This window comes from Mustela putorius, unplaced genomic scaffold (genome assembly GCF_011764305.1).
Source record: "Mustela putorius furo isolate JIRA1106 unplaced genomic scaffold, ASM1176430v1.1 tig00000275_pilon_pilon_pilon, whole genome shotgun sequence".
NCBI lineage: Eukaryota > Metazoa > Chordata > Mammalia > Carnivora > Mustelidae > Mustela > Mustela putorius.
Window position 1 is genome coordinate 8067457 of NW_025421341.1, and position 282033 is coordinate 8349489.

The window sequence follows — 282033 nt, forward strand, 5'->3', positions numbered from 1 at the left end:
CTCATAAATGCTGAGCCTGGTGTTCCTAGACAAAATGCTAATTCCTTCTGTCCTAAAACACAGTCAATAAAATGAAGGGCACCTCACCCTCATGGTCTCTGTCTCTTGGGAGGGGCCACATTCAAAGGGAAATAACTTATTCAAAAGTGTATTTTACAGCCCATGGCTCCTACCAAGAATTACCTTTTCTCCTATTTTCTGTAAGAATTTTTTATTTTATTTATTTTATGTTTATGTTTTTAAAAACTATTTTTAAAGGTTTTATTCATTTATTTGACAGAGTGAGCAAAAACGGGGAGCGGGAGAGGGAGAGCGGGGTTCCCGCTGAGCAGAGAGCCCGATGCGGGGCTCGATCCCAGGACCCTGAGCTCAATGTGGAGGCTTAACCCACTGAGCCACCCAGGCACCCCTTTAAGAATTTTTTAAATAAAAGTTTTAACTTTGGAATAATTTTAGATTTATGGAAAAGTGGCAGAGGTAGTACGGAGTGCCAATACACCCCTCATCCAGTTTCCTGTTAACATCTTTTTTTTTTTTTTTAAAGATTTTATTTATCCATTTGACAGACAGAGATCACAGATAGGCAGAGAGGCAGGCAGAGAGAGAGGGGGAAGCAGGCTCCCTGCTGAGCAGAGAGCCCGATGCGGGACTCGATCCCAGGACCCTAGGATCATGACCTGAGCTGAAGGCAGAGGTTTCAACCCACTGAGGCACCCACGTGCCCCCAAATTTTTTAAAAATTAAGTTCTATGGGGGCACCTGGGTAGTTCAGTGGGTTGGGCCTCTGCCTTCAGCTCAGGTCATGATCTCAGGGTCCTGGGATCGAGCCCTGCATCCAGCTCTCTGTTCCACATGCAACTTGATCTCCCTTCTCTCTCTCTGTGCCTGCCTCTCTGCCTACTTGTGATCATTCTCTCCGTCAGATAAGTAAATAAAATCTTAAAAAAAAAAAAAAAGTAAGTTCTATGCCCAACGTGGGGCTCAAACTCCTGACCTGGAGATCAGGAGTCGCATGCTCTGCTGACTAAGCCAGCCGGATGCCTGTCCTTAGTTTTTGATGACCTGAGTTTTGAGGAGTATTTTGTAGACTGTTCCTCAGATCAGGATGGTCTGACACTTTTCTCACAATTTGATTAGAGTTAAGGGTTTGGGGAAAGAACACCTCAAACCCGAAATGCCCGGCTCATAGTATCAGAAGTGGGAGACACTACATGGCATCACCAGTGAAGCTAAGCGTCATCACCTGCTTATGGCAGATTTTGCCAGGTTCTCCACTGTAAAGTTACTATTTCACTCTTTTTGTAATCTGTTCTTTTGAAGCAAGTCAGTAAGTCTAACTTAGTCTCAAAAAGGTGGATGGGGTGCCTGGCTGGCTTAGTGGGTGCACCATGCAAATCTTGATGTCCAGATTGGAGTCTGAGCCCCACTTTGGGGGTAGAGCCCAACCTCCCCCCACCAAAACCCCCCTAAAAAACCCAACCCAAACCAAAACAAAACAAAAAAAAACAGGTGGAGGAGGATTGGGAGAGGGAGAGGGGGAGAGATCAGGCTCACCTCCCGAAAGAGGGAGCATTTACTTAACATTAAGGAGTCTACTTGAGGTTCTTTTCTTCTTCCTCTCCCTTTTCTGCTGCTCCCCGCCCCCACTCACTCTCTCTCTCTAAAATGTAAAATAAATATATGTAAGTATAAAATCAATATAAAATAAATAAATACATAAAATCTGCTTTAAAAGATTTTTAAATTAATTGATTAATTAACATGTTTTGTTGAGAGAGAAAGAGCCTGGGTATGAGCAGGGTTGGGGGACCAAAGAGGGGGCAGGGGCAGAGAGGGAGGGAGAGAATCTCAAGGAGGTTCTGAGTACAGAGCCAGACGTGGGGCTTGATCTCATGACCCTGAGGTAGATATGTAGATACAGATTTTTTTAAAGTAGGCTCCACACCCAGCATGGAGCCCAACTCAGGGCTAGAACTCAGAACTCAGATCAAGACCTGAGCGGAGGGCGCCTGGGTGGCTCAGTCATTAAGCAGCTCCCTGCTGCTCGGGTCATGATCCCAGGGTCCTGGGATCCAGCCCTGCATGGGGCTCCCTGCTCAGCAGGAAGATTGCTTCTTCTTCTCCCTCTCCCCCTCTCTCGCTGTGTCTCTCTCTGTCAAATAAATAAAAAATAAATCTTAAAAAAAAAAAAAAAAAAGACCTGAGCTGAGATTAAACATCAAACATTTAACAGACTGCTCAGGTGTCCCAAGAAGCTATATATTTTTTAAGTACTTTGCATATGAATGAGACAGTGAAGTCTAGAGGGTGAAAGTGCCACACTGCCAAGTCTGTGTTCTAGACCCCTTCAGCCACCTCCATGTCCTAAGTTCTCTGGGCCTCAGTTTTATTATCTGTAAAATGTGGGTTTGGACAAGCTGGTGTCTAAGGTACTGACAGCTTTAATATTCTTTGGTTCTATTTCATGTGATTCTCACACTAACTACACGAAGCAAGGCATGTAAAAGAGAGAGATGTTTAAATATTTATCTAAAGCTTTTGGTCTTGAATATCCTATTTTTCCCCGTAGAGGACCCAGAGGATACCTTAGCAATGTCCTTAGAACTTAGAACTGTCCTTAGCAATGTGATTTGAGGAACACCAGATATCTTTTTTTTTTTTTAAGATTTTATTTATTTATTTGAAAGAGAGAGACATCGAGAGAGGGAACACAAGCAGGGGGAGTGGGAGGAGAAGCAGGCTTCCTGCTGAGCAGGGAGCCCGGGCGTAGGGCTGGATCCCAGGACCCTGGGATCATGACCCGAGCTGAAGGCAGACACCCAACAACTGAGCGACCCAGGAGCCCCTTTTTTCGGGTATCTGAAGAAGAGAGTCTGCTTCTCCCTCTACCCCTTCCCTCTGCTCCTACACATGCACAGTCTCTCTCAAATAATCTTTGAAAAAAAAATCAAACAGTAAAATCATCTCTTTTACCAGGCTCACACCTCTGCACTAAACTTTACTACAGTCTCCTTTCCTTGTGTCCCAGCTCTGCCGACCCCTCGGAGGCTTCCCGGCTAACACCTCTACTCTGTTCGCCTCCAGGAGCCCCAGTGCGGCTGTGTCATATACAAATGTTCCCATCATAACACAAGTGCCAACCCTTAACAGAACAAACGTAACAGAGGTATGTGCAAAGGGTGATGGGATTCACAGGAGGGAGCGGCAACTCTTAGGAAAATGTAGAAAGGTTTCACTAGGAAAGTTGCCGGATAACTGGAATGTGAAGGGCCAACAGAATTTTCGCTGGTAAGCACAAAGGTTTTTCTAGGTGGAGAGAAGAGCATGCCCTCTAATTATAAGATACTTCTTTTGAAATAGAAATACACCGCTACGGATAACACAGGGATAATGCTAACATTTTTAAAAAGATTTATTTATTTATTTTAGAGTGTGCGCAGGCAGTGCGGGGGAGGGTCCGAGGGGGAGGGAGAGAGCCTCCAAGCAGACTGCCCGCTGAGAGTGGATCCTGACACAGTGCTCTCTCCCAGGATGCTGGGATCATGACCTGAGCCAAAATCCAAAGACGGCTGCCCAACCAATTGAGCTACCCAGGTGCCCCAATACTATCATCTTAATATAAGTTAGTCTATTGATTTATTTTTCCAATTGATTGGAAGTTTCAGGGTAGCATAAGAATTCTGGTTCCTGGAAAAATGGGAAAAAAGGTTAGAAGTGGAAGTGCTTAAGATAACTCTTCTTAGGTATGCTCTGGCTTAAAGCTCAGAAAATGTCTGATATGTTTTCAGACGAGATCAGGCACGTTCAGGGTGGTACGGCCGTAGACTCTGAGATGTTTTCTATACATGATAACAGTAGAACTGACACTGATACTGATCTTGAGGGCAAATAAAGGGCACTAAGCAATCAAGACTGATTTAATCATGGTGATTTCAAAATAAAACAGTAACAATCCTGTTTTACCTTTATATAGTATCTTAGAATGTTTAAAGCATTTTGGCCTCCATTAATTAATTTAACCCCGATTGAAGTAGCAAGGAATAAGGATACGAAGGCTCTGAGGGTGTTTTGATTGCAAGCTGAAGCATCACTCTCCTCACTAGCAGAGCTGGACTAAAATCCAGGCATCTCGACTCTGTCTAGCACGCTTTTCATTGCACTTCTGGAACAAATATGACCCTCAGGGTGACATGATGAGAGACTTTCAAAAGAATCCTCAGGAAAGGATATATCCAATAACAGCAAGCTCAAGGCAAACACTGTGAAAAATTACAGTGTTCTGAAAAACAAAGGCCCATACCATGTAATGTTGGATGATTGTTTTTGAATTCCCTTGATTCCCCATCAAGTTGGGTCCTGCACAGACATTCAGGCTCACTCTTTGTTTATTACTTGGCTTGAGTCACTGAAGTCAGTTGATCACGCTATAGTGTGCAGCCCAAACACCCCAGGGCTCACTTCTTCCCACCTCTGCTTGGTGATGAAAATTTCTCAAGTAAGTAGGTGTTATGTGCCAAGAGAGAACCTTGATTAAAAATGCCTGACAGGGAGCAGAGTCCTGGTTTCTTCTTCTCAAAAAACTTTTGAATAAATAGATGGGAAAATTTAGTTGAAAAAAAAATTTTTTTTTAAGTAGGCTCTACACCCAGCATGGAACCCAGTATAGGTCTTGTACTCCCCACCCTGAGATCAAAACCGCCAGAGCTGAAGTCAAGAGTCAGATGGTCAACCAACTGAGCCACCCAGGTGTCCCTTGAATTTTTTTTTTAAATTTTAATTCATTGGGGTTTAACTCTGTATTATTTTTTTATTTCGATTTTTTTTAAAGATTTTATTTATTTATTTGACAGAGAGAGATTACAAGTAGGCAGAGAGGCAGGCAGAGAGAGAGAGGGGGAAGCAGGCTCCCCGCTGAGCAGAGAGCCTGATGCGGGGCTCGATTCCAGGACCCTGGGATCACGACCTGAGCCGAAGACAGCGGCTTAACCCACTGAGCCACCCAGGCGCCCCTTTTATTTCGATTTTTAATTTAAATTCTAATTAGTTAACATATATGGTAAAATTGGTTTTCAGTGTAGAATATAGTGATTCATCACTCACACCTCACAAGTAGCCTCCTCAATACCCATCACCCATGTAGCCCACCCCCTCCCTCCTCCTGCCATCAACCCTCAGCTTGAGATATAGCTAAGAGTCTTTTATGGTTTGTTCCCCACCCCCCCACCCCCGGTCTCTTTTCTCCCTCTTCCCCTACGTTCTTCTGTTTGGTTTCTTAAATTCCACATACGTAACTCTATTATTTGATCATTGTTTACTTCCTTTTATTTTATCATAGCTTTTTCTAAGTTAAATCATTTGGAGGTCAGCTAGAGTATTTCTCTGAGTAATATCGTTTTACAAAACTTACACACACAGTATATTTAGGGGGTTCTTTTTTTAAAGATCTTATTTATTTACTAGACAGAGATCACAGGTAGGCAGAGAGGCAGGCAGAGAGAGAGGAGGAAGCAGGCTTCCCACTGAGCAGAGAGCCCAATGAGGAGCTCGATCCCAGGACTCTGGGATCATGACATGAGCCGAAGGCAGAGGCTTTAACCCACTGAGCCACCCAGGCGCCCCTATTTAGCAGGTTCTTGCAAGAATGAAGAATACATGAGAATACTTTCTGTTGTATTACATATGAAAAACAGCCAAGCTGGGTGTAGGATTCTGGGATCACAATCATTTTCCTTCAGATTCTGGTGGTTATTTTTTTCACGTCGTCATCTAGTAGTTGGTGTTAAAGAGAAGTGTGGTAGTATTTGATTCATTTTCTTTGAGGTGGACTTTTTAATAAAATATCTCAATTTTTGTCAGATTTCCTTTTTCTATATTTGAAAATATGTTAAATTTTTATTATAAAACTAAGATTTTATAGATTATAAAACTAAGATCTAGAAAATTTGGAAAGTAGAAAATTTAAAGAAGAAAATTAAAAATAACCAATGAAACTACTACCTCAAGGTAACTACTGCTAATATTTTTTGGTGTGTTCCATTCAGTCTTTATTTTCAGTGTATTAAAATTACACTGAAAGTAAGGTGAGATAACAGTTCACAATTGACCACTGAATAACACAGGTTTGAACTGTGCAGGTGCCCTTGTTTTGGTTTTGTTGTTTGTTTGTTTCTGTTTTTGTTTTAAAGACTTTATTTATTTGAGAGAGAGAGCAGAGTGAGAGAGAGGGACAGAGCACAAGTAGGGGAGAAGGACAGAGGCAGAGGGAGAAGCAGACTCCCTGCTTAGCAGGGACCCCAAGGCAGGACTCCATCCCAGGACCCTGGGATCATGACCTGAGCTGAAGGCAGACATTTAACCAACTAAGCCCCCCATGTGCCCCTGCAGGTGCCCTTGTACATGGACTTTTTTTTCAATACAGTTCAGTACTATAAATGTATTTTCTCTTCCTTATGATTTCTTTTTTGAAAGATTTGGGTCATTTATTTGAGAGGGAGAGAATGAGACGAGAAGATGTCAATGGGAGAAGCAGACTCCCTGCTGAGCAGGAAGCCCGATGTGGGACTCAATCCTGGGACTCCAGGATCATGACCTGAGCCGAAGGCAGTCGCTTAATTAACCGAGCCACCCAGGCACCCCTCCTTATGATTTCTTAACGTTTTATTTTCTCTAGCTTACTTTATTGTAAAAATACAGTATACAATACATATAACATGCAAATATGTATTAGTCAACTGTGTTATCAGTAAGGTTTCCAGCCAACAGCAGGCTATTAGTAAAGTTTTTGGAGAGTCGAAGTTACATGCAGATTTTTTGACTGTGCAGGGTTGGCGCCCCTAATCCCCATGTTGTTTATGGGTAAGCTGTACTTATAATTTTACATACAGTAGAGAAACTTCTAAAATCATGTGAATTTGTAAACAATTCTAGGATATTTAATTGAAAGACAATGGTTTGGGGCACCTGGGTGGCTCAGTGGGTTAAAGCCTCTGCATTTGGCTCAGGTCATGATCTCAGGGTCCTGGGATCAAGCCCTGTGTCAGGCTCTCTGCTCAGCAGGGCACCTGCTTCCTCCTCTCCCTCTGCTTGCTTGCTACCTACTTGTGTTCTCTCTCTCTCTGTCAAATAAATAAAAATCTTAAAAAAAAATTAATTTAGCACAGAAATTCCCACACAAGTAGGCACAGATTTATATAGTAAGGATGCTCACTGGAAAATTAGAAATTAATGTTCTTCAAAGGGTGGTTGGGCAAATAAGTTATGATCTGTTCATTAATGGAGATTTTGCAACGACTGAAAGATATTTCTATATAGGAATATAAATTAATTGGGAAAAATAAACAGCAGGTTATAGGAGGGACTGAGACTAGAGGCAGGGCCTAGGCCTAGGGCACAGTAGCTAAGGAGACACTCACTCTTTTTTTTTTTCTTTTTTTTGAAAGAGAGAATTTGTGAGAGAGAGAGAGAGAGCGCGCGCACACGCACACACATCGGGCTCCCTGCTCAGCAGGAAGTCTGCTTCTCCCTCTGCCTCTGCTGCTCCCCTGCTTGTGCTCTCCCTCTCTCTCTGACAAATAAGTAAAATCTTTTTTTTTTTAAAGATTTTATTTATTTATTTGACAGAGAGAGATTACAAGTAGGCAGAGAGGCAGGCAGAGAGAGAGAGAGGAGGAAGCAGACTCTCTGCCGAGCAGAGAGCCCGAGCGGGACTCGATCCCAGGACCTGAGATCATGACCTGAGCCAAAGGCAGCGGCTTAACCCACTGAGCCACCCAGGCGCCCAATAAGTAAAATCTTTAAAAAATTAACAATTGTATAATTTTGATTACAGAAAAAGCAGGGAAGATTTTCAAAAATGATAGGATAAGTACACAGAAGAGTTGTATGTACTACGTATGAATACTGAATTTGAATACTAACTGAGTACTTTGTGTATCGTGGTTGGTATCACATCACCGCTATGCAAAGAATGAAATAACGAAAAAGATGAACAAGTATTAAATGCTTTTAAAACATGTATTTTATTTTATTTATTTTTAATTTAATTTAATTTATTTATTTGACACAGAGAGAGAGATCACAAGAGAGAGAGATCGGCAGAGAGGCAGGCAGAGGATGGGGGGGGAGCAGGCTTCCCGCTGAGCAGAGGGCCGGATTCGGGGCTCGACCCCAGGACCCTGGGATCATGACCTGAGCCGAAGGCAGAAGCTTTAACCCATGAGCCACCCAGGCTCCCCAGAAACATGTATTTTAAAAACTGTATGACGGGGTGCCTGGCTGGCTCATTTGTGGGAGCATGTCACTCTTGATCTAGGGTCATACATTTGAGTCCCACGTTGGGTGTAGAGATTATTTAAAAATAAATAAACTTAAAAAAATGTACGACAGCATTCCCTCTGCTAAATTACATACTTGCGAAGTAGAAATTCAAGTTACACAAGCAAGAGCCAATTTTAGCTTCTATGTGAATAGTGTCTTCCCATACATGCCTTACCCTTCTCTCTAGATAAAGATCAGATTAGCTGTTTTGCATATGGGAATTTCAAAGCAGTTTAAAGATATTAATTAGTTCTCACAGTTCTGAAGTGGGGGTGTATTATTATGTCTGTTTTGCATATGATAAAGCTGATCGGCTGAATGATTTCCCAGTATTCTATACCTCATATTATTAGTGAAACCAGAAATACCATTACCTAATTGGTCACGTTTTCTTTTTTGAGAAGAGATTAAACTAATTTTGGGGTAGATTGCCAAACTAAACAGCTATTTATCCATCAAACATTTTGTTAGACATAGAAACATAGGTATTTTTATTTTTATACTTTCTAAATAATCTAAATAAAAAATAAATAAGTTTCTAAAAAAATCTAAATAAATATAATTTCAAAAATGATTAGAAAAAATTATTTCTAAATAATCTAAATAAATATAATATACTTTCTAAAAAGCTAAAAAGCTTTTAAAAACTTTTAAAGTATTCTCCACAGGCAGCATGGGGCCAACTTCAGGCTTAAACTCAAGACCCCGAGATCAAAACCTGAGCTGAGATTAAGAGTCAGATGCTTGGGGCACCTGGGTGGCTTAGTCAGTTAAGGGGCTGCCTTCAGGTCAGGTCATGATTCCAGGGTCCTAGGATCAAGCCCTAAATCATCTCTTTGCTCAGCGGGGAGCCTGCTTCTCTCCTGCCTGCTGTTCCTCTCCTGGTGCTTGCTCTCTGTTTCTCCCTCTTGCTTTCTGTGTCAAATAAATAAATAAAATCTTTAAAATAAAAGAAAGATGCTTAACTGACTGAGTCATCCAGGCACCCTTGGAGCATTTTAAATTTACTCTATACCCCAATATATGGTTGGAACAATATTTTCTAAATTAAAATTTTTTTAAAAAATATATAGACAGAGGTAAAGCTCTCTTATAGTTCCATCAGAAATGTGCTTTGGGTATTTTGTCAATTATAAGAAATATACTTACAGATGAAGTAATGTGGCTTAGTGACTAGGACCTACTTTATTTATTTATTTATTTATTTGACAGACAGAGATCACAAGTAGGCAGAGAGGCAGGCAGAGAGAGAGGGGGAAGCAGGCTCCCTGCTGAGCAGAGAGCCCGATGTGGGACTCGATCCCAGGACCCTGAGATCATGACCCAAGCCGAAGGCAGCGGCTTAACCCACTGAGCCACCCAGGCGCCCCTAGGACCTACTTTAAAAAATTTTTTTTATTAACATAGAATGTACTACTTGTTTCAGGGGTACAGGTCACTTACACAGTTCACAGCACTCTCCGTAGCACATACCGTCACCGGTGTCCATCACGCAGCCACGCCTCCCTCCTACCCCCTTCCACTCCAGCAAACTTCAGTTTGTTTCCTGAGATCAACAGTCTCTTATGGTTTATTCTCCACTCTGGTTTTGTCCCGTTTCATTTTTTCCTCTCTTCCCTCATGATCTTCTGCCTTGTTTCTCAAATCCCACATATCAGCGAGACCATATGAGATACGACCATATCAATCAGAGAAAGATACGAGATCATATCTTTCTCTGATTGACGATTGACTTATTTCGCTCAGCATAATACCCTCTAGTTCCATCCACTTAGTTGCAAAAGGCAAGATTTCATATTTTTGATGACTGCATAATATTCATTGTATATATATACCGCATCTTTTTTGACCGTTCATCTGCTGATGAATACCCAGGCTCTTTCCATAGTTTGGCTATTGTGGACATTGCGGCTATAAACATTGGGGTGCACGTGCCCCTTCGGATCACTACATCTGTATCTTTAGGGTAAATACCCAGTAGTGCGATTGCTGGGTCATAGGTAGCTCTATTTTCAACTTTTTGAGGAACCTCCATGCTGTTTTCCAGAGTAACTGCACCAGCTTGCATTCCCACCAACAGTGTAGGAGGGTTCCCCTTTCTCCGCATCCTCGCCAACACCTGTCATTTCCTGACTTGTTAATGTTAGCCATTCTGACTGGTGTGAGGTGGTATCTCATTGTGGTTTTGATTTGTATTTCCCTGATGCTGAGTGATGTGGAGCAGTTTTTCATGTGTCTGTTGGCCATTTGGATGTCTTCTTTGTAAAAATCCCTGTTCATGAAGGAGACCTGCTTTTAAAGATCTTGGTCAGGCATTCTGAGGGGATACAATAAATTCTTAGAAAAGGCAGAGTTAAAATATACTTCACTTGTGCCACTACTATACTAACTGCTTTATTCATGGTATCTCATTTAATCAACAACATCACACTTCTCATTTCACAGATGAAGAGAGAGCCTGATGGTGAGACTTACCCAAGTCATGTGAAATAAGGTAAGAAGGCAGGCAGGATTTTAAAAATCAAGTCAATAAAACCAATTTGAAAAAAAAAAAAAAACAATTTGATCTTGCCATGTTCTCCTTTTTGTTTTTGATTCCCCCACTTGAATCAGGTGCATGATTTTATGCTGCCATGTTGACCTCTATTTATGAAGATACTCATTTAGACAGCAGTTATAATCTCTTAAATTATTTTTTTCTTTTTTAAATTTAAAATCAATCAACATAGTGTATTAGTAGTTTCAGAGGCAGAGTTTAGTGATTCATCGGTTGCGTATAAAACCCAGCGTTCATTCCATCAAGAGCCCTCCTTAATGCCCATCACCCAGTTACCCCAGCCCCCCAGCCACCTCCCCTCCAGCAACCATCAGTTTGTGTCCTAGAGTTAAAAAAATATGAATGCTTCACGACTTTGTGTGTCATCCTTGTGCAGAGCCCATGCTAATTTTCTCTGTATTGTTCCAAATTTAGTATGTGTGCTGCCAAAGTGAGCACTAATCTATTTAATTCTTTTTTTTAAGATTATTTATTTATTTATCTGACAGACAGACATCACAAGTAGGCAGAAAGGCAGGCAGAGAGAGAGGAAGGGAAACAGGCTCCCTGCTGAGCAGAGAGCCTGATGCAGGCCTTGATTCCAGGACCCTGGGATCATGACCTGAGCCGAAGGCAGAGGCTTTAACCCACTGAGCCACCCAGGCGCCCTCTATTTAATTCTTGATCAAATTTTTTATGCAGTAACAGTGAAAACTACGTCCAATTTTTTTCTATCCTCATTTTTCTTCTACTGAAACAATTATGTGCAAGATCAACTTTTTCCACGTACATTTTACAGTGAGATTCATTTCAGCCATCGGGTTTATATCCTAGTCAAATTCTGTCCATTTTTTTTTTAAGATTTTATTTATTTATTTGACAGAGAGAGACCACAAGTAGGCAGAGAGGCAGGCAGAGAGAGAGAGAGGGGAAGCAGACTCCCTGCTGAGCAGAGAGCCCGATGCGGGACTCAATCCCAGGACCCTGAGATCATGACCTGAGCTGAAGGCAGAGGCTTAACCCACTGAGCCACCCAGGCGCCCCAAATTCTGTCCATTTTTAACGGCTGCTATAGTGAGCTTTCTTTCTAGCTCTTATATTCCATGAAAGTTGATTTTTCCCTGGGACCCAAAGTATTCATTGAATTAAAGAGGTAGGGCCAAAACATCCCCTTTTACCTGTGCAAGAATTCAATATAGGTTGTTTCGTATGATGGTAATGAGGTGACAAGTATTAACTGCTCTAGCCACCTCACAGGAGGGAGGCTCAAATGCCAAAAATAGATGTGAAAGTGTTCAGAAGGTGTAAAAGTTAAGTAAATGTCACTTTACTGATTGTTAAAGCAAGTCATATAAATCCATCCTCCTGGAACTGTTCTACAAGCCAAACACCTTCCTATTCTTGCTGTAATGTTATTTGCAAAAATGCTTGCAGACTTCAGCTGATTTTCTAAGTATATCCTAGTGAGCTGGTGACTTCACTCACTGTTCTCTTGTCATTTGTTTTCCGTTCTGACCTCATTAATTTTTCTTTCTCTAGCCCTTGTCCTGAAGTCCTCGGTGACGCGGAGACCAGGCTTGGTACAGTAATGGACTTGTACCATTGGTTATAGGTTCCATCATCTCGGTTGCGGTAACTGTTGCGTGAGACTGAATGATAGATGGTGTTACTGACTGGCCGTTGTTTGAGAAAAACTAAAACCTGTGACCAGATAGATGCTATCTCAGCAGGGTGCACATACACTGTTCTTTTAAGAAATTCTTCTCTTATCACCCCTCTCTCTCTTGCTTGATACACTACTTGCTTATGCAAGAGTTTTGAAGGGAATGGTAAGGCCACTGTTAATCTAAGCAAAGCTAGCAAATTCTAATATTTACTTTAAGCCCTAAAGTTTATAGGTTCAGGGTTTTTTTTCTTTCCCCTTTCTATATCTTGAAACAGCTTAAGATTTCAAGCATTGTTTTCAACAAACCACATTATTTATAAATACACTGATAATATTAGGTCAAGGCCCATGAGAAGGAAATGATCCAAATTTCATCACATTGATTTTGTCTTCCTCCTAGGGTTAGTATAAGAACTAAGAGATTTTTCCTTTAAGAATTGGCTACATTTCTTGTGTACAGTTTTGTTCTTAAAAGGTATCCTGCAGGGATGCCTGGGTGGCTCAGTCCGCTCAGGTCATGATCTCAGGGTCCTGGGATGGAGTCCGCGTTGCGCACCTTGCTCAGTGTGGAGCCTGATTTCTCCCTCTAACTGCCGCTCCCGCTGCTTGTGCTCTCGCTCTCTCAAATAAATAAAATCTTTGAAATAAGTAAATAAATAAAATTTTAAAAAGTACCTGCAAAAGGAGTGAAAGTTAGAAGATTAGCAATGTAATTGTTACTGGTAAAATGTCTTTCAGTTCCTTTTTTAAAAAAGGTTTATGGAGATATAATTTGCAGTATAATTCATCCATTCAAAGTGGACAACTCCGTAGCTTTTAGTGTACTCATAGAGTTGTGCAAGCATCACCATGATCAATATTGGCATGTTTTCATCGCCCCAGCAGGAAACACCTTAGCCAGTACTTGTCACTCAGGATTTATTCCCAACTTCTTGCTTCCTCTTCCTAACCCTGCCCCCCTCCCCATCCCCCTCCCCTCCCCGCAACCACTAATCTACTTTCTGTCTCTAGATTTGCCTAATTCTGGACATTTCACATAAATGGAATCATACCATATGTAGTCTTCTGTGACCAGCTTCTTTCACTCAACGTATGGATTTCAAGGTTCATCGGTGCTGTAGCATGTATCACTACTCCATTAATTTTTATGGGTGATTTTATGGATGATTTTTTATGCATGGATATACCACATTTATTTATTTTATTTTATTTTTTTTTTTAAAAGATTTTATTTACTTATTTGACAGAGACAGATCACAAGTAGGCAGAGAGGCAGGCAGAGAGAGAGAGAGGAGGAAGCAGGCTCCCCGCTGAGCAGAGAGCCCGATGCGGGACTTGATCCCAGGACCCTGAGATCATGACCTGAGCCGAAGGCAGCGGCTTAACCCGCTGAGCCACCCAGGCGCCCTATACCACATTTATTTACTCATTTATCAGTTAATGGACATTTGAGTTATTTCCTCTTTATGATTATAATGAACAATGCTGCTATGAATATTTGTGTAGATCTTTTTTCATTTCTCTTGGGTATATACCTAGGATTGGAATTACTGGGTCATATGGTAAATCAGTGCTTAACTTTTGAAGAACTGTCAAACTATTTTCCAAAGTAACCACCATTTCACATTCTTACCAGCAATATCTCACGGTTCTGATTTCCCACGTCCTTCTGATGCTTTTTTATTTTAATTTTAATTTTTAAAAATATTTATTTATTTGACACCGAGAGACTGAGAGAACACAAGCAGGGACAGGGGCAGAGGGAGAGGGAGAGCCGGCTCCCTGCTGAGCAGGGAGTTAGTTGGCTTCGGGGGCCCAATCCCAGGACCCCAGGATCATGACCTGAGCCAAAGGCAGATGCCCAACCACTGAGCCACCCAGGCGCCCTCCCTTTCGATACTTTTATCTATCTTTTTTATCTTAGCCAACTTAGTGAATGATTTTGATATTCCCTTAATGGCTAAAGAAATCAAACATCATTTCATATTTTTATTGGTCATTTGCATATCTTCTTTGGAGAAATGTTTATTTAGAGCCTTTGTCCATTCTTAAATTGGATTTTCACTTTTAGTTTAGGAAATTCTTTTAATATCTTAAATTACTCTGAAAATTTCCTGCTGTTTTCTCTGCTACTTAAAAAGTATGCCTTATTTCCACTCACCTATTTATTCAAGTAAGTTCTGTATTTTTTGAGGACCTAATATGTGTCAGATTTATGCTAAATCCTGAGTCTAAAGTCCCAGGCCTTAAGTAATTCATAATCTCTTGGCTTCCTAAAGAGATAATTTGCAATACAATGGTGTAAATGCTATTGTAGACCTCACAATGGGAGATAAAATTGGCTTAACAGAAAAAACCTTTCAGGGATATGGACAGGAAGGTTCTAACTAATGCTGCAGATGAAATATAACGGAGACCAGTTTTCTTGCAGAAAATTTGCAGGGCAGAGCTCTGGCCAAGACTTGTCAGTAATACAATTGATAAAGTCTCTATTTGAAACTAGCATTCAGAAATTACAGGTTTAGAAAATATCACTGCTTTTGTAAATAATAATAAAGACATCGATACCAAAAGTCACCTTGCATTTCAGCCAGATCTGCACAGTTCAAGGAAAGATAAAACATATAAAACATATAAAAGAAAATCAGCATTGGACTACACAAAAAGATAAATCAAAACAGAAAACACGACTTAGCCATCTGCAGCTAAAGATTTTCACCAGTTCTATAATGAACAGGAGGTGAAAATACATATCAGAATCTTCTGCATTTCTTTTATGGTTTGTTACAGACAAGCATACTTGTGTTGACTGCATCCAGGAGCTCTTTTATACTATACATTTTAGCCACTTGGTAAGTTGTTTTGCTGTCTTCGTGATCCTTTGCTTGAAGACAGCCCTGCCATTCCAGCTAAATATGTGAATCTGGTGGATCCTGCCAGGGACAATTAAAATTCTAGTGCCTGAATTGTTTGTTTAACCATTTCTCTTCCTATGCCATGAAGGGCTTGAGGAGACTTACATAGATGACATAATACAATAAAATAGAAAAAAATAAAAATAAAAAAGATAGGGGTGCCTGGGTGGCTCAGTTCGTTAAGCATCTAATCTTGATTTCAGCTCAGGTCTTGATCACAGGGTTGTGAGTTCAAGCCTGCATTGGGCTTCATGTTGGACATGGCACCCACTCAACTGAATACATAAATAGGGGCGCCTGGGTGGGTTCAGTGGGTTAAGCCTCTGCCTTTGGCTCAGGTGATGATCCCAGGGATCAAACTCCAAGTCGAGCTCTCTGCTCGGCGGGAAGCCTGCTTCCCTTCTTCTCTCTCTGCTGGCCTCTCTGCCTACTTGTGATCGCTGTCAAATAAATAAAATAAAATTTTTTTAAAAAATACATAAAAACTTAATAAGTAAATAAAAATTAAAAATAAAAAGATAGTCACAAGTCTAACCAGTAATAAACCAGAGTATTACATAGAATATTAACATATCTAGAAGATTTTTAATAAATATTAGGGTATAGTGCTGATTATAAAGTGTCATCTGTAATTCGTTTTTTGATAATGTTCAGAGAGTTTGCTTAAATTTTTTTGCATTTCCTTACCTTGAGTATAGTATTTGTTTTTTTTTGTTGTTTTTGTTTTTTTTTTTAAGATTTTATTTATTTATTTGTCAGAGAGAGAGAGAGAGCAAGAGCGAGCACAGGCAGAGTGGCAGGCAGAGTCAGAGGGAGAAGCAGGCTCCCCGCGGAGCAAGGAGCCCGATGTGGGACTGGATCCCAGGATGCTGGGATCATGACCTGAGCCGAAGGCAGCTGCTTAACCAACTGAGCCACCCAGGCGTCCCCGAGTATAGTATTTGTTCTGGACACCAAAGACTACTTGTATTTTGTTTTTTGTTTTAATTTTCTTTGTCTGGGACTGCTATTTGAAATATATTTTTTCTAATTTAAAAAATAATACATTGTAGGAAGCCAAAGTGTATCAAAAACTATAAAGAAGAAAATAAAATTAAAAATCACCCAGACTCCTCTCCCATCCCAAATTAAAATCAGAAACAATAAAGATAGAAAAGGAAATTTACGCTACTCTGGAGTGTGAACAAAGCTTTTTGGGAACTCGAAAAACAAGGCAGGTAATGATGATCTGGGAATTGGTGAATGCTTAACCCTGCAATTAAGTTGGATTTTGAAAAAAAAGAAAAAAAGAAAAAAAGACCAGAAGAAGATGCCTGGAGCAGGGGCAAGGAAAGGTACTGGAGGTGGAGGGAATACTCTGTAGAAAATGACAGGGCCCCTCCTCCCTTTTCTTTTTAATTAGAAAGGAGGTAAATTTGGGAAAAGACGTGGTAAGTCAGTGAACTGTAAGAGATCTGAATGTGTCTGGACTCCAGGGGGTAGAAAAGAGAGATTTTGAAGACCTTGTTCATAAAGCTAAGAAATTAGGTGTCATACTATAAGATTGTCCTTAATGATACCGAAATAGGTGAGACAATGGACAACTAGAAATGTGATGTTGGTCATGAAACTTTCTTGTTTAAGATTTTATTTATTTATTTATTTTTGGGTTTGGTTTTTAAGTAATCTCTACATCTGACGTGAGGCTCGAATTTACAACTCTGAGGTCAAGAATCACATGCTCCACTGACTGAGCCAACCAGGTACCCCTGTCATGAAATTTCTAACTAGAAAATTGTTACTTGGCCTAATCACCCCATCATATTGTCATCTGTTTCCCCATTTTCCATCACTACAGCTTTGTGGTCAAGGTAAAACAATCCTTACAGGGAAATGTAGGAAGGCGAGACAATGGCAAATATTTCTTACAGATGTTCTGCATAAAAACTTGGCAAAGAGAAGGCGTATGAGTAATTCTTAGCTGTGAAACCATTCTAGTAATAGTTTGTGTTCGGCACATTTTCCTGAAGGCTTATTTTTGGAAATATGGAAAGATTATTCTGTAATATTTGAAAGAGGAAAAAAAACCCCCTACAAGTCTGATAGCTTCACTTTTTTATTCTGTGCTTTAAGAAGAGTAAAAGCATATAACCAACTGCTGGATAGTAGCAGATAGACACTGAGAAAATTCATTAATATAAGAACTATGTAATGGAAAACAATCTCCCCCAAGAGTGATGAGTTAGCCAGTAGTGGGCAATGATGATTCTGAAGGGGCGCCTGGGTGGCTCAGTGGGTTAAAGCCTCTGCCTTTGGCTCAGGTTATGATCTCAGGGTCCTGAGATCGAGCCCCTCATTGGGCTCTCTGCTCAGTGGGAAGCCTGCTTCCTCCTCTCTCTGCCTGCCTCTTTGACTACTTGTGACCTCTATCAAATAAATAAATAAAATCTTTAAAAAAAAACGATGGTTCTGAAGCAAAAGTATATTAAAGATGCCAGAGATACCGTACTGGCTTCATGGTGGATGAGATAGAGACATGCCTGAGATGAGCAGTCCAACATTAGCCTTGTTTTTGAATAACACTTTTGAACTGAGGGGCGCCTGGGTGGCTCAGTGGATTAAGCCGCTGCCTTCGGCTCAGGCCATGATCTCAGGGTCCTGGGATCGAGCCCCGCATCGGGCTCTCTGCTCAGCAGGGAGCCTGCTTCCCCCTCTGTCTCTGCCTGCCTCTCTACCTACTTGTGATCTCTCTCTCTGTCAAGTAAAATAAATAAAATCTTTAAAAAAAAACACTTTTGAACTGAAACTTGGATTTCTCTGTAAAATAGAGTGGGTGGTCATCTTGCTTTTCAAACGTTTACAAAAGATTTTATCCAAAATTTGTTGCATGATTTGATTTCCTAACACAAAGGAGGCTTTGAAATCAGTCTTTTACTTGAAGGAAAAGGACTACATTTAAATGAAAGAGGTTCAAAGTTAAATGCATAATTAGTTTTGTGTTTGGAAAATAAAAACATCACATTTTAGGTTTAAATATCTAATCAGGGAAGATAGGGAAGAGTCTAGATTGAGAAAGAAAAAGTAAAGGACGCCTGGGTGGCTCAGTAGGTTAAGCCTCTGCCTTCGGGTCAGGTCATGGTCTCAGGGTCCTGGGATCGAGTCCTGCGTCGGGCTCCCTGCTCAGTGGGGAGGCTGCTTCCCTTCCTCTCTCTCTCTGCCTGCCTCTCTGCCTACTTGTGATCTCTGTCAAATAAATAAATAAAATCTTTAAAAAAAGAAAGAAAGATTAAAAGAAAGAAAGAAAAAAAAATTAAGTTTTGGTGTGAATACTTCTGTGTCCCAGGGTCCTCTAAAAAGGATGAGTAAGGATATATCTTAGATGGGAGAAGGCTGTGAGGATGCGTATTACAGTAGCTTCAGCTGCTCTTGAAATTCTTTGTGTAATTTCCACAAGCAGATAGTCCAGTGCCATTATTTGGAGGTCATTATGAAAGGCCAGATAAATATTTATCAAAAGCCAGAAAAACTAAAATGCAAGGCCATAAGACAGCCTTGCTTTCTAACTTCAGTACATTTCAAATGCTTATGCAACAGCCTTGCCATTTAAGTGAGAAATATGTGGATATGCTTAATAACTGGAAAAAATATTGAAAAAGTATCAGACATTCGTAGAATGCACAGTAAAAGAAATACACTCAATTATAATTGTTTTCTTAGATTAAAAGAAATATACTCTATTATAATTGTTTTCGAGATTCAGATAAGCCTATGCAGGATCAGTTTTTTTTTAACTTGTTTTGTGTCCTCAATTGGCCGGCTTTTCACTTCAGCGACAATTGAACATTTTCTGAGTAGGTAGCAGCATATGATATAGTCACTATTTCCTGATATTATAAATCTTTCTGGAGAAATACAATTTTCACACATTATGGGGCACCTGGTTGGCTCAGTTGGTAGAAATTGCAAATCTTGATCTCTGGGTTATGAGTTTAAGCCCCACATTGGGCATAGATTTTTTTTTTTAAGATTTTTATCTATTTATTTATCCGAGAGAGAGAGAGCGAGCCAGTGCACGAGCAGGGGCATCAGCAGGCAGTGGGAGAAGCAGTCTCCCTGCCAAGCAAGGACCCTGATGCGGGACTCTATCCCAGGACTCTGGCATCATGATCTGAGCTGTAGGCAGACGCTTAACTGATTGAGCCACCCAGGTGTTCCTAAATAAATAAAATCTTAAAAAAAAATTGTACATGAAATAATTAGAGAGAAATAACTTGTATCTTTTTTTTTTAAGACTTTATTTATTTATTTGATAGAGAGAGAGCGCACACAAGTAAGGGGAGCAGCAGGCAGAGGGAGAGGGTGAACCAAGCTCCTTGCTGAGCAGGGAGCCCCATAAGCTGCTTGATTCTAAGACCCTGGGATTATGACCAGACAGAAGGCGGACGCTTAAGGTGCCCCTGGGTGGCTTGCACTTTTTAAAAGTAACTTTGACTTTTTAAAAAATAACTTTCACTTAAAAAAAAAAAGATTTTATTTATTTATTTATTTGAGAGAGAGAAAGAGGGAGAGAGCTCACACTCAAGCACATAGTAGGGAAGGGCAGGGGGAGAGGGAGACTCTTAAGCAGACTCTGTGCTGAACACAGAGCCCAGTCTCACCACCCTGAGATCATGGCTTGAGCAGAAACCAAGGGTCAGATGCTCAACTGACTGAGCCACCCAGGCCCCCCTAACTTGTGCTTTTCTCACATCTTTGGCAACATTAGATAACTATGTTATGTTCATCATACTGAAATAGAGAGCTTTTAGAAATTAATACTGAGGGGTACCTGGATGGCTCAGTCAGTTAAGCTTCAACCTCTTGATTTCAGCTCAGGTCATGAACTTGGGTCGAGAAATCAAGTCCCCCCTGGAACTCTATGCTCAGCAGAGTCTGCTTGTCCCTCTCCCTCCCTGGTCTTGCATGTACGTGCTCTCTCATTTTAAAAACATCTTCTAGGGCGCCTGGGTGGCTCAGTGGGTTAATCCTCTGCCTTCCGCTCAGGTCGTGATCCCAGGCTCTCTGCTTTGGCAGGGAGTCTGCTTCCCCCTCTCTCTGTCTCTCTGCCTGCCTCTCTGCCTATTAGTGCTCTCTGTCTGTCAAATTAAAAAAAAATTTTTTTAATTAAATTAAAAAAAAATCTTCTAAAAAAGTTAATACTGATATAACATTTATACAATATTATACACCCCAAAAAGTATTTAATAAATGGTTGTTGATTGATTAGTAACTTTCATAAGTCATAGTATTTCTCAATAAGTTGAGAAGGGTGATTCAGGGGGCGCCTGGGTGGCTAAGTGGGTTAAGCCTTTGCCTTTGGCTCAGGTCATGATTTCAGGGTCCTGGGATTGAGCCCCACATCAGGCTCTCTGCTCAGCAGGGAGCCTGCTTCCCTCTTTCTCTCTCTCTCTGCCTACCTCTCTGCCTACTTGTGATCTCTCTGTCGAATCAATAAATAAAATCTTAAAAAAAAAAAAAGGGTGATTCTGACCTCTCTGGAGATTACAAAGTTTGAATTAAATATTTTGATCACATATTAGCATGTAACTGGAAAAATCACTTGCTTCTATATTCTGGCTGTGAACAGTGGGAATCACACACATTAAGAAGAAAAATGAAACAAAAGGGAAGAGAAATGTAAAAAACAGTGACTTTTTTTCTATAAAACTGTATAACTCAGGACTCAAAATTATGCAAATAGGTTCACCTATTTCATGAGTAAGTTTAAACAAAGAATCACTATATTTCCACTAATATAAAATAATATGCTGTAGAAAGGTTTTTTCTTAAATAGTTGTTTTCAGCTGTGTCCTTTAGGATAGACATGAAACCTGTCATTAAACGTAATTATCCTAAAATAGGAAATTTGTGATACAAATAAATAATAGGGTTTTAAAGCTGGAAAGAAACAGGGATAGCTAGTCTAAACTTATCTTAAGATGAGGAACTGAGGCCTGGAGAAATGAAATGATTTGTTCGAAGCCCGGAACCATAGTAGTAGAATCAATAGCAGATCTAAAACCAAAAAGTGTTAGGGGTGCCTGGCTGGCTCAGTCTGTAGAGCATGTGCCTTGATCTTGAGCTTCTGAGTTTGAGTCAGTCCCATGTTGGGTGTAGAGATTACTTATTGAAAAAAACAAAACAGAACAAAGCTTTAGGAACACTACTTCTAATTGTTTCCTTTAACAATTTATATGATTTACTGATGTGAGAAGATACTCTGTGGATGTCAAATATTACCATTCTGCATGAGTTTTAAAAGAAAAGGTATTCCTTGAATTGATCCAATGACTTGATAACTTGATGGTTCTCTCACTATATAGAATTAACCAAATCTTAAAAATGTAGAACTACTCAAATTCTTCCATAACCCACCCACTTTATTCTTTTAACCACTGTGGTTTCAATAATTTCCTTTTTTTTCCAAACAGAAGTTCTCATATTTATTAATGAGCCAACCTAATAGTGCAGAAGCATAGTAACAGAGAAGAATCATTTTCCCAATCAAATGTGCCCATTATTCAGGTAGTAGTGATTGCAGAGTGATACGTTACAAGCAAGTGACCTTCATGTAACATAAGTGTGTTGCATGCCAACTTAATGCGATTCCTTATAAACCCAGGTTAGTTTTTCTCCAATGTGTCCTCTTAGAGTTGTATCTGATTTTATTACCAGTTATCATCTGAATCCACTGGGGAATGGGATGATTCTGCTTTTTTTTCTTGGTCAGGAATTGCTTGATCTTCAAAGTCTTGTGAGAAGATACGGTAAGGAACAGTCAACCACACCCACCACGGTAGTGGAGAAAAGGAGAGGGTTCAAATAATTTTCTCCCAGGGGTATCTGGCTGGCTCAGTAAGAGAAGCATGCAAATCTTGATCTTGGGGCCAAGAGTTTGAGCCCAATGTTGGGTATGGAGATTACTTAAATAAATAAAAGTTAAAAAAAATAATTTTCTTCCGATGGCCAGTCTTTGTAATTTCCTTTGTGTCTGTGTACCCTTGGTACCCATGACTCAAGTCAGGTACTCCAGACCCTTATGTTGATCCCCTTGAGTCTTTGTATTATTTATGGTATGTCCAGTAGTTTGGTTTGTTTCTGTAATTAAAAAAATATTTAGGAGTGTCTGGGTGGCTCAGTTGATTGGCTTGGGTCATGATCTCAGGGGTTCTGGGATTGAGCCCTGCATCGGGGTCTCTGCTCAGCTGGAGCCTGCTTCTCCATCTCTCTCTGCCTGCCTCTCTGCCTACTTGTGATATCTCTCTCTGTCAAATAAATAAATGAAATCTTAAAAAAAATTTAAAAATGTACTTAGCTATTTTCCTTCATAATTCTCATTTGTGAATCATGTCCTGGTTTTGTAAAAATTCTCTGACATCATAACAGTCTTACACTGATGTTGTCTGTTGTTTAAGTACTTTATCTGTTGAAGGTAACACATATTATATTACTCTATATAAGTTAGATTATGCTCAATAACTATCTTATAACTTCTGTAGCTTAATATAAGAGTTTATTTATGCTCAGTAGCTATCCTGTAGCTTCTATAGTTAAAAAATTTTTTTTTAAGATTTTATTTTATTTTTTAAAAGTTTTTATTTAAGTAATCTCTACACCCAATGTAGGGCTTGAACTCACAATGCCGAGAGCAAGAGTCATGTGCTCTACTGAATGAGCGAGCTAGCCAGGGCCCCTTGTCTGCCCTTTTATTTTTTTAAAGATTTATTTATTTATTTATTTTGGGGGGTTGAACATGGGGCTTGATCTCACAGCCCTAAGATCATGACCTAAAGCAAAATCAAGGGTCTGATGCTCAACCGACTGAGCTATCCAAGCAGCCCTCTGTCTGACTTTCTTAATACTTTATTAGGATACAGTCCCAGAATTTTATTGATATTCTTAGAGCAATATTTGTGCAGAATTTGAGCGAATTTATCCTATGAAAGCATCAATCTTTTTTTAAAGATTTAAAAAATTTATTTATTTTAGAGAGAGGGAGAGAAGAAGAGAGAGAGTGAGAGCGCACGGGTGCAGGCAGAGGAAGGGGCAGAGGGAGATACTCTCAGGAGAATCCTTGCTACATGCAGAGCCCAGCTTGGAGCTTGATCCCATGACCTCAAGATCACAACCTGAGCTAAAATGAAGAGCTGGGTGCTTAACCAACAGAGCCACCTGGGTGCCCACAAAGCATAAATCTTAAAGCCAGTTATTTTCAGATTGTAATCATGTAAACTATAAATAAATAGGACTTCCGATTCTAATCCTGTAAAATACACATTTATATAAGTGTAAATGTACTCACTCAAAATATGAACACATTTCTGGGGCTGACCTGAATTTATCTCTGAAAAAAAAAAATTCCGTAGCAAGTCAACTGAAAAGCATGAATAAGATTCCAGGAAATATTTTTCTTTTATTTTTTTAATTTTTTAATTTTTTTTTTTTAGAGAGGGGAGGAAAGGCAGAGGGAGAGGGAGAGAGAGAATCTTAAACAGATTCCATGCTGGGCGTGGAGCCTGACACCAGGCTAGATCTCACAACCCTGAAATCATGACCTCAGCTGAAATCAGGAGTTGGACACTTGATTGACTGAGCCACACAGGCACCCATTATTTTTCTTTAAGTGGGCCACTATTTCATGCTCTTTTGTAGACTCATTATTAAGTTTGGGATGCCTGGGTGACTCAGTCAGTTGAGCGTCTGACTTCTGCTCAGGTCATAATCCCAGGGTTCTGGGCTCCTTGCTCAACGGGGAGCCACCTTCTCCCTTTGCCTGCCACTAGTCCTGATCATGCTCTCTTTCTCTCTCTCTCTCTCAGTCTCTCTCTTTCTCTGACAAATAAATAAAATCTTTTTTTAAAAAGACTCACTATGAAATTTAAGTCATTATTACTTTGACACACTGGTTTCTTTAAATAAAATATTTATCTATCCCATGAGTCAAACCTCATTGACTCATTGACTCGGGCCCTTTCCCTTGACTTTATCTAAGTTAGTGAATGTTTGTCCTATCACTTCTTGCTTTCTTAAACTTGGGTATGAGGAATTAATACTGTGGGTGTAATAACACAACTTAATAAATAGTGATCTTAACTTGAAAAAGGCTATTTTATTATAGAATGAAACATGAAAGTATCCTTAAATTATATAGCCAGAGGCAAAATGACTGTGTTCATGAAGATCGATTGTTATCCTAACTACCCTATTCCTAGGGCAAATGGAAGATTTATAGATTCTAGGAATTCCAAGATCTCAGCACCATTCCTATTTACCCTGTCATAAGGGCAGTGCCAAAGAATTCCAATTTAGTTCATTTCAGCAGTCTTTATTAAGGCCCTGTTATATGCTAGTTACTGCGCTTGTTGCTGGAAATAGAGCGATAAATAAGAGATCGTCCCTCTTTTTAATCTAGTGAGGAGAAAACAAAAAAAGCAAGTAATGAAAATGCAACCTGACAAGCACAGTATTAGTAGCTTAGAAAAGGTATAGAAGTAATGCTAAGAAGGGGTGCCTGGCTGGCTCAGTCAGTAGAGCTGGTGACTCTTGATCTCCAGGTTTGTGAGTTCAAGCCCCATGTTGGGCCTAGAGCTTGCTAAAAAAAAAAAAAAAAAGGTATTACGGAAAGGGGATAATTAATTCTGTTTGGCTGTGGGATCAGGGGAATCTTCCTAGAGCTATTACTGTTTGAGATGGGTGTTGTGAACAAAAATTAAGGAGACAGAAGGGGAAAGTGCATTCTTGGCAAATAAAACATCAAGCACAAAGGCATGTGTATTTGAGGAAGTGTAAGCTCTCTGGTATCACAAAGCTTTGCAAGAGCAGAGACTGACTGTTTTGCTTATTGTATCCACAGTAGTCTAGTATAGAGCCTGGAGCACCATAGAAAATAATTATTTGCTGAACAGAAGAATGAATGAAAGAGCCTTGTGTCATTCTAAGGATTTTTACCCTTGTACGTCCCATAGGCTGCAGCTAACTGGAAGCCAGCGGACAAGGGAGTCTTGGAAATTAAGTTTGTAGAAGTCAGTCCCTGAACAAAGAAGAAAGGGGAAGGTAATGAACTGAGAGCAAATAGGCAAATGATCCACACCCTTATTTTTACCTACTAGCCTTGTATAACGTAGCACATCCCTACCTCTCCGACTTTATCTCCCATGCCCCAGTAAACTGACCTCCTTCTTTTTCCTTTCTTTTTTTCCCCCTCTTATTTCAACCGGAAAAAATATTTTTAAATTGTTTTTTTTTAATCTAGATACAGTTGACACATAATGTTACATTAGTTTCAGGTGTAAAAACTGGCCTTCCTTTTATTCCTCAAATACACCAAGATTGTTCTAACCAGTTCAAGGCCTTTGCTTGTTTCCTAAGCCAGAGACTCTTCTTCTTCTTCTTCTTTTTTTTAAAGATTTTATTTATTTATTTGACAATGAGAGATCACAAGTAGGCAGAGAGGCAGGCAGAGAGAGAGAGGGGAAGCAGGCTCCCCACTGAGAACAGAGCCTATTTGGGGCTCCATCCCAGGACCTTGAGGTCATGACCTGAGCTAAAGGCAGAGGCCAAACCCACTGAGCCACCCAGGCCCCTCTCACGCTCTCTCTCACTCTCAATAAATAAAGTCTTAAAAAAAAAGATTTCCTTTACTAGATTATACTGTTGGCCCTTGAATGATGGGGTTTGAACTATGGGAATCCACTTACACACACATTTTTACGACTACAGTAAAGAAAGTACTCTAAATTTTTTTCTATTCCTTATGATTTTCTTTTTCTTTTTTCTTTTATTATTTTTTAAAAGATTCTATTTTATTGATTTGAGACAGAAAGAGAGAACACGAGCAGGGAAAGAGGTGCAGAGGGAGAAGAAGAGTGAGATGCAGACTCCCCACTATGCAGGGAGCTCAATGTAGGGCTTGATTCCAGAACCCTGAGCCACCCAGGTACCCCTTATTTTTTTTAATGATCTTATTTTACTTTATCAATATTTTTAAAGATTTTATTTTTTAAGGGATCTCTATACTCAATATAGGGCTTGAACTCACAACCCAGAGTTTAAGAGTCATATGCTCTGTTGACTGAGCCAGCCAAGCACACCTCGTTTTTGTTTGTATGCTTGTTCGTTTTTCTTTGTTAAGTAAGCTCTATGACCAATGTGGGGCTCAAGCTCATGATCTAGAGATCTACAATTACAGGCTCTACCAACTGAGGAGCCAGGCACCCCATCTTCCTTGTGATTTTCCTGAGCAGGGAGCCTGATGTGGGACTCCATCCCAAGACCCTGGGATCATGACCCATGGTGAAGGCAGATGCCCAACCGACTAGGCACCCCTTGTGATTATCTTAATAACATTTTCTTTCCTCTAGCTTTTTTACTGTGAGAATAAGTATATAATACATATATCATACAAAATATGTGTTAATTGTCTGTTTATGGTATCGATAAGGCTTCTAATCAAACCGTAGGCTATCAGTAATTAAGTTTTGGGGGAGTGAAAAGTTATATAAAAAAAAATAAAAGAAAGTTATATGTAAATTTTCAATTTCATGGAGGTTGGTGCCCCCAACTCCTGCATTGTTCAAGTGTTAGCTATCTTTTTCCTCCTCCTTCTGCTTCTTCCAAAGTCTAAGCCTTAGTAAAATTTTTTGCCATATTTTGGTATAGCTTGGAGAATAAATAAACTATCCTATTGTTTGGAGGAAAGCAGAGTTCAGTGTCTGGCATCAGCAAGGAAAATCTCTTACAAGATATCAGTAGAGAAGTCCAGAGCAAATCAGGTAAACTTGTGGAAAATATGTCTTCCACTGGGATCTTTCAATGCCTGGGAGACGCTGTGTTCTCTTGCCATTAGTCACTCAGGATGGGAAGCTCAAATGATTTTATTTAGTTCTAAATGGAAGGGAAGGGTGACCCCAGATGCTGGGCTAACTAAAATTTCAAAAGTTAGACAAAAGGAGAAGGAAAGAAATGGGATAATAGATCTAAGTTCCAAATACAAAGTTTTCTTCTTATTATTTTTAAGCCTTTCTTAATATATTTTTTTCCCTTTTTAACAGATTTATATATTTATCTTAAGGGGTCAAGGTGCAGAGGAAGAGAGAATCCCAAGAAGAATCTGTGCTGAGCACAGAGCCCAACTAGGAGCTGGATCTCACGACCTCGGGATCATGACCTGAGGGGAATGCCCAACTGACTGTGCCACTCAGGCACCCCTAAGCTTTGCTTATTTTAGAAAGAGAGAAATTTAAGGTTGCTTTTAGGTCCAGAGGTTATTGGAGGTGGAGGGGGTGTCAATCTCCAATCTCATTTTCCTTGTACTCCACAATTGGGTTTTCCCCTCTCCCCACAACTATACCTTAATCTTCCAAAAGGAGACTACGCCATGTCCCATTTCTCAGTTTAGCCCTAAAGATTAAGTCCTGAAGTTTCTAAACAGCCTCAAGTTGCCTTTCATTATTTTGACCCTGTACTGTGTGGGCACCTGTATTATTTTTCTTCTAGAGCTAAGAGTTTTTCTTATACTTTTCTTTGACATTATCCCTTTGTAATGATAAAAATTTATTCTTAGAAGTATTCAGTATCTCTGAGCTTGGGTAACTCCTGTTTATCCTTATTCATATAACGAGGATTCTGCCTAGTTCCTTATTCCAATGCGTATCCTAATAATTTGCTGAGTTTCTTTAGACCCTCCCTAAAACCAGGGCTTTCCTTTTACAAGTCTTCTACTTCAGAGGAAAGCTATAATCAATGAAGGGCCTTAATACAGAGTGAAGATCCATCAGTTTTATAGACACTGTTTGTCCCCTTGGATTTCTGTGTTGCTCCTTTCATTTCTTAATTTCTTATGCCAGAGTTTTCCCCTTCTGTTAGAAGACTGCCCTATCCTACTTGGGCTTTTGGTGATTAGAGTACTGGTGATTATTTCCCCCTTGCACACGATGGTTCTAGTAACATGGTATAATATTACATTTCCTTTTTCTCTGGAAGTTAGGTTTGGTCATGTGACTTCTTTGGCCAATAAAATGTGATTGGAAGTAAGGTGTATTGCTTCTGAGTGGAAGCATTTTAATGGTTAGAGCAAAAACACTGCAGTATTAGCAATTAAATTTTATGATCCTTACTATAGCTCTTTTCTTTTCTTTTTAAAGGAGGCTCTACACCTAACATGGGGCTTGAATGCAAGACCCCAAGATCAAGAGTCACATGTTCTACCCACTGAGCCAGCCAGGTGCTCCCCTAACTGTAGCAGTCTTGAAAGCATGTATCTCAGTATAGCTTCCAGTAGTCTGATGACCTCAGTGACTAAAATGAGCAGAATCCATGTAGTGGATATTGTGATGAGCTCCCCCGACCCACCCTTTAGGACTATAGCATAACTTCTCCCAACTATTGGAAATGCTGGTGGCTAACAGCTTTCAGCTGGATTCCTCTCTGAGGGTTGGTTTTGGCTAAAGAGAGTCCTCTTGGGGCGCCTGGGTGGCTCAGTGGGTTAGGCCTCTGCCTTTTGTCTGGGTCATGGTCTCAGAGCCCTGGAATCCAGCCCCGCATTGGGCTCTCTGCTCAGCGGGGAGCCGGCTCCCTGCCCCCCCCACCCCCCGCTGCTGCCTACTTGTGATCTCTCTCTCTCTCTGTTAAATAAATAAAATCTTAAAGAAAAAAAAAAGAAAGAAAGAAAAGGAAAGAGAGTCCTTTCATCCAAGGGTCACCTTCCTTTCCTGGGTGCAGCCCACATCCAATGACACGTTGGTGGGAAGGTATAATGATCAGGCCTTCTGTTCCAATTTAGGACAATGCTGAAGGGTCATTCCAGCTCCAGATTCCCTGCAGAACTGGCTGAAGCCTCAGTTGCAACTGCACTGTAGTTCAAGTTCTCCATTTCCAGTGATTTTTTTTTTTGGACCCTCAGTCTCCAGAGGTTGTTCTTGAGAGTACTACTCAATACTCCTGTTTCCCAAAGAATCCTACTTGTAACAGGCTTCCTGATGACTTGCATCAAACAGGTAATGTGAGAAATAAAACTTTTGTGGCCATAAGATGCTGAGATGTTTGTTACAATCTAGCCTATCCTGACTGGTGTAGATACCAGACCTTGCCTGCCCTGCCAATCCTTTGTTTTCACTTGAGCTTGACTTGTATTGTCTGTTTGGTCTTTGTGGACATACTGATGGCCCAGTTCTAACTCTTCCCTGATGGTCTTTCTCATAGTGAGTGAATAGCTATGTCCCAACTGAGATGCTACAAAGAACGACAGAAAAGGGAAGAGGGTTGCCTATCTAGTTTACTAATTATTCCTACCAAGTCAGTGGTATATATATTTTTTTAATATGAATTTCCTGGGATCCGTTCTTCTTTTTTATATATTTTACCATATATTTGTAATATGTATAAGGGTACTTAATGTATCTTAGGAAAAATTTTATGTAAATAAAAATAGAATAATCCCAATTTGAGAAAGAACGGTATCCTACTAATTAACAAACGTTCTGCACCTCTAATTTACCAAATCCCATTTCTCTGAGTGCTAGATCTTATTTCTTGAAAGTCAAATGGCAAAATATAGTAGTAAAGGTAATGAATCAAAGCTCCTTCTAATTTTTTTCTTTTTTAGGGATTTTACTATATAGAAATATTTCTGAGAATCCTGGGTTGGTATTATTAAAACCCACAATTATACTACATATTTAGTATGATAACAGCAACTAGTTTAAGGAACATGGAGGTTTATTTACCTCAAGTTCAGATAAAGGGGGACTTGAACACGCAAATAAAGGGTATGACTTCAGGAGTGTATCTATGAATGTGTCTTTGGAACTGACCTCCACACTGAAAGACCAGTCAAACCAGCCTTCAGAATAAGCCTTCTTATTAGAAGGCAGGCTAGACTTCACCTCTAACATCGACCTCCCACGCAAAATTTCCACCTGGCAGCTCAGAATTAAACACAGACTTCCGATCATGGCATCATGCACGTCGCTTTCTTCCTTTTCTCCCCAGCAAAATCCCACCCAAGTCGACCTGATCCCGCAGGAGGTGTGCAGAGGCTCCAGGGCGGAGGGGGGAGGGGGGGGAGGGGGGGGGGGGGGGAGGGGGGAGGGGGAGAATTCCTTCTCTTATCCTGGTCGCTTGGGTTTTTGCAATTCAAAGAACCGACTAAACAGATTCTTTCCAGGAAGCTTCGGTACCAACAGGACCTTTTCATCTCCTTGGGTGCGAACTCATTCCTGACTCTGGGGCAGCAGCTCCTCACCGCAATTTTCCTTTCACGGGTCCTAAAAAGCCCCTAAGGCCCACAGCCTTTGTGAATAAAGGCCCACCTCTAAGTGCGGACCGCGCGGCAAAGACAGAGACGCAGATACATTGTATAGAATTTAAAAAAAGAGAGATTTCTTTCTGACTTCGCACCCTTTCAAACGGCCAATACGTGTGTCAGCTAAGAAGGGGTTCGGTGGTGGGCGCTGGAGAGAAGCCGCACACCATAAGAGCAAAAATATCAATTTAGGGTGGTCTCTCCGAGTCCGGCTTTGTCTGAGTCAGCGAGGGGAGCCCGAGGAGGCCGAGGTCTGCGGTTCTGGGAAAGGAGGGTTCTTCTGGATTCTTCGGGATATGGAGAGGCAGGCTCCGGCCCCAAGAGACGACGACGGCAGTTCCGCCTCTCAAGGCTTCACTCCAGGAATCCCGGAGGGGACCGCGACACCTCGGTCCGAGGTTCAACCGCGGCTCCGAGGAGTTGGCCAAGGCTGGACAAAAGATGTGGCCACTCTCTCTTCAACACACACACACACACACACACACACACACACACACACACAGATCCCGAGCGCGCACGTATAGAAGGTTCGTGCGCGTGAGGGAGAAAGGCCATTGCCGCCCGCTGTGGGTTGCCGGGGACCCCACCCTGCCCTCGGCGGCCGGGAGAGACACGCCACGCGCGGGCCGCGGAGTTGCTCTCAGAGAGCCCGGGAGCGAGGGGCGGGGCCGGGCGGGGCCGCGAGCGCGCAGGCGCAGTGCGGGCTTCCTCGCGCCGCCGCCACTGCGGCCGCCGCCGCCGCCCGCGCTGCACCACAGGCCCGAGACAGACAGGGCCGGGAAGAGCCGGAGACTGAGGAGGAGGCGGAGGCGGCGGCGGAGGCGGGGCGACTCCGGTGACCGGGAGCGCCGCAGACTGGCAGCTGCGGCGACTCCCCCCTTTGTGTCTGGTCTGCTCGGAGCCACTGGAAGTGCTTCCCGGAGGGGTGCGGGGTGTCTCGCCGCCTCGTCGCCCACCCCCCCTCCTCAGCCAGCCACCTACCTCCGCCCTCCCGCCGCCCCCCGCCCTCGGCCCGCGACGCCCGAGCTCCGCCCGGAGCCCTGAGCTGCGGGAGAACGAGGCGGCGGCGGCGGCGGCGGCGGCGGCAGCGGCTTCCTCGGGGCGGGGGTTGTGATTCGCTCACAGGAGCCATTGACGGGAGAAGACGAGGCTTTTCTTCGTGGAATTGACCTCAGGCAAGATCGAGAGGCCGCAGTAAAAAAGAGAGAAAGAGAGAGGAGCGAAGCCGGGAGGGCTGGAAAGGGCAGCTCCCCGCACCTCCCCTCCGCCCGCCGTCTCGGGGAGCTCGGGGCCCTGCCTGCTGACCCTGCCCCTCCCCCGCTTCCTACCGCCCCTCGGCGCCCCGGCCGGGCCCTGGCAGAACCTCGCAGGATTGTTGGGCGAAGGCTCGAAGGCGCTGTGGGTTTGTCCATGGAGGCAGCCGCCTCGTTCGATCCGGTCGAGGAACGGGGTTTGTTGTTCTCGCCATCCGAGTGAAGGAAGCACCGAAGCGAAACTTAAGAAGGAATCCTGCCCTCCCGGAGCCACGGGCGATGCGACTCGGGCCATCGGGCGCCGCCGCCGCCCGCCCGGCTTCGCCCTTCGCGGCAGTCGGGCACTTGGTCTGATCCTCAGCCCCGCCATCGAAGCCCCCGCCTGCCACCCCCCTGCACCCCGGCTATGTTTTCTCGCAGACCTGGATATTTTTTCGACATCGTGAAACTACGAGGGAAATAACTGCGGGGCTTTCTTCCCGTCTCTCTGCTGCTCCACACGGACATGCCTTCAGTTCGGGCGGCCGCGGCACCCGGTCCTCGGCGAGTGAGCCTCCCCGGCCGCGAGGGAGAGAAATGAAGGGAATTTCTGCGGCGGAATGAAAGCTCTGCAGCTAGGTCCTCTCATCTGCCATTTGTCCTTTCAAACTGCATTGTAATACCGACGGGCCGGGCGAGTCAGACGGGAGCGAGGACCAGCCTCCCGGCCGCACCTCTCCGCCCGTGTTTACTTTCCATATATATATATATATTTTTTTTTCTTTTTTTTCCTCTGCCCTCCTGCTTCTCGGCTGGCCCAGGGATGACTTCTTCGCTGCAGCGGCCCCGGCGGGCACCTTCGCTCCTGTGGACGGTCCTGCTGGTCAGCACGGCGGCCGGTGAGTAGCCCCGCGCGGCGCGTCGGGCCGCTGGCCCTGCGCGTGGCGGGCGACGGAGCCCGCAGAGGCCGAGGCCTGCGCTCGCCCTTCGCGACGCGTCCCGCGATCGCTGTGGAGGGAGCCGCGTCCGGTACCTGCGCGCCCTTCCCGTTCCTTCGAGGGAACGGAGCCTGCCTGTTTTTGTGTAGTTTCGAATCCCTGCTCGCGTAGCCCCCTCCCCATCCCCCACGGGTGGGGGGAAAGACATATTGGGTGTGGTATCTTGACATTTTTAGCTGTGAGGTAATGCAAGGATTAAAAATAATATTTTAATCGCCAATGAACAGTGTCTATTATGAGATCTTTGGAAACAGAGCTGTAGATTTTTTTTTAACATAAAGAAGCGGATTTGGCTCACAGTTAAAAGAACATCAACTATAGAACACACACTTTCGCCTTATTTTTAGATTTAGATCATTCTTTGGGAATCCATGTTACTTTCATTATTCCGAAATGCTACCGAATCAATTGGAAGAATGTCGAGGAAGCCAGAACTTTGACATTCTCACTACATTGTATAACACTGTTGATTGTTTTTCGTCAGTCTTTTGTTCCAAAGCATTTTGGTAATTTTATTTTCATCTTTTTAACGTAAATACACTCGTATTTTATATGCTTTTGGGATTACGACTGGGCTTAAAAGTATTTTCGATAACTTTATATTTCAGTCATCTGGCATCTGTTGGCTTTCTTGTCATTGGGACAACTTTGACCTCCCATCAGACGGCTAGCATATTCGAGTCCTGAAAGTTCTTTGACATTTTACTAAGCTTAAAGGGAAATGGTAGTCCTCCTTTCCTTAGGATATTTTCTTTTTAGTTCCCAGACACCTCAGAGAAAGCCTCATTTCTGTTTACAGTTAGTTTTCGAGCAGTCTTTTGGTGATAATGCTTTTAGAAATTTTTGGGAGTGAACTGTACATATAATTCTTAAGTTTGGTGTAGGATGGCCAAATTGATTATGCATTTAGAGATGAACAAGGGACAATATAACAGCTTTTAAATTTTTACAAGTGTGTACTTTTCACGTTCAATAAATTTCTTATTGCTCTGCTGGACACAGAGGTTGCTTGCTTATTTCCATTTTAAAAGTATGCATTGGGAAAATTCTGAGAGAAAATTTAAAGTTTCCTTTAGTGTTCATTGTCTATTATATTTATGATAAATCTGTGTAGTTATATTAAAAGAATTCGAACTTCTGAATTGAATGTATTTTGAAACTGACATTTTAATAGTCTTCAAACATCACAATTCCTTTCGGGATAAAAATGAACAATTTTTTTCTCGGTTTCTTTATTTTGTGTTAGCTATTGAAATTCTCTAGCTGTAAGTCTTGTGATTACTGTAAAATATGAAGAGAGTAAAAGGCTTTAGGTTTAAGCAGTCATTCTGAGATCAGAAATGTCAGAACATAGACTTTGCGTGTTCTTTGTTATTCTTAACCTTTTGAGAATGTAGATTCTCATTTATAATTACAGGCTTTTCATTTTGTGATCAGAACTGATAACAGTAAGGGAAAGAACATTGATTTAAAAATACGTTTAATTTGTATTTGGTAAATAAAATAGAATAATGTCCCTTAAAATGGAGGGATTGACAGAATCACTACTTAAAGTGGTATTGGTCTTTTTTTTTTCTCTAATATTACATAGTACTGGCTGCCAAAATTTGAGAAGCTGGATTTCACAGTAATAATAGTAATAATAATAGCTGGTGTTTATTTTTATTTATTTATTAAACAGAGAACGAGAGCAAGAGAGAGAGAGAATGCATGCACAAGCAGGGGGAGCGGCTCCTCATTGAGCAGAGAGGGAGAAGCAACTGTTCTAATAGCTTTACATGTAGTTTCTCATTTGATCCTCATGACAGTTCTACACTCCAGGTCTAATTATGTTCCTTTTACAGAGAGGACAAGTGAAGTACAGAGAGTTTAAATAACTCACCACAAAGTATATTTTGGAGCCAGGATTATAGCCTGTACCCTTACCTATCACATTAATGATAACAACAGCTTACTCTAATTGGGAACGTAAGATAGAGTAGTGCCTTCACTAGATTAGCCTCTGAAAGGAAGTAGGGATGCTTGATAGGATTGTCATTCAGCACTGGTTATGCAGATGTCATGGTTCTAAATGTGTTATACCTTTCCTGATACTACAGTGGCTAGTATAGTTTTGTTAGGTGCAAGGTGACTAGAGAGAGCCTGTGTGGACTTGGGATACATAGATGTAGTGATGTAACCAGACAGGTGCAGATAGTGTTGCTGATAGGAAAAAAAGTACTAGAAGACTGGCTGATATCACATCCCTCTTTGGGGGCATGGATAAATCCTTTATTTCATTTGAATCCCTCTTTCCCGCTTACTGTATCTGGTTCTTGGATTCCTTAATTCTAAGACTATTTTATATGCAAAAAATTAGAATTTATAGAAAAATATGTGCTTGTTTGGTTTATAAATGAATTCTTAGTTTTAATAAAAGGATATAATACAATGCAATATTTACTATAGAATCAGTTTCTGTTAAAATTTCTTTTTTGGAAAAAAAGTTGTCCCTCTTTATTTAGGTTGTAATGGCTACAGATAACATATGTAACCCTTTAACCCACCCTACTCTGTGCAGGCCCTTGAGCAGGGTCAGCTTCCCTTTCCTCCAGTCTTCTTTTCCACCTCATTCTTGTCCTTCTTGCCATCCTTGGGTTGCCCGGGAGGCCAGGGAGCCCATGACATTTCAAATGGCCTTTTTCTTGGGATTCACTCCTGGAAGGTTCTCCAGGACATCTGAAGGAACTCAGGATTCTGCATCACATCATAATTCTTCTTCTCCATGGCTGGCTTGCATGTGTCTAATGGCTGGACTGACATCATTGTTAGTTGAATCTTCCTGCATTTGAAATAATTCACTTGATTTCTTTCTTCTTTTTTAAAGTAAACTCTTGGGCTTGAACTCACAACCTGGAGGTCAAGAGTTGCATGCTCTACTGATTGAGCCAGCCTGTGTGCCTCCCTTGATTAGATTTCAGTTTTACATCTCTTTAGGAATACACACATTGTCTAAAAGAAGATTCATCTATTTAGTTAGGGTTCCTGAGCACTGAAATCAATAAATATTGTTAGGGAATTGGAAATTAGTAATCTTTATTTTTGTATTTCTTAATATGTGGACACTGCAACAGGGCCACTTATGTGTTTTTTCCCCCCAAGATTTTTATTTATTTATTTAATAAGGAGTGAGAGCAAGAGTGAGAGAGAGAATGCACGCACAAGCAGGAGGAGTCCGATGGAGGGCTCCATCCCAGGAGCCTGGGATCATGATGCTTAATTGACTGATATACCTCCTCCACTCTCATGACCCCCCCACCTTTTAAAAAGGATTTTATTTATTTGAGAGAGAGCATGAGCAGGGGGAACAGACGGAGAGGGAGAGGAGTCTTAAGTAGACTTTGTGCTGAATGCAGAGCCAGATGCAGGGCTGGATCTCATGACCATGTGATCACAGCCTAAGCCCAAACCAGTCAGACACTCAATAGACTGCACCACCCAGGTGCCCTATCACCTGTGGTTTTTGATAAAATTCGTATCTCTGTCACTATAATCTAGATGTACTGAAAGGATCTCACTGGGACCTATACTGTTTTAAGTTTTAAAATAATATAGGTCCCAGAGAGATCCTGAAAGATTCTCCCTTAGGCAAGTTTGAGGACCCTGATTTATATAGTCAGTCTTAATTGTTTGGATTTTCAAAATATTGTGATTCAGTCAACTTTTGCTGCATAATAGCTGGTAACCACAAAATCATAGTGACATACAACAAGAAGTGTTTATTCTGCTTCATTTGTCTCATTCTTGGGCCGAAGCTAGAGGGACGGGTAACTCCTCTCTGGGGGAAGCTTGTCTTATAGCAATGGCAGAAGTACCAGGAGACAAACTCAGTCCTACCAGGCATTTTCAGATTCTTGTTCCTCTGACATCCCATTTTACCAAGACCAAAGGCAATAAGTATTGAAGTACATTCTGGCTGTAATGAGGCCATGGTAATATATGGACATGTGATCCTGTTGCTAGGAAATGAAGAATTGGGATCTTCAGTCTACCACATATGATCAGGAAGATGATCCTGGTGAGGAGTTTCTCTTACCATTTGAACAGGGCCAAACTCTTTTTTTTTTAAAGATTTTATTTATTTATTTGACATAGAGAGAGAGATCACAAGTAGGCAGAGAGGCAGGCAGAGAGAGAGGAAGGGAAGCAGGCTCCCTGCTGAGCAGAGAGCCTGATGCGGGGCTCAATCCCAGGACCCTGGGATCATGACCTGAGCCGAAGGCAGAGGCTTTAACCCACTGAGCCACTCAGGCACCCCCGATGGGTAAATTCTAACCATAAAAGATACAGGATGAAGTCAGTATAAATTAGTTAATTTTATAAATGGCCATACCAACTATTTTATTTGTTTATAAATGGCCATACCAACTATTTTGGCACTTATTGCCTTGCTTTTGAATATCAGTTATGTGTATTTGCTTTGTCCTCCTAACTGATAATTGCTTCTTGAGGACAGAGTTCATATCTTTTTTTTTTTTTTTTAAGATTTTATTTATTCATGAGAGAGAGCATGTGCTCAAGAGAACACAAGCAGGGGGAGGTGCCAAGGGAGAAGCGGACTCCCCGCTGGGCAGGGAGCCCAGCTGCTGGACTTGATCCCAGGACCCCGGGATCATGACCTGAGTCAAAGGCAGATGCTTAATTGACTGAGTCACCCAGGTGCCCCAGAGTTCATATCTTAAACTGTTTTGTAATCTATCATATTGCATGCAGATAGAAGATGTTTAAGAAATACTAAATTAGTGAATAATAGAAAGGAATTATAGCCAGGAAATATTCTAAGATTGCTTACTTACCCAAATGATCTATTAGTAATTTATTCTTTGTTCCCATTCCTTCAACTATAAAATGGTTTAAATGGTGTAGTAAGGAGACTCCTGTCTTGAATTAATGAGACCTGAACTCTCTGAAACAGATGACTCAACATAGTTTTCTCAGTTATAGTATTATGGGATTGGACTAGATAATGTTTGAAATGCAGATTCTTGGGAACTGCCTACTTAATCTGAATTATCTGGACAGTGAGTTTGGGAATTTACATTTTATTTTAAGATTTATTTTTATTTATTTTAGAGACAGCATGTGCACAAGCAGGGATGGGGCAGAGGGAAAGGGATAGAATCTCAAGCAGACTCCCTGCTGAGCAGGGAGCCTGATGTGGGGATCCATTCCAGGACTCTGGGATCATGACCTGAGCCGAAGGCAGATGCTTAACTGACTAGGCATCCTGAGAATTTTTTATGAAATATTTATAAAAGAAATAGTGCTAAACTAAATTAGACAAGGTAACATTGATTTGGTTTTAGTTACAAATTAATATCCCATGGACCATTCCAGGTGGATAAATTGCATATATTAGATTTCTGTCTACCAAAGGAGAATTATATTCTGATTTGATTGATATCTGCTAGAAAAAAACTAAATACGAAATCGTGAATTTTGGCTATCTTGCATAGTACTTACACATGTGGAAGAGACTCCCATATTACCAAACTATTTCCTCCTTTTAGTTAAATCGTCTAGTCTTTGAATCATTTTTAGAAGCAATGAAGATGACTTTATTTTTATTTTTTTGGAAAGATTCTATCTATTCATTTGACAGGAACGGCAAGAGAGGGAACGCAAGCAGGGGGAATAGGAGGGAGAGAAACAGGACCCCTGCTGAGCAGGGAGCCCCATGCGGGGCTTGATCCCAGGACCCCAGGACCCCAGAACCATGAACTGAACTGAAGGCAAATGCCCAATGACTGAGCCATCCAGGCACCCCTGAGAATGACTTTAGTAGAATTTTGGATGCAATAGACTTGATTTTGTTTTTGTTTTTTTTAAACACTTTTTAATCTGTGGGATGGGTATGACAACTAAGACTGCTAGATTACAAGAATACATATATAATTTATGTATAGTCTGTGTGAAATAAGGTTAGAAATAAGCCTGTGGGTAAATGACATGAACATTTTTTTTATTTAAAAGAATTTTTTAGGGGTGCCTGGCTGGCTCAGTCATTAAGCATCTATCTTTGGCTCAGGTCATGATCCCAGGGTTCTGAGATTGAGCCCCGCATCAGCCAGCCTCCCTGCTCAGTGGGAAGCGTGCTTCTCTCCCACTCCCCCACTTGTGTTCCTTCTCTCACTGTGTCTCTCTATCAAATAAATAAATAAAATCTTTGAAAAAAAAATTTTTTTTAAAGATTTTATTTATTTATCAGAGAGAGAGAGGGGGAGAGAGCGAGCACAGGCAGACAGAATGACAGGCAGAGGCAGAGGGAGAAGCAGGCTCCCCGCCAAGCAAGGAGCCTGATGTGGGACTTGATCCCAGCACGCTGGGATCATGACCTGAGCCGAAGGCAGCTGCTTAACCAACTGAGCCACCCAGGCGTCCCTGAAAAAATTTTTTTAAAGATTATATTTTTAAGTACTCTCTTCACCCACTTAAAGTATTCTCTATACCACCTGGAGAGTCACATGCTCTACCGACTGAGCCAGCTAGGTGCCCCTGACGTGAACATTTTAGAATACATTGCTTTATCAGAACTGTTAGCACACAGCATTTATTTCTTACTGTTAATTGCACTTTATACTGTAAGTGTTGGACCAGACCCAGTTTCTTTTCCAGTATGCACTCGTGGGAGCTGCGACAAGGGTAGGGGGCATTAATAGGATAGATAATATATGGACGGTGAACTAAAATGCCCAGTCAAAAATATTTATTAGTGTTTCCTTTGTGCGAGGTTCTTTTTAAAATGTTTGTGGATACAACGAAAAACAAGGGGCACCTCTCCTCCCCCAAACATCTCATGCCATAGCCTATATTACTTTCTGAGAGGGAGTTAGAGTTCATGCTATTTGAAGGAAGGGTAGGTATTTTGCAAATTTTATTAGCATTGTATTATTTCTTTTCTGCCTGTTTCTTAGGATCAGAAATTCGTGAAGGTATTCTGCAACACAGGAAAAGAGACTTTGTTCCTGTGTGTCTTCTAGCAGATCGCCACCCTCCTTTTATTTCTGTCTTCCTGCCAGCTTTTTTTTGAAAGAGTAGAGAACACTTCTGGACTTATGTATCCTCACTCCTTACTTGTCTCATGATGTATATTAGATCATCAGTGACTTCCTAATTGCTTTGTCCAGTGACTTAAGAAAAAAATTATTTATTTGAGAGAGAGAGAGAGAGACAGCATGAACAGAGGGGAGGAGCAGAGGGAGAAGGAGAAGCAGACTAACCGCTGGACAGGGCCCAACACGGAGCTTGATTCCAGGACCCTGAGATTACAACCTGAGCCAAAGGCAGACACTAAACTGACTGAGCCACCCAGTCGCCCCTCCAGTGATTTTTCAGTCTTGTTCTTTTTGACTTTTCTACTTAATTTGAGAATTTTGGTCACCCTTTCCTTGAAACTCTTCCTGTCTGACTTTACTGTCATTGCATTTCTCTGGTTATACATCTTCTCCATCCTCACTTCTCCGTAAATGTTCTATTTTCTTCTATTTTAAAAATCTCCCTTAGATTTTTACTCCTCTCCCTTGTTGATTTTCTTGTATTGTTACTCCTCTCCCAAACTTTAATTAGTCTGGAAATGATTGATGATTACTAACTCAAACAGGTGAAGCTAGAAAGATTTGAGTTCCTTCCTAGTGGTACCATCAGCTGTTTATTTTGGGAATATCACTTCATTTGGTTCCAGTATCCTCGTTATAAAGTGAAGCGGTTGGCCTACATGATACTTACCCCATTCTAGCACTTTTGCTTATGGTATGAGAAAAGCAGTGTATTCTTAGTTACTAGTAAGTGTATAACACTTTGAATAATATATTTGGTTCTTATTGAGTATATATGTAGCACTTTGAATTTAGCTTAGTTTAGGGAAAACTGTGGGGCATTCTGCAATTGGTTAAAGCACTACTTTGAAAGAAATGTAATTTAATTTTTTGCAAATACATTTTGTGTGTTGATTATGTTAAGACCACAAAAGTGTTCTAGAGAAAGGCATTGTATGGATATTCTGTAATGAAAATATAAAGATAATCTATAACTAAATAGAAAATGTGCTTTTAAAATAGTTGGAATCCTAGAATTTTAGAGTTGGAAAGGACCTTGAGTAGACTTTAAATAGTTTTTAGTTAAGACAAAAGACAATCTTGTCTTTTAATTGAACTTTTTATTTTAATTCTAGTTTGTTAATATAATACAGTGTTATGCTAGTTTCAGGTGTACAGTATAGTGACTTGACAGTTCTATATATTATTCAGTGCTCATCAAGATAAGTGTACTATTAATCTCCTTCACCTAGTTCACCCATCTCCCATCCACCTCCCCTCTGATAATCATCTGTTTGTTCTTTGTAGTTAAGAGTCTGTTTTTGGGTTTATCTTTTCTTTCTTATTTTTCTTTTTTTGTTTGTTTTGTTTCTTAAATTCCACATATGAGTGAAATCATATGGTATTGTCTTTCTCTGACTGACTTCATTGAGTATTATACTCTATAAATCCATCCCTGTTGTTGCAGATGGCAAGATTTCATTCATAGACACACACACACACACACACACACACACTCACACAAACACATCTACATACCGCATCTTTTATAGCCATTCATCTATGGATGGACATTTGGGCTGTGTCCATATCTTCGCTATTGTAAATAATGCTGCGGTAAACATAAGGGTATGTATATTTTTTTGAATTAGGGTTTTTGCATTCTTTGGGTAAATATCTGGTAGTGGGATTACTAGATCATATGGTAATACCATTTTTAATTTCTTAAAAATATTTATTTATTTATTTTAGAGAGAAGGCACATGCCTGAGAAAGTGTGTGGTGGGATGGGGATTGGGTGTCTGGGGGAGCAGAAGAAAAGGGAGAGAAACTTTAGCAGACTCTGCACTGAGTGAGTGGGGAGCCCAATGTGGGGCTCCATCTTATGATCTTGAGATCACAACCTGAGCCTAAACCAAGAGTCTGAGGCTTAACCAACTGTGCCACCCAGGTGTCCCTATTTTTAAAAAATATTTTATTTATTTATTTGTCATCGAGCATAAGCAGGCAGAGTGGCAGGCAGAGGCAGAGGGAAAAGCAGGTTCCCCTCTGAGCAAGGAGCCTGATGCAGGACTCTATCCCAGGACTCTGGAATCTTGACCTGGTCTGAAGGCAGCTGCATAATGGACTGAGCCACACAGGCATCCCAGGTGCCCCTGTTCTTAATTTTTTGAGGACCCTCCATACTGTTTTTCACACTGCCTGTACCAGTTTGCATTCCCGCCAGTAGCGCAAGAGGGTTCCTTTTTCTCCACATCCTTGGCAGTTCTGGTTTCTTGTGTTTTTGATTTTAGCCATTCTGACAGGTGTGTGTTGGTATCTCATTGTGGTTTAATTTGCATTTTCCTGATGATGAGTGATATTGAGCATCTTTTCATGTGTCTGTTGGTCATCTGTATGTCTTTGGAGAATGTTAATGTCTTCTGCCCATTTTTAGTTGGATTATTTGGAGTTTTTTGGTGTTGAGTTGTATAAGCTCTTCCTTTTTTTAAAAAACGATTTTATTTTATTTGAAAGAGCCATCTAGGTGTCCCTGTATAAGCTCTCATATATTTTGGATACTAACCTTTTATTGGGTATATCATTTGTAAATATCTTCTCCCATTCAATAGGCTTTTCGTTTTGTTGTTTCCTTTGCTGTTCAGAAACTTTTTATTTTGTTGAAGTCCCAGTAGTTTATTTTTGCTTTTGTTTTCCTTGCCTCAGGAGACGTATCTAGAAAAATGGTTCTATGAATGATGTCAGAGAAGTTACCCCTGTGTTCTCTTGAAGAGTTTTTATGGTTTCAGGTCTCACATTTATGTCTTTAATCCATTTGGAGTTTATTTTTGTGAATGGTGTAAGAAATTGTTTTAATTTTGGGACGCCTGGGAGGCCCAGTCGTTTTTGAATTTACTTTTATAGAGATATAGTTGATATGTAACACTGTGTAAGTTTAAGGTATACAGCATATTGAATTGATACATTCCTATATTGCAATATGATTACCCCCATAGTGTTAGCTAACACCTCTGTTACATCATGTAATTATCATTATTGTGTGTGGTGGGAACAATTAAAATCTAATCTCTTAGCAACTTTGAAATTTATAATACCGTATTGTATATAATTACTGTGCGTTATATACAGGATTTGTTCATCTAGTGGTTGCAAGTTTGTACTCTTAAACAACAGTTGTCTATTTTTAAATTTTTAATTGTTTTGTCTTTTTGTTGTTGGATAATAGGAGTTCTTTATATATTATGAATATTAAAACTCTGTCAAATGATTTCCAAATGTTATGGGCTGAATGTTTAGGTCCCCTCAAATTTCATGTTGAGAGACGCCTGGGTGGCTCAGTTGGTTAAGCGGCTGCCTTCGGCTCAGGTCATGATCCCAGCGTCCTGTGATCAAGTCCTACATTGGGCTCCTTGCTCAGCGGGGAGCCTGCTTCTCCCTCTGCCTTTGCTGCCACTCTGCCTGCCTGTGCGCGCTCTCTCTCTCTCTCTCTGGCAAATAAATAAATAAAATCTTAAAAAAAAATTCATGTTGAAATCATAGCCTCCAAGGTGATGTTATTAGAAAGTGAGGCCTTTGGGAGTTGATTAGGTAATGAAAGTGAAGCTCTCATTAATGGGATTAGTACTCTCATGAAAGAGACCCCAGAGAAATCCCTTCCTCTTACCACTTTGTGAGGGTACAACGAAGAGATGGCCATCTAGGAAATGGATTCTCACCAGTTACAGAATCTGCTGGCACCATGATTTTAGACTTCCCGGACTTCAGAGCAGTAAGAAATAAATGTTTATTGTTTAAAAGACACCCAGTCTCTGTTGTATTCTTAGGGCACCATTGTTTTCTCCTATTCTCTAGGTTCCTTTCTTTTTTCTTTTCTTAAATTGTATTTTTTTTTTAAAGATTTTATTTATTTATTTGACAGATAGAGATCACAAGTAGACAGAGAGGCAGACAGAGAGAGAGAGGGAAGCAGGCTCCCTGCTGAGCAGAGAGCCCAATGCGGGACTCCATCCCAGGACCCTGAGATCATGACTGGAGCTGAAGGCAGCAGCTTAACCCACTGAGCCACCCAGTCACCCCTATAATAAACATTTTCATTAAAGATTCAAAGCTTCAGTTTTGGAAAGGAGCACCAGTTAGATCAAGAATGATGATGACATATTTAGTTGAGGATAAGTTTTTAATGTTTACATCTGACATCTGTTGTTAGTGATTAGAATCCCTAAGGGCCAGTCTAGTGTGAAGAGTAACCTTTAAATTTAGTTACAACTCAAAGGGCCATATTGTGGTGACATGAAAGGCAAGATTAAAAACAGTCAAATGATAACGAGATGAACATTATTCATGTTACTTACTGAAACAAGTTTTTTTGTTTGAGAGAGAACTTTTCTGGGATATTTATTTTTCTTTTGGCTAAACCATGTGTTAGCTTGATGAAATGCTATTAAGAATGTTAATCTAAAAATTTTGTTTAGCTCTTAGCACCAACTGTTATCCAGCTCTCCTGTAGGAATCATTGTTTTGTCCATTTTATTAGGTTTATGAGAAATTCAGTTTTACTGATCCTTGCTGCTAAGTCCCTCTGCTGAGAGCAAAACAGTAGTCTTAGATTTATACTAAACTCAAATTTGTACACTAAGCAGCTAATAGGTTTTATATTAATGAAATGGTATAGATTAATGGAAATAGGTTAAATTCGTTATCTGAAAATAGATTAAATTCTAGTTATTTGGAGTTAAGAACTAGTGTGTTGAGGCATGGTTTTTGGAAGCCTATCTCTTGGATAGCTAGGCTAGGTTGTTCTAAAACTGCAGGGGTTATTTTTTGCTCATACTGTATGTTCATTGAAGAATTGCAGGGGTATTCTCATCATTAGGAATCTGGGTTAATGGATTGCCACCATCTTGAAAGTTAAAATAAAGGTAAAATAAAGTATAAAAAGATCTTTCATGGCAGTTACATACTTTGTCACATCACTTCCACTTAAAACCCCTATTTAGTCTCTCCTAACCTCTAGGAACTGTGATTTTTCTAAGTATCTAGAAAAGGAATTTGGGGAACAGGACTGATGATGACTGTGGGAAATAATAAGATAAACTTTTTTTGGCTTTGCTTTATATTTTAGATGTATTTTGGTTTTCAGATTTTGACCTTATTTCTTTTAAAAGTCTTTCTGTTACTTATTTATTTATTTATTTTTTAAAGATTTTATTTATTTATTTGACAGACAGAGATCACAAGTAGGCAAAGAGGCAGGCAGAGAGGGAGGGGGAAGCAGTCTCCCCACTGAGCAGAGAGCCAGATGCAGAACTTGATCCCAGGACTCTGAGACCATGACCTGAGCCGAAGGCAGAGGCTTAACCCACTGAGCCACCCTGGTGTCCCACTTTCTGTTTTTTAGAATCCCGAAGTTGTGATAGAAGATCATTGTAAAAATGATTTTATATGATAATGAAGTAGAGAAAATAAAAATATCCATTCCTTCTTTTTCTCTAATTCTGTTCCCTGGATACAACAGGTATTAATAGTTTGGTTGATAATATTTCGTACTTTTTTGTATGCACTGTAAATAAGTACCTGTGTAATTAGAGTTTGTTTTTTAAATAGAATTATATATATCATGTACAAGTTTTTGTTATTAATCATGTAGGATAGTTCTAGAAGCAAGATCATTTGGTCATAGTTTGCACATTAAAAATTTTGGTATGAACTTCTAATTCCCCCCCCCAAAAGATTGTAGCACTTTCCATTTCCACCACTACTATATCAGAATTTTCATTTCCTTTCTTCCTTTTTTTAAAAGATATTTTCTTTTTTTAAGATTTTATCTTTAAGTAACCTCTGCACCCAGCGTGGGTCTTGAACCATAATGCTCTACCAGTTGAACCAGCCAGGTGCCTCCAAAATTTTTCCTTTCTTTCTTTCTTTTTTTTTTAAAGATTTTATTTATTTATTTGACAGACAGATATCACAAGTAGGCAGAGAGGCAGGCAGAGACAGAGAGAGGGGGAAGCAGGCTGCCCGCTGAGCAGAGAGCCCAATGCGGGGTTTGATCCCGGGACCCTGGGATCATGACCTGAGCCGAAGGCAGAGGCTTTAACCCGCTGAGCCACCCAGGCACCCCAAATTTTTATTTTCTTATTCCTCTTTCAAATGCTATATAATAGCTTTAAAGTTTTTATCAAAACAAAAACATTGTATTGTGTTTCAGTTTGCAGTGCTTTAATTGTTCAGGAAGCTGAGCTGCTTTTCATGGTTATTGGCTAGTTATATTTTTCTGAATTACCTGTTTATGTATCAGATTAATTTTTTAATGGTTTTTCTTATGTATTTGAAGATGTTATTTATATATATGAATTTTTATTACTAGAATTGTTTCTTTTTTCCTGTATAATATCTGGATTTTATGTTATCTTAGAAAAGCTTTTACCATATTCACAATTAACAAAAATTCTTCTAGTAGGTAGGTCTTTAGGGTTTCTTTTCCCCCCTGTGTTTAGCAATTTAGTCTACCTGGAACTATTCTTGGTGTTGTACATATATTAACTCATAAGAATGGTATGAGGTAGATATTGTTATTGTCTTCATTTGCAGATGAGGACTTTTAGACCCAGAGAAATTAAGAAACTTGCTTAAGGTAGGATAGCTAATAGAGCTAGAATATAGACATAGCCTATGCTCTTAATGGTTGTGCTCTATTACTTAGTATATAGCCAAATTGTCTTTTAATCACCGAATTCCATCTGAATTCACTGAATTGTCTTTTTTAAGAGATCTACTTAGGGGTGCCTGGGTGGCTCAGTTGTTAATCTTCTGCCTTTGGCTCAGGTCATGATCCCAGGGTTCTGGGTTTAAGCCCCAGATTGGGCTCCCTGCTCAGCAGGAAGCCTGCTTCTCCCTCTCCCACTCCCCCCTGCTTGTGTTCTCTTTCTTACTGTCTTTCTGTCAAATAAATAAAGTTTTTCAGAAAGATCTATTTATTTATTTTAGGGACTGAGAGAGAGCCTGCCTATGCATGTGTGCGTGTGAGTGGGGGGAGGGGCAGAGGGAGAGAATCTTCAAACAGACTCCCTGCTGAGTGTGGAGACATACATGGGGCTTGATCTCACCAGCCTTGGGATCATCACCTGAACTGAAACCAAGAGTTGGATGCTTAGCTGACTGAGTCACCCAGGCACCCCTCACTGAATTATCTTTCAATGACCAAATTGTCTTTGAATTACTGAATTTCACTGAAAAGCATCATTTGGGACAGTTAATTTGAAATACATACAATATACTTCTGCTAAATAGATTTTTTGCTTGTCATGGTAAATAGATGATTAATATCAATTGCTTAAAATGCCTGAGCATGGGAACCCCAGACATTTTTTAAGCGCTCAGAGCCTTACCTATTATTTTAATTTAAAAATTTCTAAGAGTCTTGGTTGTTTGGTTTCTTCTAGCTTATTAAAACTGGAGTATCAAATAGATAGATGACTAATATGAATGGCTTAAAATACTTGAGCATGTAGATTCATTTAATGTATGTAGAACAGCTTTGAGTTAGAACCTATTCAATGCATGGGACACCTGGGTGGCTCAGTCTGTTGTGTCTGCCTTCGGTTTAGGTCATGGTCCCAGGGTCCTGGGATCAACTCCCACGCTGGGTTCCTTGCTCAGCAGGAGGCCTGCTTTTCCCTTTGCCTCTGTCTGCTGCTCTTCCTCCCCTGCTTGTGCTCTCTCTCTCTGAAAAATAAATAAATGAAATCTTAAAAAACAAAACAAAACACCTATTCTCTGCAATTGGTGTATGGAAATACATAGCATTGTCTGGAATGCTTTTGTCATCCTAGTTGTCCATTATAGTGGTCATGTTTCACAGGGTGTGTACAGATGTAGGAAAGAATAGTGGTAGCAAAAGGTAAAGGAGCAGAATTGGGGGAAATCTCAGGGAGGAGGGAGTAAAAGCTTACTTTTACTTAAGTAAAAATTTATTTTATTTCCTCTTCTACTATCTCTTGTTCTCCATGCAAACTGTCTCAGCTTGGTCTGGCTTTGTTACCTTTGCCTTTCTTTGATCTTTGTACTGGTGTGGGCTTCAAAGAAGCATATCATTCTTTGATTGTGTAATCTCCTGTAGGGTTTGTGAATTCATTTTTTATTTTTTATTTTTATTATTTATTTATTATTTAAAAAAAAGATTTTATTGATTTATTTGAAAGAGATCACAAGTAGGCAGAGAGGCAGGCAGAGAGATGGGGGAGACGGGCTCCCCGCCGAGCAAAGAGCCCAATGTGGGGCTTGATCCCAGGACCCTGGGATCATGACCCAAGCCGAAGGCAGAGGCTTTAACCCAGTAAGCCACCCAGGCACCCGTGAATTCAGTTTTTAAACAGTAGCTTTGATATTGTAAAGTTTGGGAGCTATTACTTAAAGCAAAGAATTATATTTGAAAAGAGAACTTTGAATAATCAATAAATGATAATATCACCGGTAGGTTAATACGTTAGGAGTACTAAAATTACTGTAGGTTGCACTTATCATACTGTTGCTTAGGTGAGCTGATTCCTGAAATCTTTTGAGCCCATTTTATTTAGGTCACTAATTAGAAAATATGTTGTTTGAAAGGTGCATCTAGTTAAGGTGTTTGGAGAGAGATTCCTGTGAGATTCAACTGAGTGTGGCCTCAGTAATTATCTTGAGAATTGTGTTGGAGAAGCAGAGAATTTCTGTAGCTAATGAATTATTATTTAAAGGTACCTGTTTATAAAAGATTGTCCAAAAAATATGTTACATCAGTAAAGTAATACTTAAATACAGAGAACTGTATTAGATGCTACTGAGAATAACAGAAAGAGAAATAGCTCTTGTTTAATAATTATTGTTCTTAATAACAACAGTTGTTGTTTAAGAACTAAGATCTCTCTTTATGAATATCTACAGTGTGTCCAATGCAGAGTTTTTACAGATATTTTTCTCTAATCAAAATAGCTGCAGGGCACCTGACTGGCTAAGTCCATTGAGTGTCTGCCTTCGGCTCAGGTCATGATCTTGGGGTCCTGAGATTTAGTCCTGCATTGGGCTCTCTGCTCAGTGGGGAGTCTGCTTCTCCCTCTCTACCCCACCCCCATGCTCGCTCACTCACTCTCTCAAATAAATACGTCTAAAAAAAAAAGTTTAAAAAATAGCTGGAAGGTAGGTATTTTTCCTATTTTAAAATCAGGGAAACATAAAAAAAAATTCAGGGAAACAGGGACGCCTGGGTGGCTCAGTGGGTTAAGCCGCTGCCTTCGGCTCAGGTCATGATCTCAGGGTCCTGGGATCGAGTCCCGCATCAGGCTCTCTGCTCAGCAGGGAGCCTGCTTCCCTCTCTCTCTCTCTGCCTGCCTCTCCATCTACTTGTGATTTCTCTCTGTCAAATAAATAAATAAAATCTTTAAAAAAAAAAAAATTCAGGGAAACAGACTAACAGAGGTTAAGTCATTATATAGTATATGGTATATACTTATAATTTATAGATTACTTATTGAATTATTTGGTGCCTCTTTTGACAGGCATTATGCTAAGTTTATTTCATATGATTCTGATATCAGCTTTGTGATATAGGTATTAATTTTTCATAGATAAGGAAACTGAGGTGCACAGAATTTAAATAAATCACCTAAAACCATACATATAGAATGTAGCAGAACTGGAAATCAGGCCAAGGACTTGGTTTCTGAAAGTGTTTGCTCTTAGCCATATTTCCTCTCAAGATGTTTTTATGCTGTAAAAGAAAATCAGGTACATTGAGGTGCCTTTTAACTTTGAAATTCCATAAATTGTTCCCCATAAAGTAATAAAGTTAGGAAAAAATCAACATCTTCACTCAGTTGTATAAGAATATTTGATTTATTAGCAGAGAGACTATTACTGTTTGATTTGTTAATTCTGTTTCTGAGTTAACATGTATTCACTGAATATGTATATCTTAACTGTTTTAAGGCCTAGAATACTAGGAATTGTGGTCCGAATAGTTGACATACTTACTACCCTGTTATAGGACAGGAGCACACTATGGTATATGGTCAACTGTGATTGGGTTAAAAAGTCTTAATTTGAAATAACATACACAGAATGCATACAGGCAATGATTTTTTTTTTTAAGATTTTTATTTATTTGTCAGAGAGCGAGCGAGCACGTGCACAAGCAGTGGGAGAGGCATACAGAGGGAGAAGCAGGCTCCCTGCTGATCAAGGAGCCTGATGTGGGACTCAATCTCAGGATCCTGAGTCGAAGGTAGCCACTTAACCGACTGAGCCACCCAGCTGTCCCTAGGCAGTGATTTTTAAAAAGATGCTAATAATCTGGCCAGTGGATAAATCATTGTGACTAGACAGGAGTGTAATAGAGTTCACAATTCCTGGGATTGGGCTAAGGGAATTGTTCTAATTATGGACTATTCCTTATAAGAGCAGCCAGGTGACCAAGGCATAGTGACCAATGTGTGGTAAATATAGGTGTGAGCCAACCCTAAGCAGTGGGGACAGAGGCTGAGAGGCCTAGTCAAGTGGGCTAGATTGTACAAAAAAAGAGGAGGGGAAAATTCAGCAGCCTGAATAATCCTTTGTCATTCCTATGGCCATTGAGTTTTAGATCTGATTGACAGTCATCCACTGAGTTCCTGGTTGAGCTGGGTGGTGATGAAGGCGGAAGCTATTTGTTGTGTATTTATCAGGCTTTATTTAAGGTTGGTTCAGCTGCTGTACTCAGCTCTGAAGACTTGAGAGATCTGGCTCATGGTATCATCCTTCATGGGGAAAGAGTGGTGAGGGGAGTATACTTGACTAGGAGGCCCCAATAAAGTAGCAGTCCAGAATAGAGATATGCATGTAAGAGCTCACTGATACTGTTTAGGGTTGCATTTACAGCTACATTTGTCCCACAACATTTATTCTTGACTGTTGGGAGTTTGGGGACTATCTAGTTACATCTATTTGATTTGACTACAGAATTAAATCAGATAAAAGGAAACACTGTAACTAAAAAGCAAGTAATAAAAGCAAGCAGGGGATGTCAAAAAGAGATGCAGGAAAAGAAACCCTATTTTAATTATTAGGTAATACATATATATATATATATATATACATATATATATATATTTTAAAGATTTTATTTATTTTTTTGACAGAGAGAGAGATCACAAGTAGGCAGAGAGAGAGGAGGGGAAGCAGGCTCCCTGCTGAGCAGAGAACTCGATGCGGGGCTCGATCCCAGGACCCTGGGATCATGACCTGAGCTGAAGGCAGAGGCTTAACCCACTGAGCCATCCAGGCGCCCCTTAGGTAATATATATATTAAGTGGTTCATCATGGATACTGTCTGCTTGAATTTTGAGGGTTTTTCAGATGTCACAACAATACATTTCCTTGATGTGAGTGCTTATAGTTTTCTTTAGCAAGAAACTTTTTAAGGTTATCTTATAACTAGTATACTAAGGCTGGGAGCAAGGTCACTAAGTAACTTATTTCCTAAAAGAACACCATGTTTCAGGATTTTTAGTCCCCTGTTTAAGGATTTTTAAAATCTATAATCTCATTTAAACACATTGCATTAATAAGAGAAAATGACTCTTTGGTTTCAGTGTTTTATGATTACATTTCTTTCTTTTTTTTTTTTTAAGATTTTATTTATTTATTTCAGAGAGAGCACAAATGGGGTGAGGGGCAGAGGGAGAACCAGGCTCTCCGCTTAGCAGGGAGCCCAATGGAGGGCTTGATCCCAGGACCCTGGGATCATGACTGGAGCCAAAGGCAGATGCTTGATCACCTGAGCCACCCAAACACCCCTATGACTACATTTCTATGGAGAAAAGTAAAGATAATTTAAGTTGAAAATGCCTTTTCATATTGTCATTTTTTTTTTTTTTAAAGATTTAATTTATTTGACAGAGAGAAAGCGAGAGAGAGCGCACAAGTAGAGCGGCGGGCAGAAGGAGAGGGAGAAGCAGACTCCTTGCTCAGCAGGGAGCCTGATCCGGGACTTGATCCCAGGACCATGGGATCATGACATGAGCCATAGGTAGTCACTTAACCAACTGAGCCACCCAGGTGCCCCATTTTGTCATCTTTAGAGATTTTTCTTTAGGAATGTTTTTGGGGAAATTTCTCATTCTTTTCTAATTACATATAAAAAATGGGTATTAAAAAAAGGGCTGTATGCGAAGCAAATTATATGCTGTAATGCACCTAATGTTGCCACGTACGATTAATGAAGGAGACAAGGAGTCCATTTAGCCATCCCAGGGAAACAACTCATTGTAGTGCTTTTCTATAGGGAAGTAATTGAAGTAAGTGTGAAGACATAGGTTTAAGGACAAGAAGGCAAGTTTGTAACACCCATGAAATAAATTAAGATAAAACAGTCACCTGCTGATTTTTAAAATATTCTTTTCTATGTCCTCTAGTATTTGAACAGTTTAATATGAAATATTGAGCACAATAGTTGGAAGACTTACATTCTGTAATCTAGCTTTTACATGTTGTATTTATGAAGATTAGGTTAAAAGAATGTCATAGTGTCTTTTTTTTTTTTATAGGATTTTATTTATTTTTTAGCAGAGAGAGAGACAGCAAGAGAGGGAAATAAGCAGGAGGAATGGGAGAGGGAGAAGCAGGCTTCCTGCTGCGTGGGGATCCTGATGCAGGGCTCGAGCCCAGAACCCTGGAATCATGACCTGAGCCGAAGGTAGATGCTTAATGACTGAGCCACCCAGATGCCCCAAAAGAATGTCATAATGCCTTATAGCTATGAACAAGATGTTTGGATCACTGTCTCAGATGGAACTTACATACTTGTTGAGAAGACAGATCATAAATAAGTAGTAAATACATAAATATTTGTACAAGATAATTAGAGATTATGATCTATGTCACAGGGCTATATTAGAGGGTAAATTGGGAAGGCCATTTCAATAAGGGGTCAGTGAGTCAGTGAGGGCTTCCTTACAAAGTGTTGTTTGAAGAATTAAAATGAGTATGATAGGTGAATAATTGCAGGAAGAACATTCCAGGTAGTCGAACAGAAAGTACAAAGGCTGGGAGGTGGGAAAGAGTTTGGTATTTTCTAAGATTAGAAAGGAGACTGGTGTGGCTGAAATGTAGTGAGCTAGGGAGAGAGATGCATGACTAAAGTTTAGATTGGTGGGCAGAAACCAAATTATGTGAGGCCTTTAAGGCCACGGTATAAAGATGAAGAGTTTGAATTTTATTCTGAGATAATGGGAAATGCTATTGAAAGATTTTAAGCAAGGTAATTTCTTTTTTTTTTGTTAATAATTTTTAAAATTTTTTATTAACATATAATGTATTAGCCCCAGGTGTACAGGTCTGTGAATCACCGGATTTACACACTTCACAGCACTCACCATAGCACATACCGTCCCCAATGTCCATAATCCCACCACCCTCTCCCTATCCCCCTCCCCACTGGCAACCCTCAGTTTTTTGTGAGATTAAGAGTCTCTTATGGTTTGTCTCCTTCCTGATCCCATCTTGTTCCATTTATTCTTTTCCTACCCCCCAAGTCCCCCACATTGCATCTCCACTTCCTCATATCAGGGAGATCATATGATAGTTGTCTTTCTCCGATTGATTTATTTTGCTAAGCATGATAGCCTCTAGTTCTATCCACATCGTCGCAAATGGCTAGATTTCATTTCTTTTGATGGCAAGCAGGGTAATTTCATGATCTAATTTTCATTTTTTAAAGATCATTTTCAGTTGTAGATAGAAAAGGATAAGAGAGGAGCTATAGGGGAAACAGGAAACTGGTTAGGCAATTTTAGTCAAGAAGGACAAGGGTGGTGACAGGTTGGATTTTGCCCTCTGGTATTGTCAAGTAACACGGTTTTATCATTACAGAACTGCTTATATAATATATATTTTTTTAAATATCAAGAATTATTTCTTGGATATAGAATGTATAGTTCAGTTAGTTTTAAAAACTGTTTCCCTCAAATGTTCATTTTAGAGATCTACATTATATAAAGTTTTCAGTAAGTATTCTACAAATATGTGTTAGTGTTTATCTGTACTTTTTAATTTATTCTAAGAATGTAAACATGGAAAGTATTTTACCTCAAGTATTAATTCAAAGAATAAGGATAGAGTCCATCCCCTTGGATTCCTTTTATGATACATAGAATACAGACTACAAGGATAATTCCTACTCATACGGCCCTTTGTAGATGAGGACTTTCCTGTTTGTCCTGTTCTTAAAAGGCTTATTATTGCAATGCTTGAAGACTTGGGTCACGTCTCATTTGTATTCTTATTTAAAGTACAGGTGATCTTTTTTCCCATGTAAGCAGTGTTCAGTGTATCACTTTGAGATTTTTGTTGTTTTTTGTTATAGTCCTCTTTTTCCTCCATATCACAGAGAAGTCCTCCTTTATTTGTCCCTAGTAGTTTTTTGCCTGTTCAACTTTTTCTCATCCTTAGTTATTTTCAAATAATATTGGAGGCTGCTAGTTTTCGTACTTGGGCTTCAGAATAAAGTTGGTATCACTGTAGTCTCTAATGTAAGCTCTATACTTAATGTGGTGATATAGAATAAAGTTGGCATGACTGCTGCAGTCTTTAATGTAAGCTCTGCACCCAATGTGGGTCTTGAATTTATGACCCTAAGATTAAGAGTGTGTGTTCTACTGATTTAGTTAGCTGGTGTCCCCCTCCCCCAATCTTCTTTTTTTTTTTTCTTTCCTTTCTTTCTTTCTTTTTTTTTTAAGATTATTTATTTATTTATTTGACAGACAGAGATCACAAGTAGGCAGAGAGGTAGGCAGAGAGAGAGGAAGGGAAGCAGGCTCCCTGCTGAGCAGAGAGTCCCATGTGGGGCTCGATCCCAGGACCCTGGGATCACGACTGGAGCTGAAGGCAGAGGCTTTAACCTGCTGAGCCACCCAGGTGCCCCCTCACCCAATCTTCTAATTAGACCTGGAATTATGGAATTAATTAGACTTCCAATTATGAGCAGTAACAGTTTCACCTTGAAGGTATCTTTTTTTTTTTTTTTTTAAGATTTTATTTATTTATTTGAGATAGATAGCAAGCACAGTTGGGAGAGAGGGACAGAGGGAGAGGGAGCAGACTCCCTGCTGAGCAAGGAGCCTAATGCAAAACTTGATCCCAGGACCCTGGGATCAGGACCTAAGCTGAAGGCAGATGCTTAACTGACTGAGCCACTCCAGTGCCCCACCAGTGAAGGTGTCTTATAGTAGAGTGATAGCTCCATAAGGGAATGGAATAATTGGGGTTAAAATCAGGGTAGAATTTAGATGAAGTAAAGATTTTATGTCCATGAGTAGGTGAAATATCATTTGTTTTATTTTATTTTATTTTTATTTTTTAAAGATTTTTATTTATTTGATAGAGAGACAGTGAGAGAGAGCATGAGCGAGGAGAAGGTCAGAGGGAGAAGCAGACTCCCCATTCATTCCCCGATGTGGGACTCAATCCCAGGACTCCGGGATCATGACCTGAGCCGAAGGCAGTCGTCCAACCAACTGAGCCACTCAGGCGTCCCAAATATCATTTGTTTTAAAAAATACTTTATTTTTAAAAAATATTTTATTTATTTATTTTTAAAGATTTTATTTATTCATTTAAGAGAGAGACAGAGCACAAGCAGGGGAGAGGCAGAGGCAGAGGGAGAAGCAGACTCCCTGCTCAGCTGGGAGCCCAACATGGGGCTTGATCCCAGGACCTGGAGATCATGACCAAAGCTGAAGGCAGATGCTCAACCATCTGAGCCACCCAGGTGCCCCAAGATTTTATTTATTTGAGAGAGAGCGTGCATGAAAGAGAGAGAGAGAGCAGGAGCAGAGACAGAGGGAGAGGGAGAAGCAGACTCCCTGCTGAGCAGAGACACTGATGCAGGGCTTGATCTGAGGCCCCAAGTTCATGACTTGAGTCAAAGGCAGACATTTAACTGACTGAGCCACCCAGGTGCCCCACAGTTTACTATTTTAATCTGTAGATACTTAAATATTCAAAGCTATGTAATATATTTTTTTAAAGATTTTATTTATTTGACAGACAGAGATCACAAGTAGACAGGAAGGCTGGCAGAGAGAAAGAAGCAGGCTTCCCACTAAGTAGAGAGCCTGATTCAGGCCTCAATCCCAGGACCCTGAGATCATGACCTGGGCTGAAGGCAGAGGCTTAACCCACTGAGCCACCCAGACACCCCTGGAAGCTATGTAGTATTAATGGCTCTGTTTTCTTCTATTATTTAAAATTTAAAAACTAGCACATATACAGAGAGTATACATTTAGAGAAAGGTTTTCCATCAGTTTTTCTTTTTAGTCTCTGAGAAGAAGCTTTTCTACTCTGCAATTTCCCAGTATGTTAAATTTCTTAATTGTTTTCTCCTTGGGAAGTTTTCTTATCTTTTAAAAAATTATCTTGAATTTGGGTGCCTAGCTGGCTTAGTCAGTAGAGCATGTGACTCTTGATCTCAAGATTGTGGTTCAGGCTCCACTTTGGGTGTAGAGATTACTTAAAAATAAAATCTTTAAACAAATTATCTTGAATTAAGGGAATTATTTATAAATTAGTACTTTTTTGGGGGGGGGGGAAGAGCATCATTATTCATTTCTCAGGACTTTAATTTTGAAAAATAAGAGTTATTTTACATATTAAATGTTATAGACTCATAAAGAGGACAATTAAGTCCAAACAAATTGGAGATTAACTTTAAAGCACCAAATTCTATCCGTATTTGACTTTTTAAGGTTTATGGTTAATTGTATAAACCCTAAATACATAACATGATGATTTTTCACAGAGAAGTTTTCACAGAGGAATTTTCACAGTGTAATAATGTACGTATATCCAGCACCCTATACATTAACTTTAGGAACCCTTGCACCTTTTTTTGTGTCACCATCTTGACTTATACCATAGCTTAATATTGTATATAGGTGGAAAATTAATTCTTTTTTTTCTTTTTTTTTGTACTCTGTACTCCGAACATGGTGCTCGAATTCATGACCCTGAGATCAAAAGTCACATGCTCTTTCATCTGAGCCATCCAGGTGCTCTACAAATTTGTCTTAACAGGGAAAAGCACTTACCTCTGCTTAATTTTAGGATAATATTTTAAAAAAAGATTTATTCATTTATTTATTTTAGAGTGAGAATGAGAGGGAACATGCACAAGTTGGGGAAAGGGAAGGGCCTGAGGGAAGGGGAGAGAAATCCTCAGAGTCTCCACTGAGCGAAGAGCCTGACACAGGGCTGGATCCCAGGACCTTGACGTCATGACCTGACTGAAATCAAAAGTTGGTTACTTAAACGATGGAATCACGCTCCATGGGATAATTTTGACTAGCTATCCAACTTTGTTTTTCCTGGTAACTTCTCTTTCTTTATTTTTCTCTTAGTCCTGCAAAGACTGTGGTTATTACTGTGCCTATTTAAGGTTGAAGATAATACTTAGCCGCCTTCTTGGGAATGAGGGACATAAATTCCAATTGTGCAGAAGTTTTGCCAAATGGAAACTAAATGGGCAGAATCAACTTTGAAGGTATGAAGCAAAACATGAAGGTTAGTAGGTAATATCAAAACCCGAGTAGATAGAGGGGAAAAAGCCCATTTCTTAAATTTCTCATACATTCAACATGTTTGGGAGACTTTAGAGGCAAATGAAGGTGTAAGAGTAAGAAGACACAAGTAGGCATTTGTTACTTTAACAATGGCGGTGCTTTCACATTTTCATCAGGTGTAAAAGTGATCAGTTTTTGTCAATGAATTAGCTTATATTTTCTGTTAAAATTTTTTTACTTAAGTCAGATGACTTTTTCTTAATTTGTTTTAAAAAGACCTAAGATTCCAAGGTGCAATAATTATTTCCAGTCTCAGAATTATATCTTATCATGATTATGTCACTCAGTTAACTTACTCCATACCTATAGTGCTCACTCAACCAACCTTTGGATTTCAGTCAAGCAGGGTTCATTGAAGTATTCTCAAAAAACCATAGAGTGTTACTGATAGTTCTCTGGAGAAACATCATTATATATAAACATTTGGCTTATATATATTTTTTAAGTTTATTTGTTTAAACAATTGATACACCTAACTTAGGGCTTGACCAATCCTGAGATTAAGAGGCACGTGCTCTACCTGTTGAGCCAGCCAGTTGCCCCCATATTTGGTATATTTTATATGAAAGTTGGTTTATAGTAAGTTATCAAAAGCTTGAAATATTTTATTATTTTTTGAAACCCATAGAATAAAACTTTATTGAAGTTTTGACAGAGTAATTGGTACTGGACTGTTTCCCCAGCTGTAAACAGCTATAAAACTGGGGGGAACTATGTGAGGCAACAGTTTATTTTTTGTTTATTTTTTTTAAGAAAAGTCATTTTTTCTTTTTTAAGATTTTATTTATTTATTTGAGAGAGAGAGATCACAAGTAGGCAGAGAGGCAGGCAGAGAGAGAGGGGGAAGCAGGCTCCCTGCTGAGCAGAGAGCTGATATGGGGCTCCATCCCAGAACCCCGAGGTCATGACCTAAGCCAAAGGCAGAGGCTTAACCCACTGAACCACCCAGGCGCTCCGAGGTGACAGTTTATAGGCCCTGGAAGACACCTGTGATTTTTTTTAAAGTAGGGACTCTCATGAGGTGATGCTGATGACCAGCACAGCCTGTCTCTACCTTCAGTGATTTCTCAATTATCACAGTGTAGAAAGTTTTTTTATAAAGGACTGAAATGCTTGTCAAGTTGAGAAGATTTCCTATAAATTACTATTTTTCACTATCAGCCAGAGATGTTGAATTATTGCTATACCTGTATCAGATAAAAACATCTGCATAATATGCATAAAGGGTTTGAAGAGTAATTGGTACATCAAACCCATTTTTTTCATAGACATTTTCACTTTGGTATATATTCTTTTCAATTGTTTCTTCTTCTTCTTCTTCTTTTTTTTTTTTTTTTTAAGATTTTATTTATTTGACAGAAAGATCACAGGTAGGCAGAGAGAGATGAGGAAGCAGGCTCCCTGCTGGGCAGAGAGCCCAATGCGGGGCTCGATCCCAGGACCCTGAGATCATGACCCAAGCCGAAAGCAGAGGCTTAACCCACTGAGCCACCCAGGCACCCTGTTTATTCTTCTTTTGGTCACCTTGAATCAGTGTATCTTTCTATTCCCTTCCCCCTGTTATCTTACCACCAGAATCATAACCAGGTCTCCCCATCCTTAAAAACATAGAAGTAAGGAAATGAAACAGACAAACACTAGACACATACACATATTGACTGTGTTGCTCCTTGTTTTATGGTTATTTTCACTGCTAGATTTCTTAACCCTTTGCAGTTAACTTCTATAATTTTATTAAGACAGCATTTCTAGAAGTTATAAAATTTAATATCCTTTGTCCAGTCTCATTTGAAACTTTCTTTTTGAACCCATTTGTGTTCAATAATAGTATTTATATTGAAAGATTAATTTAATTTTAATCCTCCACAAACATATATTCTTACCTTGGTATATAAGATTTATAACTAAGATGGAAGACAGTTAAAATGATATAAAGTAAATCTTTATCAAGGTCAGTCTTTATATTTTAAATTTATTATTACCAGAGTAATATGAGAGAAAATAACCATCACTTAAATACTTAAATTTAAAAGAAGATTTTTGGTGAATATATCTTTTTTTCTTTTAAAGATTTTATTTATTTATTTCACAGAGAGAGAGACAGATCACAAGCAGGCAGGCAGAGAGAGAGGAGGAAGCAGACTCCCTGCTGAGCAGAGAGCCCAATGTGGGGCTCGATTCCAGGACTCTGAGATCATGACCTGAGCCGAAGGCAGAGGCTTAACCCATTGAGCCACCCAGGTGCCCCTCATGTTTAAAATAAACGTATATATGTTTGAATTTCAAGTTTCTTTGTAATAGATGTAGATTTTATTTTTTTAAATTTCATTTTATTTTTTTCAGTTTTCAAGATTAGATGTAGATTTTAAATTTAATAACCAACTTTATACCACCTCAGCTAAATTAGTGTAAGAAGTTTGAAATATTGAGCCATGCTATTGATTTGATTTTCACTTTCTCCTTTTCTATTTTAGGCTTTTCTAGTTGTTTTAATTAAAATTAACCTGTCCAAAGGAAAAAGCTCTTTTTCTTTATACACGTTATAAGTTAGTGTTACATATTATATATGAAAAATAACATATTAGCTGTCATTTTTTGAGTATTTAATATGTGTGAGATATTATAACAGTTTTATTACTATTTTTTTTAAAGATTCGTGTATTTATTCTAGAGAGAGAAAGTATGCAGGGAGGGGAAGAGGCAGAGGGAGAGGGAGAGAGGGAGAGAGAAACTTTAGCAGATTCCTTGCTGAGCTTGGAGCCCTATGCAGGGCTGGATCCCATGACCCTGAGATCATGACCTGAGTGAGAACTAAGAATCAGATGCTTAACTAATTGCACCACCTCAGGGATGCCCCAATTTTGTTATTTATAAAAAATCTTTTCAATCTCTGTGAAGTACAGAATCTTATTTAAGAAACCCCAGCCTTTAACCCACTGAGCCACCCAGGCACTCAGTCAGGAAATGACAGATGCTGGCGAGGATGCGGAGAAAGGGGAACGCTCCTACACTGTTGGTGGGAATGCAAGCTGGTGCAACCACTCTGGAAAACAGCATGGAGGTTCCTCAAAATGTTGAAAATAGAACTGCCCTATGACCCAGCAATTGCACTATTGGGTATTTACCCTAAAGATACAAATGTAGTGATCCAAAGGGGCACATGCACCCGAATGTTTATAGCAGCAATGTCCACAATAGCCAAACTATGGAAAGAACCTAGATGTCCATCAACAGATGAATGGATCAAGAAGATGTGGTATATATACACAATGGAATACTATGCAGCCATCAAAAGAAATGAAATCTTGCCATTTGCGACAACATGGATGGAACTAGAGTGTATCATGCTTAGCGAAATAAGTCAAGCAGAGAAAGACAACTATCATATGATCTCCCTGATATGAGGAAGTGGTGATGCAACATGGGGGCTTAAGTGGGTAGGAGAAGAATAAATGAAACAAGATGGGATTGGGAGGGAGACAAACCATAATTGACTCTTAATCTCACAAAACAAACTGAGGGTTGCTGGGGGGAGGGGGTTAGGGAGAAGGGGGTGGGATTATGGACATTGGGGAGGGTATGTGCTTTGGTGAGTGCTGTGAAGTGTGTAAACCTGGTGATTCACAGACCTGTACCCCTGGGGATAAAAATATATGTTTATAAAAAATAAAAAATTAAAAAAAAAGAAAACCCAGCCTTAGCTAGTAATAATGCTAGGGTTTGAATTCAGGTAGTCTGGTTTCTGAGCTCACCCTCTCATTGACAGTATGTAACTTTTCTTCTTTGTATGGTCTTTTAAAAGGTCTAGGAGTCTAAGTTGAGAGGAATTAATACTTGGCTTTGATGGCTCAGTAGTACTGTCTTATGCTCAAGACCTGCCAACAATAATATTCTCTTTCTTGTAAGATACCCTTGAAGAATAGAAAATAAATGAGTTGGGTCTGTTTTCTAGAGAATAGCAAGGTCATATAAAAAAATCTTTTAAAATACATTTCTGATACCCAGGACAATTTAAAAATGAAAAGATAGTATCCAAACTGCCAAGAATATAGCATTCATAAACTATATGAAATTACTCCGTGAAACCCATCTCTACTGTAATTTTCATGAAAGGATGTAATTATATTTTTTATGAAAAATTTGCTTCATAAATGAGATTAAGTATTGGATTATAGTGGTTTTAATTTAGTTTTATTTAAAAAATTTTTTTAAATAAAAAAAATAAAAATCTTGGAATAAAGAGTTATTTATTCCAGAAAGAGAGGTAACATTCTTGAGAGTGAGTGGGGAGAAGGGTATAGGGAGACATGAGAAATTTTAGCAACTCCTTGCTGAGCTTGGAGCCTGCATAGGTCTTGATCCCACAACCCTGAGATCACAACCCAAGCCAAAACCTAGAGTCAGATGCCCAACTGGCTAAGTCGCCCAGGTACCTCTTAATTAACTAATTTTTTAAAGATGAGCTCTACATACAATATGGACTTGAACTCACAACCCTAAAATAAGAGTTCTATTGACTGAGCCAGCCACGTGCCCCATTAAGTTTCTTTTTTGGTTGTTTTTAAAGATGTTATTTATTTATTTGACAGAGATCACAAGCAGGCAGACAGGCAGGCAGAGAGAGGGAGAGAGAAGCAGGCTCCCTGCTGAGCAGAGAGCCCGACGTGAGGCTTGATCCCAGGACCCTGAGATCATGACCTGAGCCGAAGGCAGAGGCTTAACCCCCAGAGCCACCCAGGTGCCCCTCTTTTTTGGTTGTTTTTAAAAAGATAGAATAAAGATTGTGTTTCATTTTCACATATTAAAATTGCTTAAATGCGGATTTATAAGAAATACTTAAAGATGTTTTTTCTAAAGTGACTTTACTTCTGTGCATTTATAGAATCTTATAGTTAAAAATTTTATCATTTAAAAATTGCTGAGGATGATTTGTAAGAAATGCTTAATTTACATCATTTTTTCTCCTAATGTTTTTCTGTTCATAGAGTTTCCTGGTTGTCCCTTGGTTAAAAAAGAATGGGTAGGGGTGCCTGGGTGGCTCAGTTGTTTGGACGACTGCCTTCAGCTCAGGTCATGATCCTGGAGTCCCGGGATCGAGTCCCACATTAGGCTCCCAGCTCCATGGGGAGAATGCTTCTCCCTCTGACCTTCTCCTCACTCATGCTCTCTCTCAAATAAATAAATAAAATCTTAAAAAAAAAAGGAATGGGTAGTTTAGAATGCCTAGGTTTTTCCACAATATCTTTGAATGTCAATAGTGATATTGCTAATCATAGAAAAAGTGGAATAATTGAATAAAAAAGCATTTATTTCAGCTCATAAAATTTTTACATTTTTTGTTAATACAGAATATTTTAGCTCTTGAGTAAGTAGTAAAGCTCATATTTAGGGATTTTTGTCATAACTATTGGCCTCCAAAATAACAGAAATTAAAAATCATTATTAGATTTGATATACTTCTTATTTTAGAATTAGTTGATATTAAATATTGTGAGGAAATGTTTATATTGAAAGAAAATCTCATAGTTGTAATTCAAAAATACTAAAATTTAGGAGTTGTTTTTTTTTAAGAGATTTTATTTATGTGATAGAGAAAGAGAGATCACAAGTAGGCAGAGAGGCAGACTGAGAGGGAGGGGGAAGCAGGCTCCCCGCTGAGCAGAGAGCCTGATGCGGGGCTCGATCCCAGGACCCTGAGATCATGACCTGAGCCGAAGGCAGAGGCTTAACCCACTGAGCCACCGAGGCGCCCCACTGAGCCACCCAGGCACCCCTAAAATTTGGGAGTTTCTTGAGTTTCTTTGGAATATCAAGATAATTTGTGTATCAGATTCATTTATTTCCATTGTAGGGAGTCTGAAACTTAAAAAGTATTTTAGTTCAAGTATTATTTTCTTATTTGCAAAGTGAATCTTGTGTAGGAGGTAGTTGTTCTGGATATAAAACATAAATAGAAAGAAAAATAACAATTAGTTTATGCTCCCTTTTATCAAAGAATGCATAATAAACTCCCTTAACTTCATTGTATAAAACTGAAGCCAATTGAAATTGCACTCTATACCCATTAAACAAATACCTCATTTAAGTGGAATTAAGTACTACTGTTCTTTTTGTGCCTTACTTTTTTATTTAGTATAATGTTCTCGGGGTTCTTCCATGTTGTAGCATGTTAGGATTTTCTTCCTTTTTTTATAATTATTTTTGAAAGATAGATTAATTAATTAGTTAATCAATAGAGAGAGTGCATGAGCAAGGGGAGTGCATGGAGAGAGGGAGAAAGAATGTCAAGCAGACTCCTTGCTGAGCACGGAGCCCAGTGTGGGCTCCATCTTAAAACTCTTGAGATCATGAGCTGAGCTAAAATCAAGAGTTGGATGTCCAACCGAGCCACCCAGGCACCCCAGAATTTTCTTCCCTTTAAAGGTGCTCAGCAGTTTTTTGACCTTGAAAATAATATATAAAACAGAGTTCCTAGTTTCCCATCTACCCTCCACACTACCACACACACTACTACTACCAGAAAAGTAGTAGTTTTTATCTTTCTTCAGGAGTTTATAGAAGCTCCATTTAGGAACTTTTGGCCTAATAACTTTAAATATTTGTTCATTTGATTCAGTAACTGCTAATGGTGAGATTCTTCCAGACAATTGGGTTAGTTTGACTTTTGACCTGACTTTAAGTTTGAAGACTTATCATATACTGTGCTCTTACTGTATGCTTGGTACCTATATAGGGAGATCTGCAGAGTCCAGTACAAGATGTAGGCTCTTTGCAAATTCTAAACAAAAAGGTAACCCAGCCACCCTATCCCTCCCCACTACCCCCCAGCAACCCTCAGTTTGTTTCCTGAAATTAAGAGTCTCGGGCACCTGGGTAGCTAAGGTCATGATCTGAGGGTCCTGGGATCAAGCCCTGCCTTGGACTCTCGGCTCAGCAGGGGCCTTCTTCCCCCTACCCCTCTGCCTGCCTCTCTGCCTACTTGTGATCGCTCTCTCTCTCTCAAATAAATAAAATCTTAAAAACAAAAAAAAAGAAAAAAAGAGTCTCTTATGGTTTGTCTCCCTCCTGATCCCATCTTATTTCATTTTTTCCCCTACCTACCCCTCACAACCCCCCGCCCTGTCTCTAAAATTCCTTATATCAGAGAGGTCATATGATAATTGTCTCTCTCTGATTGAATTATTTTGCTCAGCGTAATACCATCCATGTCATTGCAAATGGCAAGATTTCATTTCTTTTGGTGGCTGCAGAGTATTCCATTGTGTATATATATATATACACCACATCTTCTTTATCCATTCATCTGTTGATAGCTTGATTCTTTCCATAGTTTGCTATTGTGGACATTGCTGCTATAAACATTCAGGTGCACATGCCCCTTTGGACACTACATTTGTATCATTAGGATAAATACCAGTAGTGCAATTGCTGGGTTGTAGGGTAGCTCTATTTTCAACTGTTTGAGGAACCTCCATGCTGTTTTCCAGAGTTGCTGCACCAGCTTGCATTCCCACCAACAGTATAGGAGGGTTCCCCTTTCTCCGCATCCTCTCTAATATCTGTCATTTCCTTAGTTGTTAATTTTAGCCATTCTGACTGGTGTGAGATGGTATCTCACTGTGGTTTTGATTTGTATTTCCTTGATGGCGAGTGATGTGGAGCACTTTTTCATGTGTCTGTTGGCCATCTGGATGTCTTCTTTGCAGAAATGTCTGTTCATGTCTTCTCTCCATTTGTTGATTGGATTATTTGTTCTTTGGGTATTGAGTTTGATAAGTTCTTTATAGATTTTGGATACTAGCCCTTTATCTGGAGCGTCATTTACAGATATCTTCTCCCATTCTGTCAGTTGTCTTTTGGTTTTATTTACTGTTTCCTTTGCTGTGCAGAAGGTTTTTATCTTGATTAAGTTCGAAGAGTTCATTTTTCCCCTTTCTTCTCTTGCTTTTGGTGATGTTTCTAGGAAGAAGTTGCTGTGGCTGAGGTTGAAGAGGTTGCTGCCTCAAGAATTTTGATGGATTCCTGTCTCACACTGAGGTCTTTTATCCATTTTGAGTCTATTTTTAAGTGTGGTGTAAGGAAATAGCCCAGTTACATTTTTCTGCATGTGACTGTCCAATTTTCCCAACACCGTTTGTTGAAGAGACTTTTTTCCATTGGACATTCCTACCTGCTTTGTTGAAGATTAGTTGACCATAGAGTTGAAGGTCTTTTTTTGGGCTCTCTATTCTGTTCTGTTGATTTATGTGTCTTTTTTTGTGCCAGTACCATACTCTCTTGATAATGATGGCTTTGTAATAGAGCCTGAAATCTGGAATTTTGATGCCACCAACTTTGACTTTATTTTTTAACATTCCTCTGGCTATTTGGTGTCTTTTCTGGTTCCATATAAATTTTTAGGATTATTTGTTTCATTTCTTTAAAAAAAATAATGGTATTTTGATAAGGATTGCATTAAATGTGTAGATTGTTTTAGGTAGCATAGACATTTTCACAATATTTGTTCTTCCAATCCATGAGCCTGGAATGTTTTTCCATTTCTTTGGGTCTTCCTCAATTTCTTTCATGTGTACTTTATCATTTTCTGAGTACAGATTCTTTGCCTCTTTGGTTAGGTTTATTCCTAGGTATCTTATTGTATTGGGTGCAACTGTAAATGGGAACAACTCTTTAATTTCTCTTTCTTCTGTCTTGCTGTTGCTGTATAGAAATGCAACTGATTTCTGTGCATTGATTTTTATATCCTGACACTTTACTGAGTTCTTGTGTGAATTCTAGGAGTTTTGGAATGGAGTCTTTTAGGTTTTCAACATAAAGTATCATATCATCTGCAAAGAATGAGAGTTTGACTTCTTCTTTGCTGATTCAGATGCCTTTTATTTCTTTCTGTTGTATGATTGCTGAGGCTAGGACTTCTAGTACTATGTTGAAAAGCAGTGGCGATTGTGGACATCCCTGCTGTCCGTGTTCCTGACCTTAGGGGAAAAGCTCTCAGTTCTTCTCCATTGAGGATTATATTTGCTCTGGGATTTTTCATAGATGGCTTTGATGATATTAGGTATGTACCCTCTTTCCCTGCACTTTGAAGAGTTTTGATCAAGAAAGGATACTGTACTTTGTCAGATGGGTTTTCAGCATCTATTAAGAGTATCGTGTGGTTCTTGTTCTTTCTTTTATTAATGTGTTGTATCACATGGATTGATTTGCGGATGTTATACCAACCTTGCAGCCCTGGAATAAATCCCGCTTTGTAGTGGTGAATAATCCTTTTAATGTACTGTTGGATTCTACTGACTAGTATTTTGGTGAGAATTTTTGCATCTGTGTTCATCAAGGATATTGTTTTGTAATTCTCCTTTTTGATGGGGTCTTTGTCTGGCTTTAGGATCAAGATAATGCTGGCCTCCTAAAATGAGTTTGGCAGTTTTCCTTCCATTTCTATTTTCTGGAACAATTTTAGGAGAATAGGTATTAGCTCTTCTTTAAGTGTTTGGTAGAAATCCCCTCAGAAGCCGTCTGGCCCTGGTCTCTTGTTTGTTGGGAGATTTTTGATGACTGCTTCAATCTCCATACTGTTTATGGGTCTGTTCAGGTTTTCTATTTTCCTGGTTCGGTTTTGATGGTTTATACCTGTCTAGGAGTGCACCCATTTCTTCCAGATTGTCAAATTTGCTGGCATATAGTTGCTCATAATATGTTTTTATAATTGTTTGTATTTCTTTGGTGTTGGTTGAAATCTCTCCTCTTTCATTCATGATTTTATTTATTTGGGTCCTTTCTCTTTTCTTTTTGTTAAGTTTGGCCAGGGGTTTATCAATCTGATTAATTCTTTCAAAGAATAAGCTCCTAGTGTCATTGATTTGTTCTACTGTTTTTTTGGTTTCTATTTCATTGATTTCTGCTCTGCTCTATTATTTCTCTTCTCCTTCTGGGTTAGGCTTTCTTTGGTGTTCTTTCTCCAGCTCCTTTAGGTGTCTGGTTAGGTTGTGTACTTGAGACCTTTCTTCTTTGTTGAGAAGGGCTTATATGGCTATATGCTTTCCTCTCAGGACCACCTTTGCTGTGTCCCACAGATTTTGAACAGTTGTGTTTTCATTTTCATTTGTTACCATGAATTTTTAAAATTCTTCTTTCATTTCCTGGTTGACCCATTCATTCTTTAGTAGGATGCTCTTTAGCCTCCATGTATTTGAGTTCTTTCCAACTTTGCTCTTGTGATGGAGTTCTAGTTTCAAAGCATTGTGATCTGAAAATATGCAGGGAATTATCCTAGTCTTTTAGTACCTGTTGAGACCTGATTTATGGCCCAGGGTGTGATCTGTTCTGGAGAACATTCCATGGGCACTAGAGAAGAATGTGTATTCTGTTGCTTTGGGATGGAATGTTCTGAATATATCTATGATGTCCATCTGGTCCAATGTGTCATTTAAAGCCCTTATTTTCTTGTTGATCTTTTGCTTAGATGATCTATCCATTTCAGTGAGGGGGCTGTTAAAGTCCCCTACTATTACTGTATTATTGTCAATGTGTTTCTTCGATTTTGTTATTAATTGGTTTATATAGTTGGCTGCTCCCATGTTAGGGGCATAGATATTTAAAATTGTTAGATTTCTTGTTGGACAGAGCCTTTGAATATCATATAGTGTCCTTCCTCATCTCTTATTATAGTCTTACTTAAAATCTAATTTATCTTATATAAGGATTGCCACCCTAGCTTTCTTTTGATGTCCATTAGCATGGTAAATTGTTTTCCATCCCCTCACTTTAAATATGGAGGTGTCTTCAGGTCTAAAATGAGTTTCTTGCAGACAGTATATTGATGGGTTTTGTTTTCTTATCTATTCTGATACCCTGTGTCTTTTGAATGGGGCATTTAGCCCATTTACAATCAGGGTAACTATTGAAAGATATGAATTTCATGCCATTATATTGCCTGTAAGGTGACTGTTTCTGTATATTGTTTCTGTTCCTTTCTGGTCTCCTACTTTAGTCACTCTCTTTGCTTAGAGGATCCCTTTCAATATTTCCTATAGGGTTGGTTTGGCATTTACAAATTCTTTTAATTTTTGTTTGTCCTGGAATCTTTTTATCTCTCCTTCTATGTTCGGTGATAGCCTAGCTGGATATAGTATTCTTGGCTACATATTTTTCTCATTTAGTCCTCTGAATGTATCATGCCAGTTCTTTCAGGCTTGCTGGGTCTCTGGGTAAGTCTGCTGCCAATCTAATAGTTCTACTATTTTATGTTACAGACTTCTTGTCCCAAGCTGCTTTCGGGATTTTCTCTTTCTCACTAAGACTAGTAAGTTTTACTATTAGATGACGGGGTGTGGACCTATTTTTATTGATTTTGAGGAGGGTTCTCTGTGCCTCCTGGATTTTGATGCTTGTTCCCTTTGCCATATTATGGAAATTCTCTATTATAATATGCTCCAATATATCTTCTGCCCCTTTCTCTCTTTCTTCTTCTTCTGGAATCCCAAGTATTCTAATATTGTTTTGTCTTATTGTATCACTTACCTCTCGACTTCTCCCCTTATGGTCCAGTAGTTGTTTGTTTATTCCCTATCATTTGTTCTTCTGTATCACTAATTCTCTCTTCTGCCTCATTTATCCTAGCAGTAAGAGCCTCCGTCTGATTGCACCTCATTAAGTCCTTTTTTGATTTCAGTTTGGTTAGATTTTAGTTCTTCTATTTCTCCAGAAAGGGCTTTTATTTCTCCAGACAGGTTTCTCTAATATCCTCCATTGCCTTTTTTGAGTTCAGCTAGCACCTTGGGAGTCGTTATTTTGATCTCTAGATCTGACATATTACCAATGTATTATTAGGTCCTTAGCCATTGGTACTGCTCTTGTTCTTTTTTTTGTGGTGAGGTTTTCTGCCTTTTCATTTTTATCCAGATAAGTATATATGAATGAGAGAATACAATACCAAAAGGGTGGCAGAGACCCCAGAAAAATGTACGCTAACCAAATCAGAAGAGCCCCTAATCGGGGGGAAAAGAAAGAGGGTAAAAAGAAATTTAAGAAAATAAATATATGTATATATCAGACTGGTGAATAGAACAGAGCCGCCCACTTGATTTTGGGTGTATTTTGGTCTCTTAGAAGAAACTCCCTCTCAAAATTAAAATAAAAAGAAAAACATTATATACAAAAATAAGGGTAAACATGATGAAGGGATGGAATATGACTGTAAAGATGAATATTTATTTATTTATTTATTAAAGATTATTTATTTATTTATTTGACAGAGAGAGAGAGAGATTACAAGTAGGCAGAGAGAGAGGAGGAAGCAGGCTCCCTGCTGAGCAGAGAGCCCGATGCGGGACTCGATCCCAGGACCCTGAGATCATGACCCAAGTCGAAGGCAGCGGCTTAACCCACTGAGCCACCCAGGCGCCCCTAAAGATGAATATTTAAAACAAATTCTAAAAAGGCAATTGATAATATAAGTTGGTTGGAAAAAGAAAGAATAAAAAAGGGTGGTGAGGGGGAGAGACTGCTCAGGCTGGAGACTAGAACAAAGTCCTATGCTAGATTTAGGGTATACTTTGATCTGTTGGAAGAAATTTTATCCCAAAATATTTTAGGGGAAAAAAAAAAAGGTCTTATATGTATGCAGAAAATAAGGTTAAATACCATGAAGGATAAAATATGACTATAATAATGAAGGTTTAAAAGGTTTTTTTTTCTTTAGAAAGGTATTGTTAAGATAAACTAGTTAAAAAATGTTAAAAGAGGAAAGAGGAAACGTTAAAAAAATTAGGATAAGAAAAAAATAAAATTAAAAAAATTTAATTTAACTTTGGAAGACTAAAGGATCATGAGGGGAAAGCAATGAATTCGATGTATTGCTTTCCCCTATCTCTGGAGTTGATTGATGAGCTTGGTCTTGGCTGGGTGTTCTTGCTGTTCTTCTGGGTGAGGGGCCTGATGTAAAGATTCTCAAATGTCTTTGCCCAAGGTGGAATTGCACCACCCTTGCCAGGGGCCAGGCTAAGAAATCTGCTTGAGTTTGTGCTGGGGAGTTTTTGTTCCCTGAACACTTTCCCTAGAGCTCTGGAGGACGGGAATGAAAATGGTGGCTTCCCAGTCACTGGCCCAGAGCTTGGGGCCCCACTCCACAGTGCGCCCTCAGAGAAAAGCAGTCAATCCTTCTTGTCCCCCTGGTTGCTGGCCACCCTCTGTGGTCACCTGGCCTGTGACCCAGCATTTGTCTCTAGCACACAGCCCAATTTGGAGTCTCCAAACCCAGCACATTCTTGCCTCAAGAAGAGGAAGGTGAGCCTCCCTGGATCTGCCAGTTGTGGTGTCCCTACTCAAAGAGCAGTGGCCCGCCTGTGCTGCAGATCACGGTTTAAGGTAACCCCGATGTCAGAGCTCACTTCTCGGCTCTGTCTATGTAGTTGGCTTCCCCGCTCCAATACCTGGGAGCTCTGCCACACTCAGACACCCCGATCTTTCAGTGACTCTGCGGGGCCTGAGACCACACTGTCCCTGTGAGGGCTCCATCCCTGCTCAGCCTCTGGAGTGATGTCCCTCAGTGGAGCAGACTTCTAAAAGTTCAGATTTTGTGCTCTGCTGCACCACTGCTTGCTAGGAGCTGGTTTTCCCCCTTTTGTCTATCTTCCTGTCGTCTCAGATTTACTTCTTGCACGTCCTACCTTTTAGAAAGTGGTCGATTTTCTGTTCCTAGAATTGCTGCTCTTCTTCCCTTCATTCTCCTGTTGAGTTTTTAAGTGTTCAGAATGGTTTGGTAACTATCTACTGTACTCCTGCGACCTGATGTCATTTCAGTCCACTACTCCTCCATCATCTTGCCTCTCTCTCCTCCCTTCTGTCTTTACATGTTTAATGAACATAATGATTATACTGTATCTAATGAGAATTTTTAAATTTGTTTTTATTCCTGCATGGTGATTTTCATAACAAATGATACTTAGCCTCAGATTACAAAATAAATTAGCTAAGTAGTGCTTAGTTTTAAGATTTTTATACAAAAAAGGATATTTAACTTTATCATTAGAGTCTCTTAATTTTTATTTTAGCTACTTATTGAGAAAACTTTTTGTTACCTCACATTACTTATTTATTACTAAGTATAGTTGACATATATATCGGGTGGAACATACTTTTGATTAGTTTTTTGTGTTCTTTTATTCATGTAAATGAGTTAAAATTTTTTTATTCAATTTTACTTTTATGATCTAGTTCTAATACTGAATTTTGAACTCTCATAAATTATGCTTTATTTAGATAAAATTGTTTTAAACTACTAACCTAAAAAAATACAGCTTGTTTAAAATAATACATGTATATAACAAAAAAAATTCAGATTGTGTATAAGAGTATACAATGAAATGGATATTTATAACATTCTTATTATCTAAGCCTGGCAAAGGTTGGCAGCTTTCTTTTACTTAGATGTCACTCAGCCTGCTGAGTATACAAATGTCTTTTATTTGCTTGGAACCCAACTTAGCAGTAGTGAGTGAGGGGGAACTGGTGATGATTGCCAACAGTACCTCACATTTCATGTCACCCTTTATGTAATCATGAATTTAGATGACATGTGGTGGCAATACCTGAAAGGAACATGGTTCTGAAAGTCAAAGTTTTATTTTTATCAGTAGTGGGTGGGTTTATTTATTTATTTATTTATATTTTATTATTATTATTATTTTTAACTACAGTGGGTGAGAATTTTTCTGGTAGCTGATACAAACAATTACAGTATATTAAGAACTTTGCTGAAGCATTCCAGGGAAAAAGTATTCTGAAATGAGACTAGATAAAAGTTATTTTATTTTGTTAATAGATTTTGGAGCAGTCTTTTAGTAAGATCACATTTACTTCAAGTTTTGTATGCCAACTAAAATGGCTTCATTTCCATATAAGTTGCTAATCCTTAATATATCTTGTATATATACACATAATGTTTTCTTTGGTATGACTATGATAAATCTTCATTATGTAATATTTTAAGTTGATATAAATAGGTACTATTTTTGGAGTGTTATTTTTAAAGCAAAAAGATGAGCCAGAATCTTTAACACGTATAGTGTATAAAAACTTGAAGTGCCAGATAAAGGGATGTAATAGCAACCATGGAGTCTCAACATGTTAATTATTTCAACTTTTTTACACATAAATATAATTTAGTTTTTGTTCCTGAGTGATTTCAAGACTATCTGCATTTTCCTTTTAGGGTGGTTCTGTAATTATGATCTAGTAAAGTGTTGGAAATCACAATGGTTGCTTAAAATGAACATGCAGCAAAAAGGATTCAAGAATGCTTTTATAAAGAGCTCTATTGTTAGCACAATTTTGCTTGTGGTTCCTGTCTTTTAGGGGAAGCTGTAATGCCTAAAAGTTGCCAGGACTTCATTAAGCTAATGTTGGATCATAGCCAGACATTCAATTGGTCAAGACCCCAGCCTTCTCTGAGACCCAAGAGGTTCAGGAAAAGGAGTAAGGTCGGAGTGGGAGGTGGAATAAATAGACTTTTTTTACATAGTAATTTATGTATTTATTGTGTAAGAAGGGTTTAGCAGACTTTTGGAATTAATTTGCCTTAAAGCCTTCTAAACCTTTTTGTATAGTAGCATTCCTAGTATTGGCCCTTCCATTTTTTTAGTTAACCAGAAGAAATATTAAAAGCAAGACTTGAATTTTTTCTTGTTTAGTTTTGAACAAAGTAGTAGTTTTTTTTTTAAAGATTTTATTTATTTGAGAGAGAGAGCAAGTGAGCAAGAGAGAGAACACAAGCCAGGGGGAGAGGAAGAAGGAGAAGCAGACTCCCCGTTGAGCCTGGAGCTTGATGCTAGGTTTCATCCCAGGACCCTGAGATCATGACCTGAACCAAAGGCAGAGACGCTTAACCAACTGAGCCACCCAAGTGCCACAGCAATACTTATTTTTGAAAATTTAAATTAGAAATGTCATTAGAATGACACCTTCATGAAGTTAATGTTCAACTCATTTTAAGAAAGCAAAATTATAACTATCATCTTATTTGTTCAGATTCTTTAGATTTTATTTATTTTTAAGAAGATTTTATTTATTTACTAGAAGGAGAATGAGTGGGGTTAGGGGCAGAAGGAGTTGGAGAAGTGGACTCCCCACTGAGTGCAGAGTCTGTCATGAGGCTTGATCCTAGTACCCCAAGGTCATGACCTGAGCCAACATCAGACACACTTGACTGACTGACCACTCAGCAGCCCCTTGATTCTTTAGATTTTATAGTTTTGTTTTAATTTTTATGTATTTATTTATCTAAGATTTTATTAATTTATTTGACAGAGAAAGAGCACAAGCAGGGGGAGCAGCAGGCTCCCCGTTGAGCATGGAACCCAATGCAGGACTTGATTCCAGGACCCTGGGATCATGACCTGAGCCAAAAGATCAAAGGAAAAGTCTTTTTCCTTTTTCTTTTCTTTTCTCTTAATTTTTTATTTTTATTTTTTTAAGATTTTATTTTTTATTTAAATTATTTAACTTTTAAATTTAAATTATTTAAATTTTATATTTTATTTTTATTCTTATTTTTGAAAGGGAGAGAGCGTAAGCAAGAGCACAAGAACAGGGGGAGGGAGAAGCAGACTCCCTCCTGAGCAGGGAGCCTGATGCAGGCTCTCTCCTAGGATGCTGGGATCGTGACCTGAGCAGAAGGCAGACGCTTTCCGCACTGAGTTACCCAGGAGCTCCTAAAGCAGACTTTTAACTGACTGAGCCACTCAGGCGTCCTTAGAGTTTTGTTTTTAAAGAGTAATTTTTTTTTTTAAAGATTTTATTATTTTAAGAAAGAGAGCGAGTGTACATGACAGGGGAAAGGGCAGAGGGAGAAGTGGGAGAAGCAGACTCCCCACTGAGCCAGCAGCCTGATGCGGGACTCAATCCCAGGATCCCTGGGATTGTGACCTGAGCTGAAGGCAGACACTTAACCAACTGAGTCACACAGGCATCCCAGTAATTTTTTTTTTTTTAAAGATTTCATTTATTTATTTGACAGAGAGAAATTACAAGTACACTGAGAGGCAGGCAGAGAGAGAGAGAAGGAAGCAGGCTCCCTGCTGAGCAGAGAGCCCGACGCGGGACTCGATCCCAGGACCCCGAGATCATGACCTGAGCCGAAGGCAGCGGCTTAACCCACTGAGCCACCCAGGCGCCCCAATTTTTTTTTTTAAAGGTTTGATTTTTAAGTAATCTCTACTGAATGTGGGGCTTGAACGCACAACCCCAAGGTCAAGAGTCACCTGCTTCGCCAACTGAGTAGCTGAGTGGCCAGCCAGGTGCCTCTAAAAAGAGTTTTGAGCCCGCTGTTCATTTCATTTACTCTCTATATATGTGGGTGTACACTTGCTTAAGAGTGAGATATTAAGGGCCTTAACTCTTTATTTTTTATATTTCTATAGTACTTGAATTTTATTATGCCAGCTTTATAAGTCTTAAAATTATTGTGATTAGAAATAGTTTAAAACTAATAAAATGACTTATTTAAAAATCACTTCAGAGATGAAATTTTGTCTTTCACCAGATATATGGATTTATAAGTGACTCTCCAGTAGAGATGATCATTATTTATTTAACAGATGAATAATTAATGAACACCAGATATTGGTGATATAGTCTTAAACTAGAGAAATGTATTCCTTTTCATAGTTCAAAGGATCAAGAATTTTAATTTTCTTCAAAAAATATTTGTGCATGTAAGACTATTTCACTTAAGTGCTGTGTTAGAAAACACTTGAACTTTCTGATTTTTAACATCTTTAAAAGTAGATATAAATAATTTAAAGTAGACATTGCAAAAAAGATGGCATTCTGTCTGGTGTTTTCATATATATAATACATTTGTTCCATTAATGTTTCTTCAGTGGACCAGAAAAAAAAGAGAAAGTATGTAGATGAGCACTTGAACAAGAGAAAGATTTCATTGAAGTAGAATCTGTATTTAATACTGATTTATTTATTTTTTTTAAGATTTTATTTATTTGAGAGAGTGAGAGAGAGAGAGAGAGAGAGAGAAAGTGAAAGGGGGGAGGGGCAGAGGGAGAAGGCTGATCAGGAAGCTACCATTATGGGACTCCATCCTGACCCCAGGATCATGACCAGAGCCAAAGGCAGCTGCTTAACCAACTGAGCCACCCAGGCACCCCAGTACTGATTTATACATCAATTTGGTGGCTCTCAAAATGTGGTTTTTGAGCACTTGGGGAGTCCCTCTGACCCTATCAGTGGATTGTAATGTCAAACATATTTTCATAATAGTTCTAAGATGTTTTTTGCATTTCTCACTGAGTTGATACTTGCACCGATGGTGCAGAAGCAGTAGTGCGTAAAACTGCTAACTCATAGCACAAGTCAGGGTGGTGGTACTGAACTGTACTAGTTTTCATTTTGATCTTCACTAAGAGCTTGCTTTAAAAAGTTTCAGGGTGCCTGTGTGGCTCAGTATTGGACTCTTGATTTCAGCTGAGGTCATGATCTCAGGGTTCTGAGATTGAGTCCTGAGTCAGGCTCCTTGCTCAGCGGGGAGTCTGCTTCTCTCTCTCTCCTCCTGTCTCTTCTCCTGCTCATGCATGCATGCATTCTCTCTCCAATAAATAAATAAATCTTTCTTTTTTTAAAAAAGATTTTATTTTTTTGTCAGAGAGAGAGAGAGCGAGTGCAGGCAGAGGCAGAGGGAGAAGCAGGCTCCCCGTTGAGCAAGGAGCCTGATGTGGGACTCGATCCCAGGACGCTGGGATCCTGACCTGAGCCGAAGGCAGCTGCTCAACCAACTGAGCCACCCAGGCATCCCTAAATTTTTTTTTTTAAGGCAGTTTCATTTAAGACTCTCCTTGGCTGAAGTAGTAAAAGTTATTAATTTTAATTTTAATTTAATTAATTTTAATTTAATTTTAATCTTTTGAGTAATTGTCTTTTTAAATATTTTATGTGACAAAATGAGAAGTACAGGTATTTCTACTGATGATTGTTTTTTGAAAAAGTACTTGTGTAGTTGAATTGGTAGCAGAACAAGCTGCCTTTCATGGAGCACTATTTTAATTTTAAAGAATTGACACGTAAACTATGGTTATTGAGATTTTGGCAGACATTTTCTTAAAAATGAGTGAATCTTGTCATTTTAAGAAAATCAGCTGATAGAACTTATTGCTAGTAATAAAATTTGAGCTTTTAAAGTGAAAAACAGAATTTTGGAGAACTTATATTCCTTTTTAGGAGGTTAATTTAAAGACTTCTCTAATGAGACCAGTGGTGTTATTAACAAACGTGATTTTTTTTTTTTGTAATGTATAATGATATGTGTCAACCTTTGAAAGAGCTACATAAGTCAGTGAATCAGTATTTTCCAAGAGGACAATGTGTATTGTTATAAAATTCTGCATAAGTAAAAGATCGTTTTAAAGGGCAAGCTAGATCAATGGATTTTAAGCAGTATAAAAAGTTCATCAATATGTTTTCTGATTCCACTTTGTAACTCTTAAGAAATTACTTGTTGGGTTTTGGTGTAGTATCAAAAGATAGTATCCAGTGGCTCCTGGCTGGCTCAGTCAAAGGAGTGTGGTGTAATCAGTCCCCACGTTGGGTATAGAGATTCCCCCCCAAAAAAAAAATTAAATTAAAAAAGAATAGAGAGTATCTACAGTTCTCTGAAGTGCTATTAAAATACTCCTCCCTTTTCCAACTACGTATCTATGTGAAGCTGAATTTTCTTCCATTCAACAAAAATAACATATCAAAACAGACTGAATGCAGAAATAGGTATGAGAATCTAGTTGTCTTCTGTTAAGGCAAATATTCAAGGTTTTCAGAATGAGAAAAGTGCCAGTCTTTTCAATAAATTTTTAAAATTTTAGAAATGGAGTTATTTTTCATAAAATAAACAAATATAAATATTTTAAATATTAAAAGTAATGAATTAATTTCAATTGCAAATGTTTTAATATTGATAGAGGTATGACCCATAATATAGTAATTCTTTGGGGGTACTCAAAGAGGTTCTGAGACACAAAAGTTTGAGAACCAAACTAAAGCTTTTTGTACTGAGGTTAGATAAAGGGGATTGTCTTATTAAAGGTTTTGAGCTGCTTTAATGTAAAATTGTGCTCAAAAAGAACTTTGAATAGTTATGGATTGTTTTAGTGGCCATGTGATTATAATTTGACATGATTAGATTTAATGGCTCAGGAGAGTATTTTACTCAGTGTTGGTTTGTTTCTGTCTCTTTTGGCATACCCAGTTTAAGATAAAACAGCTCCTAGATGTTTTGAAAACTCTTAAAAATTCAAAATATTTTTAATTTTATGCCAAGACTGGGAGGGGGAGTTATATTTTTTTATAGCTTGCCAAGTTGCATGGATAAAGTCCTTGGTTATGGAAATGAACAGAACTGCCTTTGTTCTCAGGAGGTTCACAGTTTTGCAGAAGAGCCTGATGTGTAACCAGGTGTAATGTAGATGGATGAATGATGAGAACTGGGGTCCAGTCTCCTTAAGAGTAATGATCTTATCAGTTAAGAATGATGGGAGACCTGTGGGGCACCTGGGTGACCCAGTCAGTTAAACGTCTGCCTTTGGCTCAGGTCGTGATTCTGGGGTCCTGGGATTGAGCCCCGCACTGGGCTCCCTGTTGGGCGGGAAGCCTGCTTCTTTCTCTCCCACTCCTTCTGCATGTGTTCCCTTTCTCGCCATGTCTGTCTGTCAAGTAAATAAAAAAATCTTGAAAAAAGGAAAGATTTTATTTATTTATTAAAGAGAGAGAGGTAGAGAGTGCACAAGCGTGGGGAGGGGCAGGGAAGAAGCAGACTCCCCGCTGAGCAGGGAGCCCTATTTGGGGCTCACCCACATATTTACATGTTGAAGTCCTGACCCCTTTTACCTCAGAATGTTGCCTTATTTGGGAATAGGTCCTTGAAAGTATAATTAGTAAGATGAAATCACGGTAGAGTAAGGTGAGCCCCTATTCCAACAGGCCTGGTGTCCTTATAAAAAGGGGAATTTTGAACACAGACTTACACACAAGGAGAGCACCATGTGAAGATGAAGGTAGCAATCTGTAAACCATGGAATGCTAAAGATTGCCAGGAAATCACGCTAAGAGAGACATGGAACAAATATTCCCCTTCATAGTGTTTAGAAGGAACCAACCCGGCTGACACCTTGATCTCAGATTTTTAGCCTCCAGAACTGAGACAATAAGTTTCTGTTGCTTAAGCCACCCAATTTGTGAGACTTTTGTTTTAGCATTCTTAGCAAACTATTGCAGATCTTCTGGCCTGGGTTGTAGTTTTCACCTTACCTTTCGAACGTTGGCCTAGGCTCGTTTTCATATGATATCTTATACTGTACTTCCTTGATACTTTTTCAAAGTTATAAAACTCAGAACATTTTGCTTAGGAAAGATCCAAAGTAGAATTTAATTTGGTTTAACAAATCTGAAAACTGTTTTTGATTAAGTCACTGTGATGTATTGAGCAAGTAAGGATGTTAGAGCCAAAAGATCTGGGTTTGCATTCCTACTGTGTGAGCTTGGTAAGTCATGTAACTTATTTTATTTTATTTTTTTAAAGATTTAATTTATTTATTTGACAGAGAGTGAGGGATCACAAGTAGGCAGAGAGGCAGGTAGAGAGAGAGAGGGAAGCAGGCTCCTTGCTGAGCAGAGAGCCCAATCTGGGGCTTAATCAGGATCCTGAGATCATGACCTAAGCCGAAGGCAGAGGCCTAACCCACTGAGCCACCCAGGGGCCCCTCATGTAACTTTTTTAGATCTCAGTTTTATTCTTTTAAAATAAGTAGTTGACTCCAGGAACCTTCTCCTTTTCAGAGCCCCCCCCCCCCATCTTCACCCTAGGTAGTCTGTTCCTGTCCCAGGCTTGTGATGGGCAAGGGGAACTTTGTTGGGAATAAACTTCACTCTCTGGAAAATAAAATAAGTAGCTGAATTTGAAGACCCTTTCTAACTGTAAAAGATACTGACACCTATTTGACTTGATAAATTATTTGGGTAGTATTTTAGCTTGGGAATTGAACTGATATGCTTTAATGTTTTTGTTTTTTACATGGCTAAGGCATATATTTCATAGAACTGCTTATGGAAATATATTTCATAGAACTTGACTTTTGGTCAAAATTTTTACTATAAAATAGTACTAATTAAGTAGAAAAAGGCTATTACGATTCGAACTGTGTCAAAAGCTATTGCTTTCCCTGCCTATCTTTTATTATGTCAGACTATGTCTGGATGCTTAACTGAATTCCATTTAGAGCATTGGTTCCCAGATTTTTCTTATTATGCCATAAATTGGACAGTAATGAGGTTTTGTTGTCCTGAAACCTGAAGAGAAAACCAGATACAGTAGTTAGTACTGTTTAGCTGTTCTGTCATTTCCTCTGCTATCATGTTTTATTCATTCATTAAAAGTCCAGACATAGAGAGGTTGAGTGCTGGCAGGATACTACATAATTGTGGGACATAGGGCATAAATGAAAGTGTGGGCCTTTTTGTTCAAAAAGCAGGAAAAAAGTGATGTTAAAGATACTAGAATATAGGCAACTCTTCTATCCACAGGTCCATTCCCCATGCTTTGATAAAACCACCTTTTTGTGCCAAAAGAAAATAAAAGATGCTAAAATATACAGCTTTTCCCTTTCTTTTGCAGTCTTTTTTTTTGACTTGTCATAAGGTATTTTTATTTATAATTTAATGTCATTCTAATTAAAGAGTAATTTAAAATTTAAACCATTGGTTTGACTTTTACCATTCATTTTTATATTGTGCAATGCCCATCTAAGATGCAAACAGAGATGCTTGGCTGGCTCAGTCCAAAGAGTGTTCAACTCTTTATCTTGGGATTGTGGGTTTCAGCCCTATTGTGCGTGTAGAGATTACTTAAATAAATAAAAACTTTAAAAAATAAAATTAAATACAAATATGAGAATATTAACTCATTTGTGCAAATACTGAAATTACACAGTAATATTTTGTAGCTCTGTATGTATAGTTTGTTTTAGAACAGTAGAAGCACTGTACGAAGCTAACTCAGCTGTTTTTATTTTTCTTTTTAATACATGCATATTCTTCCAACGTTCTGCCTTTGGCTTATTGAGGAATAAGGAAGGACCGAGAGGAAAAGGCATTATGGGTTTCCCTTTCTTTACCTTTCCTTCTCTATCATCAAATTCAGAATAAGTGGTTGTCAAAGATGGGCAAGTAGTAGAAGTAAGAAGGATATGATAGGGTTTTTTGCTTGTTCATGTTTTATATTGCCTTCTGGGTTCCAAGTAAGTTGTGACCTCTTGGGGCTATAAGCACGCCCTTCCCCAGATGAGAATTAACATAATTTTCTTTGTATTCTGTGGCTGGGGAAGAGACTATTATTTTTCACAGAATTCTTGCTAGTCCTCTTGTGGATCATGTCGGAAGGGTCTCAGGTTGTGACCAATGAGTTAAGGAAATTTATTATATGCTATTAGCCATTTGTATAGAATTAAGTTATTTAATAGGAATTTAAGAACCAGGCCAGAACAGGCGTCTAACTGTTCTGTTTTCTGGGACATAAACGTTGTTTCCTGACTGTGGAATACTTTTAGCAAATCAGAATTGCTTTCTAGGTACACCTAACTAATCTATTATGATTGGACCCTGGTTTTAAGGGGAAACCATACGAAGTTGAGAATCAATGAATAAATAAACCTTTGTGCCAGAGATTGGCAAACTTTTTGGGTTGTGGTGTCATTCCAGCTTGAAGTTAGGCACATGTGAGAAGTTGTGGTTTGGTTAATTTACATGTATCACCCTATCACTATTGTGCCCTGGTAGAGATGGCAAAAATAGTCTAATAAACTTGAAACTATGGTGATGCTGTAATCAATATTAGGAGTGGCTGAGTTCTGGGTTAGTATACCTGAGCAGTCTTTTCAGGCATCATTCTCCATGCTTATATTTGTTCTGTCCATTTGGCATCTTGTTGGTTGTTACAAATATTGGTGGATCTAGTTCAGGTACTTCTCCTTAATAATGTTTGCATACTGTGTTCTGCATAAATATTATGCCCTGGAGTTGTGTAATTAGTGCCTTTTAAAATTTTTTTTAAAGTAGGCTTTATGCTCAATGTGGGGCTTGAACTCATGATCTCAAGATCCAATTGACTGACTGAGCTGGCCAGGTGCCCATTGTGTTTTTTGTTTTGTTTTTTTTAAAGAGGTTCTTTTAATTTGCAATTTAATAAAGAAAACATAGAAGTTTGATTAAGAAAAATTAAATCTACTTATTGAATAAAAATAATGTACAACTCTTGAATATAATCACATATGGGATGATGAGTTAAATGCGCAGATAAATGGGCTTGGACTTGATGTTCAGAAGTTTGTGGATTATATTATATAAAACATTTGTGAAGTGCTTTTTAAAGACTTTGCAGTTTGGGGGCACTTGGATGGCTCGTTTGATTAAGTATCTGTCTTCAGCTCAGGTCATAATCCATTGTCCTGGGATCCAGTGTCTGGCTCCCCACTTAGTGAGGAGTCTGCTACTCCCTCTGCCCTTCCACCTCCCCTGCTTGTATGCACACAAAAACTGCCTTCTTTTTTTTTTTTTTTTTAAGGATTTTATTTATTTGAGAGAGAACGTGAAAGTGAGCAGGCGGGAGGAACATGGGGAAGAGAGGGAGGGGGAGAGAATCTCAAGCAGACTCTATGCTAAGCGTGGAGCCCCACACATGCTCTACCTCCCAACCCTGAGACGGTGACCTGAGCCAAAACCAAGAACCAGGCACTTAACTGACTGAGCCACCCAGGTGCCCCTAAAAACTTTGCACTTTTATGTGGCAGAATAATTTAATATGCTTGTTTCCTTATAGAAACCATGTATCTATGGTTGCTACTTAGCTCTATCAAATATCCATCCATATGCACCAGTTAGTTAAATTACTTCTTACAAAAAAATTGGTCTTGATAAGTTTTTGCGGTAAGGTTTTCATTACCATCAGATGTTGATTGTACTAGCACAATAGTATATAAAATCTAGGGAGAAAACAAATGAATGTGAACCATAGCAGTTAATGGGTCTTCCTCAAAGCTGTCATTTAGAGATTAATGTATGTAAAGCACTTAGCACTATGCCCAGCACAGAGGATGCTTCCAACAAGTGTTTTTAAAATACATATAAATTTAGATTCTTGTAAGCATTAGTATTAATTATAGTAAAGATTTTTCAGTCACTGTTATCAGTCTTCTATCTTTGAAATTTGAAAGCAGCAGGAAATAGGGCGTAGGACCTACAAGGAAACACCCATATTTTTATTTCACATTCCACTTGAACTATCTTAGAAACACAGGGTAAAGCATCAAACAATGGTTGTATAAGTTTTTGTTTTTGTTTTTTCCTTTTTACCTGTCTCTTTATCTACTTTGTATTACTTTTTTTAGTTTACTGGGGGTGGAGTGTCCTATGTCTGGACGTGTCTGAAATGTCTTGAATGGATTCATTAATATGGAACATTGTGAATGTTTCTTTGTCAAAGAGATAATGACTTTTGTTCCCAATCCCATTCATTTGTCAAAGAAACTAAATAAAATACTCTTCTTAAATGTTCATTAAAACAGGTTTGTGATTCCAAAAATACATAAATCATTAAGATCAAACAGAATATGGAAAGAACTCAATCAGATATATAAATAATAACAAATGAACCTAATTGTATTATAAATGAATAATATACTGAAGGGGTGAAGAAGAAAAGAATTAGTCTAAACTCTGAAAAACCATAAAAGACAGAAAATATTATATACAATATTGTATTTAATTAGTTCATTTCTTTCTCATAGAGGCATGGGTTAGTATTTCTGAATTTTTCTTAGCAATTCTACTTTAAATGTATACTTGTATTGAACAAATAAGTAAAAACATTGTGAGTAATGACAACTAGGCTCTTAACTCTCCATGGAGAGGTCCTGGAAGTAATGATGCTATAGTAACAATCTGTTGCCTCGATCTTGGTTTCTAAATAACACTCTTCAATAAATGAAACTCTGAAATGATTGATTCCAGGACTGGAACAGGGAAATCAAGAACTTGGAACATTTAATGGTACCAGGATGTGCTCAAAAAATGATGATGGATATGTTGGAAAGGTATAGCCTGCTTGAAGCCATTTCTACTGTTCAGAGCTGGGACAAAATAAATAATAATAGTATTGGATTAGAATCCAAAGAATAAAATAAATGTCTATGAGTCCATACTAACGTAAACAAGGGAAAAGGGACACTTTTTTTTTTTAATAAACATATAATATATTTTTATCCCCAGGGGTACAGGTCTGTGAATCACCAGGTTTACACACTTCACAGCACTCACCACAGCACATACCCTCCCCAATGTCTATAACCCCATCCCCCTTCTCCCAACTCCCCTTCCCCCAGCAACCCTCAGTTTCTTTTGTGAGATTAAGAGTCACTTATGGTTTATCTCCCTCCTGATCCCATCTTGTTTCATTTATTCTTCTCCTACCCCCTTGATCCCCCATGTTGCTTCTCTACTTCCTCATATCAGGGAGATCATATGATAGTTGTCTTTCTCCGATTGACTTATTTCGCTAAGCATGATAATCTCTAGTTCCATCCATGTTGTCGCAAATGGCAAGATTTCATTTCTTTTGATGGCTGCATAGTATTCCATTGTGTATACATAGCACATCTTCTTTATCCATTCATCTGTTGATGGACATCTAGGTTCTTTCCATAGTTTGGCTATTGTAGACATTGCTGCTATAAACATTTGGGTGCACGTGCCCCTTTGGATCACTACGTTTGTATCTTTAGGGTAAATACCCAGTAGTGCAATTGCTGGGTCATAGGGTAGTTCTATTTTCAACATTTTGAGGAACCTCCATGCTGTTTTCCAGAGTGGTTGCACCAGCTTGCATTCCCACCAACAGTGTAGGAGGGTTCCCCTTTCTCTGCATCCTCGCCAGCATATATCATTTCCTGACTTGTTAATTTTAGCCATTCTGACTGGTGTGAGGTGATATCTCATTGTGGTTTTGATTTGTATTTCTGTGATGCCGAGTGATGTGGAGCACTTTTTCATGTGCCATCTGGATGTCTTCTTTGCAGAATTGTCTGTTCATGTCTTCTGCCCATTTCTTGATTGGATTATATGTTCTTTGGGTGTTGAGTTTGCTAAATTCTTTATAGATTTTGGACACTAACCCTTTATCTGATACGTCGTTTGCAAATATCTTCTCCCATTCTCTCAGTTGTCTTTTGGTTTTGTTAACTGTTTCCTTTGCTGTGCAAAAGCTTTTGATCTTGATGAGATCCCAATAGTTCATTTTTGCCCTTGCTTCCCTTGCCTTTGGTGATGTTTCTAGGAAGATGATGTTGTGGCTGAGGTTGAAGAGGTTGCTGCCTGTGTTAAGGCACACCTTTTTAAATTTACTTTTTCAGGGGCGCCTGGGTGGCTCAGTGGGTTGAGGCCTCTGCCTTCGGCTCTGGTCATGATCTCAGGGTCCTGGGATAGAGCCCTGCATAGGGCTCTCTGCTTAGCGGGGAGCCTGCTTCCCCCTTCTGTCTCTCTCTGCCTGCCTCTCTGCCTACTTGTGATGTCTCTCTGTCAAAAAAATAAAATCTTTAAAAAGAAAATTTACTTTTTCAGTTAATAAATTGTATTTTAGAGTGGATTTTTTCACAGCAACATTTTTACAGTAGAATTCTAGTTAATGAGTGAGGAAATAAAAAACCATCACTAGGCAAGTATCAGGCAGGTTCTTGTTGCAGGTAAGAACCAATCATTGGATGTTAAAATTAGTGGGTGAGGGTATGGTGAGAAACAAGATACTTGTATAGTCTCAAAGTATCTTCCCCACAGGATAATTTTTAATTACAAAGAGAAACCATAATTACAGTGGAGAAACCTGAAGACACCACCCTCACAGACACATGAACAGCTCATATGCTTTCTGTTAAGATATACTGAGAAGGACACAGCATTGATGCTCTCTGGTATTCTTGCCAGAAAAGAATTTAATTTAATTCAATTTAATCATGAGAAAAAAGTGACAAACCCAAATTGAGGAATACTTTATAAAATAACTTATTATTTCTTTAAAGAAGTCTTAAGGTCATGGAAAAGAATCATCTATTGGAGGAGACTAAGGAAACTGGATTTGGATAGAATCCTGGATCAGAAAAGGACGTTGGTGGGAAAATGAATAAAATTTGAATAAGGTCTGTAGATTAGTTAGTTGTATTGTATCAGTGCTAATGTTCTGGTTTCCATAATTGTACTCTGGTTGTGTAAGATGTTAATATTAGGGGAAACTGGGTTAAGGTTATACAAAAAGTGTACTGTTTGGGCATATTTTCTGCAGGCTTAAAATATTTTCAGTAAAATGTTGAAATGACAGGTGTGTGTCCCTTATAATTCTAAAAATACTTAATGTGATAAAAGGAGTTCTTGAGATAATAAAATGATGAAGTCACCAAAACTTAAGACTAAATTTCAGTTAATTCTTTAGCCAGATTCATTCATCCTTGACAAATTTTACTTTAAAATTGTTATGAAAGGTATCCTTTCCTTTGCCTATTTGTCCATGTAATCATTATCTTAAAATTTTTTGTACCATAAGAATTAGGAATTAGGGGTGTGTGGTGGCTCAGTTGGTTAGTTGTTTGCTTTTGGCTGAGGTCATAATCTCAGGTTCCTAGAATGGAGTCATGTGTTGGGCTTGCTGCTCAGCAGGGAATCTGCTTCTCCTTCTCCCTTTGCCCCTTCCCCCATGCTCTCTCTCACTATCTTTCTGTCTTTCTCAAATAAATAAATAAATAAAATCTTAAAAAAATAGAAAAGAAAGAAATAGGAATTCAAATGTTTGAATCTAAAGCAAGGAACTCCTGGGTGCTTGGCTGTCTGGGATGGTAGAACATATAACTCTTGACTTCAGAGTTGTAGTTCCAAGCCCCATGTTGGGTATAGAGATTACTTAAAAATAAAATCTTAAACAAACAGGCAAACAAAAAAATAAAAAACAAGGAACACCTTGACCTGAGAGAAACTTTAGACATAAGAAAGATAATTCCAGGGGTGTCTGGCTGGGTCAGTCTGTGGAGCATGTGACTCTTGATTTTGGGGTTGTGGGTTTGAGCCCCACATTGGGTGTAGAGATTACTTAAAAATAAAATCTTAAAAAAAAAAAGATAATTCCAGTTTTGGATTGAGTCTTTACATTAGAGTCAAAAACTAAAACAAAACCCTCTGTCCAAACTCATTGTGCATCCAAGGATATTTTTAACTCCGAGAGAAGGGGCACTGTGTTTGCATAGGAAAACAAATGGTTGAAAAGGAAAAAGTCTAACTGTTTGAATACCATACATGAAAGAGATTAGTGACTAGGATCTGTATAGGTAGTGTGGTTTCAGGTTGTGGGGGAAAAGTGAGAGTCTTTAATTTGTAGAGATTACCGGATGATAAGATGAAGAGTCAATTAAGCTGTAAAAGGTTTTTTTTTGGGGGCGGGGGTTAATATAGGACAGGGAGAGCAGAGAGCAAGCTGTAGGGACCTGTGGGCTGTGTTGATCAATATGGAAAGGGTAAGCTTAGAGAAGCTGAATATACATTTCTATATTCTCTAAAAATAATAAAAGCTAGTCAAGAAATTTCTAGGGAGTTGTCTGTGTCAGAAATTTTTGAAATGAAAGTTTTGACTTTTGAGCCTAAATAGACATGGTTCAATGTGAATCCTCAAATCCTTTTTCAGCCCTCAAGTTTAGTCTGGAAACATAAACAATTAAATCAGAACATTAGATGTAGTAAAACTTTACCTTAGTGAACATGTTATACTTTTTACATAGTTACCCTTGTACTTGAACTCGCAGGTATTCTTTGTGCAGTCTCTGTGTCATTTTAGGATGGCCAAAATAAAAGCTTCCTAAAAATGTACTTTGATATGGTATCTTTGCATAGAAGGAGAGTATGCTTCCCAGTAATAGTTAAGATTTTAAAAGATTCCTTTTTAGTGCTAAGTCTCATAAATCTTGGTGTCCCAAATGTTATCGATACAATAATTTCTAAAGCTATTTGGGGCAGGAATCATTATAAATACTGAATTCTCTGTTTTTGTCATTTTCTGGTTTGTTTGTTTTTACATAGGTTTATTTTTATTTCCACTTGAAATCTTAGATTGAGGTTCAGATCATCACAAAGAGCAGACTTGTAAGAAAAAAAAAGTGTTTTCTTTCTACCCTTCTAGATTCTTCACTGGGGCTCTCTGACAAAAGATAGATTAATACAAATTTATTTAATATAAGTTTTACATGACACAAGAGCTTTCATAAGGAAATGAAGACCCAGAGAAGTAGATAAGCTTAAGCATTATTATACTAGAATGGTTGAAGAGTGGAGAGTCATGGAAAAATGTGGTAAAACAGAAGGATATGAGTTAGAGGTAGTAATAAATTGGGAGAAACAAGGCCCATTTGTTTAGATCCTTTCTGTGGTCAGTAACTTAGAACTACTCTTCACCTTGGAGTATGAGTCCAAAGGTAGGTCATTAGAGTACAGCTGTTATTCCATAGTGTATGTATTACTAATTTAGTATTATATGTACTAAAATTGCCCTACATTGGCACCTATCTTTCTAATACCTTTGGCTCCAGCTTTAAAGAGTTGAATTTTGTTGGAGCTTGCCTAGGTATGCAAATGATAGTTTTTGAATATTCTCTGTAGTGGGCCAACATATTCTGTTTGTTAGAAGGTTCTTTAAGTGTCTGTGGAAATGGGCTACAGCATATTTCAGGCTCCCCCCATTACCTACTAACCTCATTTTGAAATGGCTGATTTGTAACAGTGCTGTTGTCCTACGGCTTTGTGCCAAATGGAATGAGTTTTCTTCCCTTTAGCCCAGAATGAGTCTTGAGTTTTTACTATTTTATTTGAAGTCACATAAAGAAAATATATATTGTATCTTGGAGAACTTTGCCAAGATCAAAGATTATCACTTTGAATTTAATAGTATTTTATAATGTTCAGAATGTTCTCACATGTATTTTCTCATTTGCTAGAGTATTATATCAGTATTTTTCCTCTGGTGGGAATAGTAGCCCAATCTATCATCACTTATAAATTATTATACTTTTAAGATATAACTTATATTTGGTACCTATAATTCTCAGTAAAAATACAGGCAAGAATTGTTTTGTGAATTTTATAATCAGGTGATAATAAATCTTGAAGGAAAACTAGAGTTTATATAATCATTAACCACACTACTAAAAAAGTTTTTGTGCAGACTTATTTTCCTATTTATACTTATGGTGGGTCCATTGTCTTCAAAAATTATTATTTAATTGGTAGTTCTGAAGGTATGTAATTGAAGCAGGAAGAGGAAAAATTTTTTTGCATGTATACTATGTTCTGTGTTTGCATATGTGTATATATATACACACACACAATTGATCATCATTATTCCCATGGATTCATATTTGCAAATTTACTAACTCATTCAAATTTGTTTGTAACCCCAAAATTAATAGTCATGGCACTTTTGTGGTCTTTGTTGTGGACATATGCAGAGCTGTGAAGAATTTGTATCATTTGATATCCATGTTCCCAGCTGAGTTTGAACAAGGTGATATTCTGCCTTCTTTTTTCAGTTCTCGTTTATGAAGAAGTGTCCTTTTCATGGTCTGTTTAGTGCCACATTTTTCTTTTTGTGCTTTTTTGGTGATTTCACTGTTTACAAATGGCCCACAAATGTTTGGTGTTTCCTTTCATTCCTCTCCTCCCTTCCCTTCCCTTCCCCTCTCCTCCTTTTCCCTCCCCTCCCCTTCCCCTTCCCCTTTCCTTTCTTTCAACAATTTTATTTATTTATTTGACAGAGAGAGCAAGTGCCCACGCATGCACACAAGCAGAGGAAGTGGCAGGCAGAGGGAGAGAAGCAGGCTTCCTGCCAAGCAGGGAGCCTGATGCGGGGCTCTATCCTAGGACCCTGGGATCTTGAACCCCCAGCCAAAGGCAGATGCTTAACTGACTGAGCCTCCACGGGGCCTCTATTGTTTGGTGTTTCTAAATGCAAGAAGGCTTTTCTCCTTATGGAGAAAATACCTATGTTAACTAAGCTTCATCCAGGCATGAGTTATAAAGCTGTTGGCTCTGAGTTCGATGTTAATGAGTAAAAAATATATATTAAATAAGGTGTCTTTAAATGGGGAAATACATAAAACAATGTTATATATTGATTGGTTGATGAGTATGAAAACATCTGTAGAAAGCTGAAGAGTTTTTAAAGCAATGCTTTAAACGTTTGATTGGTTGATGAAAAGATGACCAGAGAATATAGGAACTTAACTTTCTCCTACATGTTCGCTATTGGCTAATTCATTGTTTGCAATGAGTTTACAGAACATACAAGAACCAACTGGAAAAAATCAAGTGTATATGATACCTATTTACATATTATATATTAAACATGTAATTAATATTAATGTTGTATATTATTAATTATATATGTGTTTCATATATCCCTCTCTTATCTAATCCTACAAAAACATCCATACCCTTATAGATAAGGAAAAGGAAGGTAGACACAATTAAGTGAGTGATTTGTCCAATATAATTACCAGAATTCAAAGTCTTGACTCCAAAGTCTGTACTCTTTTTAGATTATACTATCTGCTTTGCCTAGGAAATATAAAAGCACATGTAAATATATTGTGGCATGCACTTAGATTGCAAGGAAAGTAAGTTTCTCCCTCATATCTATTTGAAAATTAAATTGCTTTTGTTTTTAAATTCAATATTATGTACTTTTTAACAATTAAAAAAACTTGTATGGTGATTGATTTAGGATAAATTTCTGTAGATAGTTTCGTTGATTCTTTTTGGATTTATGTTTAATTACAGTCTTAAGTGGAAAATTGAAATAGCACAGTTTTAGTTTCCAACTAACAGTTTTAGTTTAGTTTTCTATGCTTACAGTGTCTACTGTCTCTAGAAGAAAACAGTATCCTGTTGATTCTCAAGCTTTTCGCTATTCTTTTTTCCCCCCAAACAGCATGATGAGAAATTAGAAAAAACTTCCATTTACAAAATAAAGGTGCAGGGGCACCTGACTGGCTCAGTTGGTAGAGTATGTGACTCGATCTTTTGGTTGTGAATTTGAGCCCCATATTGGGGCTAGAGATTACTTAAAAATAAAATCTTAAAAAAAATACATATATCCAAAGAAATATTGGGCAATTACAAAATTAAGTTTGAAGGGAATATTTTTACTAAATAGGATAGCACAATTAATGAAATTAATTTATACACAGAAGCTTAGTGGATTTTGTTGCTTTGCCTTACACATCCAGACTCCTTCCAAATACTGCTTCCAATTAAGGCTTCTTGGTTTAAGTTCGTGGATGAAACCTGCTGGCATTCCGGAATATGCATTTGTTACATTACACTTCCTGCCTGGAGTATGAAAACATCTGTAGAAGGTTGAAGAATTTTAAAACAATTCTTAGTAATCCTGTTTTATATATGAGGTCCAGTTTAGGAGAAAAAAGAATTACCATGTTTCATTTAAAAAAAAAAAAAGAAAAGTTGCATTTTTCTTTTAAAACCAGGCAGTGATGTATTTGCAGACCTACAGTTACCTGTCTGAAAAAGCTACCCCCCTAGAATCTTAAGTCTGTATACTAATACTCCTACCGTTTTCTGTAGTATCTGGTAGCCAGGTTGTTCTATTTAGTGTGTTTTTAAACACGTTTTTCATGGTTTAGGATGGAGAAGTGCTTAGAGGAGAGGAATTTTAGGAACTTGGACAAAGTTAAGTAGCATCAGAGTTTAGCCATAGATAACGACCCCCCAAAAATAGTTCCACTAAGATTCATAGATGTTAGGAAGGCAGGAGGGGGGGGAAACAATTTTTTTTTCTTTTTGCATATGGAGTGGGTCAATGAGAAGAACACAAGAATTTGAAAGGTAAGTGTACACTAAATAACATGTACTGTCATTTTATTTTTTGCTTTTCTTTAAAGTTTTTCTTTTATTATTTATTATTTGACAGACAGACATCACAAGTAGGCAGAGAGAGACAGAGAGGAGAAGCAGGCTCCCCGCTGAGCAGAGAGCCCTATGCGGGACTCGAACCCAGGACCCTGGGATCATGACCTGAGCTGAAGACAGAGGCTTTAACCCACTGAGCTGCCCAGGCACCCCTGTACTGTTGTTTTAAAGTTCATTAATATTTTTCTTTTTAACTTTTTTTTTTTTAAGATTTTATTTATTTATTTATTTGACAGACAGAGATCACAAGTAGGCAAAGAGGCAGGCAGAGAGAGGGAGGAAGCAGGCTCTCTGCTGAGCAGAGAGCTCGATGTGGGGCTTGATCCCAGGACCCTGAGATCATTACCTGAGCCAAAGGCAGAGGCTTTAACCCACTGAGCCACCCAGGCGCCCCCTAAATATTTTTCTTAAGCTCACTTCAAAAAGCAGAAAATAATTTTAAAAGAAACTTACAAATCACAGCTGCTATTTATCTTATTCTGTGGCTAGTTTGAAGTACTCATTACAGAGTTCTTCAGGTTGCCATTTCCAGTATCTCATCCTCAGTGAAGTTTGTATATTGTGTCAAAAACCAAAATTCATCTCAATCAATTTGAAGATCTGATTGGCTTCATTCAGTGATTTATTAATCAGGAGTATCCATCTAGCTAATAGAAAGGAGCTGTGAAGAACTGAACAAAATGGGAGACTTCAATAGGTATAAGGGGGCAGAGACAATGAGCAGATTACCTCATGTTTGAGGGACAGAAGAAGTCTATCAGGCAGATTACCTCACTAGTGCTGATCAGGAAATTCCAGATTTACTGGTTTGTGGCAGAAGTTGAAACTGCACTTAGGTTGTATAGTAGGCCTTGAGTTGGTGATGTGGGGCTTGGCACAGGTGATTCCGTTTTGGACCTGGGATATATTTGTGGTGTTTCTTTTTTTTTTTTTAAGTTTATTTTTTAATAATAAACTTTTAATAATATTTCCACCCAGTGTGGGAATCAGACTCATGACCCGGAGATCAAGAGTCCCTCGCTCTATCAACTGAGTCGGTCAGGTTCCCCCCTCTCTCTTATTTTCAATTAATTAGTTAATTAATTAATTAACATTTTAAAAGTAGGCTCTATGCCCAGTGTGAAGCCCAGTGCAGGGCTTGAACTCCTGCCGCTGAGATCAAGTCAGACGCTTAACTGACTGAGCCACCCAGGTGCCCCCCTTTTCCCAAACAATTATTATTAATATTAATAAATAATATTAGTAAAATTAATAAAATTATTATAATCATAAAGATAAGGAGCTAGATATTAGCAAGAAAGTAGCAACAGAGATATGAGGAGGAGATGATGACTTAGGGACTGTTAAAAGTATTCCTAACTTTATGGTTTCATATGTGACCTCTATTCCAAAATGAGCATTAATAGGTATAATATTAAAAGATAATGTACCTAAGCTGAAAAACAAAATTAACATCTTCTTGAAATAGAAATGCAAAGTGTTGTGCATAACCAAATCATAGGGACAGAAGTTGGCAACAATGAGCACAAAATAGGTTCTTGTAAGGTTAATGGGGTACAAAAATGACTAAGTGATAAGATCAGAACCAGCGTTCCAGCTTAAAGCCAGGTTTTGTTTCTTCTTGAAAGAAAATAAAAACAAACACCTCCCCACAAAAAGCCCAACTCCCTTCACCCAAAAAAACCCAACCCAGTTTCTTGCTTCTTGGGCCTAGGATTTGTTTCATAAGTTGTGGATCTAAGGAATATGAAAATGAAGACACAAATCCTTATTACCAGGAACTTAACTAGGGTCACTGGATTTGTGACAGGATCTGCAACATCCCCCAAATTTTTGCAGGGTTGAAGTTGCAAAATGCCATTATAGGAGCTAGTTCTGTACTAAGGGAAACAAACACCTGACATTGTGCTGGAGAGGAGGTGGTGATTAGGAAATTGGGGGAGAGAACAAACAAAAACTCTGAGCCTGAAAACTTAAATTTCAAAACATAATGAAAAAAATCTAATACTGAGGAAGCTCATTGGAAATGAACCAGAAGTTACAAGAAAGAAAGAAAGAAAGGCACCTATACTTCTATGTGGGTAAAAAAATCTGTGTGTGAAAAACTTAAAGAAGGGGCACCTGGGTGGCTCAGTGGACTAAACGTCTGCCTTCGGCTCAGGTCATGATCTCAGGGTCCTGGGATCAAGCCCTCTCCTCTGATCTGCAGGGAGCCTGCAGGGAGCCCCCCCCACCCCGCCTGACTCTCTCCCTACTTGTGATCTCTGTCAAATAAATAAATAAAATCTTGAAAAAAAAAAAAAAGAAAAACATAAAATACAAATTTATAACCTTGGTTTAGGAAAGGATTTCTTTTAAAAGTTACAAAAAAAAAAAAAAATGGGGCGCCTGGGTGGCTCAGTGGGTTAAGCTGCTGCCTTTGGCTCAGGTCATGATCTCAGGGTCCTGGGATTGAGCCCTGCATTGGGCTCTCTGCTCGTTGGGGAGCCTGCTTCCTCCTCTCTCTCTGCCTCCCTTTCTGCCTGCCTCTCTGCCTGCTTGTCATCTCTCTCTGTCAAATAAATAAATAAAATCTTAAAAAAAAAAAAGTTACAAAAACATCAAAGAATAAAGGGTAACTTAATTTTATTAAAGTTTAAAATTCTGTGCAACAGGAGATACTACAGAGTGAAAATTGGAGCTACAGATTGAGAAAGATATTTGTAACATATATAATCAATTAAAGATTATTACCTAAAATATGAAAAACACCGTTAAACAAACTAATAGGTTAAAGGAAAAGTGGGAAAGGATTTGAATGGGCAGTTCACAAAATAGACAACCTGCATGGTTAATAAACCTCTGAATAGATACATCTGTTAATCAAGGAAATGCCAGAAAGAGGAATAAAAAAATTCTGGAGGGTCTGACATTAGCAATTAAATGCTGTCACTAGAATTAACACATCACTTAGGTTCTCAGTTATGAGGATGAGCAGATCTTGCCTGCTGACCTGTAGGACATGGAGGAAGATAAGAAATAAACCTTTTTTTTTGTTGTTGTTGTTTCAACTTTTGTTGTTTAAAGCCACTGAGATTTGGGGATTATTAGTGCACATAATCTAGTGTATTTTTATTGATAACAGGGAAGAAGTAAATGGCTTTGGGGGAGTTTAAGTATATATCCTTGTGTACCTTAAATTATTATATATGTGTATTATTTCAAAAAATAAAATTATTCTCGTTATTTCATACAGATTGGATTATGAGAGGATGTAGAGAATCCAGTAGGAGGCTATCAATGTTGTTTAGGCAAGAGATGATGACAACCAGAACTAGGATTGGTACACTGGATAGAGATTAAAACCTGTTTTGTAGATGAAGTCTAGAGGTATTTTGGAGGTGAAATTCATTGTATTTGGTAATTAATTGGATTTTATTATTTCTGCAATAGAATTTTTATGGTGACCATGCAATACTTTTGCAGGCCAAAGTAAAGTTCCTAGCTAAAAATAATGAGGCCTGTAACAAGATTTCATTGTCCTTTGAGCCTTAAAACTTTTTCATTCCTTTACTATTATTTCTCTGAGGTAGTTTGATTTCTTCACTTCACTTGCATCTTTATTTCCATTCTCTTTTTAAAAAATAAAATAACATTTTAAAAAAGATTTTATTAATTTATTTGAGAAAGAGAGAGAGCACAAGCCAGGGAGAGAGACAGAGGGAGAAAGAAGCAGACTCCCAGCTGAGCAGGGAGTTCTATGCTAGCCTCCATCCCAGGAACCTGAGATCATGGCCTAAGTTGAAGGCAGACACTTAACCTAACCAACTGAGCCACTCAGGCATCCCTATAAATAAGAATTTTGTTATGCCTCCATTGCATTATTATGAGAAACACGTTTTATTGTGTCGCCCACCTCCTGTCTATTCATACTACAGTTCTTCCACATTTTGAACAATCTAATTTTCCCTAGGTGCTATTGCAGTGTCGTTTTTTACATGCTTCAAGAACTATAGCAGCCTCCTATCTACAGAACAAAATACAGTTTATAGGACACAGTATAACATTCTACTCTATTAACCTTACCTTTTCCTGTTACTCCTTCTCTAACACGCACACATATATACACATTCATTCTCTGTAGTTCATCAGAGAACTTAATGATTCATAGTTCCTATGCCTGTGGTTCTGTTCATATTGTTCTTGAATGCCTTTGTACCTGTCAATATCTTACGTGGCCTTTTTGGGTACATCATAAATCCTCCATCTAGAAGTTTGTGCATGTGCCTGTGGCATCTTATTTGCTTCTGTCCTGGCACTTTTATTCCAAAGTGTTTCCTTTTTTATTTTTCTGGCTGAGTTACTGACAACCAGTATTCACCCTGTTGCCTAGACCACAAATACAGTGAGCTTTGGTTCTTGATTATTCTTTTTAACTTCCATGCCTATTTCCACCAGAGCATCCAACTAGATGCCAAAGTAATACTCTTATTTCTAAGGAAATTAACATTATCTAGAAACAACTATAGCATATGTAGCATACAGAAATTCTTTTCTTAACTCTTACAGTAAGCCTTGAGTGATTTTTCTTATTCCCATTACCTAGGTGAGGGAACCAAAGTTCAAAGAGGCTAAGTAACTTGTACAGGGTTAAATGTTAAGTTTTTTTGTGTGACTTCAAGGCCTGTGCTAGGTCCATTTGGCCCCACAAATATTTCTCTAATCTGTTTCCTTCTCCTTATTTTTTTCTGTTCCTGCTTTTATAATTTTTCTCTCTGGTTTATTGCATTAGCTTTCTAACTGGTACAATGCCTCTCTTCTCTTCCTCCCCCAATCTCTTTTTCATACTCTGCCAGAGTACTTTTCTAAAATACAAATCTTCGTTTTATTTTCCTGCTTAAAATTCTTCAGTGGTTCCCCTGTGGCTCACAAAATGAAGTTCAAACTCCTTATCATAGCACATCCATCATCTGGTTCCTGCTTACATTTTCAACATCATTTCCTACTACTTTCCCTTTCCCACTCTGCATTCCGGCAACACAGAACTGTTTATGCTTACTGGAACTTATTATGTTCTCTCTAAGCTTTTTGCTTTTGGAATTTTCCCCTTGCTTGGAATTTCCTTCTCTCCTGGCCTGCCCTGTAAATCCTTACTTTTGTACCACAGTTCAGCTCAAGCTGCATTTCTGTGGTGTGGACATTTAAAAATAATTCCTTGACGTTCTCTAGAGGAATGAAGCAGTGTTAGGCTTATCTAAGTCCTTTTATTTTGCTTCTAGTAGAGCATTTACCACATTGTATGATGTTTTTGTCACCTATTTAACAAGGAATCTTGAGGGTAGAATTTTCTTTTCTCTGTTTTTTTTTTGGGGGGGGTGTTGACAGGTAACTCTACCCTTAACATGGGCCTCAAACTCATGACCCCAAGCTCAAGAGTCACATGCTCTATCGACTGAGCTAGCCAGGTGTCTCATGGGTGGAATTTTCATCTGGAACTTAGGATGAGTATCTCTTTAATTCTAGTCCCTAGTACAGTGTTTGGCTTAGTAGGTATTTATATTAATCTCATGGGATACCATAACAAAGTACCATAGACCTGGTGTTTTTTGTTTTTGTTTTTTTTTAAGATTTTTTCTTTATTTATCTGACAGAGATCACAAGTAGGGAGAGAGGAGGAAGCAGGCTCCCTGCAGAGCAGAAAGCCCGATGTGGGGCTCGATCCCAGGATCCTGGGATCATGACCTGAGCCGAAGGCAGAGGCCCAACCCACTGAGCCACCCAGGTGCCCCGACCTGGTGGTTTAAATAACAAATTTATTTTCTCTTAGTTCTGGAGAATAGAAGTCCAAGACAGTATCCTAGGATGGTTAGGTTCTGGTAAGGGCTCTCATTCTTGATTTGCAGACAACCACCTTCATACTGTATGTCCCCACGGGTTTTTGCTTGGTATGTGCATGTGGAGAGAGAAATCTCTTTCTCTTATAAGGCCACCAATGCTATTGGATTAGGACCCTAGGGTGTCTTTTATTATTCTTTTTCTACTACTTCATTTAACTTACCTCCTTAAAAGCCATTATCTCTAAATACAATCACATTGGGGGTTATATTTTAATTTGGGGGGATATAGTGAATTTGGGGGACATATACTTTAGTCCATAGCAGTATTCAGTATTTGTTGAAAGAATTGTTAAATTCTTCTTATAATTCACTGTTTATATGTTTGTCTTTGCCATTAGATTATACATTTCTTTTTCTAAAGTAGGCTCCATACCCAGTGTGGGGTTTTAACTCACAATCCTGAGATCAAGAGTCATATACTCTATCAGCTGAGCCAGACAGATGCCCCATATTATACATTTCTTGAGAGTAGGGACTGTTTCCTATTTTTGTATTTCTCAGACTTGAATATATGGATTTTTAAGAGTGGTTAAATGAGTTAAGGTAATCGCATTATAGAATGAGATTATTGATGTGTTATTTAAATCAGATAGATGCCTAAGCAGAGTTTCTGGCCTGTTAATTGTGACTTTTTGTCTACTGCAGGTCTCATGTTCTTTGTCTTCATATTTCAAGGCAAGCATTATTATCAGTTTCTTACATATTTTTTCTTATGTATGCTGTTCATATGTAAGCCCTATATATATTTGTAATTACAGGGTTTTTATCTTTAAAGATAATTATATAAAATAACTGGCACGATGTAACATAATATAGATTTTAAGTCCATAAATCTTAGTTTCCTTCCCCTTCCTTTCAGGAAGAGATGGTGACTTAAGGATTCCTTTAGGATTCTTTCAGGGTTTGCTGTCATTTTATAATTTAAAGTACTTTTAATTTTCAGATCACATATAAGTATAAAAGTAATATCTAACATCAGGTAATGAATTATTTTTTACCAGTTTTTTGAGATTAGTCTGTATCATCATGTTTCATTCCATTAGCTAGTGGTGCTTAATAGGAGTGATTTTCTTTTTGCCCAGGACATTTGGCAATGTTTGGAGACATTTTTGGTTGTTAACAACTAGGGGATGTGACTAGGATTTACTTGAATATCCTACGATGCACAGGACAGCACAATTATCTGGCTCCAAATGCCAGTAGTGCTGAGATTGGAAAACAGTAATTAGCGTAAATAATAATGAATTGAGTATAAGTCATGGCCTCTTTCATTCTTTCTGTAATTATAATATGTGTTCACTCTTTACTTTATGATTTTCTAATTTTAAATCTAAAGTGATCCTTGATTAGATGTTGTCTGATGTGCAGCAGTTCTTTTTCAGATTCTAATCTTAAAATATTTAATCTTATTGGGGCACCTGGGTGGCTCAGTGGGTTAAAGCCTGTGCCTTTGGCTCAGGTCATGGTCTCAGGGTCCTGGGATCGAGCCCTACATCGGGCTCTCTGCTTAGCAGGTTTTCACTTTAATTAAATACATGCCAAAGATAGTGGAAGGCATGTTTTTCTTAAACTAAATGAAAAAGTGATTCTTAACTGTTCATTATATGTTGCCACTTTTAAGTTTGACCTGACCCCATTCCATAGTCCACCGAAAGCTAAAATTATAAAGCTGTCTGCCATCTGGTAAGATAGCAAACGACTGCCTAGGATGTTCAAGAGTGTCATTTGCCAGATTAGGGGCAAGCAAGATCTGTGTCTAAACTTCACCTTTACCAGGCTTCTTAGGGATATTAATAATGTAATTTTTCTTTGGGTTTGGCAATTAGATGTGAAGGTGGTTCCTAATGGAAGTAAAGTCATAAAGAGTAGGTGACATGAATATCTCTGGATTGAGTGATAATTTCAAGAAGATGTGAGCTTCATGGGGAAGGTAACAGAATGTTTTGAGTCACTGGTAGCCTTCACACTCACTGCCTCTTAGTTACCATCTTACTTCTCCGTTCCCTACAACCTTCCTTACTGTTTGTATACAAGAGGAGAAACAGATTAGGAAATAGAAAGAGGGGAAATGACTAATTGATTTTGGGAAGTTCTGAGTGTGAGGTGGTTGTGAATTACCAAGTTAAAATCTCTGGAAGGTTTTGATATACTAATTGGGAGCTCAAGAAAAATGTTTCATTTCGAGATTTCTATGTCATTAGTGAACAGCTGATATATGAAACTAATGAGTTATTCACAGGATGGAGTGTACAGTGAATAAAAATAGTTCAGAATAGATACCTGGAGGTTACCAATAATTAGGAAGTCCATAGAGATCAAGGGGCTTACAAAATAGATTAAGAACTGGTCAGAGAGAGTAAGAAAATCACAATTAAAAATCAAGATTAAAAAGCAAAGAGAGAAGTATGATTATTAAAGCCAGATGTCTTAGGGGTGAGTAATTGAATTTAGGACTAAAAAAAAGTCCACTGAATTGGATTAGAAAGTCCCTTTTAAGAAGTTTTGTTTTGGGTGGCTTAGATGGTTAAGCATGGGACTCTTGGTTTTGGCTCAGGTCATGATCTCATGATCCTGAGATTGAACCTTGTGCAGAGTTTGCTTGTCCTACCTCCCCCTATGCCTACTCACCCACCCCAGCCCTCATGCTGCCTGAGTACTCTTTCTCTCAAATAAATAATATCTTTTAAAAACTTTTTGTTGGAGTACAGTTGGTTTACATTAAAGATGTATAGATAAACTTCCACTTAGAAATACATTAGTCACTCTTAAAATATTCATTACTTCAGGAACTTCTTAGGATATAGGGCAGTCTTTTTCATTCTGATTACTGTCTTACAAAGGGCATTGATACATTAGGATTAGGGATATTGATCAATGCATACAGAACTGTACAATCTTATGTGGTAATCCTGGTAGGAAAATGGGCATATAAACTTGCTACGTATAGAAGTAAACTTATGAATGACCATTTTAAAGATTTTATTTATTTATTTGAGAGGGAGCATGAGCAGTAGGGAGGGGCAGAGGGAGAAAGAGCAGGGAACCTGATGTGAGGCTCGATCCCAGAACTCTGGGATTATGATCTGAACCGAAGGTAGATGAGCCACCCAGGCACCCCATGGATGACTATTTTAGATAATTAATTATTGTTGTGGGTTGAATTAGGTCCCCCAAAAGGATATGTTGAAGTTCTAACCCTCAGTGCCTGTGAATTTGACCTTATTTAGAAACAGGGCCTTTGCTGATGTAGTCAAGGTAAGATGAGGTCATACTGAATTAGGGTGGTCCTAATCCAATATGACTAGTGTCCTTAAATGAGATAAAGACAGACACATAGGGGGAATGTGCTGGTTAGATGATGGATTCAGAGATTGGAGTGATTCCATCTGCAAGCCAAGAAACACTCAGAGATTGTTAGCTAGAAGTAAAAAGAGCCAAGGCAGGATTCCCTTCTATACATTTCAGAGGGAGCATAGCTCTGCCAACACCTTGATTCTGGACTTCTGGCCTCCAGAACTGTGAAGCAATACATTTTCATTGTTTTAAGGCACTCCGTTTATGGTAGTTTGTTATGCTAGTCCTAGGAAACTCAATACAGCCATTGACTCCTTAGCTTTGATGATGATGACGAGATTCAGTAAGATTGAAGGTAACTCTGAATTATTGAAAAGTCGAGTCTTTTAAAAAATTTTAATTCAGTTAATAAATATGTAATGTATTTTTGGTTTCAGAGGTACAGGTCTGTGATTCATCAGTATTAAATAATATCCAGTGCTCTTTACATCACATGCCTTCCTCAGTGTCCATCACCCAGTTACCCCATCCTTTCAACCTCTACCCTCTAACAACCCTCAGTTTATTTCCTGTGATTAAGAGTCTCTCCTGGTTTGTCTCTCTCTGATTTAATCTTGTTTCATTTTTTCCTCTCTTCCCCCATGATCCTCTGTTTAGTTTCTTAAATTCCACATATCATTGAGATCATATGATAATTGTCTTTCTCTGATTGACTTATTTTGCTTAGCATAATACCCTCTAATTCCATCCACATCATTGCAAATGGCAAGATTTCTTTTTTTGATGACTGTGTAATATTCCATTGTGTTTATGTGTGTGTGTCTGTGTGTGTGTGTGTATCACATCATCTTCATTTGTTGAGGGACATCTGGGTTCTCTCTATAGTTTGGCTGTTGCGGACTTTGCTGCTATAAACATTGGGGTGCAGGTGCCCCTTTGGATCATTGCATTTGTATCTTTAGGGTAAATACCCAGTAAGCAGTTGCTGGGTCATAGGGTAGCCCTATTTTCAAATTTTTGAGGAACCTCCATGCTGTTTTCCAGAGTCGCTGCACCAGCTTGCATTCCCACTAACAGTGTAGGAGGGTTCCCTTTTTTCTCCACATCCTTGCCAACATCTGCAGTTTCCTGACTTGTTAATTTTAGCCATTCTGGCTGGTGTGAAGTGGTATCTTATCGTGGTTTTGAAAAAATCTAGTCTTCTGAACTAATTTGTCTGAAGGTGTTTTTTTTTTTTTTTAAAGATTTTATTTATTTATTTGACAGACAGAGATCACAAGTAGGCAGAGAGGCAGGCAGAGAGAGGAGGAAGCAGGCTTCCCGCTGAGCAGAGAGCCCGATGCGGGGCTCGATCCCAGGACCCTGGGACCATGACCTGAGCCAAAGGCAGAGGCTTTAACCCACTGAGCCACCCAGGCGTGCCCCATTTGTCTGAAGGTCTTAATTGAAATCCAGTGATATTTCTGGACTCACCTGATTTCATGACAAGGAGAGACTGGCCTTTTCAATTATTGTGGCCCTGTAAGTCATATCTCCTATCAGCTGGTACATCTGCGAGGGGTCTGGATCATGAATAATATTTTTGTATTTTATTTTATTTTATTTATTTATTTTTTTTAAAGATTTTATTTATTTATTTGACAGAGAGAAATCACAAGTAGATGGAGAGGCAGGCAGAGAGAGAGAGAGAGGGAAGCAGGCTCCCCACTGAGCAGGGAGCCCGATGTGGGACTCGATCTCAGGACTCTGAGATCATGACCTGAGCCGAAGGCAGCGGCTTAACCCACTGAGCCACCCAGGCGCCCATATTTTTGTATTTTAGATTAACTCTCTGTAGCCTGATACTTTTTTCTTTGTGTTATAGTGAAATTTGTTGATAATATATGCTCTACTTCATTAATGTTTTTTGGGGGAAGTTGCAATGGTTTTAACTGGATTAAAGCCATAGTTTTGTTTTTTGCTTTTTTTTTTCTTTGAAGAAAGTATATAGTTGCTGGACAGCAGAGAGCTTTTTGCTAGATGATTAAAAGATACTCAACAGGGGCGCCTGGGTGGCTCAGTGGGTTAAGCCGCTGCCTTCGGCTCAGGTCATGATCTCAGGTCCTGGGATCGAGTCCCACATCGGGGTCTCTGCTCGGCAGGGAGCCTGCTTCCTCCTCTCTCTCTGCCTGCCTCTCTGCCTACTTGTGATCTCTCTCTGTCAAATAAATAAAATCTTAAAAAAAAAAAAAGATACTCAACAGATTTCTTTGTTTGCAGTGTCTTCCAAGCCTCCAGATGTACTCCTTTAAGACTAAATTTTTGAGCATTTCCCATTAAAAAATGCACATATTCACCTGTATTAAATTTCAAAGCCTTTAGCTTTAGAACCCCTGAAACCGAGGTTAAGACTAAAGCTCAGTTCATTAGAGGTATTTAATCATAGTGATTGTGATAGAACAGGAGAGTAAACAACTCTTGGAAGGAAGAGTAACGATGCTCTTTTGGGTAACATTCTCCTGATGGGAACCATGGCCTAGATCCTAAGAGTTTCTATGCTGGGGCCTAAGGCTAAATTAATGACTTGGGATTTTCAGTTAATTAATTTTTTTTTTCTGGTGAGGATAAAGTATTGAATTTTTAGCAAAGGCTTAAATTTGTTATTTTCTGAAGAAAAATAATATAGTGATAGAGATAACAAGTCGGAAGTATGGAGAAAGTATAACTTAAGGGAAATTATTTACAAGTGAACTTGTATTTCTCATACTGGTAACTGATTGTATTTTTCTCAAGAACATTGTCAGAAGTGGTAACACAGTTTATAACAATGATCATAAATAGCAGATATATACAAATTAATTGAATGAAGTATCAATTCTAGGAAATAAATATCCACCCATTTATCCTCTGTGTATAGGCATAGGTGCCAGTACTATATGTGTGTAGGAAACAGAATCACCCTCCATACCCTTACCTGCCCCAACAAGTTCTTTAATATAAAAATGAATACAGGGATGGGAGTTAGCTTTAATTTGATAAAAAATAAAGCCTCCTGGCAAAAGAGGGGAAGTATAAAGTCAGTTGCAGTTAATCTAGCCAGTGGATTGGGAGCAATAAGAATCCATGTTTACTGTGTTTTCATTCAAAAAGATAATTTCAACTAAGCTGTACTTCATTGTGGCTCAGGAGAGTTTTGTCTTCTGAGCTTCTGAGTTGATTTGTGGGCTGTGACTAGCATTAAAAAAAAAATAGCACATAGTAAGAAAAGGAATTGTATCATGAAATTTGTGTTTCACATATACGTGTAAGTATGTGTGTACCAGATAATAACTCAGAAAAGCATTTCTTAGGTTGTTTAAGTTAACTGTATAATGGCACATCACTGGAATAGTGATAATAAATTGGTCATTTTCATGAAAAAACTATTTTATTTTGATAAAGAGATCTCATTTGCTTCTTGACCTTGTGATTTGCAACAGTGCATGACCTATCTTTTGAATTACAGTTTACCCTTATATAATATTATATATAATAATATAATATATAATTACATATGTAATACCTTTATATATACACATATAATACCCTTATTTGTATATACATACGTATATAATACCCTTATAAATACGTATATATCTCCATGTTTTGTATATACACATTTTTATATACATGTTTTATGTGTACATATATATGTGTATTTTATATGTATACACATGTATATAAATACAGTTTTGAACTATGTGGGTCCTCTTATGTGTGGATTTTTTGGGGGGGATAAACACAGTGTGTACTTTTTCTTTATTATGATTTCCTTAATAACATTTTCTTTTGTCTGGCTTACTTTATTGTAAGAATACAGTATATAATACATATAACATACAAAATCTGTGTTAATCAACTATTTATGTTATTGGTAAGGCATCTGGTCAACAGGAGGCTGCTGCTTAGGTTTTGTGGGAGTCAAAAATTGTATGTGGAATTTTGACTGCACCCTTAACTAACCCCCATCTTGTTCAAGGGTCAACTGTAATAAGCTCCTGAAAATATATAAATAGATCATCTATCAGAGGTGTTACATATAGGATGAATTACTGCTTTTTAATGGAAATTTGACTTCCCTGGTTCTTTCTAAGTAATATTTCATACTTCTAACTTTTATGGTCCTATTCCTAGAAAATGATGTATTCTTTTTGTACAGCTTTGATCTGTGGGTGTGTTTTACTTTTTATAGCTTTCTGTGTTTGCAGTTTTTCTAGGTTCAGTGTGGGGGAAAACAGCAAGGAAAAATGTGAAACAAAACTTTTTGTACCTTAAGCATGAATTAGAGTTTAAGAAAACTTGGCTCTGGCCAAACAATAATAAAAGATTTGTCTCACCTCTCTTCATCCCCCCTGCAATAATCCACTCCCTCCCGAAGTTTCTCCAGCTGTACTGAAAATAACCTCAACCTGAATTGGCTTTGTCAGACTTGGCAGTTTTGCAAGATACAGGACTATATAATTCTTTACTAAATCTTTGCAAAATATTTTGTTTTGCAGTGGGAATTGTGCATCAGAGCTTGCTTTTTTATTTACATACTTTCCCATGTTATCCAAATGGAAAATTCTTCTTTGTAGTAAATTAAAAATCTCTTTTTGGGCTTCTCTCAAAGTCCTTTAAATTTACCACTTTGAGGAATTTCAAATGATTTTTTATATCTTTTCCTTATATATTTTCAGTTGTTGCAAATAAATTTTAAGATATTATATATTGCTTAATAAAAGTATAATATTCACATGTAATATTTACTCTAACAGTTTTATAAGAAATAATTCACATTTCATAGAATTCACCAACTTAAATTGGAGAATTCAGTGGTTTTTATCATATTTAGCATTCTTCAACTGTCACCATGGTCAATTTTAGAGAATTTAATGACCCCCAGAAGAAGCCCTATACCCATTAGCAGAAATTCTTTATTCATTCCTTCTTCCAGCCCTGGCAACTACTAATTTACTTACTATCTTTTAAGAATTTGCCCATTCTGGGACGCCTGGGTGGCTCAGTTGGTTGGACGACTGCCTTCGGCTCAGGTCATGATCCTGGAGTCCCGGGATCGAGTCCCGCATCGGACTCCCGGCTCCATGGGGAGTCTGCTTCTCTCTCTGACCTTCTCCTTGTTCATGCTCTCTCTCAAGTAAATAAATAAAATCTTTAAAAAAAAAAAAAAAGAATTTGCCCATTCTGGACATTTCATATAAATGAAGTCATAGAGTGTGTGACCTTTTTTATCTGGCTTCTTTCAGTTAGCATAATGTGTTCGAGGTTCATCCATGTTGTAGGAAGTATCATTGATTCATTTGTTTTTATTGCCTAATATGCTCTTATGGATATACCATATTTTATTTATCCATTTATCGATTGATGGATACTTAGGTCACTTATATTTTTTGATTATTATGAATAATGTGGTCATGGCTATTCAGGTACAGGTTTTTGTGTGAATATATGTTTTTATATCTTTTGGTTATATACCTGAGAGTAGAATTGCTGGGTCATATTGGTTGAGTTGTAAGAGGTCTTTTTATATTCTGGCTACTACTCCTTGATAAGACATATAATTTGTAACTTTTTCCCCCTTATTCTTGGATTGTCTTCACTTTCTGAATGTTGTACTTTGTTTTTTGTTTTTTTAAAACTTAAATTTATTTTTTTTCTTTAAAATTTTATTTAAATTCAAGTTAGTTAGCATATAGTGTAGTAATAGTTTCAGGGATAACATTTAGTGATTCATCATTTTCATGTAATACCCAGTGCTCGTTACAACAAGTGCACTTCTTAATGCCCATCACCCGTTTAGCCCATCCCTCACCCACACCACCTCCAGTAACTCTCAGTTTGTTCCTTAGAGGTAAGAGTCTCTTATGGTTGGCCTCCCTCTCTGTTTTTCCTTCCCTGGATGGTGTACTTTGAAGAATAAAAGTTTTTAATTTTATTAAAGTCCAAATGACCTGTTTTTCCTGTTTTGTTTTAATTGTAATTTTTGGTGTTATAGTTAAGAAACTTTCATCTCATTCAAGGTCACAAAGATGTTTGTTTATTTTTTTTTTTCTGAGAATTTTATAGCTTGAGTTCTTACATTTAAAGTGTATGATCTTATTTTTATTTTTTATTTTTTATAAGGGAGGAGGGAGGGACAGGGAGAGAAAATTTTAAACGGGCTCTATGCCCAGCATGGAGCTTGATGTGGGGCTCAGCCTCACAGCTCTGAAATCATGACCTGAGCCCAAATGAAGATCAGATGCTTAATCAACTGAGCCACCCTGGTGCCTTAAAGTCTATGATCCATTTTGAGTAAATTTTGTATATGGTAGGAGGTGGGGGATCCAACTTTATTTTTAAATATTTTATTTACTTATTTGTCAGAGAGAGTAGAGTGCACAAGCAGGCAGAGGCAGAGAGAGAAGCAGGCTCCCCACCGAGGAGCCCGGTGCGGGGCTCAATCCCAGGACCTCGGGATCGTGACCTGAGCTGAAGGCAGAGGCTTTAACCCACTGAACCACCCAGGTGCCCCATAAATGGAATTTTTAAAAAAGATTTATTTCAGAGAAAGCATAGTGGGGGGACAGAGGGAGAGAATTTTGAAGCAGACACCCTCCCGAGTGTGGAACCTGACACAGGGCTTGGTTCCACAACCCATGTGATCATGACTTGAGCCAAAACCAAGAGTTGGCGCTCAACCATATGAGCTACTGAGGTGCCCCTGGAATTTTTTCTTAATTGCACTTTTGTATTGTTCGTTGCTAGCTTATACAAATATAATTGATTTTGTCTATTGATCTTGTATTCTGCAACCTTGCTGAAATCATTTATTAGCTATAATAGTTCAGCCATGTTATGGCATGTATCAGGAGCCCCTTCCTTCCTTCCTTCCTTCCTTCCTTCCTTCCTTCTCCCTCCCTCTTCTTCTTTTCTTCCCTCCCCTCTTCCTCCTTTCTTTCTTTCTCTCTCTCTCTTTTTAAAGATTTTATTTACCCATTTGACAGAGAGAGAGAGCACACAAGCAGGGGGAGGAGCAGACAGGGAGAGGGAGAAACAGGCTCCCCACTGAGCAAGAAGCCCGATGCAGGGCTCGATCCCAGTACCCTGGGAATCATGACCTGAGCTGAACGAAGGCAGACACTTAACTGACTGAGCCACTCAGGTGTCCTCTTTCTTTCTTCCCTTTCCCTCCCTCTCTCCCTTCCTTCCTCCCTCCCTTCTGCAAAAATACAAAACATAAAATTCACTCTGCCATCACTTTGCAAGTGTGCAAACAGATGCAAATGATTATGCAGCGACCTTTCTACTTTCCGTTTGTATCAGTTTGACTGCTTTAGATACCTCATGTAAGTGGAGTGGTGATTGTCAGGGGCTAGGTGGAGGGGTCCAGAGTTTCTGGGTTTAGAGTTTCAGTCATGAAGGCTAGGAGGGTCTGGAGATCTGTTGTATACTTGCAATAAGGAAGTCAACCTCTTGCATTAGAGCCCCACCTTAATAGTCTTTTTGTGACTGCTTTATTTCTCTTAACATAATGTCTTCAAGACTCATCCATGTTATAGTATATGACAATATTTCTTTCTTTTTAAAAGGCTAAATAATATTTCATTATATGTATATACCATATACCACATTTTCTTTATCCATTCATGTACTGATGAACACTTAGGTTGCTTCTACCTCTTGGCAACTATGAAAAGCTGCAGTGAATATAGGTGCTATGAACTGAATTGTGTTCCCCCCCCAAATTCATATGTTGAAGCCCTATGTTCCAAAACGACTATATTTGAAATAGGATGGGTAAGGAGGTGATAATGATTACGATGGGGCCCTAATCCAGTATGTTGGTGTCCTTATAAGAAGAGGAAGAGATACCAGAGCACACTAGTTTGCACTCTGTCTCTTTCTCTCTTTCTCTGTTTTGTGTGGATATGATGAGAAGTTGGCTGTTTCAAGCCAGGAAAAGAGTTCTCACTGGAGAACTGGATTGGCTGGCACCTTGAATTTAGACTTAACAGCATCCAGAACTGTGAGAAAAAAGCTTCTATTGTTTAAGGACTTTAACAATTTTTATTTATTTATTTAAGAGAGGAAGAGAAGTCGAGCGAGGTGAGGGCAGAGGTAGAGGGAGAGAAAGAATTTTCAATCCCCATTAAGTGTGGGGCCTGACATGGATCTTGACATGGGGCTCGCTCCCAGCATCATGACCTGAGCCGAAACCAAAAGTCAGATGGCCAACCAACTGAACGACTCAGGCACCCCAAAGTTTCTCTTGTTTAAGTCAGTTTGTGGTATTTTATTACAGTAGTCTTAGTTGACTAATAAAATAGGTGTGCAAATATCTCTTTGAGATTTTATTTTCAGTTCCTTTGGATGTATATTCAGAAGTGAGATCGGTGGATCATATAGTAGTTCAATTTTACATCTTTTGAGGAACCTCCATATTATTTTTCATAACGTTTGTTCCATTTTACATTTTCACTAACAGGCCCAAGAGTTCCAATTTTTCCAAATCCGTAGTAACACTTGTTAGTTTCTTTCTTCTTCTTTTTTTTTATAGTGGCCATTTTAATGGGTATGATGTCATATCTTCTGGTTTTGATTTGCATTTTCCTCATGATTAGTGATGTTGAGCATCTTTTCAAGTGCTTATTGGCCATTCATATATCTTTTTTTGAAGAATGTCTATTCTAATCCATTTCCCATTTTTTAAATTGGTTGTGGTTTTTTGGGGGGCAGGAGGGTCTTTGTATGTCTACACTTGTGTTGTAGGAGTTTACATATTATGGATATCAATCCCTTATCAGATACATGAGTTGCAAATATTTTCTCCCATTCCCTAGGTTGCCATTTTACTTTTTTTTTTTTTAAGATTTATTTATTTATTTGACAGAGATCATAAGTAGGCAGAGAGGCAGGCAGAGAGAGGAGGAAGCAGGTTCTCTGCTGAGCAGAGAGCCCAATTTGGGGCTCGATCCCAGGCCCCGGGGACCATGACCCGAGCCGAAAGCAGAGGCTTTAACCCACTGAGCCACCCAGGCACCCCGCCTTTTTACTCTTGATAGTTTGTTTCTCTGGGTAGAAGTTTTGAAGTTTGACATAGCTCCATTTATCTGTATTTGCTTTTGTTTCCTGTTCTTTTTGTATCTTACCCTTGAAATCATTGATAAATCAAATGTCATGAAGTTTTCCACCTATGTTTGATCCTAGGGTCTTTGTAGTTTCAGGACTTACATTTAGGTCTTTTCTTCATTTTGAGTTGTTTTTAATATATGGTATAAGGTAAGGAAGTGTCCAACTTTTTTCTATGCATTTGGGCATCTGGTTTTCTTACCACCATTTATTGGAGACAATTTTTTTAAATTAAAAAATTTATTTTGTATTTATTATAGAGAGAGAGGGAGTGAGAGAGAACACAAGAGGGACAGAGGGAGAAGGAGAAGCAGACTTCCTGCTGAGTAGGGAGAGAGACGCAGGGCTCTATCCCAGGACCTGGAGATCATGACCTGAGCCAAAGGCTTAACCGACTGAACCACCCAGGCACCCCAAGAGAGAGAATCTTAAGCAAGCTCTATGCTTCTCATGGAGACTAACACAGGGCTCAATCTCAGTGACCTGAGATCATGATCTGAGCCAAAATCAAGAGTCAAGATGCCTAATTGACTGAGCCTCCTAGGCGCCCCTGTAGCTTTGTAAAGTTTTGTAATCAGGAGGTTTGAGGCTTTCAGCTTTGTTCTTCTTTCTCTGGATTGTTTTGGTTCTTCAGGGCCTTTTGAGATTCCATATGAGTACTTTTTTTTTAATTCAAAAATTAATTGTATGGCCATATCACATTTTATTAATGCATTCATTAGTCAATGAAAATTTGAGTGACTTCCAAGTTTTTTTTTTCTCTTATGACTAATTCTGCTATGAACATTAGTGTACAGTTATTATGTGGATATATGTTCTCAGTTTTCTGGGTACATACCTAAAAGAGTAATCATTGGGTCATGTGGTAGTTCTATGTTTAAGCTTTTGAGGATCTGCCAAACTGTTCCTTAAAGTAGTTGTACAATTTTATATTCCCACCAGCAATATAGGAGGGTTCCAATTTCTCTACATCCTTGTAAACATTTCTATTGCTTATAGCAATCTTGGTGGGTGCTATTGTAATTTCCTGGATATATCACATAGAAAATTCTTTCAGGATTGGTTCAAGAAAGAACATGCTGGGATGCCTGGGTGGCTCAGTTGTTTAAGCAACTGCCTTCAGCTCAGGTCATGATCTCAGGGTCCTAGGATGGAGCCCTGCATCGGGCTCCTTGTTCATCTGGAAGCCTGCTATTCCCTTTTCCCATGCTAGTCATTCCTCCGCCTGTGCTCTGTGTCAAATAAATGAGATCTTTAAAAAAAGAAAACAAAAGAAAGAAAGAAAGAATATGCCTTTTTGTTTACTTAGATTTCTAAATAGGATATTTCTATTTGTACGTCTCTGCCCACTGAGAAGAAAAAATTGCATTGTAATATTCTTAGAGCAGGGTTTTTCTACTTTGGCACTGTTGACACCTTGTGCTGGATAATTCTTTATGTGTGTGTGCATGGGGGAAGCGTATGTGCATTGTAAAATTGTTAGCAGCGTTCCTGGTCTCTATTCACAGATGCCGGTGTCACAACTGCCTGCAGTTGTGACAAGTAAAATTGTCTCCAAACAATGACAAATGTCCTCTGGGGGGTACAATTGTCCCTGGGTGAGGACTTTACTGAAAGAAATACAATCATATCCTTTTTTGTCAGTCTAGATTTTGCTATTTTTGTCATTCACAGGAATGTTTAACTTTGCTCAGCAAAATTTTACAAAATTTTAATCTTACAAGTAAGAAAACTGAGTTATTGCTTTAAAATCTTGCTAAATAATTCCCAAGGGAGTTTTTCCTCATAGAGTTTAAACTTATATTCATAGAATAGAGTTTTTTTGTTTTCTTTTTCTTTCCCTTTTTTTTTTTTTGTTTAAGATTTTATTTATTTATTTGAGAGAGAGAGCGCATGAAAGGGGAGAGGTCAGAGGGAGAAGCAGACTCTGCGCTGACCAGGGAATCCCAATGTGGGGCTCGATCCACATGATCTGAACAGAAGGCAGTTTCTTAACCAACTGAGCTACCCAGGTGCCCTCTTTTATCTTATTTTCTTGAATGATTAATTTTGAAATAAAGTATTTTGGGTACATACTCTTCTGAAGAAATTTTTAGAATTATGTAACCCAAGATGTTGAGTTAGACAGGACCTTAAAGAAAGTTCAACATTTTTTTTGATTTCTAGATTGAAACCTGGAAAAATTGTGTAATTTGTTTCAATTAACCTTGTAATCTGCTTGGTGACAGAAGTAAGACCAAAACACAGAGGGGAGGTGGGTGACAGGATGGTTTAAATAGGTGATGAGAATTAAGGAATGTATTTGTGATAAGCACTGAGTGCTGTGTGGAAGTGTTGTATCACTATATATTGTACACCAGAAATTAATATTATACTGTTATGTTAACTAATGAATTTAAATAAAAACTTAAAAAAGAGAGAGAGACCTATGGTGTTTTTTTGTTTTTTTGTTTTTTTTTTTTTTTTTTTGGAGAGGAGAGGTTTGCTTGTTTTTTGTTTTTGTTTCTTTAAGTGGTAAATGTAGGTTTATTTAATGTGTGGGGATGGAAAGATTAGTTTGCTTTTGGGTAAAAGTTAACTTATAGTTCATTTCATACCACACAAATTAGTGACAGATAGATTATAGTGATAAACAGTAAAAAATAGTTTAACAAAACAGGCAATGAGAAAATAGAGTAAAATAGAAATCAACATTTTAGGGTACTGAAAATATTCTGTATGATATTGAAATGATAGAGATATTTCATTATATATCTCACGAAACCCATAGAATGTACAGGACCAAGAATGAACTGTAGGCTTTGGGTGACTATGAAATGTCAGTGAATTTTCATCATTTGTAACAAATAGATGGCTCAGTCAGTTAAGCATTCGATTTTTTATTTCAGCTCTGGTCATGATCTCAGGGTCATGAGATAGAGCCTCGCGTAATGGCTATGCGTGTGTGAGGGCTAATGTATACAGGAAATACCTGTACCTTTTGAATTTTGCTGTTAGCCTAAAACTGCTCTGAAAAACAAATAGTCTTTAAAAAAAGAAGGGAAGAACTAATCAAATAAAAAAATATAGATGTGAACACTTACTGAATCTCTGAAAAGAAAGAGGCCTTTATTTAGTGTGATGGGAAAATAAACTAAGAGAAATTTTTTTTTTTTTAAGATTTTATTTATGTATTTGAAAGAAAGAGATACACAGCGAGAGAGGAAACACAACCAGGGGGAGTGGGAGAGGGAGAAGCAGGCTTCCTGCTTGAGCAGGGAGCCCGATGTGGGGCTAGATCCCAGGACCCCAGGACCATAACCCAAGTGAAGGCAGACGTTCAATGACTGAGCCATCCTGGCATCCCCTAAGAGGAGATCTTGATATATTAATAATATAAAATTGGGCCTTTTGCTTTTTAATAAAACAATATTTCTGTCTTCCATTATGTCCTTAGAAAGACATGTTCTTTTGATTCCCAGGTCAGCACTTTCTCCAATGCACCATGTTTTACTGAACTAGTAAGTTTTCCCCTCTCAATTTAATTTGCTCTATTCTTTCTGGAATCAATTATATTATAAAAGACACAGTTGTATGTATAAATAAGTAGTTTGGTATGATTTACATAAGAATGAACAGCTGGGTAAAGTGAAAGCCTAGCACTTTCTTTTAAGAATTTATATTCTTAGATATTTGGGAGCAGATACATACACTTGTCTGCTCATGTGTATGTATCTATTATTATAATGACATTTGAATAGAACGTATAGTTTACCTAGGACTTTGGAGATGTTTTTAGTTTGTTTTGGTGGATAGTGGATAGTAGGTTCTGGCTGGGTTGTCAGCTTAGTTTTTGTTTTTTCTGTGCAGGATTGTTGAAGTTTAATTTAAATAAAATAGCACTCGCCCTTTTAAGTATTGTTAATTTTTTTTTTTTTTAAGATTTTATTAAAGAGAAAGAGAAAGAGCAAGCCTGAGCAAGAGAGGAAGGGGAAGGGGCAGAGGGAGACACAGACACAGACTTCCTGCTGAGCAGGGAGCCTCATGGGAGGTTCAATCCCAGGACCCCAGGATCATGACCTGAATCAAAGGCAGACGTTTGACCAACTGAGCAACCCAGGTACCCTTCAGCTTGTTAAGTTTTCACAAATGAATATGGTTGTGTAACCACCACCACAATCATTAAGAACATTTTCATCTGGAATTTTTCCTCTTGCCTGTTTACCCTTGCTTTCTGCTTTCACCCCTTGCTCCAGACTACCATCAGTGTCTGTCTCTGTAATTTTCAGTCTCTATAATTTTATCTTTAGTATTTTTTATATGTAAAATTGATTATTAATTAGTGTAATAAATTAATGTAGGACTAAGTGTTCACTTAGAAGTATGTCTTATGCCTTCTCATCTTTAAAAACAAAAAATAGGCTCCTGAGTGGCTCAGTCATTAAGTATCTACCTTCAGCTCGGGTCATGATCTCAGGGTCCTGGGATCAAGCACCATATCAGGCTCCCTGCTCAGTGGGAAGCCCTCCCACTCCTCCTGCTTGTGTTCCCTCTCTCACTGTCAAATAAATACATAAAAATATTTTAAAAAATTAAAAAATAAAAACAAAAATATAGAGTCAGCTGGGTGGTTCAGCAGTTAAATGTCTGACTCTTGATTTCGGTTTAGGTCATGATATCAGGGTGGTGAGATCGAACCCCTTGTCTGGCTCTGTACTGGGTGTGGAGCCTGCTTGGGATTCTCTCTCCCTCTCCCTCTGTCCCTTGCCTTCTCTCTCTTACTCTCAAATTAAAAAAATAATAAAAATTTAAAAATTAATGACTTTATGTTTTGTGGTAAATTAGGCATTTTTGTATTTTATATGTGTATTTGTATTTTAATACATGGAGTTATATAATGTGTATTCTTTTATGTCTTACTTATTTCATTAGGATATGATTTTTAGATTCACCAGTGTTGTTACATATATCTGGAATTCATTCCTTTCTGTTGCTGAGTAATATTCTTTAGGCTGTTGGGAATAATACCGTTGTGAATGAATATCTTGTATACTAGTCTTTGTGAGAACATATGTTTTCATTTCATGGAGTACTTAGAAGGGAAATTGCTAAGTAGCATAAGTATATGTTTACTTTTATAAGAAACTGCCCAACTTTTCCAAAGTGTCTTTACTGTTTAGCATTTTCAGTAGCAGTGTTTGAGAGTTCTGATTGCTTCACACGTTTGCCTGGGTTGCTTTTTTGGTTTGTTTATATGCACACACACACACACACACACACTATATCATGGTTTTTTAAAGACTAGTAAGTGTGTTCTGTATGTGGAACTTTTTTGGGTAGAAATATTTTTGTGGAGGTTGCCAGAGTTTGTTTTTAGAGCAGGAGAGATGTGATCAACTTTGGATCAAACAGTCCACTCTTTGGTTCATCTTTAAAAACAAAACACTCTCTTGAGAGAGAGGATGAGAGAGAGCATGAGAGGGGAGAAGGTCAGAGGGAGAAGCAGACTCCCCATGGACCTGGGGGCCCTATGCAGGACTCGATCCCAGGGCTCCAGGATCATGACCTGAGCCGAAGGCAGTTGCCCAACCAACTGAGCCAACCAGGTCTCCTTATTCACCCTTTTTTACCTATAGAATTAACTCTTCATTTAGAAGTATATCTTAAGCTTCTTAATCTCTAAAAAACTGAACGAAATAACTTTATTAATGAATTAGACTTTTGTGCAAAGAATAGTAAATATGTGACATCTTTGCTACATTCCATCAATATATACTTCAGGACAGTGCCTTACTCCTTTTATTTTTACTTGTTTATTTTTTTAAGTATGTATGTATGTATTTATTTATTTATTTATCATAATCCCAAAGAGCCCCTTAAGCCCATCATGGAGCTCAAACTCACAACCCTGAGATCAGGAGTCACATGCTTTTTTGAGTGAAGCAGCCAGGTGCCCCTCAGTCCTGTTTTACTTTTTTTTGTTGTTTGTTTTTTAAAGATTCATTCATTCATTCATTCATTCATTCATTTTGGAGAGCACATGCATGTGCATGTGAGTCGGGAGAGGGGTGGAGCTAGAGGCAGAGAATCCTAACAGATTCCGTGCTAACCATGGAGTCCAACTTAGGGCCAAATCCCGGGACCCATAAGATCATGACCTGGAACCAAAATCACAAGTCCCATGCTTAACCTCCTGAGCCCCCCGGGTGCTACTCCTTATCCTTTTATTATAGATATCCTTCAAGATATATAAATATAATCTTATATAAGCCCCTTAAAACTTGAGGATTAGTATACTGGGTGCCTGGTTGCTCAGTTGGTTAGCTGTCTGCCTTCAGCAGAGGTCATGATCTCAGGATCCTGGAATTGGGCTCCCTGCTCTGCGGGGACGCTGCTTCTCCCTCTGCTCCTCCCCACCTCTTGTGCTCTCTCTCACTCTGCCATCTCTCTCAAATAAATAAACATTTTTTTTTCTTTTAAGATTTTATTTATTTATTGGTCAAGAGAAAGAGTACAAGCAGAGGGAATGGCAGGCAGAGGGAGAGGGAGAAGCAGGCTCCCCACTGAGCAAAGAGCCTGATGAGGAACTCTATCCCAGGACCCTGGGATCACAACCTGAGCCAAAGGCAGATGGCCAACTGACTGAGCCACCCAGGCATCCCCCAAATAAATAAATCTTAAAGAAAAATTATTTACTGAGAATTCTGTGTAATTAAATATGTGCAACAACTTTTAATTTCTAGAATTTTACATTTGCTTCTGTTTTTACTAGTTAATTGTCTATCTGTATACCATAGTGATGGGCCTATTAGACCTTCAGTTTTGATGTCATTTTAGTTGTGTATAATAGTATACTAATAATACCAATTCCTAATCTCACCACATTTTGGAATATATGCTTCTAGTCCTTTTACAAACACACACACACACACACACACACACACACTTTCTCTCTCTTGTACATTAATGAACAAAAAAGAAATTATGTTGTGCCAGTGTTTAACATGGTGTTTTCCATTTAAAAAATTTTGTAGTTTTTTTTCCCCCATGTCAACAAACCAAATCTAAACAACTTCCTATGACTGTATAGTATTTTATTTTGGATATACTCTGTTTTTTTTTTTTTTTTTTAAAGATTTTATTTATTTATTTGACAGAGAGAGAGATCACAAGTAGGCAGAGAGAGAGGAGGGGAAGCAGGCTCCCTGCTGAGCAGAGAACTCGATGCGGGGCTCGATCCCAGGACGCTGGGACCATGACCTGAGCCGAAAGCAGAGGCTTTAACCCACTGAGCCACCCAGGCGCCCTATACTCTGGTTTTGATAGCCTGAATATTTATCAGAGAGAATTGATTATTTCCAATTTTTACTATTTTAAATGATTTACTATTTAAATGATTTTACTATTTTAAATGATGTTCCTATAAGTATACATATATATTTACATATCTGTTATTTCTTTAGTATAATAGTTTGAAAGAGAATTTGGGGGCCTAAGGGCATCTACATTAAAAATTTTTATGAATGGGGTGTCTGGCTGGCTCCGTCCCTTGAAGCATGTGACTCTTTATCTTGGGGTTGCAAATTCCAGCCCCACATTGGGTGTGAAGATTACTTAAAAATAAAATCTTAAAAAATTTTTTATGTAAAACACCAAGTTGCTCTCCAGGAAAGCTGTGGCAAATTATGTGGATAAAGAATATTTTCAGGATATTCTAAAATTTACTCTGTCAGAATAGCTAGAGTGATCATTGATTGCAACATGGGAAGAAAAACTGTCATCCAAAGTGTTTTTATGAAACTCTTAATGTATTTGTTTACAGTTTTATGACTTGTTTATTTTTATCACTAGAATTTAAGGACTTTGAGGGTAGGGGCACTATTATGTTATGTATGTACACTGTATTTTATTCTCATATTTTCAGATTTAGAATAATGCCTGGCATAGAACAGGTACTTAATAAGTATTTGAATCATTGCATGAGTGTTCGTAGGCCCCTGGGTATATAAATCTCTTGGAGGTTTGGGCGTGGCTTATCTGTGTGGGTTTTTTTTTTTTTTTTTATGGCTTAGTGTTGCTATGAATTAGGGGAGAACAATGTATCTCATTGCTGTTTGAGTGTGCTTGGATTACCTAACAGATTTTGTCAACTCTGAGTTGGTGAATGTATCTGTGTATATATTTTTTTTTTCTTAAAATATTTAATTAAATTATTTATTTGAAAGGGAGAAAGCGAGAGGTAGAGCGAGGCAGCAAATGCATGAGCTGAGAGGAGGGAGAAGTAAACTCCCCTCTGATCAGGGAGCTTGACATGAGGTTTGATTCCAGGACCTTGAGATCAAGAAACTGAGGGCAGATATTTAACCAACTGAGCCACTCAGGCACCCCTATTTGTGTGTATTTTAGTTAACCTTTAAGAAAAAAAATTTTTTCTATCAACTTGATCTTATTTCAAAATGCCAGTGGCCACAACACTCAGTAATATTAGTGGGTTGTTTGTGACTCTGTTCCCTTGACACATTTACGTATGAGGCAGAAACCATTTCAGCTGCTCTGAAGGAGGAGTCCGTTGGTCTTATGATGCTGCTGGGTCCCAAAGCACTTCTGGATTCTAAGGTGGCAGAGCTTCAACAAAGAAGGGCGTCCCTGCCTCCTGTAGAGCCTGGTTAACCTTTTTTAAAGAAAGGATTATTTATTTTAGAGGGAGCAGGTGGGGCAGAGGGAGAGGGAGAGAGAGAATCTCAAGAAGAGTCCCTGGTGAGTACAGAGCCCCATGTGGGGTTCATGACCCTTAAATCTTGACCTGAGCTAAAATTAAGAGTTGGACACTCAATGGACTGGCCACCCAGGCGCCCCTTAATCAGCTTTTGATTGCCTTTCTTTTTAGGCATCTATGTAGAAAAGGCGTTAACATAGTAGTCTTGCTTTCTTTAGAAGGGTTTGCTTATAAGTTGGCGCTTGGCTGGCATATCAGAAATTAGATTTTGGGAGTGTTTCTACCCTTTCATAACTGATAAGATTGATTTATTATACCTAAACTGTTTATACAGATAATATGGTTTGTATTGAGCATCTCCTTTTCTTCTGGGAGTCTGGCATTTTGGTTCATGTTTTTTTTTTTTTTTAAAGATTTTATTTATTTATTTGACAGACATACAGAGATCACAAGTAGGCAGAGAGGCAGGCAAAGAGAGAGAGGCAGGCTCCCTGCTGAGCAGAGAGCCCGAAGCGGGGCTCAATTCCACGACCCTGGGATCATGACCTGAGCCGAAGGCAGAGGCTTTAACCCACTGAGCCACCCAGGTGCCCTTGGTTTATGTTCTGATCAGTTTGTGCTAGGTAGAGGGTGCCTACATGACAAGCTCCCCAATAAAAACTTTGGGCACTGAATCTCTAATAAGCTTCCTTAATTCAATAGCATTTCACATATTTGTCATATTTCACTGCTGGAGGAATTAAGTGCCTCATGTATGACTCCATGGGGAAGAGACTCTTGGAAGCTTGTACCTGGTTTTCTTCAAATCTCACCTTGCCTATGGCTTTTTCCTTTGTTGATTTTGGTTTGTACTATTTTGCTGTAACAAATTATACTTGTGAGTAGGAGTCCTATGAGTCCTGTCAGTGAATCACTGAACCCATCTTAAAGGTGCACCTTATGGAGATTGTAATCTTCTTCCCACTCTGCTCTCTCTTGGACATTATGGGAATGTTCAGCAGAATGATAGTTTAATCTGTTGTAATCTGGATACAGAAATACATAATTTAAGGTGTAATTATTTAATTTTTAAAAGGATTAGAATAATAAAGGACTTTTTTTTTTTAAAGATTTTATTTATTTATTTGGTAGAGATTACAAGTAGTCAGAGAGGCAGGCAGAGAGAGGAGGAAGCAGATTCTCCGCAGAGCAGAGTCCCAGTGTGGGACTCAATCCCAGGACATGGGGCTTGATCTCAGGACCCTGAGACCGTGACCTGAGCCAAAGGCAGAGACTTTAACCCACTGAGCCACCCAGGCACCCCTATAAGGGACTTATTTATTATACTTGATTTATTAGAATCCAATTTTATAAATTTAAGTTTATACCAGATTTTATAGGGACATTTCTGTTAGGTTAAGCCACTCTTTCCCTTGTTTATTTCTTAATAGAATTGTAGTAATACTCTGAAATCCTAATTGTGTTTGTCCTGAGAAATTTGTGTTCTAGGAAAAGGATATTGTTGCTTCAGCTATTCTCTTATTTGCCTCTGTTATGCAAGGTTCTTGTTGTTTATTTTAGATAGTTCATTTTGACACTTAGATAAACAGAAGCCAAACACACAAACATACCCAGAATTAGTCCCTGAACTTTGTTCTAGGGTAAAGATAAGGCATTCAGACTTCTCCAGTACAGATAAATAATGTCACAGCTACTGAAAAATGGGTGTTATGTGACTCTTGGATTCTTTAGATGGACAGTGAAAGTTTTCTTTTCTTACACATTTCTCAGTGATGTTTTATGAGCAATTGCTTACTCATTAACTTGTGAACTTATTTTTGCCAAATGAACCATTCAAGATGGGGACCACAATTTAGAAGCACATATACTGAAGTTATTCTTTAAAAAGTCTTAGTACATGAGAACGCTAAAAAATTTATTCATTGGAGAAGCAGGCTTTCACAAAAGTGGGAAATTTTAACTTTTCAAATGGACAGTGAAAGTCTTAAAAAATCCTGCCAACAAAGCTGAAGAGAAAACTTACATTCATCCATAGGACCTGCTTTTAAAAGGATTATAGATTTGACTTAATAAAACATCTTTATATATCAGTTGTTCACAACATGCAAAAAGTTTCTCTTTCTTGTTGAGCTTTGTACTGTGTTTCTGCTTTTTAAAAAATGGACTTAGTTGAAGTATAAACTGCGTATGTTTAAACTATAAAATCCGATGAATTTTTGTAATGTATATACTCATGAACACCCCCCACAATCAACACAGAACATTTTCATCATCTCTCAAAGATTCTGTGTGCCCTTCTGTAGTCTGTTTTTCCCCTCTGCCACTAGCATGAGGCAACCACTGATCTGCTTTAGATAACTCTGTATTTTCTAGGATTTCATATAAATGGGATTTTCATATTAATGAAATTCTATGATCTCATGTATAGTGTTTTTCACAGTGACACCATTTTCACAATGATATTGAAATTCATCCATATTGTTCCATGTGTCAATAGTTTATTCCTTTTACTGCTTAGCAGCATTATGTGGATATATTACATTTTGTTGTTCCATTCACTAATTTTTGGATTTGGATTGCTTCCATTTTGGGGGCTATTATAAAGCTACTATTGTACTTTGTTTTTGCATGGACATACATTTTTCTTTTGCTGGTATGCCCTACCTTTTGTTCACTTGAAAAAATAATTCTAGTAATACTTCTTGTCCTTGGCAAAAAAATAGGGGAAGGAAATACATCAATTATTTACTTATTCAGTAAATATATATTGAATGCTGGGCATAATGCCATGTGCTAAAAACACAGTAGTGTACAAGAATTCAGATCCTGCTGCCACAGAGTTTACAATTTTGTGAGTTAAGCCAGACATATTACAATAGTTAGTGTAGAGATTTTGTGAAGAATGGAATGCTATAGAGCATATAATATGGGTTCCCCCATCACTGGTCTGGGGTGATTAGGGAAAGATTCTTTGAAGAAAAAAAGTTAAGATGAGTGGGAGTTAAGTAAATTATGCAATCTAGGTAGAGGGAATAGAATTCACAGAGACTCTTAGGTGAGAAAGATGGTACTCTCAGTCCTCTGTTGGGGTGAAGGTAGAGGGATTTGCAGTTGCTAGATCATGCAGGCACTTATATACCATCTTAAGCACTCTGGAAATGAAAATCAAACAAAGAAGTAACATGGTTCAGTTATGGATCTCAGCTCAATTTATACCGTGGTCAGCTTTTTTGAGTAAGTACTTTATAGTCTCTTCATTTCCAAAAATTTTACCTTTCCGCTTTAATTCTATTGATTACTTTTAATCATAAGCTTTAGGAAGGGATGCTGTTAATTCTTCTAAGTTTTGGTAAAGAATGCTATCAGGAAGATGAGCAGAACATTGGAATAAAACTGAAATCCTCCTCATTTTATTTTCTTATTTATTTCTGATAAAGTAAAATTTAAATACCAAGATACTAGTGGAATACTAATGTTTTAAACTTCCATTTATCTAGGAAAAAAGGCTATTTGCAGGAAATAAATTTTGCAAGAGACCTGATATATAATTCTTGGTTACAGTCTGATGACCTTTTCTAACCTAGTAAGATGTTAAGATACTAAGAACTCTTTTATAGTACTTTCTCTGAGGCTAGGAAAATGAAATCTTTTTGGAGGGGCAGGATTGTTGTAACAGTTTACGGTTGTACTTTAAAGAATAAAAGCAAAAAGTGAGTATAATCTCAAGCTATTTTTGTTTATATGTAGTGCCTGATATATAAACTACTAGAGCTGCACTATCTAATATAGGCACTAAACTATATTAGCTTGTCATAACAAAATTCCCTAGATTGAATGGCTTAAACAACAGGAATTTATTTCTCACAGTTCTAGAGGCTGGGAAGTCCAAGTTCAAGGTGCTGGCTCATTCATTTCCCAGTTAAACTCTCTCTTCCTGGTTTGTAGATGCCTATCTTCTGGCTGTGTTCTCACATGGTGGAGAGGGATGGGGGAGAGACAGGAAGCAAGCTGTCTGATTTTTCTTCTTCTAAGGGCACTAATCCCGTCATCAAAGTTTTACCCTCATGATTTCAACTAAACCTGATTACCTCCCAAAGGCTTCGTCTCTGAACACCATCATACTGAATTTTGAGGAGGAATAAGTCCATAGCAGTCTCTGTTTAAATTTGTATTTAGGGACGCCTGGGTGGCTCAGTTGGTTAAGCAGCTGCCTTCGGCTCAGGTCATGATCCCAGCATCCTGGGATCGAGTCCCACATCGGGTTCCTTGCTCCGCAGGGAGCCTGCTTCTCCCTCTGACTCTGCCTGCCACTCTGCCTGTGCTCACTCTTGCTCTCTCTCTCTCTCTCTCTGACAAATAAATAAATAAAATCTTAAAAAAAAATAAATAAATTTGTATTTAAATTAGTTGAAGTCAATGGGGTACCTTGGTGGCCCAGTTGGTTAAGCATCCGACTCTTGATTTTGGCTTAGGTCCTGATCTCAGGGTGGTGAGATCGAGCCCCTTGTCAGGCTCTGTGCTCAGTGCAGTCTGATTGTCCCCCTCTCTCTGTTCCTTCCCTTGTGCACATGCTTGCTCTCTCTCAGATAAATAAATGAATAAAATCGTTGAAAAAAATTGAAGTTAAACGGTAAAAAACTTAAGTTCCTAATTGCATTAACCATATTTCAAGTGCTTAATAGCCATATGTAGCTAGTGACAATTTTATTGGGCAGTACAGATTATAGAGTATTTCTGTCTTTGCAGAAAATTATACTGCATAGACAGTGTCTTTAGTGCTTTCAAGATCATTATGGATCATAAGAAAGATGTTAGTACTATTTTGGGTTAAGAGACAAAGCTCTGATGGCGTCTACCTTGGAGTCTGCTCTTCTCAGTGAACACCTATATAATGGACTCTTAGAAAGTAGAGTTGTTTGGGTGCAGTGATTAGTTTTATTTTAAAGTTTTTGTTTTTGTTTTGAAAGCCTCCTGCTTGCTGTTTTATTATCCTAGTGGGTTCTTTTGTATAATTTTTACTTTAAAGTAGTTTTGCTAATTGTTTCAGATCTGATCAGATAGATTGTTTCTATATATAGAGCACTTTTCAAAGCTCTTTCCTACATCTCTGCAAGCCATGGTGAACCTGGGTTTGGAGATGGCTGTCTCCTAGAAGGTGCAGAGTAGTATGAACTCTTCTTTCTAATAACAATAAATGTATGAGTTGGTTGGCATTCTTCCTTTCCTCCTCCCTTCCCTTCCTTCCTTCCTTTTTGTCTTTATTTTTTTTAATGTGCTACATATCAATTTGTTAATTTTAGAGGGGTATAAAACTTTCTAGTAACCCTATATCGCTGTCCTTCAAATTGCCCGTTTTCAAAACGGATTTATTGTCTATGTGTCCACACTAGTATTATTAGCACCTGATCCAAAATAATGAATGACATTTTTAAAGTATTTATTCATTTATTTAAATAACTATACACCCAACATGGGACTTGAGCTCATGATCCTGAGATCAAGAGTCCCATGCTCTTCCAACCCAGCCAGCCAGGTGCCTCAAAATAATGAATGAGATGAAACTTCATGTTGTAAGATTTTGAACTAGAACAATAGCCTTGTGTTTGTTTTGGGTTTTGTATATTGTGGTGGTCATATCTAATTCAGTTATTTATTGCTTCAGACAGTGCAGGGTTTTTTTGTTTCTTCTGACACAATTTTTGTAACTGTGAAGGTGCTCTCTAATTATTCATTGAACAAACTTTGAACCAATGATAATTGTCTTATAAATACTTTATCTCATACAGCATCTAGCATAGTTCTGTATATGTATTGGTCACTGAGTCAGTTATTATTTATTAATGTGTGCTCCCTATAAGTATTATACTGAGACATTTATTTCAAGATTTTTTATAAGTGGAGATCTGATTTTAGAATAGCAGAGAATATTTGAAAAATTAGCCATTTATAAACTATCAAATAATAAAATTTTATAATAAAGTCCCATGTAATAGATCTTGATGTTGGCTCTATTATAGGAATATATATTAATATAACTCATTTACGTGGATATGAGTTAACAGTTTCTTATGACAATCATATGTTTCTGGTGATTTGTTCAAGAATATGTATCAGTAATTTTTTTTGGAATAAAAGAGGAAAGAAAAATCATAAAATACATCAATTTATTTTTAGAAAGCTATGGTTTCATTTTTTTTTTTTTAAGATTTCTTTATTTGAAAGAGAGAGTGTGCACGTGCCCACGTATACAAGTGGGGGAAGGGGCAGAGGGAAAGAATCTGGGAGCCTGACTCTTAGGATCCATGAGATCTTGACCTGAGCTGAAACCAAGAGTCAGACATTTAACTGACTAAACCACCCAGGTGCCCCATGGTTTCTTTTTTCTTTATTCTTCTTTTGATTACTGCACATAAGCCATTGAGATCTTTGGAAACATGGTAATTCTCCTCAGTCAAACTTTCATTTCCCAAACCAGTATCAAACAATAGAATGAGATACTTCTTCTCAAAGAATGACAACAACAACAAAAAACATAGGTTACAAATGGGTTCCGGGCTGGCCCAGTAAGTAGAGCATGCAGCTCTTTTTTTTTTTTTTTTTTAATGTTTTATTTATTTATTTGAGAGCAAGAGAACTGAAGGCAGATGCTTAACTGGCACCCAGGTGTCTGAGCATGCAACTCTTAATCTCAGGGTTGTGAGTTTAAGCTCCATGTTGGTTATAGAGTCTACTTAAAATGAACCCCCCCCCACCCCAGAAAACACCACAGGTTACAAAGTTCCGTTTTTTTAAGTAAATGGTGGGACATCTTCAGTTTAAATGGCATGATAATATATTGTCAGTTCTGTATAATGTTACTTTCTTGGAGAAAACATTCATTTAACATATCTATAAAACTGATTTTTTAAATGGAAACAACCTAAAATTTTATAATTTTTTATTCTAATATTTAATTTAATATCTAATTTAATTTAATATTTAATTTAATTCTAAATAAAAATTTTAATATTTAATTTAATTCTAAAAATTTTTAATTTAATTTAATATTTAATTTAATTCGAAATAAAAAATTTTAATTCTAAATAAAAATAAAAATAAAATTTTTATTCTATTAACATAGGATGTATTGTTTGCTTCAGGGTACAGGTCTGTGATTCATCAGCCTTACACAATTCACAGCACTCATCATAGCACATACCCTCCCCATTGTCCATCACACAGCCACCCCATCCTTCCCACCCCTTCCCTGTCCAGCAACCCTGTTTGTTTCCTGAGATTAAGAGTCTCTTATGGTTTGTCTCCCTTTCTGATTTCATCTTGTTTCATTTTTCCCTCCCTTCCCCTATGATCCTCTGTGTGTACACACACACACACCAACCACATCTTTTTTTTTTTTTTTAAGATTTTCTTTTTTTATTTATTTGACAGACAGAGGTCACAAGTAGGCAGAGAGGCAGGCAGAGAGAGAGGAAGGGAAGCAGACTCCCCGCTGATCAGAGAGCCAGATGTGGGGCTCGATCCCAGGACCCTGGGATCATGACCTGGGCCGAAGGCAGCGGCTTAACCCACTGAGCCACCCAGGCGCCCCACCCCACATCTTCTTTATCCATCGTTTGATGGACATCTAGGCTCTTTCCATAGTGTGGCTATTGTGGACATTGCTGCATAAACATTGGGGTACATGTGCTCCTTCGGATCAGTACATTTGTATCTTTAGGTAAACTGATTTTTAAAAAATTTGAGTGCTTCATTTCCTTGTTTTCTTTGTCAGTGCTCCTGTTAGAATTTGGCTCTGCCCTATTTCACACTCTCCTTTTTAGTCCTTCTATATCTTTGAGTTTAATAGATATTCAAAGTAGATGCCAGCCAAGATGTAATAATTTCTTTCATCTTCACATTTCTCTTTATTTCAGTTGCCTTTTATTTGACATGTGTATTTTTTACATTCTTTAAACCAATTTTCTTATTTATTTTGTTCTTCAGTATGTATCTGCCTATAAGTAAACTGTTATTTATAACTACAGTTTTCATGTCTGCCAAATCTCTCCAGTGTATAAATTGATTATCACTAAGTTCTAAAAAGCTTTTGTAGAGTTAGTTTGAAAAAGCTGTTTTCTATAATTGTGTACAATTTCTGGAGTTTTACATTAATTGGCCTAACTTCTGTGCTATATATCTTGAAGATGGAAAAAGTGTAGGCTGTTCTCAAAATGTTGGAGTGAGAAAGTATGATGTCCTGTTGCCAAAAATAAGGTTATTTTCATACTGTCTCTGCTAGAACTCTTGCTTTAAGCATTTCCCTTTAAGTGAATTCCTTTTCTTTGTGAAGGTCTAGTTTTTTGAATAACTGCTTATCAAACTTTTTGTCAGCTACCACTTGGCTATTCTCATCCAGAATATTCACACTCAAACCACTTCTAGTTATTTGGCAAACATGATTTATTCAATAGAATTTTACTCAATTCTGTTAAATAAAAATATGAAAAGTACTTATCATGAGAAATGGAACAATATTTATAATTCTTGGGGATTGATTCTGCATTTGAAAATTATATGAAGTTAAAAAATGCCATAGTATTTAAATTGTTTGGCATTAGAATACCCATGCTATTAAGAAACCCATAAGAGGACTTTCCCATTTCTTCCTTCGTTCCTTCTCTCCTCCCTTCCTTTCTTTCTTCCTTCCTTTTTCTTTTTTCTTTTCTCTTTCTTTCTCTCTCTTCTCTCTTTCTTTTTTCTCTCTGTCTCTCTCTTTCTTTCATTGAGCCCCATGCCCAAAGTGGGGCTTGAATTTACAACCCTGAGATCAAGAATCACATACACACTCTACTGACTGAGCCAGTCAGGTCCCCAAGAGTACTCTTAAACAAGGAGGAAGAACATTCTTGTACTTAACATCTTGAGAGGTATAATTAAAAATTCGGTAAATTTTGATGAATCTCATAAGCAATAATGTTTAAATTAAAAAAAAAGTTTCAAGGCGCCTGGGTGGCTCAGTGGTTGGGCCTCTGCCTTCAGCTTGGGTCATGATCTCAGGGTCCTGGGATCGAGCCCTGCATCAGACTCTCTGCTCATTGGGGAGCCTGCTCCCCCTCCCCACTGCCCACATCTCTGCCCACTTGTGATCTCTCTCTCTGTCAAATAAATAAAATCTTAAAAAAAAAGTTTCAGAGTTCTATATACTACATTTTATTTAGGTTTTTTTTTTAACTTGGTTCAGTTTATTACCTAAATGGTAAAGAAAATTAAAAATCACATATTTTTACATTCTCTTAGTTATTTGACAAACATATTCATATAATTTGAATTAATTATTTATATATTACTTTTTCCTATCTCCTTAAGGGTCAGGAATCATATAATAAATTTCCTTGGTACCTCCCTACTATGGGGAGTGAGGTAGCATTTTGGAGAGGATGGTTCTTTTACCAGGAAAGCTATTTTGCATAATGCAGAACATTTAGTACCTCTGGCTGTTGGACTTAAAGCATAACAAAGACCCCTCAGTCATTGTGACAACCAAAACAAAACAAACAAACAAAATACAGGCCTACATTGGAAATATTGTGGTGGGTTCCAGATCACAGCAATAAAGTGAACATCACAATAAAGTGAATCAAATGCATTTCTTGATTTTCCAGTGCATATAAAAGTTGTGTTTATGCGATATTATAGTCTATTAATGTACAATAGCATTACATCTAAAAAGTAATATTCATACCATAATTTAAATCTATTTTATTGCTAAAATATACTGATCCTCCTCTGAGCTTTTGATGAATCATTTTTTTGCTGATGAAGGGTCTTGCCTTGGTGTTCATGTCTGCTGACTGATCCGGGTGGTGGTTGCTGAAGGTTGGATGGCTGTGGCAATTTCTTAAAATAAGACAACAATGAAGTTGACCTCATCAGTTAACTTCCTTTCAAGGATAATTTCTCTGTTGCATATGATGTTGTTTGATAGCATTTTAGTCCACAGTAGAATTCTTTCAAAAATGTGATCAATCCTCTCAAACTCTGCCACTCCTTATCAGCTAAGTTTATGTAATATTCTAAATCTTTTGTTGTCATTTCAATAATCTTCACAGTGTCTTCATCAGGAGCAGATCTATCTTAAGAAACCACTTTCTTTGCTCATCTGTAAAAAGCAATTCCTCATCTGTGCAAGTTTTACCATGTGATTATAGCAGTTTAGTCACATCTTCAGACTTTATTTCTAATTCTAGTTCTCTTAGATTTTTGCCACATTTGCAGTTACTTCTTCCACTGAGGCCTTGAACTACTCAGAATTGTCCATGAGACTTGGAATGTTCCAAACTCTTGTTCATTTCAATATTTTGACCTCTTCCCATGCATGAATCATGAGTGTTCCTAATGGCATCTCAAATGGTGAATCCTTCCCAGAAGATTTTCAATTTACTTCGTCCAAATCCATCAGAGAAATCACTCTTTATGACAGGCACAGCCATAGTAAATGTATTTCTTAAATAATAAGACTTGAAAGTCAAAATGACTCTTGCATTTACAGGCTACAGGATGGATTATGTGTTAATAGGCATGAAAGCAGCATTAATCTCTGTTCATCTCCACCAGAAGTCTTGGGTCACCAGGTGTATTGTCAATGAGCATGGAATTTTTTTTTCTGAGCAATAGCTCTCAACAGTGGGCTTAAAATACTCAGTAAACCATATTGTAGACAGATGTGCCATCATCCAGATTAGTTGCTCCTTTTATAGAGTACAAGCAGAAGTAGGTTTAGCGTAATTCTTAGGGGCTGTAGGATTTTTTGATTGGTCAATGAGCATTGGCTTCACCTTGGTTACCAGTTGCATTAATTCCTAAGAAGAGAGTCAGCCTGTGCTTTGAAACTTTGAGGCTAAGCATTGACTTCTCTCTAGCTATGAAAGTCCTAGACGGCATCATTTTCCTGTATAAGACTGTGTTGTCTATGTTGAAAATCTGTTGTTTAATATAACTACTTTCATTAATTATTTTGGCTAGTTCTACTGGATAACTTGATTCAGCTTCTCTGTCAGTACTTGCTTCGTCTTGCACTTTTATGTTACAGAGATGGCTTCTTTACTTAAACCTCATGAACCAACCTCTGCTAGTTTCTAGCTTTTCTTCTACAGTGTCCTCACCTCTCTCAGCCTTCATTGAATTGGAGAGAGTTAGGTCCTTGTTCTGCATTAGGCTTTGACTTAAGGGAACGTTGTATGGTTTGATCTTCTACCCAGACCACTAAAACTTTATATCAGCAATAAGGGTGTTTGGTTTTCTTATCATTCATGTGTTCACTGGAGTAGCACTTTTAATTCCCTTTAAGAAATTTTCCTTTGTTCACAACTTGACTAATTGACATAAGTGGCATAGGTTTTAGTCTGTCTAGCCTCTGGGCACACCTTCCTCACTAAGCTTAAATATTTCTAGCTTTTGATTGAAAGTGGGAGATGTGTGATTCTTCTTTTCACTTGATCACATAGAGGCCATTTTAGGGTTATTAACTGGCCTAATTTCAGTATTGTGTCACAGAGAATAGGGAGGCCCAAGGAAAGAACAGAGAAATAGGGAACTGCTGGTGACTGGAGCTATCAGGACACACAAAACATTTGGCAGTTAAGTTTGCTGTCTTACTCGGGTGCCTGGGTGGCTCAGTGGGTTAGGCCTCTGCCTTCAGCTCAGGTCATGAACTCTGGGTCCTGGGATCCAGCCCCGCATCAGGCTCTCTGCTCAGCGAGGAGCCTGCTTCCCCCCCTCTCTCTCTGCCTGCTTCTCTGCCTACTTGTGATCTCTCTCTCTGTCAAATAAATAAATAAAATATTAAAAAAAAAAAGTTTGCTGTCTTACTTAGTTGTAAGTTTGTGGCAACCCAAAGTAATTACAATAGTAAAAGCAAAGATCACTATTCAAATTTCACCATAATGACCATAATAATAATAAAAAAGTTTGAAATAATGTGAGGATTATCAAAATGTGATACACAGACATAAAGTGAACAAATGCTACTAAGAAAATAGTGCTGATAAACTTCTTGATGCAAGTTTGATACCACAAACTTTCAATTTGTCAAAAACTCAGTATCTGGGAAGCTCAATGAAGCAAGGCATGTCTGTAGCACTTCCACACATTTTCAATTGACCCTTCTGGACAAGTGGTCTAAATTAGGAACTGCTTTTCATCTACTGATTTCTACTCAGGATGTCGCCCAGTGTGTACCAATCAAAATAAAAAGGGTAGCTGTCTAAATATTTTTAATAATGCAAATTATTGTAGTAATTCCCATCTTTTACCTAGTTTTCTTTTTTTTGTTTGTTTGTTTTTATCATGTCTCTTTATCACGCCCCATATATTTTTTAAAAAAGAGACTTTAGGGGCTCAGTGGGTTAAAGCCTCTGCCTTCAACTCAGTTCAAGGTCCCAGGGTCCTGGGATCAAGCCCCACATCAAGCTCTCTGCTCCGCGGGGAGCCTGTTTCTCCCTCTCTCTCCGCCTGCCTCTCTGCCTACTTGTGATCTCTCTCTGTCAAATAAATAAATAAAATCTTTAAAAAAGAGAGGGGCTTGGGGCGCCTGGGTGGCTCAGTGGGTTAAAGCCTCCCTTTGGCTCAGGTCATGATCCCAGGGTCCTGGGATGGAGCTCCGCATCCAGCTCTCTGCTCGGCAGGGAGCCTGCTTCCTCCTCTCTCTCTGCCTGCCTCTCTGTCTACTTGTGATCTCTGTCTGTCAAATAAATAAATAAAATCTTTAAAAAAAAAGAGAGAGAGAGAGAGACTTTATTTAGTAGAGTAGTTTTAGGTTCACTGCAGAATCGAGTGGAAGGTACAGAGATTGTTCTCATATAGCCCCTGCCCAGATGTGCCGCCTCCACTATCAAAATTAAGTTGACTACCTTTCCCTCTATTCCTAGTTTGCTGAGAGTTTTCATCATAAACAGGTATTGGATTTTTTCACGTGCTTTTTCTGCATCTGTTGATTTAATCATGTGACTTTTCTTTTTAGCCTTAATGTGTGATAGGTTACGTTGATTTTCAGATATAGAACCAGCTTTGACCACCTGTAATACATTTTCTTATACATTTTTTCCGCAAAGGCTATAGATAGGACTTGTGATTTTTCAGTCTTAGCAATTCTGTGTTCAAAGCTCCTTGAAAGGATTCTATTTTTATGTATTGGGCTGCCCCCCCCCTTTTTAGATTTATTTATTTGTTTATTTATTTATTTGAGAAAGACAGGGAACATGAGTGAACATGAGCAGAAGAGGAGCAGAGGGAGAAGCAGACTCCCCGCCGAGCCGGGAGCCTGATATGGGGCTGAATCCCAGGATCCTGGGATCATGTGTGACCTGAGTGGAATGCAGATGCTTAAATGACTGAGCAACCCAGGTGCCCCTTTACATTGTTTTAACTTAAATATTTCATACATAAAATGAAGAGATAAAACTATTAAAACTAAAGTTCTTCTTAGTGTTCTATTTCTATGATTTGTGTCTAGAATATTTAGGGTGTTATTGCCAAAAAAGCCCAACCAACATTTAAAAATTTTTATTATGGGGGTGCCTGAGTATCTTAGTCGGTTGAGCATCCGACTCTTGATTTCAGTTCAGGTCATGATCTCAGGGTTGTGAGATTGAGCCCCACATCAGGCTCTGCACTCGGCATGGAGCCTGCTTCTCCCTCCCCCTCTGCTCCCCACCTGTAGTTCTCTATCTCTCTCTGTCTTCTCCCTCTCAAGTAAATAAATAAAATCTTCTAAAAAAAATTTTATTGTGAAATATTTCAAACACAGGCAAATATTGAAGACCAAGATTTAGCAGGTAGTACATTTTGTCATAGTTGCACTTGATTTACTTAAAAAAAATGTATGTGTGCATGCATTAGGTTAGTTAAAACTCCACTCCTTAATTATATTTCCTTTCCTCCTTAACCACAATTGATCACTCTCCTGAAGTTTGTATAAATCTTTTTTTTTAAATTATACCTACATTTTTAGTGCATATCCTATGCATCCAATAAACAACCTACAATATTATTTTGAGTTATTTTACTTTATATGAATGATTTCATACTGCATAATGTCACTGTCCTCTCACATCCTTATGTGGCTGGTCACAAGAATCCTCACCCTCCTCTCACATCCTTGAAAATGACCCATATCAAGTTACTTTGTTCCTAAATTTTCTTCATCAGAAATTTCTTTTTGAGATAAAGCATTGCATTTCTCAAAAGTCGCCCTTTAAAAATTAATTAGCTTTTGAGAGCAGTCTTAGGTACAAAGGAAAATGACTTAGAAATACAGAGAGTTCCCATATATCCCCATCCCTACACAGGCAGAGCTGCCCTACTATTGATATCCTGCACCTCTGTGATGCATTGATAGAACTGATGAACCTGCAAATACTCATCATCATCACTTAGAGTCCACAGTTTACTCATAGGTTCATTCTTGGTATCGTACATTCTATGGACAAATATATAATGACATTATCCACCATTATAGTATCATACAGAAAAGTTGTATTGCCCTAAAAATTCTCTGCTTTGCGTGGTCATCTCTCCCTTCCCCCAGCTCCTGGCAGCCACTGATCTTTTTATTATCTCCATAGTTTTGCTTTTTCCAGAATGTCCTATATTTGGGATCATACAATGTATATAGCTTTTTCAGATTGGATTCTTTCACTTTCTGGTCTCCTCCAGAGTCTTTCCATGTCTTTGTTTATCCATCAGCTGAGGGACATTTGGGTTAAAAATAGTTTGGGTGACTACAAATAAAGTCACTCTAAGCATTTAGATAAAAGTTTTTGTGTGAACATAGTTTTTATTACATGTAGGGCAGTACCTAGGAGTGGGGTTACATAGTTAAATGTCAAACAGACTTACAAGAAACTATCAAACTGTTTTCCACAGTGGCTGTACCATTTTGCATTTTCATCAGAGTTGTTTTCCCTCCTGTGACAGTATCCTTGGCAATACTTGGTATTGTCAAGGGTTTATTGTTTTGTTTTATTTTGAACTTTTGGTCATTGTAATAGATGTGTAGTACTATTTTATTATAGTTTTAATTTGCATATTTTAATGTGAAATTCACATTTTTCATGTGAAAACCTATTTGTCAAATGCCTTTTTATTTTTATGTAGGGGAAAGGAAATAGATATAAAGATTGGTGGATCAATCTTGTCCTTGGCATGCTTCTAAGAAAAGCTGGCCAGCAGAGTTTTGCACATTAAAGGGCCCTGGGTGTCCAGGGATAGGGCATACTTGGCCTGTTTGACCTTATTACAAAGGACTAGTCTTTGTTTAAAAACAACAAAAAAACACCCCATAACTGGAGTCTCTCATTTCATATATTTAATGCCATAATTAAGTGGTATTTATTTTGTCACATTTTACTTTGTTTTTATGTCAGGAATGCTGCTTGAATGACTCTTTAAGCTAAGATTTCGTAGTACAAGACAGTTTCTGCCAGTATTCTTGAAGTACTGGTCAGAGGAGGTTAGGAAATTTGAATGCTTTTAAAGCTTTTAATCAACAAATGTTTGGTCATACGTATGGGTCATATATATTGATGGGTCATATTGTATTCTATTGGTAGAGCACATAGTCTTAATGTTAAGTTCCTTTTTGTAGACATCATACTTTATCTTTCTAGAATATTATTCTTGTTTTACTTTAAATAAACAAGATTCCTTTTAAAATTGAACATGTTCACAGATGTGCATAGCAGTTTTATTTCTGATAGCCAAACTAGAAACTACCCAGATGACCTTTTTAAAGGGTGTAAAGTTAGATTGTAGTCCATCCATAGTATGGAATGCTACTCTCTAAAAAGTAATAAACTATTGATATATGCAACAACTGGGATGAACCTCAAGGAAAATTTGCTCAGTGAAAAAAAGCCAATCTCAAAAGGATGTGCATTGCAGGATTCTATTTATATAACAGTTGAGAAATAGCATAATTATCAAACTGGAGAACAGATTAGTGGTTGCTATATTTTAGGAATGGAGACAAACAGATGGTGATTATAAATCATTAACATGAGGGAGTCTTGTGATAGTACAGTTAAGTATCTTGATTTTTATTTATTTTATTACTAGTATTTTTAAAGATTTTATTTATTCATTTGTTAAAGAGAGAGAGAGCCCAAGCAAAGGGAGCACCTGGCAGAAGGAGAGGGAGAAGCAGGCTCTCCGCTGAGTGGGGAGCCCGATGTGGAACTCGATCCCAGCACCCTGGGATTATGACCTGAGCCAAAGACAGATGCTTAACTGACTGAGCCATCCAGGTGTCCCTTGATTTTTTTTTTTAAGATTTTATTTATTTATTTATTTAACAGAGAGCACAAGCAGGGGGAGTGGCAGGCAGAGGAAGAGGCAGAAGCAGAATCCCTGCTGAGCAGGGAGCCCAATATGGGGCTCCATCCCAGGACCTTGAGACCATGGCCTGAGCTAAGGGGAGATGCCTAACTGTTTGAGCCACCCAGGCAACCTGAGTATTTTGATTTTGATAAAATGTTAACAGAATTGCATAGATTTGCAGTGCATGCATCCAGTACTGCATGTAAAACTGGCAAAATCCGAAAAAGCTGTACGAATTGTCCTAATGTCAATTTCCTGACTTTGTTATTGCGTAGTGTTTGTGTGGAATGTTTGCACTGAGGAGAGAGGCATTCAACTTCATTCTGCATTTCTTTCCAACTACCTATAAGTCTCTAATTATTTAAAAATAAAAATTTTTCAATCAAAAATATTTGATTCAACTACAAATACTCTTGTTTTTGAAATGTCTAAGTAAAACGTGGATATTTTTCATGAAAATTCAAATAATATAGTAGTATTTGGTAACAAGGTAAAGGGGCAAATAGTTAATATTTGCAGAGTAGTTGGTTTTTTTCCTTTCTCTCTTCCCCTTGTAAAAATAAAGAAGTATAATGATGTTGCTGATTTGTATCTATAATGATAGTTAACTGATGCAGACATGATAAAACTATGCCATACCTTTACACCCTACTTTCTTGGTAGTGTTGTATCATTGAGCGGGAAATTCAAGAGAGCTTAGTATTCCAGACATACGGTATCTGTTTCTGGAAATTAAATGCTGCATAGGATTAGAAAATATTGATCCAGGAAGCATATGTAAACAGAAAATGGTGACTTTATTCTCAGTAATTTGGATGTGTATGAGGGAGAAAATAGTGTAATATTGTTTTTTTTTTTTAATTTTATTTATTTATTTGACAGAGATCACAAGTAGGGAGAGAGGCAGGCAGAGAGAGAGGAGGAAGCAGGCTCCCTGCTGAGCAGAGAGCCCGATGCGGGGCTGGATCCCAGGACCCCGGGATCATGACCTGAGCCGAAGGCAGAGGCTTTAACCCACTGAGCCACCCAGGCGCCCCTAGTGTAATATTGTTTTTACACTCATACTATTTTTATAGCTTCATTTATTGTCAAGTGGTAGAAAGACTAGATGATTATTGCCTAGATTTTGTACCCTGTGAATGGGAATATGATATTGAGTAGATATGAAAAGTGTCTGTCCTTAATACTGTTGGGGATTTGTGCCATACAAAATGAGTTAAATAAACCTGATATTGCTCTAGGAACAAATGAAGTTCACCTCCAGCTTGGTGTGGAGATACACATGTAAACAGATAAAATATAACCCTAAAGTAATTAAGAGTAAAGAGCTTTGGAGCAAGAAAAAGTAACATTCTGGATATTGGGAACATGTGTATAAAGGCCAGGAAAGGTCTTCCTATGTTAGTGGGAACCAAGAATGGAGGATTGGGATCAATCAGTGGCAAGAAGTGGATGGGTCCCAGGGCTTGCTTACTTATGAGGCACAGGAGGCATAGGGCAGGGCATAGGGCCCAAAGTATTTCTGGAGGCCATTGATAATTTCTTTTAAAATCAGAAGGAAAAAATGAACTTTAAGATTGAAGAAAATGTTTTAATGTCTAATTTTAATATATTTTCTTTATACCAATGCAGTTACAAAACGTAATTTTAAATATTATTATTAAAGATTTTATTTATTTGAGAGAGAGACAGAGATCACAAGCGGGGAGGAGAGGGAGAAGCATGCTCCCTGTTGCGCAGGGAGCCTGACGTGGAGGTCCGTCCCAGGACCCTGGGATCATAATCTGAGATGAAGGCAGGTGTTTGGCGGACTCAGCCACCTAGGTGTCTCTTAAATCTTTTTTTATAGAGGGAGGGGCCCATGAAAAAAAAAAGTTCCTCGTGCCCACAGAAATGATCATCCATTTTTGTTGGTTCTTGATTGTGGAGGATCCTACAAACGAACTGAAGAGTTTGAATTTAATTCTAGAACATTAGGGACCTAACAGATTTTAAGCATAATCAGTTCTCTCTTTTTATGATGATACCTCTGTCAGCAGTTTGGATGAGACTATTTCTAGTTTCATGTGGTTATATTAAATTAGATTGTTTTAGTGCTTATTATAAGCAAATATCACCTGTTTAAAATGACGAGAACAATTTAAAAAAATATTTTATTTATTTATTTGAGAGAGAGGGAATGAATGGTGGGGGAGGCAAGGGTGGGGCAGAGGGAGAGAAGACGACTCTGTTGAGTGAGGAGCCTTTCTCACAGCTTTATCTCATGACCCTGAGATCATGACCTGAGCCCAAATCAGGAGTTGGAAGCTTAATAACTGAGCCACCCAGGCGCCCCAAGGAGAACAATTTTTTTAAAGACCCATGTCTAATTACTGCTGTACCTGGTTAAGAGCATCCCTTAAAAGACATTGACCATAATTATACTTTGATCAAAATTTGTCTAGCTGTTGACCAATTTAGAATACCTGTGTAAATGATCAGGTCTGTGTATATGATCTGTGACAGTATAATGCTAAGCTATACTATTTCTTATAGTAATCTTTGCTTCATCCCTATTTTTCCTACATTATTTTTGAAGAATCCCTAGCTTTATACACAGATACTGCTGGTACTGATCTCAACAAATAGCATTTAAAAAAAAAAGATTTTATTTATTTATTTGTCAGAGAGAGAGAAAGAGCATAAGCAATGGGAGCAGGAGGCAGAGGGAGAAGCAGGCTCTCTGTAGATCAAGAAGCCCTATGAGGGACTCTATCCCAGGTCTCTGGGATCGTGAGCTGAGCTGAAGGCAGATGGTTAGCCAATTGAGCCACCCAGGCGTCCCTCAACAAATAGCATTTTTTTTTAAAGATTTTATTTATTTATGACAGAGAGAGATAGAGAGAGAACATAAGCACAAGGGAGCTGAAGAGGGAGAAGCAGGCTCCCCGCTGAGCAGGGAGCCTGATATGGGGCTTGATCCCAGGACAATGAGATCATGACCTGAGCCGAAGGCAGACACCTGACTGAGCCACCCAGGTGCCCCAATAAATAGCATTTTAAAAAAGATATTTATTTATATATACTTTTTATTTTATTTAAATTCAATTAATGAACATATAATGTATTATTAGTTTCAGAGGTAGAGCTCAGTGATTCATCAGTTTTATATAATACCCAGTGCTCATTATATCATGTGTCCTCCTTCGTGTCAATCACAGTTACCCATCCCTCCAACAACCCTCAGTTTCAACAAATAGCATTTTAAAAGCTGCAAATACTGTTTTGTAAAACTTTTCTTTGTTTTTTTGACAAAGGGCTGTTTAGTTATAATTCTTGCTAGTATACCTTTATATTGCATAAAAATTTCCTGAATCATAATTTGAAAGAGTTACTGTTAAAATAGCAAATTATAATTGGTCTATACTAATGCCACTGTCACGAAATAATTCCTGAAAAGTAGGCTGATGTTATTTTTTTAAAAAGATTTTATTTATTTATTTGAAAGACAGAGATCACAGGTAGGCAGAGAGGCAGGCAGAGAGGGGGTGGGGGAGGCAGACTCCCCGCTGAGCAGAGAGCCCAATGCGGTGCTCAATCCCAGGACCCTGAGATCGTGACCTGAGCCAAAGGTGGAGGCTCAACCCACTGAGCAACCCAGGCACCCCAGACTTATGTTATTTTAAGAAAAAATTATTTAGTAAAAACTCAGGGGTATTAAAGATATGATTCATTTCCCTCTAATTTGTACCTTTATTGTTGTGACATTCATTTCAGCTTAGTAGGTGTGGGGTATGAAGAGGGATACCTAGGGAAGGTTGGATTTGTTTGTTTTTTGTCTTTTTCTATAAGGAGAACTTTAGGTTTCAGTCATCAAATTATTTAATAATGGCACTAAAAGGGGCACCTGGGTGGCTCAGTGGGTTAAAGCCTCTGCCTTTGGCTCAGGTCATGATCCCAGGGTCCTGGGATCGAGCCCCATATCAGGCTCTCAGAGAGCCTGCTTCCCTTCCTCCCTCTCTACCTAATTGTGATCTCTGTCTGTCAAATAAATAAATAAGATCTAAAAAAAAAAATAATGGCACTAAAAAATTTACACATGTTCAGGCCGTTAGCTACTTTTCAATTACAAAGGATATCTAAGAAGAGCAAAAAATTTTGTTCTAACATCTTTTTCTTCACAGAAGCATACCTTTTCTTTTTATATTTAAAGTAAATAAGGCAGTTTTATTTATGACTTCTTTACTTCCAGGTACAGTTAAATCTGTATTCATTAATTCAATATTTAACACAAAATTCTAGTAAAAATAGGTAATAGGTGAGGAGGGGGAAAATAGGATATCTTGGTTATGGAAAACTGGAGTTATTGAGTTCATAAATTCTGACCTTTCTAACAATCAAGACAAAAATGGAAATTGAGTGGATTGTGTAACTTTAATATGTGGTATTGAAGCTAAGGAGCACTTAACCCGAGTCAAAAAAAGGTTGGGATGCCTGGCTGACTCAGTCGTAAGAACATGTGACTTTTGATCTTGGGTTTGTGAGTTTGAGCCCCATGCTGGATGTAGAGATGACTAAAAAAATAATAAAAAATTTAAGAAAATAGGATGGGACAGGAAAAAGAAATTATGCCTTATAGATATGCTTTTTTATATCTCTATTACAGAGTTTTTGTTTGTAGTTTGAATCACTTAAGTATGAATCTTTGTGTTGTGTCTGCTTTGTATGTAGAAATATATTTGATTTTAATCTTTATAATCACTTGGTAAAGTTTGCAAATTAGGATAATCTGAGGAAATACTGGTATTAAATGTGTAAAATAATCTAGTAAATATAATTAAATTTATCATTAAATGAATTTTAATATGTGGCTACATGTTGCAGAAATATAGTTGAATCAAAATTAGGCCGATGTCCTAGAATTAGTTTTTATAAATAGGCTACAGTATATTTTTTTTGGCTATTTAGTTGTTATTGGTAGTATCTTATACAAGACTTCCTGAAATGGTTTTAAATGTGGAAATCAAGTTACATTTATATTTTAGTAATTACTCTCTTTGAGTACTGAATTCAGTAATTATTGTCTGTCTCCAAATGGACAATATAAGATGCTTGAAGGGTAGAACTCTACATTATGTAATTATGAATACCCTATTTGCCTAGGCCAATACTTTGAAGGTGCTTCCTCTTGTAATAAATATGGCAGGTCATTGTGTCTAAATGGACTTAGGTATATAGTTCTTGGCTTTTTCATTTCTTCCCCAGAGTTTGGTCCTTAGTTCTATAGATTCAGAAACATTATTTTCGTAGGTCATCTCCAGTGCTAAGGTGTTAGTGAATTAAGCCATACTAGATAGGATATAAACCCAAAATTAATAAATAAATCAAAAGCCCAAGAGGCCATATATATATATATATATGTATTATATATAATACATATATATATATGTATTAGACTGTTATTCTGGTTAGTCAAACCTTAGGAAAGTCAACTTGAAACCAAATAAGGATCAGTTGTAGTTTTTGATAACCTTTTACTTCTTTGTTTTTCTCAGCAATGTTAGTAAATATTTGTTAGCTGATAAATTATGTGGCAAATATTCTATTGAAATTAGCTAAATCAGATTATGTGTATAGAAAAAGATTAACTAGAATTGAAAGTACACTGTGTTGTCCCTTCAGCATAACGTGTGACTGAGCATTTCTGTTTCTGGCTTTTATATTGATATTTTTAATAACAAAGTCATTTTTTTTTTGCCAATGAATATTCTTAGTTTTAAAAACAAATTTACTAAGGTATATTTTATATACCATGAAATTTACTCATTTTAGGTGACTGATTTTTTTAAAAAATAAATTTACAGAGGTGTGCTGCCATTACCACAGTCTAATTTTAGAATATTTCCATCTGCCCAAAAAGAAATTATGTACCAACTGGTAGTGATTCTCCTCATCCGTAGTTTACCATACCCAATGATGTATGTTTAGCTTTCTGACTGTAAAGTATTGTAAAAGTGAATACTGCAGAATTTCCCAAAATTATTCAACCCTCTAGGTTTGTTAATTTGTTTTGAAGTTTTGATAATTTAAAGCATGGACATTGAAAATGATGGTTCTTTATTCATATACCTAAATTATTTAATGGGAGAGTAGTGAGAATAATTTGTGTAAGAAAGGATTGCTTTTGGGAAATCAGTTTTCAAGCATCTTTTTTTTTTTTAAAGATTTTATTTATTTGACAGACAGAGATCACAAGTAGGCAGAGAGGCAGGCAGAGAGAGAGAGGAAGGAAAGCAGGCTCCCTGCTGAGAAGAGAGCCCAAGGCGGGGCTCCATCTTAGGACCCTGAGACCATGACCTGAGCTGAAGGCAGAGGCTTAACCCACTGAGCCACCCAGGTGCCCCAGTTTTCAAGCCTCTTATTTGGAGGTGACAAATTAATGAACAGAAAGGAATTATTGAATAAATATAAATTACAAATGTATTTAGGTCTTGTTAAGGACTTAGTAGGGAAATTTATAGTCCCTTTCAAAAAGACTAAGATTTTGTATAATAATGTGTTGCCAGGGTTTTCATGAAATTAAATTTGTCATTCTTTTATTTATTTTAGCTTCTCAGAACCAAGAACGTCTATGCGCATTTAAAGATCCATATCAACAAGACCTTGGGATAGGCGAGAGTCGAATCTCTCATGAAAATGGAACAATATTATGCTCAAAAGGTAGCACTTGCTATGGCCTTTGGGAGAAATCAAAAGGGGACATAAATCTCGTAAAACAAGGCAAGTAACACTTTTCTTACCTGAAATAACTTTGTGTTTCATAAAATTGAAGGTATCTTTTATCTAAAAAGGACCCAGAGGTAGATTAAACCTTTCCCAGGAAAACAGTAAGTTTCAAAATACATATCCATGTATATATTCACCCATTAGCCCCAAATTTGTAGAGGGTAATAGGTTTTTAGCTTATTTTAATAACATTTTTCTTATTACAGTGTTAATATATCTTCATTCTACAAAGTTTAGAAAATATAGAAAACTACAAGAAAAACAAATGTCTACAGTTCCATACATTTTTTTTTAAGATTTTACTTATTTATTTGACACAGAGAGACAGCAAGAGAGGGAACACAAGGAGGGGGAATGGGAGAGGGAGAAGCAGGCTTCCTGCTACAATTCCATACTCTTACAAATTATTTTACATATTAGTTTATTCCCTGCAAGTATATTTTTTATGGATCTCTATGTTTATGTGGCCTTTTTTTCAAAATTAGGATGATACTCTATGTATAAACAATTTCATACCCAATATTTCTTTTCTTTTTTTTTTTTTTTAAGATTGTATTTATCTATTTGACAGAGAGAGATCACAGGTAGGTAGAGAGGCTGGCAGAGAGAGAGAGAGAGAGGGAAGCAGGCTCCCCGCTGAGCAGAGAGCCCGATGTGTGACTCGATCCCAGGACCCTGAGATCATGACCCGAGCCGAAGGCAGTGGCTTAACCCGCTGAGCCACCCAGGCGCCCCCATACATAATATTTCTTATCTTAAATTATATTATGAACATTTTCCTATGTCTTTAAATATACTTTGAAAACATTTTTCAGCTCTGTACAATATTCCGTTGTATGCACGTATTGTTTATATGCAGTTTACTTACAGATTACTCTGTTGTTGGACAGTGTATTGTGTTCTACTGTGATACATAATGCTTCAGTGGACATCTTTGAATGTAAATCTTTCATTGTATCTGATTATTTCCCTGGAATAGATTGCAGAAGGTAGTGTTATTAGATAATAAAGCATGAATATTTTAAAGGCTCTTTATGAAAATTGCCATGGGGCTTTCTATAAATGCTATATACATTTACATTCTTCCCAACAGTATATGGGAATATTACTGAAATCTTGTTATGATAATATATTATTTTTTTAAACTTAGAACAGTTTAATAGATATAAACAAAAAAGAAATCTTACTGTTGCTTTATTAATAATTCTTAGATTAATGATGAGGTTAAACATTTATTAGTGGCTTTTCTCCCCATGAAGTGCTTGTTAAAACTCTACCATTTTAGTTATTGTTGTTGTTATTTTAAAAATGTAGGGGTGCCCTGTGTGGCTCAGTGGGTTAAGTCTCTGCCTTCAGCTCAGATCAGGATCTCAGGGATCATGCATGGGAGCGAGCCCCACGTTGGGCTCTCTGCTCGGAAGGGAGCCTGCTTCCCCCTCTCTCTGCCTGCCTCTCTGCCTACTTGTGATCTCTCTCTCTCTCTGTGTCAAATAAATAAATAAAATCTTTTAAAAATGTTTTTTAAATGTGTATTTCCCGTTCATTTGTAGGAGTGGTTTATAACTCATATGTATTATGTACTTTACTGTGTCACATTGATTGCAATTATTTCTTTGTTGTTTTCCTTTTAACTTTATTTATTGTATTAACCCTAACTTGTTTGCATTAATATCAATTTGTAGGCTGTTGGTCTCACATTGGAGATCCCCAGGAGTGTCACTATGAAGAATGCGTAGTAACTACTACCCCTCCCTCAATTCAAAATGGTACATACCGTTTCTGCTGCTGTAGCACAGATTTGTGTAATGTCAACTTCACTGAGAATTTTCCACCTCCAGACACAACACCACTCAGTAAGTAGTTTAAGTAATTTACTTTCCTTGTTGTTAATTCTTTTCTCCAAAGATCCGCAAAATTTAAAAAAATAAATAAAAACATTCGGTTTGGCAGAGGGAAAGAGAGAGTTCAAACATTATGAGACCACATCTAGTTAACACCTGAAATCCAAAAGAGGTGCACCAAGATTTCCAGGGTATCACAAGAGTACCAAATAAGTTTGAATCGAAATATGGTACTTTCCAGCCTCTGTGAAGCTATTCTTCTAACAGTACAAATATACATACATGTGTGGGTGCCTGGCTAGTTCATAGTTGATAGAGCATGCAACTCTTGATCACAGGGTCATGAGTTCAAACCACATATTGGACATAGAGCTTACTTAAAAAAAAAAAAAAAAAAACTTATGGAGGCGCCTGGGTGGCTCAGTTGATTAAACCGTCAACTTGATTTTGTCTTTGGTCATGAGATCAAGTCCTGCATCAGGGTCCACACTCAGTGTGGAGTCTGCTTGAGATTCTCTCTCTCCCCCTTCTCATTGCCCCTTCACCCACTCACTCTCTCTTAAATAAATAAAGAAACTCTAAAAAAAAAACACAAAACCCTCACATATTAAAAAAAAACAAAAACCTCACATATTAAAAAAAAAAACCCTCAGACATAGAGTTATTCATTGCAGTATTATTTATAACTGTAAAACACTGGGAACTCTTAAATGTTCAGGAATAGATTAGTTAAAATATACTATGATATATACATAAAATGGAGTACTAACTGTACATCTATAACCAAAAGTGAGTAAGATCTCTATGAATTTATATGGAGTGATTTCTGGAGATAATGTTAGGAGAATAAAAAGCATATAAATACTGTGTTGTCTCTTGTGTAAGACAGAAAACTTATCTTTACAAAAAGAAACAGGATAAACTGAAAGATAACTAAGCTGGTTACTTAATGGGATGGAGAGAAAGGAGTGGAATGAAAGAACTAATGTAAGGATTTTACAAACACAGTGTTTTACTCTTTATACTACTTCGGGCAATATGGGATGTAAGAGATGGGAAGAGAATTGCAGACAAATACTGAACTCTTTCAAGTTTTGTTTTCTAGGAGCCTGGACTAAGCAATTGTGAAACAATTGTAGATGTATAATAAGATTAAGAAATAAGTATATGGTGTTGATGCTTTTGGGAGCCAGTGCTCTTACTGAGGAAATAGGCACATACAACTATAGATGGAGGAATACAATAGAATACTATATGGATAGATTATAATTCAAGGTATGAGAAAGGATTTATGATTTTAAAATATACATATGTATGTGTTACATGCATCGATATGTGGCCGTGTCTATATGTGTATGCATGTGTATATATTTGTATTTATGTGTGTAGTGTATACACACATCCCTATATATAAATATTTCTTAGCTCTATTTGTTGAAAAGGATAAGAAGCCATAAATAACACCCCAGTAGCAGTAAACAAATGTAATACTCAGATTTAGATTCTAATACCACTCCCCTGCGAAAAGAAGTTAGGCTCCTTAGAAAAATGACTTACTCTAAGACTAGAGCAGAATAGGTGCAAGATAAGCCAGAAGTATCCTATAACACTAGAAAGTAAGGAAAAGAAGTGCCCCCAAATGCCGGGGAAGACTGGTCACAGGAAATAGGACCCAGCTTGAAGAAATTCCTACTGTCTAAATTTGGGACAATTTGAGTGCTAAAGAAGTACAGTAACAAATTGTAAACCATTGGAGGGAAAATGAATTCATGAGTCAATGCTGATAGCAGAGAAGGAAGAAGAGAGAGTACTTGCTTATAGTAGAATGCCAGGTGCCAGCTGGTAGGTTTAGGGGAGTGGAGTTGGAAAATTATCTTTCTGTAGCCATTATGGTAAGGATTGGATCAGGCAGGAATAACCAAAACATCCTAAATCTAAGGGCATTTTGAATATGGAGCTAGTTTATTTGCATTATTATTTTTTTTAAAGATTTTATTTATTTATTTGACAGAGATGCAGCAAGAGAAAGGGAACACAAGCAGGGGGAGTGAGAGAGGGAGAAGCAGGCTTCTCCTGCAGGGAGCTGGATGCGGGGCTAGATCCTGGGACCCTGGGATCATGCCCTGAGCTGAAGGCAGATGCTTAATGACTGAGCCACTCAGGTGCCCTAGGGTTTTTGCATTATTTTAAAGTGTCTCCCACATATTGTAAGGGAAATATTAGTAATTATAAGTTGAAGATATTGGATAACACCTTGATCAGGTAATTAAAATCATCATCATTAATGAAGGGCAAGATGGACATCCATGATACCCTGAGAAGGACACAGTATCACTAATGGAGTACTGTAATTCATCCAAGAATGCATAATCAGAATCTAATCATGAGGGAACATCACACAAACCATGAACTAGGAGTGCTCTGTAATAAGAAGGAGATTTGTCAAAAATGCCAATGTCCTATAAAGCAAAGAGACTGTGGGAAAGATCTAGATAAAAAGGAGGCTAAAGAAACTTTACAACTAAGCCATGCCTAATTCTCCTATGCTGGTTGTGAAAAATATGATAAAGGACATTGTTAGACCAATTGGCAAAAGAGATGAATAAGGAATTATTTCAATTTTAAATATACTGAAGCTGGTAACAGTACGACGGTTATATAAGAGAATATCCATATTCCTAGGAAATATCCCAAGAAATGTTTAGAAATAAGGGACAATAATGTGTGTGTGTATTAATTTCCCTGAGATGGTTCAAAAAAAGTATTTGCGTGTGTGGTGCGCACAGAAAGAGAAAAGAATGGGGGGCGCCAGGGTAACTCAGTTGGTTAAGAGTCTGCCTTTAGCTTGGGTCATGATCTCAGGGTACTGAGGCTGAGCCCCATGTCAGGCTCCCTGATCAGTTGGGGGAGTCTGCTTCTCCTTCTCCCTTCCCCTGCTTGTGATCTCTCACTCCCTCAAACAAAATAAAAAAAAAAAATAAATAAATAAAGCAAGCAAATGGGCGTAAAATGGTAACAATAAGTGAAATTGGGTAAAGATGTATGGTTATTCTTTGTACTCTTCTCATTCTTAGAACTATTCTGAAAGTTTTATATTGTTTCCAAATAAAAATTTAAAAATTTATCTTTTTGGAATATAGCACATTTCAAGAATTCTCTGTCAGGAGCTTTTATTAGTCCATACTCTGAGATCTTCGGTTTGGGATGATTTCCTTTGATTTGTTGAAACACTGAACTGAAAGTAGTAGGATGTTTTTTCATATCTACTCAAGGCCATTAGCTTTTATCCTGAATTGGCTACACTTATTTTCTACAAAGAAGCAAACAAACAAAATAAGATTTCTAATTTCCACTTGTACCTCTAGCTAGATAAAAGAGAAGTGAATTTGTGCATAAGTTCTCAATATTTTTATAGCTACATTTCAGAATGTTACTGAGATTTTGGTCTACTATAATATTTTTTTTTAATCTTTATTTTTTAATTTTTTATTTTTTTATAAACATATAATGTATTTTTATCCCCAGGGGTGGTACAGGTCTGTGAATCACCAGGTTTACACACTTCACAGCACTCACTGTAGCACATACCCTCCCCAATATCCATAACCCCACCCCCCTCTCTGGACCCCCCTCCCCCCATTAACCCTGTTTGTTTTGTGAGATTAAGAGTCACTTATGGTTTGTCTCCCTGCCAATCCCATCTTGTTTCATTTATACTTCTCCTACTCCCTGCAACCTCTCATGTTGTATCTCTACTTCCTCATATCAGGGAGATCATATGATAGCTGTCTTTCTCTGATTGACTTATTTCACTAAGCATGATACCCTCTAGTTCCATCCACATCGTCACAAATGGCAAGATTTCATTTCTTTTGATGGCTGCATAGTATTCCATTGTATATATATATCACATCTTCTTTTCTTTCCATAGTTTGGCTATTGTAGACATTGCTGCTATAAACATTCGAGTGCACGTAACCCTTCAGATCACTACATTTGTATCTTTAGGGTAAATATCCAGTAGTGCAATTGCTGGATCATAGGGTAGTTCTATTTTCAACATTTTGAGGAACCTCCATGCTGTTTTCCAGAGTGGTTGCACCAGCTTGAGTTCCCACCAACAGTGTAGGAGAGTTCTCCTTTCTCCGCATCCTCGCCAGCTTCTGTCATTTCCTGACTTGTTAATTGTTGGATGGGGAGCCTGATATGAGGCTCTATCTCAGGACCCTGGGATCATCACCTGAGCTAAAGACAGGCAGTTAACCAACTGAGTCACCCAGGTGCCCCAACTAGATTCTTCAAAAAAAAATTTTTTTTTTGAAAATGAAAGTATTTTTTTATTTAATTTTTTATTTTTTATAAACATATATTTTTATCCCCAGGGGTACAGGTCTGTGAATCACCAGGTTTACACACTTCACAGCACTCATCAAAGCACATACCCTCCCCAATGTCCATAATCCCACCCCCTTCTCCCAAACCCCCTCCCCCCAGCAACCCTCAGTTTGTTTTGTGAGATTAAGAGTCACTTATGGTTTGTCTCCCTCCCAATCTCATCTTGCTTCATTTATTCTTCTCCTACCCACTTAAGCCCCCATGTTGCATCACCACTTCCTCATATCAGGGAGATCATATGATAGTTGTCTTTCTCTGCTTGACTTATTTCGCTAAGCATGATATGCTCTAGTTCCATCCATGTTGTCGCAAATGGCAAGATTTCATTTCTTTTGATGGCTGCATAGTATTCCATTGTGTATATATACCACATCTTCTTGATCCGTTCATCTGTTGATGGACATCTAGGTTCTTTCCATAGTTTGGCTATTGTGGACATTGCTGCTATAGACATTCGGGTGCACGTGCCCCTTTGGATCACTACGTTTGTATCTTTAGGGTAAATACCCAATAGTGCAATTGCTGGGTCATAGGGCAGTTCTATTTTCAACATTTTGAGGAACCTCCGTGCTGTTTTCCAGAGTATCTGCACCAGCTTGCATTCCCACCAACAGTGTAGGAGGGTTCCCCTTTCTCTGCATCCTCGCCAGCATCTGTCATTTCCTGACTTGTTTATTTTAGCCATTCTGACTGGTGTGAGGTGATATCTCATTGTGGTTTTGATTTGTATTTCCCTGATGCCGAGTGATATGGAATTCTACCAAACATTTAAAGAAGAACTAATTCCTATTCTCCTGAAACTGTTCCAAAAAATAGAAATGGAAGAAAACTTCCAAACTCATTTTATGAGGCCAGCATCACCTTGATCCCAAAACCAGACAAGGATCCCATCAAAAAAGAGAGCTATAGACCAATATCCTTGATGAACACAGATGTGAAAATTCTCACCAAAATACTAGCCAATAGGATTCAACAGTACATTAAAAGGATTATTCACCACGACCAAGTGGGATTTACTCCAGGGCTGCAAGGTTGGTTCAACATCCGCAAATCAGTCAATGTGATACAACACATCAATAAAAGAAAGAACAAGAACCATATGATACTCTCAATAGATGCTGAAAAAGCATTTGACAAAGTACAGCATCCCTTCCTGATCAAAACTCTTCAAAGTGTAGGGATAGAGGGCACATACCTCAATATCATCAAAGCCATCTATGAAAAACCCACCGCAAATATCATTCTCAATGGAGAAAAACTGAAAGCTTTTCCGCTAAGGTCAGGAACACGGCAGGGATGTCCATTATCACCACTGCTATTCAACATAGTACTAGAGGTCCTAGCCTCAGCAATCAGACAACAAAAGGAAATTAAAGGCATCCAAATCGGCAAAGAAGAAGTCAAACTATCACTCTTTGCAGATGATATGATACTCTATGTGGAAAACCCAAAAGACTCCACTCCAAAAAAATTTTTATTAAAGTATAGTTGACACACAGTGTTATGTTTTAGGTGCACAATACAGTGATTCAGTTATCTCTTTATAATATGCTGTGTTCACAAGTACAGCTACCATCTGTCACCATACAACAATATCATTGACTATATTCCCTATGCTGTACCTTTTATTCCCATGACTTAACCATTACATAACTGAAAAGCTGTATCTATCATTCTCCTTAACTCATTTTGGCCCATCTCCTTACTTCCTTTCCTCTGGCAACCATCAGTTTGTTCTCTGTATTTACAGGTCTGATTCTTTTGTTTATTCAATTGTCTTGTTTTTTATTTTCCACATAAGAGTGAAATCATAAATATGATAGTTAGATACCTGAAGTAGGTGGCATTGCCTTAACCATATGTGTATTGTCAAGCCCAAGGGCCTTTTACATCCTTGTCAAGGGTAGTGCTAACCTCTCCTTTCATACAACACTCTTCTACAAGATTCTAAAGTCTTTGGAGATAGGAACTTCTTAATGCTCCTTTGTCTCTGCAGTGACTAGCACAGTGTCAGGTATATAATGGTGGGAGTGCAATAAATGTTTGTTGAATGAATAATTTAATAAAAGGACATATGCTAATGTATAAACTGACATATTTTCAGATGCTTAAAGGGAGTAGATTTGTTGTCCTTTATAATCTGGCAAAAGTTGAAATCATTGGATTTACTCACTAATGGACAGGTATTTATTGAAAGCTGGTTGCTACATTCAATTTAAAAGGACAAATTGTTTATGGGATAACAAGTACAGACAAAAGTAGAACAATTATTAACTCCCTTATTTTAAATTCATTATGGTAAAGTAAAAAAGTACAATTGTTCCCATTCTCCTTTTCATTACTAAGAAGGAAGCATCAAATTTTAATTATAATTTTTTAAAGATTTTATTTATTTATCTGACAGAGAGAGATCACAAGTAGGCAGAGAGGCAGGCAGACAGAGAGGGGGAAGCAGGTTCCCTGCTGAGCAGAGAGCCCGATGTGGGGCTCGATCCCAGGACCCTGAGACCATGACCTGAGCCGAAGGCAGAGGCTTAACCCACTGAGCCCCCCAGGCACCCCTAATTTTAATTTTTTTTAAAGGTTTTATTTATTTGACAGAGAGACACAGCGAGAGAGGGAATATAAGGGGAGTGGGAGAGGGAGAAGTAGGTTTCCCACTGAGCAGGGAACCTGATGTGGGGCTCCATCCCAGGACTCTGGGATCATGACCTGAGCCATGTAGATGCCTTGCAAATCTTAATTTTTAAAATAATGCAGGAATTTAGAAAATTTTCCCTAGGTAGGTACTGTTACGTGATCTCATTTTCAGAGACCCTTACTCAAAAAGTACAATTATGGCATATTTTAATACTGGTAAAGAAAATGATGCATAAGTAGATTATGGCTTTTTTAAAGGTTATGTTCTAGGGAAACAGCAGAAGGTACTTAATGTTCTCTTTAGCCTGTTCATTTCTCTCTTGATTGTTTTCAGCTGAACAGTTTACTTCCTGACCTCAAACTATTCATTGCTGTTACTGGAATTCTATCTTTCTCATGAATTGTACAGTTACACAATATCCAGAACCCTTTTACCTGCCTTCCTACTGCTATACCTCATACATTGAGTAGAGTTAGACCAGTGGCAATGAAGAAATATATGGAGAATTTAGAATAGCAAAAATAGGTCTCTTTCCTCAGAAAAAGCTTGTTTTTTTTAATCAACCTCAGTTGAAGCTGAAGACCATGAGGTAGTTAGTGATAGAAGTTAAAGCATATGATAGCAGTGGATCTTTAAGAATAAAGTGAAAGGAGTTGCCAGGGAAAATATAACCAATCCATGACCGTAAGTGTGTATCTGTAATTTTTTTGATCCACAGAGTCTTATATTATAATCATTTAAAAATTACCTTGATGTGGAGTTAGGGGAGTGAAGAAAGGTTATTCCACTTACCTTTAGTTCTTAATTTTTTCTTTTTTTTTGCAAATTACAGATTTTGCTTAGTCTTATAAAACTGCCTTACATAGTTTTTTGGAGGCAATGAGATATTGTACAAATTAATGAAATCTGTGCAGACTTCTGGCTGTTTAACTAAAAAAATTCAGAATGAGAAGTCCACTGATGCTTTTGTTGAAACATAAATGAAATGTCTGTTTTAAAATATATATCAGCAGTTTCATATTAATTTAGAAAAAAGTATGTGAGCATTATTAAACCCTAAAAATTAAAGTTCTGTTTGGACTGTAGATGACCAATGTTTCTAGTCAGTGAGGCCCCAGGTGTTTGTTTTCAGAAAAACAAAAACAAAAAACCTTTCCTCCAATTCCAGCATTGGAGGTAAAGTTTAAATGCTGTGATCCTCCATTAGGAAGGATTATTACCATTTTTTTTAAAAAGGGGAAAGAAAAAAGAACTTCTGATATTTAGAAAATCCTTGTCAATTATTTTGCTGTAACCCGTAATCTGAGGTTCAGGTCTGAGGTTGCCGTCAGAGACCTGGAGCATGTGTTCAGCCAGAAACTCATTATGAAATAATTCCCCAAGAAAAAAAATTGGCTACAGATGAGATTATAGGGTATGTGGTTCATAACTCATATTCTAGATCTTTGTGCCTGATTTTTTCCAAAGAATTTTTCCTCTAGTTGTGAGTTTATGTTTCAGGGTTGTTTTTTTTTTTTTTTTTCTTTTTTCAGGGAGTAGGTTCCATATTTGACTACTTTATTATATGGGAACCTTAAAAAATATAAGCCACTGAGTGTCTGATGGGAAGCAGGTGGTCCATAAATATTTTCAATAAATGGAACAAATAAATCTTTGAACTTCTAAAAAAAAATAAGCCAATGATAATGTACCTGTTCAGTACTTAATTATAGGCAGAACTGGCTCTAGACACATTTAGGAATTTTTACTTCTTTTCTTCCCTTGATATCTTATTTTCTGAGTCCCTATATTTTTTTCTTAGGAAACCCTTCCTCTGTTGTACCTAGTATGATAAGTTAACTTTTATAAGCACTGTCCTTTCTTTCCCCATCAACATATGGTGTTCTTACTTCTGTTTCTCTTCACATACTAGTGGTTTTTTCTTTTTAAAAAAATATTTATTTATTTATTTATCTATTTGACAGAGATCACATGTAGGCAGAGAGGCAGGCAGAGAGAGAGAGGGAGAGACAGGCTCCCTGCTGAGCCAGAGAGCCCGATGTGGGGCTCTATCCCAGGATCCTGGGATCATGACCTGAGCCGAAGGTAGAGGCTTTAACTCACTGAGCCACTCAGGCACCCATTAGATATTTAATGAGTTTTGCCTCATAAAATACTTACAGTAAAATAAATAAATAAATAAAATACTTACAGTAAATATAAGATCCTTAGAGAATGTTATTCTGGGTGGGGTAAATGTAGTAGTGAAATTTTAATTCACTTTATCTGGATTATAGCCTTACTAGACTGAGCAGTCTTTTTACAATAAAAGTATAAAGGGAATTTGGGCATTTAACGTATAGTGAAATCAAAACTAGCTAAATAATATTTTTCAAATTCACTATGTGTCGGACATTGTTCTAAATGCTGTCTATGTTATGTATTCAGCTTTTACAGTTAATCCTTACAGAAACATATGAAATCCTTACAGAAACAAAAATCATTCTTATTTTACATTGAGAACACTGAGGCACAGATACATAATTTAGCAAGTCTCATAGTTAATAAGTGGTAGAGCCAAGATTGAAACTTAGGTGTTTTGGCTCCAGAGTATGTTATTAATTATTGCTTTTTATTGGTTTTAATCATTACTCTCTATAATCAGTTGTTATTAATCATTACTCTTATACCCCAACAGGGGGCCAGTTTATATATGTTAATTTATTCATTTGGAAGGAGAGAAAAGATTATTTTGAAAATACTTGATCACATTTCCTAAAATTTAAGAAATCCTCATAATTCTTTAAGCATATCTGTGTACCACTGAGTATCATAAAATGTTTTCTATATTCACATGACATATTGCTTTATTACTTAATATTTTTCTTCAAATTATCTCATTAAAATTATATGTTCTTTAAAGGGAAACTTTCTATCACTACTGTAAATGGAAAGCCAATGTCGTAAGTAGAGCTAACATTAAAAATTATTTATTTAAAAATAAATAAAATGAAAATAAACCATATATATATTAGCTAACTAGATATCGTTGCCTGCTAAACTGTCTGAAATTTAAAGCTTACTTTCTCTGTGTTAAAAGAGAATAGCAAATAGAGATAATAGAGATTCATTGTCACCAAGCTGAGGTTTTCTTCTTTTGTAGCTAGACAAAAGATAGAAAACTAACACACTAACATAGGTCTATCTACCACCTAAAACCAGAAGTCTAACACTTTAGGAAAGTGAGTCTCTTCAAACCATAAGAGACTTTGCAGTACCCATTCTGTTTAAAAAGTAAATCAGTCTTTAAGTAAATCAATTTATATTTGTAATATTTTACTTTCTTATACCCTTAAATCATGCTTATTTGTTTATATATTCCCAGTTTGAAAGAAATGTATAATTATTGCAAGGTTTATTTATTTATTTTTTCAGATCTATACGTTTTATTCTATAAAAGTCTTATCTCATTTTTATTTATTTATTTTTATTTTTTATTTACATATAATGTATTATTAGCCCCAGGGGTACAGGTCTGTGAATTGTCAAGTTTACACACTCCACAGCACTCACCATAGCATATACCCTCCCCAAAGTGCAAGGTTTACTTTAAACAGTTTCTTGTTAAGATTTCTAGAATTAGTATAATTAACCTTCCTAACAATAAAGTAAACAAAGTAATTAAGACAGTAGAAAGGCAGACAAAAATTTGTCATTTTCTAAAAAATTAAATAGACCTAAGTCATTGTATTTGGTGTTGGAGGTTCTTGGGTAAAAATCAGTATAAAAATGTAAAGTGCTTCTATTTTCTTTAATTTACATCACTCATTAAGTTGATTGTTGGATCATATTGTTGAGAAAGATTGAATAAAGCTAAGTTTAAGAAATCATATTCTTAAAAAAAAGAAAGAAATCACATTCTAATTTATGCTGCGCTGTTAAGATTAGAAATTCTAACTTCAGTGTCTGGTAGCAAATGTCTTTATCTCACACCAAGCTAGAAAATAGAAAAGAAAGCCTACATTCAAAGAAACTGACATATGGCTTAGGGCCACAGATAAGTTTTTAGCTGCTGTGAATTTATGATGGTTTTTCAGTTTTTACTGCTCCTATGACAGCATTAAAGTGATTGAATAAAAGTTTTTGCTTAGTACTTGATGAAGCATTTTAGCAAGAGACAAAGTATGTTGTTCTTTTTTACACGTATTAAAAATATTAGGGGTGCCTGGGTGGCTCAGTGGGTTAAGCTTCTGCCTTCGGCTGAGGTCATGATCTCAGGGTCCTGGGATCAAGCCCCTCAGGGTCCTACTATCGAGCTTCCCCCTGCCCTGCCTGCCTCTCTGCCTACTTGTGATCTACGTCAAATAAATAAATAAAATCTTTAAAAATAAATATTAGTAGAGAGGGGTGTTGCAAGAGAAGTAAAGTATGTATCTTTTAGAAAATAGTCTTTAATGCAATAGTAACAAGATTTCATTTGCACGCATTATGTGGTGTTAGTCAAACAGTTTTCGTTCTAAAATTTTGCTACCTCTGCCCTATTGAATATCAATCCCAATCTGTACCTACATATTTTGTCCCTCTTCTCTCAAAAAAAGTAATCCTTATTCATGTTGGTATTTTTAAAATTTGTATTACTTGTTGGTCCTGACGAACAAAGCAAAACCTGTTTACTAACCCGGTTTTACTGACAAAGTCAGTGGAAGCTTTTGGTCTGTAAAATATAAGACCCACGCGTTTATCGTGGAATTGACTGGTATTTTTTGGATGTAGAAGTAAGAAATAATTTTCACGTCTTTAACATCTATAATTTTTCTTATCTTTATGTCCAGCTCCATGTGTATTCCTTTGTACCTGTCTTAGCTATTTCTCATTTCCTGTAGTATCTCTGATTACTGAGAATTTTCTGCATATGTTCATATAGAAATAGTGATTATCTATCTAATATATATTTAGTGGTTTTATATGCCAGATTACCATAAAAAGTAGAGTCACTGGGGCACCTGGGTGGCTCAGTTGGTTGAATGGGTGCCTTTGGCTCAGGTCATGATCTCAGGATCCTAGGTTCGAGCCCAAAGTTGGGCTCCCTGCTTGGTTGGGAGTCTGTCTTCCTCTCCCTTTGCTCCTCCCCCCTGCTTATCCTCTCTCTCTCTCTCAAATAAATAAATAAATAAATAAAATCTTATAAAAAAGTAGAGTTACAGATAAAAAAGGACTTTCAAAACCAAGATGAAACTAGCCATGATTTGGATAGCAACTGTCTTTATAACATCATTTTTTAAAATTGGGATATAATTGACATGTAACATTATATTGCTTTCAGGTGTTCGATATAATGAGTTGCTTTTTGTTTGTATTGCAAAACGATCACCACAGTCAGTCTAGTTAAAATCTGTCATTGTGCATAATCACAAAATTTTTTGTTCTTGTAGTGAGAACTTGAAGCTTTACTCTCAAAAACTTCAAATATTTAGTAGAGTATTGTTAAATGTAGTCACTATGCAGTACATTTTATCCCCATGACTTGTTTATTTTATAACTGGGAGTTGGTACATTTTGACCCCCTTCATCCCTTTGACCCACCCCTTTCCTCTGACTAGCAGTAATCTCTTCTCTGTAGCTTGGGGTTTTTTGTTGTTGTTACGTTTCACATTCCACATGTAAGTGAAATTATATAGTACTTGTCTCTCTCTGTTTGACTTATTTCACTTTAGCATAATGCCTTTGGGTCCATCCATATTGTGGTAAATGGCAAGATTGCTTCCCTTTTTTATGGCTGAATAATATTCACACACACACACACACACACACACACACACTCTCACACATCCATTGATGGACCCTTAGGTGTTTCCAGATCCTCACTATTGTAAATAATGCTGCAATGAACATTGGGATGCATATATTTTGTTCGATTAGTCTTTTGTTTTCTTTAGATAAATATCCGAAGTTGAGTTGCTTGATCATATAGTAGTTCTCTTTTTCATTTTTTGAGGAACCTCCATACTCTTTCCCATAGTTGGCTATACCAGTTTGCATTTCTACCAGCAGTGCACAAGGGTTCCCATTTTCCACATCCTCGCCAATTCTTGTTATTTCTTGTCTTTTTGATAAAAATTTTTAATAGTAATTGAAGAGATACAATTTTGGTTGGAAATGCACTAACAACTTAAGTACTGTTATAAGCTCTTTTCAAATTGTTTCTTTTAAAAAAGTACATTATATTCTAGCTATAATATGAAATTAGCCTAATCATCCTCTAAAAAATAGGATCATATAAGGGAGGAAAGTGTAATGTTTAAAAAAATATTCACTTGAGTCTTTGGGAGGTCTATAACATAAAGATTAAGAGCTTTGGCTCTCCTGGGATACCTTGGTGGCTCTGTCATTGGGTGTCTGCCTTTAGCTCAGGTCCTGATTCCAGGGTTCTGGGATTGAGCTCTGAGTTGGGCTTCCTGCTCAGCGGGGAGTCTGCATCTTACCCCTGCCCTCCCATTTGTGTTCTCTTTCTCTCTCTCTTTCAAATAAATGCACAAATAAATCTTTAAAAACAGAAAAGAGTGTTTGGCCCTCAGTCTTAGTGCATGGGTTAAAAATCTTCCTGTTCTACTTAGTAAACATATCCTTGAACAGGTTACTTAGCCTCTTTATATATTAAGTACTTCATGTACAAAGTAATACTACTTATTTTATATGATTGTTGTATAGATTAAACAAGATACTGCATGTAGAGTGCCTAGCATATACTAAACATTTAATAGATAGTAGTTATGATTAGGAGAAAACTGTCCGTAGGTCTTTTTAAAAAACCAAGTGTTACAAACATCATTCCTCATTTGATTTTCTTTTTATCATTAAGGACATTTTTCTGTTCATTTTAATTTATTATATGAGATCCTATATTCTAAGTCTTTTCTTATTTGAAGAAAGGATTGTTATGAGTTTCTCATAATGTGTGTTCAAGTTCCTCTGTCCTTCCAGTTGAGAAATAGAACAAAGATAATATTTTCTGCATCTTCTGTTAACCTCATCCCTCACTTTAAAAAAAAGCTATAAGAAGTTATTTCTGTATATAAAGAAAAAATATATAAAGAAATATAAATATATATAAAGAAAAAATATAAAGAAAAAATCTTAGTCAATTAGAATTGATCTCCTATATTTCCACATAGATTCAATAATTATTAACATTATTCAGTTTTGCATTCTCCATTACCTCCTCCTTTTGGATGGGTGGATGGATGGATACATACCTGTTTTTGTTGTTGTTGCTATTGTTGAACCATTTGAAAGTAAGCTACAAGTATCACATGCATCTCTTAGAAATGTAAGACAAATGCTCATCTCAAATCCTAGATAGTTAATAATAATTCATAACATAAGCCAGTATCTAGTCCGAGCTTAGCCTTTCCCATAATAACTCTTAAGACTTTTTTCTCAAACAGAATTCAGTCAAGGTTGATACATTGCATTTGACTGTTTTGTCTGTTTAATTTCTATTAATCTAATATAGTCTCTCCCTCTCCTACCTTTTTAAATTATCCATGAAATTGACTTCTAGAGATTCTAAGCAGTTGTCCCTATATTCTGGATTTGTCCAATTATTTTACTGTATTTTTAATCCCTTGAAATTTCTAACTTGGATGTTAAGTCTAGAAGGTTGATTTCATTTGGGTTAAATTATTAGCAAGAATACCTCATGGGTGATATTGCAAACTTCATATTGTATCATATCGAGTCACAGTATCAGTTCAGATGACAACACTTTGTTGAAAAGGCACATTTTTGGGGTGCCTGGGTGGCTCAGTGGGCTAAAGTCTCTGCCTTCGGCTCAGGTCATGATCCCAGGGTCCTGGGATCAAGCCCCGCATAGGGCTCTCTGCTCAGCAGGGAGCCTGTTTCCCCCCTCTCTCCGCCTGCTTTGCCTGCTTGTGATCTCTCTTTCTCTGTCAAATAAATAAATAAAATATTGGGGGGAAAAAAAGAAAAGAAAAGGTACATTTTCCCCCTTTGCATTTAGTAAGTCACCGGTGGGTAGATAATTTGGCACCCGACAAATAATTTTGCTATTAAACCACCATTTTACTTAATGGCTTCAGCATGCATTATCCTTTCCCAAACCTATTATATTACAGGTTCAAAATGATGATTATCTAGTTCTGTCATTTTACTCTAATAGCTGGCATTCTTATGTTTAAAAAAAAAAAAAAAGAAAAAAAGAGGGACGTGAGGGGGGCCTCAGTCAGTTAAGCTTCTGCCTTAGACTGAGGTCATGCCAGGGTCCTGGGATCAAGTCCTGCATTGGGCTCCTTTGTCAGTGGAGAACCTATTTCTCCCTCTCCCTCTGCTGCTCCTCCTGCTGTGTTCTCTCTCTCTCTCTCTCACACAAATAAATAAATAAATAAAATCTTTAAAAAGAAGAAGAAAAGAGAAAGAAAGGCTTTTCTTTTAGTATTACTATGGATTTGTGGATTTTTAAAATAAAGATTTATTTATTTTAGAAGGAGGAGGGAGAGAGCACATGTAAGGGAGAAGGAGAGGGAGAGAATCTCAAGCAGACTCCCTGCTGAGCACAGACTCTGATGTGCTCGATCCCACAGCCCTGAGCTGAAATCAAGAGTTGGATGCTTAACCAAATTAGCCACCCAGGTGCCCCATGGACTTGTGGATTTTTATTTTAATGCTGAAATAATCTTGAATTTGCCAGAATAGTACTCTTAAGTTTGTTCTTTGTGACTTAAAAAAAACAAACAAACACAGCTTTATTGACATAGAGTTCACATATCATAATGTTCACCATTTTAATATCTATAAATGTGTAAAATTCTGTTTTTTGGTGTATTTACAGTATTGTGCAAACATCACCACTATTTAACTAGAGAGCATTTTCATTACCCGAAAAGAAAAACTCTCAAGTAATTAGCAGTCATTCTCCATTACCCTCCACTCCCCGCCCCAGGCTTTGGCAACCCCTAATGTACTTACTGTCTATATGGATTTGCCTATTTTGGACATTTACATAAATGGAATTATAGAATATGTGGTCTTTTATGTCTGACTGTTTTCACTTAGCATCATATTTTCAAGGTTCATTTGTGTTGTAGCATGTATCAGTAACTCATTTCTTCTTATGGGTAAATAGTATTATCTTATATAGCTTTACCAGTTTTTGTTTATTCATTCATTAGTTGATGGACAGTTGTTTTTTTTTCCAGTGTTGGCTATTATAAATAATGCTATGAACAGTGATGTATACATTTTTGTGGGGACATATGTTTTCAGTTCTCTTGGGCATATACCAAGTAGTAGAAGAGTTGCCTCTTAGGTACCTCCGTGTTTAACTCTTGATGAACTGCCAAGCTGTTACCCAAAGTGGCTGAACCACTTTACATTCTCACCAGCAATATTGTCCATATCTGCAAAAATGGCAGCTTGGATTTTGGTAGGCTCTGCAGTGAATCTGTAGACCAGTTTGGGGAATATTACCATCTTAACAACGTTAAGTTTTCTAATCTATGAACATGAGATGGCGTCCCTATTATTTAGGCGTTCTTTAATTTATTTCAACAATGTTTTATAGTGTACAAAAATACACTTCCTTTGATAAATTTATCCTAATTATTATTATTATTATTTAAAAGATTTTATTTACTTGACAGAGATCACAATTAGGCAGAGAGGCAGGCAGAGAGAGAGGAAGGGATGCAGGCTCTCTGCTCAGCAGAGAGTCCGATGTGGGGCTTGATCCCAGGACTCTGGGATCATGACCTGAGCCAAAGGCAGAGGCTTTAACCCACTGAGCCACCCAGGCGCCCAAATTTATCCTAATTACTTATCTTTATTGTAGTTTGTCTCTTGCTAAAATAGCTACACATTGTGTATATTACCATTTATAAGACACAAGTTTTTAAAATGTTTAGTTCAATAAAATACACATAAACATAAAATTTATCATCTTAACCATTTTTAAAATGTGAACACATTTCCTTCTGTGTTAAAGATGGCCATTTTAAAAGGTTCAATAAAATAGCACATTTTGAATAACTTAAATGATATTTTGGGGGGCACGTTACAACATGTGTTGTATGTTTTTCTTATCTTTTTATGCCTCTGGCTATTGCTAAAAACTAAATTCCCTCTAAAACTTTAGGAAGCACCAAGCCTCCTTTATTTACAGATTTGTAAATAAAGGGTGAAAATATTGAAAATATTGGGTGGCTCAGTGGGTTAAAGCCTCTGCCTTCGGCGCAGGTCATGATCCCAGGATTCTGGGATCGAGCCCCGCATCGGGCTCTCTGCTCAGCGGAGAGCCTGCTTCCTCCAATCTCTCTCTCTGCTTGCCTCTCTGCCTACTTGTGATCTCCGTCTGTACAGATTTGGACTTGGAGTGCTGTGGTCCTACTCCAAAAATATTTATTGTTTCTACTCAAGGTGTAAGTTATTTCTCTTCTAAAGATGGACCCGAATTCCTTAAGAGGTTTTTAAGACACCAGAAGTAAAAAGTGCCCTGTGTTAATGAAAAGTTCTGTAATATTACCGTCTTCTCCCAGATTTCTTTTTCTATGTAAGGGCTTTAGTGCCCGGGTTGAGGGCATGGGCAAGAATATTTTTAGTAGAACTACCATTTGGCATTTGGGTGATATCCTAGTTGTGCAAGACTGTTCCAAATCTTGAAGGATTTTTAAATCCCCTAGTTAAGACTTACTAAATGCCAGTAGTCCTCACATTGTAGTCATTGTGGCAATCTTTAAAAATGGCCCTAATATATTTTAAAAGGCCTCTCCCAGTAGAAGGAAGAGCATGTGTCTTGAGAAAGAAAGGATATTATAGTACATATAAATATATAAATGAAGGGGTGTCTGGCTGGCTCAGTAGGTTAAGAGTCTGCCTTTGGCTCAGGTCGTTATCCCTGGGTCCTGGGATCAAGCCCCAGGTTGAACACCCTGCTCAGAGGGAAGTCTACTTCTCCTTCTTTCTCTGACCCTCCTCTCTGCTTGTGCTCTCACTCATGCACTTTCTTTCTCTCAAATGAATAAATAAAATTTTTTTTAAAAATATGTTAAAAAGCCACCCACTGGGTGGCTCAGTGGGTGAAAGCCTCTGCCTTCAGCTTGAGTCATGATCTCAGGGTCCTGGGATCGAGCCCGCGTGTCGGGCTCTCTGCTTAGCAGGGAGCCTGCTTCCCTTCCTCCTTCTTTGCCTGCCTCTCTGCCCTCTGTGATCTCTGTTTGTCAATGAATAAATAAAATCTTTTTTAAAAATATGTAAATATACACAAATACTTATAAATATATATCAATATAGTACAAATATTCCCTTAATTCTCCATTCTAAAAGAAAGCTTAATGCCATACACAAATAGTAGAAAACAGGTAGACCCAGAATTTGTGTCTCTTTGAAATTATCTGGTTATTTACCAATACGAGTTCTGAAATACTTGGATTATTTTGAAATACCAAATAATAAAACATACATGAAAAGCCCACATTTTCCATCTTATTTCATTTTCTAATCATTTTGGGAATTAATTATATGGTCTATTCTACTTAAAATCAAGAACTTTTAAAAATGTTATTATGGACTGCCATGTTTTTTTATATTTTGAAAAAGCATGTATACAAACCATACTTACTATAATTGATTTCCCCAATTTTACTAATGAGAAATGTACCTACCTAATTTGAGATTTTAAGCAGCATGAGATCAAACTATTTTTAATTATGTACTGTAAGTAAAATTTCACTCAAATTGGTCTTGACACATGTAAGCCTATAAAGTCTTACTAAGCATAAATATGATTTTCAAGAGTTTTTTTCCCCCAACATTGAAAATAACATACAATATTTGATAATAGTCATCTAAGAACTTACAGTTGTAGAATACCCTGGGTCAAAAGCTTTTAATGAGTATATAGACTGAAAACTGAAAATTCTATACAGCATCAGTTTCATACTTCAAGCTTAAATGCCAACAAAACTTTGAACATAATAATTTGCTTGTGATAGTCAATAGTTAATTTTTCTATCAATGATGAATAATGATTAGGCTCCCATGAAACTTGAGTTATAGTTCAAAAATAAATGAAATATAAGGTAAATGTAAAGAATGATCTCTGAGGCACCCTCTCTATCATAACTCCATACAAAGGCCATACATTGCTATAGAGTCAAGTGTCCTATTTCTGAAGAGTTTACTGGCCTGGATTTAACTCTCTTCAAATTATACTTCCTTTTCTGTATTGGTTAAGATTCAATTTCCTGGAAAATAATACAACCTAGATAGTTTATATGTTTTTACAGAAATGTTGGTAAGGGGCACCTGGGTGGCTCAATTGTTGAGCGACTGCCTTTGGCTTAGGTCCTGGGATCACGTCCCACATCAGGCTCCCTGCTCAGCAGGAAGTCTGCTTCGCCCTCTGATATTCCCCCTCTCATTCTGTCTCTTTCTTTCATTATCTCTCTCTCAAATAAACAAATAAAAGCTTAAAAAAACAAAGAAATGTTAGTAAGGCTTGTACAATAATTCTCAAATGTTAGAATAAATCAGATGCACTTGGGGGGCTTTTAAAAGAGATTCTGGCCTCACCCTCATATTCTCTTATTTGGTGGGCCTGTGGTAGAGCTGAATAATTTGCATGTCTGACAAGTTCCCAAGTGATGGCTATTTGTTTCAGAAACTATACTCTGAGGACCGGTAGGCTAGAGAAGCAGAATATAGCTTGAGCTTTCAGAACCATACCACAGAGTCAGACTAAGGGAGTCAGTATCTCTTCTCAGAAAGCATAGTGGTATAATTCTCTAGAATCATATTGCCATTTTCATTATCCTGAAGCCATCACATTCTGGAAACCACTATTGCTGCTATCTTCAGAATATTATAACACTGACCATACCTTGTACCAGCAGAATACTTCATGCACTTCTATTCTATTGCCATGAATTGGGTGACTAGACATATGTCTCTACTGATACAACATATGGTAGACTGAAATATGGTTCCCCAAAGATAGCAGATTCTCATCCATGGAACTCGTAAACCTCATTTGGCAAAAAGACCTTTGCTGATGTGTTTGATTAAATTAAGGATCTTATGATGGGGAGATTATCCTGGGTTATCTGGATGGTCCCTAAATGTCATCGTGTGCCCTTAGAGAGGCAGAGGGGAATTTGACACAGAGAATAGAAGAAGACGGTGTGACTATGGCAGCAGTGATTGGAGTGGTGCAGCCACAATATAGGAAGTATCAGCAGCCACCAGAAGCTGGAAGAGGGTAGAGCCACTGAAGGAGTGCAACCTGCTGACATCATTCAGCCCAATGAAACTGATTTCAAACTTCTGGCAACCAGAATCATAAGATAATAAATTTTATCATTTTAAGTCTCTAAGGTTGTGCTAAATTTGTTACAGCAGCCATAGGAAACTGATACATAACCACAGAAAAATTGTTTCTACCAGCCGTGTTTGCTTTTAGAAACGGAAGAACAGGTCCAGGGCGCTTGGGTGGCTCAGTGGGTTAAAGCCTCTGCCTTCTGCTCAGGTCATGATCCCAGGGTCCTGGGATTGAGCCCCACGTCGGGCTCTCTGCTCGGCGGGGAGCCTGCTTTCTCCTCTCTCTCTGCCTGCCTTTCTGCCTACTTGTGATTTCTGTCAAATGAATAAATAAAATCTTTTAAAAATTAAAAAAAAGAAGAAGAAGAAGAAGAGGTCCATTTTCACTTCCAGATCTTTTGTAAGTGTATTCAGGTGGCTGAAGCTACATTAAATCTGAAATTGTAGCTGTAGAAGAGTCTAGGAAATATAGACTTTTCACTTTCTAGCCTCTGCATTTCAGGAAGGCACACTAGAATGAAGGTAAAATGAATGTTAAGGGGGCAGTCTTATCTATCTGCCACATTTTTATTATTATTACATTATTACAATATCACAATATATATCACATTTCTTCTTAGCTACACGCTGTAACTTCCTGGAAGAATGAGGTTCACAGAGAGGCGCAGTGAGTAGACCAGGGAAAGAAATGAAAGGTAGGAGGTGTTTCTACTCCAGCAGAATCTTTTGTCTCTCTCTCAATATGTGTTTCCGAAGAAGCAGTCACAGTCCAGCTGTGCCACTGCCCTTTGGTTCCCTGATCTTTGTTTGCCACCTGCTCCCTAATGCCTTTGTTCAGGCGTATTTTAGTGCCTCTAGTCCCAGGACTGTATTGATTAAGCACTTATACAGACATCCATCCTCAGGATATTGTTACAGACTTCCCTTTTTTCTTTCCCTTTCTCCCACCTCTTCAGCTGTTCACCCCTATGCCTATGTTTCAGAATGGGCATCTATTCCTAGGGCCAGATGCTAGAGATCTTCAGAAAATTCTTGGCAGCTTCAAAATCTTTTAGCAACATTTCTCAAGAGTTTGGTTTATGTAACTTCTTCGAGGCAATAAATCAACTTTTAGACTGTTCTTCATGGCATACCATATCATATGTCATATCCTGAGTTAACTCACCTGCACAAGTATTTATTTGAAAATCTAAGCACCCAGGACATTCAAATAATTGTGTTCTAAAATGATTTTTAAGAAATGATTATCCATTAAAAAATATCATGCCATGATAATAAATAAACAATTAACTAAGACACAGTGCATGGTAAGGATGTAGTTTGCAGGGTGTTAAAATTATTTGGTAATTTCATAGAATTACAGTCTGCATGATTATAGACTGGGTGGAACAGATATTATAGATAATCACAGAGATCTCCCAGGTCTTTGGTTGATAATGTACTTGTGATTGTTCTTGTTCATTTATGTTTTGTAAGTAACAAGCCGTTTTAAAGTATTGAACTCCATATTATACTTTCTGTTCCTAAACCCATTTTTTTAAAAGATTTTATTTGTTTATTTGACAGAGGGCAGGTGGGGGAGGTGGGGGGAAGCGGGCTCCCTGCTGAGCAGAGAGCCTGATGCAGGGGCTCTATCCCAGGACACCGAGATCATGACCTGAGCCGAAGGCAGAGACTTAACCCACTGAGCCACTCAGGCGCCCCCCCAAATCCATTTTTTTTTAAAGATTTTATTTATTTATTTGACAGAGAGAGATCACAAGTAGGCAGAGGGGCAGGCAGAGGGAGAGGAGGAAGCAGGCTCCCTGCTGAGCAGAGAGCCCGATGCGGGGCTCGATCCCAGGACCCTGAGATCATGACCTGAGCCGAAGGCAGCGGCTTAACCCACTGAGCCACCCAGGCGCCACCCAAATCCATTTTTAAAAAAGATTTTATTTATTTATTTGTCAGAGAGAGATAGAGAGCACAAGAAGGCAGAGTGGCAGGCAGAGGCAAAGAGAAAAGCAGGCTCCCTGCTGAGCAAGGAGCTGGATGTGGGACTCAATCCCAGGACCCTGGGATCATGACCTGAGCCAAAGGCAGCTGCTTAACCAAGGGAGTCACACACGTGTCCCGTAAATCCATTTAACAGAATGAAAAACCCATGGTTTGCATCCAGAGGATATTGGAACTCTGTTGCATTCTTAATTTTCTTTTTTTAACATTATATGCCTTAGGAGTTAGGATATCTAAATTCCAAACCCAGTAGTTCATTTCTGAGAATTTATCCTACAGTTGTATACATATATTTTTGAACTGAATATAAACAAAGGCATTCACTGTAGCATTGTTTGTTATAGCAAGGTAATAGAAGTCTAAATGTGAACTGATAGAGGACAGGTTAAAAAATTTTGGTACAACAGTATAATGGAATAGTTCGAAGCTTTAAACAAAAGAGTTAAAAGCTTTCTCTGGACTAATTTATAGAAAGATCTCCACCATATATTATTAAGGATTGCCAACTGTCAGGGTTGGGGGAAGAGTAGATGTACCATATATTCAAATTTCCTTCTACATACATGAAGAAATTCTGAAAGAATACAGAAGAAAGTACAAAGTGTACTTACTTGTATATATATGAGTGGATGTGTATGTGTAGATTTTGTCTACCAGAGAGTATTTGTTTAGTAAAAATTACTTTTCCCTTTTAAAAAAAATTAATCAAATTCATCTCAGTGCCACACCACTGAGCAAGTCATGTATTTCCAGCTGCCAAAGCTGTTGACAAGAGATTGGTGTTTTGAAGTAAAGGAAAAGGAAATTGATGTTTTTGTTTTCTTTATGTAGACTAAAATACACTGAAATAAGTGTTAACAGTATCTATAAAGCATTTTATGAATACTGAAAATTGTCACTTAAGTTCTGCTCTTTATGATATATATATTTTTGATATTTTAAAAATAAAAAATCATCTTCTTAAAAGATCAGAACCATTCTCTTAAACTGCTTTCTTAAAGTTGTGGTAAAATATACATAACATAAAATTGATCTTCTTAACCATTTTTAAGTGTACAGTTCAGTAATGTTAAATATATTCATATTGTTGTGCAACCAATCTCCAGAACTCTTTTTATCCTGTATAATTGAGGCTCACAAAAGGTAAATAAAATGTTGATCTTTGGGGAGTATTACATATCTTATCCCACAAAACAACTGAAGTGCTATGTTTTAAATAAATATATTTAATTTTTCTAATGTTAAAAATTCATTCTATAGCTAATATTGCCGCTATAGGCATTACTTATAGACTCTTGTTTGAATGTTAATATGTCTATAGTTGTAAGGACAATATGGGCAGAACTAGAAAAAAAATTTATCCTACAGCATTCCTAAATGTCTGATTTTAGACTGAAATTTGTATATGTTTGCGCACATCTCTGGAAGATGTTACATGCCACTAGTAGGTATACTCTTATTTGTCAGCTATTACCAATAATATTTCATCAGTAAGCCACCTTTAAGCTCAGTGGCTTTAACAGTAAGCATTTTTTTTTTCATGATCATAGGTATGTAGATCAGCTGGAGTTTGCCTGATATAGGCTGGACTCCATTCCAGGCTACAGGGTCAGTCCAGGTCTTCTCTGTCTGGGACTCAGGATCAAGAAGTAGCATCTACTCAGAAAGAGTTCTACTCATAGTGGATTATTTGATCACAAGGTATACAAACACAACTAAAGAAGAATTACTCTCAAAATTTTAAATGCAGATTTATTTTAGGGTCTACATATTTTGTATCAGTTTTGTATGTTTTAAAAATGCTCATTTTACACTGAAAAAACAAAATTAAAAAATACTCACTTCTTTTAAAATAAAAATGGTTGTGTATTAGAATGAATATCCAAAATCTACCACAATTGGTATAAAACAAAATCATTTCTCACTCTGCTAGCTTTTAATGCAAATGTTTAGTTACTTAGTTGTTTAATATAGCCTGTCAGTTATTATAAGGATCAGTACTTTTTCTTCACTGTTAGGTTAGTGTTTTTAGTTGATAACTTTTGAAGTGTTGGATATGTAAAAGAATTGGAGCTACTGAACAGTCATCCATTTAAAAAGCTTACGGTGGTTTGTTTTGCAATTTGATATAATACAAAGAGATTTTTAAAAAACTTAAATTGCTTTTATCTCACCTTTATCACATAGAGATCATAAGATCACTACGGCTTTTTTGTTTGTCAGTTTTTAAAGGTTTTTGTTTGAAAAGCATGATAGCATTGGACTAAAAATAGAAGTTCCTGCATTGTCTAGAATGTCACCAGTGCTAGCTACTTAAGCAGGACATGTGGGTGCCTTTAAGACAGGTTTGCAGACAGGAATATGTAAAGGGACAAAGAAAGGAACATGAAAGAGAAAAAAAAGGTAAAAAAAGGGATTGGAAAAAAGTGCCTGTGTAGGGGAAAGATATAGTACTGGCAAGAATTACTCTAACTCTGCTGTAAAGTGTGTAAACCTGGCGATTCACAGACCTGTACCCCCCTGGGGATAAAAATATATGTTTATAAAAAATAAAAATTAAAAAAAAAAAAAGAATTACTCTAACTCCCCCTGGCCTTACCAGTGCCCTGGGTATTCTGTCAATTTACCTCCTTATTCTCACTATCTAAAGAGTGGGGTTTAGTAGGAACTGATCAAATATTTAGGGACAGTTTGGGTGAGAATATCCATAATGGTCTGATGGAGACCCTATTCCTTTTAGTGTCCTTTCATGGAAGACTAGATGTGCATGTTTAGAAGTTCCCTTTTAAAGGATTGTCAGATAAGATTCTGTAAATGCTTTGAGGGTAGGGGATAAGGGAAATCTGAGCACAATGGAAAGGATGAATTAAGGATTTCGTTGTTTTTAGATATGTATTAAGAATGGTCTTTTGAACAGTGCTAATTTCATAAAGCCTTGTCCAGTAAGGCATGTTTTCCTCTACCCTATCTCTCAATCTCAAAGCTTTTCTTTCTGCTCTGTTCCTACCCGAGTGCATCTTTTATTATAAGTCTGGCCTTCTTGGCTGCTAGCTATTGCCTCTGCTGCCAAAACATTGGAAACAGCAAGAGGATATGCAACTTTTCATTTGTCAACTTCGTTTAATATTTTTCTCTTGCCAACAAAATTGGGTACTTTAAAAATACTAAGTATAACTGAAAAACCAAATGTTTACATTTGTGGAGTATTTCTATGAGCTTAGTAGGGATTACCTATATTGATCTTTTAATTATTATGACTCCCAGACTCATTGCAAGGAAAAATAACTGCATTTGTTATCTAGAAAAGCAACCCTGAATTAATTTCATGTGCATCCCAACAGCATGGTTAAATCTTCAAAACATATTATTGAAAACAAGAAGCAAGGTGTAAAAATTCCATTTATATAAAATTCAGAAGTAGGCATTAAAAAACCCCAAACCTAAGCAATCAGAGAATGTAATACTATTAAGAAGGGCAAGGAAATTATTACTCAATAACATAGTGCCTATTGCTGGGGAGGAGAAAGGCTGTTAAGACCAAAAGGGGCACGTAGGTGATTTTTAGGATCCTGAACATTCTATTTCTTGGCGTAGCTACGTGTTTACTTCATAATAATTCACTGAACTGTACATTTGTATTATAAACACTTGTGCATATGGGATTGTTTTTGTAAAAAAAATAGTTTAAAAGATTGGAAAACAACTGTGGGAAAAACTAGAAAATAGAAATTTAATAGAAAAAAGCTAATTCTCTTTACATATCTATCTTGCTTTCCTTATAAGATTGAGGACATTACTATCATAATGAAAAGAATATTAAATGGGGGGAGTTGTCTGTACAACACAACTCATATTTTATTTTCTAGTAATAAGCAAATGACTGGAAGATATAAATTCCACTTTTATACTCACATTATTTCATGGTCACTTTCTGAGAACAATTGTCTCTAGTATGAATTCTGGATTTAAAAGTATCATTTATAGACAGGAAAATTGACTCGGGATCTCCGAGTGATTCATCTCTTAGGTTTGATTTTGTATTGTGGGATTTTAATTGATTGAACCACCCAGGCATTCCTGTATTGTGAGATTTTAAGTTTTGCTTTATTTAATTTTATTTTAAATAATGAATATTGCATAGTTAGATTTCAGTTTTTCTTGTGTTAATTTAGTTCGTTGCTTTCTGAGAAGTATTCAATGATTATTTTTTAAAACTATTGCAGAGTAACAACATTTATGTTTTATCATATCTATGTATAAAGGTAAAAAATAAAATCTCAATAGAATATAGGCAATTAGGCCTGGCAGAATTATATCAAAAGTATTTAATGGTATATTCTTTATACTCTGATAGACTTTATTTTTTTAATTGTAGCATGGTCTAGAGATTAATCTTTATCTTCCATTTTCTTGTATTTACTAAAAATTCTATATGTATTTACTTAAATCCTGTTTTTAATGACTTTATTTAATAACTTTACTCCAATGAAATATAATTAATTTTGTTACTTTTAATTCATTCTTTAATGAAGGAAATAAAATGCTAAAATTCAGTCCCTTCTAATCCTAGAACAGCTTTTTTTTTTTTAATTTTTTATTTTTTATAAACATATATTTTTATCCCCAGGGGTACAGGTCTGTGAATCACCAGGTTTACACACTTCACAGCACTCACCAAAGCACATACCCTCCCCAATGTCCATAATCCCACCCCCTTCTCCCAAACCCCCTAGAACAGCTCTTTTAAAGAAATTATAAATACAAAGCTAGAAGTTAAGAAGGATAAGCACTGAATGTCTTTCCTGTGTTTTCTTGTCAGTCCTCCCTCCTCCAACCTATTTTTGGTTTAACTTAGATTGTTTTTCTTTCTCTTCTTTTCCTTAGTTTTCCACTGTTGCTTTTATAATTCTGCCATAAAATGCCTGGACTCAGTAGAGCATGAACTGTTTTATTTATTGTTGTTATTTATTGTGTTTCTTACAAGCAAGGTCTATTCACAGTAATTAATGTGGCAAGTTAAATTTAAAGTAGTCCTAAATATTCAGTATCACATGCCAACTTAGAAAAAAACAAGAAATCTGCCTCCTCTCCATTTGCTTTTTAGACATTAAACATTAACATTAATCTGATTATGATTACTATATAGTTACCATTCCAAACATATTATTTAAATCAACATTGTTTATTCTTTGTAAAAATATTTGTTTAAAACATTGATCTGCACAGTATATCATCACTACAGAAAAGATACTTAGGAATCTGAATTGTTTTGCTAAGGAATTCATTTAACTTTGATCACATCAATTGTTTTGATTTTAAAAGTTTTTCTCTGCTTTTATGAATAAGTACATTGCTTTTTAAAAAATGTTTTTAAACCTAATCCCTAATTTGCCTTTCCACGCACAGTTGTAAAAGATTAAGGAGCCAACAAACCACCAGTGTGTTATATTTAAGATTTCCTTTGTTGCTGCTGCACATGCAACAATGTTATTCTTTCTTTGACACAGACCCAGACAAAGGCTGAGTGTAGCAAGGAAGCAGACAGCACGCCTCCAGTAGTGGCCCCTGCCCGGCTCCAGGATTTGTAAACAGAAACATCCCAGGCTCCAGTGAAGCAGACAGCGGTTCCCTGTCTGTTCTGCATTCAGGAAGCACTTGCTTGCATAAACCCAGTCACTGCACACAGACATACATAGCTGTGTTTACATTTGGCTGAGTATTTAATTGAAAAAGCTAATAAGGAGGAAGACAAGGGTTTAATTTATTAGAGCTAGGGGAACAAGACAATTTCAGGTATGGCATATACTGTATATGTAGCATATATGTTTAAAAGAAAAAGATTTTATAAAGAAACAAAAAACAAAAGGAGTTTTATGGTCAAAAGCCTCTTTTATTGCACACATATGTGAATAAACATATTAAAATATTTTTCCTGGCAGTTTTCCAGGGATCTCATAGTTTTAGACTATATAATGTATCCTGAGAAGATTTTTACTTGAAATATTTAACCATTAATGTGGTTTTTAACATGTTTTAAAAATCTGTTTTAACGCGTTTGTCATCATCATTGTTATATAAATTAATAATTTCTGTCTCAGATTTGGGGTTAATAAATATTTTTATGTAAAAGTGATGTTAATTTTTTTTTTGTGGTAAATTTAAGATTAAGAGCAAAGAGAATACAAAAAAAAGAACTTTAGAAGCCTCATACAGAATTTTGGAATTAGAAAGACCTTAATAGTTACCTAGTATAACCACTTTTCAAAAACTAGTTTAATTCATTTTAATAACAAACTTACAGGAAAACAACATTAAAAACATGTACTTGCATAGAGGACAACTCAGAAAAATATAGTGAATGGATGGACTCTACTGTATGATAAAAATGCTACAAACACCACTTAGTTCTTGCCAATAAGAAATTTACTTGTTCTTTCAAAATCCAAATGCTGGCACCATCCAGAAACATTTGCAGGTTTATTTATAACTGTTATAAAATTAAACTGCTGAAACTTGGTCAATGAAACTATTTGACTTATCTTAATGCTTTCTGTCCCCTCACTTATATTAAAAATTCACATATAAATAAAAATGGAAAAACTACAGTACTGGTTTCTGTTCCCTATTTTTCTACTCTTAATTATGTACTTGTGCAGATACCTTTTGACCCTTTGTGGAAAGATGTCTAACATTAGAACTACAAATGACAGGAAGGAAGGAAAAAAAAGTGGATTTTTGTTATTGTTTTTGAAGATGAAATGTTTCCTCTCATAGTAGATTCTTTTTTTTTTTTTAAGATTTTATTTATTTATTTGACAGAGCACAAGTAGGCAGAGCAGCAGGCAGAGGGAGAAGGAGAAGCAGGCTCTCCACTGAGCAGAGGGCCCGATGTGGGGCTCCATCCCAGGACCCTGGGATCATGACTTGAGCCGAAGGCAGCTGCTTAACCGACTGAGCCACCCAGGCTCGCGCATTCTCCATACCTGTGGCATACTACTTTGGCATAATTGTTACACTTTGGTATGGATAGCACACAGGTTGGTGTCTTCAAAAAAATAACAAAACAGGCCTTGATTGCCTACTGCAAAGCACCAGTCAGTAACTCTACTCTGGAAGTGCAGAATTGTTTTGTTTTGACATCCTTTGCAGTTTCCCACACCAAATGTTGGAAAGGAAGACTGGGAGTTGGAATTTCATTGGAATTCTAATAACATCTGATTTCATGGACTATTACGGTACCAAGGCTATAACAATGAAGTAAGATTCTTCACTATAAAGCAGCCCATATAGATGCTACAGAATTTTTATATTAAATATAAAATTTCTAGTATAATTTTTAAGAAAAATCTTAGACTTTTTAGTCTGTTTTCTTATATTCTTTTATAACAAGTTAGCCCAGGTTATTAAAAAAATAGTAGATCAAGTACATAACAACATCAAAAAGAGCAGGCAGAGGATAAGATGGAAAAATTGGAAATAAGATGCAAATTTTAGAAAAACCCAATGGTCTGAGAGTCCCTAATACATTCTAAGAGTTATCACTATAGGCTAATTGATATTCAAAATTATACCTAGTCATGCAAAAAGAAATGTGGTTTAATATATCTACTTTAAGAAGGCAGAAAAATGTGTATTTTTCAGAGCATTTTATACAAAATATTACAAGTTTAAAAACGTATTTAATTGGGGTGCCTGGGTGGCTCAGTGGGTTAAAGCCTCAGCTTTCGGCTCAGGTCATGATCCCAGGGTCCTGAGATCAAGCCCCGCATAGAGCTCTCTGCTCAGCAGGGAGCCTGCTTCTTCCTCTCTCTCTCTCTCTGCCTGTTTCTCTGCCTACTTGTGATCTCTGTCTGTCAAATAAATAAATAAAATCTTTGGGGAAAAAAACGTATTTGATTCCAGATAGTCACTGGCCTCTTTTCCAGCAATTTTGCCTCTTTACTAATATTTTTTCAGTGATGCTAATGGTCGAGGGAAATCGTCCCTTTTGGAGGATGGATGAAGACAATGAGCTTAGTTTTGAGTATGTTGTTTATATATATCTAGAATGTTCAGTAGGAAAAAAAATATTCATTAGGAAGAAAACTACATTTGTTAAAGAACCTCTATATGTACATGAGTTGATTAGGGCGTTATTTAATCCACATATTTCAGAGATCAGTCCAGCTGTTGCATCTGCAAATCAAAGAGATTTTCCTGGTACACGTTTCTTCCTCCACAGCTGAACAGTTGAATCAGGTGGAAGGCAGAGACTTTTTCTTTGTTCCCTTTTAAAGATTATTCAAAGCTTTTTAGTTTCAACTCCTCACCATTGGTTTTGGTAATCCATATTTGACTCTTCCCTAGTTCCCTACTTAAGGATGTCTTCAGTTAGGCAAAATGTAGAATGTAGTACCTCACATTTCTGTTACAGTAGTTTTTCTCATGGATTATCTGTATATGACATGCACAGGAGAAGAGATCATTCAAGGCTATCTTACCTTTAATTCCAAATAAAACCAGCACTTACATTCTTATGGATACTAACTCTTTATTAGCTGTATCATTTGCACATATCTTTTCCCATTCCAAAGGTTGCCCTTTAGTTTTGTTGATTGTTTCCTTTGCTGTGAAGTTATCTTGATGAAGTCCCATTAGTTCATTTTTGCTTTTGTTTCCCTTGCCTCAGACCTGTCTTGTAATATGTTGCTCCGGCTGATATCAGAGAGATTGCTGCCTGTGTTTTCCTCTAGGATTTTGATGGTTTCCTCTCTCACATATAGGTCTTCCATCCATTTTGAATTTATTATTATTTTTTTATTTTTATTTTATTTTATTTTTTATTTATTTTATTAATTTGACAGAGAAAGATCACAAGTACGCAGAGAGGCAGGCAGAGAGAGAGAGAGGGAAGCAGGCTCCCCACTGAGCAGAGAGCCCGATGCGGGACTCGATCCCAGGACCCTGAGATCATGACCTGAGCCGAAGGCAGCAGCTTAACCCACCCAGGTGCCCCTGAGCCACCCAGGTGCCCCTTGAATTTATTTTTGTATATGGTATAAGATAGTGGTCCAGTTTCATTCTTTTGCATATGGCTGTCCAGTTTTCCCAACACCATTTATTAAAGAGACAGTCTTTTTTCCATTGGACATTCTTTCCTACTTTGTCAAAGATTAGTTGACTGTATAATTGTGGTTCTGTTTCTGGGTTTTCTATTCTGTTCCATTGATCTGTGTGTTTGTTTTTGTGCCAGTACCATATATCTTTTTTCTTTTTTTTTAAGATTTTATTTATTTATTTGACAGGCAGAGATTACAAGTAGGCTGAGAGGCAGGCAGAGAGAGAGAAGGAGGAAGCAGGCTCCCTGCTGAGCAGAGAGCCCGATGCAGGGCTTGATCCCAGGACCCTGGGATCATGACCTGAGCTGAAGGCAGAGGCTTTAACCCACTGAGCGACCCAGGCGCCCCAGTACCATATATCTTGATCACTACAGCTTTGTAGTATAACTTGAAGTCCAGAATTGTGATGACTCTAGCTTTGCTTTTCTTTTTTAAGATTGCTTTGGCTATTCAGGGTCTTTTGTGATTCTGTAAAATTTTGAGATTGTTTGTCTAGCTCTATTGAAAATGCTGGTGGTGTTTTGATAGCGATTGCATTAAATGTGTAGATTGCTTTGAGTAGTATAGGCATTTTAATAATATTTATTCTTTCAATCCATGAGCTTAGGATTTTTTTTTTCATTTCTTTATGTCATCTTCATTTTTTTTTCCTCTTTCTTTTTTTTAAAAGACTTTATTTACATATGTGTGTGAGAGAGAGAAAGCATTAGCAGTGGGGAGGGAGAGAGACAGACAGAATCCCCGCTAAGGAGGGAGCCCAATTTGGAACTTGATCCCAGGACTCTGGGATCATGACCTGAGCTGAAGGCAGACACTTAAACCGATGAGCCACCCAGGTGCCCGTTGTGTCATCTTCAATTTCTTTCATAAGTGTTTTGTAGTTTTCAGAGTACAAGTCTTTTACCTTTTTGGTAGGTTTATTCATAGGTATCTTACAGTCTTGGGTGTAATTATAAATGGAATTGATTCCTTGGTTTCTCTTTCTATTGCTTCATTATTGGTGTATAGAAATGCCACAGATTTCCATACATTAATTTTGTGTCCTGCATCTTCGTGTATCATTGGTGGTTCGTGCTGAGTTCGTGTATCAGGTCAAGCAGTTTTTTGGTGGAGTCTTTGGGGTTTTCTATAGAGTATCATGTTGTCTGAAAATAGTGAAAGTTTGACTTTTTGCTTGCCAGTTTGGATGCCTTGTATTTATTTTTGTTGTCTGATTGCTGAGGCTAGGTCTTCTAGTACTGTGTTAAATAACAATGGTGAGATTGGACATCCCAGTCTTGTTCTGAACCAACCCTAGAGGAAAAGCTCTCAGTTTTTCCCATTGAAGATTATATTAACTGTGGGTCTTTGGGTCTTTCATATATGGCCTTTCTGATGTTGAGATATGTTCCCTCTATTTCTACTTTGTTGTTTTTGTTTTTGTTTTTAAGATTTATTTATTTGAGAGAGACAGAGTGCAAGCAGGGATATCAGTAGGGGAGAAGGAGAGAATCTCAAGCAGACTCCCACACCATACAAGGCTCAATCCCATAACCTGGAGATCATGATCTGAGCCAAAATCAAGAGTAGGATGCGTAACTGACCGAGCCAGCCAGGTACCCCTTGCTGGGGGCTCCTGGGTACCTCAGTCAGATAAACAGCCTACTCATGGTTTCAGATCTCAGGATCCTGGGATCCAGCCCTGTGTAGGGTTCCATGCTCAGGGTGGAGTCTGCTTCTCTCCGTGTTCCTCTGCTCCTCCCCCTGCTCTCTATCTCTTTCTCTCTCTCAAAAAAATAAATCTTAAAAAAAAAAAAAAAAAAAAAGAATGGACGCTGTCCTTTGTCAGATGCTTTACTGCATCTGTTTTAAGAGGGTCATATGGTTCTTACCCTTTCTTTTAATGTGGTATATCACATTGATGGATTTGCAAATATTGAACCACCCTTGTAGCCTAGGAATAAATCTCAGTTGATCATGGCGAATGATTCTTTTAATGTACTTTTGAATTTGATTTCCTAGTATTTTGTTGAGAATTTTTGCATCCACATTTATCAGGGATATTGCCCTGTAATTTTATCTTATTAGTGTAGTCTCTGTCTGGTTTTGGAAACATGTAATGTTGGCCTGATAGAGTGAGTTTGGAAGTTTTCCTACCACTTCTGTTTTTTGGAACAATTTGAGAAGAATAGGTATTAACTCTTCTTTAAAATGTTTGATAGAATTCCCCTGGGAGGCCTTCTATGTATGTTCTTATGAAGCATATTTAAATCACACTGTCTACAACTTTTTTTTATGGTTCAACTACCCTTTTTAAGACTGGGTATAGCTTTTCTCATCTTTTTAGTGATTTAAAGTTTCCTTTTAGTAGTAGAATAGATATAATAACTACAAAATATATTGAATTCCATTGTAGAATAAAATAGCTTTTTGTTTAGATTGCTGGACCCTGTTTTTTTATGGGTGCTATCCATAAAGAATTTGATTCCATTATTTATTTCAAAGGTAGTGCCATGCTCATTAATTCTACTGAATAAAATATGAATCTTTTGCAGTAGGGAAAATTGTGTATTTTGGATGTCAGTTACTGTTTTGTAATCTGGAGATGTCATTTACAAAGCCTTTGACTTAGATAATGCTGAACAGGGTGCTGTTTGAATAGGCATACACATGAGAAGTAGTTCTTGATTTACAAAAGCATTTATTCCTTTTGGAATCTGTTGTTTGCAGTATTCTTGGTGGCTTCATGATAAGCCCCAAGCTTCTGATAATAAACAATTTCCCAGACCTTTTGGTTTCATATCAAGCTGATCTATGATTTTTCAACAGCCCACAATTATACCAAACTGTTTAAGTGTGCTTAAGAGCATTTTTTAAGTGGTTTTATCTCCTTCTCCTTATTTACTTCTGTAGTTCATTCTGGAGAAATCATTTGATTATCCTATGTTGATGATACCTCTAGGATTTAGATAGCCCTGTGCATTTGATTTACTATGTACCTGTTTTAATAATCTTATCTTTTAATATTTTGGAATAAGGAGCAAGCAGAGAATAATAGCTTATCTTTTGGGTAAACCTTCTGGCCATTTAATATGAAGTACGATTCAAAGATGACAATAAAATTGTCAAAGATAACAATTGCTCTGAAGTTGATAAGATGCCTGTGGCATGTTTGTATTTTGTAGACAAAGGAAAGTAGTTGAAAGCTATCATTTTATTCTGCAGTTTGTTTGGCATAGAGTTTAAGGAGGACTTTTGTTTCTTTAGTATATCTTATGTTATCAGATACTAGAATTTCTAAACTCAGACTTTAAGGGGAGCTGGGACACCAAAAGTATGTGAGTATGTGTTGGAGGATAATTCTTTTTTTTTTTTTTTTTTGAGTATCATTCACACACAATATTCCATGAGTTTCAGGTGTTCAACATAGTGATTTAGATAATTCTTCCATGGTAACAAAGCAGGAACATTTTGTATCCCACTAACAAAAAGGACAACTCATACATAGAAACTGGTCCTACATTGTGAGCCCCTAGAGAGCAAGAGGTAAGCTCTTTTAAAATGATGGTGGTTGTCGAGCTCTGCATTGGGCTCTCTGCTCAGCAGGGAGCCTGCTTCCTTCTCTCTCTCTCTCTGCCTGCTTCTCTGTGATCTCCGTCTGTCAAATAAATAAATAAAATCTTTTTAAAAAAAATAAATAAAATAAAGTGATGGTTGTTGTGATGCCTGGGTGGCTCAGTCATTTAAGTCTGACTTCGGCTCAGGTCATGATCCTCAGGGTCCTGGAACTTACCCACATATTGGGGCTCAGCGAGGAATCTGCTTGTCCTTCTGCTCCCTCATCCTTGCCCCCACCCTGCTTGTGCTCGCTGTCTCTCTCAAATAATTAAATAAAATCTTCAAAAAAAGATAGTTGTTGGTTTTTTCTGCCTAGAATAAAAATAGTACATATTAATTGTAGAAAATTTAGAAAATATATTTACAAAAATTGCTCAAAGTCTTTAACATGTTAGTGCATTTCCTTTTAGTCTTTTTCTGTGCATAGTATTTTATGGTAAAACATATATAAAACATAGTTTAACATAAAATATCATTAAACCCATGTCAAGAAAGAGAACATCCCAGATGACCCCTGTGTTGTATCTCTTCTTAATCACAACTCCTATTTCCTTCATAAAGATAGCTATTACTCTGACCCTTAGTGATAATCATTTCCTCACTTTTCTTTATAGCTTCTCTGTTTTCTATTATATCCCCAAGTTTAATGTAGTTTAATAGTTCCATTTTTTGAACTTTATATCAGTTAAATCATAGCGTCCTCTCTGGTCTCTTGATCCTTCACACAATATGGTGTTTTAAAATTTGTGCTATTGAGTAAAGCTATAATTCTTCTGGCAATTTTTTTTTTCTTTTTAAAAATATAATGAATGCAAGTCACTTCCATTGCTATGTAGTATTCTATTGTGTGGCTATACCATAACTTACTTTTCCATTCTCTTGCTGATAAATATTTGGGTTGTTTCTAATTTTTGTATACTATGAATAAATCAGTTATGAACATTCTTGAACATATGTCCTAGTTCACATGAAATTTTCCAACGTATATAACTAGGAGTAGAATTGCTTAGTCATTGTGTATATATATCTTCAGCTCTCGTAAGTAATGTTAAACTGTTTCCAAAGAAGTTGTGCCAATTTGGACTACAAGCAAAAGTATATGAAAGTTCTCTTTGCCAACACTTTTGCTCATAATAATTTTTCATGGGGTTTAGAAAAGGGAATTAAAAATATAATCCATCACTACCAAATAATTGGAGGGTTGGAAAAATATTCCAGTGTCTTTCTGCTGCCCAGGAAACAGATGGGCAAGAGCAAATTGTCTAAAATAAGATCATAGAAATAAACACAAAGGTGTCACTAATTATCTTAAATGTAAATGGATTAAGCAATCCAGTTAAAAGACAAAGATAATTGGATTGATTTTAAAACATGAAGATAAACACCATATACACAAATTAACTCAAAATGGATTGGTAACCTAACTATAAAAAGCTAGAAACATAGAACTTTTAGAAAAAAACATGGGGTATATCTTAATAACCTTGGATTTAGTAGTGAATTCTTACATATAACACCAAAATTCAAACGACAAAAGAAAAAATGAACAATGTGGATATCATCAAAATTAAAAGTTTTTGTGCCTTAAAACACATATCAAGAAAGTGAAAAGATAGGCTATATGTTACAACATGGCTGAATCTTGAAAACATGCTATGTTAAAGGAAATAAACTAGACACAAAAGAACAAATATTACATAATTCCACTGATATGATATATTAATAGCAGGCAAATTCATAGAGACAGAAAGTAGATTTGAGATCTGGGGGCTGGAAGAAGGGGAGAATAGGGAATTATTTTTTAATAGTTACCAAGTTCTCATTGGAGTGATAAAAATATTTTGAAAACAGGTAGTGATAATGATTGCACAGTGTTGTAAATGTTATTGATGCCATTCTTTTTACAATTATGGAGTGGTTAAAAAGGTAAATTTTATGTCTTATATATTCCTCACAATTTTTAAAAATCAATAATGTAATATTTCAAAAACCATTGATTAAATACTTTAAATTTTTATTTATTATTTATTTCCTTTTTTGGAGAGGGGGAAGATGGGGTAGAGAGAGAGGGAGAATCAAGAGAATCTTAAGCAGGCTCCACACCCAGCGCAGAGCCTGACATGGGGTGAGATCACGACCTGAGCCAAGACTGAGTTACACGCTTGCCCAAACTGAGCCACCCAAGCGTCCTGAATTATACACTTTAAATTAATGAATTGTATGTTGTATGAATTATATGTCAACAAAATATTTTTAAACGACTAATAAGCCTACTACTGTTTAGTTATAAGAGATACATCTAACACATAAGGATACAGAAAGATAAACAATAAGTTGATGGAAAAAATATTAGCTATATTAGTATCAGATCAAATGGACTTTAAGAAAAACATTACCAGAGACAAGGAGGGTCACATTTTAAAGACAGATATTCATTTAACAGGAAGATAGGACAATTGAAAATTTGTATACAGCTAGCAATATAGCTTTGAAATATATGAGCCAAAAATGGATACAACTAAAAAAATAAAGTCTTAATTATAATAGATTTTAACACAACTTTCTAGTAATTGATAAGCAGTCAAAAATTTAATAAACAGATATGCCCTACTCAGTTAACACACAGAAAGATGTTCACAAGCTTATTTTTAAAGGCAATGAAGTATAAACAACAGAAATTGGGGTCTTAAAGAATTCTTAATGATATAGGACAGTGTTAATTGAAAAGAACCAGACCACAAAGTTGGATTTAGTAATTCCAATCTTGTTTAAAGTATTATCTTTAGATTGGAAAAATACTTTATCGTTGATTTTAAACACTTTGACTAGGATGTACATCAGTAAGATTTTCTTTGCATTATCCCTGCTTGGGGTTCACTGATCTTAAATCTATGGTTGGTTGGCTTTCATCAGTTTCGAAAACATTTTGTGCATTATCTCTTTGAGTGTATCTTCTATACTATTTCCTGCCTCTCCTACTGTGTTTCTAATTAATGTGTATTAGGCCATTTGATACTGTCTTATAGATACTGGATTCTCTATTTTTTCCTCTCTCTTTCCTCTTTGTGATATAATTTGGATAATCTGTTGATGTGTATTCGAATTTGTTGATTCTTTTGTCAGTGGTATCTTTTCTGCTGATAATCACATCACAAGAATTCTTTAGGTCCACTACCATGCATTTAATTTCTAACAATTCCATTTGGCTTTTTTCTAATTTCTCTATCTTATCTGACATTTTCCATCTGTTCATTCATGTGTCCACTTTTTCCACTACCATTTTTTTTTTTTAAAGATTTTTGTTTATTTGAGAGAGAGAGAGAGAGAGCGAGCACATGAGCGGGGAGGAACAGAGGGAGAGGATGAAACAGAGTGCCCGCTAAGAAGGGACCCTGGTAATGTGGGGCTTGGTCCCAGGACCCTGAGATTGTGACCTGAGCCAAAGGTAGATGCTTAATTGAGTGATCCACCCAAGCAGCCCTCCACTGTATTTTTAACACACTTTTCATAGTTATTTTTTAAGTCTCTGATACTTTCATCATCAGTGGTTGTTTCTGTTGAGGACTTCCTTTTTTGACATTGAACCATATTTTCTTGCTTCTTCACATCTTTTGACTTTTGGTTGAATAATGAACATTGCAGATAAAAGAAGAATAGAGTGTAAAATAAATATTATTTATGTTGAGAAAAGCATACACCCTGTTTTGTCAAGCTACTATAATGAGGGGCTAAATGAACTCTGTTAGCTGAGCTTTATCTGGGCTTTGTTGTTACCTCAGTTTGATTCATTTCATTATAGGTTTCAAATGCTCTTAGGGCAGAAGGAACCTTCACCTCAGTAGGATTTGATATCAGTGCTTAATAGGATTTCTCTTAGCTCTCCTTTGCCTTCACTCTTTGGTAAGCCCTATACTCTGGCACTTCAGGAAAGAGCTTTCTCAACTTTAATAGCCCTTACCCAGCCACAGGTGGACCCTGTTGTAATCAGTGAAAGCCTGCATGCCCACAAGGTTTACGTTAGCTCTCTTGACCTATTCTCAGGCTTTAGCAGGCCTTTTGTACCTACACATAATGGGGTTCTCTCAGTTTTCGACTGTGACTACTTGGTAGAGGCCTGTAGAAAAGAGTTCGTAGGTATCTGCAAGCCCTTTTGGTGTTCACAGTCCCTAGGTGTTCTTAGCTATCTGCTATCCAGTACTCTTATGCCTTAAGAATTTGTTAAATGTTTAGCTGTTCCCTTCTACCCACATCTGTGGGTGGTGTCCTCTTCCACTAACTGCATTACCAAGGATAAAAGCAGTTTTAGGTCTCTTCTGTCTTAGAAAGGGGTTGTCACATACTAGCATCTTAATATATTGGCTTCTTTGTGTCCTTAGCTCTTAATGAACTTTAAAGAAAAAGCTATGATTTTGTAGGCTTATTAGGTGTCTTGTTAGGTGTCTTGGCTTATTATTAGGGTGGAAATAAAATTTGTTTGCATCTTTTTACACCCTAAACAAAATTAGAAGTAACTTTTTTCACATTTTAACATATGATGTATTACTTCACCCTATAAAACTTATGTCGACACAAAAATCTATATACGAATGTTTATAGCAACTTCATTCATAGCTGCCAGAATTGGAAGAAACCAAAGTGTCTTTCAGTAGATGAGTGGATAAATGCTGGTACATCCATGCCATCCATGGGATATCATTAGCTGATAAAAAGCAGTGAACTATTCAGCCACGAAAAGACATGGGGGAAACTTATATGCATATTGTTGAGTGAAAGAAGGTAGTCTGAAAAAGCTACATAGTGTATTATTTCAACTATATGACATTCTGGAAAAGGCAAAACTATAGACGCAGTAAAAATATCGGTTGCCAGAGTCTTGTGGGAGCTGGAGGTGAAGAATGAATAGGTGGAGCATAGGACACTTTAGGTTAGCAGAACTACTCTGTATGATACTGTATTGGTGAATACATGGCATTATGCATCTGTTAAAACCCATAGAACTATACAGCACAAGGAGTGAAAGCTAATGTAAACTATGGACTTTAGTTAGTATATCAGTAGTGGTTCATCAGTTGTAACAAATACACTACACTGTATCAGTCTGCTCCAGCAGCCATAAGGGAAGAAAAATAATTTTTCTTCTACCCTTCTAGGTTCTTCGCTGAAGGTGTCATGTCCCCTATACCACCATAATGAAAAGACAGTGTAACAGGAGAAAAAGAGGTTTAACAACATATACACTTTCTGCATACATGGGACATGCCCAGGAAAACTGAGTAATTCCCTAAAATGGCCCAAGTCGCCACCCCAAATATTATCTCTAGTTAAGCCAAAGGAAGGGGGGTGGAAAGGAGGTTAAGGTAAGACAGTTACGGTAGGTTACTAGGAAAAGCACAGTAAACGAGTATATGTTTGCTGTGCACATTTAAGTCCATGCCTTCTCTATTGATGAAGGTTGCTAGAGTTTTAGTCATTTTCCTCTTTAGGACAGAGAGGGAGATACCTTACAAATGGAGATTTTCCTTATAAATGTAAATGTCTCTTACAAAAGGGCAACTTCTTATTTTTCAGAGTTTCTTCGGTGTTCTTAAAAATACCCAGCTCAAGATAGTCATGCTTATTTTGGGGGTACTGTATTCTGCTATCCCTCACAGCCACAACAAAATAGAATTGACCGTGTTGCTTAAACAACAGAAATCTATTTCCTCACAATCCTGGAGGCTAGAAGTCCAAGATTTGGGTGCTACCATGGTTAGGTTGTATTGAGAACTCTCTTCCTGGTGTGCAGATGGCTGCTTTTTCACTGTTTCCTCACATGGTAGAGACAGAGAGAAAGCAAGCCCTCTGATGGCTCTTCCTATAAGGCCACTAATCCTGTCATAAAGTCCCCACCCCCCTGGCCTCATCTGAACCTCATCCCAAGGGACCCATCTCCAAAAATCATCACCTTGTGGGTTAATGCTTCAACATACGAATTTTAAGGGATCACAGTTCAGTCCATAGTACATTTTGTTTATTCATTCATCAGTTTATGAACATTCATGTTTTTTTCACTTTGGGTTATTATAATTAGTGGTACCATGAAAATTCCTGTAGACGTGTTTGTTTGAATACTTGTTTTCAATTCTTTGGGGTATGCCTAGGAGTGGAATTGCTAGGTCTTATGGTAATTCTATGTTTAAATTTTTGAAGAACTTCCAAAATGTTTTCTACTGCATTTAATGATAATTTAAATCATAATTTTTTTAATTGTAGCCAGCCCAGTGTGTGTGACTTGATATCTCATGGTAAAATGAGCTTTTATATGCAGCTTTCTTCCTATAATTTTGTATGTTGGAAGTAGGTACAATTATCATTATGTTGAAGTCTATTAAAATCCAAAAAGTACCAAAGAAAAGCCAAATAACTTGCTAAATGCCACTGAGAGAGTGGTGTTGAATCAAGATTTAAAACCAAATGTGATTCCAAAGACTGTTCTCTTAAATATTCTATTATTCTGCCTGAGCTGTTCCATGATATAATAGATATTCAAATAATAAGCACAACCAACAGGTGTTTCAGTGTTGTAAATCTGTATAAGATCATTTGTGTGGTTAAAAATATATAATTTGCAATTATCACAGATTTATTATTAATTTTTCTTTAATTTCCTTTGATGCAAAAACATTGATTTGACTATATATTGACACAGGCTTTCTGTCAGTATTTAACAAACTACTGAAAAAAGATGACTCTGTTTTTAAATTTGTCTTATTTTAGGTCCACCTCATTCATTTAATCGAGATGAGACAATAATCATTGCTTTGGCATCAGTCTCTGTATTAGCTGTTTTGATAGTTGCCTTATGCTTCGGATACAGGATGCTGACAGGTAAAAATATTACCTTTTTTCCTATTGTTTATTAAATACACCATTTAATAGGAATCAGTTTTCTCCTTTTTAAAAATCTCTGCGCTCCCATCCTTATCTCTTCACAAACATTTTTCCTAGTTTTTGTGAAAAGTTAAAAAAATGTCCAAAATACCTCAGCTTCAATGATTATCACATCGATATATTATCCATAGCCCTGCTTATCACATCTTTCTGAGGTAGTGGGTTATTTTGAAGTGAATCACATATATCATTTATCTGTAAAAAACTTTAGTATTATCTCTGAAATATAAGGACTAACCACAATACCATTTTTCACATCTACATAAATAAATAAGTAATTCTTTAGTATCATCAACTGTCCAGTCAGTTCTACTTAACTTTAGGTTTGATGAGCTTTTTAGGAAATCCGTACCCATTCATTCATTTGAATAACTTTAATAAAACCTTTAATGTTTCTGCAATATTTTAAACAAGGTCTGTTGTTGGAATTATCTCCCAAAATTCAGCTTTAATATTATTATTCATCATTCTTCATTTATAGATGGACTCTTAGTTTAGTAAATAGTTTTACTCTTGGTGACATTGGGCATAAATCTTGCTGCCTTCCCTTTTGTAGCTCTTCTTTTTAACTAAATGTAATAAAAAAGTATAATAAAGATCTTCATTTTAAGAGAACCATATCTTGGTAACTTCTTTTTCCCACTTTTATAGGAGACCGTAAGCAAGGTCTTCACAGTATGAACATGATGGAGGCAGCAGCATCAGAACCCTCTCTTGACCTGGATAATCTGAAACTGTTGGAGGTAAGATTGTTCTTAGATATTATGGGCTGTTCTTTCTGCTGTCGTAATACATCTGAGACAGTAACTTTACTCACTTACTACATCATTCATCCATTTATTCCACTAACATTTATTAACTATCAGCTTAGTGCCAAAGCCTATTGTAAGCACTGAGGATATAGGAACAGTACAGATAGTCTCCTTGAGGCTTATATTCTTTTTTCTTTTTTTAAAGTTTTATTTATTTGAGAAAGAGAGCCGGGGCGGGGCGGTGCAGAGAGAGAGGAGAGATAGAATCTCTAGAAGACTCCTGCTGAGCTCAGAGCCCTTGCACCGTGGTGCTCCATCCCAGGACCCTGAGATTATGACCTGAGCAGAAATCAAGAGTCAGCCAGCCACTTAACTGACTGAGACACCCAGGCTCCCTTTGTGGTTTATATTCTAGTGGGAAAAGAGTCTACAAACAGGTTAAACAAATAAATGTATATTATTTCTAGTAATAGTAGTAAATGTTATAGAGAAAAGTAAAGCAGATAAGAAGATAAAAATATGGAAATAGAGTTGGTAAAGAGAGTATATTTAGAAAGGAGACAGTATATTTAGGAAGGAGATGATCTTTGAGTAGAGACTGCATTGATATGGGAATAAAGAGATGAGGTTCTGAAAAGAATATACTTTCAAGCAATCCATAATATATGCCTAATGAATATTCCTTGTCTTTGCATATATTATGTATTTTTATAGGTACATGCAACTGTTATGTATTATGTTGGATTTAATTTTCATTTCGTAATATCTCAGAGCCTATGTTAAAGTCTTACCATGATGATTATTTTTATGATCATTACTAGAATAAGTAAACTATGATCCCCAAACTAGAGACTATTAAATAATATATATGATAGATTTGATTATATAAAACATTTTAGGAAACCTCTGATTAGAAGAAAAGTACAATACATAAAGTTAAAAGATTCCAAAAAAGCATTTCAGCACATGAAAAAAAATTGTTCAAGAGCTGGTATAAATCAATAGTAGAAACAATCCATAAAAAATGGACAAAAAACATGAAGTGCCAATTCACAAAGGAATTAAATGTAACTTTTAAACGTATAATAAAATGTCGAGTTTATTAAATTAAAAAAATACTAATTAAAACCATAGAATATTATCTTGGGCTGAGTAAAACACTCCCAAACATTGCTGATTTAACTATATATTGATACAATGTTTCTAAAGGGCATTTTATCAGTCTGTTATAATTTTAACCTAGAAATAGTGAATGAAATATAATGAAAATCCTTAAATAAATGATAGTAAATTCTTAACCTGTTTCAGTAAAGTGAAAGAAATATCCAGAAGCCAAAAATGAAGATGCACATGGGTTGCATTTTGCTGATTTTATTTTTTTTATTGTGTCCTGGATATTAAGAATGTTATATTGTGGATACCCTATGTTCTGTTAGGCAGTTCTTTCTTTCTTTCTTTCTTTCTTTTTTTTTTTTTAATTTTTTTAAAAAAAGATTTTTTTTTTTAAGATTTCATTTATCCGTTTGACAGAGAGAAATCACAAGCAGACAGAGAGGCAGGCAGAGGGAGAGGAGGAAGCAGGCTCCCTTCGAGCAGAGAGCCCGATGCGGGACTCGATCCCAAGACCCTGAGATCATGACTTGAGCCGAAGGCAGCGGCCCAGCCCACTGAGCCACCCAGGCGCCCATCTTTCTTTCTTTCTTTAAGATTTTATTTATTTATTTGAAAGTGGGGGGGGGGGCACCTGGATGGCTCAGTTGGTTAAGTGGCTGCCTTCTGCGCAAGTCATGATCCCAGGATACTGGGACTGAGCTCTGCATCCGGGTTTCTGCTCAGCGGAGAGCCTGCTTCTCCCTTTCCCTCTCCCTGCTGCTCTGCCTACTTATGTTCTCTCTCCATCTCTCTAATAAATAAATAAAATCTTAAAAAGAGAGAGAGAATGAGTGAAAGGGAGAGCATGAACAGGGAGAGAAGCAGACTTCCCTGCTGAGCAGCAAACCTGACATGGGGCTCAATCTCAGTACCCTGGGATCATGACCTGAGCCGAAAACAGACACTTAACCAACTGAGCCACTCAGGTGCCCCCTGTTAGGTTTTTCTAAAGTGTGTTTGTTTCCTCTGTTTGTTTTAATAGGCAGTTAACTTGGTTGGATATGCTGCAAACTCATCTCTTAGGTAAAAGCTCAAAATCTCAGCACAATTATTTTATCTTTAGCTGAAATTGGTCTCGTGTATTTGCTAGGTTTCCCCCTCTCTCACTCTCTTTTGTGGGATTCACTTTCCAGAATCTGTGGTTGCCCTTAATTCTGTCCTCTGGTTCCTAGGGCCAGAATGATTATGGATTTTCTATTACAGTTCTAGCTCCCCTGCAGAGTGTTCTTTCAGCCTGCTCTCAGACTAAGATATAAAAATGGGTAGTAGTTCACCCTAGGCATTCCTTTCTAAGTGTTGACTCCCAGAATCTACTTCCTTTATGTTCATTCTCTAGCACTTTCAGATTTCTTTTTAAAATTTTGTTCAGGGGCTCCTGGGTGGCTCAGTGGGTTAAGCATCTGCCTTTTGCTCAGGTCATAATCCTGGGGTCCTGAGGTTGAGCCCCATGTTGGGCTCCCTGCTCAGCATGAAGTCTGCTGGTCCCATTCCCTTTCCCCTCTCTCCCCTCGTGTTCCCTTTCATTCTCTCTCTCTCTCTCTCTAATAAATAAATAAATTTTAAAAAATTAAAATGAAATTTTGTTCAGAGTTCATAGTTGTTATCTGTGGGAGGTCTGGGTGTGGTAGGACCTTCCTGAGCCATATGAGATATGGAGTTTATTAGTTTCTTGACATTGAAGTAATTTAAACTATAAGCAAGAGAGAGCTATAGTCTACATTTAGATTTATACTTTTCTAGAAAATTTGATTTTTCAGTTGTGATATGAATTAATATCTTGCTTTCTTCAAAACAAATTTATAGCTGATTGGCCGAGGTCGATATGGAGCAGTTTATAAAGGTTCTTTAGATGAGCGTCCAGTTGCTGTGAAAGTGTTTTCCTTCGCAAACCGTCAGAATTTTATCAATGAGAAGAACATTTACAGAGTGCCTTTGATGGAACATGACAACATTGCTCGCTTTATAGTTGGAGATGAGAGAGTTACTGCAGATGGACGCATGGAGTATTTGCTTGTGATGGAGTATTATCCCAATGTAAGTTCTTTATAAAAATTAAAGTGACATTTATATTAGCTGTCAATCAAATTTTCAGGACTACTGCTCTGTAAAGCACTGGTGGTTTGCAACTGGTTATTAATGGTCTGCAGTGAGATAAGGATCTCACATCAGAATGTGAATCAACTAAGTTACTGGTTAACTGTTTAATTCACCTGTCTCTGTCTCTTTCTCCCTCTCAGCAAGACTTTCTCGATGAAGGAAACAGTGTTTTGATTGACATTCATTCTGGTACAAGCTCCTTATCCCTGTCTGGTTATAAATAGTTTGTAGAAGAGCACCTTGAGTAACACTGACACATATATATTTATGAAAGCTTTCTGTCTTATACTTGTAAAACAAAAAAATATAATTTGTATTTGTACTGGTAAGAGATACATTGTGAAGAAAGAGTCTAAAAAACTTTTTTCTATCTTAATTTGGTAAAGGAGCATTTAATGTGAAATAACCTTTTATACTTTTTAATATTGGAGAAATAAAAATTAATAATGTTTAAATTATCCTTTCATTCTCTCCTCCCCTTTCTACTCATGGAAATGTCTCTTTTGAGATATTGAAATGTCATAGTTCATGAGATATTCATGGAATCCTAACCTACTTAAAAACTTTATAAGGCTGTTGCTAATTTATCTTGTCCTGTACAGGTAAATTAATTCCATTTTTTTTTGTATGTGTGTACTTTTTCCTTTATATAGGGATCTCTATGCAAGTATTTGAGTCTCCATACAAGTGATTGGGTCAGCTCTTGCCGTCTGGCTCATTCTGTGACTCGGGGACTGGCTTATCTTCATACAGAATTGCCACGAGGAGGTAAAACAATGAATAGAAGACGAATGACACCCATATAGGGTCAAAATTCACAAAGGGAAATTTTATTCATATCTTCAAACTAAGAATATATTTTATTTAATAGCAGATTTATTATTAAACAGCTGTTTGAAAGATCTGGCATGATGAAATGGATTTGAAATGTAATAAGAATAAGAAAAAGAACTTAAAGACTCTAGAGAGGTCATGGATCTCATTGAGATTTTTATTAGAGCTCTGAACACCTTCTTAGAAAAGATACATGCATAGTATACTTTTAAGAATGCTCTTTTGATTCTAATGGTTCACAGACCTTTTAAAATCATCATGCACTTAGGTTAAAAACCTCTTAGCTTAAAAACCTCTTAGCTAGGCTATACTACATTTCCTTGCATTTATTTGCTTATTTAAATGAAATACAGTGCATTGCCAATTCTTTACTTTTAACATCATATGGACTTTATTCTGTGGTTGGTCTTGAGTATAAAACCTGTGTGTATAATTCAGTGTTTCTTTTTTATAATTTTTTTTTTTAATAATTCAGTGTTTCTCTTAGCTAGAATTAGGTTTGGTCATATCTGTCAGGGGAAAATAATAGGCTTTAATAAGAATGGAAATTTTTTCCCATGTAAGAATTTAGAGAGAGGTGGTCTAAGATTGGCTTGGTAGCACCATAGAATTATTGGAGCCTTATTATTATCTCTTCCATTATTCTTTATATATGGCTAACATTTCCAAGGTCACCTCATTGTCCATCTTGCTATATATCCGCTAATTAGTAGGAGAAAGAAAGGGAAGGTAGAAGAAATTATAGCCTTCTGTCTCCAGAAGTCCTACTCTTCTACTTATGTTTTATTTTCCAGAACTTAATTCACACTTAACTACTGCATTTATCTTCAAGAGATGCTGAAAATACAGTTGTTATTATTATTGTTGTTGTTTTTAAGCTGAGTGTGTTGGTATCTCAAATAATATTGGATTCTATTACCGAGTAGAAAGAAGAAAATGCATGGTGGGGATTTCATAACTGTGTGGTTGTATTCTTTGCCATAACTCCAGTTTTCTTTAGCACCTGTGTGCCTTTTTGCTCCTTGTTCAGAGAATCTCTTTAATTCATTTACTTTCATACTTTGTTTAAAAATACACCTCCCATCATAAGCTTGCTTCAAAACTAAATCTTTGTTCTTTTTCAAGCTTTCATCCCTTATGGGATTTTTCTTGTCATACTATAGCCCAGAATATTGCTTTTCCAGTTTCTCTGACCTCTGTAGATAAGAGAATCGTTAATGTATCAATTTCTTAGATCTTTGTTCTATTCTGTAATAGCATGGATCATCTTTTCTAGCTGCTGCTTCATATATAAATAATTTCTCCTGAATAATTTATCACTTCATTTATCCTGACATCTTGCTTTTCCTGAATACAGAATTGACCAATCTTATTGCCTATGTCAGCAATTTATTCTAGTGCTTTAGCACATTAATCATTTGGACTGTGTTTCCTTACTCTTAAATATTATTGTAATTCATTGAAAGAGCTGACTTAGCACAGAATTTAAAATACCACACTAATCCTCCTTTTTAAGACTTGCATGATTCAGCAAGGTTTCAAGTCAAACATTGGCTGAAAAGAATGATTGCCATCAAATAAGAGTTTTATTTAATGTAGATGTTGCTCTCAAATACTACCTAATATTATCTTTTAAACTAGTTAACCTCTTTTTTTTTTTTTTTAAAGATTTTATTTATTTATTTGACAGAGAGAAATCACAAGTAGATTGAGAGGCAGGCAGAGAGAGAGAGAGAGGGAAGCAGGCTCCCTGCTGAGAGCCTGATGCGGGACTCGATCCCAGGACTCTGAGATCATGACCTGAGCCGAAAGCAGCGGCTTAACCCACTGAGCCACCCAGGCGCCCACTAGTTAACCTCTTTATTTAAATTGTGTGCATGTGTGTTTGTGTGCGTGTATATATATATTTTTTACATATTTATATATTATATATATATTTTATATAAAATATATGCTATTGCAAAAATGTTAGTACCTATTTGATTTTTTTAATGATTTTATTTATTTGACAGAGATGGAGAGAGCAGAATATGAGCAGGGGGAATGGGATAGGGAAAGCAGACTTCCCGCTGAGCAGGGAGCCCAATGGGGGGCTCAGTCCCAGGACCCTGGGTTCATGATCCAAGCTAACGGCAGACACTTAATGACTGAGGCACCCAGGCACCCCTGATTTTTAAAATTGGAAATATACTATAATATTTCAAAATATTTAAAGTGTTATTTCACTCTTTTTTCAGAGAATGCTGTTTTTCCCAGTATCTTCAGATGTAACTTTGCTATTTAGCATAGAAATTTTATAGTAAGGAATAATACTATTATTGGTTATTCAGCTGTTTTTTGCTTCAGAACAAATAAGGAGGAGTTGAACCTGTTTGTTTATTTGTAATTGTCTTTCTTGTGAATTTTTTCTTTAGAATATCTATGAATCTTGTTACCATACTCTCCCCAGAAAAATCTAACAAAGATCATATAGCTCATAGATCACTCAAATATAAACAGAAGATTACTATTAGCTAGTACATCCTTCCAGGTCCTTTCCGTGTGTGTGTGTGTGTGTGTGTGTGTGTAAATATCCACAGAGAGACTTTTTTATTCAGGTTTTATTTTTTAACACAATTGAAATAATATGTCCTGCTTTTCTTTGAGATATTTTCCTGTCACAGTGCTGCTACCCAGGGCAAAATCACTGTATATTTTGCTCCTTTCTCTTCATCCCCTACCCCCAAATAAAAAGGATTAAAAGGTATACCGAGGAGAACTTTAAGGGGAAAAGTCTCTCAAAGGGCAGTCTGTAGTTCTTCCTCTTGAATTGGTGATAAATCCTCTCTTCCTTTTCTTCTTTCTCTCTTACCTCTTTTGTTCCCCTTCTCCATTTCTTTTTTTCTTTTTTTTTTTCTCATTACATAGAAGAAAGTAATATCCTGTTTTCCTCTCTGGCTGTCTCACTGATTTGTTCATTGCCCATTCTCCCCATTATTTGCCTGGTTTCCCTAAGTATGAGATCTTTTAGTTTAAGTATTGATTTGGGGTTAATATACAAATATTTTCCAAATATAGAAACATTTTTATATCTCTATAAATTTTGTATATAAATATCACCTCGAGATTATACCATATATACTAGTATTATGGTTTTATGCAGAATAAGAAATGTAACTCTTCTAGGGGTTGAACGAATCATGTTAGTACAAACTTTAGAAAACTGGACCATGAACTGAAAGGGGAGAAAATAAACAGGAAAGATCAATGATAACTACCATTTTTTAGATCCATGGTAACTACTATTTTTTCCTCCAGTTGTGCTGTGTGCTCTTTTTTAAAAATATATATCAAAGGAATCATTATCCTCATTTTAGTTTCACTGCTGGTGAAATTGCAATCTGATTTTCATTAATGAGAGTAATGACTAAATGCTGAGCCTATTCGTACCTAAATATAAATACTCAGTAAACTTATCATTGACTTTGTTCTGATTGCTCTGTTTCTTTTTATACCTAGAGAGTTATCTTAAGTTTAAGAAATTGTGGTATAGAATTTTTTTTCAATTCAAGAATAATATTTATATAAGGTTTCCTTATAGAGAGGGAAAAATACATTATGCTTTTCATGAGGTACCTTAGGTTAGATACATGTGTGCCAACTCTTTTAAATTCAGGTAAAACATACTCTGTTTTTGCCTTCATGGAATGAATGGTCTAGTGATAATAGAACGAATATAATAGTGCTTTGCTTCTCTGTAAAATAAGAAAATAGGTTTTCACATCTTGCTGAGAGAGAGCAGCTCCTCTCCTCATTCTCCAGGTCCATTGGAAAACTATTCCTAGTTTGATTTGAAGAACTGAGGTGGGCTTAGAGACAGGGCTAAACCTGAGGACAGAACTGGGATGTTCAGTCACAGGTTTGATCTGTTAAGCCATAGGAGAATAGTACAACATACGTTTACAAATTTTGGAGCCATCTCAGTTTTTCACTGATAGTTATTTTAGACAAGCTGACTTTAAAAAATTTTTATACTAAATATTTCTTTCTCTGTTGCCTCCTTTTACTACCCTAGAAATGAGGAGAAAAAACCCAAGTGTATGTTAAAATAAGAAGCAATAGCATGTTGGCTATTCGCTTGCAGCTAAATATTTAAAGCTTAATTAATTATACATGCAACAGTAGTTTATGTTGCAAAATATAGTGAAAATAGTAATGATTATGAGTTGAAACTTTGCTTTCTTGTTTCCTTTTTTGTTATTAGAAAATTAATGTTCAGAAAAATAATACAATCATCTATATTTATGTGGTTCCTATTATATGCATGCTTACTTTATGTCCAAGAGTGCTATTTAAGCATTAATAAATACTTGAAATTATCTAAACAGATCATTATAAACCTGCAATTTCCCATCGAGATTTAAACAGCAGAAATGTCCTGGTGAAAAATGATGGAACCTGTGTTATTAGTGACTTTGGATTATCCATGAGGCTGACTGGAAATAGACTGGTACGCCCAGGGGAAGAAGATAATGCAGCCATAAGTGAGGTGAGTATATACAAAATGTATAACTCTGACATACCTTGGGAACATAATGAATGGCATTAAAAAAATCAAGACAGGACAGTTACCCTTATATGCTACCAATTCAGCATATTAAGAATTACAAAATTAAAAAATATAAAAGACATTATATGAAGTTTATCAGTTATTTATGGAAATCACTGCCATTCCAACTCATGTTTGACAAGTATTCGGAGGAAGTGTTTAGGAACTGACTTTTGAAAGAGTAACATTGCCAGTTTGAGATAGGACAGTCACCTTCTGATAATCACCATTAAAATGAGGAACACATCCTTCCTAACATTTTTCTCTGTATTCACATACATATGTCAGTGTGTGTGTGTTAATATATATATCTTATATATTTATATGTAAATAAATATATAGATATAGATTTTTTTTAACTTAAAACAATTTTTAGGGGTGCCAAAGTAGCTCAGTTGGTTGAAGGTCTGACTCTTGATTTCAGCTCAGGTCATGATCTTTAGATGGTGAGATTGATCCCTGCCTCGGGCTCTGTGGTCAGCATGGAGTCTGCTTAAAATTCTCTCTCTTCCTCTCCCTCTACCCCTCCCCCTGTTTTTGTGCTCTCTCCTTAAATAAATAAATAAAATCTTTAACATTTAAAAAATTTTTTTAAATATTAAATGGTACATGTTGTTGTATAGTTTTCTCATTGTGTCTTAGAAATGTTTCTGCTTTGACATACATAGGATGGTATAGTGCATTCTTCTTGATTGATGAATAGTATTAAGTAGGATGGATTTCCCATAGTTTAATTATTCAAGAAGGGCATTTTATAGGTAAAAAATTTGGTATAGAAGATTTCAGTGACATGTTTAGGATCAAATAACATATCATTGACATGAAATTTATGTACAACCTCTGATCTAATGTATGGCTTTCAGAATATGCTATATTCTGTCCTGAAAAATATCACTGTAATTTAACAGGTTGGCACAATCAGATATATGGCACCAGAAGTCCTAGAAGGAGCTGTGAACCTGAGGGACTGTGAATCAGCTTTGAAACAAGTAGACATGTATGCACTTGGACTCATTTATTGGGAGATATTTATGAGATGTACAGACCTTTTCCCAGGTAGGAGAATTGCTATCAAAAATTGGTATATGTTTTAAAGTGAAGCAGTTATATCTTCTTTTTCTACCTATATTAAATAAGTCAACATTTTTGCTTTTACTTTCATTTAAACCTTTAGTTCATTGCCATCTAGTGTTCAGAAGCATCATTAGCAGAAGGATGTCAATCAGGAAAAATTTTTAAAAGGACTTCAAGTTTTGCATCTGAGTGCAGTTTAATTAATTGCTCATAATAGCTTATCTGTGTTTAGTTTGGTCTCTGATTGCTTTAACAGTCATGGTTGTCCTTATCCAGCCTCTGAGCATTTGATAAGCTACACTTTGAATGTTTCCTCAATTGACCCAAGTAAAAAATTAGAAACAATGAATTAACTATTGAAGCACTTTTTTCTTTCTTTTTCCTTTATTTTTTTCATTCTGCATTCTTTTGTTGTTGTAGTTAAGATTTTTATTTATTTGACAGAGATCACAAGTAGGCAGAGAGAGGCAGAGGCGGTCAGGGGGAGGTAGGCTTCCTGTTGAGCAGAGAGCCCAACGTGGGTCTCAATCCTGAGGCTTGATTCCAGGACCCTGAGACTACCTGAGCCAAAGACAGAGGCTTAACCCACTGAGCCATCCTGGCGCCCCTTCATTCTCCATTCTTGACTTTGTGCTTTCCTTCCTTTCTTTTAATGAAAGAACACTCATATAATATGAATGCTTGTTTGAGGCTTATTTGAATTAGCCAAGTGATTTTATAGTTTTTATCTTTTTGTTAGAATTATATTACTGTCCTTATTGTCCTATAAAAACTTTAACTATCAATATATGCATTGCATTCTTCTAGATGACATACAAAATGATTTGATATATATAGCTTCTATCTTACAGAAATAACATTAAAAGCACAGGAAAAGGAAAACAGTCAATTGAATCAGCTTTAGACAAATTATGAAATGAAGCTATTGAATAAAAACAAGGATTAGTGGTAGGGTTGAATTTTTTGGCTTTAAAACCTTTAAGCACTTAATAGTTTATAATTCTAAAAATAAAATAAATAAAATAAGTTAATAATTATTTAGATTGACTACAGGTCCATCAGTTATTATTTAGAAGCATTTTTCCCTCTTTAATTGGAAGTATGGAGTACTCAATTGAAGTATTTTTCTGGACATAGCAAAACTGCAGTAGTATCACACATATTATTGGAACTTTTGCAACTTTTTATTTCTATTATTGGAATTTGGCCACAGATTTTTTTTAATACATCCTAATCCAGAATATTTTGTTTTTTAGAAGCATGTCTGACTAAAATGATTCTTATACCAGCATTAGTATATTGCCATCAACAACAGTTTTTGGACAACTATTGCAGTCAGAGAATAACTATTGCTTTTGGTCTGATAAATAATAAAGAGCAATATCAAGTGTTTGAAAAGGGAAAGGCAGAGTGCCTTGGTGGCACAGATGATTAAGCATCCAATTCTTAGTTTTGTCTCAGGTCATAATCTCAGAGTCCTGAGATTGAGCCCCACATGGGGCTCCATCCTCAGCATGGAGTATACCTGAAGGTTCTTTGCCTCTTCCCCATGCTTACGCGCTCTCTCTCTCTTAAATAAATCTTTAAAAAAGAAGAAAAAAGAAAAGGGAAAGGCAATTCAATCTTATTTGCCTATTATTTTAGTAACATGTAGGATGAATTGAAATAGAAAGAATTAAAGGCAGTTTAAAAAGGGGAAAGACAGGCTCATTCAGTAGAGCATGTGACTCTTGATCTCTGGGTTGCAACCAAGAGTTTGAGTCCCATTTTGGGGGTGGAGATTACTAAAAAAACAATAGTTAAAAACCGGGAAAAGAAATAAGGCGTTACTGTTTAATGGATACATAGTTTCTGTTTGGGAAGATGAAAAACATTCTAGAGATGGGTAGTAGAGATGGTTACACATTATTAATGTACTTGTTACCAGGGGACTAACTATATGCTTAAAAATTGCTAAAATGGTAAATATAAAAATAAAAGAAAAAAAACAAGAGTTGCTATAAGAGATCCTATAATCTTGGATATGGAAATTGACAAGAAAAGGCACATGTATGAAAATGTAGAGGAGAAATCTGTCATTCTGCTTAGCTATTAGAAGAAAATCTAAGGAATTGGGAAATACTCAGAGATCAAAGAAATAGGGTGGCAGCCAGGAACTTGGGAAAAAATATTGGTTTACATTGGAAAGGTGAGTTAGTTATGGAGACTTTTGGATGGGGTATTGATGGGACAACTGCAGAAAAAATTTTTTAATAATTTTTTTAAATTAGGAGGATTTGAGAGAATTTAAAGTGTTTTGGAAATTATCTATATACAGATGGTAAATGGGAACTTATGAGTGAATGCTCTTTCCTAAGAGAACAAATGAAGAATGCAAAAAAATTGAGCAGTGAAGACTGCATATTGGGGGACCTCCCTGTACCAGTAGGTTAGTTAAGAATACCATTGGTCAGAAAAATAGTGAGAAAACTAAGAAATAATATCTTGGAAGTCAATGTTAGAAAATGTTAAGAACCCATATTGATAGCAGTAGATGTAATATGAAGTCAAAAGGAAATAGAACTGAGGAATGATCTTTGAATTTGAATTGGAGGATGTCATTAGTATTCTTAGAAGAGATTCTGTGGAATAGAGAAGACAGAAATGTTATAGAGTATGGAAAGGAAAAGTATTAAGACAGCACAGGAAGAAGATTTAGGGTACTCTTAAAAATTTTAACAATGAAATGGGAGGGAGTTGAATAAAAAGGATCCCAAAAACATACTAATCAGCATAGAATAGCATGTTATAATGATACAATTTTTGGAAAACATTTTTTCAAACTTTTATGGTATACCTCCAAATGCAGTACATGCTGTATTATTAAATGTAAACATTATGTTACGTAGACTGACTCTCAGTAAAATATTTGCAAAATAAAGGAATAGGTGTCTGTATTACAAAAAAGGAGTGAAATACTGCAATATTTATAAAAAAGAAATATGGAAGGAAGAAAGAAAATAGGAAAGCTAGAGAAAAAAAAAGAAAAAAGAGAACAAGCATAATTTAAGAAGGGAACTAGAAAGTTCCTAACTGCTTAGAGACATAATTAATAAATAGCAAATGAGGTGAGAAGAATAGTGCTGATATTCGTAGACATTTGATCTGTTTTGGACAGTTTGAAAGAAAATAGGATTATAAAACTTCCCTTGAGCAATCTACTGATTATAAAGTTTTAAGGAAATCCAGTAAGACTATTAGAATTCATGATGATGATGATGATGTCACTGACATTCATTTCTTTATATCTCTAGTGCCTAATACTAAGTTAGCTCTAATCTATTAAACAATTAGATTTAGAGCCATGAAAATTTATTAGAAAATTGACAGTTCTTAATGTTACTTCATTTACAAAGTAAGATTGTTCATCAGTTTTATTTAGCAGGTTTTCTAATTTTATTTTAGACCTGATTAAAACAAATAAGTAAAATTGTGTATTTTTAATTATTCTGAACCAGCATTTGGGAAAAAATAAGAAATAGTACTTAGAAGATATATATGTGTGTTGTGTTTATGTCTCAGAGAGACAGGTAAGATATACTACTAAATATCTTAGCGTTCACAGATACTGTGGGTTGAGGTTTTATCAAATGAGGTTTCATGGATGAAAGTGATACACTAGCAGGATTGAATCTTTCAGTTTTGTCTTTCGAAGTTCAATATTTGATGGCAATAAGTATCTGCTTAAATGTTTAGAGTATGTGAAAATATCTCTTGTATAGATAGTGCAATACTCCAAAATTTGGGGGGTTGTACTGCACAAATTATAGAATTAACCTTTGTAATATAATCTTTCTTAATATTGGAGGAGAGCAATTGTTTACATGTTGTTTTGAATATCCAAATTGAAACAAAAATTAAAAACATGTTTATAAAGTACTTTCTATCTGGGTCATTATAACTTTTATATTATCTCCATGTGAGTGAGATAAGGAAGACAGCCATTGCCATTTTGCTGACAGGAAAATTAAAACAGAGTAAACGACTTTTCCAGGGTCTCCTCAGTGGCTTAGTCAGTTAAGCATCTGACTCTTGATTTTGGCTCAGGTTTGATCTCTTGATCTCAGGGTTATGAGATCAAGCCCCGTGTTGGCTGGAGCTTGCTTGTCTGTCAGTCTTTCTGTCTCTCTCTCAAAGTAAATAAATAAATAAAATAAATGACTTCCTGAAGAAAGATGAAGCCAGGATTAGAGTTTAAGTGCCTTATCCTACATTCTGGTGTTCTTCCTTCTAATTTATCTTATCATTTTAATGGGGTGGGACTGGTGCCAGGAGACAGGAAGAATCTCTCTCCTATGTTTGTCAAGATTTTGACTAGACCATTGGTTTTCTGACTGTTGGTCCCAGAGATCTTCTGTATGCTCAATATGTTTATTAAGTTTAATTTGATAACATTTTGTAAAAATCATGAGCTTTTCATCACAAGCAGCTAATTGTGCTTACTTGGTGATAAATAGGGGTATTAAACAGTGGTAGAATAGTTAATGATACTTAAAAATCCTTGATCTAGATACTGTTTCTTAAGAGGATTTTTAAAACATATCAATATATTGATTTTTCTATTATGGCCATTATCATAAAAATTTTTGTGACATTTGATACAATCTGGCTGGACTATAGTAGAGATGGTGACCTATTAAGACAGCATGACTATACATCCTGTATGCTTATATTTGGTTGTACAAACATTTGTTGTACTAGATCTTGGACTTTTTCCTCATATTCACCACCCTTGATCCCTATATGGGATAAGAATTCAGCATTAAGTACAACTTATGTATATAATAACCCCCTCAATTTAGTAATACTAGAAACCATTTAAAAACAGCTATGTCCACTGTTGAAACTACCACTTGATTTATCAACAGACGTTTAACTTATCAAAGGCTATTCTAAGTAAAGCATTTATTAATAATGTATTAAATCCTCAACAGGATCTCTTTTGGATTTCCAAATATGTCCTAAAAGGTTAAAAAGAAAAGATTATGACATAATTTCTCTGCTTACTTGATATCAGAAATTCTGCTGTTATTCCATCATTTTAACATAGTTGGAAATTTTACTCTAACCTTCTTTTAAAAAAAATACACAGGTGAATCTGTACCAGAATACCAGATGGCTTTTCAGACAGAAGTTGGAAACCATCCCACTTTTGAAGATATGCAGGTTCTGGTATCTAGGGAAAAACAGAGACCCAAGTTCCCAGAAGCTTGGAAAGAAAATAGCCTGGTAAGAAAAACTAAATTTTTAAAAAGAGGATTTATGACTGAATATGTTTTAATGTTGTTTGAAGTAAAAATAGACTGTTAATAGTTTTTAGAGCTGTCTAATGCCAGAAATCCAACTTACTTGACTTCTATGATGTTATACATTTTCAAATTTTTCAGTATAAAAAAGTCCTCTTTTTTGGTTCAGTTTCAGTCATTTCCAAATAGAAAACACTAGTGAGACTAACTTGCGTCTGAAGGTTGCCAGATTGAGTAACAGCTGGAATAATTAACATGTTAATATTTTAAACATTATTGAAATTCCATCTTATTCTCTTGAGAGTGGTACCAAAAATGGTAATTAGTGCAGATGTGTATATGCAGTGACTAATAGAAATTTAAACTACCTCAAAAAGAAACCAAAGTGTGCTTATAAATTCTACTTACTAAAAACGCAGTCTAGGGGCAGGCACTTGGCTGGCTTTGGTAGATCATGCAACTCTTGATCTTGGGGTTGTAAGTTCAAGCCTTGCACTTTGTATCACATTGTATAGAGCTTTCTTAAAAATAAAATCTGTAGGGATACCTGGGTGGCTCAGTCAGTTAAGTGTCTGCCTTTGGCTTTGGTGGTGAGCCCAGGGTTCTGGGATCGAGCCCTGCATTGGGCTCCTTGCTGAGAGATCTTCTCTATCTCCCTCTGCCTGCTGCTCTGCCTACTTGTGCTCTCTCTGTCTGTCAGATAAATAAATAAAATCTTTAAAAAAACAAATTTAGTCCAAAACACTAAAATATCTTCAAAAGCTCCCATCATTTTGGTAAATTGTTGCTACAGCTACAAACATTTATATGCACACAAACACCCTCTTTCTCTTTCTGTTACATAATTTTTTAACATAAACAGCATTATTTCATTATCCACTATCATTTCTGCAGCTTATTTTTTTACTCATGGGCAGTTTCTCATGTCAGTACCTATAGATGTATCTCTTTCACCATTTGGTCAGTATTCCATTTTATGTCATAATTACTGAATTATCCCTCTCTGATGGAATACCCTGTATTTCTTATTTTAAACATTTTTTAAAGAATCATGAAGTTATGGGGCATGTGGGTGGCTCAGTGGGTTAAGTCTCTGCCTTCGGCTCAGGTCATGATCTCAGGGGTCCTGGGACTGAGCCCCACTTCCGGCTCTCTGCTCAGCAGGGAACCTGCTGCCCCCCCCTCTCTGTCTGCCTCTCTGCCTACTTGTGATCTCTCTCTCTGTGTCAAATAAATAAATAAACTTTTTAAAAAGAGATTTTTAAAAAATTTTGAAGGTATGCCTATACGTGGTAAATCAAATCAAATTAAGTGGAAGGGCATAAAAAAGGAAAAGGAAAAAGCTACAGAACTCCACCGCCAGTCTTCAAAGGAAACTCCTATTAACAGTGTTGTGAGGTTTTGGTTTTTGTTCTATTTTTTTCTCCTGGAGGTTACTGTTATAACTGTAAACACTATATCGTTATTTCTTATTATCTCTCATTTTCTCTCTCCTAGGTTTGTAATATTTGAGCTATTATTACATAATTTATGTTTTGTCTACAGATAGATCTAAAATTTAAAATAAAAACATCAGAAATTTTAGAATTATGATTGTGTAAACATCCATTGCATAATATAGTATTGTACTTGGACTCCTAGAGAAGGAAGAGAAAATCCTGTTAGTTACTATAAACCTCTGCTGCTTGAGGAAAAATGTTTCAAAAGTCACTATCCACTGGAGTCTCTGATTTTTTTGTCACTTTGTTCTTTCTTTCTTTATAGATTCTATTAAGAAGCAACGTTCTTTGAAAATCTCGTTCTTTTTCTTGTAAATCATTCTTTGATGAAGTTCCTCTTTAAGTGATGTCTGTTAGTATGTGGATGAGATTACGAATCCTTGAACCTTCAAAAATGTTTATATCTTGCCCTCACATTTGAGTAACAATTTGGCCAAGTAATGGTTTCAAGATCAAAATCACATTTTCCTCATAGTGGTTCCTTTGAAATCACTATTCCACTGTCCTCAAGCATTCAGACATGTTAAGAATTCCAGAGGCTACCAGGCTCATTCCATTACTTTTTGTCTTTTTGTTTACTCCTTGTTTTCTTGTCTTTATGAGCTTTTAAGCCTGGGTTTTTTGTTTTTTGTTTTTTTTTAATTATCACAGTTTACCTGGATATATAGAGGCATGGATCTTTTCACACATTTTGTTTTGCACTAGACGGGATTTCAGTTTGAAAACTCAGATTTCTTTAGTTCAGAGGAATTTTTCTTTATTATTTACAAAATTATTTCTTCTCTTCCATTTCTTTCTTCTGAAATTCCCATAGACAAATATTGGTCCACCTGACATTCCAGGTATCAATTTTTTTTCTTGTATTTTCCGTTTTTTTGGTTGTACATTGTTCAAGACTTACTCTGCTTTAACATTCAAATCACACATTCATTTCTCACCTTTACCACTCTATTAGTTACTTGTTCATTAAAATCCTAACTTTTGACAGTCATATATATCATTTCTAGAAATTGTTAATGTTTGCTTCTTCCATAGCAATCTGTCACTGTTTTAAGAATGTGACAGGAATTATTTTTATCAATTATTTCTAAAGGTGTACATCAGAATTTTTGACACTTTATACAAATAATTTTCTTGATTATAAAGAACAAAAATGAAAAAAATTCTACTCAACAGTTTAAATCACTTTGTTATGTATATTCACTGTCTGCATAGGATTAGAATATTTTCATTCTTGATCCTGGCTTATATGGGGGTGGTGGCATGTCAGAGAGAGGCTACAGAGAATTTGTGTGTTTACGTTCAGATTTAGACTGAATATTTTCCTCCATTGGTCATCTTTGTCATCTTGTCCATTGGTCAGTGAAGGCTTCTGCTTCAAATGAGATTGAAATCTTCTTAGAGGCAACTGAAGACCTATTGCCAAAAATGTATGCCCAAGATTACCTCTAAACTGCAGTCCATAGTATGGGAACTGGGATTGAAGGTGAGAGGCTGAATCCTGCACCAGAATTCATTAGATATGCTAACCTTACAGAGAATCCCTCAAAGAAAAATCTCTTCATAAAATTTTATCTAGTAAAATAATTTTCTTTCTTTAGTTGTTTTATTTCATCAGAGAAATCTGACTCATTATTTTGAAAATCTCTTGGCAACCCTACCATTACGTGATGACCATCATATGCATATTTACCTGAAAACTTTTTGCTTCCAATTTAGAGTAGGTTGTTAAGGAGGGGATAAAGTGATACTTGGTTTACTTCCAGTGAATCCACTTAAATCTAACATGCTGCAGTTAATAGAACTGCTTCTCTAGGGGCACCTGGGTGGCTCAGAGGGTTAAGTTTCTAACTTCAGCTCAGGTCATGATCTCAGGGTCCTGGGATCGAGCCCCACATTGGGCTCTCTGCTCGGCGGGGAGCCTGCTTCTCCCATTCTCTCTGTGACCTACTTGTGGTCTTTCTCACTTTGTCAAATAAATAAATAAAATCTTTAAAAAAACAAAACAAAACAAACTGCTTCTCTGAAAAGCAGTCCAGCACTAGAGAGGTACATTTTAAATGCATAGTATAGAAAAAGATGGAAATACACGTAAGTCTAAAAAAAAACATTTTTGCTTCATAATTGCATTGAAATTAAAAAAAAATTTTATAATAACAAAACTCAAAAATCTTCCAAATATGAATGAGTCTAGCTTTTAGGGGTTTTTAGGGGTGCCTGGGTAGCTCAGATGGTTAGGTATCTGCCTTTGGCTCGGGTCATGGTCCCAGGATCCTGGAATCAAGCCCTGCATTTAGGTCCCTACTCAATGGGGAGCCTTCTTCTCCCTCTTTCTCTACTGTTCCCCCTGCTTGTGCTCTCTCGCTCTTTCTGTCATATAAATAAATAAAACTCTTAAAAAACAAAGAACAAAAAACTACTTTAAAAAAATTTTTTATTAACACATAATGTATTTATTTGCCTCAGGGGTACAAGTCTGTGAATCATCAGGCTTACACACTTCACAGCACTCACCATAGCACATACCCTCCCCAATGTCCATAACCCAATCACTCTCTCCCTACCCCTCTCCCCCCAGCAACCATCAGTTGTTTTCTGAGATTAACAGTCTCTTATGGTTTGTCTCCCTCCCGATCCCATCTTGTTTCATTTTTTCCTTCCCTATCCCCCAAGCCTCCCACTTTGCCTCTCACATTCCTCATATCAGAGAGATCATATGATAATTGTCTTTCTCTGATTGAATTATTTTGCTCAGCATGATACCCTCTAGTTCCATGCATGTCATTGCAAATGGCAAGATGTCATTTCTTTTGATGGCTGCACAGTTTTCTATTGTATACATATATACCACCTCTTCTTTATCCATTCATCTGTTGATGGACATCTAGGTTCTTTCCACAGTCTGGCTATTGTGGAGATTGTTGCTATAAACATTCCAATGCTCATGCCCCTTTGGATCACTACATTTGTATCTTTAGGGTAAATACCCAGTAGTGTGATTGCTGGGTCACAGAGTAGCTCTATTTTCAACTTTTTGAGGAACTTCCATGCTCTTTTCCAGAGTGGTTGCACCAGCTTACATTCCCACCAACAGGGTAAGAGGGTTCCCCTTTCTCTGCATCCTCACCAGCATCTGTTGTTTCCCGACTTGTTAATTTTAGCCATTCTGACTGGTGTGAGGTGGTATCTCACTGTGGTTTGATTTGTATTTCCCTGATGCCGAGTGATGTGGAGCACTCTTTCATGTGTCTGTTGGCCATCTGGGTGTCTTCTTTGCAGAAATGTCTGTTCATGTCCTCTGCCCATTTCTTGATGGGATTAGTTGTTCTTTGGGTGTTGAGTTTGAAAAGTTCTTTATAGATTTTGGATACTAGCCCTTTATCTTATATGTTGTTTGCAAATTTCTTCTCCCATTCTGTCAGTTGTCTTTTGGTTTTGTTGACTGTTTCCTTTGCTACGCAAAAGCTTTTGATCTTGATGAAGTCCCGGTAGTTCATTTTTGCCCTTGCTTCCCTTGCCTTTGGAAATGTTTCTAGGAAGAAGTTGCTGTGGCTAAAGTCGAAGAGGTTGCTGCCTGTGTTCTCCTCAAGGATTTTCATGGATTCCTTTCTTACATTAAGGTCTTCCATCTATTTGAAGTCTGTTTTTGTGTGTGGTGTAAGGAAATGGTCCAGTTTCATTTTTTTGCATGTGGCTGTCCAATTTTCTCAACACCATTTATTGAAGAGAGACTGTCTTTTTTACATTGGACATTCTTTTCTGCTTTGTCAAAGATTAGTTGACCATAGAGTTGAGGGTCTATTTCTGGGCTCTCTATTCTGTTCCATTGATCTATGTGTCTGTTTTCGTGTCAGTACCATATTGTCTTGATGATGACAGCTTTGTAATAGAGCTTGAAGTCTGGAATTGTGATGCCACCAGATTTGGTTTTCTTTTTCAACATTCCTCCCACCTTTTGAGGTCTTTTCTGGTTCCATATAAATTTTAGGATTATTTGTCCCATTTCTTTGAAAGAAGGTAGATGGTATTTTGATAGGGATTGCATTATACATGTAGATTGCTTTAGGTAGCATAGACATTTTCACAATTATTTGTTCTTCCAATCCATGAGTATGGAACATTTTTCAATTTCTTGGTGTCTTCTTCAGTTTCTTTCATGAGTACTTTATAGTTTTATAAGTATAGATTCTTTACCTCTTTGGTTAGGTTTATTCCTAGGTATCTTATGGTTTTGGATGCAATTATAAATGGGATCAACTCCTTAATTTCTCTTTCTTCTCTCTTGTTGGTGTGTAGAAATGCAACTGATTTCTCTGCATTGATTTTATATCCTGATACTTTATTGAATTCCTGTACAAGTTCTAGCGGATTTGGAGTGGAGTCTTGGGTTTTCCACATAAAATATCATATCATCTGCAAAGAGTGATAGTTTGACTTCTTCTTTGCCGATTTGGATGCCTTTAATTTTTTGTTGTCTGATTGCTGACGCTAGAACTTCTAGTACTGTGTTGAATAACGGTGGTGATAACGGACATCCCTGCCGTGTTCCTGACCTTAGTGGAAAGGCTCTCAGTTTTTCTCCATTGAGAATGATACTCACTTTGGGTTTTCCATAGATTGCTTTGAGGATATTGAGGTATGTACCCTCTATCCCTACACTTTGAAGAGTTTTGATCAAGAAAGGATGCTAGGGGCCCCTGGGTAGCTCAGTTGTTAAGCAACTGCCTTTGGCTCAGGTCATGATCCCAGGGTTCTGGGATCGAGCCCCACGTTGAGCTCCCTGCTTGGTAGGAGGCCTGCTTCTCCCTCTCCCACTCCCTCTGCTTGTGTTCCCTTTCTCGGTGCATATCTATCAAATAAATAAACTATATTTTTTTAAAAAAAGATGCTATACTTTGCCAGATGCTTTTTCAGCAACTATTGAGAATATCATATGGTTCTTGTTCTTTCTTTTATTAATGTATTATATCATATGGATTGATTTGCAGATGTTGAACCAACCTTGCAGCACTGGAATAACTCCTATTAGTCACCATTGGTAATGGTGAATAATCCTTTTAATGTACTGTTAGATCCTATTGGCTGGTATCTTGGTGAGAATTTTTGCCTCTGTGTTCATCAAGGATATTGGTCTGTAAGTCTCTTTTTTTGATGGGGTCTTTGTCTGGTTTTGGGATGAAGGTGATGCTGGCCTCATAAAATGAGTTTGGAAGTTTTCCTTCCATTTCTATTTTCTGTAACAGTTTCAGGAGAATATGTTTTAATTCTTCTTTAAGTGTTTGGTAGAATTCCCCTGGGAAGCCATCTGGCCCTGGTCTCTTGTTTGTTGGGAGATTTTTGATGACTGCTTCAATCTCCTTACTGTTTATGGGTCTGTTCAGGTTTTCTATTTTCCTGGTTCGGTTTTGATGGTTTATAAACCATCAAATTATACATGTAGATTGATTTAGGTAGCACAGACATTTTCACAATATTTGTTTTTCCAATCCATGAGTATGGAACGTTTTTCAATTTCTTTGTGTCTTCCTCAGAAGACAAAGACACTCCTATGCAGGAGTGTCTAGGAGTGCACCCATTTCTTCCAGATTGTCAGTTTTGCTGGCATATAGTTGCTCATAATATGTTCTTACAATTGTTTGTATTTCTTTGGTGTTGGTTGTAATCTCTCCTCTTTCATTCATGATTTTATTTATTTGGGTCCTTTCTCTTTTCTTTTTGTTAAGTTTGGCCAGGGGTTTATCAATCTGCTTAATTCTTTCAAAGAACCAGCTTCTAGGTTCATTGATTTGTTCTACTGTTTTTTGGGTTTCTATTTCATTGATTTCTGCTGTGCTCTTTATTATTTCTCTTCTCCTGCTGGGTTAGGCTTTCTTTGGTGTTCTTTCTCCAGCTCCTTTAGGTGTAGGGTTAGGTTGTGTACTTGAGACCTTTCTTCTTTGTTGAGAAGGTCTTATATTGCTATATACTTTCCTCTCAGGACCACCTTTGCTGTGTCCCACAGATTTTGAACAGTTGTGTTTTCATTTTCATTTGTTTCCATGAATTTTTAAATTCTTCTTTCATTTCCCGGTTGACCCATTCATTCTTTAGTAGGATGCTCTTTAGCCTCCATGTATTTGAGTTCTTTCCAACTTTCCTCGTTATTGAGTTCTAGCTTCAGAGCATTGTGGTCTGAAAATATGCAGGCAATGATCCCCATCTTTTGGTACCAGTTGAGACCTGATTTGTGACCCAGAATGTGATCTGTTTTGGGGAATGTTCCATGTGCACTAGAGAAGAATGTGTATTCTGTTGCTTTGGGGTGGAATGTTCTCTATATATCTGTGATGTCCATCTGGTCCAGTGTGTCATTTAAGGCCTTTATTTCCTTGTTGATCTTTTGCTTGGATGATCTGTCCATATCAGTGAGGGGGATGTTAAAGTCCCCTACTATTATTGTATTATTATCAATGTGTTTCTTTGATTTTGTTATTAATTGGTTTATATAGTTGGCTGCTCCCATGTTAGGGGCATAGATATTTAAAATTGTTAGATCTTCTTGTTGGACAGACTCTTTGAGTATGATATAGTATCCTTCCTCATCTCTTATTATAGTCTTTCACTCAAAATCTAGTAGATCTGATATAAGGATTGCCATTCTAGCTTTCTTTTGATGTCCATTAGCATGGTAAATTGTTTTCCACCCCCTCACTTGAAATCTGGAGGTGTCTTCGGGTCTAAAATGAATTTCTTGTAGACAGCATATTGACGGGTTTTGTTTGGTTTTTTATCCATTCTAATACCCTTTGTCTTTTGGTTGGGGCATTTAGCCCATTTTACTTTCAGGGTAACTATTGAAAGATATGAATTCAGTGTCACTGTATTGCCTGTAAGGTGACTGTTACTCTATATTATCTCTGTTCCTTTCTTGTCTACTATTTTTAGGCTCTCTCTTTGCTTAGAGGACCCCTTTCAATATTTCCTATAGGGCTGGTTTGGTGTTTACAAATTCTTTTCATTCTTATTTGTCCTGGTATCTTTTTATCTCTTCTTCTGTTTTCAATGATAGCATAGCTGGATATAGTATTCTTGGCTACATGTGTTTCTCACTTAATGCTTTGAATATATTATGCCAGTTCTTTCTGGCCTGCCAGGTCTCTATGGATAAGTCTGCTGCCAATTTAATATTTTTACCATTGTATGTTACCGACTTGTTGCCCCAAGCTGCTCTCAGGATTTTCTCTTTGTCACTAAGACTTTAAGTTTTACTATTAAATGATGCTGTGTGGACCTGTTTTTATTGATATTGAGGGGGATTCTCTGTGCCTACTGGTTTTTGATGCTTCTTCCCTTTGCCATATTAGAGAAATTCTTCACTATACTTCACTCCAATATACCTTCTACCCCCCTCTCTCTTTCTTCTTCTTCTGGAATCCCAATTATTGTAATATTGTTTCACCTTATGGTATCACTTATCTCTTGAATTCTCCCCTCGTGGTCCAGTAGTTGTTTGTCTCTCTTTTGCTCAGCTTCTTTATTCTCTGTCATTTGGTCTTCTTTGTCAGTGATTCTCTCTTCTGCCTCATTTATCCTAGCAGTAAGAGCCTCCATTTTTTATTGCATCTCATTAATAGCTTTTTTAATTTCAGCTTGGTTAAATTTTAGTTCTTTTATTTCTCCAGAAAGGGCTTTTATTTCTCCAGACAGCATTTCCCTAATATCTTCCATACCTTTTTCAAGCCCAACTAGCACCTTGAGAACTGTCTTTCTGAACTCTAGATCTGACATATTACCAATGTCCTAGCCTTCAGTACAGCCTCTTGTTCTTTTTTTTGTGGTGAGTTTTTCTGTCTTGTCATTATATGCAGATAAGAATATATGAACGAGAGAATAAAATACTAAAAGGGTGGCAAAGACCACAGAAAAATGTATGCTAACCAAATCAAAAGAGACCCCAAATGGGGGGAGAATAAAGGGGGTAAAAAGAAATTTTAAAAATTATATATATATTAGACTGGTGAATAGAATAGAGCCACCCACTTGATTTTGGGTGTATTTTAGTCTTTTAAAAGAAAGTACCTCCCAAAATTTTAAAGAAAGTAAAGCATATATAAATATATATATATATTATATATATATATATATATATAATATATATATTCCAAAATAAGAGTAAACATGATGAAGGGATGAAATATGACTATAAAGATGGAAATTTTTAAAAAAAATCTAAAAAAGGAATTGATATGTTGGTTGGAAAAAGAAAGTGGAGAGAATTTGCTCAGGCTAGAGACTAGAACAAAGCCCTGTGCTAGATTTAGGGCATATTTTGATCTATTGAATGAAATTGTATCCCCAAATTTTTTATACAAAAAAAACTTATATGTATACAAAAAATAAAGTTAGATACAGTGGAGGATAAAATATGACTATAATAATGAAGGTTTTAAAAGATTTTTTTAGAAAGGTATTTTTAAGATAAAGTAGTTAAAAAACATTAAAAGAGGAAAGAGGAAAAGTTTTAAAAATTTAGAATAAGAAAAAAATAAAATTAAAGAAATTTAATTAACTTTGTAAGACTAAAGAATCATGGGGAGAAAGCCATAAATTCCATGCTTTGCTTTCTCCTCCTCTGGAATTCTGCTGTTCTCCTTGATCACTGAGCCTGGTCTTGGCTGGATTTCTTGCTGATCTTCTAGGGGAGGGGCCTCTTGCCTTGATTCTCAAATGTCTTTGCCCCGGTGGAATTGTGCCACCCTTGTCAGGGGTCAGGCTAAGTTATCTGCTCAGGTTCGCTCTCGGGAGCTTTTGTTTCCTGAACAGTTTCCCTCGAGCTCTGGAGGACGGGAATGAAAGTGGCGGCCTCCCAGTCACTGGCCCAGAGGAGCCGAGAGCTCGGGGCCCCATTCCTCAGTGTGCTCTCAGAGAAATGCAGTCAATCCTTCCTGTCTCCCTGGTCTCCGGCCACCCTCTGTGTCACCCAGCCTGTGACCCAGCATTTCTGTCTCTGGCACACAGCCCGGTTTGGAGTCTCCAAACCCAGCAGATTCCTGCCTCCAGAGAAGGAAGGTGAGTCTCCCCAGATCAGCCACTTGTGGGGTCCCTGCTCAAAGAGCAGTGGCCCGACTGTGCCTCAGATCACAGGTTAAGGTGAACTCTAGCTGAGAGCTCACTCCTCAACTCCGTCTCTATAGTTGGCTTCCCTGCTCTGATACCTGCGAGCTCTGCTACTCTCAGATACCCCCAATCCTTCAGTGACTCCGCAGGACCTGAGACCACACTGTCCCCACAAGGTTCCAGCCCCGCTTAGCCTCTGGAGCAATGTCCCTTAGTGGAACAAACTTCTAAAAATTCAGATTCTGTGCTCCATTGCTCCACCAGTTGCTGGGAGCCAGCCCCTTGCCCTGCGGTCTATCTTCCCATTGCTTCGGATTCACTTCTTTGCACGTCCTACTTTAAAGAAAGTGGTCAATTTTCTGTTTCTAGAATTGCTGCTCTTCTTCTCTTTGATCTCCTGTTGGGTGGGTAGGTGTTGGGAATGGTTCGATGACTATCTACCTGAACTCCTGTGACCTGATGTCATCTCACTTCCCCTCTTTCATTTCTCAAAAAACTAGTTTTTAAAAACTGCCAGGGATGGTGCCTGGGTGGCTCATTTGGTTAAGTGGCTGCCTTCAGCGCAAGTCATGATCCCAGGGCCCTGGGGTTGAGACCCACATCAGGGTTCCTGCTCACCAGGAGCCTGCTTCTCCCTCTCCCTCTCTCTGCTGTTCCACCTGCTTGTGTTCTCTCTATGTCCAATAAATAAATAAAATCTTTCTTAAAAAATTGCCAGGGACTCAAAACGTAGATCAGTCAATAAAACGGGGAAGAATAGTCTCCTGATAAAAATGAAAGAACAGACAATAGTCTGAGGAAAATACATGAAAATGTTAACCATAGCTATCTCTGAATATCTGATTCATGAATAACTTTTTCTTTTTTCCCCCTCTGTACTTTCAGAATTTATAGTAAAAATGAACTGTTGTAAAAATTACATATATGTACACACAGTTTAAATTGGAATAACAAAAAATTGTAGATGAATTTTATTTTTAAAATAGTTTTTTTCCAGGGTGCTTGGATGGTGCAGTCAGTTAGGTGTCAGCTCTTGGTTTCAGTTCAGGTTGAGATCTCAGGGTCATGAGATTGAGTCTTGCATAGGGTTCCATGCTCAGCATGGAATCTGCTTGGAGTTTCCCTCTCCCTGTCTATCTGCCAACACACCCCCACACCCTTTCCCTCTCTTACTCTCAAATAAATAAATTTTAAAATAGCTTTATGTCTCACATCTAAAACTTTAAGGTATAATTTGTTCAACTACGCTACCATTCTTCATGTTTCATTCTTTTCCAAAATTTTTTTTTAAGATTTTATTTATTTATTTGTCGGAGAGAGAGCACAAGCAGCAGGAGCAGCAGGCAGAGGGAAAAGCAAGCTCCCACCTGAGCAAGGAGTCCGATGTAGTTCTGGATCCCAAGACCCTGGGATCATGCATGACCTAAGCTGAAGGCAGACACAGCCAACTGAGCCACCCAGGCATCCCCCTTTTCTAAATTTTTAACTTCCATTTCTTAATCTGTCTTGAATAGTGGCTTGTTCTCTTTCCCCTCTTGAAATCATTTGTCTGGTTTATCTTTAATCCTTAGTCTTAGTTCTGCATAACTTCTCTTGCTCAACAGTTTTATCTAAATATATTGTCATGTAAAAGTTTGAAACTGGGGCATCTGGGTGGCTCAGTCGTTAAGTGTCTGCCTTAAGTTCAAGTCATGATCCCATGACTTGATCCTGGGATAGAGTCCCACATTGGGCTCCCTGCTCTGTAGGAAGCCTGCTTCTCCCTCTCCCACTGCCCCCGCTTGTGTTCCCTCTCTAGCTGTATCTCTTTCTGTCAAATAGATAAATAAAATCTTAAAAAAAAAAAAAAAGTGTGAAACTTTCTCAGTTGTTTTTTTTCCCTCCTCCAGTCTCTACTTTCTCCACCCCATTTAATCTAGTCTTCTAAAATGTACTATATGTTCCAAAAGCTATCCCTTCTTTTTTTCACATTTATTTCAGTTTTTATATTTCTCTTCTTGACAAATCAGCAAACTTGCTGTGGTCTAGAATTCAACATTTTCCATGCTTTTTTTTCTCATACGGCCTACACTAGGAAATGCAAGTATACATCATGATATAGTGTCTTTAGGTTAATACTTAACCTTACTATGTACTCTGTGTTCTCTTATTTGCTATTCTAATCTAGAGTATTTCATTTTGGGGAGACTGGTGTAGTTATTTGTTTTAAATGTTGGTTCTCAACCCACTAAACTCATTTCATAATCCATTCATGAGCACCCACTTCCATTTTTCTGTCATTACAGAAGGAAGATTTTTTAAATTTCTTGTCTTTTTTCCCATTTTTTTCCTGCTTATCTTTCTTCATCAATGTTTTGAATGATATCCCCTTTATCTCATTTACCCAAATGTTGGATATCATTATTTGTATATATGCAGTTAGAGTCCCTTGTTGAAGCACTCATCTGATTTTACCCAAATATTTATAATTTTCTTAATCTTATTTTCTCCCCTCAAAAAATTTTAACATTTGAAAGAGATATACTTGATATGGATTAAACTGCACATATTAATGATACATAATTTTTAGGTTTTGGAATATGTATATACCCATAAAACCATCACTATAGTCATAATTATGAACATGTCAGTTACCCTCTAAATTTCTCTTTTGTCCTTTTGTAGTTGCTTCTTCTTGCCTCTTTCTTTTCTCCATGAATCCCCAGGCAACTACTTATCTGCTTTCTGTCACTAATGATTTGTATACCTTTTCTAGAATTTTATATAAATGGAACCATACAGTATGTACTATTTTTATCTGGCTTCTTCCACATAGTTTAATCATTTTCAGATTCATTCATGTTGATATGTATTTCAGTAGTTTATTCCTTTTTATTGCTGAGTAACATTCCTTTGAATGGAACAATTCTTTTGAATGCTTCAACTGGTTACCCTTCACTTGGTGATGAATATTTGGATTGTTTCCAGTTTTTGGATACCAGAAGTAAAGCTCTTATGAACTTCCATGTGCAAGTCTTTGTATGGACATCTGCTTTCATTCTCTTGAGTAAATACCTAAGAGTAGAACGGGTGCATCCTGTTACATGTCTGTGTAACTTTTTAAGAAAGTGCCAAACATTTTTCCGAAGTGACTGTACCATTTTACATTCCCACCAAGAGTATATGAGAGTTTCAGTTCCTCTACATCCTTGCCAATACTCAGTATGAACATGCTTTTTAATTTTAGATATTCTAATAAGTGTGCAATAGTATCTGATTATGGTTTTAATTTACATTTCCCTGATGACTAATAATATTTAGCATCTTTTCATTTGCTTATTTGCCATCCTTTTCCTTCTTTGATGACATGTCTATTCAAGTCTTTTGCCTACTTTAAATTGAATGGATTGTTTTCCTACTGTTAAGTTTTGAAGCTCTTTATATATTCTGAATACAAGTCCCTTATCAGATATATGATTCAAAAATATTTCTTCCCAGACTGTGGCTTGTGTCATTCTCTTAAGAGTATATTTATAAGGGCAGAGAGTTTTAATTTTGCTGAAGCCCAATTTATCAGTTTTTTCTTTCATGGATATATTTTTAGTTTCATATTTTAGAAATCCTTGTGTAACCTAAGGTCACAAAAATTATCGTCTGTATTTTCTTCTAGAAATTGTATAGGTCTATGACCCATTTTGAGGTTGTTATATCTTATTTTTTGGATCTTTTGCATAGTGTGAGGTATGGATCAATATTCATTCTTCTGTATATGGATATCTAATTGTTTCCTACCATTTATTTTTAGAGACTACTTTTTCTCCATTTAATTAATTGCTTTTGTAGTCTTTGTCAAAAATTCGTTGTCTGTATGTATGTAGGTCTATATCCGGACTCTTTATTGTTGCATTGACCTATATGTCTGTCTCATTGCCAGTACTTCAGCATTTTACTGTGTCTTGAAATCAGGTAACATTAGTCCTCCGCCTTTGTTCTTTTCACAGTGTTTTGGCTGTTCTATGTTCTTTACATTTTATAATCAATGAATTTTATAATCAGCTTTTCAATTTCTACATTGAACCTGTTGGGATTTTTATTAAAATTAAATTAAATCTATAAATCAATTTGAGAAGAATTGACATTTTAGTAATAGTGAATCATATTAATATAGATTCTTAATTATTGTTTTATGCATTTTTCTCTTAAATTGTATTTGAAAAAAAGAAGGGTCACAAACCAAAAATACCCTATACTGGCTTTTATATTTACCTACGTTTAGTTTCTTTGACCAGTGTTCTTCATTTCTTCAAGTTATTGTCTAATGCCCTTTCACTTGAGCCTGAATGATCTCCTTTGGCATTTCTCATAGGGCAGATCTGCTAGCAACAAGCCCCTTCAGCTATTGTTTATATAAGAATGTCTTAATTTCTCCTTCATTATTGAAGGATAATTTGTTTGATAATAGAATTCTTGGTTACCACTTGTTTTCTTTCAGCACTTTAAATATATCATGTCCCTGCCTCTGGCTTCTATGGTTTCTGATGAGAAATTGGTTATTAACTTTTATTTAAGATCCCTTGTACATTTCAAGTCACATCTCTTTTGCTTTTGTCGAGAATCTTCATCTTTGGCTTTTTATAGTTTGGTTACAGTATGTCTCAGGATAGAACCTTTTGAGTATATTCTACATAGAGTTTATTGAGTTTCTTGGATGTGTTGTTTCTATTATTAAATTTAGAAATTTTTGGACCATTATTTTTTCAAATATTCTTTCTGCCCCTTTTTCTTTCATCTCCTTGTGGGGTTCCCATTCTGTGTATTTTGGAATGATTGATGGCCTCACAAGTCTTTTAGGCTCTGTTTATCTTTCTTCATTATTTTTTGTTTGTTTGTTTGTTTCTGTTCCTCATACTGCATAATTTTTTCACTCATTCGGTAATTCTTCTGTTCATAGCTGCTGTTTGAATCACTGTAGTGAATTTTTCATTTCAGTTTTTTTACTTTTAAGCTCCAAAGTGTCTTTCTGGCTCCTTTTTATAATTTTTATCTCTTTATTGGTATTCTCCAGTTGATGAAAAACTGCTTTCCTACTTCCTTTAATTCTTTGTCCATGGTTTCCTTCATCTTTTGAGCATATTTAAATCTTTTGGTACTAACTCCAGTATCTTAATTTCCTCAGGGACAGTTTCTTTCATTTCTTTTTTCCTATTGAATGGGCCATATATTCTTGGGTTTTTGCAAGCTTTGTGATTTTTTAAGACTGGATATTCTGAATATTCTGATTAGCAAAAAGAAATCAAAAGAAAAAAAGTTAAAATACTCCCCAAGCCTTTGCAGTTTGGCTTTGTGTTGGGGCCCTCCTTTAACATTCATCCAGACCCTTTACAGTTCTGCTTTAGCCTTCACTTTCTGCTAGCGCTGAGCCTAACAACCAGCCAGTTATGAAAACTTATGGTCTTCTTTGAGCATGCATCCCACCCTGGATGAGTGCTTGGCTTTTCTAGGTTTCCCAGTATATACAGTTTTTCAAAACCCTCATTCCCCCAAAGTGTCTCACACCCTAGGTTTTCCTCCCTCGCTTCCAGCTTTTCTTTTGTGTGGTTCGATTTTTGTATTTTGCCCCAGGCTATAACACTTGTTCATTTGGTTTTCAGTGATTTCAAGGAATGTTCTCCACTTAGTCATATCTACTTCTCTTTTCTGAGAAAGTTCTGAATTAGGCAGAATAAAGACAGACCCCCTTCTTTGTTGTCTGTTAGAACAGACAACATAATTCCTTGGGAACAGTATCATTTTCCTCCCTCTGGAAATCAGGTTCCTACACGGGGAACACAGACTTCTATCTTCACATTTTTACTTGGTTGCTCTCAACATTTGACTAACTTCCGGAGCTTCAGTAAGGTTGATTCTGACAGTTTTTACCAGGATTTTTGTATTTCTGTGGGAGCATGTCCCCTGGTTTCCTTCTTCTGGTGTCTTCACTAATGTCCTCATACAGTTAGTTGGGAAATACCCTTTACTCTTTGATTTTCTGAATAGAATTGGCATTATCTCCTTCTTGAATGTTTGGTAGAATTCAATAGTGAAACCACTGGGGCCTGGATTTTTCTTTGTGGGAAAGTTTTAAACTATAAATTTATAGATACAGGAACTATTCAAATCATCTGTTTTTTTTTTTTTTTAAGTCAGCTTTGACAGTTTATATCTTTGAAGGAATTTGTCCATTTCATCAAAATTGTCAAATCCTTTCTTAATATTTGTTTAAAGATTTTAAACTAACTCCCCATTGGTGACTTAATCTTCCTGTTTCTATACAGTTTATTTCCTTAATTTTCTCTTATCTCCTTTTTTACTTATTCTGGGATATTCATCATTGCTTTACTTCTAGGTCAACATTCTATGACCAAATCATTATTTTTAGGACCCTCAGAACTCCATGTATAGTCAACCTCTCTAAATTCTCAGCTATTTTTCTAATTTTCCCTTTTCCCTATTTCATATTAATTTACTTCTAAATCTTATATAAATGATTTAATAACCACTATTTTAACTTTGTTTGTAACTTATAATAGATTTTTCTCAAAAAAATGATCAAGTTACAACTTCTATAATAGAACCCATTTATCCACTGGGAACTGGCTGTGTTCTGTCAGCATAGTTTAGAGCCAGTCATCGTAGGATAATGTATAAACTGTAGAGCTCTGCTGCCTGGGCTATGATCTTAGTTTTGCCATTTATTAGCTATGTGCTCTAATTTTTCCTCTGAGCCTCTTTTCCTGCATATGAAAAGTGAGAATGATAATAGTACCTCAAATAAGAATTAAGTGAATTAGAACACAGTCTAGTACATAGTAAGAACTCAACAGTTGTTAACTATTATTATGTGTCAACAATGATTCAGTCTTAAATATAGAAACTTCTCAGAGGTAGAGTTTCTGTTTACCAAATTTTATTCATCGTCCAGGACAGTGCCTTGGTCAATGTCTTATTTTGGCAGGGGTGAGAGTGGGTAGAGGTGGGATCTCTTTTTGAAAAAGTATTTTTACAAATTATTTTCCAACTGTATAATGAAAAGTAACCAATATAGCTTCATTCAGTGTCTCTCTTTGCTCCAGATACAGAAAACAGCCACTATACAAATTTTAGCTGCTTGGATTTTGGTGTTTCTGAGCTCTTCCGGGCAGTTGGTGAATAGGTGCTCTATTTTGGAAAGGAAAGGGTCTCTTCAGTTTTGTGTGGAAAGGCATCTAAATCTTTGTTTTAGAAAGATTTCAGTGTGTACACTTCATTGTGTTGCACTTCATGTTTAGTAATAAAGAATATGAATGTGTAGATCTGTGTGAGTGGTATATGACGGGTATGTGTTTGAATAAAAAGGTAATAAAGTTTCTGTGAAAGAATACCCAAGAAATTGGTAACATTGGTTGCCTATAGATGGGGGAAATGGGTGGTTGGTGGATAAGAATGGAAGGGAGATTGTATTCTTTTTCTGACATTTTGAATTTATTGACACATACATATATTACCTATTCAAAAAATTTATTAAATGTATGTGGTTAAAATTCAGAGTTCAAATAATAAAAAATTATTTTTAGCGGTTCAAAAAATATGCTGTCCCCAGACATAAAAGTCCCTCCAAGAAAACAACCACTATTGCATTCCTTCTGTAGGCTTTAGAAATTTCTGTGGATTACATGACTATACGTTTTTATATCCCTTTCTAATTTATAGATGGGAATTACTACATCCACTCACCTTACAATTTCTACTTAGCAATTGGAAACATATACATCTTCCTAATTCTTTAACCCACTGAGCCACCCAGGAGCCCCTACATCTTCCTAATTCTTTTCATTCTATATGGTATCCATTACACGGCAAGTTTTTAGCCAGATCCCTATTAGAGGACATGTGGGTAGTAGCTTTTGCTGTTAAAAATGATACTGCAATGAACATCTTATACACACATTTTTCTACAAATATATAAATGTGTTTGAGGAATAAATTCTCAGAAGTAGTATTGCTGACTCAAAGGGTAAATAAATACATTTATAATTTGTTATTGATAGATTACCCTCCAAATTGAGGACACTCCTGACAATAGTATAAGTGCCTGCTTTCCCATCACCAACACTTTGTATTATAAAAATATTTTGATCTTTCTTAATGCGATAGGTAGAAATGGATCTTGTTTCAATTTGCAGCTAGTAAGTACTAGAACCAAGATTGGAAGCCAGGTTCTTAATTGGCACTCTTGCTACGAAACTGGAACTAATATTCTTTTTTTTTTTAAGATTTTATTTATTTATTTGACAGACAAAGATCACAAGTAGGCGGAGAGGCAGGCAGAGAGAGAGGAGGAAGCAGGGTCCCCGCTGAGCAGAGAGCCCCATGCGGGACTCGATCTCAGGACCCCAGGGTCATGACCCGAGCCGAAGGCTGAGGCTTTAACCCACTGAGCCACACAGGCATCCTGGAACTAATATTCTTAACTACTATACTATACTGCCTCAACATAGTAAGATTAAGCATCTTTGCATATTTTATTAGGAATTTGCACTTCTTGTTTATGTGCCCTTTGTCCATATTTCTATTATGCATTTACTATCATTTTTTAAATGTCTTGTTCAGCGAAGAAGCATCAAAAGATACTAAAACTAGTGGGTAAAAAGATGAATAGAGAATAATATATTTATGAAGACTTTAAGTATTTCCTCCACTCCAAAAACACTGATTAAAGTCTTAAAAAAAAAAAAAAACCTGATTGAGTATAAAAGGGGAAAATAAAACTTTATAGTAGAGAAACCTGGCAGGCACCAACTCAGACATGTGATCAAGGTTAACTTCACTAGTAATGAGACAAATCAAAATTGTGAGCCACTTGAGAATGCAGTGAGAAGAACACAGCATCTGTAGGGACGCCTGGGTGGCTCAGTTGTTAAGCATCTGCATTTGGCTTAGGTCATGATCCCAGGGTCCTGGGCTCAAGTTCTTTTATCAGGCTCCTTGTTCAGCAGGAGCCTGCTTCTCCCTCTGCCTGCTGCTCCTCCTGCTTTTGCTCTCTCTTTCTCTCTCTGACAAGTAGATAAATAAAATCTTAAAAAGAAAGAAAAAGAGGGAAGGACAGAAGGAAGAAAGGAAGGAAGGAGAGAGAGGGAGAAAGAAAGAAAGAAAAGGACAAAAAGAACACAGCATCTCTTTTGTGATTTTTCTGCCAAAGTTTCAAATCGTGAATCTAACCATGAAGAAATATCATTAAATTGAGATTCTAAAAAGTAACTGGCTGGGGCCCTTGGGTGGTTCAGTTGGTTAAACGTCTGACTGTTGATTTCGGCTCTGGTCATGATCTCAGATTTGTGGGATTGAGCCCCCACATGGGGACTCATGCTCAGCAGAAGTCTGCTTGAGACTCTTTCTCTCTTGCTCCCTTTGTCCTTCCCTCCCCCCAGCCCCACTCTCTTGCTTTCTCCCACAAATAATAAATAAATCCTTTTAAAAAGAGTAACTGGCCTATAATCTTCTAAAATGTCAAATCCATGAAAGATAAGAAGTGTTAGATAGCATCTATAATTATGCTGCCATTGGAACATTAAATATATTTATTAAAAATTTTTTGAAATTGTTTCAAAATTGAAAGACCAGTTCATTTTATCAAACCAATATCAAAATCCAGTAAGGTAAATGTGTAACTATTTTTAGAGGTGTATTTATTTAAAAAAAAAAATTGCTGATTACTGAATTCCCTCTGTTATTTTCAAATCCGAGTCAGTTTTAAATCCATTACATATAGTTTTTTCTCATGTTGATGGATTTCGTATTTGGAATTCGACTTCTTGCTAAAATTGATTTGTAATCCCAAAGCCAATATTCTGAATGCTTTTATGATCATTCATGGATATACAGAGTAGCGAAAAACTTTAGTCACCGGATATACATGTTTCCAACTGAGGCCAACAGGTCCTCTGCCTTTTTGTTTCATCTCTTACACTATAAACAGATGTCCTTTTTGCTATTTTGTGTATTTCTCACAATTTAGGGGCATTTTGTTAGTGATTTCTGGTTTAAAATAGCTCCCAGGTGTAGTGCTAAAGGTCTGAGTAGTGTTCATAAGCACTGGAAGGCTGTGATATGCCTTTTGAAGAAGGAAAAAATGTGCTAGATTTACTTTGTTAGGGGATGTAGAATGCTGTTGGTCATGAGCACAGTTAATAAAATTAATACCTATTTTTAAAGGTATCTTTAAACAGAAAAACAAATAAAACAAGATTATGTATTGATCAGTTGACAAAAATGTTGTGGCCAGAGGCTCACAGGAACATAACCTTATATTTCCCCTAGGAGAAATGGTTCAGTGTTCACTAATTCAGCATTTACTGCAACTTTGTAGAACATGACTACCATAAATAACAGATTCAATTGTACTTCTAACATAAACACCAAACTTCTACCTCAGGAGGGTAGTTTTCCTTAAACTCCAGATGATCACTATCTATTCTTCAGGTTCTTCCAATTTTTGAGAAATAGGTAGATGATTATTTAATGAGAGGATTATTAATTGATATCTATATCTGTTGTTTTAATTTTAATTTTTACTCAAAAGTCAGAGCCTGGAACATATATTCAAATAGATTCCAAAATTCAGTGTAGGGGCACCTGGGTGGCACAGTCAGTTAAGCATCCAGCTCTTGATTTTGGCTCAGGTCATGATCTCAAGGTCATGAGATCAAGCCCCACCATGGGCGCTACCGTTAGTGTGGAGCCTGCTTCACACTCTCTCTCTCTTTCCCTCTGCTCCTCACCCCCTCAAATAAGTAAATAAATCTTCTAAAAAATCAGTGTAGGTGCACCTGGGTGGCTCAGTGGGCTAAAGCCTCTACCTTCGGCTCAGGTCATGATCCCAGGGTCCTGGGATCGAGCCCCTCATCGGGCTCTCTGCTCAGCAAAGAGCCTGCTTCCCCCCCTACCCACCCCCACCTGCCTGCCTCTCTGCCTACTTGTGATCTCTGTCAAATAAATAAAATCTTTTTTTTTTTTAATCAGTGTAAATTTCAGCCTTAAAAGATATATTTTGGGGGCAACTGGGTGGCTCAGTGGGTTAAGCCACTGCCTTCAGCTCAGGTCATGATCCCAGGGTCCTGGGATCGAGTCCCGCATCGGGCTCTCTGCTCAGCAGGGAGCCTGCTTCTCTTCCTGTCTCTCTGCCTGCCTCTCCGCTTACTTGTGATCTCTCTCTGTCAAATAAATAAATAAATCTTTAAAAAGATATATTTTGGATTTGTGCTGTGGTCAGAATTGGGGAACCAGCATTGCCACACTGAGGCAGGCAGCTTAAGAGCTAAGGGAGCAAGAAAGATGGTATCAAGGGTGGGCCATGGTGTGGGTATTGATTTAGCATATGCCCACAACAAACACCATCAGATTTCCTGCAGGTTAAGATTTTTTTGTTAGAGAACACAAATTATTAGGAAAACACTAAAAATAGTGCTAAGAAAGCTAACAAGGATTTTAGCTTAAAATAGGCATGTAAGATAAAATGCCCAGATTAAGCATTGCATGGAATACATACTAAAAATGATTTGTCAGTTATCTAAAACATTAAAATTAAGTGCTATTCTACATTATTTTTTAGATCTGGTAACCCTCATCTTAATTTTTTTGAAAGCATTTTAAAAGTGCAAGAACTGTGAATATCTGCAGCAAAAAGCTCTGAAGCCTAATAAACACAAGTCAAAAAAAACAAGTCTGAAAGGATTCTGGATGACAGTTTGTGAAATCTGTTTTTAAAAAAGGAAGTTCAAACCAACTTTCCCCAAAAGGGAGACTATTGTTCATTGCTGATAAAGATGAATACTACAGAATAGACCGTTTTTGATACTATCACTGAAATTAGTTTATTTTTTTATTTTTTTTTTTTTTAAAGATTTTATTTATTTATTTGACAGAGAGAAATCACAAGTAGATGGAGAGGAAGGCAGAGAGAGAGAGAGAGAGAGAAGCAGGCTTCCCGCTGAGCAGAGAGCCCGACGTGGGCCTCGATCCCAGGACCCTGAGATCATGACCTGAGCCGAAGGCAGCGGCTTAACCCACTGAGCCACCCAGGCGCCCTGAAATTAGTTTAAAGAAAAAGAAAACGCCAAGTCTTTAAACTTCACAGTATGAGTGAAGTACTCTTTACCAGGTGTAAAAAAGCTAACGTAGAGATTGAAGATAGCCTGGTGCCAAAATTCCATCAAACTCAAAACTCATTTTTTAAGTGGAATTAGTGGCTTTTGCTAGAAATAACAAGGAACAATGTCAGAAACCTGTGACCTTGATGAACCACATAACTTTTTCACATTTATGGCTAATTCTTTAGGAGTTAAGTTAAACCTTCCTTGTTTGCTTACATTAAGTTCCTCATCTTTTAAGAAAAATGACGTTTTACAAATCTCTGAAGTCTAAAATATTTTATTATAGCTGTATAAAATATTGGTTAAAGATAATTGATTTTTCTTTTACTTCATGTCACTAAAAATCTTAGTTGTTTTTTTTTGTTAAAGATATACTTTTTGACATGTACTTTATTATAGGCAGTGAGGTCACTCAAGGAGACAATCGAAGACTGTTGGGACCAGGATGCGGAGGCTCGGCTTACTGCACAGTGTGCTGAGGAGCGAATGGCTGAACTTATGATGATATGGGAAAGAAACAAATCTGTGAGCCCAACAGTCAATCCCATGTCTACTGCTATGCAGAATGAGCGGTAAGACCTTGGAGGGGTTTGACATTCATCAGCCAGTATTGAAAACTGAGACTAAACAGAGATTAGGGAAGAAATACTATTAAGCCAGTCTAAAAAGACAATGATTAATTCATACAATCTAACATTGTGGTATTTTTTTCAATATGCCCATTTTTTGCTAGAGATTTTTGTTTGGCATAAGTGCAAGATGGAATTTGTGATATTTTGATATCTCAAGATATAGTAAAAAGAGGTTAGTCTTTATTAATGCTCCTACTTCCCTAAAATAATAAAGGCAAAACATCCTCATGGTTCCAAAAGTTTATAAGCACTTCTGCTTATATTGTCTCATTTATCATTTGTTGCCATTATTTCTTTCTCTTACTTTTTATTTACTTATTTATTTTTAGGGAGAATAGAACTATGAAATTGGCTATTTAACCACTGTTTCACTAGAGACCAAGATTCAGTCTTCCTATCCAATGTTCTTTTGTTTATAGAATATCTTACTACTACTTAACATGAAAGCAATTCGTTAGGTTTTTCTATCCCATCATAAATATTACTTTATGAGACATTTCTTTGTTAAATTATGATCTTTCATTCTAAATAAAAGGGCTTTTTTAAAAATTCCTTTAAAAAATTGCAACTTTCAGATAATGGTAACCTATGTTTCTTTCTTGCATGTTTGGGGGAATGTTTTCCCCCAAATTTGTCATTTTATTACATACATGTTAAAATTTTTCAGAAAAGCACCCAGGAAAGAGTTACCAGAGAAAATTGAGATAAAACCATACTTGATTATTGAATTATTTTTTTTGCTATTTTCTATTCTAATTTTTTAGAGCAATTTGTGTTATAAACTATAGACCAAAATTGGGTTTACACTACTTATGTTTGGACTGAATTAGCTTCAGCAGGTGAACCCTTATCCCTGATATTTCAGCAAGTCAAGGAAGGTAAAGACTCGCAATCCTAAATTCAAATTTTCGTACTTTGTGCCACTTGAGGATAGTCTTCTGCTTCTGTCTCCCCTGATCTCTGTATTTTCTCTGTGCTCTAGCATGTTATTTGTACCTCTCTCAGGCATAAGTTACTTTTAACTCTGAGTACTTTTAAACTTTTTCTAAATGGTAAGAAATCTTTGATGGGACCCTCCCTTGTATTGACCATTTTTCAGCCCCTAAGTCCTTCAGCTCTGTGTTTTTCCATGCTGTTTCTCATGTCCATAGTCATTTCTAAATAGTTTCCCTGAAATCATGCACTATACAACTACTTTTTTTATTCTTCACCCTCCTGTCATTCTCCTTGAGCTGCTGCTTTTCTCCTAATACTTGTATCTAATAATATTCCCATTGTTTAGTTAAAGCTATCCCTGCCTTTATTTTATTTTTTTCCTGCCTTTATTTTAAATGACCTAAATATATTTAGTGTGATGCTTAAGAACCATCCCTCTCAAGGTATGATAAGGACTGTGAAGAACTCTTGATAACTGGAGAGTAGTTCTGAATTGTTCCTTTATCTGAATGTCACACTCTGTCTTATACTCGTAGTCTGTAGAAGTTTCATTGATATGGCTCAATTTGCCCCCAGAAAGGTACATTCCATTGCTAGACTTCCTCTTAATGGAAGCATGGAAGCACTTTGGAAGAGCCTAAAAGCTTATATTCTTTTTACCATTTGGCTGTTGTAACTTAATTGGTAAAGTATTTATTGAGTTGCCACTATGTATCTAGGATTGTAGGAGTACAAAAGAAGCATATAGTGGCTCCTCCTCTCATGAATCTTTATATCTGGTTGTGCAAGTATACAGTTCATAAAGATGTATTTGGTAATGTTACAAAGCTATAGGGGAGATTTTTTAAATTAACTCTTATAAACCGAAATAATGAACATCCATAAAAAACATATCTAGATCCACTAGGTTTTCAGTAGTCTTATTTCATATAAAACTAGCATTTAGGGGCACCTGGGTGGCTCATTTGATTAAGTGTCTGCATTTGGCTCAGGGTCCTGGGATTGAGCCTCACTGGGCTCTGTGCTCAGTGGGGAGTCTGCTTCTCTCTCTCCCTCTGCCCCTCTCTTCAACTCTTGCTCTCTCTCTCTTGTGTGCTCTCTCTCCCTCAAATAAATAAATGATATCTTTTAAAAAAAAAACCAACTAGCATTTAGCAAGTTATTAATTGACACTTAATTGTGTGATCAGAATTTTTACATTATCTCTAGGGCAGTGTGGTTAGGAACAAAATAAAAAGCAGTTCATCCTTTAAAATCAGTGGTTTTAAACTTGGAGGGTCAGTTTGCCATAAGTGTACATTCTCAGTGTGGCACTTTTTTTCTTTCTTTAAGCAACCTGTCACACAATAGGCGTGTGCCAAAGATTGGCCCTTATCCAGATTATTCTTCTTCCTCATACATTGAAGACTCTATCCATCATACTGACAGCATTGTGAAGAATATTTCCTCCGAACATTCGATGTCTAGCACACCTTTGACTATAGGGGAAAAGAACCGAAATTCAATCAACTATGAACGGCAGCAAGCACAAGCTCGAATCCCCAGCCCTGAAACAAGCGTCACCAGCCTGTCCACCAACACAACCACCACAAACACCACTGGCCTCACTCCAAGCACTGGCATGACCACTATATCTGAGATACCATACTCAGATGAAACAAATCTGCATGCCACCAGTGTTTCACAGCCCATTGGGCCAACCCCTGTCTGCTTACAACTTACGGAAGAAGACTTGGAGACCAACAAGCTGGACCCAAAAGAAGTTGATAAGAACCTCAAGGAAAGTTCTGATGAGAATCTCATGGAGCATTCTCTTAAACAGTTCAGTGGGCCAGACCCACTGAGCAGCACCAGTTCTAGCTTGCTTTACCCACTCATAAAACTTGCAGTAGAAGCAACTGGACAGCAGGACTTCACACAAGCTGCAAATGGCCAGGCGTGTTTAATTCCAGATGTTCCACCTGCTCAGATCTATCCTTTGCCCAAGCAACAAAACCTTCCTAAGAGACCTACTAGTTTGCCTTTAAACACCAAAAATTCAACAAAGGAGCCCCGGCTGAAATTTGGCAGCAAGCACAAATCAAACTTGAAACAAGTAGAAACTGGAGTGGCCAAGATGAATACCATCAATGCTGCGGAACCTCATGTGGTGACAGTCACCATGAATGGTGTGGCAGGTAGAAACCACACTGTTAACTCCCATACTGCCACTACCCAGTATGTTAATGGGGCAGTACCGTCTGGCCAGACAGCCAACACAGTGGCACACAGGGGCCAAGAAATGCTGCAGAATCAATTCATTAGTGAGGATACCCGACTGAATATTAATTCCAGTCCTGATGAGCATGAACCTTTACTGAGACGAGAGCAACAGGCTGGCCATGACGAAGGTGTTCTCGATCGTCTTGTGGACAGGAGGGATCGGCCACTGGAAGGTGGCCGAACTAATTCCAATAACAACAACAGTAATCCGTGTTCAGAGCAAGATGTTCCTACACAGGGTGTTCCAAGCACAGTAGCAGATCCTGGACCACCAAAACCCAGAAAAGCACAGAGGCCTAATTCTCTGGATCTTTCAGCCACAAATGTCCTTGATGGCAGTGGTTTGCAGTGTAAGTGAAGGGATCATTTACTCTCTCCTGCTTGTCTTTTGGGACCGTTTAATTACTTAGATAAAATTAAATTGCGTTTTCAACTTGCAGTTACTTATTTTTACCGCTTTTGGAAACATGGTAAGCCACTTGGTTGGACTCAAAAGTAATCAGACTGTTGTAAAGAAAAAAAGTAATTTTTGTTGTTGATAGTCAATGTCACAACAGTCAGAACTTAAAAACAACTTTAACACATGCCTTACATAGCTGCTGGTTCATAATGCAATTCATGTACTTACTGTGAATGGTTGAAACTAAGTAAATACGAGTTTGAAAGCTCCAGGTAAAATGATGTCAGTAGAACTTTGAAACACTTGTTGAGTATTTTAATATCTGTTATGTTTTAATATCTGTTTTATCAGACTAACCTTAAATCTTTAAAATCTGGAGAAAATTCAGAAAAAAATCTTTTTTTTTTAAACTGAAGTTCTTGGTCTTGGGGGGATTTTTTGTTTTTTTTAGTATCATCTTGTCCAAGAGTTATGTGTTGAGCCTCCTCCTGCCTGCCTATGGCATCTTGCCACAGGTCCCCTAAACAGATAACTTGATACATGGTTTCTAGCACCAAAGGGATTATAACACAAGACAGCACACCAAAATCTTTAATAGTCATCATTATACAAGTGATTTCTCTTTTAGGCTGACAGCACTTTATGGAAAGAAAGGAGTCATGTTTTATGGTTGTTGTCAAGGACTACAAAATGGCCTAAAGGGATTTGGCTCTCAGAAATTAATCAGTAGGGGGCACCTAGCTAGCTCAGTCAGTGGAGCATGCAACTTGATCTTGGCATATGGGTTTGAGCTCCATGTGGGCCTAGAGTTTACTTAAAAAAAGAAAAAAATCAGTAGAATCTATCCCCTTGTTTGAGTGGCTTGTATTATAGGCCAATTGATACACCCTATAGCAGGGCTCCACAGCAATAAAATGTCTTGTCAGTTGTGGGAAGGGGAAATTACCAGAAAATTAATACTATAGTATTTATATCATTCTTCTGAAAATATTATATGCCATGTACCTTTAATCTGCTTTGAACATTAAGTAGAATGATTAAATGCATTTTGCCAAGTTAGGAACACTACCAACAAGGAGAGAATTTGAGAATACAGCTGAAAACTTCCAATTTTCTCTTCTGTTTTTGCTTGCCCAATAGAATAATCCAACCAGTTATGAAAACGATTCGGCTTAAAGAGTCTCAGAATAAGTTGGTTAAGGTTTGCCTAGAAAATAATTGCCTGGCATCATGAATTTCAAGTAATGTCTATTAATACATCCTGCAGATATTAGTTTGATCTGTTCTTGAGTTACAACCCTAATTTCTTACTATTTAATAGTTTCTTTATATATAGTTTATTTTCCTGTCCTTTTATTTTCAGTCGGTGAGTCAACACAAGATGGCAAATCAGGATCTGGTGAAAAGATTAAGAAACGTGTGAAAACTCCCTATTCTCTTAAGCGGTGGCGCCCCTCCACCTGGGTCATCTCCACTGAACCACTGGACTGTGAGGTCAACAACAATGGCAATGACAGGGCAGTTCATTCCAAATCCAGCACCGCAGTTTACCTTGCAGAAGGAGGCACTGCCACAACCATGGTCTCTAAAGATATAGGAATGAACTGTCTGTGAAATATTTTCAAGCCTATGGAGTGAAATTATTTTTTGCATCATTTAAATGTGCAGAAGACCTTTTAAAAAAACTGCTTTATCTTCCTGTCAGTACCCTCTCCCACCCTGCAACAGGACTTGCTTTAAATAGATTTCAGCTATGCAGAAAAATTTAGCTTATGCTTCCATATTTTTTAATTTTGTTTTTTTAAGTTTTGCACTTTTGTTTAGTCTCATTAAAGTTATATTTGTCTGTTATGACCACAGAATTATATGTGTGTGTATCAAAAGTGGTCTCAAAATATTTTTTTAAGAAAAAAAGCAAAAACAATGTATTGCTGATAATCAGTTTGGACCAGTTTCTAAAGGTCATTAAAGCAGAAGCAAATTAAGACAGGTTTGACTGCAGTGGTGTCTGATATCCATGTTTTATTTCTGGGCACAAGCTAGTTTATATGTTGAACTGTTCCTGAACATATTATCTGTTGGACATTCTTTTCTCTTGTGTTTTGTTGAATGTGCAATAGTCTATAGTCCACAAATAAGCTTTCTTGTAAGCTCTCTTCCTAACAGAGCACACATTCTTCCATAGTAAATACATTTTTCTGCCCCAACCCCCATACTTTTGGCAGGTCAGTTCTATGGCAGTGATTTTTGCACAAGAGAGAGCAGCTACCTGATTTCTTGCTTTCTCTCTCCGTATGGAGAATGCAGAAACATTGTCTCAAAGGGCTCTAAAAAAGGAACTACCAAAACCTAACTTGAAATGCCATTTCTTTTAACCTTCCAAGTCCTAAATGTTTCTTTCCAGGCATTTTAATAAACGTATTTGGTTCTGGTTTTTGGAAGTTCATAAGAGAGCATAGAACAAAGTAAACGAAGTCAAATATTAGCCTTTCTTCCTTTTATTTTATTTTTATATGTATGTTCATGATCCATATTCATTTATTTAAGAAGCACATTTTTATTGGAAAACTTACAGAGCTATACTTATAAGGAATTTTTAAGTAGGTAGATGGTTAAGACTATATAGTGTTATAGCCTTCATTCTCTGAATAGGCCATCTTTGACTCAAATAAAATTACATTTCCTATTTAAAATAACTTCAAAAGTAATTCATAGTTTTGAACCAGTAGTAACTTTTTATTCTCTTCCCTGCAATGCCTGGTGACTTTATCTGAAAATGAGTCCTCTTCCCATGACCTAAAACACTGTGTGGAAAAATCATTCATCTGGCATGCCAAATCCCTGTGGAAGGAAAGATTGCTGCCAAACCTATCATTTTTGAGCAGACTGAGGCTTACCTTTCTTTTTTCAAAACTGTTTCTTCACTAACCCCATTTTCATAATTTGTCTTTTTGCCAGCTTTTCATATGATCTTTGATAGATGAGCAGCATTTATTATTTACATTATATTAGAATATACCTTTTAGTGATAACACATTAAGTATCCTTCAAGTCATATTGTTTTTTTAAAAGCTTCCTTTGCTTCTTTCCTTACTGATAGTTATCTCTAAACAACAACCTCAGCATGTTTTTTTAAAATAAAGCACTTTATGTCAAATAAGGGACTTTTTTTATAAGCACAAATTATTTTCTATCAATTTGCAAACAGTGATGTTCTCACTTAATTTTTCCAGATTCTCAGAGTACTTAATAGATGTTATTTAACTAAGTTCTAAGATTTCTCTGAAAGATTAAAAGCTAAGAGAAAAACACAAATGCCCATATTCTTGCTTTTAGGTTTTTATCTCCTGAACAATGTTTTCTCACTTGTATTCCTCTATCTTCATCATTTAGCTAAAGATAACATAAGTTTCCCAATTTGCTGTCCAAGATATTTATAATTTATTATATAAGGCTTCTGTTTTTGTCATCTATTATAATCCTATGAGTTAGATGTTATAACACTTCACATTTATGCTGATGGATGGCTGAACACAGTTTTGAATTTTTAGAATAAAGATGATTTTTTTAGTGCCCAGGATATCCACCTTTTGTGTTTTATTGGCCCTTCTCTTGATTCAGATACTTAACATTTTTCAGTCTTCTTGCATAATTATTTTTCTATCTATGTAACAAATTATTTATATCTTTCTCACCAAATTTTCACTTAGTTCTCTTGCCTTTAAATGTCTTTAAGCTGCATTTCATTATTTTCAAACATGTGTAGGTTATCTTTGAATCAAAGTAAATCACATTCCTTCTCCAATTGAGGCTAAATGACCATTTGAGATCTAACTGATCGTTTCCTGATGGAAGTTATCCTACCTTACTTTGTGTTGAGGCTACTTGGTTGTAATTTTTCCAGCATCTTTTTTTTTTTTTGATGTTTAATATTAAAATGCTTTCAAGAATTTATATACCAAAATAAAAGAATCCTTTTAAGTTTCCCATTTCATGCAAGCATGTTTAAAACAAATAATTTTCTTTCCCTGGTTTTTTTAGTAGATCCTTAAAAAATAGGAAGAGTAAAAATTGTACATCAGACCAATTTAGAATCTGTAATATACAAGCAAGCAAAATTACTTAAAATATTTGCTAACTTTATTCATCTAATAATGTTTCTTAAAGCGAATATTTAACTGCTGTCAATATTTTGCATGTAGAAAAGCATTTGGATCCTTTAAATAAAGGCCATTTAGTGAAAAAATATTAAAATTCACTTTGCTAGTGTTACAACCTTAAAAGCATCATAATAGGTAATCAAATCCTAATATTAATTCCCTGAACTATCCTAACTGTATGTCAGAACTAGATAATTTAAAGAACTTGATTTGAATTGGGTTTAGACAAAAATTATTTAATCATAATTCCTAACAGTGTTCCCCCTTTTTAAATTCATAATTTGGGGGAAAAGAAACCAATATCAGTGTAAAATGTTATGAAAGGGCACAGGATTTGAATAACAGTAACTGACGATTTGTTATATACTGAATGCTGGGATATACATTCACAACTCTTCTAATCCTCATAGCAACTATTTAAAGATCATAGTTAATATTTCCACTTTACAGATTGAGGAAATTGAAGCAAAGAAAAGCTAAGTCATTTGCCCAAGTTCCACATCCTAGTAATAGAGAAAGCTAGATTTTAACTTGGGTTTGCCTCTCCCCATCTCTCTCATCCACACCACACTGCCTACACACTCTATGACAGGATGTGTGATATAGTGACATTTTGTAAGAAATTCAGTCATTACACTCCAGCACAAATGTGGCTTGTATATAGGCCAAACCAGATACCTTAATCACTTTCAAAGTTAGACGAACATAAGACGTGGACATGTCTATGCTGGCTGTTGCTTGAGAAATAATTACTAATTCAAGATGAAATTCAATCCCACATCTGCCATCATGAATCCTAAAATTATTTCTCTTCTCTTTACTCCTAATATTCTTGCATTGTAGGACTAAAGGTAAAGTAAATTTTAAGGGAAAAGTGAAGGTGGCTTATGAGAACAAAGATTTTTCCCTAAATTGATGCCATACTTGACTTGGAGGAATTAATTTAACATGGCTTTTAAGTCTCATCAATCCTTTGACTCCATCTTGAAAATGTCTGCTTGTAATGACTTAGAGAAGATTTTGCTAATCCAAAGAACTAATTGAGGAAGACATAGAAAGGATACAAAGGTATCCTTTTTTACAAAGCAGTTTCGATAGCTTCCTTACACGTACCCACTTACTGCAGAAAATGTACATTGTTGGTTCTGAATGTGAAAATAATTAAAGGTAGGAGCATTCAAGTAAGTATGTGTTTCAGTGGGAATTGTCACAAAATTTGGCAAGTGTTTTTATTTAAAATATTTTCAAGTTTGGCATCTAAAGCCAAATAGAATACCTGGTAGGCCACAGCTATTTGCTGAACTTTCCATCCTCAAAGTCATTTAAAATGGAAGAATACTTCAATAATTTTTTTTGTTTCTTTTTTCAATATTTATGGAAATGAATATTTCATTGGAGGTAGTTAGCTCCTAGAACTTGAGATTACATTGTATTCCTGAACAGCCTTCTATAAATTTATGTTAAACTTACTACGAGTTATGTGCAGGTCATTATATAACTATTCATAGATTGCTTTATATATTACTTTATCTTCAAGCTAACTTATTAGAAATTGTACACACAGTTGATTATCTAGACCTGTGTAACACTCCCACACACACCCCAGGAGTTTTTTTCAGACTGAGATGTTTCTAAATATACCTTTTGCTGTCAGTTCGCTCTTCAGCAGATAAAATTGCATTTTAATTTGTAGATTCTGAACTATGCAAATGTTAGCCAAAACTACCTTGCATGATCCACTCTTAAATATATTCCTTGACTTAGTAAATCTGGCAAATCACTGTTTGAGCTAGTTACACAAATGTTATTATCAAAAGAAGGCTTTTCTATAGCTTCTCAGATTAAACTAGTATAGAAGAAAAGAAATCTCAGGGTGCTCTGGTGCACCTACCCATTACTTTCCTTCAACTGCCTTTTAGTTTGTGTCTGACTTGCTGTATCCCTTGGTTATCTGAGTTGCAATCTTCTGTGTCAGGAAAGTTTTCTTCATGTCTATTCTGCTTCCCTCCTGTTTTATTTTATGTGCATTTGTCTCCTCCAGCAGTTAAAAAAAAAAAGTTGGCCATCTTCTCCAGTATTGTCATTTTTCATTATGCTTCAAGCTTCTCAATTAACATCTAAGTCTCAGTTCTTCAGACAAAACTGCTTTGGTTCCCTTAGCATTTCCTTCTCAGCCCTATTTTAATAACTATTTATACTTAAGAACACCTAAAATTATATTTTACATTATATTCGAATTCATTACTCCCATTTAAATAATAGTTCAGTAGGATAGAATTGAGAATTTGAGATGTAGTAACATCTGAATTGTTTGACAATGGATCCAACCATCAGATTGTCAGAAAATCAGCTCTTAATTTGAGTTTTGTATTATTAAACATTTCCTACTAAATTGTGGAGTTTTATAATTTTATATTCTCATTAGTTCTAACTAAAAAGCCATGCATACAGAATTGTATATAATTTTGCCATTAAAATTTTTAACCTATATTGCAGCAAGCTTAGCATTATAATTGAGCCACAACATTTTACACTTTCCCTTGTATCAAATATTAAACACAAAATGCAAGATTACCTTTCAAAAACCTTATAATAATCAGGTATTATCTATGGACATTTTTGCAGACCACTTTTGAAATACTTATTATTTTGCAACATAGACTGGACTATAATGACTTTCATTTAACTTTTAAGTGGCTGGTTAAAGTTGAGTGTTTGTGCATATAAAAAAAAAAATCCAGGATTTTATCTCATGGCTGATACATTTGAAAGTAAGTAATTCAGAAGATTTAATGCTGTATATTAGAATTATGCCCCAAATAAATCTATCATATTTTGAAAATTCCAATTCTGTTATTATGTGATGTTCATAGTTTTACTATTAATTGTAGTGACATTCATTTTTTTGAACTTAATTTGCAACCCAGATTCTAAAGTTTAAGAGAAGAAATCTTAAGAAATAAATCACATCGCTAGGGCAATCCATTTTATGATTGAATTTTTTAAAAAATTACAACTTTCAAAAAATGTTTCAAAAGGCAACATGTAGGTTTTTTCCTTTTTTTTTTTTTTTGTACTTTTAGATTTCAGAAACATCTTCATGTGTTAGACTCGTTCTATAGACATAATATTACTTAAAAACTCAGGGTCCTTTTCATCCTTTGCACATGAGAAACTAATTGGAAACAAATAAGCAATTAGTCCAGTTGAATATTTAAAGTGTTTGTTGCATATACAGTTCATTTAATGTTTCATCTTATGATTTGACTTAATTTACATAGACATAACATCAGATTTCATTAATTATAAAAACTTGCCCAGTTCTGTAGTTACTGAATAGAGGGAAATGACTCAACCAACTGGCTACATGTTGCAGCCTATTTAGGCCTTAGAGTTGAAGCATCATCTTAAAACCATTTCTCTTCTTTGGGTAAATGGTTATACATGATGGGACAAATCATTTCATTTTGCTTTGTTTTTTAATAGGAGAACTTAGTAAAGTTATTCCTCTGAGATAAAATTTTCTTGAAGTAATTCAACATTATAAAACTCTTCTAAAAGTGAATTAATGAGTTTATAGCCTTAGTAATAGTTTGGATGGTTTTGAGGAGGTAACCTATGGTAAGCTGTTTATCACCTTGTTATATCCAAATAGAATTTTTCCTTCAATCAGACAAATCAAAGCTCCAAATTAATATGCTGTATACTTAAAATCCTAGCAGTGAGGTTATTTGTAACCAGTCTCTTGTCTCAGGCTCTCCACCTTATTACCAATCCTCTTAAGTATGATAGGGAAACATATTTTTAAAGGAGCTTAACAGTAAGAAAACTAAATTACTAAAAGATGCAATTCAAAGATAGGTTCTGGTTAAAACTGAATTACTTGGCTTCTGTGGCTTTTCTTTTTCTCGTCACATTTATTTATTTAAAGTTTTTGTATGCCTCGTCATGTTTCCATGGAAATTATATTGTGTAAGTGTTTGTATAAGCTGGAATCATCCTTAATTTTCTGTTGATAATTTTTCAAATGAAGATAAGTGGATAATTGTAAAGTACACTAACTCTTAGGGTATTGTAGTAGCTGAAACATGGAGATGTGTAGCTGCCGTGCTTTTTCTGAATGGACAGGAGAAACATAAGCTACAGAGTATTCATTTCTGAGGATGCTTTTCTGGAATAAGAAAGGCTGAAAAATATTGGCAATTCCTCAGAACCCTCTTTCTTGTTAACGGGTATCTTTTGTTGGTGTGTTTTGCTCTTACATTACAGATAGAATATCATATGAATTTATGAATAATTACTTTCAGTTATTTTTGCTTTTGTAAAAGCCGTCTGAGACCTTGCTATGCTGTGTAAGTTGTGTTTGATGGATCAGTGTGAGTATGAAATAAAGCAAATCACTTTTCTTTTGTATTATCTATGGATGCCACTATGAAAGCTGACATTAAGCCACTAAAGAGTTTTTTATGAATAATTGTAAGTAAATGCTTTGATATATATAAACCTAAATAAAAAGATTGTATTGCTACAGAGACATTGGAGAAGGAAATTTTAAGACAGTTCTTTAGGTTTAAAAAAGGCTTGCTGTAAAATGGTGCATTATTCCATTTATTAAAGATCATATTAATGACAACAGTAATTGTATCTTTTGATTTTTATTAGGTCCCCAGAAATTATGACTGTTAGTGTGATATTTTAGGTGTTTTGCACCAGAATAGTAAATGTTTTAATATACTCATTACTCAATATGATACAGTTTTTTAAAATCAACTAACATTAGAATAATAGTTGCAGGGGCGCCTGGGTGGCTCAGTGGGTTAAAGCCTCTGCCTTCGGCTCAGGTCATGACCCCAGGGTCCTGGGATCGAGCCCCCGTGTCAGGCTCTCTGCTCTGCAGGGAGCCTGCTTCCTCCTCTCTCTCTCTCTCTCTCTCTGCCTGCCTCTCTGCCTATTTGTGATCTCTGTCTGTCAAATAAATAAAAAATCTTTAAGAAAAAAAAAAGAATAGTTGCACACTTTCTGTATACTAGGCACTGTGGTAGTTAATTCTACATATGTAGAATAAATAAAATACACATTGTCCCCATTTTAAAAATTAGAAAACTGGTTCGGGGAAGTTAAATGTCTTGTCCAAAGCCACAGAACTGGTAAAATGGGATTCAATGTATTTCCCATTTTGCTTTGAACTAATAGTTTTAAATCTCTGGTTATGGCAAGAAAATTCAAAAATAAAAGCAAGAATGGCCCAGCAGTAAAAAGAATAGCCAGGAACATACATGAAGCAATTTGCTGTTACTGAAATGCTAATAGGTACCAAAACAACTGTCTCTACTGGCCTAACATTGATGTGTTTGTACTAAACATCATCAAATAATCTTTTAAGTTAGATCTTCATGTTTTTAAAAGTCCTTTTTATTGCATTTAAGTCCTAAATACTGCATTTAAAAGTTGTTTGCATTTAAAAATTACAATAAAAAGTCCTAAATAGGGGCGCCTGGGTGGCTCAGTGGGTTAAGCCTCTGCCTTCGGCTCAGGTCATGATCTCAGGGTCCTGGGATCGAGCCCCGCATCGGGCTCTCTGCTCAGCAGTGAGCCTGCTTCCCCCTTTCTCTGCCTGCCTCTCTGCCTACTTGTGATCTCTCTCTCTCTCTGTCAAATAAATAAAATCTTAAAAAAATAAAGTCCTAAATATTGCATTTAAAAGTTAAAATGCAATATGAGTTTGTGAAGGCATCATATATATTTTTAAAGATTTTGTTTGTCAGAGAGCAAGAGCACAAGCAGGGGGACCAGCAGGCGAGGGGGAAAGCAGGTTCACCGCTAAGCATGACCGAAGCCGAATGCAGACACTTAACTGACTGAGCCACCCAGGGGCCCCATATTGTTTTTGACTCCAGATGAATTCACTGTATTAGCTAAGCGTCCTGGAGTAAGATCCTGTATAATCCACAGGATAGCCATGTTTTAAAAGAATGCTAGACTCGGGCGCCTGGCTGACTCGGTTGGTAGAGCATGTGACCTTTGGTCTTGTGGTGAGTTTGAGCCCCACGTAGAGATTATTTAAAAAATAAAAATAAAAATTTTATAAACAATAGAAAAAAAGTGTCAGACCTGCCTTAAGTAGATGCCAAGGGAATATTTGTTTTAGGAGAAGCATGGCCTACTCTTGTAGGCACTTAATATTTTAGGGATAATAGATTTGGGGCACCATTTCCCTTTTGATTTGCATGCCCTACATTGACAATATAAGGTTATGGGCTACTGTTGGAATTCTCTACAGGACCCACTATGTAATATTCAGGATGATAACTAAATGTCCTTAGAGAAAATATGATGGTCTGGGAAAAATACATGATAACCTACTGAATCTTTTTTTTTTTTTAAGATTTTATTTATTTATTTGACAGAGAGAGATCACAGCAGGCAGAGAGGCAGGCAGAGAGAGGGGAAGGGAAGGAAGCAGGCCCCTGCTGAGCAGAGAGCCCAATGCTGGACTCGATCCCAGGACCCTGAGATCATGACCTGAGCCGAAGGCAGCGGCTTGACCCACTGAGCCACCCAGGTGCCCCCCTACTGAATCTTTTAATAAGAACTTCTCACAAGTAAAATTATTTTCATTTACACCTACATCTATCTAATCCATCTTCCTAGTTTACAGCCTCTGCAAATGACTAACTTTAGCTAGTGATTAATCTTTCTAATAATGAATTTTCCCCTTATTTTCTAGTCTTTTTCAAATTAAATTATATATTTGGGCAGCTTTCATTTTATTATTATAATGTGTTATTACTCATTTTTTTGAAATTGAATCACTATTACTATACTGAGAGATCCAAAAAGTTTGGTATTATTCCTGCCCCCAGGAACTTAAACCACCTTGTGGAGGAATAAAGGCCTAAGAAGAAATAGTTACATCCAAACAAGATGACATGTTAGTGCCCAAATTAGTGGTAAACTACATGTTCAATATGTGTTTAAAGAGCCAAAGAAGACTTTAGTGAGGAAATGATTATTGAAGAGAGTCTTGAAAGGATAGGTGGGGTTTCAGTAGGAAAAATGAAGGCAGGAAATTTGAAGTGACCAGAGACAGATAAGGAAGAATAGGGACTGGAAATAAGAAGTAGATCCAAATATCTTTTGAAAACCAGACCCAGGTGTCTAGACTTGCTGTCATAGCCAACAAGGAGACCAAATCTTAGCTAGGAAGGACCTTGACAGAAATTTTTAAAGAAGTTTGGACTGAAAGGTATGCAGGATAGATTAGAAAGGAAAGTGATTAGAGTGAGGGCATGAGAGAAACTGCAAATAAAATGCAGTTTTCGTTGTGATCAGTAAGTTCCTTTTTCAAAGGCGCATCAAAAAAATTTCTGAACACCCTGTGTGTAACAAGTACCGTCGTAGATAAAAGACACAGCGCCACCCTCAAGTTGCTCATAGTTGATTTGGAGAATATTATAGTACAGGTTGTAAGTATTATGATAGAGTGAAAGTCCAGTGTATTATGGAAGTACATGGCAAAGGTATCTAATGCACTCTTACTGAATCAGACAATTTCTCCTTTTGAAAGAACTTTTCCTCACTGTCTTAAAATACGAGTAAGAATTAATTAAGAGATGAGCCATGGCCCTCTCAGCAGATGTTATAGCACCCATGAAGCCCTACAGAGGGGCTAAGAGGGTGGAGCTTTTTCAAGGGGCCAGGAGGATATTAGATTGGAATAGAGTTTGGGATACTAAGTGAAAGTTACGAAGTGAAATGGCACAGAAGAACCCAGATGACCCAGCTGGGACTATATCACAAAAGAGCTAGCATGCTATGCTAACAGTTTGGACTTACCCTGGAAGTCAGTGGAAGAATTTAAGCAGAGGAGTTTCTACTTAAGAAACTCAGCTGGTAATATAAAGAATCAGCTGAGAGGAAAGAAACTGAGTATAAAAGCATAGGAACTAGTGTGGGACTGGCAAGAGATAATGAGGGCCTTAAAACAAAGTTGAGCTTTGCACAGTGGTAGTATCATAGCCAATGAGGTTTATCCGAGGCGAGATTATTGCTAATTGAAAACAAGGTTGAGTCAGTGATGGAGAGGCAGCAGCAGCAGGTTGGGTCAGGATTAAAGAGAACCAATGGGACCCAACTAACTACTGAGATGAGCACTGTAAAGGCAAAGATTGTAACTTCAAGGTCCTAATATGGCAAAAGAATGAGAGAAATTTAAAATCTCAGAATATGCAGCTCATTGCCTTTATAGATTTTTAAAATAGAACAATTTTGACGTCATGTGTTCCAGTTTTTGCTTCCAAAAACGTGTGCAGACACCTTTCACCTATTACCTGTAGAAACGATTCAAGAACAGAGTCTTCTCTAGGTAAGCCACACAGAAGTTCAATTTTATCTTTTTTTTTTATCTTTTTGAGTGAGTGCCTATCTTCCATTCTTTATCTTTTATCTCTTTGAGTTGAGTCTAATACCAACTTGTTGCACATAGTAATATACTAGGCCATGGGGGGTGGTGCTTGCTATAAAAATGAGTTTCAAAAGCAGCCTTAAAAGGAGAGAATAGAAAAAAAAAAAAAGGAGCAATAGCAATAAAAAGATAGCCTAAGATGGCAGATGGTGGAAAGATAATGAGGAAGTTGTGTCAAGGGTGGATGGGTGATCTTCCACAAGAAGTGCTCGAGTCCTCCTGCCGGAGCTCCTTTCTCCCATCCTGTCCTCAACCTACTTAACTTCTCAACCCTCGAGCTCTTCCTTTCCTCTCTCCACAATTAAAAAGGAAGGTAGAAAAACCCAGAAGCTATTAACTATTCAGGGACACAAGTATCCTAAATGCATGTTCGGTTTGTTTTTAATTGGATAAATGAAACAGATAAAAGAGGAAGTTTTCTTTTGCTTAACCTTTCCATAGATTGAAACAATCAAGAATTTATGTAAGACAGCATAGAAAATATGCATAAATTCCCAAGAAAAATATATTCAAGAAAACAAATTATTCTCCTTAGATGTCATGTAGAACTTCAGAACTACTCGGGTCTTTTTTTTTTTTTTTTTTTTTTAAGATTTTATGTATTTATTTGAGAGAGGGGGTAGATAGAGTTTGAGGGGAGCTAGAGGGGGGTGGGGCAGAGGGAGAGGCAGGGAGACTGACACAGGATTTGTTCCATCCAGGACCATGACCTGGCCAAAGGTCATGGTGACTGAGCCACCCAGGTAACCCTACTTGGGTCTTTTAAAGTGAAAATTTTATTCAGTTTTTAAAGTAAGTAAATAAGTTTATTAAACTTGTTTATCCATGACACTGGTGAAGTCCTCTAGGAGGCACATACTCTCATATGTAGAAAAGTAAACATTTTCAGTAAAATTTTATAGTAAAAACTCTTAGCTGTATCTCCTTAACTCCCATTGCCCCTTTTAACTGAGTTTCAAAACCCCACTGTGACCTGTTGCAATAGGCGTTTAGTCTTTTTGTTTGTTTGTTTCTCCCTATTTTAAGCAATTTTACACTTTTTTTTTAAAGATTTTATTTATTTGACACAGAGAGATCGAAAGAAGGCAGAGAGGCAGGCAGAGAGAGGGGGAAGCAGGCTCCATGCTGAGTGGAAAGCTGGATGTGGGGCTCCATCCCAGGAGACCCTGAGACCCTGAGACCATGACCGGAGCCAAAGTCAGAGGCTTAACCCACTGAGCCACACCCAGGTACCGCACAATTTTACACTCTGTTGCCAGTCATCTTGTTAATACTCTTACCGAGTTACCCAATGGTTCAAACTCCTCAACCTGAAATTCCAAGTTGTAGCAATTTACTTTTCTAGCCTTATCTTCTACCACTCTACTAAATAGTTTCTAGTTACTTGTTTACTTTATATCCTTACCAGGTTGTCAGCCTTTTGCATCATGGAGGGAGTCTTGTCTTTTTTTTTTGGCCTGAAGTACTGATTTTTTTTTTAAAGATTTTGTTTATTTATATGACAGACAGAGATCACAAGTAGGCAGAGAGGCAGGCAGAGAGAGAGGAGGAAGCAGGTCCCCACTGAGCAGAGAGACCAATGCGGGACTCCATCCCAGGACCCAGAGATCATGACCCAAGCTGAAGGCAGAGGCTTTAACCCACTGAGCCACCCACGTGCCCCTGAAGTACTGATTTTAATTGATGGGTAAGCTGATACCAAAATAGTGGGGTTTTTAAATTGTTTTTTAAAGATTTTATTTATTTATTTGAGAGCAAGAGCAGAGTGAGAGAGAGAGAACTTGATTGGGGGTGGGGGTGAGGGAAAGAGGGGAAGTAAAAAGCAGATGCCCCACCGAGCAGGGAGTCGGATGCGGGGCTCAATCCCAGGACTTTGAAACCATGACCTGAGCAGAAGGCAGACACTTAACCTATGGAGCCCCCTAAGAGCCCTGGTTTTTAAATTTTTAAGCAGATTTTCATTTAACTTCTACTAATCAAGTTTCTTAATCTGAGTTCTCTGTATGCTTGAAAGTCATCTAACTATAAGTCAGTCAGTGAAGTTGTTCTGTGAGATTTGTGGCCTCTCTTTAGGGTTAAAACTGACCAAAGTGATAAGCACTGAGAAAAAGTGTAGATGTGCGAGAGAGAGAGAGAGAGAGAGAGAGAGAGAGAATTTTAAATAAATGAGCAATGGTATCATCCATAAACTTCTTTCAGCAGGTATGGTTTTAGAAAAAGTGAGAGTTAGTGGGTTTAGAAAAAGCTCCATTAGTTAAACGTTTTTATCTTTTTTGGTTTATACTGCAGTGTTTTTACTCTTTACTTCTTCAGTTGTGTTAATAAAACAAAATCCCTCTTCTTCAGGTAGCAGCAACAGGACGGTGGACCACTTTGGCCACCAGGCGGCTCCCTTATTTCATGTTCTAAGAACTGGAGCTCTCGCCGTTCTTTTCCATGTCCGGATGTGTCTTGTTAAATTTGGTTCACAATGTTTTCTTATTGAATCTGAATAATAAACAGAACAGGCTCCATAAAGCTATTTAACTTTAGAAGAGTCCAATACTTTACAGTAACAGAGGAGATTGAGGTTACCAGGCAGAAAGTTTACAGGTTACCCCTTCTCCCCAGAAGAACATAAACACCAAAGCCAGGACTTAATAAACAAGACCTTGTTAAGACCTCACTTTAGTCCTGCAATGAAACATCATTTACAGTTTCTGAGACCTAACAGAGGTGTCTAATACATAGTGGTTTGAACATTTTCATGCAACACTAGCATTTGCCAGGATTCTATCAAAGTTTAGCAGAGCTCTATGAAGGCATTTTATAAGCAAAGTTAGGCTTTAGAGTGGTTTTTTTTGTTTTGTTTTGTTTAATTTATTTGACAGACAGAGATCACAAGTAGGCAGAGAGGCAGTCAGAGAGAGAGGGGGAAAGCAGGCTCCCTACCAAGCAGAGAGCCCGATGCGGGGCTCGATCCCACGACCCCAGGACCATGACCTGAGCCGAAGGCAGAGGCTTCAACCCACTGAGCCACCCAGGCGCCCCAGGCTTTAGAGTTTTTTAAAAACCATCATTGACTTTGGCTTTCTTGATATTCAATTTTTTGCAAAAAATTTTCTGCTTATTTTCTCCCCTTATTTTCTCTTCTCTGATTATTTTCTATCATTAAAATTGCATTTTAACAATATTCAGAATTGTTAAACAGCCTTTAGGATTCCTCATTTTATGATATATTATCATAAAAAAGAAAAAAAAAGTATTAATTGCTCTAAAGTTTTGGTGATTTTAGGTTTTCATTATGAAGCCTTCGTATGCGTAGGGGTACCTGGCTGGCTCAGTCCACAGGACATGTCACTCTTGACATTGGAATAATGGGTTCAAGCCCCACATTGAACATAGAGCTTATATTTAAAAAAAAAAAAAAAAAGAAAGAAAGGAAAAAAAAAAAGAAAACTTCAGATGTATAAAATGACAGGAAGTTCCCCAAAGATAAGGTCATATTTGGAATATTAGGTGGTAAATGCAGCTACTGATATCTCCTTTACTGAAGACGAAAGTATAATAAGGAAGAAAGAGATATCACTACATCGATCTACAAAATATCCAAAATGAAGAGGGGAATGTTGAGCTATCACAGATCATTTCTGACTTGAATGTGACTCAAGTTGCCTATTTCAGGAATGTTGGATAATTTTTAATATTACTTTATTACCTAAATCTGAGCAGCTATTTATTCATATGTTTTCAAAAGATAAATCATTTAACCCCATCTTCCAAACACTAATCCTTCTGGATTTGAAGCCTGTTTCTACCAAAACACATTGATTCAAGTCTTCCATGTGTTTCAAGCAGAACCTCTTTCAACTTGAAAATTCTTAGAAACATGAAGAATGATGTATAGGCAAAAACCAGAAAGGGTAGTAATTGACTTTTTGTTGTTGTTACTGTTTATAGAAAGGGAAAATGGCAGGAGAGGGAGAGAGAATCTTAAGCAGGCTCCATGCCCAGAGCAGAGCCTAATGCAGGGCTCCATTTCACGAACCCGAGATCATGTCCTGAGCCAAAATCAAGAGTCAGATGCTTCACTGACTGAGCCACCCAGGTGCCCCATGACTTTTAACCTATAAAGAAAAAAGCTTCATCCTTACAAAGAGGTTCATACACAAATATTTTATATTCCCCAGCCTGTTAAAATTAGAAAAATCAGAATTAGGATTCATTTAATTCATAGATTGTCTGAAGTTCTGGAAATATCCTGTCTTAAGGTGAGTAGAATCTCAGTTAATTGTGCCCTGTGTAGATCTTCCTCTTAATTAGTTTTGATTTTCTGTATTATTTACATACTTAACATATAAGAGGAAATGAATTTAATATCTATTCTCCAGGAAAGGAATAAACTCATGATGAGCCTACAGCTGAACTCAGCCAAGTCCGTTGTATTTTGCTCGACCTGTATATTTAAAATTCGATTTTATTTGAATCCCTTTTTGGCAGGACCTGGACTCTTCTAAAACCCAGCAATTCTTAATTTCTTCTACCCATCAAGTCCTACTCATTTATGTTACCTTTCTAATGTGTGTAAACTTTTGGTCTGTGCCCCCTGTTCCAGGAAGTCCCATCACAGGCATTACCTGGATATAATGGCCTTGAGGAAATGCTTGGCATATTGGAATAACTCAAGAGGAGAGGCGCTAAAACTGAAGTAAGGCAGTTTGTTTTGCTCTCTTCACTGGTGAGCACTTTTCTTCTTCCATAAGAAGTTGACTCTTATTTCTTTATTATTCCTCCATCTCTCTTTGAAACCCTGCACATGAACACCCATTCATGGGGTGAATGACTACTTCATTTTTTTTTTTAAGCTCTGTTTGAAAAGGGAGGGAGGGGTGCATGGGTGGCTCAGTTGATTAAGAGTCTGGCTCTTGATTTGGGCTCTGCGTCAGGCTCTGCACTGGGTGTGGAGCTGGCTTCTCTTTCTCACTCCCTCTTCCTCTGCCCCTCTCCCAACCACTTGCACACTCTCTCTCTAAGTAAATAAATAAGTCTTTAAAAAAAATTTTTTTATAGCTGTGTTATTCTGTCCCAATATGGCTTTCTTTAAACCAAAAGCAAACTTCTTTATGTAAGCATCACCATGCAAAATGGAATAATCAGCAATCACCCCATACTGAACCCTGCCTGGTTGTTTTTACAGAGGTTTCTCTTTCTTTTTTCCCTTTTTGGGAGGCTTCTTTCTGTTTTTTGTTTGTTTTGTTTTGTTTTTTTAAAGATTTATTTATTTATTTGAGAAGGAAGGGAAGAGCAGGGGGAGATAGAGAGGGAGAGAGAATCCTCAAGAAGACTCCCCGGTAGAGCATGGATCTGATGCAGGGCTCAATCCCACAACCCTGAGACCAGGACTTGAGCCAAAATCAAGAGTCGGATGCTTAACTGACTGAGCCATCCAGGAACCCTGAAGTTGTCTCTTTATTAATGCTTTCTTTTTTAACTTGGTAGGAAAGACAATCAGCAAAAATAGAAAAGGGAGGCCACTCTTGAGAAAAGAAAAGGTGACAGACAGAATTTCAATTCCTCCTTTTAGAATGGTCAGACCAGAGAGAAGAGGCACTCAAAAACTTATTTGCTGTAGATCCGTCCCTTGCTATGTGTGGAGCTGTGTGCTACTGGCCTTCTCAGAAACTCACCTCAGTGTCCTTGCCCTTCACAGTCAAGACTTATGCATACTGTTTCTCACCTGAAATTTTTCTTTCTTTATTTTTTTTTAAGATTTATTTATTTATTTGCGAGAGAGATCGTGAGTGGGAAGAGCAGAGGGAGAGGGAGAAAGAATCCCAATAAGACTCCGCACGGAGGGTGGAGCCCCTCCTAGGGCTTGATCTCAGGACCCTGAAATCATGACCAGAGCTGAAACCAAGAGTGGGCCACTTAACTGACTATGCCACCCAGGTGCCCCTCTACAATTTTTCTGGTTGTAACCCTGGGTTATTTATTCTTTTAGTTGCTTGTGTCAAATGAAGCACTTGGTGATATGCTTTTAAATAGATAGATTTCAAAGTTAATATAAAATCTCCCCTACAATTTTTCTGCTCTGTGCAATAAAATCTCCATCTTGTTAGTCTCTTTCTCATATGTCTTATTTTGAAAATCTCTCCTTATTTGTGGCTAACCTTGCTCTGTTTTGTTGTCACCTAAATTATAGGAGCCCAAATCAAAACTTTAATACTTTCAATTTAGTATATAATGATTTACAATTTCATTTTCCAAGGTTTATGTTTATTGTACAGCATACAGAGAGACCCCGCTAAGCAAATCTACTATCCAAAAGCATCTTAAAAAAAAAAAAAGAACTTTTATAAAAAAATAAATTAATTAAAAAAAAACTCTCCTCCAGTAGAAATAGTCTTTTCAGAAACACTTATTATGCAAATTAGCATGTGTTTGTATTATTTGGGAGAGTAAGAAGAAAAAGTATTTGCAAATTGAAGCAATTTAAAGCTGCTGATTTTATAGAAAGTAACACTATGTCTCTGTGTCATGTTATTCTACACTGCTCTTTCCCACACCTTTCTTTGGAAGTCTCCACCCAAAGACAAAATTTAAAGCGTTTCATTTCTACGGCTATCCTCCAGCCTAAGTAATTAAACTCGTCCCCAGATAGTAGGTAAAACAGAAATCAAATTAACTTCTCAGTTAAAAGAAGTAAAAGTAAACATATGTATTAATAATCTCTCTTCCTCTTCCTCTCTCTTCCAAATAATTAAATTGATTTGGACTCTGACTCTTTATTTTGTAAGATTACATTTTAACTGAAACAGAGAAAGCAAAAACTTCCCTTAAAATTCAAACAGTTCCTTGAATTTTTCAGTTAAGCTCCACCCTTGGCAACTGACTTCTCAAAGGTATGAGGCAACACCCAAATCCCCTTTGTACCTGGGATTAGGGAAGAATATTTCTGTGTGTGTGAGTGTGTGTGTGTGTGTGTGTGTGAGAGAGAGAGAGAGAGAGACAGAGACAGAGACAGACAACAAATTAAAGCTGAGAAAACTGGAATTCATAAAACCCTTTTGATCCCTAGAGTAGTGGAAAATCCATTTCACTTACATTGTTACCCAGAAGTTAGAAGTGGCAAAACATAGAGCCCTTACTGTCCTAGAAACATATCAGGCCACACCGGTGAAAGAAGTAAATGGTTTGAATAGCGCTGCCCATTCTTTTTTGTTGAAAAAACACTCTCTTCCCACCTTTTTCCCCGGAAACTACCAAGCTCCGTGCTTCTTTCTGTACTCACCAGTTCTACACCTTTGTCTGGTAAACTCAGGAATCTGCATTTCCAAAGGGGGTGGCTTACTTCACAGAATTCGTGGGTCATTTTAAAATGATTTCTTTCTGATATGGTCTAGGTTAAAGCTTGATTTCATAGTCCTATTCTGGATAGTTATGCTTTGCCACTTGAAAAAAATTTTGTCTAGTCTTGCATCTTCTGTAAGTAAGTAGGTTTTACCAGGTGGAAATAAAATTGTCTCTTTAATATGTAGGCTGGTTATTTTGGGAAAAGATTAAATCCTTACATGTTAGTTACTTTTAAAATTGACTAATTCATACATTCAACAAATATTTTTTGATCATCTACCATCATTGTCATTTCTAACATATTTTAACCTATATATTGGTTTATTCATAAAAAATGATATTAGCTTATTAAATAATAAGAATAATAAGAATAAATTTCAATTTTAAAGATTTTCAAATTCAGTAAAATGGTTCATGTATGAAAGAAATTTGCACTAACCAGATGAAAATGTCACTTCATGTAGTGTTCACTCTATTTCACAATTTTAAACTTAAACATAAATGAAACTTTAAATGATTATATAGAATGAGAGAATAGAAATCATTGTATATCTTAATCTCTATAATCACATGGTATCGTTTTTTTAATCTACTGTTTAAATTCAAGAATATTACCTACTATAGGAGTCTGAGATAAAAACTAGTCCCCAAATAAGCTGAACAATTCTGAGCTGTTGTGAATCTACTCTTTTTTTTAAAAGATTTTATGTAAATTTACTCTTAAAATGCCTTTGTGTAGATTAATCTGCCCGTCTTGAGAAACTGCTATTTAACTGGGAATTCTCAGAATCAACTTTTATGTAAAATAAAATGCTTATTGAAGCATAAGTAATATAAATGTGCTAATTTGAAGCTTTCATTAGTGAGACTCGGTAATAGCATCAATCGGTAATAGCATCAATCGGTACAGAATTTATACCAACAAAAGAATTTGGGAGGGAGTGTTCCATCATTGACATTATTAGAATCAAAGACTAATGGTGATAATAGAAAGCAAATCAACTCCTAGTTTGTTTTTCTTACTGTATTTAAACACAGCTCCTTATTGCCTGAGCTAGGAAAGTACTACCCCTCCTTACCCAGCTGCTGACCAGAGCCCCGCGTGCTGTCAAGTGTTGGCACGCCATATTGGGCAGAACAAGCGAACTCCTGTTTTCATGGTGCTTCCAAGTTCATGGGAGATCAACAGAGAATAAGTAAACAAATAAGAATTTACAAAATTCAAAGGGCTATGCGGGAAATTAACCAGACACAGAGAATTATAAGAAATCTATGAGGCAAGGTGGTGAAAGAAAGCTCTCGTTCCGGGTGCTGGATGGGCACGGGGGGTGCGAATTGAAGCTGGCAGAACTGAAGTTGGCTTTGAAGAATTAGGCTTTTATTCAAAGCACACAGACAAAAAAATCCTAGTTTTGAGCAGTGGAACATAAGCTTATGTTTCCAAAAGATGACCTTGGCTACTATGTGGAGAACAGATTGAATTCTGGCAAGAAGAGATTCTTGAAAACCTGCTAGAGTATGTCTATCCTGGAGAAAGATACTCGTGGCTTGGCCTTGAGAGATGGCAACGGTGAAGGAAAAATTAGCAAGATGTTTTTGGTAGGAGTGAATGAAAGCAGGGAATGAGGTAAGGCAAGTTGTCAAGAATGATGCCCAGGCGTTGGCTTGTGTAGGGAGGAAAATGCTGATTTGTACTTGAAAGAGAAGTTTGGTAAGGGGCATGTTTCCTAATGGTAACTTGATCCAACATGCATCTCTCTGTGAATTTTTAGTTTAGTTTTGTTTTTGTTAAAGATTTTATTTATTTATTTATTTATTTGCCAGAGAGAGATCACAAGTAGGCAGAGAGGCAGGCAGAGAGAGAAGGAAGTGGGCTCCCTGCTGAGCAGAGAGCCTGATGCGGGACTCGATCCCAGGACCCCAAGATCATGACCCGAGCCAAAGGCTTAACCCACTGAGCCACCCAGGCGCCCAGTAGTTTTGTTTTTAATAGACTTTATTTTTACAACAGTTTTAGGTTCACAGAATAATTGAGTAGGAAATACAGAGAATTCCCATATACCTCCTGCCGCTCCTCCCCGTCTCCCCACCCCTAGCCTCTCTATGTCAACATTTCACATCCGACTGGTACATTTGTTAAAATCAACTAATCTACATTCACACATCATTATCACCCCAAATTAACACTTTACATCAAGGTTCACACTTCTTGTACATTTTATGAGTTTTGACCAATGTATAATGACATGTATCTACCATTATAGTGTCAGAGTAGTTTCACTGCCCTAAAAACCCTTTGGGTTCTGCTTATTTATCTCTCACTCCTCCTAACCCTTGGTAATCACTGAGTTTTCACCTTCCCCAGGGTTTTGCTTTTTCCAGGATGTCGTATCACGAGAATTATATAACATTTAGCTTTTTCAGACTGGTTTCTTCTCTTAGTAATATGCACTTAAGTATTCTCTATGTCTTTTCATGGCTTAATAGCTCATTTCTTTTTTAACATGGAGTAATATCCCATTGTATTGAAGTATCACAGTTTATTTATCCTTGGTTGACTTCTTGGTGTTTCCAAACCCTGGCAATTCTGAACAAATCTGTAAACATCAGGTGCAGGTTTTTAGGTAAAGAGAAGTTTTCAGTTCATCTGGGTAGATACCAAGGAGCGCAATCACCGGTCATATGGTAAGAGTATGTTTAGTTTGTCAGAAACCGCCAAACAGCCTTCCAAAGTGGCTATAACATTTTGCAATCCCATCAACAATGAATGTTGCTCCACATACTCGCTAGCATTTCATATTGTCAGTGTTTGGATTTTCACCATTCTGTTGGGTGTCTAGTGGTATCTCATTGTTGCTTTAATTTGCAATTCTCTAATGACATGTATGTTGAACATCTTTTCATATGTGTATTTGCCATCCATATATCTTTCCTGGTGAGGTAACTGTTCAGGCCTTTTGCCCATTTTTTAAAAAGATTTTTATTTATTTATTTTATTTCCTACTTAATCTTTTTTCTTTTTCTTTTCCTTTTTTCTCCAGATTTTATTAATTTATTTGAGAGAGAGAGAAAGCACAAGCTGGGGCGGAAGGGACAGAGGAAGAGGGAGAAGAAGACTCTCCACTGAGCAGGGCGCCCAATGTCGGGCTTGTTCCATCCCAAGACCCCGAGATCATGAGCCACCCAGGTGCCTCTCTGTGTATTTCATTTTTTGAAGCTTTTAAAAGAGTTTTTGTGTATATATTTTTTCATTAAAAAAATCTTAATTTCACTACAGTCAACATCCAGGTGTACAATATAGTCATTCGTAATTCTATACATTACTTAGTGCTTATCATGATAAGTGAACTCTTGAATCCTTTTCACCTGATTTGCCCATCCCCCACCTGCCTCCCCTCTGGTGACCATCAGTTTGTTCTCTATAGTTTAAAGTCTGTTTCTTGGTTTGTCTCCCTCTCTCTTTTTTTTTCCCCATTTGTTCATTTGCTTTGAGTGAGATCGTACAGTATTTGTCTTTCTCTGACTGACTTATTTTGCTTAGCATTATACCCTCTAGCTCCTACCATTTTGAGTTTATTTTTGCCTGTGGTGTAAGAAAGTGTTCCAGTTTCTTCTTTTGTTTTTTTGTTTGTTTGTTTGTTTGTTTGTTTTTGCAAGTAGCCGTCGAGTTTTCCAAACATCATTTGTTGAAGAAGTTGTCTTTTTCCCCTTGTATATTCTTGCCTCCTTTGTCAAAGATTAATTGATCCTATACCTATAGATTTGTTTCTGGGTTTTTTATTCTGTCCCATTGATCCATGTGTCTATTTTTGTGACAGTACCATACTTTTCTTTATTACTATAGCTTTGTAATACAACTTGAAGTCCAGAATTCTGACACCTCCAGTTTTGCTTTTCTTTTTCAAGATTGTTTTGACTATTTAGTCTTTGTGGCTCCATACAAATTTTAAGATTGTTTGTTCTAGTTCTGTGAAAAATGCTGTTGGTATTTTGACAAGGATGCCACTAAATAGGTTGCTTTGGGTAGTATGGACATTTAACAATACTTGTTCTCCCAGTCCATAAGCATGGAATATCTTTCCATTTGTTTGTGTCATTTTCAATTTCTTTTATCAGTATCTTTTAGTTTTCAGAATACAGGTCTGTCACTTCTTTGGTTAGGCTTATTCCTGGGTGTTTTATTATTTTTGATGTAACTGTAAATGGGATTATTTTCTTAATTTCTCTTTCTGCTATTTCATTATTAGTCCATAGAAACGCAACAGATTTCTCTATATCAGTGTTATATCCTGCAACTTTACTGAATTCATTTATCAGTTCTAGTAGTTTTTTGGAAGAATCTTCAGGGTTTTCTATATATAGTACCATGTCATCTACAAATAATGGAAGTTTGAGCTCTCCCTTACTTATTAGAGGGCTTTTTATTTCTTTTTGTTTGATTGCTGTGGCTAGGGCTTCTAGTACTATGTTGAGTAAAAGTGGTGAGAGTGGACAACCCTTTCTTATTCCTGACCTTGGGGGAAGAACTCTTAGTTTTCATCATTGAGTATGATGTTACCTTTGAGATTTTCATCTGTCACCTTTATTATGTTGAGGTATGTTCTCTGTAGACCTACTTTGTTAAGGGTTTTTTATCATCAATGGATTTTGTACTTTGTCAAATGCTTTTTCTGCATTTATTGGAATGATCATGATTTTTATCCTTTCTCTTGTTGATATGATGTATTTCATTGATTGATTTGCAAATATTGAACCACCTTTGCATCCCAGGAATAAATCCCACTTGATCATGGTGAATGGTTTTTTAAATGGATTGTTGGGTTAGGTTTGCTAATATTTTGTTGAGGATTTTTGCCTCTATGTTTATCAGAGATATTGGCCTGTAGTTCTCTTTTTTTATGGTGTCTTTATCTGATTTTGGGATCAGGGTAATGCTGGCATTATAGAATGAATTTGGAAGTTTTCTTTCCTCTTCCATTGTTTGGAATAGTTTCAAAGGAATAGGAATTAACTTTTCTTTAAATGTTTGGTAGAGGGGCGCCTGGGTGGCTCAGTGGGTTGGGCCGCTGCCTTCGGCTCAGGTCATGATCTCAGAGTCCTGGGATCGAGTCCCGCATCTGCTGAGCAGAGAGCCTTTAAAAAAATAAATAAATAAATAAATAAATGTTTGGTAGAATACACCTGTGAAGTCCACTGGTCCTGAACTTTTGTTTGTTGGGAGTTTTTAAATTACTGATTCAATTTTATTGCTGGTGATCAGTCTGTTCAAATTTTCTATTTCTTCCCAATTCAGTTTTAGGAGGTTATTTGTGGGTTGTTTTTTTTTTTTAGGAGGTTATTTGTTGATAGGAATTTATCTGTTTCTTCTAGGTTGTCCAATTTGTGGCATATAATTTGTCATAATGTTCTCTTATAATTCTTTGTATTTCTCTGGTATTGGTTGTTATTTTTTCTCTTTCATTTCTGATTTTATTTATTTGAGTCCTCTTCCTTTTTATTATGAATCTGGCTAAAGGTTTATCAATTTTGTTGATCTTTTAAAATAACCAGTTCCTAGGGTGATTGATCTGCTCTATTGGTTTTTTGTTTGTTTTTAGTTTCTGTGTCATTTATTTTTGCTAGTCTTTATTGTTTCCTACCTTCCACTTGTTTTGGTTTCTGTTTGTTCTTTTTCTAGCTCTTTTAGGTATAAACTTAAATTATTTATTTAAGATTTTCCTAGCTTCTTGAGGTAGGCCTGAATTGCTATAACCTTCACTTTTAGAACAAGTTTTACTACTCCCAAAGATTTTGGACCATAGTGTTTTCATTTTCATTTATTTCCATGTATTTTTTTTTCTTTCCTCTTGGATTTCTTGTTTCAGTCATTCATGGTTTAGTAGCAGGTAATTTAACCTTCATGTATTTGTGTTCTTTCCAGATTTTTACTTGTGGTTTTTTTTCCCTAGTTTCATAGTGTTGTGATCAGCAAAGATGCATGGTATGACCTTAATGTTTTTGAGTTTGTTAAGACTTGTTTTGTGGCCTAACCAGTGACCTATTACGGGGAATGTTCCATGTCCACTTGAAAAGGGTGTATATGGGGCACCTGGGTGGCTCAGTGGGTTAAGCCTCTGCCTTTGGCTCAGGTCATGATCTCAGGGTCCTGGGATCGAGCCCTGCATCAGGCTCCCTCCTTTAGCAGGGAGCCTGCTTCCCCCTCTTTCTTTGCCTACCTCTCTGCCTCATTGTGTTCTCTCTCTTTCTCTCTGTCAAATAAATAAATAAAACATTATTTTAAAAAGGAAAAGAAAAGGGTGTGTAGTCTCCTGTTTTAGTTGGAATATTCTGGATAGAGAATCTGATAGATCCATCTAGGCCAGTGTATTGTTCAAAGCCACTGTTTCCTTGTTGATTTTCTGTTTGGATGATCTATCCATTGCTGTAAGTGGAGTATTAATGTTCCCTTATTATTATTATTGTATTACTATAGATTACTTCCTTTTATGCTTGTTGTAAGTTCCTTTATGTATCTGGGTGCTCTTGTTCTGGGTACACGAATATTTACAATTGTTATATCTTCTTGTTGGATCATTCCCTTTGTGATTATTTAGTGTCCCTCTTTGTCTCTTATTACAGTCTTGTTTTAAAGTCTATTTTGTCTGAATAAGTATTACTACCCTAGCTTTCTTTTGACATCCATTTGCTTGATAAATGTTTCTTCATTCTCTTACTTTAAATCTGTATGTGTCTTTCAGTCTGAAATGAGTCTCTTGTAAGTAGCATATCTTGCTTTTTTATTCATTCACTCACTGTATATCTCTTGACTGGAAGGTTTAGTCCATTTACATTCAAAGTAATTATCGATACAAATGTACTTATTGCCATTTTGTTACTTATTTACTGGTTGGTTGGTTTTGTAGGGTTTTTTTTGTTTTGTTTTGTAGTTTTTCTCTCTTTCTTCTCTCACTCTCTCACAGTTTGCCGACTCTCTTCAGTGATATTTTTCAATTTCTTTTTCATTATTTTTTGCATGTCTATTACTGGTTTTTTATTTGTGGTTACCATTATGTTTATATAATATCTTATGCATATGCAGTCTATATTAAGTTGATGATTGCTTAAGTTTGAACCCATTCTTTTTTTTTAAGATTTTATTTCTTTAATTTTAATTTTATTTTTTTAACAGAGACAGAGACAACCAGAGAGGTAACAAAATTTTAATTTTATTTCTTTAACAGAGACAGAGACAGCTAGAGAGGTAACAAAAGCAGGGGCATTGGAAGAGGGAGAAGCAGGTCTCCTGCTGAACAGCAGAGCTCGATCCCAGGACCTTGGGATCATGACCTGAGCTGAGGGCAGACACTTAATGACTAAGCCACCCGGGAGCCCCAGATTTGAACCCATTCTTTACTCCTCACTCTCCCATGATTTAGGTATATGGAGTTATACTTTACAGCCCTTTATTTTGTGAATCCCTTAACTGATTTTTATAGATATATTTAATTCTACTGCTTTTGCGCTTCCTACATTTCTCACTCTTATTTATGGTCTTTCCTTTCCATTCAAAGTGTCTGTTTGAACATATCTTACAGGGATGGTTTAGTGGTGATTAATTCCTTTAACTTTTGATTTTCTGGGAAACTCTATCCCTCCTTCTCTTCTGAACGACAGCCTTGCTGGATAGAATATTCATGGTTGCAGGGTTTTTTCTTCTAGCACTTTGACTATACCATGCCACTCTGTTCTAGCCTGCAAAGTTTCTTTTTTTTTTTTTTAAGATTTTATTTATTTATTTGAGAGTGAAAACAAGAGAGAGAGAACGAGTGGGGTGAAAAGCAGAGGGAGAAGCAGACTCCCCATTGAGCAGAGAGCCCGACGTGGGGCTTAATCCTGGGACTCTGGGATCATGACCTGAGGCAAAAGTGGACACTTAGCTGACTGAGCCAGTTTACTAGATTACCCCAGCCTGCAAAGTTTCTGCTGAAAAATCAGCTGACAGCCTTACAGGATTTCCCTTGTATGTAACTGTTTTATTTCCTCTTGCTGGTTTTGAAACTCTTTCTTTATCACTACTATTTGCCACTTCAATTACTATGTGTCTTGGTATAGACCTCCTTGGGTTGATTTTGTTGGGGGCTCGTGTGTCTCCTGGATCTAGATTTCTGTTTCCTTCCACAGATTCAAGAAGTTTTCAGCTGTTATTTGTGTAAATAAATTTTCTGTCCCCTTTTCCCTTTCTTCTCCTTCTGGGATCCCTATAATGTGAATGTTATTACGCTTGATGGTGTTGTTGAGTTCCCTTAGTCTATTTTCATTTTTTATTTTTTTTTCTCTCCTTGATCACTTTCCATAACTTTGTCTTCCAGATCGCCGATCCCTTCTTCTGCTTCCTCTAGTCTACTATGTATTCTGTCCAGTATATATTTAATTTCGGTTACTGAGTTCTTCACCTCTGACTGATCTTTATGTTTTCTCTTTGTTGAAGATCACACTGAGATCTTCCATTCTTTCCTCTACTGCAGTGAGTATCTTTAGATCTTCAGTCTAACGCTCTCCCAACTGAGCTATTTCGGCTTGCAGTGAGTATCTTTATGACTGTATTTTAAATTCTCTATCAGGCATATTACTTATCTGTTTTGTTTAGTTCCCTTGCTATGATTTTGTCCTTTTCTTACATTTGTCTCTCTGTAACTCTTTATATGTATTAGAAAAATCAGCTATGTCTCCCGCTCTTGAAAGTAGTGGCCTTCTGAAGAAGTTCTATAGTGTCCTGCAGTATAACAGCCCATGTTCAACAGAACCTGGGCTTTAGGGGTGTCTGCTACATGTGTTGCATGTGCCCTACTGTTATGGTTGAACTCCAATGGCTCTCTCCAATGGCTCTCTCCGCCTATTGTGTGCAGGGTTTGGTCCCTGTGTTGCAGTCTGGAACTGCCTTTGGCTTGAAAGACCAGACCAGGCATTTCCCAGGGATGCAATAACACTGAAATGCAGAGTGCTTTCCCTATATCTTCCTTTTGAGAAGCTTTTGTTGGTGGGTGGGGCTTGTAGTCAGACCCTGTGTCTGCCCCAGCACACAGCTGGGGCCACAGATGGACTGGTATGTGTGGTTATTTTCCTTTCTCCCCAAGACAGGAATCACTTTGGAGTGGTTCTGTCCCTGTTGGGGCTGCTTGAACACTCCCAGGTTTGTGGCACTGCTTTGGGTGAGCTCTGGCCAAGGGCTTATCAGAGTGGGAAGATCTACAAGAGAATGTGAGGGTGGGGTGTGAGATGCCAGAGAAATCCATGCTGGTCCACTGCAGGGGGTGGGACATGCAGCCTCTTGGGAAAACTACTCTCAAGGCCAGCCAGGTTGGCGGGGGCAGATCTGCACAAGGGAGAGGCAATGCGTACTGTTATCAAAGTAGGTGGCAGGTATGCTGCTGTGCTTTTTCCAGGAGGTATCCGTTTATCTAGGCTTGGGCAGGGCAGGGAAATGGCACTTGCCAGCTCTTTTGTTCTTGGAGAAATTTCCCAATGATCCCTACCCCTCCAGCTCTGAGATAAGAAATGAATCTTCCCATATACCCCAGGCATTTTTCAAATTGTTGTGTCTATGCTACATCTCAGTGGGGCTGTTTGTTGTGCCTGGTGCAGGGGTCTTCTCCTCTCCCCACTCCACACTCATCATGTCCCTCCCTCCTCTGGACAGTCCAGTGGGTCATTTTGGCTCCTGACTGGGTCTCCGCCCTTACTGTTCTTTTCGGTGTGGCCTCTACATTTAGCTCTGGAGAGTCAGTTCTGCCAGTCTTCAGGACATTTTCTGGGTTATTTGTACAGATTTGGGTGTTGTATAGTTGCATCTGTGGGAGGAGGTGATCTTGGTGTCTTCCTACTCCACTGTCTTCCCCAGAAGTCCTTAGGTAACAGTTCTTTATCAGATATATCTTTTGCAAATATTTCTTCCCAGTCCGTGGCTCATCTTCTCATGCTTTTGATTAGCTTTCTGTTTTATATCTTCAAACCACTATTTCATGTTTCATTTTAATTCAGTTAAATGCAGAAATCTTTTATATTCTATAAGGCTTTCTTTTCTCTCTCTTTCTCTCTCTCTCTCTATATATATATAGGGTGCAAGCAGGGGGCAAGGGGCAGAGGGAGACGAAGAAGACTCCCTGTTCAGTGGGGAGCCCTATGGGACTCAGTCCCAAGACCCAGGATCCCAAGACCATGACCTGAGCTGAAGGCAGATGCTCAACTGACTGAAACACCCCCCAGGCACCCTAAAAATGAATATATTTTATTATTACAAAGGCAATATGTAGTATTCATGGAAAATTTTAAAAAACACATAATTCAGAAAGAGAGGAAGATCCTGTGAAAAAGTCTGGCACCTAGAAGACTAGTGGCCTTGGGAATATCTGGAAACCACACCCTTGGCCTGGGCAATTTGACAATACATGCCAGAAGCCTAAAAAAGATACTCACCCTTTGACCCAACAATTCATGTTTAGAAATGTATTCCAATAAAATAATTGGATATGTGCCCAGAGAACTGAATACAAGGATGTTCCTAATTGGACAAAAATTAGAAACAACTTATATTCGTTTGCTAGGGCTACCATACAAAGCACCACAGACTGGGTGGCTTAAACAACAGGAATTTATTTCTCACAATTCTGGAGCCTAGACTCCAAGATCAACATAGCAGCAAGATTTGTTTCCTCTGAGGCTTCTCTCGTCAGAGAAGGAGAAATAAAAAATAGTTTATTTATTTATTTGACACAGGGAGTGGGGGAGAGCATGCAAAAATGGCGGGGGGAGCGGTAGGCAGGGGAGAAGCAGGCTCCCCGCTGGACAAGGAGCCTGATATGGGACTTGATCTCAAGACCCGCCCAACTGACTGCGCCACCCAGGTGCCCCAGTATTTTTTTTTTTTAAAGATTTTATGTATTTATTTGACAGAGAGAAATCACAAGTAGATGGAGAGGCAGGCAGAGAGAGAGAGGGAAGCAGGCTCCCTGCTGAGCAGAGAGCCCGATGCAGGACTCGATCTCAGGACCCTGAGATCATGACCCGAGCCGAAGGCAGTGGCTTAACCCACTGAGCCACCCAGGCGCCCCCCCCCCCAGTATTTTTTGATAACAATTCTGTCATGTTATTTTCCTTTAGCCATCCTTCTAGATGGCCATCCTCTTCCTGTGTCTTCATATAGTCTTATGTCTTCTGCTTAGGTCTATGTCCAAATTTCCTCCTCTTAAGGGACCAGTCCTAGTGGATTAAGGCCCACCCTCATGACTTCATTTCAACTTAATTATCTCTTTAAAATCCCATCTCTAAATAAAACCACATTCTGAGATACTGGGGTTTAGGACTTCAACATATAAATCTTAGGGAGACATGATTCATCCCATAACACAACCTATTCCAAGAATTGGGAATTAGGAAAATAAATTATGATATAGTCATACATCCATAATTATAGTTCATGTATGAGTTTCGAATTCATATTAAAATATGGTATTAAAAATAGGCCTAGAAATTTACATGGCACAGATAGACTTTCATGATGTATGTTGGTCAATGGAAAGAATAGGCTACAAAATAATATGGGTATTTTCTTTTCTTTCTTTTCTTCTTTTCTTCCTTCCTTCATTCCTCCCTCCCTCCCTCTTTCTTTCTCTCTCTCTCTCTCCTTCCTTCCTTCCTAAGTAGACTCTACACCCAGCATGGAGCCCCATGCAGGGCTTGAACTTGCAACCCTGAGATCATGACCTGAGCAGAGACAAAGAATCTCAATGAGCTGAGTCACCGAGGCACCCCTGATTCTTTTTCTTTCTCTGTGTGGAATAAATACACAAATGCACAGAAAAATAGCTGAAAAGGCTTAACAGCAATTACATTTGGGAGATGATATGGTTGATATTAATTTGTTTTATTTCTGTTTACTTATTTGTTGCTTAACTATGCATCTACATTTTTTTCCACAGTAAGTTTGTGCACTATTTTAAAGGAAACCTCTTGTGACACAAACACCTTCCCCCACCCCCACCAAAAAAGGGGGAAATCTACCCTATGCCTCAGTATTTTTTTTTTTAATATTTAATTTATTTGACACAGGAAGCAGGGGAGAACATGCACAAACAGGGGGAGTGGTAGACAGGGGAGAGGTAGGCTCCCTACTGAACAAGGAGCCTGATGTGGGACTTGATCTCAGGACCTGCCCAACCGACTGAGCCACCTAGATGCCCCAGTATTTTTTGATAACAATTCTTGCCATGTTATTGCCCTTTAGCCGTTCTCCTTTCCTGCTCCTAAGCTGAGTTTTAGTGGATGATGAAAGCTCACTGTTTCTATTTGTCCCCATATAGGGATAGCCTGCTCATTCAATGTGCAGTGAAGTGCTCAGTGTACTTAATTCTTTTTTGGAGATTATTTGGAAAGGTTTTTGCTTAATCACAAGGCATTACTGAAGCCAGTGACATTATGATGAAATGATTCATCTTGGTTTAGGGGTTATGATCCAATAGGCTCTGAGCTCTATTTTCAAATTTATAGAGAAAACTTAAAAAAAAAAAATAGAGTGGATTCCCAAAAAAAGAGAAGGGCGAAATACGTTCAGAGTCTTGATCTCTGTGATTTCTAGCTGAGGAGGCAGAGGGTGCCTATTCACACCTCATTCACGGGAGAGTGAACTATAGTCATTGTTCTTCTAAAGTCTGCTGTTTCTTCAGAGGCTGAGAAATTACTCTCTTTTAAGCCAGCTCCTCATTCCCCCAGCCCCCACCCCACTTCTGTAGCTTGGGTAATTTATGCACAAAATAAGTAATGTCTGAATAAAAAGACAACAGCTAAGTTAAGACATGATGAAGTAATTTGAGGCTACCTGTGTATGCAGGATGCCGCACATCAAGCCTTCTCTTTGCATTATACGCCCGCATGGCCATTGAAGCTTTTGGTGCACTGAAATGTAGCAGCTCCCCAGGTTGTTACCTGTAGTAGTGATGGATTTAGTGTTACTACACCTGTGTAAGCAGGTGGTCTTCACCAAGAGCACAACTTGAGAATTTAGTCTTGTAACAAAGATGGTGTTTTGTATTGAGCACCTTTGTTTACACCTCTGGCAAGTCTTAACAATTCGTCTAAAATTAAGAATCCTCTCAAGAGGCACATATTTCATAGACTGCTTCTTGCCCTCAACCTACCAAACAAACAGAGCTGCTTATGCTGATTTGTCCATTTTCAGAGCAGAGTAGTGATCATGCCCTCCAGATTCCTAGCATTTTGCTTTGATCCAGAACAAAATTTGATTAAATGACTATTTACATCTATTATTTACACCGCTCTTGGTGAGCAGCCTTGATTACAGTGTCTGACCTCCGTGCTCCTGGCCAGTAAGTGTGAATTAGGGATGCTCTTCAGGTCGGTTCTTGCAGTGGCCAGTCAGCCCTTACTACCTTGTAATACTTGGGAGTTGGTAAAAATGTTAAGAGGGGAAAGAAACCAGAAAGTTGCCTACCAAGGTGTCTCTGGCAGAACTCTCCTGAATAGTTGTTTGATCTTTGGTCAGACCTGGATTGTACTTAGATAAGAGATTATCGGTGAATATAGAGTCTTAGAGGTCTTTGCTCTAGGCTGACAGCAATTCAAGGACATGGGCCATGTCTTTGTCTTGAGAATTCTAGGCCTGGCACAGAACAGGCACATGATATGTATCTGTTCCATTTAATTCCCAATCAACCACCTACTTCCTTATGATCCTCATTTTATATATATTTTTCTGCTACTAACCTGGGAAGGAATAAAATTCTATAGGGTTATGAGGCTTGAATATTATTCTAATATTACTTGATATTTTGGAGACGAATGACACACCTGAAACTAATGTAATATTATGTGTCAACTATACTTCAATTAAAAAAAAAATGCATACTTTTTTTTTTTAAAGTAGGCTCTATGCCTAACATGGGGCTTGAATTTGTGATTCCAAGAACAACAGTCACGTGCTCTACTGAATGCCCCCAACCAATAAATGTTTTTTAAAAACATTAGAGATGAAAGAGACCTTAGAGATATTACTAGAGAATGCCTTCATTTTACAAACGGGAAACTGAAGTTCACAGAGGTTAAATGACTTCAAAGCTGGTTAGTGGCCGAGATGAAGCCAGAAGAATCCAGGTCCTCCTGGCTCCCAGTTTGCTACTCCACTAAGCCACTAAGAAGACTGCGTCTGCTCTAAGTTATACTGTTTGGTTTTTTTCTTTCCTCTTTTTCTACCTTTCTTCACCTATTAGGTTTTTGTGGGTTTTCCCCCTCCCACATGGACGTGAGAATAGCGTGCAAATCAGAGAACTTGAACGTTTTTAGAAAAACTGGGCTATATTGTATTTGTGGCCCAGCATGGTGGGGGTGGAACTTTATCTTTCCGGAGAGGTATTATATTTTCTCATGTCCTCTGAGCTGTGGTCGAATGTGAGAGCTTACCCAAGTGCCGGTATCTTTGCTGCTCAGTGAATGTACCTTGCACTGGTATGTCAGGAGACTGATTTCTCTTCTTGGCTCTGTCATCGTTCCTGAGGCCTTGGGAAACTTAATTTTCCTCCCTGGGCCTCAGTTCCTCATTTATAAAATATAGAACCTGGACCAAACGAGCCCTAAGTTTCTATGATTCTATCTGTTTCCACTTCTGATTTATAAACATTTAAAGTAACGTTTTTCTACCTTTAAAGTAAAAGTCACACTTAAGCTCTGTGGAATTTGGTCACCCTTACATTTTTATGTGAATGTTGACAGGTTTTCTCTGCTCTCTTTGGTATAACTGGAATGATTTAATTTTTTAATTTCTTTTTTTAAAAGATTTTATTTATTTATTTAATTGACACAGAGAGAGAGAGACAGCAAGACTGGGAACACAAGCAGGGTGGGAGAGGGAGGCGCGGGCTTCCCGCTGAGCACAAAGCCTGATGCAGGCCTCAATGTGTGGGTTGGGGGCGTGGGGGGAGCTCGGTCCCAGGACCCCGGGATCATGACCTGAGCTGAAGACAGAGCTTAACGACTGAGCCACCCAGGTGTCCCCTAATTTTTTAATTTCAGTGGCTTTAATTACTATCTTCCATTTATCATTCTACCAAAGAAGTAACTGGCACAATGGTTAAAGTTGATCTATGACTCCGTTCCTTCAAGCCTTATTTCAAGCATTACTTCGAAAATCTCTAAACCTCCTCTTCTAGCTGTCACTCATCCGGAGTACGTGGTGTCTATGCATCCTGTCTTTTTTGCTTCTTGTGGAACTGGGAGAGAGGGAATAGTGTCTCCTCAGGATCAGGAATCCTGGGAGGTGCCCGAAGAGGGAACATTTTTTTTTTTTTAAGATTTTATTTATTTATTTAACAGGCAGAGATCACAAGTAGGCAGAGAGGCAGGCAGAGGGAGAGGAGGAAGCAGGCTCCCCGCTGAGCAGAGAGCCTGATACAGGGCTCGATCCCAGGACCCTGGGTTCATGACCCAAGCCAAAGGCAGAGGCTTTAACCCACTGAGCCACCCAGGCACCCCACCCCCTCCGGGAACATTAAGTAGAGGGAGGGAAACCGGCCAGAAGGCTGACTCTGCCATAGCAGGTGACAAAGAGTTCGTTGCAACCTGACTCCTCTCCCCACTGTGGGGTTATTGGCTTTGTGTTGTCTCCGCAAAGTCCCCTAGACATGTCACGGCAGCCTATCCCTTGCCTCTCCGGCTTACAGACCTCCACACCCTGGAATGCAGAATCCAGAGATCAGCTTTTCTGGCTGCAGTTGAAAGGACACCCTGTTCGTCAGAGGCAAGTGGCCGGACTCATCCTGAAAATTACCCTGATGTGCAAAGCTGCCCAATGCACAGTTGCTTGTTACCTGCGCTTACAGGAACACGAGGCCCAGCGTGGCATTCCTTTGCCTGTAGCAGACCTTTCTCTTTTGCATCAACTGTTTCACACCATCAATCACTCGATGGCATTTATGAAGCCCTTGCCTTAAGCGTGAAGGAAGGTTGAGAAGGAAGAGAAGCCACGAGCTCTGGCTTTGAGGACAGAAATTGAGGAGGGAAGACTTGAGAATGCATAAAAACACTAAGTACTACGTAAACAAGTATAAGTGAACGTAATAGAGTGTATTTCCAGACATTTTTAGGAGTTCACTGGCATGATCAAGCTTGGGTGAAGTTAGTCAGAGAAGACTTGTAGTTTCTTAGAAGACGGTCACTGCAAATTTAATTGAATATGTGAATATACATACCTAGAGAATCTGAGAAAAATTTTTACAAAGGATTGAAATGATTACAGAAAACCCCACCAAGTCATATTCTAGAGAACACCAAAGACACAAATGAAAAAAAAAAATCACATGGCAAACATGTGAGAAGGGCTTGAGTAGAGAGACTGAGGAAGCTAAACAGGTGATTTGTAGAAACACACCTGAATGCCAAGCTGAGGAATTGGATCTGATCGAATTCGTAACAGGGAGCCACCAGAGGTTCTTAAAAATGGAAATGGCATATGCAATCATCAAGGAAGATTAAGCTTCCCACTGTACATAAACTAATAGAGAAAAATTAGTGGCAGGACCCAGGTCAGGGCTGTAGCTGTGGAAACGCGGTGAAGATAAACTGGTGGGATGAGATGGAACCAACCAGCAGGGCTTGACCTGGGTTTGGACAGTAACAGCCAACATTCACCGGTTGCTTTCTATGTGCTAGTCACAGAGCTGAGGGCTTGTCACGTGACGCAGGACTCTATGAGAAGAAATTAAATAACTTGCTCCAGATCGTGCAACATGAGTGAGGAACTGGAATCTGAACGGATCGCTGGCTCTAAAGGACTTAACTACTACGCTAGACTGCATCTCTGAAGTCAAACAGTAAGGGAAAAAATTACCCTAGTGCTGTAGCTGAGAGTTTGCCCTTCAGGTTCAGACTCCCTGGGATTTCATCCTATCTTATGACACTAGCTGTCCACTCCTGGATAGTCCACTGAAAATGCTACCCTTCTTTTTCCTTGTCTATAAAACTGGAAATAAATAGGGGCGCCTGGGTGGCTCCGTCGGTTAAGTGTCCGGCTTCAGGTCAGATCATGATCTCAGGGTCCTGGGATCGAGCCCCACACCCGGCTCCCTGCTCAGTGGGGAGTCTGCTTCTCCCTTTTCCTCTGCTCCTCCCCCTACTCGTGCTCCCTTTCCCTCTCCCTCTGTCTCTCTCTCAAATAAATAAAATCTTTTTTTAAAATGGGGATAAATAGTACTTGTGTCAAGGACTGCTATAAAGCAGAGAAGTGTTATAGTATGTGCTCTCCTCGTCCCACTGCCTGACACGTGGTGAGTGTTCAGTAAATGTTAACCACCAATAAAATTGGTGTTATCATCCGAGGTCTTAGATCCTGGCAAAATAGTGCTATAATTGGCAGAATAATAAAAAAGGGGAAATTTGGTTTAAGGTTATTTTCCTCTCACGAATCCTTTGCTCTTGAGTTATAGAAGATTTAGGGAGCAGTAGAATCATGCTAAGGGAATTGATGAGAAAGGTAGTAATGTCCCTAAGAGAAGAAAATGCCAGTCTTACCGATCACTGAAGAAAAATCATGCTAGAAGCGAGGGAGACGGAGGGAGGCGAAGACTTTGGTTAGTGTCAAGTCTCTTGAGGGTAAGCAGAGAGGAATGGGGCTGCCGTTTTATTAACTTATAGAGGAGCATGAATTTAACTTCCCCCTTGGTTTCCTCTTTTTCATCCTCACTATTAATAGACTGTGCATGTACTGAGAAGTAATCCATGCTACGATGCTTCCTCAGAACTGTATGCACTGAAAACGCAGCTAGTGGGGGAGACTTTAAAAGGACATTGCTTAAAGAAAAATACAAAAAGCAATAACATGACAGGTGACTGCCATTGTTCATAGATCAGAGGGCTGCTAGTCCTCTGAAGTCCTTTTCTTCCTAAAGAGAGCTCCAAGAGGTCTTTGTGCCCCACACGTAATGACTACTTAGGAGCTGAGTCAAACAAGAACTCTTATTTTAGTTTTCTAAATACCAAGTCTGGGCAGGCCTGTGTTTTCACTACGTGGGTGGGGTACGTGGTTAAGCTAATTCACCTCACAGGGTACCATGGCTCAGTTAATTCTCTCAAATGACCAGAGACAGCCTAAGTGGGGAGCTAAGCTACTTCCCACTGAGCGTAACGGGAAGCAGGGATTTGACATTCTACCTTTCCAGTTCCTTCTGTATTCTGGCGTGGCTAAGTGATATTGAGAAAAGACAGAGTAATCATTGGTGACATTAGTGCTCTCAAAGTCATTCACTTGCAAACATTTATTGACAATGGTGAGTATATGGAGAGAATACAATATCAGGTACATAGTAGAAAGTTATATGTTGTTGGCTATGAGCCAGGGTTTGGACTGCACATTTGCCAATATACAATATTTAATTGGATGAGCCTGGTGATGGGTATTAAGGAGGGCATGGATTGCATGGGGCACTGGGTGTTATACGCAAACTATGAGTCATAGAACACTACATCAAAAACTAATGATATACTGTATGGTGACATAACATGATTTTTAAAAATTGCATTTTTTTTATTTTTAAGTAATCTCAGGCTCGAACTACAACCCTGAGATCAAAAGTTTCATGCTCTATTGACTGAGCCCACCAGGTACCCCTAAATGGCATTTCTTTCTTTCTTTCTTTTTTAAGATTTTATTTATTTATTTGACAGAGATCACAAGAAGGCAGAAAGGCAGGCAGAGAGAGAGGAGGAAGCAGGCTCCCTGCTGAGCAGAGAGTCGGATGAGGGGCTCGATCCCAGGACCCTGCGATCATGACCTGAGCCTAAGACTGAGGCTTAACACACTGAGTCACCGAGGTGCCCCCTTAACTGCATTTATTTAAGCAAAATCCAGCTCTATCTACAGATAAGAAAGATTAGGTACAATATAGATTGGGTGCATTTTCTCACTTTTGAGAAGATGTGAAGAAATCCCAGCTTCCATCTAGCCATGGCAAAGTGATGGCGATTATGCAGCAGTGACTGGTGTCTGTGAGCTCCTGTTAAGTGGTTGTTACAGAATTTGAAAGGGCAAGGCATATTTCATGTACTAGTCCTCAACCATCTCCATCAAGCTGTTACCATGGAAACAGAAAACGTAAAGACTTCCTTACAATCATTTTGGAAGGGAAATGTCTATTTCTAGCTGATATTTGGCCTCCCTAAAGTAGAGTTTATGAAGAGTTTCTTATTGTCTACTATGTAGTGAGAAATTTAGCACAAAACAGGGAGCAACATTGTGGGGCAAAATAATTAGCAATCACAAAAAGGAAAAAACCCACTTTGATGAGCACAGAGCTAGGTCCTACAGGCCAGTTATGAATATAACTTAGGTACTCTAGAAGTAACTTATCTTCATGTTCTGTGGCCTGCCTCTCTCTAGCTTGCAGCTGAATAGTTTCTTGCCTTAACTATTCTCATAACCTTACAGAGCAATCACCAATTTGAGATTAGATCTCCTGTGAACACTCAAGTCATAAACTCAATATCAGTTACCAAAGATCATCTGGCTCAGCATTTTTTTTTAACCTGCTACATCCTTAAGGGTAAACAAGACCTAGCACCTCTTGATAGGTTTCCACTTTTGTCTCTACAGCTATGCCAATTAAATAGCTTTTTTTGAGAATCTAATTTTGTTTTCAAGAAAGATGAAGAATTTAGTGTTTCATACAGCCTATGTTAATACTAATTCTGAAGCAAAGTGGAACCCCTGGAAAAGAAGAATTTATTTCAGTCTATTTTACCACTTGGAACATTAATTCCATAAGGAAAATACTTTATTAAATTCTGCTGGTATTTAAAGCTTATGAAATGCATTTGCTTGGTTCTTTTAAACCACATTGAACTTTTTTCTTTGGATGCTTCCAAAATTGCATTGGAATTTATCAAATTTTAAAATGCATGTTCTTAGATACCACAATTTCCCCTCAAGGAATTTCTTCCAGAAAATATTCCCATTAAATGAAAGACCATTCTGAACTTGAAGCTGCTCAGCCCGGTTTCTGCCCTTGGCTCCAAGAATGCCAGACAAGAGACTGGCCGATTCTCTTCTGAAAAAATTTAACAGCAAAAGAAAAATGATTTTTGGAGGCCCTCCAACAAAGCGGGTGGATTCCTGCTTCATGACCCCAAAGTAAAGCCCACCAAGGACAAGCCCCATGTGAGTACACAGAACTAACAACTACCTATTATGTGAAAGTCAGTTGACATTTGAGGAATGTCTCTATCATGAAAGGTAGACACCAAAACAAAGGAATTTTTGCGAAGTAGAGACAATGCAGGAAGATAAATTATATCCGCGCAACATGAATAAACAACAATGGAGTACTATATTAAAAAGGAGTGATCCGAGAATAAAGGGAGCTCTTGGAAATGAAAAATACGATTGCTGAAATAAGATATTCATACAAGCATTGGAAGACAAAGACAAGGGAATTTCCCAGAAGGTAGATCTAAGAGAGGACATAGAAACGGAATAAAAGAGAGAGTAACAGGGTTAGTCCAGGAAGCTCAAGATTTCTTGAAAAATGGAGAGGCAGAGATACAGAGAAGAGAACAGACTACATCAGAGTCCCTATAGCAAACCCACTTCACCCCATATAGTGCAAATAAAGAGATTTTTACCAAGTGACTACTTAAAGAATGGTGAGCAGGAAGGATTAGGGAGCACATAAAGGTGGTAGAGTGCCCAGAGACAAGTCTCAGTGAGAAACTTCGAGTCCCGGGGCAGAAGAGGCTGGGTCAGAGCAGATGATGTAAATGGAAGGCAGTGACAACCCGAGCCCAGGAGGAAGGGCCTCCCCGGGGGGAGATACAGCTACTGTCCAGGAGACGTGAGTCTTCATAAGGGATACAGCAGAGAAGAAATACTCTGACTTCTCTCTCTTCCTGTGATCCGATCTCACTTTGGCCAACCCTAGCCAGAAACCAGCTAACAGAATCATAGTGCACAGGAACCACTCAGGGCAGGGCAGGGTTAGCGAGTGGAGAGAAATATATTGGTAAAGAATAATGCAACAACGTTTTCCCATCTGAAAAAACAGCTGGTGTCCATCACAGGGTATCTAAAAAACAAAATAAAACAACACCCTCCATAAGGCACAGCACAGTGAAATTTCAGAACACCATTAACCAAGAGGAGATCCTAAAAGCTTCCGGAGAGGAAAAAACAGATCATATATAAAGGCTCAGAAATGACAATGGCATTGGATAGATGAACAGCAACACTGAATGCTATATGACAATGGAACAATGTCTTCACATTTCTGAGGAAACATTCTTTCTCAGCCAAATTGTCAATCAAGTGCAAGGTGGAAAAAAGACATTTGCAAACATGCAACGTCTCAAAAAATTTACCTTCTATACACGATTTCTTAGGAAGCTATTATAAAACAATGGAGTAAACAAACAAAGAAACACAAACGAAAGACTCTGGGTTGAGGGAACTTGATATATGCGCAGCCAAGAAGGGAATGTAAATCCTAGGCTGACAGCTGTGCAGAAATCCTAGAACATATCTTGTTTAAACAGAGCGGGAGGAAAGAAGCCTCCATTAAGATGTCTTTAAGGGAAAAAAATCACTGATCCTTTTCAGAGAGTTTTAACAGTTCTTTGGAGGGTTTGGAAAAGGCAATGAAAATGAAGCAAATGACTGCTAAAGAAAATCAGCCTTCTAAAGCTATTTGATTTCTTAATTTGTATATACGTATTGCTTTCATACAACATTAACTTTAAAAGACTCTCACAAGAATGCAAAGTGTAGGTACAAAGATATCATTATATCACTGTATGTTATATCACAAAATTGAAAATAACCTAAATGTCCATCAGCAGGACAATGATTGAATTATGGTATAGCCAAATGACAGCATGCCATGTATCCTTTAAAAAAGAGAGGGTGCAGTTGGTCGAGCGTCCAACTCTTGGAGTTTTAGCTCAGGTCATGATCTCAGGGTTGTGAGATAGAGCCCCACATCTAGTTCTACAGGCAGCTCCGAGTCTGCTTGCGATTCTTTCTCTCCCTCTGCCCCTTCCCCCAAATCCTGCTCGCATGCTCTCTCTCCCTCTCCCTAAAATAAAATAAAATATTAAAAAAAAAAAAAAAGGAGAGAGCATCTAGATGTATACTGAGTGAGTCTTAGAAATTTGTTTGGGGTGGGCGCCTGGGTGGCTCAGTGGGTTAAGCCGCTGCCTTCGGCTCAGGTCATGATCTCAGGGTCCTGGGATCGAGGCCCGCATCGGGCTCTCTGCTCAGCAGGGAGCCTGCTTCCCTCTCTCTCTCTCTGCCTGCCTCTCCATCTACTTGTGATTTCTCTCTGTCAAATAAATAAATAAAATCTTAAAAAAAAAAAAAAGGAAAGAAATTTGTTTGGGGTGGGGGGAACAGGTTTCAAAACGTGTACCCATAATGTGATATTATTTTTAAAGTAAAAAAATTTTTATAAGGGGGTGCCTGGGTGGCTCAGTCAGTTAAGCTGCCGCCTTCAGCTCAGGTCATGATCCTGGGGTTCTGGGATCCATCCCCGCACCCATCCAGCTGGTTGTTCAGCGGGGAGCCTGCTTCTCCCCTGCTTGCCACTCCCCCTGCTTGTGCTTGCTCTCTCCCTCTCTCTGTGTTAATAAATAAATAAGAATCTTTAAAAAAAATTATTTTAAGTATATATTACCTTATATGCAGAAAAACAAAAGATTGGGGAAGTATGGATTTTTACTTTCTAATTAAATTGTTTTTTAATTTTTAATTTTTTTAAAAAAGATTTTATTTATTTATTTGACAGAGAGAGATCACAAGTAGGCAGAGAGGCAGGCAGAGAGAGAGGAGCAAGCAGGCTCCCTGCTGAGCAGAGAGCCCGATGTGGGGCTCAATCCCAGAACCCTGAGATCATGACCTGAGCCGAAGGCAGAGGCTTAACCCACTGAGCCACCCAGGTTCCCCAATTTTTAATTTTTTAAATTACTTTTCAGTACTAGAATTCATTCTTTATGCACCACACCCAGTGCTCCATGCAATACGTGCCCTCCTTAATACCCATCACCAGGCTGGCCCAACTTCCCACCCCTCACCCCTTTAAAACCCTCAGATTGTTTTTCAGAGTCCATAGTCTCTCACGGTTCATCTCCCCCTCTGATTTCCCTCAACTCCCTTCTGTTCTCCATCTCCCCATGTCTTCCGTGTTATTTCTTATGCTCCGCAAATAAGTGAAACCATCTCTCTGCCTGGCTTATTTCACTCAGCATAATCTCTTCCAGTCCTGTCCATGTTGCTACAAAAGTTGGGTATTCATCCTTTCTGATGGAGGCATAATACTCCATAGTGTTTATGGACCACATCTTCCTTATCCATTCGTCCGTTGAAGGGCATCTTGGTTCTTTCCACAGTTTGGCAACTGTGGCCATTGCTGCTATGAACATTGGGGTGCAGATGGCCCTTCTTTTCACTATATCTTTATCTTTGGGGTAAATACCCAGGAGTGCAATTGCAGGGTCATAGGGTAGCTCTATTTTTAATTTCTTGAGGAATCTCCACATTGCTTTCCAAAGTGGCTGCACCAACTTGCATTCCTACCAACAGTGTAAGAGAGTTCCCCTTTCTCCACATCCTCTCCAACACATGTTGTTTCCTGTCTTGTTAATTTTGGCCATTCTAACTGGTGTAAGTAAGGTGGTATCTCAACGTGGTTTTGAGTCTCTCTGATGGCTAGTGATGATGAACATTTTTTCATGTGTCTGTTAGCCATTTGTATGTCTTCATTGGAGAAGTGTCTGTTCATGTCTCCTGCCCATTTTTTGACATGATTATCTGTTTTGTGAGTGTTGAGTTTGAGAAGTTCTTTATAGATCCTGGATATCAGCCTTTTGTCTGTACTGTCATTTGCAAATATCTTTTCCCATTCTGTGGGTTGCCTCTTTGTTTTGTTGACTGTTTCCTCTGCTGTGCATTTAATTAAAATTTTTTGTATTGAGTTGTTGTTTTAATCAGGATGGACTTTGTGTACTCAGAAAAATCAACACAGATGAATTTCCAATAAGATTACTTTGGGGCTCAGAAATCAATTTTTCCATACCTTCACTTAACAATATTCATTTATCAAACTTTTGTGTTTGGTATTGGAGAGACAGAGATAAATAAAATATATTTTCGCCTTCAGTTTTATCACAGTCCAGTGGAAAGGTTTTTAAACTCCCCCGTGCTTCAGAGCTAGAATAAATGTTTGAATATATATTTAAAATATATTTTAAATATTAAAACATGTGTAACAAAATCATTTAATTTAATATTAAAAATTTTAATACATTGAAACCACCTTTTTTTTCTTAAAGATTTATTTACTATTTTCTCTTAGAGAGAGTGTGTGTGTGCATGAGAGCTGGGGAGGGATACTGAGTATCAGGAGCCCCACATGGGACTCAATCCCATGACCCTGAGATCATGACCGGAGTTGAAATCATGAGTCAGATGCTTAATCCACTGAGCCACCCAGATGCCCCAAGGGACCATCCTTTGTTAATGTCTACTGTCAGGTAAACTATCATTTTTGTCATTGTAAATTTTTCCTGTTACTTTAAAGCATATATTTGAATTTATTGTAAACATGTCATTACATAGAAAGGTTGTAGCTTTACCTTGATCTTTTTAAAATCCAATGCACATATGTCTGCTTCTAGAAAAATCTGCAGGTGACTGCGACCATAGCATAAGAGCTGAGTGCAATTAAATACACAACAGAGTTCATCTGCCTGGGGTACATTTTTTTTTAAAGTAAACTACATCCAATGTGGGATTTGAACTCACATCCCGAGATCAAGAATTACATGCTTTACCAACTGAGCCAGCCAAGCGCCCACTGATGTACATTTTTATGTGCAATAATAAATAAACGGGATAACATGTCAGGTAGCACAGGTAGAGTTTTGCAGGTTCTTAAATTTAGAGCTTATAAGTTTCCCGTATTTGACTTTTATAATACAAGATATGAACAGTTGCCTATTTTTGTGAACCAATTTTTAAAAGATTTTATTATGGACACTTTGAAGTAGACACAAAGTAAACAACAGAATAATGAACAACTTTATACTTATCACCCAGCTTCCACAATTATGAGCATGCTATCATTCTCGCATCGTCCAAATCTCCATCTGTTTCCCCACTTGATTATTCTTTCCAATAAACATTTCCTATCACTCCCATTTCAGGTTTCTGAATCTGTCTAGTTGAAGAACTATTGCCATTTGCAGTCATTTAGCTATGTCGATCAGCTTTGTTTCTCAATATTATCCAATCTTGAGGTGCCTGGGTGGCTCAGTGGTTCAAGCCTCTGCCTTGGGCGCAGGTCATGATCCCAAGGTTCTGGGATCGAGCCCAGCATTGGGCTCTCTGCTCAGCAGGGAGCCTGCTTCCCCCTCTCTCTCTGCCTGCTTCTTTGCCTACTTGTGATCTCTCTCTGTCAAATAAATAAATAAACAAAATCTTCAAAAAATACATCATCCAATCTAAACAAAATACAGAAAAATGTTGGATACTGAAGCTTACACAAGTCTGCACTTACCATTTACAAGTCCTAATTTCAAACGTTCATGTTCATCAGAATAACCTGATTTTGAGATTTTTTTCTTACATTAAATTTTTTTTTTGTTAAAACTAATAAAGAAACATGCTTTAAAGACTTCAAATATCAGGGGCACCTGGTGACTCAGTTGCTGAAGCAGCTGACTCTTGGTTTTGGTTCAGGTCATGATCTCAGGGTTCTGGGATCAAGCCCCACGTTGGGCTCTGCACATACTGTGGAGTGTGCTTGAGATTCTCTCTCTGTCTCTCTCTCTTTGCCCCCCCCCCCGCTCATGCTCTCTAAATGAATAAATACATAAATAAATAGAATCTTTTTAAAAAAAAAAACCTTCAAAAACTGTACAGAGTGTGGATAAAAAAACATGAACATCTTCTGAACATCTTCCTTCCCCTTCCTATGTAGTTCCTCTTTTCAGCGGCCAATTTCTTTGTTTTTTTAATATTGTTTTATTTCTTTTTTTAAAAATTATTTTTATTAACATATAATGTGTCATTTGTCCCGGGGTACAGGTCTGTGAACCATCAGGCTTACTCACCACACAGCACATGCCCTCCCCAATGTCCATAGCCCAGCCACCCTCTCCCTCCCCTCTTCCCCCCAGCAACCCTCAGTTTGTTTTGTGAGATTAAGAGTCTCTTATGGTTTGTCTCCCTCCCAATCCCATCTTGTTTCATTTTTTTCCCTCCCTACCCCCCACAACTCCCCACCCTGCCTCTCAAATTCCTCATACGATATCATACGATAATTGAGATCATACGATAGAGAACTCACTCATATGATAGAGATCATACGATAATTGTCTTTCTCTGATTGACTTATTTTGCTCAGCATAATACCCTCTAGGTCCATCTAGGTTCAGCAACCAATTTCTTGAGACAATTTTCAGAAATGCTCTCTGCATGCACATACAAGCATGTACATAACTATAATCCTTTAAAAAAGAAACCGTGCTGGCAGTGTACCATGCTTTTGTTCATGACTATATCTTTAATGCATGGATCAGAGCAAAGAGTTTCGGAAAAGGCACAGAAACGGCTGGTATAGGGAAACTATATCTTTAATAGCACAACATCAGTGAACACAGGGAAGAGGGAGCCAATATCTTGCTTTTGGAAAGTAGAGAAGTCATATGATATTCGAGCTGAATCTTCATGGAAACACCTACGTGGCAGAAAAGTAGAAGATTGTTTTTCAGTGATGACACTTACCAATTCCAGACCTTATTTATTTATTTATTTATTTATTTTCTTTTTTTTCTTTCTTCTTGGCAATTGGCAGGTACAAAATATCTAGAGCAGCTGCTCGTTTGTCAAAAGTCATCCCTACTAGGGTGAAAGAATATTAGAATACGAATCCAAAGACCTGGGTTTTAGGAAAGTCATGTGACCTTTTTAGTTTCCTCATTTGTATAATGGGGATACCATGTACTTGTGTTTCTCACCAGGTTTTTGAGAGTAGCTGCTGAACTCAAGTACTATCTTATGGGAAAGCAAATTGTCTTTGGGGTCTAAGGGACATAGGTTTGAAGTCACTGTTCTGCTGCTGTGAACGGTGCAGTTGCTAAATCATTCAGTCCATTCACAGGAAATTATTGAGTATCTGCCATACTCACAGTGCAGACACTGTCCTAGGCATGAAGATAGAAGGGTGAAGAAGACAGATAAGAAATTAAATTGTTTTTCAGCAGTATGGGCTGGCACTGTGCTAAAACCAAGAAGTAGTGGTAAATCCTTAGGCAGTCTCATTTGCTCGCACAGCTACAAATTACATCTATATGCTGAAAATCCCCAAATTTATACCTCCTGGCCTGACCTCTCCGAACTTGAGTCTTACATATACAACTGCCTTTTCAATGACTCCTTTTCAATAATTCACAAGAAACTCAAACATCATACTTTCAAACCTAGACTGATTTCAGGCTCCCAAGGCTATCCCTCCCTCCTCTCTTGCCCATCTTTGCAAACAGACCACCAACGACCAAGGAGTTCAAGCCAGAGATCTGGGGGACAGCCCTGACAGCTCCTCTCTCTTACTTCCCACAACCTGGAAGACAAATTAGTTCCACCTAGAAGGTAGATCTTGAATCCATCTACTGTTTTTCTCTCTGCAATCCCCCTTGCTTTTTCTTTTTTTTTCCCTCTAAGATTTTATTTATTTGAGAGAGAGGGAGAGAGAGCATGCATGAGCAGGGTCGGGGAGAGCAGAGAGAAAGGGAAAAGCAGACTCCCAACTTAGCAAGAAGACCCATGTGGGGCTCAATCCCAGGACCCTGAGATCATGACCTGAACTGAAGGCAGATGCTTAGCCAACTGAGCCACCCAGGTGCCCCAGCCCCTTTGGTTCTTTGCAATAGACTCCTCGCCATTTTCCTTGCTACTGCCTGCTCCCCAACAAGTCATTGGCCACAGTGGTCGGAGGAGATTCTCAGGATGAAAGCAAAGGCAATGGTACTAATAACAAACACAAAACAAATGAAAGGAAACTGAAAATATAAGAATTCTTTCATTCCCACATCTTTCTAGGAAGAATTCCACTCTCCCCATCAATACCCACCCCACCCTGCCCCAAGCCTGGGGCTTCTCTCGTGCTGATCAGGATAAATTGGCCGAGGTGCAGATTTAGGTCAGAAAGCATAGATGGACTTACATTAACAAGGGTAGGAAAAGGAATCTTGAAGATGAGAGAAGGAAGCCAACAAAAGAAGAGCCACGTCCAGATCTGGCCAACTTTTTTTTTTTTTAAATATTTTAATTCTTTATTTGTCAGAGCGAGCACAGGCAGACAGAGTGGAAGGCAGAGGCAGATGGAGAAGCAGGCTCCCGCTGAGCGAGGAGCCCGATGTGGGGACTCGATCCCAGGACGCTGGGATCATGACCTGAGCCGAAGGCAGCAGCTTAACCAACTGAGCCACCCAGGTGCCCCTGGCCTACTTTTTTGGGGTAATATTCAGAAAGAAGAGAGATTGGAGAGTGTTGCTGTGTTGTACTGAGCAAAACTTAGAAAGATAGATCAAGATTTTTTTTTTATCATGTTTACTGAGACTCATATACAGAAATTTCCATTTTGTGCTTATTTCATAGACTTCAGTCAATATTAGACTGCTTTTCATTTTTATATTCAGTATCCGTTGTTTCCTTTAAATGAGATCTTATGCTGATATGGGCAATGAGTAGGCTCAGCTTTATTTAAAATACACCATAGCACTTAAGATAAAATCTAAAACCCTTACCAAGGCCTAACATCTCTAAATCATCTAGCCTCTGTTTACCTCTCCAGTCTCCTCTCTGAACTCATCTCCCCTTTACTGACACTGGTCTTCTTTTGGTTCCTCAAGCACACAGAGCCTTTTCCTTCCTTAGTCTCTGCACACCTATTTCTTGTTTGTTATTCTCTTTCCATGGATGACTCTTTCTTCTCTTTTTGGTCTCATCTAAAGTGTCACCTTTTCAGAAAGTGCTTTCCACCCAGCTTAGCTATATCTCCATTGTTGTTGTTGTTCATGGAACTCTATGGTTTCCTTTGTAGAGCTTTTGCAGGTGGTCATTTCTTCACATGTGTGCTTATGTGTATGTGCACACATGCCTCTTTTGCTCATTGTCTGTCTCCTGCAGATTTAAATCCAAGAAGACAATGAACTTGTGGGTTTGTTCATTGCTGTAGAGCCAGTGCCTTATAGTGCTCTGCACAGAGAAGGCTGCCAATGACTATTCGTTGAGTGAACAAACAAGCTCTTATAGAGCTTAACATTGACAAGAAAATACAGATACTGAAGGTAATGTGTTATGCTGACTACAACAGGGAAGTGTGGTGTTCCTATGAACTTGAGGAAGCTAATTAAGGGATACCTGGGTGGTTTAGTCGGTTCAGCATCTACCTTTGGCTCAGGTCATGATCCCAGGGCCCTGGGATCAAGTTCCGCATTGGGCTCCTGCTCAGCTGGAAGTCTGCTTCTCCCTCTGCCCCTCTCCCCACCCATGCTCTCTCTCTCCCCCTCAAAAATAAATAAAATTTTAAAAAATCTTAAAAAAAAAAAAGGAAGCTAATTTAAGTGGGGAGCAAGACAATCCAAGCTTTCCTGATCTAGGAACAGATCAGGAATTGGACTAGTAATGAGAGTGAGGAGTGTTCTACGCAAAGGAAATAATGTGTGAAGGCCTCAGGACAAGCGTATGAAGTATTTGGGGGAAACCAGAGAAGACAGTATGCCTGGAGCCTATAGAGGAAGAGGTGGGTCCGTGGAATGTGTGGTAAGCCTTAGGACTGGGAGCTTTGTCCCAAGAGAAATGGAAAGCTTCAGATAGTATAGCAAGGTAATGAAGTTGGTAGTTTTAAAAGACTAATACTCTAGATGTGTGGGGAATGGGTTACAGGTGAGGAACGGGGAGCCTGGAGAAGTAGGCTGGGGCAAGGATGATCTTGGGCGACTGGCTAGGCGAGTATGAGAGGAAGACCAGAGAAGACAGAGGCATGGCTGGAGGCTGTGGTGAGTTTGGAGAAGAGTGGTGGATTCACAAAATATTTAGGAGCTAGGGTAGTTAAGATATGGTGAGTCATTGGACTTGCCATAATGGACCGTGAGAGCCACAGTGACTTCCCTGGTTTTGTTTTAGACTGCTGAGTAGATAGTGGCACCAGTTATTTAGATGAGGGAAAGCTGGAGGAGCCAGTTGTTGTATGTGATGAGTGGAGGGAAGATGACGATCCACCTGTGGACAGGGTTTGAGGCACCTGTGAGGGACGCAAGGTGAGATGTCCAGCAGGCGGTTAAATAGATGGCAGTGTGAGGGTCAGTCAGTGGAATTCTGCATATAAATGGGCCATCGGTCTAGGGAGTGAGTGGAGTCAAAGGCTTGGGATAGAGTCCTGAGGTCCCTTACCATTTAAGGGTCAGAGAGGGAAGAAGCCGGGAAAAATGACCAAGGAGTAGAGAGGTGAGAATAACACCAGAATGTGTGAAGCTATGGAAAGCCATCATGAAATGTTCTTAGACAGGGACATCTGGGTGGCTCAGTCAGTTAAGCATCTGCCTTGGGTCATAATGCTACGATCCTGGGATCGAGTCCTGCAGCAGACTCCTTGCTCTGCGGAGAGCCTGCTTCTCCCTCTGCCTGTGCTCCCCCTGCTTGTGCTCTCTCTCTCCCTCTGACAAATAAATAAATGAATAAAATCTTAAAAAAAAAAGAAATGGTCATAGGCAAAAGTCTCTGTGAAGCAGCAGTCAGATTTTGAGGAAGAACATCACTCAGCAATTTAAATTCTGGTAATTCTGCTCTTTCATTAGGAAATTGTATACAGTAGTCCCCTCTTATCCAAGGGAGATACATTCCAAGACCCACAGGGAATGACTAAAATTGCAGATACTACCAAACTTTATGTACACCATGCTTTTTCCTATACACACATACTTATGATAAAGTTTAATTTATAAATTAGGCAGAGTAAGGGATAAATGATAACTCACAACAAAATAGAAAAACATCCTGCAGTAAAAGTTACATGAATGTGGTCTCTCTCAAAATATACTTACTCACACTTCTTGGGATGATGTGAAATGAAAAGCCTACAAGAGGAGATGAAGTGACATGTCGTAGGCATTGCGACATAGTTAGGCTAATAGTGACCTCTAAGTATTTGTCAGAAGTGGGATCATCTGCTTTCAGACTGAGGTGGACTGTTGGTAACTGAAACCATGAAAAGCTAAAACATGGATAAGTGGGGCTATTGTACCAGCATTTCTTGGGGCAGAGAATACCTCCTCAAATCCCATCTTAAAAATGACTATTTTCTTTTCATATTGGTATCTTACCCTTCAGTATTTGTTTATAATGCATAAACTTTTTTTTTGTATTATTGCAGTTACAATGGATACATTTTAGTTTTTCCATTTTGGAGTGAAAGGAATTTATGACTTTGTAATTATCATTTTAGTGGCTGTATACTGTTCCGTTAGATAACATTTTAGAGCATTACAAAAGGCTAAGTCTGACTTCACTAAAACTGAAGAAGGAAAAGAAAACTCTAGGAAGATAAACTTTTTCTCAAAATCCACCCTCCTTTACCAAAACAAGATCACTTTATTTAATTTTTATTTTTTTTAAGTAGGTGCCATACCCTGTGTGGAGCCCAGCACACCAGGCAGTCCAACATGGGGCTCAAACTCATGACCCTTAGATCAGGAGTTGGCTACTTAGCCAACTGTGCCACACAGGTACCCTAAAAAGATCATTTTAAAGAGTTAAGAAAACACAGAAGCAAATGAGCCTGTCAGTAATGTTGTCTTCTGGAGTTTAAATACAGATAAACCAATTTCAATATGACACTTCTTCAACTTCATACATAAGTTGAATGATATAAGAACAGGGTTAAACCAGAGGGAGACATGTTTATTCTGTTGATCCTTGAAATACAATGACTTATTTCATAAACTGGGAAACTGAAGACCAGTATGCCACCTTGATGTACATTGTTCTGAATCTTCAACAACAGATAATAAAGTCAAGGGCAAGAGTAAATGATGCTTTTATGCATTGACATTAAATCTTAAAAACAAGGGCACCTGGCTGTCAGTAAAGTACGCAATTTTTTTTTTTTAATTTATCTGACAGAGAGAGAGCACAAGCAGGGGGAGGGGCAGAGGAAGAGGGAGAAGCAGACTCCCCACCAAGCAGGGAGCCCAATGTGGGGCTCTATCCCAGGATGCTAGGATCACCATCCAAGATGAAGGCAGACACCCAACTGACTGAGCCTCCCAGGAACCTGGAGTATGCAATCTTGATCTCAAGGTTGTGAGTTCAGGGCCACAATGGGCATGGGTCCTACTTAAAAAAAAAAAAAAAAAAAAAAAATATATATATATATATATATATACACACACACACACACACATATTTTTTAAAGATTTTATTTATTTATTTGAAAGACAGAGATCACAAGTAGGCAGAAAGGCAGGCAGAGAGAAAGAGAGAGACAGGGGAGGAAGTAGGTTCCCTACTGAGCAGAGAGCCCAATGCGGGTCTCGATCCCAGGTTTGGTGACATCAGGAGTAATTGATCAGGCATATCTGAAACAATGTAACATTATGTATCAACTATACTCCAAATTTTTTTATTTAAAAAGAAAAATAAACACACTGAGGATGGAGGGATTAATTAAAAGGGTAAGCAAAAATATAATAATCTTGAACTCATCAGGAAAAGAAAAATTGATCAGGAAACCCCAAATATGAGGGCTGCTGAACTCCTTCAGTTTAATTCAGTTAAGTTTGTATTGAGCTCCTGCTTTGTGCAGGACAAAGGTGTCAGATACAGTGTCCATGACATCTTTATTTAAAGGTTTATTTTAACTCTTATTCATTGTTTTTTTTTTAAGATTTTATTTATTTATTTGACAGAGATCACAAGTAGGCAAAGGCAGGCAGAGAGAGGGGAAGCAGGCTCCCCACTGAGCAGAGAGCCCGATGTGGGGCTCGATCCCAGGACCCTGAGACCATGACCTGAGCCAAAGGCAGAGGCTTAACCCACTGAGCCACCCAGGCACCCCTCTTATTCATTGTTTTAAGATGGGACTTCACTATCTGTGTGGATCTTGTCGGCAGTTTCCTGTGTGTCCTGTCTCATGAGCAGCTGTTTCTGTCTTACCACAGGTTGTTGGGAACCGCAGTGATACAAGATCTTTTCCGAGCACCAGCCCGCTTAAGGCAGGTTCATGGGTCAAGGGCTTGGGGTCCTTTTTGTGATAAGGGGAGAGAGGAGGAACGGGTGATAAGGAGAGAGGTCGGCCTCTGAATCCCAGGGAGGCTCTGGAGTTACTGAGTATCTTCTATACACTATATTCTCATTTAACCCTTGGTTAGTAATCATAATTATATGAAGGAGATGGTTCTGCATTTTACAGAACCACAGTGCACAGTGTCCCAGTAGAATTTCAAGTCCAGAGTGAATCCTGTGCCCTTCACTTTCACATTTTTACAAGACGAAGTCTGTCTAGAATGTACATCTAATAACCTAGTAAAAGAGGTCATGGGCAGGCAATTTGTAACCTGAGAAGTCAAGTCAGTAGGTAGTGTTGGGT

At 37.5% G+C, this 282033-nt stretch overlaps 1 protein-coding gene, 2 non-coding genes and 1 pseudogene across 4 annotated transcripts; 2 read left to right on the forward strand and 2 right to left on the reverse strand.

Moving 5' to 3' along the window:
• Window positions 1–11204: 11204 nt before the first annotated feature.
• LOC123391704 lies at window positions 11205–11311 on the reverse strand. The gene has a single exon (XR_006606399.1). It is a non-coding gene; the product is annotated as a U6 spliceosomal RNA (small nuclear RNA).
• Window positions 11312–31599: 20288 nt separating this feature from the next.
• BMPR2 (bone morphogenetic protein receptor type 2) lies at window positions 31600–237204 on the forward strand. 2 transcript variants are annotated; one of them, XM_004764180.3, is made up of 14 exons: window positions 31600–32623; window positions 32806–32883; window positions 141675–141845; window positions 143534–143704; window positions 185483–185593; window positions 186308–186399; window positions 189364–189594; window positions 190311–190425; window positions 194859–195019; window positions 195988–196135; window positions 201285–201421; window positions 224579–224751; window positions 227080–228359; window positions 229773–237204. In XM_004764180.3, the coding sequence occupies exons 1-14, from the start codon at window positions 32605–32607 to the stop codon at window positions 230021–230023; spliced, it is 3138 nt and encodes a 1045-aa protein (XP_004764237.2). In that variant the 5' UTR covers window positions 31600–32604; the 3' UTR covers window positions 230024–237204. The 2 variants fall into 2 exon arrangements, with proteins under 2 accessions (XP_004764237.2, XP_012917724.1); XM_013062270.2 differs by lacking the exons at window positions 31600–32623; window positions 32806–32883 and adding an exon at window positions 121534–121967.
• Window positions 149899–150020, reverse strand: LOC123391729. Its single transcript, XR_006606423.1, has one exon. It is a non-coding gene; the product is annotated as a U6atac minor spliceosomal RNA (small nuclear RNA).
• A 3358-nt stretch (window positions 237205–240562) lies between the features above and the next one.
• LOC123391701 lies at window positions 240563–240651 on the forward strand (annotated as a pseudogene).
• The last annotated feature ends 41382 nt before the right edge of the window (window positions 240652–282033 follow it).

Excerpts from the sequence above, each read along its gene's own strand:
- BMPR2 (XM_004764180.3), top strand. Across the intron at positions 190,426-194,858 it reads TACAGAATTGCCACGAGGAG|ATCATTATAAACCTGCAATT; the intron begins GTAAAACAATGA and ends TTATCTAAACAG. Across the intron at positions 201,422-224,578 it reads CTTGGAAAGAAAATAGCCTG|GCAGTGAGGTCACTCAAGGA; the intron begins GTAAGAAAAACT and ends ACTTTATTATAG.